Source organism: Mytilus edulis, chromosome 2, assembly GCF_963676685.1.
Source record: "Mytilus edulis chromosome 2, xbMytEdul2.2, whole genome shotgun sequence".
Taxonomy (NCBI): domain Eukaryota; kingdom Metazoa; phylum Mollusca; class Bivalvia; order Mytilida; family Mytilidae; genus Mytilus; species Mytilus edulis.
Window position 1 is genome coordinate 67652114 of NC_092345.1, and position 276858 is coordinate 67928971.

At 32.3% G+C, this 276858-nt stretch overlaps 6 protein-coding genes across 10 annotated transcripts; 4 read left to right on the top strand and 2 right to left on the bottom strand.

Moving 5' to 3' along the window:
* Nucleotides 1-5553: 5553 nt before the first annotated feature.
* LOC139512745 (neuroendocrine convertase 2-like) lies at nucleotides 5554-69072 on the bottom strand. Of its 2 annotated transcripts, none has more exons than XM_071300609.1 (28): nucleotides 68952-69072; nucleotides 67384-67446; nucleotides 66628-66646; nucleotides 65882-65947; nucleotides 64450-64575; nucleotides 62648-62691; nucleotides 62337-62355; nucleotides 58078-58220; nucleotides 57589-57674; nucleotides 53239-53411; nucleotides 50899-51028; nucleotides 49689-49789; nucleotides 48868-48968; nucleotides 47060-47172; nucleotides 45989-46106; nucleotides 45045-45319; nucleotides 44009-44095; nucleotides 40348-40386; nucleotides 38704-38742; nucleotides 36915-37043; nucleotides 36084-36122; nucleotides 23527-23565; nucleotides 21382-21510; nucleotides 20923-20961; nucleotides 20118-20156; nucleotides 14444-14482; nucleotides 6296-6436; nucleotides 5554-5694 (listed from the first exon to the last, which is right to left on the bottom strand). In XM_071300609.1, exons 2-28 carry the CDS (start codon nucleotides 67419-67421, stop codon nucleotides 5594-5596), a joined length of 2412 nt encoding a protein of 803 aa, XP_071156710.1. In that variant the 5' UTR covers nucleotides 67422-67446; nucleotides 68952-69072; the 3' UTR covers nucleotides 5554-5593. The 2 variants fall into 2 exon arrangements, with proteins under 2 accessions (XP_071156710.1, XP_071156711.1); XM_071300610.1 differs by having other exon boundaries at nucleotides 68948-69009.
* Nucleotides 69073-85844: 16772 nt separating this feature from the next.
* Nucleotides 85845-141457, top strand: LOC139512748 (neuroendocrine convertase 2-like). Of its 4 annotated transcripts, none has more exons than XM_071300617.1 (17): nucleotides 85845-86174; nucleotides 87913-88068; nucleotides 88690-88711; nucleotides 90656-90721; nucleotides 91728-91853; nucleotides 93949-94001; nucleotides 96531-96616; nucleotides 106857-107029; nucleotides 108918-109044; nucleotides 111841-111941; nucleotides 113678-113778; nucleotides 116126-116241; nucleotides 124681-124798; nucleotides 126190-126458; nucleotides 128635-128724; nucleotides 136965-137169; nucleotides 140744-141457. In XM_071300617.1, exons 2-17 carry the CDS (start codon nucleotides 88004-88006, stop codon nucleotides 140805-140807), a joined length of 1782 nt encoding a protein of 593 aa, XP_071156718.1. In that variant the 5' UTR covers nucleotides 85845-86174; nucleotides 87913-88003; the 3' UTR covers nucleotides 140808-141457. The 4 variants fall into 4 exon arrangements, with proteins under 4 accessions (XP_071156718.1, XP_071156721.1, XP_071156720.1 ...); XM_071300620.1 differs by having other exon boundaries at nucleotides 85864-86062; nucleotides 140331-141457; XM_071300619.1 differs by having other exon boundaries at nucleotides 85865-86174; nucleotides 140331-141457.
* Nucleotides 141458-154233: 12776 nt separating this feature from the next.
* LOC139512749 (uncharacterized) lies at nucleotides 154234-165645 on the top strand. Its single transcript, XM_071300621.1, has 7 exons — nucleotides 154234-154338; nucleotides 157162-157253; nucleotides 157525-157665; nucleotides 158740-158850; nucleotides 161530-161728; nucleotides 164248-164365; nucleotides 165416-165645. The coding sequence occupies exons 2-7, from the start codon at nucleotides 157197-157199 to the stop codon at nucleotides 165561-165563; spliced, it is 774 nt and encodes a 257-aa protein (XP_071156722.1). The 5' UTR covers nucleotides 154234-154338; nucleotides 157162-157196; the 3' UTR covers nucleotides 165564-165645.
* Nucleotides 165646-175161: 9516 nt separating this feature from the next.
* LOC139512750 (uncharacterized) lies at nucleotides 175162-182605 on the top strand. The gene is made up of 7 exons (XM_071300622.1): nucleotides 175162-175297; nucleotides 176451-176542; nucleotides 176814-176954; nucleotides 178027-178137; nucleotides 179700-179898; nucleotides 181324-181441; nucleotides 182376-182605. Exons 2-7 carry the CDS (start codon nucleotides 176486-176488, stop codon nucleotides 182521-182523), a joined length of 774 nt encoding a protein of 257 aa, XP_071156723.1. The 5' UTR covers nucleotides 175162-175297; nucleotides 176451-176485; the 3' UTR covers nucleotides 182524-182605.
* A 32328-nt stretch (nucleotides 182606-214933) lies between these two features.
* On the top strand, nucleotides 214934-228025 carry LOC139512751 (uncharacterized). Its single transcript, XM_071300623.1, has 7 exons — nucleotides 214934-215061; nucleotides 216496-216587; nucleotides 216859-216999; nucleotides 218065-218175; nucleotides 221415-221613; nucleotides 225461-225578; nucleotides 227796-228025. The coding sequence occupies exons 2-7, from the start codon at nucleotides 216531-216533 to the stop codon at nucleotides 227941-227943; spliced, it is 774 nt and encodes a 257-aa protein (XP_071156724.1). The 5' UTR covers nucleotides 214934-215061; nucleotides 216496-216530; the 3' UTR covers nucleotides 227944-228025.
* Nucleotides 228026-231134: 3109 nt separating this feature from the next.
* On the bottom strand, nucleotides 231135-258030 carry LOC139512738 (O-acyltransferase like protein-like). Its single transcript, XM_071300603.1, has 15 exons — nucleotides 257333-258030; nucleotides 251182-251333; nucleotides 250197-250287; nucleotides 248928-249021; nucleotides 245564-245841; nucleotides 244347-244514; nucleotides 243527-243623; nucleotides 243089-243181; nucleotides 242201-242366; nucleotides 241383-241462; nucleotides 235888-235992; nucleotides 234966-235086; nucleotides 233343-233529; nucleotides 232529-232671; nucleotides 231135-231317 (listed from the first exon to the last, which is right to left on the bottom strand). Exons 1-15 carry the CDS (start codon nucleotides 257901-257903, stop codon nucleotides 231195-231197), a joined length of 2469 nt encoding a protein of 822 aa, XP_071156704.1. The 5' UTR covers nucleotides 257904-258030; the 3' UTR covers nucleotides 231135-231194.
* Between the last annotated feature and the right edge of the window lie 18828 nt (nucleotides 258031-276858).

Here is a 276858-nt window from a genome sequence, read left to right on the forward strand (position 1 = left end):
GTCAAAACAGAAAACAAACCGAGACTAAAACTCAAATACTTTACAAAAAATCCCTTCTCTTTTCTCCAAATGACAATATGACCTACACAAATAGTCTTATCACTGGATTTGTACTTGTTACTAAGTCTTTTTTTTCTGTATTTAGTTTATGTACTGTTATTTTCAGTTCGTCTTTGTCTTTTTTTGCCAAGGCGTGGTCAGTTTATTCTCGACTATAATCGAATTTACCCATGGTTTCTTTCGCTTCTCTGTCGGAAGTCTTTAAAAGTGGTGAACTGAATAACATTGTAGAAGCAGAAAAGCAACGATAACCTATATATAAGGGACCAACTGCTGCTATACCCCACACATAAAAACATAAACATGTGTTTCAGTAACCCACATGATAACAACGATGGAACACCCGTTAAATCCATTTATATTAGAAAAAGGTCGGACAAACAGTATACTGAGGAACAAACGAATCAGAAGCTGTACTAACCTGAGCAGCATAACACATAATTACTGTTTATATATTGTGGATTCATTAATATTCGTTGGATACCAATTTTCGTGCATTTCATGGATACAGGCAAACCAAGAATTTAAATGTTCAATAAATTACAAAATTTTCTGATGGAATGCATGCATTCTTTGCCAACAAAGAAATGACATATCCTAGAAACTGCTTTTTCTCAAAAGTATTTCACAAACCACGATAATTGATACCCCTGAAAATAAATAAATCCACGGATGAATTAAGGGTAGATATTCAAATGTGAGGTATGTTCATGACACGATGTAGTCACTATATTGATTATCTCACTGAATTCCAATTTAATCTTCTCCACCAGTTGCCCTGGTTCATCTGTATGTGTCGATGATATCGTATCGATATTAATGTTCACGTATTTACTATAGAAACTCTTACTTCATAAATAAAAGACAGTTGTCCTGGTTCAGCGATAGGGGTCGATATCGATCATATCGATTCAATATCGACAATTAATTTATTTATTTAAACATTAAATTATGTTCTCTATTCTTTTGATCACCCCTTAGTTAATATTGTGAATATCGTATCTACGATATCGTCAATATCGACATTTAATTTTCTCTCGTAATTTATTGTCTGTTATTGGTTCGATATCGACATTAAAATTTCCCTTGTAATGCATAGCCTCCATTCTTTACTTAATGATAAAACTGCCTGTTCCAAGCCAGGGATATGACAGTTGTTGCCCATTCGTTTGATGTATTTGAGATTTTGATTATGCCATTTGATTACGGACTTTCAATTGTGATATTCCTCGGATTTTAGCATTTTTGTGATTTTACTTTTTTCTATAGATTTTACGTTGTATTTATCTTACAGTAGAGTCGATATAATATTGACGATATCGATTCGATATGGATACATCAATTTTCCCTTGTAATATGGTTATGTGATGGTTAAAATTAAAATTGATATCGATTCATCAATGACGGTTTCGACGATATTGTCATCTGATATGTCTTTGTGTGTCATGGATGTCTTAAGCAAGTATATAACGATTCGATATTTTGTCAATATTGACTATATCTACATCTGGGTATGTCTTGGTGTGTCATGAATGTCTTACGCAAACATCGATATCAAGTCGACATTGTCAATTTCTACAACTGGGTACATCTTGGAAATGATTGAAAAAAAGTTCAAAGATATACGGATCTTTAGTAAAAAATTATCTAAAATCAAATCAAAAGGAGTTTGTTCTTAATGCTCTTCAACTTCGTACTTTATTTGGCCTATTTAACTGTTTTTGATTCGAGCGTCACTGATGAGTCTTTTGTAGACGAAACGCGCGTCTGGCGTATATACAAAATTTAGTCCTGGTATCTATGATGAGTTTATTCATTACTCATAATTTTGGCCCGACACATTCACTACGAAAATGTGTTGAAAATTCCAAGTCTGGAATATGACAGTTCTTGTCCATTCGTTTTTGATGCGTTTTGTTATTTGATTTTGCCATGTGATTATGGACTTTCCGAATTGATTTTCCTCTAAGTTCAGTATTTTTGTGATTTTACTTTTTGATGATAACAAATGCTAAAATATCAACAACAAAAATCAGCAATTATGTCATTAGTGACGTCATAATGTTGGTGAATTTCGTAAAATCTTGATTTGTTAATTGGGTTTCCTGGCTCTCTCCTTTATTCATCCCAAATGTAAAAATTAGGATCTTATTTATGGAGAATCTTCATAGCTTTCAATTACATCTAACCTTAAGGCCACACCAATTTAATTTCTTGTTCTACGGATTTTTGGACTCCAAAATTTGGGGCGAGCGAGCTATTTGAAAATTTTAATAAAAAAATATTTAATTTGCAAATTTTTGAGGCGAAGCTTGAAAAGTAAAGGCGAGCAATTATATTTTATTTTGTAAACATAAAATAGTAGGTTTTGACAATATTAAAACTTGATTTATCACTTGTACTTCATTGTACTTTGACATTTCTTTAATCTCTGAAGTATTTTTTCCCTGTTCACCAAGAAATAATTAAATCTGGTCTATGTGTGTGTGACTGACAATGAGACAATTCTCCATCCAGGTCATAATCAGTTTGAGGGCAACCCCTTAATGTTATAAATATCTCTTTTACATGTTTTATGAGGGATCAATATATGTTATAATATATTTGTTTGTACAAAAGGGCTCATATTTTCTCAAAGAACTATATATCTATCTGGTATTAAATGGTCAAAACATGTCCAAGAATTTTGTAATATTCCTGGATTTTAACCATGTTAATTAACACATTTACTTTAACAGTTTGATATTATTCAAAATAAGTGGACCCCTCTTTTAGAAAAAGTTGTTTAAAATATAATGTAACTCTCCTCTTTTTGAGTACAAAATTCTATAATTTTTCAAAGGTTTTGTATAGAAGAACTATACAAATCCTTGGTATTTCTATTTTCTTTTCTACATCAGTAATGAACCCTTGTCTGAGGGAGGGTTGTTATCAACCTGATAATAACAAACACAGGTCAAAGTACGGCCTTTTACACAGGGCTTTGATACAGACCAAACAGCAAGCTATAAAGGATCCCAAAATTATTAGCGTACACAATTCGAACAGGAAAACCAACGATCTAATTTATATCCAAACGGGAAAATACCAATGAACAACATCAACAAACGATAACTGCTGAACGACAGGCCCCTGAATCAATCAGGACAGGTACATAAACATGCAGCGGCTATAGATAATTTGTTTCGCCAGCATACAATATAATTGCAGTTGAAGGCAAATCCTTCAGAAGTTCCTTGTACTTTATTCTAACAACGAACATTTTTTGATAGGGAATATAAGTAAGGGGGAAAGAAACCAAGTTTTTGTTCTTTACAGGCATTTCCGTTGTTATAAATTTATATCGGAGCACTCCACATGCTCCACTTTGGATAAATAGGTTTCATGCTGAAACAAATATTCTCACAGATATTTACACAGTGTGGTAGGATGCTTTTATGTTTAAAATCGTTATATACAGGTTAGACTGTGATTTTAAAAACAAATGTTGATATCTTTTTATAATATTTCCAAAAAGGAACGGTGCGGGAAATGGACATGATTACCTTTCCGGATGCGGGAAGCGGGAATATAAAAAAAATAAAAAAATTCTGTTTTGAAAAAAATAGGTGCGGGCGGGTCCGTCGAACAAGGAATCAAATTGGTGTGGCCTAAGGTTCCCATTTTGCACCTATTGTGACAGTTTTTTCACCCACTTTTTTATGATCCTGACAAAAGTTTTTAAAATATATAAAACAACTTGCCATTAGTCCATGCAAACTATCAATTTATTTTGAGAAATAGATGCTTGTAATATATTTTATTTGCTAATTTTCATGAGATGATTTTTTGTGAACATCGCATGGTGACGCTTCCGTAGTTTTACTTTTTCAAGTGAATGCTTCATCTGTTAATATGGTTGTTGGAACGTTTTGTTTATGTTTCAATATATTCAGCTTTACTGAAAGATGTGTATAATGTCTAATCATTGAAATACAATTATTTAGTTCCAAAGAAAAGTTGTAAAATTTCAGCAGCTATTTCTGTTGATTAGGTACAATTTGAGTACTCTGTGCAATTTGATAACTGTGACGTCAGACATTCAGATTGCAAAAATGTCCTTAAGTGAGAAAAGAAGCCTAACTAAACTTGAAAAAAAAAGAAATGTTCATATTTTTAACTAGCTGACAAAGGAACTTTGAAAAAGTATTAAAGAGGAGCATAAGTTCCAGAGGGACAGCCAAACTCATAAATAGAAAATAAACAAACAACGTCATGGCTAAAAATGAAAAAGACAAACAGAGAAATAATAGTACACATGCCACAACATAGAAAACTAAAGACTAAGCAGCACGAACCCCAACAAAAACTGGGGATGATCTCAGGTGCTCCGGAGGGGTCAACATATCTTGCTCCACATGTGGCACCCGTCGTGTTGCTCATGTTATTACAACCCCGGTAAATAGTCTATTTTGGTAGGTAACATCAATGAAAGGGAAGGGGATTGTAGCTACGACGTAAGGAACAAATGCGATATCATCTGAAACGGTTACTCCATAACGGGCAACCAACTTGTGATTGCGTCCGTAAAATTTACGAAGGGATCATTTCAACTTCACGATTTGGAATTCTTGGTTTAATAGCTTCCTTAATTGTGAGCAGCAACCCTCAATCAAGAAAATCGTGATAGGAAATACAAGCACGGGAATGTCGTATCAGTTGGGAGATGTATCCCTCGTATGCAGGTGCTGCTTGAATGCTGCTACTTAGAAATGGAATGTTCACAATTGAAAAGCTGAAATCATCTGTTTTGTCGCAAAGTTTTGTTTTCAACGGACCCTCATTGTCAATTTCTAGATGTAATTGAATGTTACAGTATTAATTGAATCTATTAAATTGCGTCTTTATGTGTGCATATGCTTGTGTTAATGAATTTTCCTTCATTTTGTGTTCACAGTCTATTGTCTTTGACATTTTTAGTATGTAGAAGTCAGTATATGGACTGTTGCAACGAGACACATAGAATATACTATCAAGACCACTCTATTTTCTGTTTCAGAGTTGTGGGCAAAAGGGTGCTTAGCAGTTTTTACAAGCTTTTAGTAACTATAGTCGACCCCTAACCCTTACTTAACCACTTCCCAACCATCACGCCATGCTAAATTATTTTCCTTTTCTTGAGAGGAAAGATCTGTTTTACTCAGATAAAATAATGTGTTTACCATGCCTACACTTTTTGATTAACACCAACGTAGTACATTGAGTACAGTTCCATCGAAATTGTTTTGTTGTTGTTGAAAAGGATAATATCTCGACAACTGGAATCATATTTTTTTGTGTAATGGAGACGACTGTCATAACAACGAATGTATTTCTCTGTTTTTCGTTAGGGGCGCTGATTTAAGTACTTCTTACCTCAATTATATCCCTTTGGTGTAAATTTAGTGTGAAATATCATTTAATTTGCTTATATAGCATAAGGCAGATTTCACCAGAGTCAATTTCAACAGAATATTTTATTAAATTGTTTTTTTTATTGATAAACTCAACTAAATTAACATATTCGGCATGTTTTTCGACAAAAGATGTGATTGTACTTATATGTATGTGTACTGCAAATGGTGTTACTGCAACTGGCAAAAGAATCCGCACAAACTGAAAGAGAAATATATATTTCTTGTATTTGGTTGTTCTTAACATTTGGTGTGTGAAGTGTTATTTTTTCATCTTCACACATAACCGACACTGTTAAAGGTGTTATAAAGCATGATAGGGACACTCAAAAATAATTTAAAATATATTACTTTATTTTAACTACAAATTATTTAACTTATACATTTACTTTCTATATTTACTAATACATACTTTTGTCTCGTCTTATTACTGCCGAAAACTTATGTAATAAATCACTTTTTGTATTGTGAATAATTAAAAGCATAATAATCTTAACCTAGTATTCATCGAATGTAAAACAATCAGGTAAATCGTGTATGTTAAGGTTATTAAATAACTAGTAATAACTACATCTGATGCAGAAATAAGTTTCGTCGTTCCCTTTTTATAAATTCAAAATACATATGATGTTCAAAGACGTACAACAGTTCGATGTCAATTAAAAATTATCATGATTAAGAACATTTAAACAACTTTTATTCATTTGGAATATAGGTTTTTGAAATTTAAACAGGTAGATGAACGTCGACAACCATGCATCATTTGTAGATGTGTGAGTAACCATTATTCTGTAAATACTTACTGTGATTTGGACACCTTGTGAAACATGTCTTCGAATCCAGACGATTACTATTACATGTACCGGAACATTCTCTTTCACGAACACGTGTTCCATAACCACAAGTCGAAGAGCAGGATGACCATTCTCCCCATTTTCCGATCACTACAAAATGAATTAAATATAAATCATGATCATATTTTTCTTCCATCCCATATGCAAAACTGCGATGACGAGGCCAGCAGTACCTGCAGGACTAGTGACACCTCATTGTTTTAATGTTTCAATAATTCTATTGTTATTGTTGCTCTTCAATGAATCAAGTGTTCGAATACGAATAGAGATGATACAACGTTAGTTGAGAGCTAAAAAATAGTTCAATCGTACCATAAACCGTTACTAATATGTGCATGTTTTAAGACACATATGTCTCTTTTTGTGTTCTGGCATTTTTATCTTTGTTTTGCCTATTTAGCATTTTTTTTATCAATACAATTGACCCGATCGACAATGTCGGGTGACATATTGCTTTTCCTCTGTTTCTTTTTCTGTATTATTATTATTCTTCCACCTATTTTGTCCGGCAGTTTTCTCGGAGCCAATGGAACCAATCTTAATGATAGTTAACTATAATGAGGAACACAAAATTTCGGGTTGCAGTAGGTCTTAAGACCATAAAAAAATGGCTGCCGTTACCATGGAAACGGAACAATTGTGAAAAATTCCAGTTTTTGGTTTTAATGAATTATTTGGAGTTGCTTTAACTTAGAATCATTATATTTTGATACAATGTAGGTGCCGGGCATATACTGGTTTTGGATGATTTTGGCAATCATTGGAACTATCATGTTGCCATGGAAACTACACCAAAAATTTCCAAAATATCAAAATGCTCCAAATTTAATCAAACTCCACTGTAACGATGAGCAACATTGGTAGATGTGGAATTTGGCGTTGGAATTTCAAAAATGTCTGCCGTTACCATGGTAACAAGTCAAAAATGGTCAAAATGCTTCAAAAACCTTAAAGTGGCATTTACTTTCTTAAAATGGTAGGTCAAATCCATTGAAACTTTGATGGTATGTTCTCTCCCATGTAGCAATGTGGTATCTGCCATTAGAAATTTGGAATGGTATCTGTTACCATAGAAACCAGCCAAAATGTCAAAAATTTCAAAAATTTCAAAATGGTCCAAAATTAATGAAACTTTATATGTTTGTTGACTGTCAAGTCTGCATGAGACTTTTGAAGTTGAAATTTCCAAAATGTCAACGGTTGCCATGGAAACTGCAGATATGTCCAATATTTTCAAAATGCTCCAAACTTAATGAAACTAAATATTATTGTTAACTGGCATGTATAGATGAGACTTTTGACTTTGGAATTTTCAAAATGGCTGCCGTTGCCATGGAAACAGAAGAAATGTGAAACTTTTGACAATGCTCAAAATGTACTGAAAATTTACAGAAAGATATATTGCAATGCATCGATCTGAATTCACTGTTAAATTGTTTAAAAATGGCTGCCGCTTAGTGGCAATAGGGGAAGGGTGACATCCGCTATTGCTTGCAATGGCAATTCTAGTTAATCTTTGCTTTGCCTAAATAGCATTTTGGTATCAATAAAATTGATGTCGAGTATTTGTCAATGAGGCATAAAAATAACGACACATACCAGCAAACTAGACTAAAGGTTGCATTCTGTAATGCAGCTGTTTCTCTCGAACCACACCTCTTTTGGGGAGACACATAATATTCATAGATATGTTAATTTGTTAACGTACTGGTTCCCAGATATGATCTCTGTATTTCGTCTCATAGGGACAGAACTTGGTAATGTTACCAGTATACAAAAAAGGGCAGCGCCTAAAATTTAATTCCTAGAAAGACTGATATTGGAGGTAGTGGTAGTGTAGTATTTTAGTATAAGTTTAAACTCAAAGAAGTTCAGGACATATACATGATGAAAATATGCCGCACAGCCCTAAATTTTGACCTTTGAATAATATAGTAGCGCATATCAACTTTCCGTTATAGGAAATAATTTTTCACGTAACTTCATAGTAAAAGTGGCACAGAATAAGCCGCAGAGGGAGTTCCTAAGGGAAATTGCATTGTCTATATTAACAGAATTGCAACATACAAAGGGTTCAAATAAAGAACATACTGAATTTCACAAAATCTGGTTTATCTCAGAGATTTTAAAGAAATTAACTTAAATATGAAGTAAAATTAAAAAAACCAAATAGAATTTCAAAAAGACCTCAATAAAATTAACAATAATGTGTTATATCCTAAATATGTATTAAATATTCAACATTGCTAGAAACACAGGAATAATTTAGGAAATGTTAGGCCCAGGAGGCAAAAAAAAACAGAAAAAAAAATGCTAACCCCCTGGGTCATTAAACAGATAATTTAACTAGTAAATGCTATGATTTTATTATTCTTAAGGTCTTTTGTATAGAAAACAACAAATGTGCTTGAGTTACAATGTATGCAAAAATCAGATGAAAGCAGTCATATCTATCAAACTTTTAGGGAATTCATATACCAGACTGGTATCTCCATACATACAACCTTTGCAAATATGGTTTTTTAAACACTTCTAGTTCATATCCTAGCTAAATCATGTTAGATATATGGTAAGAGATGATACTGTTGTGACAAGAATTCTAAACTGACCATTTGAGGCAGAAATTGTGAACTTTCATTCACACAAATATGCATATAGTAAGATGTGGACTGGAGACAGAGGCAGGACTGGACACTTTTTATACTATTCACTAAATGCTGAATTTGTTATCAGAATTGTTTCAAACAGGCTCTAGACAGTTCATGTTATAACACATGGACATAAGCTGGCAATAATTAAAATCTTGTTTTCAAATTCTTTAAAAAAGTGAAACAGGGGTAGGATAAAAGTACCCTAAAAGGAAACATAGAATATATATAGTGATTTTCTAAAGGCTATAGTTCTGATAAATATGTATTGTTGTGAGAAAAAGTGTTATAGAGAGTTTTCTATTTGAATAAATGTTTGTATATGTTGCACTCTGTAAATACAGCTGTTTGTCAAACCACGCCACTTGTGGGGAGAAATATAATATTCATAGATTTGTTATTATGTTAACGTTCTGGTTTCCAAATATGATCTCTGTTCTTCATCTCATAGAGACATAACTTGGGAATTTTACCAGTATAGACAAACAGAGTAGCGCCTTAAATTTAGTTCTTAGGAAGTCTAATACTGGAGGTAGTGAAGGAATAGTATTTTAGTATAAGTTTAAACTCATAGAAGTCCAGGGCATATGAATGTTGAAAATATGCCGCACAACCCTACATTTTGACCTTTGAATAGAATAGAGGTGCATATCAACTTTCAGTTCGGGAATGAGATTATGCATAACCCTTTTCCGATGTTGGCTTTAATTATGGTCTTTTAGGCTCTGCATGGTCTTCAACATTTGTATGATTAGGTTTCGGATTTTCAAATACTTTGGCATCGATCATCACAAAAATAATTTTATTTACTAGTATTGAGTGCATAAACTCAGATTATTACCGACAGTGATGGCAGTGTTTATTTACATTCATCTTGTCGGTGGTGATATGCATGACTCAAGATACCCGGCCTGTTAGTTCATGGTCACTGGATACTAAATATGTGAAAATACAACAAATAGGAACGGTGGTAAATGATTGAGCTTCTTTTACTCATGAATCAATAACACGAGGCTTTTCTATCACTTATAAACCCTATTTATTGTTTACATCATTACTTAGTATTAATATGTACCAGTATTTGTTTTTGATATCAAACATAAGTTTTTAACAATAAATTAAATAGAATAATGCTACATGCCTTGCCAATGTATAAAAAGAAGAAGATGTGGTATGATTGCCAATGAGACAACTATCCACAAAAGACCAAAATGACACAGACATTAACAACTATAGGTCACCGTACGGCCTTCAAAAATGAGCAAAGCCCATACCGCATAGTCAGCTATAAAAGGCCCCTATAAGACAATGTAAAACAATTCAATCGAGAAAACTAACGGCCTTATTTATGTAAAAAAAATGAACGAAAAACAAATATGTAACACATAAACAAACGACAACCACTGAATTACAGGCTCCTGACTTGGGACAGGCACAACATAAATAATGTGGCGGGGTTAAACATGTTAGCGGGATCCCAACCACCCCCCTAACCTGGGACAGTGGTATAACAGTACAACATAAGAACGAACTATAAAAATCAGTTGAAAAAGGCTTAACTCATCAGATGGACAAAAATAAGTGGACGTGGCCGGGTACTTATACATCCCGACAAAAAAATGCTTGTTCTAATGTGCTTCTTTCTCGAGTGTTGTCTGCAGCTTTTGTTATAAATAAGAAAATGTGATATGATTGCCAATGATACAACTCTTTACAAGAGACCAAAAGATATAAAAAATTTATAACTATAGGTATAGCCTTCAACAATGAGCAAATATCATACCGCATAGTCAGCTATAAAAAGCACCGAAATGACAAATGTAAAGCAAATTAAACTGGAAAACTAACGACCTAATTATTGTACAAAAAAAGATCGAAAAACAAATATGTAAGACTGCAAAAAACAACAACAACTGAATTACGTCCTAGTGACAACAGCAATAGTACACATATACAGCCATGTTCAGTTCTCCTTAAAGACTTAAAGACATTTTGGTTTTTGATGACACAGTACAACACTGTCGCATTTCGAAATGTGAGACCAAAGGCTGCAAAACTTGTGCAATTTTAATTACAGATGCTGAATTTACTAGCAATTTGACCAAGAAGTCATATTTCACCAGAAGTTACGATGATCTAAATTGTAAATCGATAAATGTCGTCTACGGATTAGAGTGCAACCTTTGCGGATTGGTATACGTCGGTGAAACGAAAGGAAGGCTAAACAAACGTATGTGCGGTCATAGATCAGACATTAACCTCAATGCTAACGACATTCTATACCAGCATTTCAATCAGCCCGATCATTCCATCGTTTCCATGACAGTTCGCATTATCAAAAAGATATACCATAGCTCTAACAATCCTAATCTTTTAACGACTCTCCGTAGACAAAAAGAGGACTACTAGATTAGACAATTGGGAACTGCGACACCTTATGGTTGCAATGACAAAATTGATGGTGTAGGTATTCTATCTAGTCCTTCGTGTAACTCGGTGAATGTGATGAATATTTTCAACTCTACTCCTCGACGTAGACGCAGTCATGGTCATTGTCATTATACATCACCTTCTCTGCATGATGTATCTATTAATGACTTACTGCCATTTATACAAAAGCCGTTAGGTATTCATCACATTCGCACGAAACTTTATTCATTACCCCTTTCAAAACTTCATTCTCTGTTCAGTTTATGTTTGGAATCCACTGTTACAAACCCTCATTCAAACCAATACAAAATTACAGCTATAATTTCGGATATTGCAAGTCACAGACTTTTCAAGCCAGTCCGCATTGGCAAAGATGAAAAAGAGAAAAGATCTTTCCTTAATGTTTCCTTTGCCAACAAAGGTATCGATGGCGTCAACTTAGGCAATATCCTTCATCATAAATTAGTTCAATCGAAAATACCTCCTTATTTCAAAGACCAGTCTGTACCAATCATTTCTTATACCTATACCAAACCTATTGCAACTAAAATTTTCAATTACAAACACGTTTTGCAGGATCTCGATATTGACGACTTCAAGTCTAAACCTCCTGATTGCACTTGTGCTAGTTCCCAATTCACACATAATCCTGCTGGCCACGTTATTACCGGTGACCTCAACATTGTTAATAACACTTCTCTACGAAATGTGTTATCGAAAGGTCCGAAATATCGTGGGCCTAAATCCATCAATTGGAAATACAACTTTAAAATTTTTATGGACTCAGTTGAGGATTATGCCAGGCAATGGGCTAAGCGCGAGAAGGAAGACGTAGACACTCTTTCCGAATGGATTAAGGCAGTGAGGTCGTTGATACAAATCAGAATTAAGAAACTGAATGGGTCTATCAATGCCCATGCTACGTCAATCTTTAAAGACCCAAATGTTGCAAATCACCTATCCTACCTCCATGACAAATATGTTGTTGTTCCCGCAGATAAAGCCCCAAACAACATCGTTTTTGTGTGTAAAACTCATTACATTAACTGCTTGATAAACGAATTAGATATTTACAATTCACTTGGAAACTCAACATATACCCTCACGACAATTACCAAAGAGGAAATCCTGGATAATCATAGGTCTGTCTGTGTTCCTTTGGAATTTCAACCAAAGATGAAGAACTGGATCTGCCATCACTATATTGGATACCTAAACTACATAAGTGTCCTTACAAACAACGGTATATTGCTGGGTCTTCCAAGTGCTCCACGAAACCTCGTTCGAAATTATTAACATCTATTTTATCAGCAATCAAAAACGGGCTTCAAAGTTATTGTGAAACTGCCTATTCTAGAGGGGGCGTGAATCAGATGTGGATACTTAAAAATTCCAAAGATCTTTTAGAGTACATACAATCTAACTCTCTTTCATCGTGTAACAGTATTAAAACATTTGACTTTTCTACTCTTTACACTAGTATTCCACATTCCAAACTAAAAGACAAATTGAAAGAGTTGGTATTGCTTTGCTTCGTAAAAAAGAATGGCCAACGTAGATACAAGTATCTTGTCTTAGGGAGGGATAAATCCTACTTTGTAAAGGATCACTCTGATTCTAACAAAAAATTCTCTGAAACTGATATTATCAAGATGCTTGATTCCTTGATTGACAACATATTTGTTACGTTCGGAGGACGTGTTTTTCAACAGACTGTCGGCATTCCAATGGGAACAAACTGTGCCCCTCTACTTGCCGACTTGTTTCTTTATTATTATGAGGCTGACTTCTTGCAGAAACTTCTTAGGAAGAAAGATAAGAAGTTAGCAATATCCTTTAACTCTACTTTTTGCTACATAGATGATGTTCTTTCACTAAATAATTCAAAATTTGGTGACTATGTGGAACGCATCTATCCAATCGAGCTAGAGATAAAGGATACTACAGATACAGTTAAGTCGGCCTCATATCTTGACTTACATCTAGAAATTGGCAATGAGGGTCGGTTGAAAACAAAACTTTACGACAAAAGAGATGATTTCAGCTTTCCAATTGTGAACTTTCCATTTCTAAGTAGCAACATTCCAGCAGCACCTGCATACGGGGTATATATCTCCCAACTGATACGATATTCCCGTGCTTTCATTTCCTATCATGATTTTCTTGATAGAGGGTTGCTGCTCACAAGGAAGCTATTAAACCAAGAGTTCCAAATGGTGAAGTTGAAATCATCCCTTCGTAAATTTTACGGACGCCATCACGAGTTGGTTGACCGTTATGGAATAACCGTTTCACAAATGATATCGGATATGTTCCTTACGTCGTAACTACAATCCCCTTCCGAATTAGACTATTTACCGGATTTGTTATCACATAAGCAACACGACGGGTGCCACATGTGGAGCAGGATCTGCTTACCCTTCCGGATCACCTGAGATCACCCCTAGTTTTTTGGTGGGGTTCGTGTTGTTTATTCTTTAGTTTTCTATGTTGTGTCGTGTGTGCTCTTGTTTGTTTGTCCTTTCTATTTTTAGCCATGGCGTTGTCAGTTTGTTTTAGATTTATGAGTTTAACTGTCCCTTTGGTATCTTTCGTCCCTCTTTTACAGGTTTCTGACTTGGAACAGGCACACACATACATAATCTGGTTGGTTTAACATGAAAGCGGGATCCCAGCCCTCCCCTAATCTGGACATAGATGTAACAGTACAAGATAAGAAATAACTATAAAAATCTGTGGAGATTGGTCTAAATCATCAGATGGAAACAAATAGAAATACATCTTACAAAAATACGGGCACTTTTCACTTTGGTAGACATAATCAGTAATAAGTGATTGATATAGCATCAACAACTTCATGATATTTATGGAAACATACCAAATTATTCATAAATATCAGCAGTTTTTTTTCGAAAATTGAATAAAGACTAACACAAGGCATAACGTCATTCGAAAGAATGGACAACTTTCAACTAAACAGATTTTTTACAAAACGGTAAAACATTTACTAGATGTATACCTTGCTCAGGCTGAGTTCTGACTGTTTGTTGACTTTGATCTACAAAACAAAACAATGTAAAGATAAATCAACATAAATTACTGTAGAACTGTATTACATTTTTTCACTATCATATAATTCCTTACGTCATAACTACAAGCCCCTTCCCTTTCATGAATGTGACCTACCGCATTAGACTATTTACCGGATTTGTAATCATATAAGCAACACGACGGGTGCCACATGTGGAGCAGGATCTGCTTACCCTTCCGGATCACCTGAGATCAGCCCTAGTTTTTGGTGGGGTTCGTGTTGTTTATTCTTTAGTTTTCTATGTTGTGTCATGTGTACTATTGTTTTTCTGTTTGTCTTTTTCATTTTTAGCCATGGCGTTGTCAGTTTGTTTTAGATTTATGAGTTTGACTGTCCCTTTGGTATCTTTCGTCCCTCTTTCATAGTTCTTCTACAGTTAGATCATACTTGATATTACATAAAAAAAATCATTTTTAATCAAAAATGAAGGAGTCCAACAAATTAATCGTAACTGATCAGAATGTACTGATATTAATTTTATTGTTAATGATACTTGGTTAAATACATTTCTTACTTTTTTATATTTTGAGTTAAGGACAGACAAGACAGCGCAGGTTAGAAAAGAGATAGATAAATACAAATTAGAACTATTGAGACAAAACTTAAAACCAATTACACACTTGTGACACTATTTTATGCAGAACAAGTACGATTCAAAGGCGTTGTGTGCTATTTTGGTCACTTCGATCTTAAAGGGGAACTAGCTACGAAATATATAAAACTAGATGTGTCTAAGCGACACGAATGACCCCGTCTCAAAAAGTTGAAAAATCTGCAATTTCAATAACACCTGTGGACACAAACATAATGGAAGTCTCACATATCAAAAATAAGCTCAAAATATGGAGACGTATAGAAAAAAAGTCTTTAGAACTGTTATTTTCAACAATTTTCAAAGTTGTAAACCCTTAATTTTGGCAAAATTTAGCAGAGCGGAACGAAACTTAAACATGATCTGTACCTCATCATGTGTAACTCACACACCAAAAATCGGCCCAATATCTGAAAGCTTTTAGAAAAAAAGTCTGTATAACTGTGATTTTCAACAATTTATAAAAGTCCATAGCCCATTATTTCGGCAAAAAATGTCCAAGCAGAACAAAACTTAACCTTGATCTGTTACTCATCCTGTTTAACTCACATGAAAAAAAAATTATCCCAATATCTGAAAGAGTTTAGAAAAAAAGTCCGTATAACTGTGATTTTCAACAATTTATCAAAGTCAAAAGCCCGTAATTTCAACAAAAGTTAGCGGAGCGGGAGGAAACTTAAACTTGATCTGTAACTCATCACGGTTAATTTACATACTAAAAATCATCCCAATATCTGAAAGAGTTTAGATTTTTTTTTTATCCAATTCCAAAGCCCGTAATTTTGGCAAAAGTTAGCGGAGCAGAACGAAACTTAAACTTGATCTGTAACTCATCATGGTTAACTCACATACCACAAATCAGCCCAATATCTGTAGGCGTTTAGAAAAAGACTCTGTATAATGGTTAAACTTTGTTGCGGAATGACGGAATGACTAAATTTCGGAATTACGGAATTTTGGACAAGGGTAAAACTATATGGCACATCAGACATGACAAAATGTTTCTGAATTGACCAACTCGAGCTCCCCTACATACCATACAAACCTTTTGATTTTTTGGGGGCCTGGGAATTTTTAGAACAAAATATCCCGGCTCTGAATTGTCATAAAAAAAAATCTTTAAAAAAAAATTGAAAAAAAAGAAAATTCCCAAACAAAATTGTATTGCATTTATTAAATGCATTGGCAAAAAAATCCGGCATAGGTATAAACAGCCCCCCCCCCCACCCACACACACACACCAAAATTCGATGTGTTGTTCCTAAAACTAATAGCTTTGATCAGATGACTTTTTTTCATGAAACACTGACCGAGTCGTTAGAGATGTGTCTAAAATTTCTTTAAAATTTATGGAGTCCCAAAAAGTCCTTGACCTCGTGAATTCACTAAACTGTCAATCAGGTGTAACAAAGAGGCGGAGTTTAAATCATGGTTTTACATTAATAGTTATCCCACAAGGACGCGGTGTGTCAGTGTAAGATCACCCCGATTGCCGGAGGCCAGAGGGTGATTCAACACTGACACACCAAGTCCGACTGGGATAACTATTTTACATCCCAGCTGTTTTAGATTAGACGAAAAACCATTTACAATTTATAAAATCTAGTTTAGAACGCCACACAACCATAACAATATACTTTATATATTACTATATGATGTATACCCTTTTTGACCCCCAAACACGATGAGTAGATATCAAACAATGTCAACTCGCCCCACTTTCCAATCGGCCCACACTATATCGCCACTTTATAAAAATATCGTCCCACTCTTGTTTACCGACTTGCCCCACTTTGAAAAAGTGTAAAATCAAATTGAACAATCAGTCTGAAAACTCACTAATTAACGAAAAAGGTTAAAACCTCACTGAATAAAGGTCTGACAACTCGCCCCACTAATAAAACAATCTTGCTTCCTTTAAGTATGTCAAATTACTTTTATTTCGTATCCAGTCGTCCTGGTCTTGAGTTCGAATCCCGGCTTATACACTGGATTTTTTTCTATGTGAATTTTGATAGATAGTCTTTTCCGTATAATTAATTATAAGTTTTATAGTGGATTTGACATTCCCGCCAAAATGTTACAGAACAAAGGAAAGCATGCATAACAAAGAAACTCAAACTAGGGTGATCTGGTAGGGGTGATCCGGCTCAGATCACCCCTGTTAGAACAAAGGAGCTGGGATGTAATGAAAAATATCATATTAAACAATAGTCCAAGCTCCGCCTATCTACATGAAGTTGCAAGAACAAAGTACGTCATGATTCGTTTTAATGGAATAACATATGAATCTTTATATTAAACCATGGTTTTTTCAAAAACCGAACTATTAAGCAGATTATTACGTAAAAACTTCAAAGGAAAAAAGGCGTATTATGTTACAATAAGATTTTAATCCCTGCAGCTCACAAAAACACGTTATAATAATATAATAATCCCAGTAATAATTTACAATATTCATAACAAAATTTAATTAAGTATTAACCCGAATAATGTCAGTCGTTATATTCCGCCCATCTCCGTTTGATCTCCGATTGCTATTTTTTTCTACTGTTTAAGCATGGATTTATAAGTCCTTGCTTATATTGAGTATAGTAATCTATTTATATAGTGGATTGGTAAAATTTAAAAATAGAATCATTTGATTAATAAAACGTCCGTTCTTAAATACTTTACGCTTGTGTTTATTGATACTAATGTATACACCTCACCAAAAGTTAAGCAACACCTAAATGTTTTTGCTTCTATTTTTTTGTTTTAAAATTAAATTTGATACTGCTTTGATTCCATACATTTCGTTAATCTATTGTTAATCGACAGGTTAGAATTCAGGTACAAATTGTATTCCTAGGTACCTTAAAATACAGGTTTTATAAAGCTACATACAAGTTTTATCCTTGCAAGTTTCGTGCAATGAATTGTAACAGTTGAACGCAGACTAAATTGTGTCAATTTACGTGCCCGTAGACTAGTCAAAAGACCATTGCTGACTCGTAGGCATCGTCAAATTCGACATCAGTGGTCACTTGGTCACTGCAATAGGACTTGAGACAGTGGCGTTACGTCCATTGGTCTGACGAGAGAAGATTTCTCCAAAATCATATTAATGAACGTATCCGCGTATGGCGTCCTCGGAATACAGCATACAGGAAACAGTACATTCTTGGAACTACAGCGTTTGGTGGTAAGGGTTTGACATTTTAGAGATGCTTTTCATTTGACTGCAAAATGAACCTTTATGTTTATGATGGGACTATGACTATCAACAATATCGCGATAACATACCCGAGATATCGATGTGCCACATTTTGACTACCACAATCTTGCAACTAGACCAATATCCATTGACGATAATGCTAAGCCACACAGAGCACGCATTGTTTCGGATTATTTACGCAAGGAGGTAACTGACACTATGGCCACCCTTGTCACCGGATATGAATCCCATTGAGCATGTCTGGGATTATATTGGTCGAAAAATCAACAACAGGATTCCTGCTAGTAAGAATTAACAGGAATTACGAGCAGCCTTGATTGAAGACAGGCAAATAATTCCTGTTAGAACATTACGACGCTTAGTTCAAAGCATGAGACGACGTGTAAATGAACTTGTCCGGAAGGGTGAAAGATACACTCGATAGTGACCTAAATTTTTCACAAATTGTCACTCGAGTTTTAAAAAGAATTTTATGTATAGTGCAAAGCAAGTTTTCAAAAACGTCAGTATAAGTTGAAACTTTATCTTGTATTTTATTTTGCCATTTTACAACCATTTGCCCAAAATGAGATAGTAAAAAAATCGATAATGAAAACAGTCTAAACTTTCACTTCTCAATTAATGTTATATGTTATCTTATAAAAACACAAATTTAGTTAATTGTATCGATATTTCGATAAGTTATGAATTCAGTGAAAAATCGATTCTGGAAAATTATCAGGTGTTGCTTAACTTTTGGCGAGATGTATATATATTAAAAATTTTCGGAAACAAATCCAAGTACTGACAGGTATGCATGTTTATTACAAAATTCAACTCTATTTTTGTTTATTTGTTTTAATAGTTTAACCTCATAACATCTACATATATATTTGTACTATGGTACGGTTTTGAAAATTGTATTCACTGTGTAGCCCAACTATCCTTTACGCTTTCATTCATTCACATTATAGATCACATTTCAAACGCACACTATCGGTTTGCGTTCTCAAAATTTCCAATTATACTAATTTCACTCGTGAAAGCGCATTTTCGTTTTTCTTGTATAAATTAGGACACGACTGTAAGAGATTGACATGTGAATTGCATGCACGGTCATCATTACTTACGGTATGCAGAGAGCTTCGAGACGAAATCTGAGATATGTCATAGGATAGTTATAAGAGGATCAAAGACATAAACCTAGACATATCTTATGACAGGTCTTATGATAGCTTCGTGAAACCTGCCCCATCATGGTTCAATTTAGTCAAAACAAGCTAAGAAACATTGAAGAAACAGTTGCAAGTGAATAATTTGACCTCATGTGAACTTCAATTTAACCCCTTAGCTAGAGATGGATAACGCATACATTGTCCATGTAAAGTTACTTATAGGAAAATAATGTCAACATTGAAAGTAAAACAAAGATAAATCATTTCACTGACTGACTCGATCCACATAAAGGTGTCATACAGGTAAAAACGATGATAAATAGATTTTTTCAATCTATAATATGAATTTAAACATACTGTTTCAGTTGAATAGATTGATGACTATGGAACAGTGGTATAGTGCTTTTGCCTTTTGTTAAAATGGTATGCCAGTATTTACATTTCAATACCAAACAACAAATGTATCAGTACATACGCTAAAGTTTAATAGTATTTTTTTTTAGGTCGGGTTGTTGAATCTTTGACACATTCCCCATTTCCATTCTCAATTTTAATTTTATTTTATACATATTATGATTGATACAAAAAAAATCTTTTGTAAATAGCACTACATTCATTGCTGTACAATAAACAACATACCTGTCCTATCAGGAGACACAACGTTTCCTCTTCTTTGATCTTTGGTAAAAAAGAAAGTTTTGTGTATCATCAAATTATGAATAGCAGTTTTTTTTCTATTTCTGGGTACAGAGGTTTTTAGGCTATTTTTAATGCAGACACATTTGATACTGAATGACCCCAGACAAATAAGAACAAGATATATAAGAAAAAATAGATTAATTTATTTACATAGATATCCAATACTTCTATATAGCTATATAGATCTAAATTTAAATTGCTCGGGTTTTTTTAAGTTGTAATTAAATTCAGTGATTTGGTCTGTTAACATTTGTAGTTTAGATGTCGAAATATACTATTATATTATTTATTTATATATTTCTCTGTTCGGATTTTTTTTGTATTCATGTGAACGAACTGTTTCTTGTCACATAATGTTGTACCGGTATATTTTACATTGCCATATAAGCGGGAGGCTTGGTTATCCATTAAACAAACCAGGTAAACACATGTTTTTCCCCTCTGTTTTGATTTGTGATCCTGATCTGTTTCAGTTAAATCGATTGATGACTATTGAACAGTGATATAGTGTTTTTGTCTTTTGTTAAAATGGTATGCCAATATTTACATTTCAATACCAAACAACAAATATATCATTACATACGCTAAAGTTTAATAGTATCTTTCTTTGGTCGGGTTGTTGAATCTTTGACACATTCCCCATTTCCATTCTCAATTTTAATTTATTTTATACATATTATGATTGATACAAAAAAAATCTTTTGTAAATAGCACTACATTCATTGCTGTACAATAAACAACATACCTGTCCTCACAGGAGACACAACGTTTCCTCTTCGTTGATCTTTGGTAAAAAAGAAAGTTGTGTGTATCATCAAATTGTGAATAAAAGTTTATTTCTATTTCTGGGTACAGAGGTTTTTGGGTAATTTTTAATGCAGACACATTTGGTACTGATGACCCCAGACAAATAAGGATAAGATATACAATGCCGTAATAATTTTGTTTTCTTAAATTTAAACCTTTGATTTTAAAAGATGTATGAATAAATTTTATTAGTCGTGAGGTTATGATTTTGCCGTTTTATTAAAACCCTTCCCATTTTGAATTTCATTACAGTTTTTTGTTATCTTTTTTGTTTAAAAAAAATATGTAATTAGTTTAAACAAATATTTTTTCTCAAATTAAGTGTCAACCTTGAACATATTAGCAACAGAAGTACCAAAGCAAATCAAATACAGTACAGCTATCTTTAATTGCATACCTCTACGAGACCTTTCACACGTATGACCACATCCATTGTAACAACATATTTGCCCGTAACAATCCCTGTCATTTGAACACTGTTCAACACATCGACGCTGCAACCTAGATGGACATTCATTAGATCTTTCTGTTAAAAAAACAATAAAGCAAATGATGATGAATTTTCTTTTGATAGAATATACTAGTATTCCTCGAAACTAACCAATTATATATGTTAGCAAAATCTAATTACCTTTATCATATGATGAAGGTCATACAAATAAGGGATGTTTTTCATTACTATTGACGAGTAATTTAGATATGCCATGTAAATTCTACACTGTTTGGTACTTGTTTCTCGTGTAGTGTTGTCTTATAAGCAATATGCCACCCCTTTTTATTCAGACAATAATCATCGAAGACTATTACAGTTACAGAAAAGGGAAAAATAAAGAAACGTACGCTCATATTTTTGTCTAGCAAAATTGGAGATCCCATTTTCACATTTTTCGTTATCGTTATAGTGTTGCCTTAAAATAACACTCCTTTTGTAGCATTCCCTATCGTATATCAATATACGAATTACTGTTATCATGGTTATATGCGAATTTTGGTTGTATAAAAATATGACTGACTTTATTTGACACCAATATTAATCCCCGTAGATCTAGTAACATTCATGAGTTGTTCGTTTTTCGTTGCAAATTATATCTAAATTGAGTAAACAATTTGATAAGGTAAGTTATGTTTCCGTAAATTGTGGATACCAAATACGAACTACATTGTGAAAACAATTCTCTTAATCTTGATACATCATATTTTACAGCAAATATGTCGTATAGTTTGTGCTTTCAATTGTGGTATGGAAATAAAATATAATAATGTTTTTTTTTATCTTAATAAGTAATATCAATATTATTTGAATGACTTTAAATAAAATGGTATGATGATTTTTATTTTTTTGCACGGACATAACTCTACTGTTATTTCTATTGAACTAAGTCAAAAATATACAAATGTTTGTTGTTCTTTGATCTGCAAAGAAAGAAAGGCGTTAACATTTTCTTTTGTTTCATGTGTTGCATTATGTTGTAAATAATTGTTTATTTCTCTATACAGAGGTTCTTGGAAAATAGCGCAAAACTCTTTCTGTTGATTGACCGAGGGCGAAACGTACTGTACAACCACTCAAGATATAATGGTAAGATAAAAAATAACACAAAGACTCATCCAAGTTGTTAAGACATTCATAACGACTATAAAACTCTTAGAGGAATCCGTGGAATTTTCGTAGGGAATAACTCAATTTCACTACTTTGAACTATTGGTTTGATAGCTCCTTGTGAATAAAACCCTTTATCATGTCTATAAAGTTCATCATAGAAGGAAATGCAAGCTCTGGAATATCCTTTCAGATCGAAGATTTTTTCTCCTTAGACATGCGATGCCGAGATGTTATTACGCAGGAACGGAAAGTTAACAATCGCGAAGCCAAAATCATTCCTTTCGTCGTTAAGTTTTGTTCTATACCGACCGGATACTAACAGTAAAACTGTTGTTACAAGGGTATTCAAAAGTTAAACTTCTTTTGCCTTTTACGCATTATATTATACAAACTAATTATTTGTTACCCAACAGTATGATAATTAAATTGGTTTTATTGTAATACAAATTACGTTTACTTGTATCTGAAATATACGGTTCAGTGAAAATTTAATGAACCGATCTGTTGTCTGCATCATAAAAAAATGTTTAATATTATGAACACTGTTTTTTTTTTTATAAATTACGTTAGGTCAAACCGTTGTACCCCAAGACAGATTCATTCTAACAGTTTTAGTTTGGAATAGTGTTGAGCAGTTTATTCTATTTGCTGTTGGAAGATTCTAGGGTACGACTGTTTGTGAACAGTTTAAAATACTATTAGGTCATTTTCCTGAGATTATCATTGTTTGGAAGGGATTTGAAATGCTGAATTTGCACGCTGAATGAAACAAAAAAGATCATTGATCAAAAGATATATGTCTAAAGTATTAAAAGTGTATTCTATCTAGTCATCTTTTTGAAATATAAAATATTACAATAAACACATTACATCAATCAACTGGATAAAAAGACCGAACAAAACTTTGAACACAATGTAACTCATTTGCAGAATTAATACCTGGGTCTGGCAGAGGTCTTCTTTTTTGTTGTACTGGATCTGCAATGAAAAAAATCTAATGATATAATAAATAATATGAGGCCGTTAGGTTCATCGTTTAAATTGTTTTTTTCATTGTTGGGCCTTGTATAGCTATGTATGCGGTATGGGCTTTGCTCATTGTTAAAGGCCGTACGGTGACCTATAGTGATTAATTTATGTGTCCTTTTGGTGTCTTGTGGAGAGTTTTCGCATAAGAAATCATACCACATCTTCTTTTTGATATTAAATGCATTCTTCTTCATTATATCATTCAACATTTTTTTATTATTTTTCTACTTATAATATGTTATTGATTATTAGAATGCAATGCGTTGTTAATGGTTTTAATTTTATGACGTCTGGTCTTGATAAGAAAAGTAAAGGGTTTTGTGCAATCAACTTACTAAAAGAATCCCCACTATGTTAGGTATGTGTGGAAGTCATGCTTTTTGGACATCTGTGAAAATTACTGATCTGGAGACATTTATGTAATCTAAATATCAAAGACCACCAAAACATGTTGCTAATCAATTGAGACACAAACACACAGTAGGTGTTAACAAATAAGGAATAGAGACCATAATTAGTATTACGTTGTGTCGATTTCAGTTATTTCGTCATAAATCATTTTTTGTCAGGAGCACATCTTGCTAATAGAGTTCTTATATGTCTTCATACCTAAAATCAGACTTTTGTTGTTTTCTTCTTTTGAATTATCAAATAATATGTCATACCATACATGATCGTACAATTTTTATTGTACGTGGATATTTGTCTCCTTGGCAAATATTACACTTGCTCTTACCTTTATATTCATTGTTAAAATAAGATGCCTGTTAAGAAATGTTTAATTTGGTAAAAGAAAATGTGGGCGAGAACTGCTTTTGATTCTTCTCAAATACACAATCATCAAAAAGGCTACTAGTGGAGTGACAAATCAGGAAAAGTCGCTTAGTTAAGGAATTTAATGGACCGAAATACCTCACGGCTGAAAATGCACATGAAGATAGAGTTACCATTATACTTTTATTTTAGCCCTGTCGTAGAGTTTTCCAACGGTGCAGTTTTTTGTAAAATTGCGAAAAAGTGTGACTTTCCGATTTTTTTCCTTTTCATTTTCAAAAACGGGATCGTTCATAACTAATTCCTGAATGAAGATATCATCACAAAAGTTGTAATCAGATGAAACAGTAATGTATCAGCTTTAATTTGATATCAAACTTTCTTATCATATGAACATATGAATTAAGTGGATTGGACGATTTTCAAATGTTTATGTCATTTTTTACAATGTTACCGTCTGACAAAGTATATAACATTTCTTATGTATATCACCAGTGGTTAACATACACTATTTAACATACACTATAACAATATATCATTTTACCAGACCACGGTTTGCGGAAGTAGTCAAGAAGACAATATTATGTTTTTCAGGGGTTGACAGGATACACGTGCACGTGATCGTTGTTACATTTTTGTAGTTTCAACTTCAATATTATTATGCAAGCAGATGTAATAAACAATGATTTCATACATTATTTTTTTTTGGTTTACACTCTATATAGGGCTTTATTTATGATCTTATTCCAGAGCGCACAATTCTTATTCTACATATTTCACCTTTATCAAAATTAGGAAATCTGTTTGGTCGTCCCATTTTGTTGTAGGGATGTTTAGATTAAGTGTCGAGTTAATATGTATATTATTTTGTGTTGTCTGCGAGAAAAAATCATTTTTCTGATCTAGTAACTAAATTCAAAACCGATATAGATAATGTTAACATATATATTTTATTGAGCTGTGTAAATTAACCAGAATGCGAATGACAACATGCACCTACAATTCTTTTGTGTGTTTCCCGTTTCGGTAACACATGACATTTGCGCGGGAACTTCTTACATAAACATCGTTTTTGGATTATTGAAACATGTGAAATGTACTGTAACAGTTATTGATTTTTGGAGGTAATGTGATATTATTTATTTTTCAATAGTACATAATTTTACGTCAGGTTTGTACACATTAAGTCTCTGGTCAGTGGCGGATCTAGGGGAGGGGGATTCCGGAGGTTGAACCTCCCTTTTTTGTTGACGATCAATTCATTTGGATAGGGATATCAGTTGGAACTGACCCTTTATTCTGGGTTAGGATCCCTTTTAAAAATGGCTGGATCTGTCTCAGCTAGTCAAGTCAGAACCGAAACACATCAGTGGCAGATCTAGCCATTTTGAAAGGGGGGTCCAACCATGTCCCCATTCAAATGCATTTATCGCCCCACAAAAGGGGCGATTCCAACCGGGAACCCTCCTGCTGTATCCGCCACTGCACACTACTCAGACCTATGTTATTTAGTGAGTGATGCGAAAAAACTCAATTTACATTAGGTCCCCCTTTTTGAAAAATTACTAAATCCGCCTCTTCTTATCCTGGGTGAGGTCCCCCTTTAAAAAAATGGTTGGATCTGTCTCAGTTACTCTAATCTAAACTGAAACACATCAGGGGCGGATCCAGCCATTTTGTGAAAAGGGGGGGTCCAACCATGTGCCCATTCAAATGCATTGATCACCCCAAAAAAGGGGCGGTTCCAACTGAAAACCCTCACCTGGATCAGCCACTGCACATTACTTGGACCTATGTTAGTTCGTTACATGTAATTACTTAAGTGATGCGAAAACAACTCAATTTACTAATAAACTTCCTTATTAAAGAAACTTATATAAAAGTAAACATGTTCATTATATTTTGCTGTGTGAAATTGCTTATGCGGGAAAGACCCATTACAACCCGACCATAGAGGAGACAACAGCTGAAGGCCACCAATGGGTCTTCAATGCAGCGAGAAGCTCCCACACCCGGAGGCGTCACAACAAACCCGTTCTAGAAATAATTTGTGAATGAAATTGGTAAATACAGTTATTCTTGATCTTCATACAATTTAAGGGTATTTCCAAATAGTCCTAAATATAATGCTTTATGCATCTGAAAAGGGTTGAAAATAACACTGAAAAATCATTGTTTTTCCTCTAGCATAGTTTGTACGTGCAGTATAGGTGTATTTTAAAGGCACAACAGTGAAGCCGCCGTATAATACTTCAATCGAACCGATTTACTTTTTGAAGTTTAATTACTATACTATATATAAAAACATTAATTTTCGCAAACCATTTAGGTCACGGAAATTCCAAAATATGGCATCAGTAAGGAGAGTTGTACAAATAATGTGAATACACAGAACCCCCCATCCAATTCATCTTTAACTAAAAGTATTCATCATTTTCTATTTTATATGTACTAACAATATTCCATTTTTCTATCATTTGGATTAAAATGTGCAAAAATCTGAGTTAGAATAGGTTGAATGCCCAAAACAAACATTCCCTGATTGTTTGAAGCACTGTGGTGCCGATGTAAAGCATAGCAAGCCTCAAAATAAAGCTCACGCTTCACAGGAATAATTAAGGAGAGTTTTATAAATAATGTGAATACACAGACCCTCAATCCAATTTATGTATTGCTAAAAATAATCAAGTGTTCATCATTTTCTGTTTTAATTCTGCTAACAACATTCTATTTTTTCTATAATTCCATTTGAAATATATGAAACCCCGCAATGAAAATAGGTGGCCTCAATGATGTCAAAGCAACCCAAAAAATTTCCGTTAATATGTTAACATCTTGAACTTTGACCCTGGGTTCAAAGGGTTAATAAACCGATTCACAAATAGAGATATCCTTTCGCTCAAGTGAAGTATACAGGCAACTTCGTTAACAGAAATATATACACACTTTATCAGTAATATATTGTCATGCTTCTGCATATCCAGGTTTTTTTGTATGCTGAACTTCAGTCAAATTCAATTCTATACAAACTTTATTACGTAAAGCTATAGGAGTAAGAATATTTTTTGCGCCAATTTAACCGTGACCAGCATCATTGTCAGTATCAAAATTGTTTATCATAATCATTGTGAAATTTCACTGACATAGGGTTTATTAATATAGAGTAATTTTGGTAAGTATGGCTTATTTATGTTAAAGTTCTCCAGATGTGCTTCTCTAGACATCTTTCACGGTCAGTTTAATCCCATTTATCTCAATATTATCCCCGATGACAGAAATGTCAACCCGACCTATTCGTGTCAAAAGTGAAAATTTAATCTTTTTGATGAACTAATTCCTTCTAAAACTGTACATGCATTATTTCTGTATTATTTGATAACCAATCACATTTGCGTTGCATGATAATGGGTACTGTTTGAGCGAACTGTCTAGTGTACTGCAAGATCGATGCAAATTGTGACGTCAGTGAGTGATCACGTGACATTATTATTTGTAAACAAACCAGCTCCTCATGTAACACGTGTCTCAGTCTGAACTATACATTCAAAGTGCAATCAATCTTTCAATCGCTATTTTATGATATTTTTGTGTCTATTTTTTGGTTTGCATATCAGTAGTGGAAGTAAACTCAAGGTTATTATATAAAATTATTTGTCTCTTTTCGTCTGTAGTACATGCGTTTGAGGTCCGGTTTAATTTGTACGCATGAAATCTCTAGTCTAAAAAAAGCTAGTGATAGAACCCTAACCAGATAAGCAACTGTCTAGGGCCAAGTAAGGAAGGTGGAAAAAAACCAGTATTGGTACTACAAATGTATTACGCAGAACCATAAACAGGTGCATAGACAGACCCAGTGGGTGGCAGTGGCAGATCCAGAACTTTTCATAAGGTGGGGCCCACTCCAGTCATGCTTCAGTGATTCCCTATATAATCAACACAATTTTTCCAACAAAAAGGGGGGAGGGGTCTGCCCCCTAGATCCTCCTATTGGTGGGAAAAATTTAGTTGATTATATAGGAAATCATCAAAGCTTGACAGGAGTGGGCAGCCCTTTGGAAAGTCAGAGGCCACCCCTTTATGAAAAGTGCTGAATTGTCACTGAGATTTGCAGGTTTTCTTTGTAAAGATACCTTAAAATATCAACAACTCTGACTGAGTACACAATTTGATTCATTTTAGCTCATTAGCTGGGCTCACTCGCTAAAAATATTCATTGCGGCTCACTGGCAAATATCTTACGATACTCATGTGTAGAAAAACTGATAATCTATACATGTGTGTGAGGAGTAGTTAGCTTTAAAAATATAGCTAAATTTGGAAAATTTAAAAATGACTTGGGGAATGAAGATGTAGTAAAGACCGAATATCAGTTTTGGTCTTATATATGTAGTACTTTAAAATTTTAGTCTTACATGTATATATGTGTACAAATATATCACTGTTTCAGTGGCAATGGTAAATAGACACTGAAAAGTCTTGGATAAAATTTTATAGTTTTGAATGTTTCTTCATCAGTTGACTTAAATTAGGTGGAGCCAGGAGGTGTGTTCTTATTTCCAACAGAGGAGCGCTCAACCTATATCAATTTGTGCATGAAGCAAATTGGTAGTTGCTAGATACTGAATGACTATACCACAAGAAAGTTTTAACCTGTGCATACTTAAAATACGATAAAAAAAAACCATGTCTTTTTCAGGACTTCTGATCCAACCATGTAGTATGGCATTTTATTGAGATATGGTTTTGGTCATTGGATGTTCATGAAGAACCTGCAGTACAAAGTATATCACTGGATTTAGCTCTTTGTCTAAGTGTATTATTAAAGTACTTTGCTTTGAGCTCAGTTCATTGTTATTACATTTTCACAAAATATAGTATAATAATCAGGATGCAAGAAGTTTTAATACCTAAAATTTCGAAAAAAACATGCGAATTAAGTTTTTCGGGCCGTTTTATAATACTCATCATATAGCAGTTTTACTATTCGATTTTCACCTCAATAAGTCTTGTTGCTTTCCCTTTTCCTATTTTCCCCTGATTTGTGATTTGCTGTGTTTTTACAGAAAATGAAACTGTGTATTTTCTTTATTTTCATTTATAATAAGACATTATTATATCAATGTCTGAATCTAGTTTTTGACTGAGTATATAGATTATATGTTGTAGTGTTTTTTTATGTGTTTTATTTCTTGTTGATTTTGTTGAATAAACTAATTTTAAACCACATTGGTACACCCCCGAAATAATCCGGAAAATAGTGGAGACGAGTCCTGTTAAGTTTGCTCACTCAGTTCCAAAAAAGAGTACGCTTAAGAGTAATTGGGAATTATGCGTTATTTGCCAAATATCTACTAATGAACATTTGTCAAATGCAACAGAAAAAGGGAAAACTACTCTTTTAGACGCAATAGATGTTAGACGGTTTTTTTTATCGCCGCCGTTATCACGGTGGGTATGGTTGTCCTGCGAGAGAACGTTCTGTGCTGGTGATTTGGTCCTGTCAGGTGCTGGTGGGTCCTGATTCTGTGCTGGTGGGTTTGTTTACATTGTATCAGAACGGCAATAAAACGACTGTTTTGTTGCTTAATTTTTCTCTGATGCGTCATAAGTACCATGCAAAGTATATTACAACAATATTATATTGCAAAAGTCGTGCAAGTTCGTTAAACGGAATTGTCCTGACGCTGTGCTGGTGATAAGAAAAACGGTCCTGGTTCTGTGCTCCTATGTCCTGGTTCTGTATCTTTATATTTTTGTTAAAAGTGGCATATATTCAAGATCATTGATGCTGTACTGTTATTGACTAATTAACTGTTGTCTGCTTTCTTGAAATTGACATTGTTGTGAATCTGTTTACTGTTATTGTGAGAGAAAAGATACCCTTTTTTTAATTAACTGTAATCTTATTTATTGGCCTGTTAATGGAACTCTTCTTGTCCCCTTTTAAGATAAGAAAATATGTTTACGATTTTCGGGATTACGATCATTTTTTGCAAGATCACCAAAATACGTTGTAATTTATACAATACTTATATAAAGTAGATGATGTGGTATGTTTGTTGTCAATGGACAAATTTCCATAAGAAACCAAAGGAAGTATGTGTTAACAACCATACGTCATCGTACGACCTTCAACAATAACCCATGAAATAAAAATGTAAAAGGTTTTGCATAAAAATGGAGAGCAAAAATATAGAACAAAAGACTTTCTGAGCGTTTGAATCATATGTCTTTAGCAGCTTAAAACACATTTGTTTGTGAACAATTTAGTGCTGACTATAAGAATGACAATAGTGATGCGGGTTTGTTTGTTTGTTTTTTTTTGGGGGGGGGGGGATAAGTTAGAGCGAGGTTACAGTGAAAGTTTTAAGCTTGGAATAGTTTCCCGTAAGATTTAAAAGTTGTATTTTAAAAGTTCAATAGAATATTAAAAAAAATCACTATTTTATGAAAGGGCAGACTGGAATATGTCAATTTCGAAAATTAAAATACCTCGTAGCTTCGTACTACCAATTGAGTATAAAACAAGTATATAAGTTTAAAAAAGAAATTCTTAGATTAAACACCTACATTTAACTTTAAAAGGTCATAACAGTTTAAAACAATACACACACACACAAAACTGGTTTACTTTCAACTGGTTATCAACCCCAATCGCTATAAGATCACATATAAGCTCATCTGTGTCGAGGGGTCGTGTGAGGTTCATGTATTGTCTTGGCGTCCGCAATTACAAAAAGATATAATCTGAAATTACTTGACCAAATGTTACCAAATGATTTTTCAAGAGTGAATCTAAGAAAAACAATATTCATCAACAAACATGACCACTGTCTGTTAAAATGTATTCGAGTTTTTAGTTACAGCCGATTCCATTGAGTATGTAGGCAGGGGTAATATCTTTGGTTAGCTTGCTTGTTAGCTAAACCGTGAAGTCATTGTTAGGTAAGGTATACTACCCTCCTTTCGAAGTAGCCTGGTCCTACAGACATAAAGATGTGTCATTTGTCGGACTAGTCTACTCTTAAAGTAGGGTAGTTTACATAACCTAACAATGACTTTTCTGTTCAGCAAGCAAGATAATCAAAGATATTCCCTTTGTCTACACACTCATTAAAATCGGCTTTAATATTAAAAATCTTCAACCAATTAGGGCAAAACTTACCGAGTAAAAAAAATCAAAAGGCCAATGTCTATCTACCTTGCACATTTCAAAAAATTCAGATCAGATAACGAAACTGGGTCCAGCAACATTTATAAGCAATTTAAGATTTTGACCCTCACAGTTTCCATTCATCACACATATTCTCGTTACAACGAATCATTTTAAATACAAAAATACCAGTTGCAGCCTTTTGTTTAATATCTGATATTGGACGAAAGATGTTGCCCTTTTATGTAATTATGTAATACAAGTTACGATCATTTGAAAACACATATTAAACAGCCAAATGGATGCACAAGAGCTAAAATAGGAGTCATAGATCCTATTGACAACAATTATCTGCCCAATTTTATTGATTTTTTAACATTTGTTTCAAATATGACCAACTTCTTATCCAAAATCACCAGCACCGTATCAGGACCCACCAGCACAATGACAGGACCCACCAGCACAGTATCAGGACATGAATAAATTGAGAAAATGCTAAATTTTAATAAATTGCAATGGTTTTTTCACAAAATAGTTTTGTCGTGTGGATTGCGGTATAGAAACGGACTCTATGAACATTTTTGTTTTATTTTTTTCAGTTCTAGATTTTCTGAAAATGAGCATTTTTGTGTTACGCTTACTGAAACAGTTTAGAGGGTCAACTTTTTAATGGTTTACATATGAACCCATAAGAAACAAAATTGAAAAATCTCAACTGTTTTCTTCCATTTTTTATGAGTGAAAACGTCAAAAATCATCATTTTCGTCTTTGTTTACATTTTTTCATTGATCACCAGCACCCGTCAGGACCGAATCACCAGCACAGAACGTTCTCTCGCAGGACAACCATACCCATCGTGGTTATGATGAATTTGAGTCAACGAAAGTGATTTCATTAGAACAAATAAAATATCATAGGTCGTGTTATGAAGCCTATACAAGTAGAAAAAAACTTGGAAACATTTCAAATAGGAAAAGAACAATGCTCAACATCGAGTGCAAACCATTCCGTGTTTGAATCAACTTGCGTTAAACACGCTCAAGGGTATTACAATAAGACTGGCCTAAATGTTTATTCTGTAGAGAAAAGTCCTACAAGCAAGATAAGCAATTACGGCGAGTCGAGTCTTTTGAACGCGATGATAATATATTAAATGCCGCAAAAGACAAGTTTGACTATCCAATGGTAAGTTTACTCTCTATGGAGAACTTTAAGGACAAGGCACTGTATCATTCAACATGCATTGCTAACATCATGCTGAACTGGAAAAGGGAACCTGCTGATTATGCTTCAAATGAGTCGGAGCATGACATTGTTTTCAAGAACCTGACGGAAGTTTTACACAATGATCTGTTTTTGAATAAGAAAGTATTTTCGTTGTCAAATTTACTAGACACGCCATATATTGTTCCTTTCTTTCACAAGAAATTAGAACTTACTGTAGATATACAACTACTAATTGCCACATAAACTAGAAAATCTCTACGGTGATCACATTGTTGTTCAGACTCAAAGAGGACAGGGTAAATTAAATATGATTTTCAGTAGCTCTAACAGTGCTTCCGAGGCTATTCGTGCTACCAGTAGTTTAAAAGCGGAATTAAAATTTTCTGACATGAAAAACAGTTTTGTAAATGATTCCATACATCAAGAAAATCTGACCCTACATGATGCGGCAACAATTTTGAGAAGCAGTTTACAATCGTTCAAAATTTCGGCTGACTTTTATCCATCTCCTTCGGAAGTTTCTATTCCTACGGCTTTACAATTCACTTACCTCTTTTATAAATTTTCTTGCCAGATTAATATATGACAACTATTTCCATATGGAGAATGATTACAATTCACTCCCAGGTGATACAGTACGGAAATGTATTGCTTTAGCCGAGTGTGTGATATCTCTGAATAAAAACCAGTTCACCCCTTTTAGTTTATCATTGGCTCTTCAGTTGCATCATGAATATAGTTCGAAAAATCTTATTGAAACGTTACATTCACATGGCTTTTGTGCGTCTGACCCTGAGCTTAGACAATTTCTGAATAGTTCAGCAAACCATGAAATTATAAGATCTCAAAATGGAACATACATCCCCAGTGGCATATGTTCAAAATTTCAGGTGGAGACTTCATTCAAGAAGGGTCTGACAATGTTGATATCAATGCATAAACTATTGATGGTAAAACACATTCCATTCTATGGCTCGAGCAGTTTTCAGGTTGTGAATAATGCCAAGAAAGACCCCTCACTCTGGATGAAAACACATCTGCTGTCATGTCAGGGTTGCCTTTTTTAAACATAAAGAAAGATTTGGCCCACCTAGATGTACCGAGCCATACAGCCAAATTGAATCATGTACAACCAATAGATCTGACGTGTCTGATATGTCTTGGGTATTGCTCCGATCACTTACACGCGATATTGTAGAACTACCTGGGTTTCAAAATGATAAAAACACAAATAATACCTTTTTAGACAGTCTTCCACAAAAGACTTTCCGAGCGAAAAGCAATTGGTGTTGTCGTTGCATATCCCCTAATCATAGACGCAAAACCTCCTGACATGGCGACAGTGCATACGACAATGCTGAAATGTCTAGAAATGTCAAAGGCCTCAGGTCAGAATAACTCAGTACAGACCTTCGACCAACAGGTTTAAGCTAAGCCCAACAATTTAAGTGGGTATGCCTCAGATTTTTCACCCGCACGTTGTAAGATTAGGTGAATTCCACATGGTTTCGTTTTACATTTCAGCAATAGACAAAATATGAGCATCAGCTGGGCTTCGTGATTTTTTGGTCTATTCAGATGCATATGCAGGATGTACTGTAAATCAGATTCTCCAAGGCAAGCAGTTTAATCGCGGAGTTAGAGCTTACACATTAACATATGAAACTGTGATGGCACTATGGTTCAATAATTTTTTTCAATGGTGTTCAAGCCAACGAAAAATTGCTAACATAGGCGAAAAGTTCTAGCAAACAATGCATCCTTGTCATATTGCATTCAGTGTGACCTTAATACAAACGTAGTAGATCTCTCTGAATATGTGTTAGTTTTTCATAACCACTTCAAATCATCGAACGTGCATAATAATGTCAAATGTTACTGAAATATACACAAATATCTTCATTTTAATCAAAATTTCTGTGAATCGTGTTTATAGATGTTGTTTTATAAAAAGGGGGATGCACATCGTCATGTATTTTCAAAATGCTATTACTCTTGCACTGGTTGACCTATTGTCATAAATAAAACTTCATATACTATCGTGTTTATGCTGACATTTATGCATCGAAACTATTTTTATAATTTCAACATTATTTTTTATTTAAAAAAGTAATAGTGAATTTCATATTTTTTTCATTGAATCATGGACCGGGTGTAAACTTTACAGTACTAACTTCTCCTTTATTCTTTATGTAATCTTAACAAAATTTTCCCAAAAATATCTTTATATATTGTTATATAGTATTGCAAAGCTGAATATTAAATATGAATAATTTTTATCGATAATTTTTGTAAATAAAGATAATCTTTATCATTTTCTTCCATGTTGGCTGCGGGGGTCAACAGCACTAATCTATGTCAATATGGCATAAATATTACAAGCTGAATTTGTGCAGCATCCCCATAGCTTGCTTTCATTGAATTTTTTTCTCAGTTATCATGAGGAACTACCGAGAAATTGTCCAAAATGTCCAAAAATTCCGATTTTTTAAAATCCCCCTTTTTTACCTTTGATCGCAATTATCACAAATCTGCACCACTTTGGCATTCTACGACATGCCTTAATCGAAGGGTATTATATTTATCTTCAAAATAAGACCAAATTAAGCCGTGAGGTATTTCGGTCCATTAAATTTTTAAATTTACCTTACTTGTCACCGTACTATACAGACATATTTTCATATAGGCTTATTTTTATCTTAACATTAAAAAGTGAAAAAAACTTTAAATTTCTCTTTGCCATTTAAAAACTTAATGTGTATCATTTCGGAGTATTACTCCTTATCGTTGGTCAAATATTATTTTTTGCAAGGCTTTTCTTTCTTGTCACTTTCTAATTATTTTATTGTGTGTGTTGAGTATATCGGTAATATATTGTTATTGTCTAGGTTTAGTATTGTGTCTCTTGATTTCGACTCGGAACATTCTTTAATTTGAGCATTTTAAATCATACTTTACGTTTAAGGATCTATTGATTTATCACAATAAAAAAATCAATACTGATGTAGACTATTGTTTACCTTGTACAGCAGCTTTTAGACAATCGTCTGGGCGAGGACACATATATCCATGAATTAATAAATCTACTGATTTGAATGTGCCCTAATCAAAAATTCAAATTATCATTTTTATCAAAGAATGGATTATATTCTGTTCTTGATATTGTTTCGCAAAGATGTTGTTTGCATTAATGATTCAGTTGACAAATATAAAGTCTACTAAACAAAAACCAACATACATATTATAAATTATAAAAAAAAACAATCTTTTGTAAATAGCACTACATTCATTGCTGTACAATAAACAACATACCTGTCCTCACAGGAGACACAACGTTTCCTCTTCTTTGATCTTTGGTAAAAAAGAAAGTTTTGTGAATCATCAAATTGTGAATATCAGTTTATTTCTATTTCTGGGTACAGAGGTTTTAAGGCTAATTTTTAATGCAGACACTTTTGGTACTGAATGACCCCAGACAAATAAGGATAAGATATGAGAAAACAAATCTTATCTTAGTTGGAATTATTCATTACTTCTCCTGATAACTTAAAGTTGCTCGTTGTTTTCGAATTGTTATTCGTTTATAAGATCTCTTAACAAGTGAGGTTTGTTTACATGTTAAAATGTATTATTATATCATTTAAAGAGAGTTTAACGAAAAAAAGTAAATCTTTTTTTATACTAAAACTCTTATATATTGCAAATGAGTATTTTTTACAAAGACCTATAAATATTAAGAAGATAATGAAAATAATTGAAACATTTTACATTATCAAATTTTAAAATCACGAAGATGAAGTTTCGAAAGTCCTCCGAACAATATCCTAATTCAAAGCTTAGTTTTATCAATCTAATTGCGAAACATTGCCGTAATTATTTTGTTTTCTCAAATTTAAACCTTTGATTTTAAAAGACGTATGCATAAATTTCATTAGTCGTGAGGTTTTGATTTTGCCGTTTTATTAAAACACTTCCCGTTTTGAATTTCCTTACAGTTTTTTGTTATCTTTTTTGTTTAAAAAAAATATATAATTAGTTTAAACAAATATTTTTCTCAAATTAAGTGTTAACCTTGAACATATTAACAACAGAAGTACCAACAAAAAATAAAAATACAGTACACTGCTATCTATTATTGCTTACCTCTACGAGACCTTTCACACGTATGACCACATCCATTGTAACAACATATTTGCCCGTAACAATCCCTGTCATTTGAACACTGTTCAACACAGCGACGCTGCAACCTAGATGGACATTCATTAGATCTTTCTGTTAAAAAAAACATTAAAGCAAATGATGATGAATTTTCTTTTGATAGAATATTCTAGTATTCCTCGAAACTAACCAATTATATATGTTAGCAAAATCTAATTACCTTTATCATATGATGAAGGTCATATAAAAAAAGGGATGATCATTACTATTGACAAGTAATTTAGATATGCCATGTAAAGAAAAAATATATTCATTACGTACTCTTTTCAGATATTTTAGTTTAAAGTTGAAACTTATATGTTTCATAAATAAAAATCATTTCCGTTTTAAACACTTTTCTGGAAATATGGCAGAACTTTCAAACGGAAAGTGATATTATTAAGTGTTCCTTTATTGATAGGTTTATCCCTTACCAGTAAACTGAATGCGAAATCTTTGGAATCATACAAGTATTGGTTATTTGAAGCTCGCGCTGCCAGTTGCCTTGGTTATTGCTTAAGTAAACAACAAAAGATGACCTTACGTCTATAAATTCTACACTGTTTAGTACTTGTATTTCGTGTAGTGTTAACTTAAAAGCAATCAAACCGCTCCTTTTTATTAAGACAATAATCATCTTGTCTTTCATGTTTGTTTATACGATGTGTCGATATGCCATTTGGTTTTTCTTTGTTGACTCATTTGTTTTTTTCATAGTTATAAAAATTTTATCACAATGTTTAAAACTGTACCCTTATTTTGATATTTTTACCGATTTTATATGTTTGTTTTGTTCACAAATTGTTGCAATTAAAATTAAATGTAATGATACTGCCATACAAGTGGTATGTAAGGCTAGCTATAAAACTATTAGATACCCCATTTTCGTCATAAGGAAATTCCTGTACGAATTCAGGAATATGACAGTTGTTATCTATTTGTATGATGTTATCGAGGCATTTGATAAGGTACTTCCGTTTTGAATTTTCTTTGAGCTCAGTTTATATAGTATGTTTTTTTTTGCCAAAACACAAAATAAAGAATGATTGGGAAAAAATATCAATCGTTGATTTATTATATTTTCGACTAAACCATACTTGAAGTAAAAACGTAGACTATTACAGTTAAAGAAAACGTTAAAGTGAAGAAATTGAAGTTTCGTACGCTCATATTTTAGTCTATCAAAATTGGAGATCTAATTTCACATGTTTTGGCAATATATATCGTTCTAGTGTTTTTGCAGCTTTCCCTATCGTATATCAAAAACAATATGCGATTTACTTTTATCATGGTTATATGCGAATTTCGGTTGCATAAAAATTAGACGGACTTAATTCGACACAAATATTAAGCTCCGTAGTAACATTCAGGTGCTTGAATATACATGATGTTCGTTTTGGGGTTGCATAGTTGTTTGAATTGATGCAACTAATTTGATAAGGTAAGTTATATTTCCGCAAATTGTGGATACCAAACACGAACTACGTTTTGAAAACAATGCTCTATATTCGATACATCATATTTCCTAGCAATTGTGTCGTATATTTTGTGCTTTCAATTGTGGTATGGAAATAAAATATGATAATCTTGTTTCATATCTAATTGATAAATTCACAAGTAAAATCAATATTATTTGAATGAATTTAAATAAAATGGTATGATGTTTTTTTTATTATTATTTTTTGCACGGACATAGTTCTACTGTAATTGCTATTGAACCAAGACAAGAACATACCTGTCAACAGGGTAGGCACAATGTTTCTTGTCCTTTGATCTGTATAAAAAGAAAGGCGTTAACATTTTTTTTAATTTCATGTGTTGGATTGTGTTGTAAATAATTGTTTATTTCTGTATACAGAGGTTCTTGGAAAATAACGCCAAACTCTTTCTTATGAGGGACCGAGGGCGAAATGTATTGTACAGCCACTCAAGATATAAAGGTAAGATAAGAAATAAGGCAAAGACTCATCCCAGTTGTTAAGACTTTTATAACGGCCATTAAACTCTTGGAGGCGTCCGTGGAATTTTCGTACGTATGAGTTCAATTTCACTACTTTGAAGTGTTGGCTTGATAGCTCCTTGTGAGTAAAACACTTTATCATGTCTATCAAGTACATCATAGAAGGAAATGCAATTGGGAAGCTAATTTCATTTGTTACGTCGTTAAGTTTTGTTCTAAACCGACCGGTATATTAACAGTAAAACTGTTGTTATAAGGGAATTCATCACTTTAACTTCTTTTGCCTTTTACGCATCATTTTAAACATATTAAACATTTGTTATCAAACAATATGATCATTAAAAAATAGGAGACCTAAAATACATCAAAGACTATAATTTGTTCTATTTTAATACAAAATACGTTTACTTGAATCTACAATATGCCGTACAGTGGAAATAAAGGGAACCTCTCTGCTTTCCACACCAACAAGAACTGTTTAATATTATGAATACTGTTCTATAAAATTACTGTAATACCCTAAGACAGATTCATTCAGACAGTTTTAGTTTAGAACAGTATTGAGCAGTTCTTTCCGAGAACTGATTTTTGGAAGATTCTTGGGTAGAACTATCATTGAGCAGTTTAGTATAGGTCTTTTTACCAAAGATTCTCGCAGTTCGAAAGGAGTAGGTTCAGTAAGACCCCTTTTTATCCCCAAAATATAGCAGTTTTACAAAATTGTGAAAATGTAATCTTTTAGATTTTACTGGAAAGTAGAATGCTTCTGCTACATAAATATGGGCTGTTTTTACAATGTACATATATCGGGTACTAGCATCATTAAGTCATAAATTACTGAAATCTTCTCAATTTTAGCATTTTAGTTAAATTTTAGACGGTTTCCGTCTGAAATGAAAGGGGCCGCATTCGTGTTCATTCATAATATTAAAATGTAAGTTGTATTTGGTATAATACATAACATATATAAAGGTTGAGGATGAACACGGATGCGGCCACTTTCATTTTTGCCAAAAACCATCTGAAAAGTGACGTTTTTTGGCATATTTGATGAGTTTTTCATATTTAAGCTTGAATTGGAGTTTTTTAATGACTAAATCAGTCAAAATCTTTCCCCAAAACTTATTGAATCTATTGAAATAGACACTTAAGTGTTTGAAAAGTGTCCAAAATCTTTCGTGAAATGAACTTGAAATTTGAGGCCAAAATCGGCCCTTACCGGACCTACTCCTTTTGATTTGAAACGATGAATTTGCACGCTGGATGAAACTAAAACATTTATTTATTTAATCAGAAGACATATGTCTATAGTATTAAATAGTATAAAATATATTACAAGAAAACATTACATGAATCGACAGGATAAATAAACCGAAACAAACTTTTAATGCTACAGCAAATCATTTGTAAAACTAATACCTGGCTCTTGCATAACTCTGGATGCTTGTGGTACTGGATCTAGAAATAAAAACCAACGATACAATAACTTATATGATTACCAGCAGAACTTAAATGCATTCTTCCTGATCATCATTTTTTACATATATTTTCTACTTATTATATATTATTGATCATATGAGTGCAATGGGTTGTTAATACAAATGTAGTTTTAATTTTATGACGTATGCTCTTGACAAGAAAAAGAAAGGGTTTTGTGCAAACGTCAAACTGATTGCATCCCAACTACATTGTGTATATGTGGTAGTCAAGTATTGATTGTAGTTTTTTGTTTCGTATTCAAAACTAGGGGTGACAAAATCAGTAAAAATTACTGATCTGGACACAGTTATGTAATCTAGATATCAAAAACCACCAAAACATGTTGCTAATCAGTTGAGACTCAAACAAACAGTATTGTTCTGCAAATTCTGAATGGAGAACATTATTATTATGTTGTGTCGATTTCAGTAAATTTGTCTTAAATTTGTTGTTATCTTTTTTTGTCAGTTGCACACGTTGCTAATAAATTCCTTATAAGTCTTCATTGATAAAATAAGACTTTTTTTGTTTATTGTTTTTCCTTACGAATTGTTAGATATGTTGACATGCATTATTTTATAATTTTTAATGTACGTGAATATTTGTCTTATTTTCAAACATATCACTTGCCCTTACTTTTGTATTCATTGATAAAAGAAAATGCCTGTTATGGAAAAAAGTAAAATTACAAAAACACTGAACTCCGAGGAAAATTCAATCGGTAAGTCTCTAATAACATGGCCAGATCAAATGACAAAACACAACAAACTAATGGACAACAACGTTATCATTGCGAAAAAAAATAATGGTTTTTTTATAGCTGACTATGCGGTATGGACTTTGCTCATTGTTGTAGGCCGTACGGTGACCTATAGTTGTTAATGTATCTGTCTTATGGTTTCTTGTGGACAGTTGTCACATTGGCAATCATACCACATCTTCTGTTTTTATAGAGATATGTTTTTGATAATTCTCAAATTTTCATTATTAAACACAATTATCAAAAGTGCTACAGACATATTTTTATATAGTTTATTTTCTCTTGACATTATGATATAATATAAAACAAGTAATTTGCAAACTCATAATTGAAAAAAAAACTTTAATTCTAATATGACGTGCTTCTTTCGCTTTGTGAATAAACCCATGCTCGAAATCCAATAACATTTGTTTGCACATGTGTATATGGACAAATGCAGAAAAATTAGTTTTAACAAATTAACATGCATTTAACATATTTCATTAGCTTAAATTAGTTATCAAAAAGACCAGGATTATAATTTAGTACGCAAGACGCGCGTTTCGTCTACATAATATTCATCAGTGACGCTCATATCAAAATATCTATAAAGCCAAACAAGTACAAAGTTGAAGAGCATTGGGGATCCAAAGTTCCAAAAAGCTGTGCCAAATACGGCTAAGGTAATCTATGACTGGGATAAGAAAATCCTTAGTTTTTCGAAAAATTCAAAGTTTTTTAACATGAAATTTATAAAAATGACCACATTATTGATATTCATGTCAATACCGAAGTGTTGACTACTGGGCTGGTGATTCGCTCGGGGACGAAACGAAAACAATTTCAAACTCTTAATTGATGCTCATGTTGTTACTAATGCATATAATATGACTGCAATGGGTTACAATTCACTATTGACATTTTTGGCCTAGATACGACAACGTTCATGCTGGCTGTTCAAAATCCCTCCCTCTGATAAATCACATTGCAAGTTGTTTGGTTATTTTCAAAGAAAACTAGAGGCTCTAAAGAGACTGTGTCGCTCACCTTGGTCTATGTGAATATTAAACAAAGGACGCAGATGGGTTCATGACAAAATTGTGTTTTGGTGATGGTGATGTGTTTGTACATCTTACTTTACTGACTTTACTGCTACTTACAATTATTTCTATCTAAAATGAACTTGGCCCAGTAGTTTCAGTGGAATATGTTGGTAAAAATTTACAAATTTTATGAAAATTGTTAAAAATTTACTATAAAGGACAATAACTCCTTAGGGGGTCAACTGACCATTTTGGTCATGTTGACTTATTTTTAGGTCTTACTTTGCTGTACATTATTGCTGTTTACAGTTTATCTCTATCTATAATAGTATTCAAGATAATAACCAAAAACAGCAAAAATTCCCTAAAATTACCAATTCAGGGTCAGCAACCCAACAACGGGTTGTCGGATTCATCTGAAAATTTCAGGGCAGATAAATCTTGACCTGATAAACAATTTTATCTCTTCAGATTTGCTCTAAATGCTTTGGTTTTTGAGTTATAAGCCAAAAACTGCATTTTACCCCTATGTTCTATTTTTAGCCATGGCGGCCATCTTGGTAGACTGGCCGGGTCACGCCACTCATTTTTGAAATTAGATACCCCAAAGATGATTGTGGCCAAGTTTGGATTAAATTGACCCAGTAGTTTCAGAAGAGAAGATTGTTTTGTAAAAGATTACTTAGATTTACGATAAATGGTTAAAAATTGACTATAAAGGACAATAACTCCTAAAGGGGTCAATTGACCATTTTGGTTTTTCTGACTTATTTTTAGGTCTTACTTTGCTGAACATTATTGCTGTTAACAGTTTATCTCTATCTATAATAATATTCACGATAATAACCAAAAACGGCAAAATTTCGTTCAAATAACCAATTCAGGGGCAGCAACCTAACAACGGGTTGTCCGATCCATCTGAAAATTTCAGGGCAGATAGATCTTCACCTGATTAACAATTTAAAAGCATCAGATTTGCTCTAAATGCTTTGATTTTGAGTTATTAGCCAAAAACTACATTTTATCCCTATGTTCTGTTCTATTTTACGCCGTGGCAGCCATCATTGTTGGTGGGCCGGTTCACATCACACATTTTTTAAACGAGATACCCCAAAGATGATTGTGGCCAAGTTTTGATTAATTTGACCCAGTAGTTTCAGAGAAGAAGAGTTTTGTGTAAGTTAACGACGGACGACCACGACGACGGACGACGGACGACGGACGCCAGGTGATGAGAAAAGCTCACTTGGCCCTTCAGGCCAGGTGATCTTAAAAGGGAGGTTCATAGAAGAGCATACACAAACGCTTAACACTAATAAACATCGGACATAGCATTACCTTACTTGTTCTAATCAGAATAAAAATAATTGATGTAAACTATACTTTATTGTAGTTTTATCATGGGTAGGCATTATTTTCGTGGTATTTTAGACCTCACTTTCGCTCGTGCAAAAATAATCTCGAATATAATGTTTTCATATATTAAAGCTACAATAAAGTATAGCTTGCATCAAATATTTCTTAGATTAACTATTTACCACTGAGATATTTAATGTGTATCATTTCGGAATATTTACTTATTGTTGGTCCAGTACTAGTTTTTGCAAGGTTTTTCTTCTTTGCCACTAACTAATTGTTGTATTTTGTATTTAATTGTATCGGTGATGGAAAGCAATTGTCTAGGTTTAATATTGTTTTTCTTGATTTCGACTTGCAAATTTCTTCAAATTTGACTTTTTTTTCAAATCATACATTACGTTAAAGGATTTATTGATTTATCAAAATATAAATGTCAGTACTGATATAGACTATTATTTACCCTGTTCAGCAGCTTGTAGACAGTCTTCTGCACGGGAACACCTATATCCATGAATTAATAGCTCTACAGATTCTACTGTTCCCCGATCTAAAAGTCAATCCAGTTGTCAAAATATTTTTTTCAAAATATAAAACAAATAGTTAAAAACCACAAATTTATTCAGGAAAACAGGCATTTACATGTCATATATTAAAAAATATATAGACTTTCTCATTTGTTTTACGTTCTTCTTTTACTTTCTGTAACTATGTTTGTGAAAGAAAAAAATATTACCATTGTGTCCTACTTTTCTAAAATCTAGTATATTTCTCGTCTTTAAAAGGGTTAAAATATAGATAAGCAAGCTGGTTTATAAAAGAGTGTCAGAGTTGTCAAGTTTATTGTGTTTATTCAGTAGAAAATATTTCTGTTTTAGATAAATATTGGCTTGAAGTGAAAGCATTATAAGAAACTTAATGTTTTTTTTGCTTTTATGATCAGAGATAACGGTAGAGACAGAAATTTTTATTTACGTAAAAAGTGTATGCTATATGGAAAATGATCTGCTTTACCCTACCAGAGCATAAGAGTTCACTCCTATTTTTTGGTGTAGTTCGTGTCGCTCAGTCTTTAATATTTTGTGTTTTATTGTTTGTCTGCTGTTTTTTTTTTTAATTTTTTAGCCATGGCGTTGCTATTCAATTTACATTTTGTGGTTTTGAACTTTAAGCTGGTCTGTTTAGCCTCTCTCGTTTTGATAACACCTTTTGTTTTGATTTGACTACCCTTAGGGAACGACCATTTAACTTAAATGCATTAAGGGAGGGGTATGGTTTTTCTAGAAAAAAATATTCAAAGAAATCAAATTTGTTTGATAGCGTCGAAAAAATCAAAACAAATCTGGACACAACCCCACTTTCCCAATTTGGTTGGCCCCTTATGGATAAACATCACATTGTAATGAACGGTAAAATGTTTGATGTCTAGCTTATATGCATACTCGTGTCAACACAGAAGTAATATTTCAGCCTTTAAAAAATGATTATAGTTTACCTACCAAGACTTTTATTGAACACAGCTGTGGGTTCTAATGTCCAGTATCCAATTGGATTTTCTCCCCATAGTTGAACAGTTAAGACAGTTATGTCCATCTCTGTAGTAGGATCAAGACCTCTGCCGGGAAGAATTGTAGACTTTGTGCCATACGGAGATACAAGAACCCATTGTATCTGACCCGCATGTCGATGGTTTACTTTTAATGATATTTCGACATGCTCTATATAATTTACCTGGCATTGAGGTACTTGAATCACAATTGTGCCACTATTTAGTCTTAAAAAAAATCAAGTTATATTATTTTTATAATGTATTATCTTTACATTATCATTACATATATTTCAAGTAAAGGTACATTTTAAGCATATTAGAACATTTATGTTCACTGCTATTAAAATACATTCATTAAACATTGCAACCTTCAAATCATAACGAAAAACTGATAAATATTAGTTACAAAGTTTAATTTTTTTCAAGTTTCACCTCTTCGTAGTTCAGAATGTAACATATTTCATTACTAAAACAATTTGCCTAGATGAACATATACCTTGGATGAGTCGTTTGATTGTACATATCAGTTAACATTTACCCATAGGGAATAGTTAAAAACTATACCACCATCATAACAGTATTGGAAAAAAAGTAAAATAACAAAAATACTGAACTCCGAGGAAAATTTAAAAAAGGAAAGTCCCTCACCAAATGGTAAAATCAATAGCTCAGACAAATCAACCGATTGGATAACAACTGTCATGTTCCTGACTTAGTATAGGCATTTTCTAATGAAGAAAATGGTGGATTTATCCTGGTCCTAAAGCTAGCTAAACCTCGAAATTTCGACTGGTTTGAATTATTTTATGTGAGATATTGGTATATTATCTCGACGTACTACTATTGTCTTTATTCAGATATGATGGAGTTCTAACCAAATTTTGATTTTCTTACCGCTTGTTGTACGTAGTTGTTGATCTACAGTTTTCTTTTCTTGGAACGTTATTCCAAGTTTTGCTCCTTTCCACTAGTTTGCCGATATCAAGTAATCCAAATCCAAAGTATGATGAAACTGAAATTTTAAATAAATCATATGGTACTAGTTATCAACGGTACCAGGATAATAATTTAATACGCTAGACAAGCGGTTAGTCTACATAAGACTCGATCATCAGTGACGCTCAGATCTAAACAATTAATATCTTGATTGATTGATTGTTGGTCAACGTCCAGAGGCACATATAAATTAAAACATATTGGAAAGTGGGTTCTTCACATAAGGACTTATTGAATAAAGGATGATATATTGAGTCTTTCTTTAAAGGCTACTAATGGAAAAAGACTGATTTGTCTTTTTTTTTTTTTTGGAATATCAATTTGATATTATTTTTTTTTTCCTCTGGTCATATAATAGTTGCTTTGTTAAAATTAGAACAAATTCGACATACTTAAATGATGTAGTTTACAGCAACGAACTGTTTAATAAAAAATTATCACATCAAACATATCTTGAAACAAATATATTTCGTCACAGTTACAATGCAATTTTCCGATATTCGACTTGGATAGAATTATAAAAAAAGAATATTTACTGATTTTATGTTCGCTTTACATTCAGTGGCAAATATTTCTTGTATGTTCAGGATTATTTGATAGATCATTTTCTATTCCGAGTATCCGTCTTTATATAGTTATAGATTGAATGGTTTCAACAAAAGGTATTCATGTAGAGCAAACATCCTATTCAGTTTTCGGTTGACAAGACCTGTTCATGTATCGATTAATCAAGGAATAACTGCAATTTTTTTTTCATGTCTGAAGAAATAAAATAAAAAATGTGGTGCACACTGAATAAGCCGCGTCACGGTCACATGACTAAATTATGTCTATGAGCTGATAAACAAAACAACGTCATCCAATCAGGAGAAGCGAAACATCCAAAATTAATGATTTTTCGATACAAAAATTCTATTACAATTGTTTATAAATTAAATTATATTGTATTTTGTATTTTCAAATATTTACCCCTGATATTTGCAGCATTTGTTAAGAATTTCGATTGATATGTTTCATCTCGGAGATGACTTTCTGACGTCTGTACCAGTAGATGCATAATGTCTCGATAAGTTAAAGCTGCACTGAGAAAAAAATATATACAATCAATACAATGAAATGCAGCAAATCATAATGTATACAGAAAACAAGAATGTCCATAGTACACGGATGCCAGCTCCGCACTATCATTTTCTATGTTCAGTGATCCGCAAAAATGGGGTATAAACTCTAGTTAAGATCATATTATAGGAAACATGTGTACTAAGTTTAAAGTTGATTGGACTTCAACTTCATCAAAAACTACCTCGATCGAAAACTTTAACCTGAAGCTGGACAGACAGACGGACACAATTGAGGCATTAAAATCAGATTCTCTATGTATCATTATATTTTGTACACTATTCTAGGATAATAATATATCATATATATGTGTACGTTGTTTACGTTTATGTGTTTTATGAAAAGTTTGGTTTTGTTTAATTTTATTTTGAATGAGAGAGAGGCAAAATATACCAAAGTGACACAATGAATTGTAGCAATACATTGATTTACTTTTTCATAAATTTAAGGATTTTAATGCTAAGAAGATATAAACAGATGTAAACGTCATTATCAAATCTTCACATCAAAACCAAGTATGAATATATTGTATAAGTCAACAAACGTTTTTTTTTCATAAAATTAAAAATATCACTTTATGTCAGCAGCTTTAAAAGAATACACATTGAATTGAAATTAACACAAATCCCAATAATAATGACTAGTTTTGGCACAAAGTAAACCTTCAAAAGGGAAAAATGGGAAGAGGGGATTTTTACGTCCTTGTTTTCATTTATACTTCTTGATGAACATATTTTGGTATGGTTAATACACTTATTGCACCAGGACGCTTAAGGTGGTATGGGTGTCTTCCTCCATCTTGGATTGTAAAAAACAGAGAATCAAAGGTCCAGATTTTCCATCAAGTTAGCAAAATTTGATGCAGGAATGCAGATGTTTAATGTACATTTTCATTTAAAAGTACCAATGTATAAGAATATAACTTTTAAATATTGATATTTTTGCAAATGTTAATTATTTTTGATTGTTTTTTTTTTTTTTTAAATTGGCATTTTAAGGGGAGGTAACTCTAAAAAAGTGCATTTTCTGAAGGATTCTGTATGGAATTTTCCTATTTTGTATTTTAGCCGGAAAAAACGTACGGTGACCCTATCTTTTCTTTTGATATTCTCAAAGCAGTGTCTGAAAGCTATCTTTTCCTGAAGTATTTAACAATTCTATCATTTTGTTTAGTTTCTAATCACAAAATGGTGTTTTTTCCTGTATAATCCATACAAAATGTGTCATTTTGTCCCGTCCTGAAGCTTGAGAAAATGCGCGGTGACCTATCATTTTTATTATATTTTTCAACATGTATCAATAGATACAACGTTGTGGCAAAGTATGAACAAATTATATCATTTGTATTTTAGACTCCCATACCACCTTAACAGGAAGGTTTTGTTGAAGCAATCTGTTCTATTTGAAGTTTAACGTTTTAATCAGGAAAGATATTAGCGAATATCAGTTAAATATAAAGTTCGGTCATTTATCAAGATTGAAATAGACCACCTAGTTAAAACAAAGTTATAACATTGTGTTTAAGATTTAAAGACTAATGCAATTAAATTGTTGGTGAAATATCTGACAAGTCATTTCTTTTTAATGAAACTCAATGCATCGATATAAGATATTTTTCATGCATATATTTTTAGCATACAACTTGCCAATTTACTTACTTGGCACTTAATGCAAGAGCTACAGCACCTGATACCATAGGTGCTGCTGCTGAGTTCTGGTTAAAATCTTGGGTTGTGTTGTCTCCAATATCTGTTGTTACCTACGAAATAAACATTTATTTATTATGATATGTGTTTATCAAATGAATAAAAGCATTCAAATAGACATGTGCCATTTTAAGTAACGGGTAAAGTCTCGATGATGGAGAGAAAATTAGAATATTGAGTTAAAGTTTAAAATATGACAGTCGAATTATTAATATTATGAACGCTAAGAGTTGTTTATCCTATATTCATTAAAGTAGAAACAAGTCAATAACTTCAAAACACAACTATTTTGATCTGATATTATGTAAAAGTGAAAGAATCAACAGAATAATCAAATTAAAAAAATCCTACTGATGTCCACCGTACGTATATAACTCAAGGTATAAGTTGATCAACTATGTAAGAATATATTTGCTGAGATATTACATAACAGTATATAAAGAAATTAACAACGTTCAAAGCACGTGTTGTATATTCGTAAACTTTTATTCGTGACTTAAATATAATGTCTTGAGTGCTATTGGGTTTATGTTTCAATCAGCAATCTTTTGGAAAAATAACATGTATACAGATAAGTTGTTGCCTTCTGTGTAAGTGTTTAAAATAAGTCTACTGTTAACCAAATTCATATATAGCGAACGTTACAGTTTTCGTAACAGTTACATTTTGGGTTCTTTTTGAGTCCACATTGATAAATTCCGACTTCTGTAAAAACATTAATTTGAATATAAAGTAGTAAGCGAAATATGCGTTCTATGAATAATCATACAAACCACTTTATATGAACCGTCGCCCGCTTTTGAAGTAAAAGCTGCAACCATCATAGCACTACAAGCTTCGCCGTTTGGAAGTTTTCGAAGGTTGTGCTGAATCCCTTGGAAGAAAAAAATGAAATACAAAACCTCATTATTGTCACAATATCGGTCACTCTTCTATATGAATTACGTTTACCTTTAAAATATTCATTTGTCATAGGTTTTCTAGATTTTTCAATTAACCAATAATTTATGAATCTATACTGTTATTTATAAATTTGATGACATTTTTATGGACGAAAGTTCCAGAAATTATTGTAAGGTTAACAAATACTTTCTTTTTACACGAACATTTTGACACAACTGTACGAAAAAATGAGACGAAAGACATTTGATTTTCATTTGATCTCTTGGCAGTTATATGTAAACCGTTTAAGAAAAGGTATTACTACCAAGGGTTTGAAATGTACAATGAATTGTTTCAAAAGAAAAATCTATGTATTATAAATTAAAAATTGGATGGTTTTAAGACAAGTTTAAGATGGTATGGGTGTCTTTCACCATTTCAGATTGTACTAAACAGAGACCCTAAGGTCCAGATTATCGAGCAATTTGATGCAGGAATGCAGATAACTAATGTGAATTTTCATTTCAACGAAAAAAATATTAGATTATCACTTACCATATTTTTACAAGTGTAGATTATTTTTGATTGTTTTTTAATGTTTTTAAAATTGCATTTTAAGGGAAGGTAACTCTTAAAGAGTGCATTTTCTGAAGGAATCTACATTGAATGTTCCTATTTTGTATTTAAACCAGAAAAACGTACATCGACCCTTTCTTTTCTTTTTGATATTCCCAACGCATTTTCTAAAAGCTATTTTTAGGTATTTTAATTAACAATTCTATCATTTATTTTAGCTTCTAATCTTATAATGATGTTTTTCTTGTATAATCGATACAAAATGTGTCATTTTGTCCCAAGCTGTAGCTTGAGAAAATGTGCGGTGAACATATATCAATATATACTATGTTTGGACAAAGTATGAACAAATTCTATTATTTTTTTTTACACACCACCATACTACCTTAAGAAAGATTTTTGGTGATTTAATGTGCTCTCTTCATGTATATTTTATACAATAAGAGAGACAAATGCTTTATTTGTTAAATAAATTTTAGGTTTACAATTGAAAGACAAGTGTTGATAAAAATTTTGAGCGAGTACCTGCTACAGAAATCACGAATCTATTGGTCACCAGTCTGTCATAAGAACAACTATCACGAAAGACATCGTTTTCTTCTCCGCCACTATTTCCAGTAGCAAAAACATAAACAGATCCAAGACGACCTCTTCCCTGATCATATAAAAATACAATACATTATTTATATCCAGTGTAATGCTAGGAAACAACTTTGAAGCAAAAACCAAAGCTCATAAAGACGGCAATAAACTCAGGATTTCGGATCGGGAATATTCGTAGAGTCGACAATCTTGCTTCGAAAGTTGGAAATGAGATCACTTATGTAATGCTATACCAGTTTATCTTGTGTATAAGGCCATACAAATTGTGCCTGTATGCAAATGAATTGGGTTTTTAATACAATTTAAAGATAAAAAGATGTGGTATAATTGCAAATGAGACAACTATCAGCCACAGTTTAAGGTAGTTCGGGTGGGTTTGTTTTATCTAAGCGTCCGTTCTAGTCATGTTGCAAAAATATTTTTTTTTGTTTTAAGATAATTTTACCTAGTATCAATCAATAAACAACAACATACCAAAAACTTAAAAAGATTGAACTATGAATGAATTTTGGGATATTTCAAGAAAATAAGGCCCGTACCTTTTTTTGATTTTTTTTTTAGATATTTCAGAAGTATATATTAATTAAAAGCAAATCTTTCATCGAATTTTATCCAATTCTATCGTTTCATGTTTCCTCACAAACTCAAGTTTCCTCTATATGTGTATATATATAAAAAAAAATACCCCAAATGTTGTTAATTTCATTGTATTGTTATGAAAAAACAAAGGTCTGTGATCAACAGTTTTTATATCAAAATTTTAAATTACATAGACCGAAAAGCCTTTTACAGAAATAACGAATAACCTATCGTCGAAAATTTAGACACCCCAGCTACCTTACTGAATGAAGTGGATGTAAGCAGTCATTGAAGGCAACCATACGGACTTCAACAATGACAGCAATCCATAATGTAGTGTCGGTTTTACAATGCCCCGACATTGTAACATTATTTGTTTCACTCTCCCCTTTCTTCCATACCTCTTAGACCTTATTGTTTAAAAGTTATCAATATTAAGACTTTAAAGAAAGTTTTTGCTTAAAAATTGTTTTCAATACTTATCAATGACATATCAAAAGACAATGAAAGAATATAATTTCGCTATACCTTCGAAATAGGAATAGATAAAAAAAAAAAACAACAACATGTTCTATTTTTATCATGCATGTGTATTTTCAGTTTATACAAATGTTCTAAATTAAGTTTTTACCCCCCCCCCCCCCCCCTTTTACAAAAAAAAACTATTCCCTAACCTTTACACAAATGAGAAAAGAGAATAAACTACTTAACGGGTTTGTAATAAAAAGAGCAACACGACGGGGCCTCATGGGGAGCAAGATCTGCCTACTTTTCCGGAGCAACTGAGCACCAGAGATCACTCCCAGTTATGGTGTGGTTTGGATTGTTTAGTTTTTAGTTTTCTATGTTGTGTGTTGTGAACAATTATTTGTCTGTATGTGTTTTTCTTTTTTAGCCATGGAGTTGTCAGTTGATTTTCGATCTACAAGGTTGACTTTCCCTCTGGTATCTTTTTGGAAAACATTTATTGTTTGTATCAGACACTTCATTGTACTTTTTAAAAAACAATAACAATGTTTCTAAAATGTGTGAGTTAATTAGATAATCAGATTTTTATCAATTTTATAAGGATGAATTATATGCATGACATGATTCACCAAGAAGTGATTACTTATTTACAATAAATAAATAAATGAATGCATATAACAACTAAATAAAGATGTCCCTGAAATAATCACATCATTTCATTGTGTACCTCATTCAAGTTAGACTTTTAGATCATTAATGTTATGTACAATGTATCGTATATTGTAATATTCCGATAAATAAAGAAAAGTTAAAGATACCAAAAGGGGTATTCACAGTCCTATGTCGAAAACAAGCTGACAATGTAATGGTTAAAAAACGAAAACCAACCAAAAAGACTAAAACTGTATACAAATCACACCATGGACAACTAAAGACTGAGTAACACAAATCAAACCACAAACCACATACCACATCTTCTTTTTTATATACAAATCATAAACCGGTCGTGATCTCATGTGATCGGGAATCGTAAGCACTCGTCTTAATCGTCATGTAGGTACATTGTACAAACCCGTTTATAAGAATAATTCGATAGATCACATTCCAGCTAAAGATGGTAAGATAGTTTATTTGAACAGCGGTATACTACTATTGCCTTTATTTATGATAAAAAGATAACAATAATATTTTACTGTTATGTTTATATATAATTACATAAGTTGTTCCGTATTCCAGAGCATTTTTTTGAATGGGAAGCAGAGGATATGTCTTCGTTCCAGTATGGAAGTTAGCAAAGCTACAACTGTATATATCGATATCAGCACTACGATGTATAAGTAAATATGCATTGAAACTTTCAAATACCGCTGATGATGCTATTGTTATATCTGCAAAAAGAAACAAAATGATTATTTGTTTTATTACAAAGTTTATTATGTACCCCGCACTGTTTGATTGTTATTTCATTCCCTCTTGTAAAACGAAGGACCCTGAGTAACTAGAGAACGAATAGAAACTAAAAATCTAAAAATTAATCACAGAATATTTCTTTTTATTGGAATTTTATAATTATTTGAATAATTTTCACTATAAACAAACTTATTACATATACAAGGCTTATAATGATGTACGCCATGCGCGTGTTTTGTACTAAAAGAAGAGCGAAATAGACCAGAGGTAAATTTAAACTTATAAATCGGAGGTTAACTGACAACGCCATGGCTAAAAAGATAAAAAGGCAAAGAGACTAAAAAGTACAAAAAAACAAACATACAAAAAAAGACTTAGCAACACAAACTTCACTCAAAACTGGGGGTTATTCATGTGCTCCAAAAGCAAGCAGATCCTGCTCCACATGTGGCACCCGTGGTGTTGTGTATGGAAGTACAAACCTGGTAATAAGTCTAATTAGGTGGGTCGCAAACAGGATTATAGTTACGACACACGGAACATAGTCGGTATCATCTGTGAAACGGATATTTCGTAACGGTCAACGACATCGGGAAGGCGTTCATAAACGAAGGGATGATTTCAGCTTCACGATTTGGAACTCTGGGTTTAATTGGGTTTAATAGCTGCCTTGTAAGCAGCAGCCCTCTATCAAGGAAATCATGATAGAAAGTAAAGGCTCGGGAAAATAGTATCAATTTGAAGATATATAATCCGTACACCAATTGGGAAGCTGAAACTGTCTCTTTTGTCGTAAAGTTATGTTTCCAACCGACCTTTATTTCCAATTTCTAGATGTAAGTTAAAATATGAGACAGACTTAACTGTATCTGTCATATCCTATACATTTAGTTCGATTGAAAAGATTCGTTCAACATAGTCACCAAAGTTTGAATTATTTTGTGAGAGTACACCATTTATAAAACGGTAATTAAAGTTAAAGAATACTGCTAACGTCTTGTCTTTCTTCCTAAAGAAGTTCCTGTATTTAGATAAACTCATCATTGATACCAGGATTGAATTTTATATTCGAGGCAGACGCGCCTTTCGTCTACAAAAGATGCATTCGTTACGTTTGATTCCAAAAATGTTAAGGTTTATGACCCCTTCTGTAGCCATGTAATTTTGAAATTTTTAAACTGCAATAGTATCAAAACAGTAGAGATAATGAATAAAAAAGATGGGTCATAGTGTACATATACTGAGGGAAAACTTCGTGCAAAGCATTGTTTCAGTGCATTTAATAGAAAAGGGGATTATGTGGTAAATAAGACCAAATTTTAATATAGAGAATATTGTTATAAAATTCAGAACATACATTACTTACTTATGTTTCTATGATATGCTGGCGTTTATTGTTTGCAAAAGGTCCTAAACAACCTTTAAATTCCAAAATACCCCGTGATGAGCCACGAAAGTCGAGAGAACCCTAAAAGGTGTACTTGTTTTGGTCCATATATTTATTTGATTTCAACAATATTTAAATTAATCAACTTGTTTAAAGGAAATCGTTGCTAGCACTGCAAGCAAATAATACTCTATATTTCAAGTACCGAATTGCCAAATATGAGATTACAAGGGGAAAAGCTGTGGATTTTCTATAAACGTTCCATATGTCAAGGTTCATGTAAACCCTTTGGTTTAATGGCTGTGTTTTCACCTCAAAATTTACTCCGAGTACAGACAAACCTGTGCATCTTGAAAAATTTTAGGGCATATCATGCCCTAGATAAATAAAATTCAAATATATTGTATGAATTAAAAAATTCAAAACTACACTGGATTTTGCAGTGCACTTTTTTTTGTCCCTGCAGAAGATAATAAAATTAACAAACAGTTATGGTCCACTTAGGTACACAGTTTAAATAATCAATTATTGTCAGGTATTTATTGTCCCTCTATTGTCCATGCCAATCAATACAGCTCACTTCAATTATTACCTGTGGGGAAGTTCTCAAAACTCTTTCCCAACTTAGTTTATTTTAGCACTATCTGGAGAAATGGAAAAAAAGTGCACTGCAAAATCCTGTTAATTCTTTATTTTAAAAAAATCATAAATCCTATTTGAAATATATTTATTAAGGACATGCTATGCCTTAAATCTTTTCCAGATGCACAGGTTTGTCTCAGAGAAAATTTTGAGGTGAAAAATTTGCCATTTTAGCCAAAGGGTCCACATGAACCTTAAGCATTGTGTCAACACAAGGGTACATCATCCTTAAAAAGGCATAATAAAGTACAAAGTTAAAGTACATTGGGGACCAAAATGTCCTATAAATTTTGCCAAATACAGCTAAGGTAATCTATTCCTGATGTAGAAATGCATTAACAGTTAATTTTTAGTTTAATAGACATATCAATGATAACTCAACACAAAAGTGCTTACTGCTGGACTGCTAATACCTCCGGGGAATAAAAACTCAACCAACAGTCGCATCAACCCAGGGGTTGTAAATAAACTCATTATAGATACAGGATTGAATTTTATATTTGCGTCAGACGCGTGTTTCGTCTCAAAACGACTCATTAGTGACACTCGAATACAATAAGTGTTAAAAAAACCAAACAAGTACGAAGATAAAGAGCATTAAGGACCCAAAATTTCTACCACTTTTGCAAAATACACCCAAGGTGAAATCATAATTATAAAGAATAAAGGAACAGTCGACAAAAAAGGACACAGTTGGTTCCCATGGGAATGCCGATAGTCCTTCAAACGAAACAAATATCTCGTAACTCAAGAAATGAAACATTTTGATAATTCTGATTCAGAGAATTTTCTGTTTGAATCAGTGTGATATTTTACAAAGTAGGATTTAATCCTTCAATAAGACAAGATACTTATATTTACGTCGGCTATTCGTTTTTATTAAACAAAGCAAAACCAACTCTTTCAATTCATCTTTTAGTTTCACAATAACACTGAAGTCTGAAGTTGATGATGAAAATTGGTGTTTTAAAATAATTTAATAAGAGGTTTCGTGGAGCACTTGGAAGACCCAGCACTGTACCGTTGTTTGTTGGGACACTTATATAGTTTATGTATCTTATAGGCATAGAACAGACCTTTGATAATGAAGGATTTCCTCTTAAGTGAATATCGTAGGGGTATATGTTGAGTTTCCAAATGAATTGTCAATACCTAATTTATTTATCAAGCAGTTTATGTAATGAGATTTACACACAAAAACGGCTTTGTTTTGGGCTTTATCTGCCAAAACAGCAACATATTTGTCATGGAAGTATGACAAGTGTTTTACAACATTTGGGTCCATAACGATTGACAAGATTTTGCATGTGCCTTTTACTATCAAAGAAGTAGATTCATGGTTTGAATATCACACGTTTTTAAAATTAGAGGCCGGTCAGATTCGAGGAGATGCATATTTAGACGATTAATACTCAAATAAAGAAAAATTGATTGACAATTTCTGAACAAGAAAATTGAAGTGTGCTTTAAAGATGGCAAGTGTAATGGACATATGGGTTTTTATTTTATCAATGCATTGTACTGATATATTCAATTTCTTCATTCTATAGTAATTTTAACTATTATGTTGTAGCCATAATCGTAAAGAGGTTCAGTTCATTATAACGATATTGTAAATAAACCAATTGTTTTTTTAAAATAAATGTTTTATTGTGCTGTCTTGGTTTTTCTTTATTCTTATATTTTGATATTGTTATATAATAATACGCTAGAACGACATCATCTTCCTTTACAAAATAGCAACTAAAATATTACAAATCAAAATAACTAGAAAAGAAAATGAACAAACTAACATATTATATATGTTTCATTAATTACCGAAGCTAATTATCAATGAGACAGACATACAGTTTGTTGGTATGGTGAGTATAATTCAAATACTAATTTATGTCGGCCTTCATCGTCTAGTTTTATAACGGATAGACTGAAGAATGTAATGATTTACGATGAAAATAAAAGCGAGTCGAACCCTTCATTTAAAACTCGTTTGACAGGATAAAGGAGGATACAAGATCGTAAGTTAAAAGTTATCTTAACAGCGGTAAGTGGATTCTTAGAAAAAGTATCTACAGTAGGAACAATACTCTGAAGTCAGATAAATTGGTTAAAAGTTGAGAAAAACTTGCCAGCAATTTCAGCTCCAAATGCAATTCCAACTATACCTCGTCCATTTTTTTTCGCTGCCACAATACCGGCTACTCTTGTACCATGTCTTAAAAAGTAGTTACAAGATTTAATGTTGTGTAAGAAGTATCTTTCACAGTGCAGTTAATTACTGATCTCTTCAAAATAACTTTTCAAGGTAAAAAACAAACAATAAACTGCGGGAGTTGTGTGTACTTGAAAAACTGGTTCAGTCGACAAGGGGAAATTGGACATTATCAAATGTTGTATATAAGTATCGAATATATTGCAATTTTGATGTACAAAATATTATTGATTGACAAACATTTTTTTGTTTTTGTTTTACTAAAACATTATTAGAAATTGGATTTGATTAACAAGAAATTGGAATGTATGTCTGAAACAACGAATTTTTCAAAATCAGAACTAATTCATGAATACGAGAGTTACATATTTTGTTGAACATTTCAAACTGCAGAATTTTAGCTTACTTTAGTGATTCTTTTTGTCTGTGCTGTATGCTGTAACGAGGTGTCCATCTTTGTTGAGGTTGTCTGTACCGTGGGTTGTAACCTGGTCTCCTACTTTGTTGATGTTGTCTATTCCATGTGTTGTAACGCGATCTCTGTTCGTCCTTTAAAAATTAATTCAGTGTGAATATATGAATTTCGAACAGATATGAACTACCATGGAAAGGTACGATACAGATTAAATTTGAGAAAAATGCAAGCATTAACCTATTGCTGATAGCCAATTATTTGAAACAGGAAAAAGTAAAATCACAAAAATACTGAACTCAAAAGAAAATTCAAAAAGGAAAGTCCCAAATCAAATAGCAAAATCAAAAGTTCAAACACATCAAACGAATGGATAACAACTGTCATATTCCTGACTTGGTACAGGAATTTTGATTCAGATGCATTTGCAATAATACTAAAAAAGTTACAAAAACCCTTTAATGCCATGATGATGTAGTGTAAAAAGTGTTTACTATCAATAATTCGATACGTTTGGCTTGATTGAAAAGGGACCAAATCAGATGCATGGAATATGATCCCGGTACTTATGCCCGCGTCACACTGTCCCGATTTTTATATACGATGGACACCCGAATGCGAAAATTGTAAGTTCGTACGAAGTTGGTCCCGATCTCGTTAAAATACAAAAAAGTGACCGAAGCAAGTACGATGAATAACGAAGTCTATACGATGGTGCCGAAATTATATACGATAGCAAAAGATGGACATACGAAGGTTAACCGAAGACGGGTATTTAAGCTTCATATCTCAGCCGAAGCCTACACGATGGATCACGAAGGCTACACGATGGGTTACGAAGGCTACACGATGGATTACGATGTCTAAAAGACGTCGTGTACAGCTTAGTAATACGATGCATTTAAATTATATGCCGAAGGCATCACGCGTTTTAAATTGTTTGATCAATATTGAATATATATTATATTGTACATTTAATTTCTGGTTTAATCATAAGACGGAAGATCGTGGGCTTGAAGGGTAAAACAGAATTTCGACAACATATCGTTTCTGTACAAGTCTGCCATGCATGGCGGGAAATCGATCTTTTTGTCTAATTCTTATAAAGCTTAGTTTATTATCCCCTCGCCTACTACATGTAAGTTGCGTGTAGATAAAATTGTTATGGACACTCTAGAACCAAAATGCTCAAAACTTGGTATGGTGCTACTCGTTAATAATGTTTTAAGCGCTATTGACTTTAAAGTTCAAAGGTCAAGATCACAGTGGCAGTTGTAATACAAGGCAATATCACTCTTGTGGACACTCTAAAACCAATATGCTTCAAAAGATTTTAACCACATTTGGTATATTGTTCCTCCTTGTAATAATCTGACCTTTTTTACGTTCAAGGCCAAAGGTCAAGGTCATGCAGATGGACTTGTTTTTTCTCCTTGAAATAGCATAATATAGAGGAAATTGGTTGCTCATTTTTTTACCTGCTTGTTCTAAAGACAATATTAAAGGTATTTCCAGTTACTGAATGTTTTTGTTGATTTCTAAAAAAAATAGTTTATGTATCAAATATGCATATTCAATTTACCATTTTCTGCATGTGTCATATACAAATATAGCGTCCATATTTGTCCCCAATATGTTACATACGAGGGGATGCCACGCTCGGCATTGCCTTGTTTGAACTGTGAAATGTGTGCACTAGTCTGAATAATCACCCATAATCATGCCCATATTTACTGATCTATCTTAAAGGTAAGGTAATGGGTTCGTTGATCCCTTTTATTCAAAAAGAGCTCTTTCCAGGAGAATATCATAATAATATAGACAAAAGGAAGGATGTTGGGGAAAGCAACAAATGCGGCAAAATATGACATATAGAAAACAAAAAGGTTATGGAGTAAACATTCGTGTGACGACAACTCAGACGATACATAAAAAATCAGAATAATGAAGAAAAAGTTGGTTTCCCTATATACGTGTACCTGTAGCGTTGGTGTACGAGGCGCGTTTATGATTTTCATTATGTTACTTGATATGAAAAATTGACAAAAAATAATATTTTACTTGTAAAAGTAAATCCTGAGCCTGTAATAGCTGCTCTTCTTGTTCCATTTGAATAAATAGAAACAACGCTGTCGCCTTTCTTGTTCTCATAGAATCATATGATATGAGCTCCATGTTTTGTGAACGTCTTTCTTAACTGTCGTATTAGACTGACCAGTGCATATCGCGCATGGCACTTTAAATGTATTTTAGTGCGAAAATTAACTTACATTTAGCTGAATTCATTGCCGTCGTAGTTCCATCTTGTCGCCTTCGTACTTTTATTCGATGGCAACACGACGGGATTACGAGGTCTTTACGAAGTCGTGTTGCCATTGTAAGACCTTCGGGTAGCTTCGTGATTCATTCGTGTAGACATCGTAATGTCAAAACTGCCCGATGGAAACGATGGAAACACGAATGCAATACGATGTTCAAAGATGCATTCCCGGTGACATTACGATGGTGAGGATGGTGATACGAACTGAATACGAACCCTCAACATCGGACGCACCTTCGGGAATTTTTTAACATGTTAAAAAATTTAGAACCCTTCCCGAAGTTGTCCCCGAAGGCTAGAAAAAGTGACCGATGGTTCTACGATGGTTAAAGATGGCACTACGAATAGCCCGATCTGGATACGATCAGTCCCGATTTTGAAAATTTCCATAATCGTGTTGCCATCGGCGTAAAAATCGGGACAGTGTGACGCGGGCATTAAGGATGTACACCTCGAAGGAGCCAAAAATTTCTAGAATTAAACTTTTTTTCTAAACCTGATTTTTGGGTTTATATGACTGTAAAAAAACAATTGGTGAAGAAAAATGCATATGGTGGTGCGCTTCTTTTTTTGCTACGGCCCTTTGAATGTATCAAATTTTGATGATTTTTTCATTTTTCATCAATTTTTACCCATTTTTGGGCTATTATCGTGAAACAAAATCACAGTTCCACAATTAAACTTTTTTTCATACTCTCAATAAAGATGAAAGGACCAATCTGAATAAATTCAACTAAAAGGTAGGTGTTAATATAAGAAAGTTTTATCATAATTTGATGCTTTTTCGTGTCAAATTTACCATATTGTCAATTTTGTAAACTTGTGATTTTTCTCTGTTTCAAGAACAAAACGCATTTTTGTTCAACTTCCTTGTTATAAATGATTGGAAAAAATGCATGTCTATGAAATTTGAAAAGAAAAAGTTATATGGGATGTTTATATTTCTGAAAGAAAAAAAAATTTTTGTACCCCTAACCCATTTTTTTTTTAAATTTCACTAAAAAAGACTGACTTGATAAGTAATAAAATTTGAAAATTTCCTAACTCAAAAACTACTTATTGGAAATGCACAATTCTTTCACATAGTAAAGTTTGATTATGATGATTATCAAATTCGTTGCTGTTTTTCACTTATATCACATGTTTTGGAAATAATTCCAGAACGAGATTTCAATGAGACTGAAATGTCAGAAGAATACATCCTTAAGCATTATCTTGGTGTATTTTTATCAAATTTGAAATTATATATCAGTTTTCAGAGTAACTATATAATAATTTATAACAGATACAGGTTTCGTATTATATATGACTTTGTCTATAATTCACTAATATGATGACTACCTATGTGTCATGGCGACCATACGTATTCAAAAATCATAACACCACTGAAGCAGAATAAGGCAGAAATCTACATTCAAATCACTGTTATCTTATTTCAGATAATGTACTTTTATAATAGCCGATGTTTTTTCTCTGAAAGGTGTTGATACTCGAACAAAATAAACAGGAATGAAAAAAATCCAGTTATGGTTATACACAACAAACTTTTTAAAAGACTGTTATAAATTGATTGTACATAAATATCGGAAATGAAAAAGCAGAAAAAATTAAGTGTCTTTGTGCTTGTTTCCAAGACACAACCGCCTTTTTAAATTTGGTAAAATCCACAATTGTCATGCATTTTACATTTAAATTAAAAGCAATGAAAACATAACAAAGAATTTATATGATTACATGTGGCTTTTTATTATTGTGAATACTTTTGTCTTGATAATTTTTGAAAGAAAACACTGTTGCCTAAGATATCAAATATAAAAAAAAATATTAGACCTTGCAACATTTTTATGGGGACGAAAGTGTGAAAAAACTAGTAAGACATTAAAAGTTCATAAAAAAATTCAATTTCTTAATGATAAAAAGTAAATGTTCTTACCAATCTTCTTTCGGCTTCCCTGAAAATAAATTTCTGCAAAAAGTGAATATTTTGTTTTATTTAAAGTCACAAATGTCGCATTTTACTGCCTAGTTCTAATTACAGTAACTGTATTTAGCGTATCGTTTATCATGGTATATATAGAGCACTTTTGACACACAAGTTCCATGTTCCTCTAAATCAACATTATTTTTTTGGATCTTGCTAATTATAAATCAATAAAAGACAACAATGTCACGCAATTTTATTTAATTTTCTATCTAATAAATAGAATTATATTTTTTTAATTATGTATATAAGTGTTGACCTACCAATATTTATCTGAGTCTCTTTTTCCAGCATCCAAATTCCTATTCTAAAAAAAAATAGATCTCTATTTTTAAACCTTGAGAAGGAAATGTTATTTGAAACAGATAAAATAGATTATATAAGTTGGTTTGGTTTTCATAAAATGCCTGTAGAAAGTTAAACCTTGAAACATTTAATGTTTTTTACATTGTTTTTCCTTCGTTCCTTTAGTTGATGTATTCGAGCCTTTATTCTATTAGGTTCTATAGACTTTATCAACATTTATACAAAACGTATGACCATAAAGAAATTTTATTTATTATGATATTGATCAATTTGTGTGCCAGCTTCATTCATTGGACAAATAAACTGCATTCCTCAATATACAAACGTTTTTTCTTTCTCTCTTCTACAATTGACTCAGAGGTTGCACTTTGTAAATACAACTGTTTCTCTAACCATGCCTCTAATTGGGAGATATATAATATTCATAGATAACTTGATTTGTTTGCGTACTGGTTAAAAGATATGACCTCAGTCTATGCTTGATCTCATAGAGTCATAAATTGAGACGGTTACCAGTATAACAATATTGTGTTGCGGTGAAAATTGAATTATAAAGTAGACATGAAGTGAAGGTAGGGATAGTACAGAATTTTAGTATAAGTTTAAACTGTAACAAGTTTGGGCACAGTAATATTGAAAATATGCCGCACATCCCTTTGATTTGACCTGTGAATAAAATAGGATATAGTAAAAGTGGCAGAGGTTTAACCGCAAAGGGACTTCCTATAAGAAATTGCATCGTCTATATGTACAGAAATGCAACCTAGACATTCACAGTTTTGTTGCATGCAAGATATATACTGTCATAAAAGAAGACGAAACCAATGCACGATTGCCGAGAAGGGGTGTTAGAAAGATAAACAATAAATTAAGAAGTATATGTAAGAATATAATTATTACGGTAATCAAATTCCATAAAAGATTGACTAATTCTATTTTATCTGACAATCCATAATACAGGACACCAACAATAAAAACGAACTTTTTTAATATTTGTTTTTGCATTTTCTACAGTTCTACTTAATAAAAGCAGATTATACATGAATGAAGATTTAACTATGTCTATCTTCAGCATCTCTTCAACGGGTATGTATAGGGCAAAATGAAAAGTCTGTATTGAATATCTCTTCTGTTGAGAGAAGCAGTTTAAGCACCCCTCTCTTCATTTCAGTATACTATCTAGTTAGAACCCATGTACAAAATTGTTGCTTATATGTTTTTTATATGATGATAGCGTATATGCTCCTTAACAACAATATCGTCCCTTTTCAAGAATGTGTTCGACCAAATTAGTCTTATTACCGGGTTTGTTATTACATGATCAACACGACGAGTGTCCCATGTTGAGCTGGGTTGGTTACCCGTCATGAACACCTGAGATCAACCACAGTTTTGATTGGACTCGTATTGCTCAGTATTTAGTTTTATATGTTGTGTTTTGTGTACTATTGTGTGTACTATTGTGTGTCTGTTGGTCTTTTTTAAGCCATGTCGTTGTCAGTTTATTTTCGAATTATGAGATTGTTTCATGTCCCTCTGGTATCTTTCGCATCCCGAATATGTATGAAATATCATTCATTTTACGTCAAGCAGACGACACCCAATCAATTAAAAAAAACGTGTCAGCTCTAATCAACAGCCTTTAGAATCTGATCTCACTTATATAATGATTATACTCTATATTCATAAAACTTCCATGATTAAGAAACACAGCATGTCTGTTCTTAATTAGACAGAAATAAGAGTATAGTACACTTACAATGTTTAGGTCTATGTGGTCCTGGACGCCTTTGTCAACAACACCTACTGTCACTCCAGTACCATTAAAACAACTTTCCCATGCTGGCAATACATTCATATCATATCCATTTCTCCAATTATGTTTCTGTTGATAACAATTTATTTAAATCATGTACCTAGGAGGCATTCATTTATCAGAAATTGAGGAGATTTTTAAATTGAAATTTATATTAACAAACACACATGGTTGTTTTACGATAACCTGGGAACATTATATCAATATATATACACCAAATAAGTTATCCCTAGAGTGGTTTAAATCCAATGAATTGACCAATAACTTGACTCCGAGATATATAAAATAAGAGAGTACCATGGACCATCGTGTCGATTTAGTTTGTATCACTGTAGAGTAAAGTGTCGTTTTATCATTTATACGACATGAAACAAGAGGTAAAAAGTTTGCTTAAATGCGATGTTGGCTGCTTTCATATCGATTTAATTTTCGAAAATACAGAATTGGGAAAAAATCATTTGCAAATTTTGAATCTGAGAGAAAAACTTTAAATACCAAATTTCGGTAGAAATTGTCTAAGTGCGATGAACACGTTGAATCAACGATGCTACTCTGAAATTGTCACATGGTGATGAAGATAGCTTGTACAATATTTATCAAATTTAATCATTTTATATTTACATCATATGATAATAACTTATTGTTATATATTTATTGATATCAATTGTATATATTTATAAGATATAAGTTAATTTAATTTCTCAAATGAATATATTGTGTGCTGTGATTTAAAAAAAAATGTTGTTTGCACGTTGGACATCAAAAATGCGACAAAATAGCATTACTTAAAATTATCAATGCAGACTTAAAACCTACCATATCAAATGTATGAGGTGAAATGGAAACAATTTACCAATATAAAATGCTTGTTTTAAAAATTCCAATAGGAAACATACTTCACATTGTTGTATTATTTAACCAATTTTTTAACGGTTCATCTACATAGTAGAAGTTTTTTTCTAAATGATTAAAAAAGAAAAAAAATGTCTACCATGTTGATGTGAAGACAAATAAAGAAACTGAATAAGGCCAATGGCCGAAACGTCTAAAAAAATAGTTTAATAATACAATAATACAAAATGGTCATTCTCGTATTTGTTTACTTACAAGATACCACATTTTGTTCGATTGAGGATCTTCAATTCTCATGTTAAAACCAACCATATCAATTATCAAATATGTGAGTCGAAATGTAAACTATTCACCAATAAAAAATGATCATTTCTTATTCATTTACTTACAAGATACCACATTCTGATCCATTAAGGATCTTCAATTCTCATGTTAAAACCAACCATATCAATTATCAAATATGTGAGTTGAAATGTAAACTATTCACCATTATAAAATGATCACGTCTTATTTATTTACTTACAAGATACCACATGCTGCTCCATTGAGGATCTTCAATTCTTATGTTGCATGTCGCACTTTCCGTAAACTTAAACAGAAAATATAAAAGTTTAAATGCCTAGAAAATTGATGAGTTAAAATGAAGAAAAAAAATAACATACTAAGGGCGATAGAAAAATCAATTTTGCATTAAAATGCTTAATTCATGTTTAAAGGCTTATTGCAGAGACAATATTTTGCTTAAATACTATCACATTAGGTTAATCTGAGGAATGCGCCTTTATGATATTGTTTAATTGGCCCGTTAAGAAATCACATGCAAATCCAACCTAATGGGTTATAGTAACTATCTTATTTTCCATCAAACATGGTTTTATATGAAATTGTTATTATGATATGACGCGCTTAATGATATAGAGCCATGCTGAACACAAAACAACTTATATTTGGCTCACATGTACTAACTGCAGACCAGGAGATGAACATTTAGAAAAACACAAATTCTTATAGAAAGAACAACAGATCAGCAAAATATCTTGGTATTCACTATATTAACAAAGCTGCATTTCATTTAAACATTTGTAAAGCAACGAAACGCGCGTCAGGAGAAAATACAAATTTTCAATCTATGATAACTTTATTTACAACCACTCGATGCCACTGCTGGTGGAGTTCTTATTACCCGAGGGTATCAGATGTACATGAACGTGTATCATTTGCTTACTTTGTATTGCCTTTCTTTGTGCATTATAATTGATAAATTCTTACCCAAAGAAACTTGGAGACCCTGAAAATATTGGCAGTATATTAAAATAAAATCATTATATCAGGAAGAGTGTTTGTACCAGGACTTTTAATGAGTAGAAATTGAAGCAGAAAAGAAGTAGTGTATACAATAGTCTTCTCAGAAAGTAGTTATTATTATTTTTAAAAGTATATCGTTTTCAGCTATTAACTTCCTTTCACAGTATTAATAATTAAAAAAAAATAAGGATATTTTGCTTTCAATCTCTACAATTCTGGATCCGCGTTACTGTGTGAAAACGAATTAGAAAATACTCATGATTCTAACAATCTATGAATAAATATGTGCAAAGCATTCATTTTAATGTGTACATTCGAGATTGGTACAGTTTGCATATCTTAGTAATTTTACAACATAAGGTCAATGTCAGTTCAGATGGATGGTTAGTCAGCACTGGGGTGGAATGAAATTTCAATGACACGCGTCTTTCTATAAATTTATTGTTTGAAAGTGATCAAAATATTCAAACCACATGCATATAAGTCAGATTTGACTCGTCTCTGTGGCATTGTTTACATGTTTGACTTTGTTATTGTTTTGGCTTTAAAAATTATTCAGAATCGAGCGCAACTGTTGATTGTTGAGAGGACAACACGCCAAATGTTCTTATCTTATTTTCAGCCTGGTCTCTTGGATTACTTGAAGTTTCCGTTTTGTTTAATGCGATAACCTGCTTGGGCGATAGTTATAATGTACTAACAAATATTCTCGTTACTTACCATATCAAAATAACTCCAATGAACTGTGTGCACTTCATCGTTGAAAGAAAGAATTAACAGTATCTGGAAAATAGGAACATTTATACGCTCTGGGTTTATGTTTAATACTGTTTGAAAGTTATATATTAATACGTATTTTAACTAATTTGATTCTTCAGGGATAGTCACATGATAAACTACAGTTTCGAAGTTAGATAAAAAAACCGGCGGATAGCAAAATGCATATTTCACGGTTATTTTTAGAATATATAAAAACCGATACATTTTGTGACCTCATGTAATGAATCTTATGATTTATAAAAAATGTCTATGATCGATTATTTGAAGAAGAAAAAATCTTCAAAAACATAAGATGTAAAAAAAAGTTAAAAGTAAATGAAATAACAACTAATATGTTGTTATTTTCTAGGCGACAATATGTTAACTATAAAATTCCAACAAAATCAAATGACGATTTTGATACAAATATGGTTGGAAATGAATAATATATATAACAATTATATCCTATTTATGAGGTCAATTCAGGATATATCGGCCCAAAGAAGTACTTCTTTCAGGTCAATATATCCTTGTATCGAACTCATACAAAGGCTATAATTGTATATTGTTATAAGCCTCGGCCAACGTACAGCACAAATGTCATGAGGTAATCGTAATGAAAGAATGTAAACAGACGTGCTCTTGAAGGTAAATATAAATAACAGATTATTAAAGAACAAATTAATACAACAACGCATTTATCAACTGTCATAGATTAGTGTGATTAACAAATGGGAACGCATGGAAACTACATGGCTTTTTTTCAATTCATATACGGCTTTCTGTTGCGCTTTCCATGTGCTCTGTCTCTATGGTTTATCAATATCACGATCTGATACTGGAGACTGCGACCAACAACCATTGAATGAAATATTATGTGTCGATAATACATTATAGATGTGTTATAAATATAAAAAAAAGTACATTCAGAACTTAGTTCAATACAAACTGGTTCCATAATTTTGATAACAATAAAATTTCAATCAACTCGTTGCATAAGATATGACAGAGCTCCCCATTTCTATCACGATCAACATCAACATATAACTAAACTGGTCCCCTAGTTGTAAGGCTTCTAATAAGAATAAACGCTGAAACTTTAAGGTATGATTTACTGGAAAACGGACAAAATCATTGCATTATGAAAATCGCGAGTCACGACAATGCATTCATCATGTTCGTGTGTCCTGAAGTTTAAAAAAACAATCAATCATGCTCTAAATTTGGCTATGCGCAAAATAAAAAGTCATATTTAGTTCTTTTTATTTAAAACGGAAACATATTGTACAAATTTTCATAAGAAAATAACTAACAGAATACTAGATCGTGGAAAACATACCTCAATAAGTTAGATAATATAGTATCACGGACGAAAACGATGTATGGGTATGTTCTTGGAGAAACACATGTATAGGATAGACTATGATATAAATTACGCTGAATACTAGTAATAAGCTGCTTTCAATTGTTAATTACAATTGATATTTAAAAAGTGAAGTATCTTATTAGTCAATGACAAACGTACTTACTTGTCAGCTAACACTTTTGACATAAATATCCGAGTTACTGATTTTGTATCTGTATATAAGTATTTTGGGAATAAACCCTCTTATATAAGCTGTAAATACTTCAAATTTATTAAGTTATCACGTGTTCTTAAGGTGAGTCAACACAGCATCAAATTATATTGTCACATTTTGATATGATATTATGATGATACAAATAAAGTCTTCCAAATTCATTTAATAAAAAATGAAATACATGTTACCACGTCTTTATTTTTGAGAAAAAAAGAGTCTCAAAAGGTGGTTTTTTTTTTTTTAGAATTCTGTTGAAATATTTGTACAAGATTTGCAAAAATTGGATATTTTTGTTGTTCAAATTGGTTTTATTGATATTGAATAATCCTGTGTACTGTGAATCATAGAATTTGTACCACGTTACTTCAGTCCTTTTAATAAAATTACCACCCTAAATGATTTTGGCCTAAACCACAAGAACAAATTATATACACTGAAAATAAAACCATTCGTGTGTTTCTCTATATGCGCGCATATCATGAAAAAAATATTTTGGTGTATACTTATTTATATTTTGAATTTGACTCCTTTTACAAATATGTATTTTTTATGGCAAGTACACTTCGGTTGTGGTTCAAACCAAAAAAAGGCCACAAATATTGAGGGTTGACAATGTTCAATTGTACACTAGCAGAAGGCAAAATCATTTTTCAACCTTTGGCGGACAAATTGTTGATGCGACCTAGGAATTGGCATATTCATAATATATATCTGCATACTACTGTGAAAACGGATGTATTCATGCTAAGGCAAATAGGCAGCTATACAATTTAGGAAAGTACTGAACATTTCGACAATAAAGACCTCTTCAGCATTATAATTATATTCGCCAACTAATTGAAAATCCTTTCTTTTTTTTTTCGACAAAACTTCTAATTTGTTCTTGAAAGTGTTTCATGACTGTAGCCAGATAATTGATGTACATAAATAACAGAATACCCTTTTCTAACATTTTTGATAAAATATTATAACGTCTCTCATCAAATTATAGATTCAGAGTAAAAGAGAAACAATATTTCAAAAAGAAATATATGAAATTGTTTCCTAATAAAACGACATAAAGTTCAGTGTGTACATTACTTGAACCACAATAGGCACTGAAAAAAATAAATGTTTAATTTTTTTCTACTTTTTTATATTTTACAAAAGGACTTGATAAAATTGCATAACTTCACTAACAGCATATTAATGTTTTGTTTATCTGTATGTTTAATTGTACGAGAATCAATTAAATAAATAAAAATACATTTATTAAAAATTATGCATCTAATATATGAAATGAATTTGACCTGCATGTTTATCATAATTCATCATCCTTTTTCTCATTATCTTACAAGTTTTCAGAAGAGGAGTTTCTAGTTGTAAGAAAAAGGAAGTAAGTAGGATAAACACGTTTAAAGACGTGTAATAATATGCCCTTGTATGAAGTAGGTACACTTCATATAAGTGATTCCTGGTATAAACCGGGACTTGACATTAAAATTCATTCATTCACATGAAGGACGAAAATATGTTGTCATATATATTCTTCAAGCTGACCGGGTTTTTTTTCGTTGGAAATGTAGTTTCAGAGAAAATGACTAAATGTGATTTCCCGTGTTTGTTTTGTTCTGATTGAGATCGTGACACGGTGATGACTGCTGTGCCCCTATTGTGACAATTTTACCTATTATGTCTGTTTTGATCACGCATCGTGTCAATACAATGTAATGTGACGCGACTGTCATACAAGTGAGAGGTTCATCGCAAAAAAAAACAGGTTCAATCCACCAATTTCTTCATAAGAAAAAGCCTGTACCAATTGTTATCAAAGGTACAAGGATTATAATATAGTACGCCAGACGTGCGTTTCGTCTACATAAGACACATCAGTGACGCTCATATCGAAATATTTATAAAGCCAAACAAGTACAAAGTTGAAGAGCATTGAGGATCCAAAATTCCAAAAAAGTTTTGCCAAATACGACTACGGTAATCTATGTCAGGAATATGACAATTGATGTCCATTCGTTTGATGTGTTTTATCTTTTGATTTTGCCATTTGATTAGGGACTTTCCGATTTGAATTTTCCACGGCGTTCAGTATTTTGTGTGATTTTACTTTTTATATGGTCTTATCCGCTTGATTTTGTAGCCATTACTTAAATGTATACAACACATATTGATCGTTTACATAATCAAAACATCACATACAAAAAAATAGAAAAAAAGTACAAAAAAAAACCCAAAACAATAACATAAGGCAGTAAACACAACAATTTACCAAAAGCAGTTTATAGGTGCATACATGCCGTACTACTACAACATTAGAACCAAACAAGCATAATATTGCTAGAAAATAATTGTTATATGTACGCATATAAAATAATAATGCTTTGTGTTTCTTCAAATTTTCTGAATCTATAAGAGGACGATTAACAGGGGGTCACTGAGGTATTATGCATCAGAGTCATAAATATAGATTTTAAATATTTTTGGTTACTGAAACATTTTCTAATTTGTCAATACCAAAGTCAATAATAGCCATTTTAAAACAAATTGTCAAGCTTTATAATAAAAATCCAAAAATAAATAATCTTTGTTCCATCCTTGATTGACAATCAATAGTTGGTACAACAGCAAAAGACTGAGGTGTCGTAATAAAGATATGCTGGAGACTGACTTTGCTAAATATGACTTTTACATTTTCAATACGCATTAATGAAAAACAAATCTCATATTGAAGTGTACACTGTCATCCTTTCTGCTAAGTTGATAGTGTGTAGTTTTTATAGAAGCTAACATTGCTAGTTTCATCCGCTTTTTAAGCGATCCAAAATTCTTGAAAACGTTCATGTCATCTAAGATTGTAACAAAACCAAGATTGAAGTCATGAAATGAAAATGTGCCCAATTTGTTTCAGCGTTATTGCACTTGAAAAGATTTGTTTCCTTAATTAGTCTTTCTAATCGATTTATAAGATTTGATCATCTGAACACAACTAGTACTTTAATTTACGAGCCACAAGGAAAATAGATATGAGTGTTTTTCTTCTACCTGTGAACAAAGTTCTCTGTGTCCTCTTTACCACCATCTACTACATGTTAATCTTCCTGACTTTTCATTGAGTTTGTGATTTTTGTCAGAATCAGTTTATATTGTTCATAGATTTACATGAATATGACCTAACGAAAATATAATTAGACTATTTACCGGATTTGTAATAAGATAAGTAACACGACGGGTGCCACATGTGGAGCAGGATGTGCTTACCCTTCTTGGGCACCTGAGATCACCCCCGGATTTTGGTAGGGTTCGTGTTGCTTAGTCTTTAGTTTTCTATGTCGTGTCTTGTGTACTATTATTTGTCAGTTGTCTTTTCATTTTTAGCCATGGCTAAATCTATGGATTTGACTGTCTTTCACCCCTCTTTTACATCTATCGTAATCCAACATTCAACACTTTCCGTTTTATCATTATTAATTGCAGTTAAAGTCTAGAGAAGGGGTTTGGAACTTGGCACTATAATATGGGGAAAAATCAATAATGATATATTTTTTGTATCTGTTGTATTCCTAGTATTAAATAGTTTTTTTTTTAAATCAAAATTAATTGTTTTATAAATCTGTTTTAATCTCAAGGTTGTATCTATGATTCAAAATAAAAAGTGTGAATTTAATGCTAGTATATGATATAAATCTAACATTCTTATACAACATCACTTCCTTCAACACTTTAAAATGTATTTAGAGAGAAGTAAATTAATATCTAGTCTAGATGTCATTCACTTTGTCAGTAATTAAGCCAATATTCGAAACGACGTCCTGTCATTGACGTATGAAAACTTCAGAAATCTTATTCTTGGTAATAATGGGATAAAAGAGGGGCGAAAGATACCATAGGAACAGTTAAACTCATAGATCGAAAATAAACTGACAACGCCATGGTTTAAAAAGAAAATGACAAACATTTTTGTAGTCACCAAAAGACGTCTTGCTTAAAACACGAATATAACAGTACTCGGTATTTTATAAATAAAATCAAATGAGCAATAGTTTTACAAAACAACAAAAATGTTAGAACTTATGTATGGCTTTGGATGTGCGTAATGTATACGTTGGACTTGATATCTTTTGTGAAGAGAACATCACACTCTCTGTACTAAAAGGAACTCTTACAACAACTCTTTGACATATCTGGTATGAATGTAAATATGTCAGTTATCTTGCAACTATGCAATACGCTTTATGCAAGTTGATATGATTTAAAGAAATATTCATGGAATAGTTAATTCGTGAAATACTTATCATAATTCTTGAATATTTGAATTATTACAGACAAAAATATATATGTTCGACCTATGAAATAACTCTAAATGACTCGTCTCCTTGCTTCCAGATACAAATTGAATGGCCGGATATTAAATAGTTTAAACTTCTACTTCATCTAATTGCGGTCGGTGTTCTTGACCTGATAATAGGTTCTTCAATATTTTTTGAAACAAGTAGCATAAGTACCTGAAGACATGATAATTTATTTAAGCCCTCCCCTTTTTCTCCAAATCCGTTATTTTATTTTGTATTCCATCAATTTTCAATTATTTTCGCGTTTTGCTGTATAATATGAACCTGAATATACTAGAAATAGCGTGTAGTTGCTATTTACTATCAGTTCCATGTTTACTATCCACAGCTGTCACTGATATATTATACTCACAGTTTGCAGATTAAAATTTTGGTATTTCATGTCTATTTGTATTACATTTTAAAAATTTTTTTTACGTTGGCTTCAAAGTAAACTGAAAATTGCTAGAAAACGAAGAAATATTGGTGCCATCGTTAAAAACACCTATAATGTAATATATGGTAACAAACGGTGAGGAAAATATTTAAACTAAAAACTTTAGATTTGATGTATAATAGCTAACAAAAAAAACTTCTAAGCAGTTATGTGTCATTGCATTACACAGACACAACTCTACATGACCATCAAATGTTCACATTCATTACTAGTTTAACCAAGAAAGTGATATAACTGTTTGTATTAAAAACATGTCCTCTTGAAATAACTGATATAGAACATAGGTCCAAAACTCCGAATAAACATAATTTTTGTTAATCAAAACTTTTACTACCAGAGACAGAAACGATGCATATATGGGATCATATATGGGTATAGTTAATTGATTAATTAAAAACAATCTAAATTTTAATCGGTCATTAAAGTGTAGTCCTAAGTACTAACTTGTAAGTAAACATACGTATTAGAATTTCAAACAATTCCTGTCAGTGTTCCAAGAATGAGCCCACGTGTGAACGATATAAAAACTTTAAATTAATGAACGTGCCAAGTATTGAATTTCTTTAATTCAATTCAAACATAGTTTACATACAAAGGTACAAATATAGACTTTTTTAAGTCTTAGATGCATGATTTTTTTATTAGTTGTTAGTGGCTTTAAACTAGCTGTCATAACTGCGAGTACTCTCAGATCTGTACTTAGTATCTTTTTGTTGCTTGGATGTACATGTACCAGGCCACGTCCACTTGTAATTGTAGTATTTGTATTTTTATCCATCTTATGAGTTAAGCCTTTTTCAATTGATTTTTATAGTTCGTTCGTATGTATGTGCCTTTCCCAAGTCAGGAGCCTGCAATTCAGCAGTGGTTGTCGTTTGTTTATGTGTTACATATTTGTTTTTCCTTCATTTTTTTGTACATAAATTAGGCCGTTAGTTTTGAATTGTTTTACATTGTCATTTCGGGGCCTTTTATAGCTGACTATGCGGTATAGGCTTTGCTCATGGTTGACGGCCATACGGTAACCTATAGTTGTTAATTTCTGTGTCATTTTGGTCTCTTTTGGAGAGTTGTCTCATTGGCAAACATACATTATCTTCTTTTTATATTTTATCTTTTTTGCATATGATCCCCGTGAAATAAAATATGACAGAATACAAATTATGATTTTATGAACCAGACTTATCACATGGAAGTTCGGGTTTGCAATGCTCTTCACTTGTCGTAATTGATTTGGCATTCTAACGTTGTTTTGATTCGAGTGCCTCGGGTGAGTCTTTTAAAGCATAAATTATATTCCTGATGGTTTCGAAAAATGATTACATACTAACAAAGTACATAAAATGTTAAATATACATGCACACGCAAACAGTATCATGTTTTATGTTTGAGAGTATTTATGAAATTTTTTACACTAAATCAGTTGTTTGTCTGTCATGTTCTTTCGTGATGTTTTGTAATTAATCAAGTCGAAAATTTCTCGTCTGGTTTGTTTCACATTTTGGTCCTGTTGTTGTCTTTTCGAGCTGAATTTATGATTTGAATTTTGCTTATGGTTTCTGAAATCCAAGGCGTTATTCGGACTGTGGTGTATAATTTTCTAAAAGACAATTGTACCATGTAATTATTTTACAATGATCATTTACAGTAACTTCTCACGTTTTTTATTACATCATATCAATTTTCTTTAAAACGATATTTTTTTAAGAAATTGACCATGATTAGTTTCGAGAATAGTAGTTTGTCGTTTGAACTGGTTTTTTTTATATTTCATTTTGTCATTATGAAACATGTAAAATTTTAGAATTAAAAAAAGATATGCCTGAACGTCCATTATCACTGAACTAGTATACATATTTGTTTAGGGGTCAGCTGAAAGCGCTCCGGGTGCTGGAGTTTCTCGCTGCCATGATTGAAGACCCATTGGTGGCCTTCGGCTGTTGTCTGCTCTATGGTCGGGTTGTTGTCTCTTTGACATATTCCCCATTTCCATTTTCAATTTTATGATTTGAATTTGGCAATCATATTTAAAATTATTTCATCACAACTTCCTTCAACACTTGATAAATTTTGTAGACGGAAAAGTACATCATTCGGTAGTTCATCAAATACATAGAAACTGGAAGAATGTAGGAGAAAATCATCCCTTGTATAAAGATGGTACACAGGTCCTGGTAAAAAACATGGTTTTACATAATTACCAAACATGCTATTTGTATAACACGGCTGTCATTCGGTTTATCGATACAAATGATCGCGAAAGAACAATTCACGATGGTAAAGCATTCCGATCGGATCGTGAAAGATCTAGTGTCGAATTTTGAACACAATTACACACAATTCAACTGCAAAATCTGTGAAAATATCTTTTGTCATTGTTGAAAACTATAATTATCAAAAGGCTTCCCAAGTTAAAATAAGAGAAAATTAAAATGTCTATCAAAATTACTTAACTGACTTATAATACTGTGAACTAATGTATAATTAAAAGAAAAAAATGTAATAATTTTAAGAATCAGATGATAATAGGGCACATAATCTTATGCGAATAATTAAAGAAAAAACACGTTTTGGATCTATACAATTCAATGACATGATACAATAAAATTGAGAATGGAAATGGGGAATGTGTCAAAGAGATAACAACCCAACCAAATAAAAAACAACAGCAGAGGGTCACCAACAGGTCTTCAATGTAGCGAGAAATTCCCGCACCCGGAGGCGTCCTTCAGCTGGCCCCTAAACAAATATATACTAGTTCAGTGATAATGAACGCCATACTAATTTCCAAATTGTACACAAGAAACTAAAATTAAAATAATACAAGACTAACAAAGGCCAGAGGCTCCTGACTTGGGACAGGCGCAACAATGCGGCGGGGTTAAACATGTTTGTGAGATCTCAACCCTCCCCCTATACCTCTAACCAATGTAGTAAAGTAACGCATAACACTACGCACATTAAAATTCAGTTCAAGAGAAATCCGAGTCTGATGTCAGAAGATGTAACCAAAGAAAATAAAAAAAATGACAATAATACATAAATAACAACAGACTACTAGCAGTTAACTGACATGCCAGCTCCAGACTTTAATTAAACTGACTGAAAGATTATGATTTCATCATATGAACATCAGGCACAATCCTTCCCGTTAGGGGTTTAGTATCATACCATCATAACATATATGAGAAGAACATAACCCGTGTCATGCCAACAACTGTTTTTAAAAATAATGTGTTTAGTTCCGATGCAAAGACCTTATCAGTGACTCAATATTAACGCCAAAATATGCAATCTTTAATGACTTGACAACAGTATCGTAATTATATCCCTTCTTAATAAGTCTATTCAAAGGTTTTGTAAGTTTCTGAGGTGAATACTGACACCTTTGTGCTTTATAAAGAATATTACCATAAAAAATTGGATGTGAAATACCTGAACGTATTAGAAGTCTGCATGTTGAGCTATATTTACGAATGATGTCTTTATACCGATGATAAAATTTAGTAAATGTTTTGACTAGTTTGTGATATCGAAAACCCTCGTGTAATAATTTTTCAGTAATACATAAATTTCTCTCGTTAAAATCTAAAACATTGTTACATACACGAGCGAATCGTACAAGTTGAGATATATAAACACCGTAAGATGGTGACAAGGGAATGTCACCATCTAAAAACGGATAATTAACGATAGGAAATGAAAAATCATCCCTTTTATCATAATTTTTAGTATTCAGCTTTCCATTAGTGATATAGATATCAAGATCGAGAAAAGGGCAGTGGTCATTGTTAGTATTAGCTTTATTTAAAGTAAGTTCAACAGGATAAATTTCATTAATATACATACTGAAGTCGTCATTATTGAGAGCCAAAATATCATCCAAAGATCTAAAAGTATTATTAAATTTGTTTATCAGATGTTGTTTCGATGGGTCTTTGCTTATTTTTGTCATAAATTGTAACTCATAACAATACAAACACAGTTTGAATGGTTTTACACTAGTAATTTTGGGGCCCTTTATAGCTTGTTGTTCGGTGTGAGCTAAGGCTCCGTGTTGAAGGCCGTACTTTAACCTATAATGGTTTACTTTTTAAATTGTTATTTGTATGGAGAGTTGTCTCATTGGCACTCACACCACATCTTCCTATATCTAAACACAGGTCCGCAATAAGTGGTGCACAGTTAGTCCCCATTAGAATTCCGATAATCTGACGATATACGGAATCCCCAAAGCGAACAAAAATGTTATCTAGTAAAAATTCAAGGGCATATATAGTATCAAAGCATGTCCAATTAACATAGTTTTTTTGTTTATTGCTACTAAAAAATGACCTAAAAGAGTTTGAACATATATATTCACATTCTGATTTTTTGAATGTATGGTTACATTCCAATAAATCATGATGTATTTGAATCTAAATATTTTGTTTGTCAGATAGTACAGTAAAACGATGACGAAACTTGTATTTACCTTAAAAAGGTGAAGATTATTTTTTAAAGAAGTTTTTTGTTGTTGTTTTTATAGTCCAACTCGAAAGCAATACGTTACCATGAAGAGAAAATCCTAAAAGTGTGGGTCAATGTTGAAAGCCGCACGGTGGCATATAAATGATTAGATCCACGTCATTTGATGGGCCTCGGTGGCCGAGTGGTATAAGTATTTAAAAAAAAAAGTAATTTACTGTAATCACTAGCCACTCGACTCCAATCTTAATTGACTATGATTGTTAGTTTTTCTATCGAAGGTCGGCGGTTTTCTCCGGGCACTCCGGCTTCCCGTACTTATAAAAACTGGCCGCCACGATAAAGCCCAAAAGCGGTGCTTAAAAGTGGCGTTAAATCACAGAAAGTCGAAATCGAAATCCACGTCATTTGGTTTCTGGATGATAGTAATCCGTTATTGGCAATCATATCATATTTTCTCATTTCTTTATCATCAGAAATAAAATGTGTTTCTACCATTGAATACATTTTTAATTATTTAATTGAATTATGTGATATTTTATTTATAAAACCACGTATTAGGACATTATTTTACTTAAGAGGATAACATAACTTGACATCCAAGATAAAAAATAAAGCCAACAGTAGCCTAACTGTCTAATACAAATAAGTATCATTGATACTGTGATATTGAATACGTTTGCGAATGTACTTCAAAACAATTTTCAGAACTCTTTGAAACATTGATATCGAACGAAATTGTTATTCTGTGGTTAACAGGTAGAAATGTACTATTATATTATTTATTTCCTGAGTGTTCTTGTATTTATTTGTAATGTATTCCTGTCATGTAATGTTGTCATATTAGCAGTATTTTTTAAATTGCCATTTAGCCCAAAGTTTGGCTAGCCATAAAACCAAGTTCAACCCACCATTTTCTTAAAATGTCCAGTAACAAGTCAGGTATATGCAGTTGTTATCTATATAGCTAGTAGGTGGTTTCTATTTATCGTTGCACTTCAGTGCTTCGCTTGTTTCGTTGTTTTTCTCGTTACATCGTTGATGAGTTTCCCTATGGTTTATGCCGGCGTTACACATTGGCGTATAGACCGGCGTGGACCAAACGTACTGAGAACATTGACAAAGTCGGTATACGTTAGTTGCACGCCAGAGGAACGCTAAGCAATCGTTAAACGAGCGTTGCATAAGTTTGAAGTACGTCGAAATGCAAAGGTATACGCTTGGTGAACGCTACAACTCGAGGAAACTTTAATGCAGCATAAAAAATTTCATCCAGCTCAAGCGAGTGTCTAGCGTATACCTGTACGCTACACGCACGTAATACATACGCCACAAGCGCGTTCAATGCCCTACAAATAAGTTTGAGACACGTTTAGGGCACGTTGTATACGCTTCAAGATCGTTCGACTTTAACTAAAACGTTTGCGGGTGTGTTTGTGACAAACACCCCATAATAGAACGTCTAAGATACATCTAAGATACGACCGGGACGCGTCTCAAATACGCTCAAGAAACTTTTTTCTTCGTAGCGTAGCACTGTTTGGATAATTCGTTTTTCCTTACAAATAACGTAAACAACAAATATGGCGGGAACTGAAACGTGATAGATAACGTGCGATGCCAGATGAAACATTTCTATCAACATCTACGTTAGACGAACGCCAGGTATACGCCAACATACGTTTCTTGAACGCTCGATAAACGCTTAGGTACGCTTCTCGTACGCCCAATACAGGCTTAAAGCTCGTTGTGCGCACGTTACAGATATGATTGACAGGTTGAATGCATCAAAGTATCTGAGAAAGCTCAAAGTCCAGTCACAAAACATAAAAGAAAGGGCATACCAAACCATCATAAGAAATTAGAATACTGCTGTATGGGACCCATATACAAGCGAAAAAATACGCAACTTTCTAATTAGAATATTGATCTCTGATTACGTTATACTAATGTTTTTAAAATATTGATCTCTGATTACGTTATACTAATGTAGTATAACGTAATCAGAGATCAATATTTTAATTAGATTGAAAAATACGATCACTAGAAAAAGTACAGAGACGAGCGACAAGGTATGCATCAATGGCGGATCCAGCCATTTGAAAAAAAGGGGGGGGGGGGGTTCCCAACCCAGGACAAAAGGGGGGGTTCCAACTATATGTCCCCATTCAAATGCATTAATCGTAAAAAAAAAAAGGGGGGGTTCCAACCCCCGGAACCCTCCCCCTGGATCCGCCACTGGTATGCATGTAATAGGAATCACAATACCAGCAGTGTGTCTAGGATGTTAGACACAATGAAGTGGCAAACATTACAACAACGCCGACGAAGAACAAGGCTAATAATGTTTCACAAAATTACAAACGAAAATATTGTCATTCCATCGCAAAATTTATTACAAAAGAGTCAGTCCATCACAAGATCCACCAATAGAGATGCTTTCAAACAAATCCAATGTAACAAAGACAGCTACAAATTTTCCTTCTTTTGTCAAACAATTAAAGACGGGAACAAATTATCCTCAACCATAACAAAAAACACCACCACAGAAACCTTCAAGGGTGCACTCACTCACGATGTGCTCCTTGATACATATCCCGTGACACCTGAAGTAATCATCAGGCAATCATGTTTTTATCTTAAATTAAAAATAAAAATAAGAAATGAAATATTTAAAAACGAAAAATCTAAAAACAAAGAAAAATTGTAAAAATTAATAATAAAATAATATAATAAATATACATATATATGGAATACAAAAAAATTGACAGTCTATGTTAACATGGTTAAACTGTATTTATAAATACATAAATTTGATTTTTTTTACCAGGCATGCGCCGGATGGTTAAACAGCAGTATGTTGATGGTTTTCTTAAACGGAAGAAGAAGAAAGATAATTTTAGACTATAACAAAATGTTTACATATAATTTAAAGCCCGTGGCAACCGAAAGCTGAATTTTTAGAATATAATTCACATTATTCGGCTTTAAAAAAAAGTCATTAAAAGAAGAAAAAATCTGGCCAGCCAGTGATAAGACATAACAGTTTTGAGGCAAATTCTAACCCCTTAATAAGGATTTGTATAATGAAATGACACAGATACTTGACTGAAAACTGCCGAAAACTTGAAATTATATAGTCTACTTTAATTTAATAAAGTAAGTTTGTACTGTAGGTAATTTTTTTCAGAGACCTGTGCTTCGTGAACCTACTTTTACATATATTCTCGTTTATAATTCATCATCATTAACTAGATAAACTTGATTTCATAAATAGAACTATTTTTGAAAATATTTGATCTTATCATGATTAACGTTGCGCTTCTCTTTTTAATAACTTTTAAATTCGGACTTTAGCATATCTTCTTTCCTCTATAACTTCCTCCAATAGTTGGAGTACACCAACCTTACTAAATTAAGGTTGGTTAAACCCTTATAGTAATTAATTATTCAGTGAAAACATAACTATTTAAAAATAACATTATAAAAAACATATATACAGTTAAATCCCTGAAAAAATAATAATAATAATAACTTCTATGTACATTAAAAATGTGTCACAATTAAAAGGTTATTAATAGAGTTTTAAGAAAGTTTTGAATATTATTTACAGGACATACATTATAGTAAAAAATCTTTACATTCACTAAAACAGTGTTACTAAAAGGTAAAAAGAAAATATCAAAAAAAATAGTTTTCAGATTTCTGCCTGCTACAGCTACTACATCTGTCTATGTGTACTACTAGGCGATATCTCGGCTAATTTACTAGTCTCGATCATCCAGCCGCTTTATTTTTCAAAGTAGAGCGTCTGGATGACAAGTGATATAAAAATGGTAATTTATGACATTCGGAATAGTATCGGCTTTTTTAGCTTGTTTTTAAAGATAATGTCCAAGACGAATAACCAAGAAGTTGGTTATTGACTTCGGAAGAAATTATATTACGATAATACTATTGAAAAGCCCGAGTGTACCGATTGTTGTTTAAAGCTATTTATATTTTGTTTGTGACGACATACAGTCGTGGAAAACACCAGACAGCATGGCTTCCATGACCGCGAAGGAAAATAACAGCACATCAAACCTTGGTAAGATGATATAACAACACAAACTATTACATAAATTTTAATGCAAACTGAAACAGCGAGTAGTTATATATTCTTTCATGCATGTCCGTGCTACGTAAGCAAGTTACTAATTATACAATAAATGGCAATTTTTGTACTGATTGACTGGGACCACTCGAACAGTCGTGTGTACGCTATAAATACATTTTGGGGTTGTTAACTTTAAAAATACTTGATGGAAAAGTGATATGACGCCGAAATATGAACTTCATCCAAGATAAGTTTGTTGTATTTATATGTAGTGTATAAAGGAGTTTGCATTTTGATATGTGTAAAAAAAAAAGGGGGGAGGAGAGATGCGCAATGTTGTACACATTTGAAGGAGGGAACGCAATTCAAAAACATAAGCAGACGAAAAACAAATAAAGTATATCTAGAAGATGCCACTGATTTTGTACATACACCAAACGGTCAAAATGATTTATGCTCGATTTTTTTAAAAACAAATGCATTTAGCTTATACAAACATAAGAAGTGCGACACGTTGTTATGAAAAGTAATTTAAATATACTGTTAGTAAACAAAGTCTGGACTGGTCAACTTAAAAAAGAAAAATACTTTTTAGCACTTTTAAGAGGCATTTTTTTTCACACTAAAAAAAGTCCATAAAAGAATACAAATGTTGTCAGTGAATATATACCAATTGGCTATCTAAACCTTGAAACAAAACCATGGCATGAGGAATACACTGTAAATTTGTTTTTATGCAAAACAAGACAGTAAAACAATAGATGCAGCATCAATGAAATGAGGTGTCAATGAGGCAGCAACCGGTGAACCCAATGACACATTACCAAAAGTAGACATCAACATGATTAAGAGGACATCTTGTTGACTTAAACAAAAATTGAGAATAAAAGTACCAAAAGGTCAACATTATACAAGTAAGAACATGCGTTATGAATACCAATGAGACAACTATCCACCCCAAGTTCAAAAGAGGTGGATGAGAGCAAGTATAGGCAACTGTATGGCCTTTAACAATGATAAAAATTCATGCATGATTTTGATAGAGAATACAGACAGGGAATGTGTCAAAGAGACATCAACCCAACAAAAGAGCAGGAAACAACCCAATGCCACCAATGGGTCGTGTCATCACCACAGCGAGATAATCTCGCATCCCGTAGCGGAATTCAGCTTGCACCAAGACATTTCTAAATGTATATTTCTATATGATGTTTTTTTCCAAACATTTTGTTTTTCATATATGCTATGCTGGTTACCAAAAATTAATATGATTTTAACATTTACTTTATTTTGTAGACAAACCAATGATGATTTCGGGACACAGATGTTATGTGTAAAATGTGAAGAATTAAAAAAAACCTATATAAATATTCGAATTTTCATTGTATCATAAACAGCTTCAATTTTATAAGAAAAAAGATTCAAAGATTTTTTTTTAATTACTGAAGCAGCAATCATTATAAATAAATCACAGTATAAAAAATGTTGGGTTAACATTATTTTGACAGCAACCACAAAGCAAAAAAAGGTACACAGACATATATTAAGTAAATGAAACAAACATCAAGAAACACATTGTTGTCAGATATGTCGGAGAATTTTAAAGATTTTTATTAACAAATTAAAAATCATATAAACAATTTAACAGTTTTCATGTTTGCGTTGTATCTCATTTACATGTCTGGCCCTTCTCAGTTTACTATATGGTATGGAGTTTTCTTATTATTGTAGGCCGAGCAGTGATTATATTTGCGAATATCCATGTCATTTGAACTCTGCTGGGTTGTTGCCTCATTAGCAATCATACCAATCTCCTTATTTAATATAAAGGTTCACATGTACAGGAGAATTCGAAGTTGTTGTTTTTGTGAAGCTGCTCTTTTATACAAAAGTCATGATGGATATTATAATAGTTTGTAGTAGGAGAATACACTTTTCAGTTATTTTTTGTATAAGTTAGCATGCAGTATGGGATAAATCCCATTCCATCTCTTCCATGTGATTGATTCAAACATGCATTCAAAGAGTATTGGGTTTCATGAATGACTGGTTAACTTCTGTATTTCTTCATAGACACGGAGACTGGCAAAGTGGTATTGTGTGAAGGTTGGTTCCCAAATGTTTTCTTCCCAAAAGGATTAGACGATATAGTTTATTGGTGAAACATTCAGACTATGCTGTCGTTAGCAATTTTGAGATCAGTTAATTTTGTAAATAAAAATTGAGTTGACTCATTGTGTGATCTCACTGATCTGCCAGTGATAAATTGTTAAGCAGGGTTTTTTACATTGTAATCTTAAAGTTTTTTTTCTTTCCATAACGTAACTTGATGTGTGCTTTTCGAGTAAGTTAAGTGCGTCAGATATCTGAAAGATAATTATAAAAAGGAAAGCATAAGAATTTACAGAAATAAGAATGAGACAAAACTAAGAAAAAGGGATAAAAATTAAAAATAAGGAATACAGACTAACGTGGCTACAATATACCGACTGTTGGTTGCTTAACGTCAAGTGGCAAATATTTCATGCATGTTCAGGACGATGTGATAATATAAAGAATAGAGAATATATATAGTGGTGTGCTATAATATGAAAATAGAGAAAAATGGTAGTTTATAGTATGAAGATAAGAGAATATTAAACGTGGTGTGTTAAAATATAAAAATAGATCTTTTGGGTTGCTTGGTTATCGCCTTGTGGTAAATAATGGTAATGTTCAGGACGGAAAAAAATAACAATTATAAAGATGAGGTCCTAAATTATAGCCCGTTGGGGATACATGTTCGAGAAATTATAACTCACCAGAAAATTAAGGTATATTGGATTGCTTTATGTACAACGGTCCACCTACGGATCCCTCTCTTAGCGCACAGAGAGCGTGGTATCCTCTATAAACGACCAGTGGCGGATCCAGAACTTGTTATAAGGAGTGCACTATACAGTAATGCTACAGTGTTTCCTTATATGATATAATCAACCAAATTTTTCCCACGAAAAAAAATCATGTCTTTAATTTTTTTTTTACATGTGACTAAAAATTCAGAAAAAAAGATCGCCGCTAATTACAGTTTTTATCGTTCTTTTAAAATTGCCCATCTGCAAGTTGGGCAACATAGGATCAGCTACAAGTCAGTTTTAATACACCTTATCGCTATTTGTCCGCCATTGCTGGAAATCACACAGGTTCCCGTAAAATTTTGACGTCATAAAACAAAATGTCTGACGCCACAATGGAAAAGTGATTGTTGTTGACGTCAAAAGTTCAAGCGGACGGGTCAGCCGGGAATAGCGATAAGGTGTATAGTCACATATACATGTAACGTTACACTGTTTACTGTTATTATTTTTTTTTTTTTAAATATAATGGGGATAACGGAAGTGCTATTTATAGATATGTTCTATATTTAATTATTTGTTACGCCCCCTATAAATATCTGACCAGTCCGGTTAATCACCCCAGACGCTATATTTAAATATGCGTCTGGGTTATCGAGACTACTAATTTACATGAATGTCGTGCGCATTAAAAACGGAAGTGTCTAGTTTCATTTTGTAGTTTACTAGTTAATTTTTATTAATTAAAGTTCTTATGGAAAGGAAAAGTTCAAGGCATCTCAGTAAACCCAAATTAGTTTTAATAGATAGCAGGATATCAATTAGTACACTCGATATCTTAAATTAAAATGGAGGGATGTATAAGACTAAGTTAACCATCGGTGAGTCAGTCTTTCTTGGAAATTATAATTACACCTTTACTGCACTGTTTGACGTTACATGTATCATTGGTTATTTGAGCCACAAGTTTCGTAAAGCTGTCAGGATTTGAAGGTAAGGACTAATTTTGCTGCGTGGGTAGCCCAATCATACGGATTCAGGGGCTGATCCGTCCATTTTTAAAAGGAGGTTCCCAACCCAGGACAAAAAAGGAGGGGGGTGGGGGTGTCCAACTGTATGTCCCCATTCAATTGTATTGATTGTCAAAAAAAAAGGGGATTACAACCACCAGACCCCCCCCCCCCCCTGGATCCGCCACTGGGATTGAACTATTAATACTATAAATTATAGTCCTTTAGCCTTAACATTTAATATGAGACAGGCATTTATTCAATTCAATTCAATTCAATATTTTATTGGAAAGAGCACAATAGAGGCATGATCCAAATTCAGACAATTATAATATTAAGACAACATATAAATGAAATAAAGATGCATGTAACAAGTCATAAGCCAATTCTATGTATACCAATACATTATAAACTGATATTGATACCATAAACTTATACATCAGTATTATTCTAGATTTTCATAACTTTACTTAAAACACACAATATAAGATATATATGTATATGCACGAACTACTGTAAAAAATTATTATCTGATAAAACGGTATGGTGGTCTCTCAAATCAAGAGCTTCTTCAATATACATACAAATAGATTTTAATTCTTTTTCAGACTTAAATACCTGTGAAATGGGATGTAGTCTGTATAAATTATTTTGATTAATTTAAACAATTCCTATTAATTAAAATTTTAAAAAAAGAAACGGAAATACTGTAACATTTCTGATTTTGGTTCTGTTGTTAGGGATTTAAGTTGGGACGTTATTTTAGTTATGAAGTCATATATTCAATGTAAACAAAGACACGCTGTCATCATGGTCATCAGGTAATGTTTTTTTTCTGATCAAACAATTATTAAAAAGGAATTGACTTAAGCTTCCTTCCTATATTTTACTACACTGATAATTATAGATTTTATTCAAAGTCTCATGCAAACAAGACCGGAAAAAATAATTTCTGTGCAGATGCCGGGATTTAAAAATGTCTGAAAAAAAAAGGTTAACGATTTTGAGTTTATTAGTATTTCCTGAATTATTATTTAAAAAAAAAATCAAAAAAATTCTACTGTAATTGGGGACTACGTTGCCATCTTAAGGGAACGACCATTTTACTTTCAGGGGGTTGGGGTTCTCTATGAAAAATAATTTTGATATAGGCCTAGATAAAAGATATTCTGATATCAAAAAAAAAAAAAAGGCACTGGCAAATTTTGCTATTTTGCTGGCTCTTATTAAAATATCTTATTCAAGCAGGCAAAATAGCCTGTTACCAGAGAAATGGCTATTTTAACAGCACTAGCTAAATGTATATACATGTAGTAAAATTGTTGCAGGCGCTGGAAAAATAGAAAATATATGTTATATTGCTGGCATTAGCTTAGTAAAACCATATTCATGATATTTTGAATTCTTTTCTGCATGTATAATAGTAAATTAGTGACAAACTGATAACTGTGGATTCATTTATTTTCATGGTTACCAATTTTTGTGGATTAATGAAAACTTACATGCTCATGGATATTTAATTTTGTGGTTTTGCAAAAGTCGGCAAAAAACAAAAATCTGACATTGTTGTACAAGCCTTTTGGAAATTTGTCATTCGGTGTACATTAAATTTAATTTGGTGGTTCCCCTTTACCCACAAAATCCAAGAAAACTAGTATTCAACGAATAATAATCAATCCACAGTATATGTTTGTTCAGATTATCTTGTTTTCTTCTTCCAGGTGCAATATTGTTGTTACAACTAATCATAAATGAGGGTGTATTAACAGCCAGAAGCAGCATATGATCTAATCTGGTGTTTAAAACTACATAATGGTCCTATTTTCCCCAGACAGCAAGAATCAGTTTGCATCTGTGTATCTTTGTATTTATTATATGTAAGTTAATAAAGTATTATATTAAACAACCTCAACTTCTATTACTACAACGAAAATTTTTAAATGGTATATGTGTAGGTATAACAGTAAACTACATCATAGGGGGAGGATTCAGATCTCATAAAACATGTTTAACCCTGTCACATGTTTGCGTCTGTCCAATTTCAGGAGCCAACTGGCCTTTGTTAGTCTTGTATGTTTTTTAGTTTTAGTTCATTTATATGTTTTGGAGTTTAGTATGAAGTCCATTTTCACTGAACTATGTCATGCTAGTACATTTTTGTAACAGTATTTTATTTAGGGTTCAGCTGAAGACCACCTCTGGGTGCAGGGTTTTCTCGCTGCATTGAAGACTCATTGGTAACCTTTAGCTGTTATCTGCTCTTTCAGGTAGCGTTGTTGTCTCTTTGACATATTCCCATTTCCTTTCTCAATTTTACATCAGCATATAAAGATTTCCCCCCATAAAAGTTGATTTTACATTAATTTCTGAGTTTATTACTATTATTATGATTCATTACATCTAAAGTCCTTTCTCTTAAACCTACCTTTATAGAAGGTTTGCTTCCAATTGCATTATATGTATTTACAAAATGAAATAAAATATTTACTTTATTTTAGGATATTCATACAGCTGTGTCAGGTAAGTAAGATTTTTATCTGACAAATTTTATGGGTTTCATGTACAATGCTGTTCAAAAGTTTTTACAGTTGGCAGCATCCATGTGAATGTGATCAAGGATTTGTATAGCATGTATAGTGTCACTATGCAAATCCTTGATGTGATACATGTGTAGCAAAAACTCCCATATAAGCATATTTGGCATGAATAAACACTAATGAACTTCTGTTTTGGAATAGGTTTTATACAAATAAAAATAAATATAGAAATAAGAAGATGTGGTATGATTGCCAATGAGACAACTCTCCACAAGAGAACAAATGACAATGTTAGCTTCTGTAGGTCACTTCAACATTTAGCAAAACTAGTATCACATTGTAAGGCCCTAAAATGATTAAGGGAAACGATTCAAACTTTTAAACATACAATATATACAGCAGCAAACACTAACCACTAAGTTACAGGCCCCTAACTTTGGACATGTTATTCTTTTACTTTTCTACATTGGCTAGAGGTATAGGGGGAGGGTTGAGATCTCATAAACATGTTTAACCCCGCCGCAATTTTGCGCCTGTCCCAAGTCAGGAGCCTCTGGCCTTTGTTAGTCTTGTATGATTTTAAATTTTAGTTTCTTGTGTATAATTCGGAGTTTAGTATGACGTCCATTATCACTGTACTATTATGCATATTTTAGGGGCCAGCTGAAGGACACCTACGGGTGCGGGAATTCTCGCTACATTGAAGACCCATTGGTTGCCTTCGGCTGTTGTTTGCTCTATGGTCGGGTGGTTGTCGCTTTGACATATTCACCATTTCCTTTCTCAATTTTACATATTAAATGTGACACGATAAAACATATTTGTTGGTGCCAAACCTTCCCCTTAATGTTGGACAGTAATCCAACAGTACAATATAAAAACAAACTATAAAAATAAATTGAAAAGGCTGAACTCATTAATGTGATACAAAGCACAAATTAACCCAAAGAAAAACCTATAAGTACAGATCTGAGAGTATTCATAGTTACTGAACATGATGAAAGCTCTTTCAAAGCCAATATTTAACAACTGATGAAAAATTATACATCTACATTGTATAACAAAAATATCTCTTTGTACACATCCAACATCCAATGGACTTTTTAACAAAAAATATTGCAAATATGTAACAAAGAAACACAAAAAGGCATATAGACAAAGCACATTTGACAAAAATGAAAGTCAAGAAATCAAATATTTACCATAGCACAAAAACACAATGGTGGAATGTATAAGTACAGAGTCACTTCAAATGGATATGGCCAAAAACATACTATACAGTAAAAATAATATTCATAAAGACAAATAAAAGAATACTTTAACACGTTATTAAGATGACATCAGGTTACTATAAAAAAAAATACATGGAATATTTCCTTAAGATGTTTGACATAGCATTATCCAGCATTTTTTCCAATGATAGAAGGATATTTTTCATGTCATAAAATACATGTACCTTCTACATATATGTATACCTGCAAATGGAAACTGTTGATTCATGATATTCCAACATCCAGTCAGCATCAAGATTATATATATTTAACCTTAATTTATTTAGAAAAAAATTGCAGAAAACTGATTTGATATGGTTATTTAAGATGGTACCTAACACTACAGGGAGATAACTCTTTAAAGTCCAGCTAAACGTTTTAATTACGTTGTGTTGTTAAAAGAATATTAAGCTTTTCAATGATCAAAATTAGTGTTTGTCAAAACACTATATAACCAGTGTAAATTTTCTGATAAAATGGTTGGTTCAAGTTTTTTGAAATTTTTATACTTTTGTCAAATGGTCAAAGTAAATACTTTGTCAAAATTTTATGAAAATTAAACTAGCCAAATTAATTTTAGTGAAGGTGTTTGGTACCACCTCAAGCAAAATAAATGAATATTATTATGATTGATTCTTATTTTATTTGTTCACTAGCTTGTCGAATCGCAGAACTGTGATATAAAAATTGAAGATGAGTTATGGCCCTTTCAGTGGTATCTGGTAAGTAGTACAGAGTAAGCAAGAGTTAAATGTGTTGTCTGTCAGACATCAGTGTTTAAATTTTGAATTTCTGCATTAGACCTTGTAACTGCTTATGCAAAAAAACAAAAGCCTCATTGCAAGATATTGTCATTAATCATTGTTAATTTTTAGATATGAGCAAAAGCTTAGTTTACCCAGAAAGATATTATGCTTCAAAATTTATCTAACAGACAAAGGTCGGAAAAAGGTCATATTTGAGAAACAAAATCTAAAAGGTCAATGACCGAAATGTATCATGGATTTAGGTCATGTGAAAAATTGTAAAGAAATTATTCTTTCATTATATTTAATCATGTTAATTGAGATTGTGTTATTTAATTGGCATTTGTTCTAATTTTTTGTAAAGAATTCACTCTGATATTTTTAGATAATCTGATAATATATATGCGTACAAATGCCTCTCCAGATAAGAACCTAATGGTATAATGAAAATAATATCCACCAAATTAATAGATATATATTTAATCAGTCATATTAAAATTCTCTTACTACTATAGGGTATTATCCTAACATTTGATACACAAGACACAGTACTATTATACTTTATTTATACAGAATTCCGTTTTGCATTTCATATTTTATGGAACAACCTTACAACTGAAACAATTAGGTCATTTTAAACCAAACTTAAATTATCAAACTTGATAAACATGCCTCATGAGAACTAAAATTTTCATTATTGGTACTTTTAATGATAAATATAATGTGAGCAATATTTGATTTCTTTGGAGACTAGTTGTTTCTCTAATAAGGAATTTCAGACTACAAATAATATGTTGATCCTTTCATTGCCTGAATCATAACTTGGTTCATAACTCTAAAGTGATATTTTATCAGTGAATATGATAACATTTTGAATTAGTCGTGGTAATATCATTGATGTTATGCTTCCTTGCAATATTATAAATAATCTAGGCACAATTCCTAAATTATAAGTCAACAACATACTTATATATCATTTTAGAATAACACAGAAGCAAAGAAGTATGACATGAATGTTCTACCTGCCTGGAGAAGTTGTGTGAATGGTACTGGTGTTACAGTTGGCGTGGTGGACAAAGGTGTTCAGGATCATATTGATCTGAAAATTGTAAGTATTACATAACCCGAATAATCCAGTCGTTATATTACACTCCCTATCGATCACTACATTAACTCGAAAGATGTAGAGAGTCGGAGAAGGTAAGGGCTTAAATTATTCGAGTTATGTATTACAAGGTTATATACAGTGGGACTAGCTGTTTTATATTTCATGCCTTGATTTTTTTGTTAGCTTGAGAGTTTTACCATAATCATGATAATGATTGATGCTGAAAAAAACTATGGGCAAAGTAAGCTTTTCTCATCATTTGGCTGCCGTTGTTATCATCCGTGAAGTTTTAAAAAAATCTTCTGCAATGAAACTACTAGGCCAAATTTGGCCATAATCATTATTGGGGTAGCTAGTTTTAAAAATTTATCTGTTGACCCTGCCAACCAACCAACTAACGGTCATGGCTAAGAATAGAACATACATGTAGGGGTAAAATGCAGTTTTTGGCATATATCACTGAAACTGAAGCGTTTAGAGTAAAACTGATATGGAATAGAATTGTTAATCAGGTTTAGATCTGTCTGCTCTGAAATTTTCAGTCCTATTCTTCATAAAAAACGAGAAACACTTATGAACCACTCCAACAAATGATAACCACTGAACAACAGGCTCCTGACTTAGGACAGGTGCATATACAAATGCAGATGGTTTAAACATTTTAACAGCACCAACCATTTAAAGATTGGTTTTAGAAAGACTTACAGAGCCTATACACACAAACAGAAAATATAATTATATAAAAGGCAAATATTATTATTATTTCACACTTATACTGATTTATTTGAAATAAGGATATGTGGTAGGATTGTAAATGAGACAACTATTCAACAAATACAAGTAATGTCCTGGCTATTTTACTGAAGACATGTTTGGTTCCATTAATATTTTTTATATTGGTCATGATATAATAATGTAGGTTTTTTGTGAAATAAGATATTTTGTATTCTATAAAGTGCTGAAAGTGTTTTTTATGTGTCAAAGTATTTTACAGTTTATGTAAAAGCAGAAAAATATAGTAAATATGCCAATACATAGAGATTAATACATGGCCTTTTCCATATCAGCCTGGGTATCATCCCGAGACCCCCATATCAGCCCAAGACGGAGTCGAGGTGCTGATATGGGTCGAGGGATGATACCCAGGCTGATATGGAAAAGGCCATGTATTAATCGCTTTATCATATACTTCCAACAATAGTTTTATGTAAGGCAAATAAACTAATGCAATAACTAAAACAGTCAAACCTTTTATAAAGAAAATTAAAATTATGAATCAAATATACTATAGTTGTCCAACAACAGCATCATTAACTCCTTGTATATTTATGGTAACATTTCCTATAGAGGCATTTTGAAACATTGAACATTTGGAAGAGTTTTACGATCATTACTACTCCATGTTTGTTGTACTATAAAATGATTCATAATTGTCAATGGCATTTGTTAGCAAGTATTAAACTATCCCCACAAAAGTTCCCGTAAATTTTGATGTCGTCATAAAAAACATCTGACGTCACAATGGAAAAGTAAACAACCGATACCGGAAACACTGGAAGTAACTTGCACGAGAGGCACTGATATGGGTTTTTTGCACGAGAGGCACTTGATATGGGTTATCAGCCCGGGTGGGAAGATATATGGCTTGTGCACTTCCGCCCATTACTCATATGCAAAAGCTATCATATTAATGCTAAGTATATGATAAACATAATTAACACGTCTGATGATGTTTGATAGCCTGACTGGTTTCGTTCCAAAAGGACCTTCATCGGAGGCAGAATGGTGGATTGTTGTTTGCATCCTATTTATATAGATATGGTAACCAGCGGTTCAGAAATAATCAGCGGTTAAGAAATAACCAGCTGTTCAGAGTTAACCGGCGGTTCATTCTTATATTACTTTGTTAATTATGTGTATTGGCATATATACTATATTTTTATGTTTTTACATTTCCCCTGCTGATACACATAATTAAGCTTATGGCTTCTACTAACTAAAGCTTCTGTTGGAGTTAATGTGTTTAGAGACCTTTTATGTCAGTACACCTTTATTATATTGCCTAATTTACAGTTCATCTTGTTTATTATTGCAGAATAGAAGATTTGATTTTAATAGTGCTAATGAAGGATCAGTTACATCCTATCAGTAAGTAGCCAATTACTATTGTTATACATTTAGGGGACAACTAATTGATATTATGCGAGGGGGGTGAGGATGTTTTGTAGATTTACTATTAATTTTTATCTGTTGCTAACTTGCTACGCATGCTTACTGTAAATTCAGAAATTATTGCGTGCATTTATTGTGATTTTGTCATTTTAGACTAAAATACGATTTTACTTTTTTCGATTTTGAGAAAAATTCTGTTAAATTCATATAAAAGATTTCAAAATGTGAGTTTAAACTATTGCTTTTACAACTCTGTTGCATTTTTGGCAATAATAAAAACCTTGCATTCATTTCTGAATTTACAGTATTTCATTTTCTGTGATTTTGATGGGGTAAATTTATTTTCACTTTTGTACACACTACTTTGCCTTCATTTTGTGATGCAGAATATAATAAGTCCACTGTAGTAATCTTTTGAAGTAATGTTCAATGGATTGAAAAGTAGACAAAAGCATGCATTGTCATTTCAAAGCATTTTATAGCTGACTATGCAGTATAAGCTTTGTTCATTGTTGAAGGCCATATGGTGACCTATAGTTGTTAATTTCTGTGTCATTTGGTCTCTTGTGGAGAGTTGTCTCATTGTCAATCACACCACATCTTCATTTTTGTCGAGCCTGCAACTTTTGTTGCAGAAAGCTCGACATAAAGATAGTGATCCGGTGGAGGCGGCGGCTATGGCTACGGCGGGGGCGGCGGTGTTAGGTAACTTCTTAATAGCTTTATATTTTAGAAGGTGGAAGACCTGGATGCTTCATACTTTGTATATAGATGCCTCATGTTACAAACTTTCTGTCAGTCACATGTCCAATGTCTTCAACCTCATTTTCATGGTTCAGTGACTACTTGAAAAAAAAGTTCAGATTTTTTGTAATGTTAAATTCTATCTTATTATAAGTAATAGGATAACTATATTTGGTATGTGTTTACCTTGCAATGTCCTTATGCCCGTCAGACAGTTTTCACTTGACCTTGACCTCATTTCATGGATCAGTAAACAAGGTAAAGTTTTGGGTGGTCAAGTCCATATCTCAGATACTATGAACAATAGGTCTAGTATATTAGGTTTATGGAAGGACTGTAAGGTGTACATGTCCAACTGGCAGATGCCATCTGACCTTGACCTCATTTTCATGGTTCAGTGGTTATAGTTAAGTTTTTGTGTTTTGGTCTGTTTTTCTTATACTATATGCAATAGGTCAACTATATTTGGTGTATGGAATGATGGTAAGGTGTACCTGTCTAGCAGACAGGTGTTATCTGACCTTGACCTCATTTACATGGTTCAGTGGTCAAAGTTAGTTTTTGAGTTTTGGCCTATTTTTCTTATACTATATGCAATAGGTCAACTATATTTGATGTATGAAAATATTTTATGATCTATATGTCAGTCGTGCAGGTTTTATTTGACCTTGATCTCATTTTCAAGGTTCATTGCTAAGTGTTAAGTATTTGTGTTTGGTCTGTTTTTCTTAATTTATAAGCAATAGGTCAACTATTTATATTTGTTGAATGGAAGAATTGTTAGCTGTACATGTCTGCCTAGCAAGGTTCATCTGACCTTGACCTCATTTTCATGGTTCATCGATCAATGTTTAGTTTTCTTGGTTAATGTTGAGTTTATGTGACAGTTGTAATAAAGCTTTATATTTAGGACTATCATAATATCAATGATTAGTAAAGAAGATGAGACATTTCAGCATGTGCACGCTTAAACTTATTTGTTATCAAAAGAAAATACAATCTTATTTTAGGAACCTGTCCTTGTTCTTTTTGTACAAAACATAACATAGATCTTTTAAAAATACTTAATAAATAATTTTAATTTAAAATTAGCAATAAATATATTTAGGTATATCTTATATTAGGTAAGACATAAGAAAATGATTTTTTGAATTTTGCAATATTTTAAAGTCAATTGACCCTTGAAAGTACCAGTAAATTTTAAAAATACCTAATAAATAGTTTAGCAATAAATATATTTAGGTATATCTTATATTAGGTAAGACCTAAGAAAATGATTTTTATGGATTTTGCAATATTTTAAAGACAATTGACCCTTGAAAGTACTAGTTAAAGCATGCTATGGTTGTATTATGCTGTAGAAAATATAAGAATAAGATGTGGTATGATTGCCAATGAGACACCTCTCCACATCATCATTGGGGTATCTAGTTCAAAAAATGTGTCCGGTGATGTGGCCAACCAACCAAGATGGCCGCCATGGCTAAAACATGCGAACAACCTGTTGGTGACCTTCTGCTGTTGTCTGCTCTATGGTTGGGTTGTTGTCTCTTTGGCACATTCCCCATTTCCATTCTCAATTTTAAATAATGTGGATGTTAGCAACTATAGACTTAAACACTATGAACTTCAACAAGCTATCTTCAAACCAAAGATAAACTTACAAGGTTTTTAAGATAATTGAAAACGATACACTTGTAAGTGAAAACTGTTATTGCACCTCATTTGACTTTTTTACTATTAAATGTTTGTTTTTTGCAGACATGGTACTAGGGTAGCTGGTGTTATAGGAGCTCTGAAGAATAAAAATTTTACAATAGGGATTGCTTTTGGGGCAGAAATAGCAGGTACCCAGTTAAAGAAGCATGAGATTCTTTACCCATTTATTATAGCCCTGTTTACTTAACCTTGGGTATAAAAGAACCTTTGTGTTTGTTTGTTTGTAGTTCATATGTTGCATTGTACTTTTAAGTAACTCCTCCTAAAAAGGATTTCAATGAAATATAAACATAGTCCTTAGTATATAAAGATTTTATGCACCTTCTAGTTCATTATTTTATCAAGCTGACTTTTGGGGGTGAAGGAAGAGACATAAATTAAAGATTTAACTATCTATTTTTTTTTTTCAGCAATTTTTTTCTTGCTCTGTATTTTTGATTCAGAAGATGTTGCTTATCTTTTCTCATCACTTTGTGTCCGTCCTCCGTTGTCGTTGTTGTCGTATGGCGGCGTCTGTTAACTACGTTTCTAAAAAAATCTTCTCCTCTGAAACTACTAGGTCAAATTTAACCAAACTTGGCCACAATCATCATTGGGGTATTTAGTTCAAAAAATGTGTCCGGTGATATTGCCAACCAACCAAGATGGCCGCCATGGCTAAAAATAGAACATAGGGGTAAAATGTAGATTTTGGCTTATATCTATAAAACCATAAATAGCATTAAGAGCAAATCTGACATGGGTTAAAATTGTTTATCAGGTCAAGATCTATCTGCCCTGAAACTTTCAGATGAATCCGAGAACCTGTTGTTGGGTTGCTGCGACTAAATAGGTAATTTTAAGAAACTTTTGCAGTTTTTGGTTATTATTTTGAATATTATTATAGATAGAGATAAACTGTAAACAGCAATAATATTCAGCAAAGTACGATCTACAAATAAGTCAACATGATCAAAATGGTCAACTGACCCCTTAAGGAGTTATTGCCCTTTATAGTAAATTTTTAACAATTTTCCATAAATTTTTGTTATCTTTTACAAAAATCATCTCCTCTGAAACTACCAAGTAAAATTTAACCAAACTTGTCCACAATCATTATTAAGGTATGTTGTTAAAAAAATGTGTTCGTTGACCCGGCCAGCCAACCAAGATGGCTGCCATGGCTTAAAATAGAACATAGATGTAAAATATAGATTTTGGCTTATAACTCTGAAACCAAAGCATTTAGAGCAAATCTGACAAAGTTAAATTGTTTATCAAGTCAATATATATATGCCCTGAAATTTTCAGATGAATTGGACAACTGGTTGTTGGGTTGCTGCCCCCAATTGGTAATTTTTAAAGAAGTTTTGCGGTTTTTATATGACCGCAAAAATTTTAATTTTTTGTCGTATATTGCTATTAGTGCGGTGACTGAAGGCAGATTTTTTGGAATTTAATCTCCCCACCGAACACACACCTACATAATATATCATTGGAAAGAGGAAATCGTGTACTATAATAATATGCCTGTCGTCAGGACTTGATATGGTCACATTTTTTTTAAATTGAGGTCAAAGGTCATATGTAAAAATTTGTGAAAATTTGGGTGGGTTTCAATTTTGACATTTTTTTCTATTTCTAAACTCTACCTAAATACAAATGATACTGTTTTGGCTTTAGTAATGTTTGTTATTATACATAAACCTTAATCATTAAGATTTTTTTATCAAAAAAAATCCTAAAACAACGTTATATAAACAAAACTTCAAAAATCAAGTTTTCAACCTATAAAATGTTAAGAGCACCTTAACCTTACGAAAAATATCAATTTTAGGTAAAAATCAAGTGTCATGCAGGACAATACTTTAAAATTATTTGTTAAACTATCATATTGGGTGAGGTATCAAACCAAAGCCATAAAACACTACAGTCAAATATGACCTCAAATTGAATTTGCGGATACTTCAGGTTTTTTATAGACTACTCGTTGCTTTTTGTTTTTGTTTCACAATTATTACTGCTACCATAGTATTATCTTTTGTTGTGTATTTGTGTTGTTAATATCTATTACATTATAGGTTTTGTAACTTTATCCCCCGTTTTTAGCTCACCTGGCCCAAAGGGCCAAGTGAGCTTTTCCCATCACTTGGCGTCCGGCGTCCGGCGTCCGGCGTCCGGCGTCGTCCTGCGTCCGTCGTCCGGCGTTAACTTTTACAAAAATCTTCTCCTCTGAAACTACTGGGCCAAATTTAACCAAACTTGGCCACAATCATCATTGGGGTATCTAGTTTAAAAAACGTGTCCAGTGACCCGGCCAACCAACCAAGATGGCCGCCATGGCTAAAAATAGAACATAGGGGTAAAATGCAGTTTTTGGCTTATAACTCAAAAACCAAAGCATTTAGAGCAAATCTGACATCGGGTAATATTGTTCATCAGGTCAAGATCTATCTGCCCTGCAATTTTCAGATGAATCGGACATTTCGTTGTTGGGTTGCTGCCCCTGAAATGGTAATTTTAAGGAAATTTTGCTGTTTTTGGTTATTATCTTGAATATTATTATAGATAGAGATAAACTGTAAACAGCAATAATGTTCAGCAAAATAAGATCTACAAATAAGTCAACATGACCAAAATGGTCAGTTGACCACTTTAGGAGTTATTGCCCTTTATAGTCAATTTTTAACCATTTTTCGTAAATCTTAGTAATCTTTTAGAAAAATCTTCTCCTCTGAAACTACTGGGCCAAATTTAACCAAACTTGGCCAAATTTAACCAAACTTGGCCAAGATCATCATTGGGGTATCTAGTTTAAAAAATGTGTCCGGTGCCCCGCCCAACCAACCAAGATGGCCGCCATGGCTAAAAATAGAACATAGGGGTAAAATGCAGTTTTTGGCTTATCACTCAAAAACCAAAGCATTTAGAGCAAATCTGACAGGGTTAAAATTGTTCATCAGGTCAAGATCTATCTGCCCTGAAATTTTCAGATGAATCAGACATTCCGTTGTTGGGTTGCTGCCCCTGAAATGGTAATTTTAAGGAAATTTTGCTGTTTTTGGTTATTATCTTGAATATTATTATAGATAGAGATAAACTGTAAACAGCAATAATGTACAGCAAAGTAAGAACTAAAAATAAGTCAGTATGATCAGAATAGTCAATTGACCCCCTAAGGAGTTATTGCCCTTCATAGTCAATTTTTAACAATTTTCTTAAAATTTGAAGATTTTCAATAACATTTTCCACAGAAAGTACTGTTATAGATAGAGATAATTGTAAGCAGCAAGAATGTTTAGTGAAGTAAGATCTACAAACACATCACCATCACCAAAACACAATTTTGTCATGAATCCATCTGTGTCCATTGTTTAATATTCACATAGACCAAGGTGAGCGACACAGGCTCTTTAGAGCCTCTAGTTTTCCTTGCAACGTACCACAAACTTCAAAAGTATTCCATATAAAAAAAGAAGATGTGATATGATTGCAAATGAGACAACTCTCCAAATGAGACCAAATGAGACACAAAACAATTATAGGTCCCGTACCGGTTTCAACAATGAGTAAAATTCATACTGCAAAGTCTTCAATTCCCGAATAAAATAATGTAAAACAAACAAAAAATCTAACGGCCTGATTAATGTACAAAATAAATAATAAAGAAACTAATATAGTATATAGAAACAAACGACAAACACTGCATTATCGTCCCGTAACTTAAAACTGACACATACAGATAGTGGCGGGGTTTAACTTTTTTAAGGGCACGCCAACAATCCCCTAACCTCGTGACTGGATTCGTGTGTACCAGTGCAACAAGCTTTATACCAAATCAACCCTTATCTCCATCATGTTCATTTTCATCAACTGTCACAATAACAATAACGATACCATTTTTTCTGCACCGGATGCGCATTTCGACAACACATGTCTCTTCAGTGATGCTCGTGGCCAAAATATGTGAAATCCAAAGCTTATATTAAAGATGAAGAGCTATAATCCAAAAGTTCCAAAACGTAAAGCCAAATCCGTGAAATGAATCAGAGCTTTGCATGAGGGAGATACATTCCTTAATTTATAATAATTTCTAACATTTTGACATGTTTTAATATTTCTACACATTTCACTTATGGCTACAGGTCTGCACATGAAAGGTTCTGCTCAAAGCAAACACGTTATTTTGAGTTTTTCTTTACAAGTACAGACAAGTATTGTAGGAAATCCGAAGATATTTAATTGTTCCTAATAAATACCAGCTTCAAACCATCCCTATCAATTCATCCAAGATTTAACAAAGATCAATAAGGGGGTTTAGGAAGGTGTGATGACATCCATATGCTTGCCTGCAAAGATGCTGGGGAAACATCATACGAGAAGTACACACTATCTTGTACACACTACATGTGTAAAGCCAATCCTAAATGAAAAGGAGTAAAACAAAAATGATTGCCTCAACAATTGCTTAGCATTTCCACAATTTCTCTGGTGCCATTTCCTGAGAATAGTCTTGGCTGTATGCAGTTTCATTGAGTAACCATAGAATGAATTGCAATAAATACGAAGGCATTGACTGAATTATGAAGGAAGAAACAATTCATCCAAAGTTGGGTAGTCTTCTTTAGAGTTTCGATGTCTTTTCTAAGTATACTTGCAGCGGAATTAAATATCTGTCCGTTTTTTGTGTCTATTACAGTTGACATTGAGATTTTGAGGTCAGTTTTCAATTGACTAAAAGCTTATATGGCATCTAAAATAGTTAATTTGCTACTAAATAGTATGTTATATTTGCCTTGAACTTGTTAAAGTTGTTCGACAACTGATTTTCTACAGAAATAAATGAGTTTAGACTGCATTTTACATGTAGACTATTTTAAATTAGAATCAGCCCGAAGTATGATCTATATTTATCAAGTAACGGTGCCATGAGGAATGACCATTAAATCGTTGTCAATAGCCAAAATAGAATTAGTAAAAGCAGTATCGTGTTCTGAAATATCTGCTTCCACGGGTTTGGATTTTTTTTTTTTCAGAGTCGTTTTTAGCAAATATTTTGTAATGCAACCAAAATGACAGAGTGCTTGAAGTTTAAAAGATGGACGGGAAACTATTTCAACTTTAACTATATCTGACACGGATAAAACATTTTCAATGCACTCATCCGATTCAAACTTGAGTATTTTTTTATCTTTCTAAAATGTTTTGTTGCAACAAAATATACAAGCGCTCCAGATGAACGACTGCATTCTAGAACGTGTACACTGAATACCCGAAACTGAGGGACAACAGTCAGATAATTGTATGTCGTCAAACTTCCTGCACGGAGTTCTTCAAATTAACAGCTATCGCATGAAACATCTTGATGTTCCCCTCATCCAATCTTTTATGCAATGCAGATACAAAAGTCGACTTCCCTAAACTGGTAAATTGACTCAAAATTTCAATTGAGGTTTTTTTTAGCATATTTTTTATTCACTGAGTAAAATTTAAAGACTTTTGTCTGTTCTTTGGACTTAATCGAGCAAGTTGCAAAGGACTTGACATATCACGGAATATTTACTGAAACTATCCGTCAATTATTTTGATTTTACAATAAGACTTTTCTGACAAAGTATATTTGATGTTTTATAACGAAAAAACATAGAATATAAACATACACAAACAAAGTATGTGGCATATATCAGTGCACTTTGATTGAAAATATGTGTATATAATAGCGAAAAAGGTAGTAATTTCATATATCATTTGAGAGCAAATTATTGACTAATACACAAAATGGGACAGAAGGCAAGTGATTGAGTTCCGTGTTGAAATTGAAGATTTTTCACTCCATTCTTTTTCCATTGATTTCTTAAGGGTTTTTTCATATTTTGGTTCCGAAATTTTTTATCACTTATTAGTTTTATTAAATACTATATGTTTAAAATATTATGGGATAATTTTAATTACTACTATGAAGAAGAAACTAAAGTTTGAGTCTGAATTTGCAATTAAAATTACCTCAATTTTAAATAGTCTAAACTTCACAAATTTTATAGATTAGAAGAAAATAAAATATTGAATAGCATATTTTGACATGTAAAAATAGCTTCAGGAAAAACTATTTCAATTAAATGTAAGCAAACATACCCATTTTTTTCATTTTGAAAAAGGGGGGTTGAAACTCTCCAATATACTACCAGTCATTAAAACGACTTTTTAGAAAAAAGTGACTGTACGAAATTCTGACGACAGGGCAAAAACTAAAGAAGACATATTTGTCTTCAAGTTAAGACCATTTTTAGCCATGTGTTATTTGGGGAGATTAAACTCGCGATCTAGACGACTTTTTACACTTCTGTCACCGCACTATATCACGTTGGCGTCGTCGTCGTCCAAATACTTTTAGTTTTCGCACTCTAACTTTAGTAAAAGTGAATAGAAATCAATGAAATTTTAACACAAGGTTTATGACCACAAAAGGAAGGTTGGGATTGATTTTGGGAGTTTTGGTCCCAACATTTTAGGGATAAGGGGCCAAAAAGGGCCCAAATAAGCATTTTCTTGGTTTTCGCACTATAACTTTAGTTTAAGTGAATAGAAATCTATGAAATTTTGACACAAGGTTTATGACCACAAAAGAAAGGTTGGGAATGATTTTGGGAGTTTTGGTTCCTACAGTTTAGGAATTAGGGGCCAAAAAAGGGCCCAAATAAGCATTATTCTTGGTTTTCGCACAATAACTTTAGTATAAGTAAATAGAAATCTATGAAATTTAAACACAAGGTTTATGACCATAAAGGGAAGGTTGGGTTTGATTTTGGGAGTTTTGGTCCCAACAGTTAAGGAATAAGGGGCCCAAAGGGTCCAAAATTGAACTTTGTTTGATTTCATCAAAAATTGAATAATTGGGGTTCTTTGATATGCCGAATCTAACTATGTATGTAGAATCGTAGATTCTTAATTTTTGGTCCCGTTTTCAAATTGGTCTACATTAAGGTCCAAAGGGTCCAAAATTAAACTTAGTTTAATTTTAACAAAAATTGAATCCTTTGGGTTCTTTCATATACTGAATCTAAAAATGTACTCAGATTTTTTATTATTGGCCCAGTTTTCAAGTTGGTCCAAATCGGGGTCCAAAATTAAACTTTGTTTGATTTTTCATCAAAAATTGAATAATTGGGGTTCTTTGATATGCCAAATCTAACTGTGTATGTAGATTCTTAATTTTTGGTCCCGTTATCAAATTGGTCTACATTAAAGTCCAAAGGGTCCAAAATTAAACTAAGTTTGATTTTAACAAAAATTGAATTCTTGGGCTTTTTTGATATGCTGAATCTAAACATGTACTTAGATTTTTGATTATGGGCCCAGTTTTCAAGTTGGTTCAAATCAGGATCCAAAATTATTATATTAAGTTTTGTGCAATAGCAAGAAATTTTCAATTGCACAGTATTCACCACTAGCAAGAAATCTTCTATTGCACAGTATTGTGCAATAGCAAGAAATTTTCAATTGCATAGTATTGCGCAATAGCAAGAAATCTTCAATTGCACAGTATTGTGCAATAGCAAATATTTTCAATTACTCAGTATTGCGCAATAGCAAGAAATATCTAATTGCAATTTCAATTGGAGTTATCTTTCTTTGTCCAGAATAGTAGTTGAATCAACTTAAATCTTTGTTTTATACAATACAGATATATAATTAATATTTCAATTGGAGTTATCTTTCTTTGTCCAGAATAGTAGTTGAATCAACTTAAATCATTGTTTTATACAATATACAATGTATATTCACTTTTTCTACCAACTGATAAATTAAAACAATCTTTACCATTCAGTGATAACAAGCACTTTATTTTACATTTTAATATTTTATGATGTATTTAAATGAGTAGTTATTGTTGCAAACTCCATTAGAAATTTGAATTGAGATCAGTTTTGGAAAAAGGGAAAGGGGGATGTGAAACGAATGGGGGTGGGGGTTAAATTTTTCTCATTTCAGATTTCATAAATAAAAAGAAAATTTCTTCAAACATTTTTTTGAGAGGATTAATATTCAACAGCATAGTGAATTGCTCAAAGGCAAAAAAAATATTTTAAGTTCATTAGACCACATTCATTCTGTGTCAGAAACCTATGCTGTGTCAACTATTTAATCACAATCCAAATTTAGAGCTGAATCCAGCTTGAATGTTGTGTCCATACTTGCCCCAACCGTTCAGGGTTCAACCTCTGCGGTCGTATAAAGCTGCGCCCTGCAGAGCATCTGGTTGGTTATATATAATTATTATCTTGAATACTATTATAGATAGAGATAAACTGTAAACAGCAATAATGTTCAGCAAAGTAAGATCTAATAATAAGTCTACATGACCAAAATGGTCAGTTGACCCCTTAAGGAGTTATTGCCCTTTATAGTAAATTTTTAACAATTTTCATTAATTTGGTAAATTATTGTAAATATTTTCCTCTGTATCTAAAGGGCCAAGTCTATATAGATAGAGGAAATTATAAGTAGCAAGAATTTTCAGTAAAGTAAGATCTACAAACACATCACCATCACCAAAACACAATTGTTTCATGAATCCATCTGTGTCCTTTGTTTAATATGCACATAGACCAAGGTGAGCGACATAGGCTCTTTAGAGCCTCTAGTTTGTATATAATATCATACAGTCTTAAAGCTTTTAAAACTCACCCTTTAAAAAGAAAAAAAATTATGTGTAGGAGTTATCTCCCTGATCACTTTTTTTCTTGTAATGAGATCTGCTTTGCAACATAAAAGAAAGCAACAAATTTATTTTTCAAATACATTTTATTTTGACTGAAGCTATCCGGAGAAGCCATATGAGAGTTATTTCCCCTAATGCATTTGACATAAGTGATATGCATTTCTAACTCGAAAACAATAAGTGATAGAGCCCAAGGGTCTTTTAATTTGAGGTCCTCGGATAAAAAAAGAAGAAATTAGGTCAAGGTCAGTGTTCAAGGTCACATTCTTAATTTAGATTTTCTCTTCAAAAACCGTACAAGATATCAATCACATTTTTTTACTGAATTGTTAGTTGTGGCATGTTGTAACACATACTTTTTGGTTGAAAAGGTAAACTAACATTAAATTAGAGTTTTCTCCCCTTTTATATATAGAATTACGCTTATGGTGATATAACTCATTCACCATATATATAAAAGACCTAATGTCTTTTGATTTGATTTGATTTGAGGTCTTGGATTATGACCTTCAAATTGAAGTGACCTTGTGTAAAGCTGAAGTAGCTATTTTTTGTACTTTTGTAATGTACAATTGTATAGAACCATCTATTTTCAGATCAGTGTCAGGTAAACTATAAAAAAATACCAGAAGTGACATTTTTCAAACCGGAAGTAACAGATTATCTCCATTATTTAAAAAAAATGTCTAGAAACCATATATTTTTAAATCAGCGTACAATAAGCTATCTTTTGACACTGGAAATGACATTTTAAACAGCATTTGCATATTTGTGTATCAAAATAGATCTTTTCGGGTGGAATGATTTATGGGCATTATGTTTTCTTCTATGTGCGTTCGTCTGTCTGTTAGTTTGTTCGTTCCTTCTTTTGTTCGTTTTCCCTCGACTTATATGCATGTTTTTTAAAACAACATGGAAAATCAGAATTAAGCAGTATTTATGTATATAGTGCTTTTATAAATTTAGAAACACATCAAATGGACTTCCCCAGAATTCCGATAAATCTATTTCTGTATCTGATAATAGAACTGAAGTGGAGTTTTTCTTATCATACCGTTATGAAACTGATATTTGATATTGTACTTTCAGAAAGAAATGGAGAACCATCTAGGTTGTTAATTAAAATTAGATAAACATCTTTGCTACAATTGATGGTATTGTTGTTGCATAATTTTAAATCATATGCATCATTTAAATTAAGACAAATGTAGTCCACAATGTAAAGGTGTTAATAGAACACCCCTTCAGCTGAAATGGAATCTTTCATATCGCTTTGAGTTGTCTCTCTTATATTTCTGTCAATTCTTAATCAAAATATGACGATACGTCGAGAAAGATTAACTTATTCTGACGATAGACATCGTATTATATTAAAAGCGATCGCAATTTATACAGAGGAATGTGTAAGGAAAGGAGTCATGCCCACTGACCCAAAGGAAATTAAATATTTAAAGAGTTAGAAATGGGATTCCTCCTAGAATTCACGCAGGAAAATAGGCGATAAGGTACGAAGTGAAATACCTTATAATAAAAGAATAAATGTGAAGTTGAATTATTTTCGAAAATAATACTAATACATGTATCAATGAAAACAATGGCAATCATATCCCTCAAAGCAATCATGCTCTTTGACTATTGTGACTGTATTTCATTTGTTATTTTCTTTTTAGATATAAAGATAGCTTCTACAGCTGTTTGGGATACGTTTGATGTGAGAGCATTCTATCATCATATGGATAGTATTCAGGTTTACTCCTGCAGTTTCGCTAATTTTCATACTGGCACTAAAACATACAAATTAGAGAAAAATCAAGAGGATGCATTCATAAAGGGAACTACTGAGGTATTTATCTCCCCTTGAATAAAATTCATATAGGTATTACTTTTTCTGGTATTTTAGGCGTAACAGACTAACCTTTTAGAAAATCCATATAAATCAAAGAATTCCATGAATTATCGAAGCAATCTAGGAGAAGGCATATTTTGCTCTATCCATAATTGAACATAAATAGATATTGATGTAAAAGACATGCATAACATACTAATACAAATCATGGTCAAGTTAAATAATTATGAAAATGTAATTACTGTGTTGGAAAAGAGGTAATTGATCATTGTTCATATGCCACTCAGCAATGAAGGAGGTTGATTTTTTATCATGTAACAAGTATTTGTGGATAAAAGCCACACATAAATATTGTAGATCTATATATATTTTATTTGTATAATTGATTAATTGATTTCTTGATTATTGAACAAATTCAATAAGTCTCACTTTTATTTAAGAAACTTGCACTTAACAAATTATAATCTCATTCAGTCTTTTGATTATGAATGGAACTGCCAAAACAAATCATTATGTGGCCAATCAGCTGACATACACTGTATTCATATTTTACCATAGGTGTGTACTTAAAGGGTTTGGAGAACTTCATATTCAAATTTTGCATATTTTTACTCCAAGTTGGTTGAACGGTAAAATGTAGAGAACTTTAAAGTACATTATTTCTTGTCTTATATATGATCCTCTGGCCTTTGTTTGTCTTATAAACAAGGAATTAATTGAATCTGGAATAATTATATATTATGGAATATGAAATGATTTTGTGTATGTTGTTCTAAGCCTTAGTTATAAAAGATAATTAAAAAACAATGATAAATTTTATGAAGTTATTCAAATATGATGATCTTCAAATTGCCAGGGAAATATAGGGTGTAGTCTGTAATTGATGTAAACCCAAGTATGGCTAACCCTTAGTTGGATGTAATAAAATATATTATTACTCGTCAACTACCCCTTAGCCATGCGTGCATGGCTAAACCCCTTAGTTGGACTTTATAAAATATATAATTATTGTTGAACTAACCCTTAGCCATGCGTGCATGGCTAACCCCCTTAGTTTGACTTTATAAAATGTATAATTATTGTTCAACTAACCCTTAGCCATGCATGCAGTTGGACTAAAAAGAAAATTTTGTAAATAATTTAAAAATTTTAAATGCAAAACTACAAAAAAAAAAATTTTAAATTTTTTTTTAAAATTTAATAATACTTAAAAAAAAAAGAAAAAAAAAGTTAAAATTTCCAAAATTTTTTTTCTCTCAAAAATTCAGAAATAAAGTTAAAATTTCAATATGATTTTTATGCCCCATTTATGGTCATTATGTTTTCTGGTCTGTGCGTCCGTTCGTTCATTCGTCAGGCCGTCCATCTGTCTGTTTGATTGTCGGTCTGTCCATCATCCGTTCGTCCATCTGCCCCGTTTCAGGTTAAAGTTTTGGTCGAGGAAGTTTTTGATGAAGTTGAAGTCCAATCAACTTGAAACTTATTAAACATGTTCTTTATGATATGATCTTTCTTATTTTAATGCCTAATTAGAGATTTTACCCTATTTTCACGGTCAACTGAACGGTGCGGATCTATGTACTGGGGACACATTCTTGTGAATTTTAGTTTCTTGTGTATATTTTGGAGTTTAGTATGAAAACTATTATCACTGAACTAGTTTACAATTTTTTTTAGTGGCCAGCTAAAGAAAGCCTCCAGGTGTGGGCGTTTTTCATTGCATTTAAGACCCATTGTTGTCTACTCTTTGATCAGGTTGTTGTTTCTTTGACACATTCCCCATTTCCATTCTCAATTTTATTATCCTTTTTATTTCTTAATTATATAATTACTGGTATGCAAATTATCTTTTCTGTAAATTTAACTGGATTTATTCAACTTTCAGGGCAGAGGAGGCCTTGGATCTGTTTATGTTTTTGCCACAGGAAACAGTGGTGATGAAAAAGATATAAGTGTAGACAGCTGTGCTTATGACAGACTGGTTACCAATAGATATGTTATTTCTGTAGCAGGTATATACACAGTTGTTGGTTTTGTAAGGTATCAGATAATCAGTGTATAATAAGTAATGTCTATCTGAATTATAAAGTAATCAGTTGAAATATGAAGGATTCTCATTGGTGATCACATTTCAATAAAACCACAGTAAATGTATGATGCAATTGAGATTTTGCATAGGAATTCCATGTTAAACTTTTAACTAATAGTTATAACAGATTTTACAGCTGATTCCATTGAGTGTGTAGCCAAAGGTAATTTCTTTGGTTAGCTTACTTGCTAGCTGAACCGTTAAGTCATGCAATATTAAGTCAGGTATACTACCCTCCTTTGAAATAAACCTAGTCCTACAGACAGATAGATTGGTTAGCTGTTGGACTAGTCTACTCTTGAAGTAGTGTAGTTTACCTAACCTTAAAATGACTTCACGGTTCAGCTAGCAAGCAAGGTAACCAAAGATATTACCTTTGCCTACACACTCAGTGGAATTGGCTGTAATGCACGGGCTTATGTTGTTAAGCCCAAAGCATCCATGATATAAAATTTTCATTTTACATAAAATTCTTATAAATTTCCAAAGATTGAGTTGTAAAACTGAGGGAAAATATTCATTTTATAAATCAACATTTATCAAAACTAAACAGTTCATTTAAAAAAAAAAATACAGGTTATGTTTTTCTAGATAGACTTTCATTTGATTGATATAGAAATATTATATGGTCATATAACTTATGAATTTTTTAGGTGAAAACAGGTCACACGAAACTAATTGTATGAGTTGTTTAAGTGTATGCTAGGTTAGTTTGAACTAAGCCTTATTATGCCAATCTTGGTGTGGTTATGGTGTTCTGACAAAATAGTTCATTTCAAAGAACTCTTACATTGAAATTTTGTTTATCTTGCCGAGCAGACATCTTATTTTTTATGCCCTTTGGGCTAGGCGAAGGGGCTTTAAGTGTTATCCTTGTCCAATCATACATTTGTACATCCAAAATATAAAAAAGAAGATGTGGTATGATTGCCAATGAGACAACTCTCCACAAGAGACCAAAATGACACAGAAATTATAGGTCACCATATGGCCTTCAACAATGAGCAAAGCCCATGCCACATAGTCAGCTATAAAAGGCCCTGAAAGTTTGTTTTCATTCTCTAACTTTAGTTTGTCTCAATCACATGTTATGGAACTTATACACAATGCTTATTACCATAAAACACAGATCAAATTATAATTTGAGTGGCATCACTTTTACAGATCTCTAGTTATGTTCCTTTATTAACTTATATGTAAGCAGGGGCAGCATCTGATTTGTATCCCATGGACACATTCTTCATTCATTTTATTTATGATGCATTTAATTTGCATTAGACTTAAGATACGATAGCTATATTGGTGCATTATTTTGATAGAGTACATAAGGTATTATAGTTATAAATTGTATGTGAATGAAGATAGATACCCATTGATAGAGAAATGCATGACAAACAGTGTCTGACTTTAGGAACAGTTTTTGTTTACATATCTCTTTTGTGAAAATACCAAAGTATATCTAAAATTGAGAATGGAAATGGGGAATGTGTCAAAGAGACAACAACCAGACCAAATAAAAAACAACAGCAGAGGGTCACCAACAGGTCTTCAATGTAGCGAGAAATTCCCGCACCCGGAGGCGTCCTTCAGCTGGCCCCTAAACAAATATATACTAGTCCAGTGATAATGAACGCCATACTAATTTCCAAATTGTACACAAGAAACTAAAATTAAAATAATACAAGACTAACAAAGGCCAGAGGCTCCTGACTTGGAAAAGGCGCAAAAATGCAGCGGGGTTAAACATGTTTGTGAGATCTCAACCCTCCCCCTATACCTCTGACCAATGTAGAAAAGTAAACGCATACCAATACGCACATTAAAATTCAGTTCAAGAGAAGTCAGAGTCTGATGTCAGAAGATGTAACCAAAGAAAATAAACAAAATGACAATAATACATGAATAACAACAGACTACTAGCAGTTAACTGACATGCCAGCTCCAGACTTCAATTAAACTGACTGAAAGATTATGATTTCATCATATGAACATCAGGCACAATCCTTCCCGTTAGGGGTTTAGTATCATACCATATATGTCTGTTTTGATGAATCCATTTATTCAATTAAGGAATGACTGTAATATTTTTTCTGTCTATGAAGAAATAACATAAAAAATTTGGTGCACACTGAATAACATGCATAGCGGGTTATTTAACAGTGTGCACCACATTTTTTATGTTATTTCGAATAGACTGAAAAAATATTACAGTCATTTCTTATAATTTAATTTTAAATTCCATTTTAAACTGTAGAAAACCTTGAAAAAACGTTGATGACGTCACGGTCACATGACTAAATTATGTCTATGGTCTGATAACAAAATAATGTCAGCCAATCAGAAGACGCGTTACATCTAAAATTAAATTATTTTAACATAAAATTTAAAATAAAAGAAGAATGTGTCTGAGGACACGAATGGCCCAACAAAAATGGTTGGAACAGACAGACAGTCAAGGGTAACACTCAATGTCCCCTTTGTCTATGGTGAGGTGTATAAAAAAGTCTATAATTGAACAGTGTAAATCATTCAAAATGTCTTCTAATTTGAAACACATAAATAGCTTTGAACCAACAGAGCCACTTGGAACCAAATGCTCATAGAAATGAGTCTTTTCAAAGAATACTCTTCAAGACAAGTCCATACATCTATGTCATGCCAAGTGAACTATTTTGGTAGGTTTCTTATTTTTTTTTTTAAAACACCAGATATTTTCCAGGAATACAGGCTGATTTAAGTAAAGTTCCAAATGGAGAAGCTTGCAGTGCAATGATGGTAGCTGCTTTCACTGCTAAGGGTGGAGCCCAAGATAATAAAATAGTATGTATAATATAGTTTAAAAACATTCAAAGCTAAAGCCTCGGTCACACCTTACCGGATAGCTCGAACGGACGCCTAACGGATAACTTTTTTTCAATCCGTTAGACGTCCGTCCATATCCGTTGCATGTCCGTTAAGCGTCCGTTTTATCCGTTGCATGTCCGTTAAGCGTCCGTTTTATCCGTCGACGTCCGTTCTGTCCGGTGGAACATTTTGAGCATGTTCAAAACTTTGAACGGACGTCTAACGGATAAAATGTCCGTTGAACGTCCGTTAGACGTCCGTTAGGCGTCCGTTTTGTACGGTACTCGTCCGTTTCGTTTCCGTTTTGTATCCGTTACGTGTCCGTTATACATCCGTTGGAGGTCTGGCAGATAAATTCACCAACGGACTTCTAACGGACGTCTAACGGATAAAACGGATGAGAAACGGACTTCTAACGGACGTATAACGGACATAACGGATGATGAACGGATCTGAAACGGATAAAATTGATGCCAATTGAAAATTTCTCGTCAGAAATGCCAAAAATATTTCTTAAGGTTCATGAATTCTTATTATTCATAATCGATCTTAGAGTAAGGGCACATCTTCACAATCAATCAGCTGTTAAACTTATTCAGGTCAGACACTACCCTTTAGCGGCATTTTGAAGAACAAACAAAAACCAGTTACACAGAACTTTGACAAATAGATTTGCTTTCATTATATTGCATGTTTTTTTCAGTTTTGTTTGGTAGGATTTGCATGATTTTTTATGTGATAGTCGGTTAAAAAGTTCATCAGAGCTCATGTTTTGTCTGTTATTATGTATATATATGCCGACTCGAAATAAAATCAACTTACTTAATTACTTAACTAGAACATTTTCAATATTAATGCGATTGACATGTATTATTATTGTCGCCTTTAATTTTTTCGTATATCTTGTTTATCCGTTTTATCCGGTACGCTTCCGTTAGGTGTCCGTTTTATGCGGTACTCGTCCGTTGGATGTACGTTCGACATCCGTTCTGTCCGTTACGTCTCCGTTTCTCGTCCGTTGCATATCCGTTGCATGTCCGTTATGCATTCGTTAGGCGTCCGTTTTAGTTGGTCAGTACATCAACGGACGCCCAACGGATAACAATTTTGTCAACGGACAACTTTTATTTTCATCCGTTAGGCGTCCGTTCGTCTTATCCGGTAAGGTGTGACCGAGGCTTTAAACACAAATTCCGTCAAACCTACTTAAGAGAGCACCTGTATTAAGCAAAACTATTGTTATAAGACCATTAATTTAAGGTCCCTCTGTAATGCATTTCAGAGAGATTAAACCTGTTTTAAAAGACTACCTGCTCTCCCTTATGTGGTCTCTTAAAACAGGTTTCACTGTACATCCTCCCACAATTCATAATAAGTTAAACAATACCTTTAAAGAAGAAGATAACTCAGTCAAATCTTAGTCATAGTTGTAACAATTATTGACCGTCATTCCTGATTTTCATTTCAGTAAATGTTATTAAGATTGTGAATTCATAGATTAATGGGGCATTAGCTGTCAAATTCATTTTTACCAATTTAAACTCAAATTCTTATATTTGATTTATAGAATTTTAAAACTTATTTCCTAATTAAAAAGAAGACCTCTTAGACTGCCTATGGTCATGCGATTAATTCAAACATAAATATGAATGTAAATAGACAGACAATCATGTGCAATTATATACATGTACCGAACTGACTATTTGGTGTAGGTAACAACAGATGTTGGGAATAAATCTACAGAATATTTTAACCAGAACTCAGCAGCAGCTCCAATGGTGTCAGGTGCAGTAGCTCTTGCTCTAAGTGCCAAGTAAGTCTGTATTAGAGCATTGCAATGATCTTATCTAATTCTTTTATGAAATGCTTCTAATGAGGCTTCTAATGGAGTTTCTGATTACATTTATTTTCTTCTGTCAAATTTTTTATGAATTGGGTCATTTATTGATGTCATTTTAAGGAAATTTATCCCAATTTTGCCTTTAGAACAGATCCCTTTATTTGAGAAATTATTGGCCTCAAAATGATTCTGAACACATTATTCTGATAGGTACATAAACACAATTTCTGTTTTAAAAAAGGACCTAACAACTTTTGGGAGATATCTGTTTGTGCCAAAAATACCTCCTTTTGCGCCACAACTTTTTTTTTTATCCAATACTATGTTTGCGCCACCTGTTTTACATTAACATAGTATCATTTGCACCAAAAATGAAATATACGATAGCACCAATTAAAAGAAAAATTGTCTTGCCTCCTCATTTATTTGAGCTTGGAACAAGTGGTTTAGGACAGGACAGGAGTTAGAGCCATCTTTAGTCCTTTTAAATAGAATGCTTTAAAAAATAAAACTATGTACAGTTCAACTACATATATATTATATTAAGGTAGGAAAAACATGCACAAAGTGTCTGCAGCTGCATCTTTCTCAAAACTTTTGAATGGCAAATATTTCCTTTACTGAAACATGTCTACTTCTTACTGCTGCTGCATGGGTACTTCACAATTTAATGTCTGTAGTACTTAGCTTGTAGCTTCACTATATATATATAGTCCAAAAACACAAACATTGAAGGATTGAATCAATAAAACAGTTCATTGTAATTCATTGTAATTGTTGTGGAATGCCTCGTCTCTATTATTGATACATCTTGCGGTAGATCGGGTTTTAGCCCATACCGATGGAGGGACCAAAGCACTATTATCAAATATGTATTTATCATTCATATGTATGATAGAAAGGTGTACAGATAAATTGGTGCAAATGAGTCTGAATATTGGCAAAATTGATAGATTTAAAAGAATAAAAAAAATGGGGCAAATGATATCCCTGAAAAACAGTATTTGGCACAAAAGGACTCCTGCCCAAGTTGTAATCTTAAGAGATTTAAGACCTCAGTGGTCAAGGGGTCTTAGTAGTTCAACTTCTGTAATCACCAGCCAGGCAACACTGAGGTTGCGAGTTGTAACCCTGCTTGTGTTGGTGCACTCGAATCACCTCTTAATTGACTAAAATTGTCAGTTTCCCTATTGAAGGTTGGCTGTTTTTCTCAGAAGACTCTGATTTCCTCCACCAAACCCCATGAGCAGATATGATATTAATTGAAAGGTCTTTTATAAATTTTGTCTGAAAGTTTTTGTTGAGGGTAGTTTTTGGTCACATAAACTTAAAATTAGTAAACATGATTTAGAAAATTTTGTAATATGTTGACCCAATAGAGGTTTAAACAGAGATTCCACAGTCCACTGAACATAACAGGCTCATAGCCAGGAATTTCCAGGGGGAGGGGGGGGGGGGGTGTAACATGGACACACAATAAAATCATACTGAACTTTAACAGTCACAATTCAAACAGAACCTTGACTTTAATAGTGCTTATTCCTTTTGAAGGGGGTGGGATGGGCATTTATGAACCACTCGAACCACCCTGCTATGGGTGTGCATGAAAATGTTATAGTTTTAGCGATTATGTTGTCCTATATATTCTTGTTTCCCTTATGGTCCAGATGAAATGAAAAAAAGCCTCTAGAAGCAAGGTTTGATTCTGTTGGTAAATTTTTCAAAATTTTCTCAGAATCTACAAAGGAGAAAATTTTTCAAATCTTTGGGGATTGATGAATTGAAGACCCTTTATAAAGAATTCACAGTTGATATTAATTGATTGCAAATATTGTAGTATAAGTAGCACCTATTTTCATTCATTTTTCTGAACATCTTAAGAGATAGTGTGTGGACAATGGAAAGCCCCCCTCAAACAACCTCATTTGGTTCCTTCACATGTAAAACTTGGCCTAGAGAGGCAGTTATCATCTATCTGTCACCAAAACTTCACTGAAACTACAAGAAAATGTGTGGGATTGATCGAAACAAAAAACAGTAGATTCTTCAACTATAAAGGGATAAATACATCTGGTTATTAAACAAGGTTACTGATATATAGCTAATAAGCCTTTGCTCCTATTATCCATTCAAACTTAAGTTGAATAACTTTTCTGTCTAACATATAACCTGTTATAAAATGATAATGACCTTACTAAGTCATGCCAAAACTTTCTATTCATTTTACTGTATGATTTATATTTCAGTTCTATGTTATTAGTTCAAGTAGTCAAGCACCTTGTTGAAAAGTGATCTCTTTATATTTGTTATTATTTTTCAGTCCCAATCTATCATATCGTGATGTGATGCACCTTCTGGTTAACACATCTAGGGGAGATCTGCCTGGATTTGAAAAAGGAAAAAACTACTTTAAGAAGAATGCAGCAAACTTATCAGGTATATTCAGAGGAATGCCATGTTTATTGGATTTGTTTTTCTCCAAGTCAAATGATTAAAACATACTGACCAGCTCTTCCAAAGTTGAAAAAGAGCAAAAAATGCAAGAACTCATAAAATTATTAATAGCATAACAGTGAATTATATAAAAATATAAAATCAGTTTTAATAAAAAAAAAATTATGAAGCTAAGCATTTTGATGCCCCCACTGTAGTGAAGGGCTCATTTATTTTTACCATTGTCCGTCTGCACGTACGTCCTAAAGTTGGTTTCTGTTCTTCAACTTAAGTTTGTCTCAACCAAATGCTATAAAACTAATTCACAATGCTTATTACACCTAAATACAGATCAGGCTTGAATTTTGGTGGCGTCACTTTTACAGTTCTAGAGTTACGCCCTTTACAAATGGAAAAATTGCTGAAAAATTTCTTAAACATGTTAAATATTAATCTTAATTTTTTTTTTAAATTGGAGTTATCTTCCTTTGTGCATGACTATTGTTGAATCAACTACAATCAATGTTTTTTTTAAATCTTTGAAAATTGGAGTTATCTTTCTTTGTCCAGAATGGTAGTTGAATCAACTACAACTGATGCTATATACAATGCAATATTCAATTTTACTACCAACTGATAAATTAAAGCAATCTTTACCATTCAGTGCTTACAAGCACTTGGATTACCATTCTAGGGTTATGTCCCTTTACAAATAGAAAAATTGCTGTTTGTTTTTTTTATACGACCGCAAAAATTCTAATTTTTCGTCGAATATTGCTATCACGTTGGCGTCGTCGTCTGCATCATCGTCGTCGTCGTCCGAATACTTTTAGTTTTTGCACTCTAACTTTAGTAAAAGTGAATAGAAATCTATGAAATTTTACCACAAGGTTTATGACCACAAAAGGAAGGTTGGGATTGATTTTGGGAGTTTTGATCCCAACATTTTAGGAATTAGGGGCCAAATAAGCATTTTCTTGGTTTTCGCACAATAACTTAAGTTTAAGTAAATAGAAATCTATGAAATTTTGACACAAGGTTTATGACCACAAAAGGAAGGTTTGGATTGATTTTGGGAGTTTTGGTTCTAACAGTTTAGGAATTAGGGGCCAAAAAAGGGCCCAAATAAGCATTATTCTTGGTTTTCGCACAATAACTTTAGTTTAAGTAAATAGAAATCAATGAAATTTAAACACAAGGTTTATGACCACAAAAGGAAGGTTGGTATTGATTTTGTGAGTTGAGGTCTGAACAGTTTAGGAATTAGGGGCCAAAAAGGGGCCCAAGTAAGCATTATTCTTGGTTTTCGCACCATAACTTTAGTTTAAGTAAATAGAAATCTATGAAATTTAAACACAAGGTTTATAATTACTAAAGGAAGGTTGGGTTTGATTTTGGGAGTTTTGGTCCCAACAGTTTAGGAATAAGGGGCCAAAAGGGTCGAACTTAGTTTGATTTCATCAAAAATTGAATAATTGGGGTTCTTTGATATGCCAAATCTTACTGTGTACAGATGGGTGCGGTCCTAACCTTGACAAAAGTTAACTTAGAGTTAACTTGTTGACTGCTTTCTAAGTTAACTTGAGAATTTTTAAGCAGTCAAGCAAGTTAACTTCGTTGTTGGTGGACCAGACCTACGGTCTGCTTTTTTAGGACTGCTGCAGACCTATCGACAAGTCTGCTCCAGACCAGACCTGTGGACAAGTCTGCTTTTGACCAGTCCTGAGGACAGGTCTGCCCCAGACCAGACCTGTGGACAAGTCTGCTTTTGACCAGTCCTAAGGACAGGTCTGCCTCAGACCAGACCTGTGGACAGGTCTGCTCCTGACCAGACCTGAGGACAGGTCTGCTTTTGACCAGACCTGTGGACACGTCTGCTATTGACCAGACCTGAGGACAGGTCTGCTTATGACAGATTATCGTTATAAGAGTTTTCATATCAGACTTGAGCTTTCATTAAAATATGTAAACAACATTCGCATTGTTTTTCCACAGATATCATTTATTATTTACTCGCTAGACTCTACTAGATATTATACAAATGCTCTCTTTTATTTGATATACATGTATTTTTATATAAATAAAAAATGGCTATACGATCACACAGAGTTTTTTTTTATTAGAAGGCGGATAGAAAGGTTATCCAACGCATCGGAACAATATTCTTATATCACGGGATATCGGCAACATTGTCTACGTTACTTCGTTCCCCGTTGTTTACCTGTCCCTTCCTAAATTTTACTTTATGCATAAATTTATACTTGCATGGATATTTCATTGATATTCAACTTGTTTGCATTGGATTTACTATTCTATTTCCCGCAGAATATTCTAACAGAAATTGTACAGTGTCCGTAAGCATACGATGTGGTAAAACTATCAACAATCTCGTCAAATTCGTCAGATTTATCGAGAGATTTGTCATTGCCGATATTTATATGGGACGTCCTAAAATTATACTCAATGCGCACTTTAATGAAATAGTTGCCACTTGACGTTTAACTATAAACAAAATCAATCAACCGACATAATAGATTCCAAGAAGAGAACCTCGTATACTTTTTTTTATTAAATCATTGTAAACAGTACAAATGAATTCAGACATGTCAGTGTTGGTACTTTGATGATGTGGCATAATAGTTTTGTTTTACACGTACACCATCATGAACTCCTATATATGATGTGACTGTTATTATAAATAAAGAGATGAAATTCTGACATTCTCAATTTATTCAGAATATTTTTTGCATTAATGGTTTTCCAATATTATTGATTACGTGTACATTTACGGTCCTACTAAAATGTGAACAGGAGCGCCAGGAGAAGACATTAAGGCCCTCGGTACAATGGTATGCGGGTATATAGATTTGCAAATAAAAGTGCACATATGATCAGTTTTGGTCAAATAGTTTTGTTTTCCAAGTCAGCATGAGGTATTAAAACTACTGAAATTTTGTTACGTATCAATATTTTGAATAAAAGGAGGACACGCTGGTATCCTAAATTTATGCGAACAAAAATTTGTTGTTATTAAATTGCAATATTGCTGTCCATTGTCATGATTATATTATACAATGATTCCTGACATAAAAAATATGGCTGATTAATACTATGCGGGTACATCATGGTGTATATAGATTTACAAATTAAAGTGCACATATGGTCAGTTTTGGTAATGCGGTCAAATAATTTTGTTGTACAAGTCAGCTGGAGGTATCAAAACTACTGAAATTTTGTTACGTATCAATATTTTGAATAAAATGAGGACATGCTGGTATCCTAAATTTATGTGAACAAAAATTTGTTGTTATTATATTGCAATATTGCTGTCCATTGTCATGATTGTATTATACATTGATTCTGGCATAAAAAATATGGCTGATTAACTATGCGGGTATATAGATTTACAAATTAAAGTGCATATATGGTCAGTTTTGGTGGATGCGGTCAAATAATTTTGTTGTACAAGTCAACTGGAGGTATCAAAACTACTGAAATTTTGTTATGATCAATATTTTGAATAAAATGAGGACATGCTGGTATCCTAAATTTATGCGAACAAAAATTTGTTGTTATTATTTTGCAATATTGCTGTCCATTGTCATGATTGTATTATTCATTGAATCCTGACATCAAAAATGTGGCTGATTTACTATGCGGGTATATAGATTTACAAATTAAAGTGCACATATGGTCAGTTTTGAACTTTTGGTGGATGCGGTCAAATAATTTTGTTGTACAAGTCAACTGGAGGTATCAAAACTACTGAAATTTTGTTACGTATCAGTATTTTAAGTAAAAAGAGGACATGCTGGTACCCTTAATTTAGGCGAACAAAAATTTGTTGTTATTATATTGCAATATTGCTGTCCATTGTCATGATTGTATTATACATTGAATCCTGACATAAAAAATATGGCTGATTAACTATGCGGGTATATAGATTTACAATTTAAAGTTCACATATGGTCAGTTTTGGTAATGTGGTCAAATAATTTTGTTGTACAAGTCAGCTGGAGGTATCAAAACTACTGAAATTTTGTTACGTATCAATATTTTGAATAAAATGAGGACATGCTGGTATCCTAAATTTATGCGAACCAAAATTTTTTGTTATTATATTGCAATTTTGCTGTCCATTGTCATGATTGTATTATACATTGAATCCTGACATAAAAAATATTGCTGATTTACTATGCGGGTATATAGATTTACAAATTAAAGTGCACATATGGTCAGTTTTGGTGGATGCGGTCAAATAATTTTGTTGTACAAGTCAACTGGAGGTATCAAAACTACTGAAATTTTGTTACGTATCAATATTTTGAATAAAATGAGGACATGCTGGTATCCTTAATTTATGCGAACAAAAATTTGTTGTTTTTATATTGCAATATTGCTGTCCATTGTCATGATTGTATTATACATTGAATCCTGACATAAAAAATATGGCTGATTTACTATGCGGGTATATAGATTTACAAATTAAAGTGTATTATACATTGAATCCTGACATAAAAAATATGGCTGATTTACTATGCGGGTATATAGATTTACAAATTAAAGTGCATATATGGTCAGTTTTGGTGGATGCGGTCAAATAATTTTGTTGTACAAGTCAACTGGAGGCATCAAAACTACTGAAATTTTGTTACGTATCAGTATTTTAAGTAAAAAGAGGACATGCTGGCACCCTTAATTTAGGCGAACAGAAATTTGTTGTTATTATATTGCAATATTGCTGTACATTGTCATGATTGTATTATACATTGAATCCTGACATTAAAAATAAGGCTGATTTACTATGCTGGTATATAGATTTACAATTTAAAGTTCACATATGGTCAGTTTTGGTAATGTGGTCAAATAATTTTGTTGTACAAGTCAGCTGGAGGTATCAAAACTACTGAAATTTTGTTACGTATCAATATTTTAAATAAAATGAGGACATGCTGGTATCCTAAATTTATGCGAACCAAAATATTTTTGTTATTATATTGCAATTTTGCTGTCCATTGTCATGATTGTATTATACATTGAATCCTGACATAAAAAATATGGCTGATTAACTATGCGGGTATATAGATTTACAAATTAAAGTGCATATATGGTCAGTTTTGGTGGATGCGGTCAAATAATTTTGTTGTACAAGTCAACTGGAGGCATCAAAACTACTGAAATTTTGTTACGTATCAGTATTTTAAGTAAAAAGAGGACATGCTGGCACCCTTAATTTAGGCGAACAGAAATTTGTTGTTATTATATTGCAATATTGCTGTACATTGTCATGATTGTATTATACATTGAATCCTGACATTAAAAATAAGGCTGATTTACTATGCTGGTATATAGATTTACAATTTAAAGTTCACATATGGTCAGTTTTGGTAATGTGGTCAAATAATTTTGTTGTACAAGTCAGCTGGAGGTATCAAAACTACTGAAATTTTGTTACGTATCAATATTTTGAATAAAATGAGGACATGCTGGTATCGTAAATTTATGCGAACAAAAATTTGTTGTTATTATATTGCAATATTGCTGTCCATTGTCATGATTGTATTATACATTGAATCCTGACATAAAAAATATGGCTGATTTACTATGCGGGTATATAGATTTACAAATTAAAGTGCATATATGGTCAGTTTTGGTGGATGCGGTCAAATAATTTGGTTGTACAAGTCAACTGGAGGCATCAAAACTACTGAAATTTTGTTACGTATCAGTATTTTAAGTAAAAAGAAGACATGCTGGCACCCTTAATTTAGGCGAACAGAAATTTGTTGTTATTATATTGCAATATTGCTGTACATTGTCATGATTGTATTATACATTGAATCCTGACATTAAAAATAAGGCTGATTTACTATGCTGGTATATAGATTTACAATTTAAAGTTCACATATGGTCAGTTTTGGTAATGCGGTCAAATAATTTTGTTGTACAAGTCAGCTGGAGGTATCAAAACTACTGAAATTTTGTTGCGTATCAATATTTTGAATAAAATGAGGACATGCTGGTATCCTAAATTTATGCGAACCAAAATTTTTTGTTATTATATTGCAATTTTGCTGTCCATTGTCATGATTGTATTATACATTGAATCCTGACATAAAAAATATTGCTGATTTACTATGCGGGTAAATAGATTTACAAATTAAAGTGCATATATGGTCAGTTTTGGTGGATGCGGTCAAATAATTTTGTTGTACAAGTCAACTGGAGGCATCAAAACTACTGAAATTTTGTTACGTATCAGTATTTTGAGTAAAAAGAAGACATGCTGGCACCCTTAATTTAGGCGAACAAATATTTGTAGTCATTATTTAAATGAATTAAACTATTGCTGATTGTGGCTGCATAGTTCAAGGATGTATAACTAACAAGGACGTATACACCTAACATCAAATATACTTCTTTTCAAAAATATACATAATATGATTGAATTTGATCTCGGAATATATATATATTCAGTGCCTGTTATCATTGTAACCGAGATCGTTTTTATAATAGATAGATTGTCAGATCACAGATAAATTTGTGTTACGTTCTGTGCATACTTATTTTCAATTATTTGTGTTTAATCCTGTTCATAAAACGGAAGTATTAATTTTCAAATTACTTTATTTTCTATGTTTATACTACGAAACAAAGATATTAAAAATTTTTTTTTTTAAATCAACGAAGAGCGGTCCTGGTTACAAGTTAACTTAGTGTTGACCAGACCAGTCAAAAGTTAACTTGGGAACAGGTCTGGTTTTGATCGGATTTGTTCAAGCAGAAGTTAACTTTGTGGCAGGACCGGTTTCCAAGTTAACTTATGTTAACTTTATGACAGGACTGGTTCCGAAGTTAACTTATGTTAACTTATGACAGGACTGGTTCGAAGTTAACTTATATCAATAGCGGACCTGTTTCTAAGTTAACTTTTTGGCAGACATAAAAACAGTCCTAGGTCCAAGTCCGCTTTTCAAGTTAACTAGATTTTGGTCCTAGGACTGGTCAGAGCAGTCCTATATTCGGTCACAGGTTAACTTTGACCAGTCCAAATGACTGGTTATCAAGTTAACTTGCTGTACAGGTTAGGAGTGCACCCATCTGTATGTAGATTCTTAATTTTTAGTCCTGTTTTCAAATTGGTCTACACTAAAGTCCAAAGGGTCCAAAATTAAACTAAGTTTGATTTTAACAAAAATTGAATTCTTGAGCTTTTTTGATATGCTGAATGCTAGATTTTTGATTATGGGCCCAGTTTTCAAGTTGATTCAAATCAGGATCCAAAATTATGATTTTAAATATTGTGCAAAAGCAAGAAATTTTCAATTGCACAGTATTCAGCAATAGCAAGAAATCTTCAATTGCACAGTATTGTGCAATAGCAAGAAATTTTCAATTGCACAGTATTGCGCAATAGCAAGAAATCTTCAATTGCACAGTATTGTGCAATAGCAAATTTTTCAATTGCACAGTATTGTGCAATAGCAAGAAATATCTAATTGCACAATATTGTGCAATAGCAAGAAATTTTCAATTGATTGGAGTTAACTTTCTTTGTCCAGAATAGTAGTTGAATCAACTTAAATCATTGTTTTATACAATATACAATGTATATTCACTTTTACTACCAACTGATAAATTAAAACAATCTTTACCATTCAGTGATAACAAGCACCTTTTGTTACATTTTAATATTTTATGATGTATTTAAATGAGTAGTTATTGTTGCAAACTCCATTAGAAATTTGAATTGAGATCAGTTTTGGGAAAAAGGGAAAGGGGGATGTGAAAAAAAAAATGGGGGCGCGGGGGGGGGGGGGGGGTTAAATTTTTCTCATTTCAGATTTCATAAATAAAAAGAAAATTTCTTCAAACATTTTTTTGAGAGGATTAATATTCAACAGCATAGTGAATTGCTCAAAGGAAAAAAAAGTATTTTAAGTTCATTAGACCACATTCATTCTGTGTCAGAAACCTATGCTGTGTCAACTATGTAATCACAATCCAAATTTAGAGCTGAATCCAGCTTAAATGTTGTGTCCATACTTGCCCCCAACCGTTCAGGGTTCAACCTCTGTGGTCGTATAAAACTGTGCCCTGCAGAGCATCTGGTTTGTTTCTGTTCTAACTAAATAATTTAATGAAATGCATATATAATGCTTATTACCACTAAACTCAGTTTCCGTTCAAATTTTGGCAGCTTCACTTTTATAGTTCTTGAGTTATGTACTTTTATAATGTTATATGCTAGCAGGGACATCATTTCCCATTTACTTGTTTCTAATTTTCATCTCAGATCACAAAAAAAATACCTACAAGTAAACAAATGCCTACAAAGAATGTTAATCCTCTATTATTTTGATATTAAAAAGAATTGAAAAAAGTTTGTTTCCAACAATAGCTACTTTGTAGAAATATCTTGTAGAAACTGTTTTTTTTTAGTTTCCTCATATTTTGGATTTGGCCTGCTGGATATAGGAGCACTTGTCCAAAGGAGTCAAGTTTGGAACAACGTACCAGCAAGGAAGAGCTGTAATGCAGACATGATCAATAGTCAAGGGTATGTATCAGTAACAAACAAGCTTCTGGAGCATTTATGTCCAATGTACTATTTTCTAGTATATTTTGTATAAACCATATAAAGAAGTTATGTCCCTCAACATGTTTGTTTCTCGCTTAGATGTTTTGAAAATACATACATATTTCTGAATGAATTAAATAAGGTGTATGATTTGTAAGTGCTGATGCTTATTAGAATAAAAAATTGGAAATGAACAGTTCAAATGGGCACTGTCAAACAGGCAGTTGTCCTTACGAAAAAAATAAAAAAATCTTAAAGAGTTCTGTCACAAAAATTGAGTTCAGTGGTACAGTTCTAAAATTTATTGAAGTAGTTGTTAAGTTCAATTGAATTCTAGATAATTAACTCCCAACTTTAATTAAATGTTTTGATTTAGAAGGTGCAGATCTCATTGGTCCTAATTGACTCCATGATGAATTCTTGATTAATGAAATGAAATAAACAACAATAAATTTCATTATTGTCAACCTTTCTACATGTTATAGCTGTTCTTTTGCTCATTCTGTGTATGTAGACTATCAAAAGATAACCCCCAAAAAATAGAAACAATGGCTGTCTTTTCCATCAGAGCTCTTCAGCTCTTAGATTTATCATTTTTGTGTGTTTATGCATAATATATTGTATCTAAAAAATTATCATAGATAGATAGTGATTTAAATTAACTTCATGTCCATCCTCTGCAGTTATTGTTGAGTGTCGGCATTAACTTTTTACATTTTGAACTTCTTCTTTGGCTATATCTAAAGAAAATATAGAGAGAAACTGTAAACAGAAAAATATCAGTAATAAAAGATCAATGAACAAAATAAGATTTATGTCAGAAAACTATTCTTGTCTTCAATGTTGGAGAGAGTCCATTGTGCTCATAGATTGAGGTGAGCACTCAGGATGTAAATATATAATTAGATCCTCTAGTTTTCATTTTTGGTGGGTAAAGAAAAACTGTAAACACTCTCTATCAAAATACATTGGATTTATCCTTCCAATCGCAACGCAAGTGGCTGAAAATTTATATATCAAGCACAGCCAAACAAATACCCTACTTTGGGAAAGTTGTATTGTTAATTGAAAAAAAACAAGTGATGATCACATTTCTATACCCCAGTCAACCCTTAGAATTACAGCAACAAAAACAAAAGTTCAAAAATACACTTTATTAAGAGATCTATTTTCGTCTTTATCCCACTTAATCTGTATTCTTTATGTAAATTTTGTTTATTTTGAGTAATATTATAATATCTAAGGTGAACGGGTAATAGTAATATGAAGGGGAGACAACCTTACTTGTAATAATGAAATGAAGGGGAGATAATCTTACTGGTTAATAGTAAAATGAAGGGGAGATAACCATACTGTTTTATATTTTTCAGTGTGGGGAATCTTTTTGTACATGTAAGTTTGTGTGCCATCAGTTACACAGAACATGTTGAAGTAACACTAAAGGTAAATCACCAAAGTGCTGGGCAGATAAAATGGGTTCTGATATCGCCTCATGGAACTGAATCTACAATACTTCCAGGCAGATTGTTGGATTCAACAAGATATATGAATCTGACTGTCTTAACTGTTCAGATGTGGGGAGAAAATCCTAATGGATACTGGAGATTAGAACCTGAAGCTCTTTTTGGCAGCAATTTAGGTATGTATTTACTGTATATGTAATTTGTTTGTGTTGTATTTATTTTCAAGAAATTTGCGATAGGTATATTTTGGGCAAAAATAGGTACAAATGAATACAAATGCAGCTTTAAGGTAGCACAATACAAAGATTTTAAACCTCCAATTCCCCAGTTTTAAAATGCTGTAGCATTCTTTATAATGCTTGAAAATTTATAAAAGGTGTGTTTATGGATAGCTAGCATATTACTCTTTCAACTTAATGCAATGTTTGTATTATGCAACAATTATGTAATCAATTATAATGTCGACTGTGTCTACAAAATTTTACAAGAAATTTCCACTTTCAATTGAAATTAGCTTTTTCATGGATACCCCAAGAGGGTTAGATTTTATTATATGTTGTTCCTAGAGCCATTGCCTACAAAAGGGTGTCTCAGATATTGGATAGAACGTATAGATCAAATTTTACACTAAATCAAACATTATCTACTTTATGTGGGAAGGATGTTTACACTAATTACAGATTTATGAGAGAATGGAATACATTAGTGATAATTTGGGACACCCTTTTGTAGCTCCTGTTGTGTTGATTAAGATTTCGTTAAAATTTCCTGTATAGTTATAGAGATGATAGAGCTAAATTCATTCTAGTGAACTGACCAAGAATTTGCCATTAATTGCATGATAATTGATTACATAATGATTGAATAACAAAAATATTGCATTCATTTAAAAGATTTATGTTTTATTTATCTATGTTCCAGACCGTACGGGTACGTTCTGGACCGTATGCGTACTTTTTTCAAAATACTCACACGGTCGGACAGTTTGCGATATTAAGAAGTTGGTCAAGTTTATTAGATACAAATGCATATACCAGATTAACATAACTTAACTCTCAAATTAATATAAAATAGTTCAATTTTAATTGAAATAAAAACTTCATATTTTAACTTTTTTTTAAATTCACGCTAACAGTAATTTAAAATCTGTTAATCTCTACTTGTATTTAGCATGTCGATCTGTAATACATTAATTGAATTTTGATCACTGAAATTGAAGATATCAAAGTAAACATAATGTGGGAGGACAATTGTTTTAGAATGTTTAGCAACTTTACAAAAAGCAAATGCAAAGGAACATGCATGTACTGCAAACATGATAATGTAAAAAATATTACGTAATTTGTGTCACCTTGGGCGACAGTACCAAAATTGGATTCAGATATACAATTAAACAAATATTTAATTTCAATTGTTCGTTTGTTCATTTTATCCATCTAATTGTAATAATAACAATTTGTAAAACTTGAAATAAAGATTGTGATAAATGTTCGTTTAAATTTAACCCATATGATCCAATAACATGTATAATCAGCTCATACTGGACCATACACGTATACTGATACAGTTTGACCATACGAGTAAATGTATACTGTCCAAATACTCATATGGTCTGGAACATATACCTCTTTTATTAATTTATGTGCAGTCTTAAGAAAGTAACAACATTTTAAAAGTTGGAGATTGGAAGTAAAAAAATCTTTGTATTGTTCTACTTTAATACATACATATAAAATGCATTAGATAAATATAACCGGAATACGATGAATAATATCATGTTAAACTTTTTTACCTTACATTACTCTAACTGAACTGTGTAACTGATAAAACAACATCCAGAAAAGCAATTAAGGATTAAAGGATTAATGGTCATAAATCATGCTGAAATCTAAAAATGACAGCTTTATTAGGTTACTTACAACTTAATTGAATATTAACCTCTATTGAACAGACCTCTTTTTTAAAGATTAAGTTGTCTTTCCTAATTTTGATTCATATAATTGTTAACCAAATAAATACTTGATTTATCATGTCAATGAGCATTTTAATATATATTGTCTTTGATTAACCCTTACCATGCGGGGCCGTTATATTACAGCCGTACCCAAAACACTGTCATTTCACACCAATGGTGCTCCAAACAGTTGGAGGCCAACATAACACCATTTTATTTAGTGTATTCATGTTTCAACAATCTTACACTATAAATTGTCATGTTTCTCACTTTTAATGTTTAAATAAATGGAGAAGGAAAGAAGAGACTTACAAAACAAAAACACCTACACTGAAAATGAAATAGCAATGATTTAAAACAAAACAATGTATATTAAACCTGCTCAAATCCTTTTCCAGATGGTGGTACAGTGGAGTTCATCAGTCTAAAAATACATGGGTTTGACTGTTCATTGTCTGACTTAAGATGTTTAGAGCCTGCTGTACAAGGTAATAAGATCTGTCTATATATATGTGGAAAATAAGTTTACTTTGGGAAATTGCATCATGTTCAAGACTGTTTTATACACTCTTTACATTGGTGACTTGCAAGATCATTACACAGCTATTTTTGCATAGGTACTATTTCTGTACTAAAAATCTGTAGAACTGGAAATTTACTTTTGATATTTAGATATAGGAAGATGTGGTGTGAGTGCCAATGAGACAACACTCCATCCAAATAACATTTTATAAAAGTAAACCATTACAAATGCATTATAGGTCAATGTACGGCCTTCAACACGGAGCCTTGGCTCACACCGAACAACAAGCTGTAAAGGGCCACAAAATTGTTAGTGTAAAACCATTCAAACAGGAAAATCTATATAAAACGAGAAACAAGAAATACGTATAAATTACATAAACAAACGACAACTAATTCTTTTCTTTAGAATTATTGTAAAATTCAGGTACTTGTATTTTCCATTAATTGATTTGTACTTAAAAAAATATTGATACCAAAAATGATCACAGTGCAGGGGCGGATCCAGGAATTTATTAGGGGGTGGTCACCTTTTGAAATCTTAAATCAAAATTCAATTTTTTTATTGGTATCATGAAAATAGTTACAACTATAGAAGACAAAAGTTACAACTTACACATTATTTATAAAATTGATTCCAATTTCATTTTTCTTGGATGCCTGCGTGCAAACATGTCAACTATAACATCAAGTTCTAACTCTAAATTGTAATGCATGTGCATCAGTGCAAGTCCATTTAGTCGGTCCTGGCCCATTGTTGCACGTAAAAATGTTTTCAGTAACCCGAGCTCACTATTCGAACGCTCACATTCTTTAATCTGATCACTTTTATTCGTATAAATGCTAGGTCCATTACAAGTCGTTGGTACTTCAGAGGGGTTGATTTGTGGCGTTTCCTGAAGGAAAGAGGTATAAGTTACTAAAAAATTGGAATGAACGAAACTTTTACACAAACAGATGATATGATGGAACGGGGGTATTCATTCATATAGAATATTTATGTGACTTTAAAACTTTAAAATTATTTTTGAATTTTGGCATCACAGGGGAAAATATTATTGGTCGAGAAAAGTTATTATACAAACTTTAAAAATTTAGATAAAGGTAATGTAAAAAAAGTATAAATTACCTGCTAAAAACATCTAAGATTGAGGACTGTCTCTTCATTTTTACACCTTAACATCAAAGAAATCGACCAAGTAATTAGCGATTGTTGATTACATGTTCATTGAATAAACATACATGTCAAGGTACATGTATTTAGCCTTAAGGTAAGTAATGACAACTTTATGACTGGTGATTACGATAGACAAATTTATTTTTCAAAATGTTCAAGGTGCACCATTTTTTGGTACATGGTGCACCATTTTTGCAAACCCAGGGGGTGGTCACCGGCACCGGGTGACCACCCCCTGGATCCGCCTCCGCAGTGACTCCATGGTGGAACATCATAACTTTAAGAGATTTGAAATAGACAAACTTTCAAAATGCTGAAAATGTAAGGGTCACAGTGTACAAGCGGACAGTGACACAAAACGGAAGTTGCTGATCTGTCCGACGGCGATCGGCTCGTTGTTTTTCAAAAAAATATAGAATATCAACACAAAGTGTCCCATAATGGATTGTTCAGCAGCTCAAGGTAAGTGAATAACTACAATGATGTATTTTTGACCATTTAAAGCTTATTTTATGCTTTTAGCATCAACCGTCTTTTTAAAATAACTCCTGATCATGAAGAGGGGTCAAAATTTTGCGATTTTTCGAGTCATAAATCTTAACAAAACTCCGAAAATTCAAACATTTTCAAGATTTTTAATCGATACATAGTTGAATAATCATATTCCGCATACACACACAAAAGTTTGGTTCATTTTTTTTTATTATATTGTCACAATTGAATCTTTTCTATTCAAAGTGTACTGTCCGCCTCTTTGCCACCGTATGTTTTCATACTGTCCGATTCGTTGGTCATATTCATGATCGATATCTTAAGCAAAAGTAAGATTGAAACATGCAATTTATCCACATTTAAACTTTATTCAACACAGATACTGTCTATGATTATATATGGAAAATATTTATAGATTATATATTCAGCTTGGATCTCGTGTCAATTAAAGGGGGACATTGGTCACTCTTCCAGAACCTTTACTCATGTCTGCTGCTCGTATTCATCGTTTGCGGACCTTGTTGTTAGATTCTCTACCGATATAATATTCTAATAAATGCATGGTGAATTCAGTACACATGTTCCCTATGACATGAATTCTAATTTAATGCAAAATTAGAGTTTTGATCCAATTTTACGGCCTAATGAACATAGAAAACGATAGTGCGAGTGGGGCATCCGTGTACTATGGTCACATTCTTGTTTAAAAGTTATTTTAAAACAACAGTATATGATAGTGAGTGATGCAGCGCACTTAAGAACATCAATTAAATAATGTTTTGCTTATATTTTCAGATATACATGATGAGTACTAGTAATCCTTATAGTTGTACAACATGCTTGTTTTCGTGCAAAATATTTTCCGAAATAATAGACCACAATATAATTCGCCATCCGGAACAAACACTTAAAATAAAGGTTTATATTCAAAATAAATGCATTCTTCAGACGAAAAACTTTTGTGTTAAACCAAACCAACTACAAAAGGATGGTTATTACATACATAGTGACAATTATAAGGAAACTCTTAATATAGGAAAAACATGTGATCTTTTGGAAACAGCAAGCACTCTTTTTGAAATTGAAAATGATAACTGGCATGAAATTGGAAGCCCAGTTGCAAAAAGACAAAAAATTAATTTATTTAATCGATGATTTGTACATATAAGAATTGAATAATAACTCATACAGAATAAATGCAAGTTATGATAAAAAATTTAACAAGAAAGGCTTCACCGCATACTTCATGTTAAATGTGTGTATATAAGTATTCTTACCTCTACTAAGGCAATAGGAAAACAAACTCATGGACCATTCAAGTACACCGTAACTTTTCAATTGATTCTTTTTGACTTGAATTCCAAGCCATGAGATTTGTTTGATTATTGGTGAAATAAGACGCAAACTGGGTGTAAAAAACTATTGTTTTGATTTTCTGTGTCAAACGTTTATAAATATAAAAAAGAAGATTTGGTGTAATTGCCAATGAGACAACTCTAAACAAGAGAACAAATTAAATGACACAGAAATGAACAACTATAGGTCACCGTACGGCCTTCAACAATGAGCAAAGCCCATACCGCATAGTCAGCTATAAAAGGCCTAGAAATAACTTTTGTTGCATGGTTGTATTTTTCATGAAAAGTTATTACCCCTATTTATGTTTTTAAGTGATAAAAATAACAATGTTCCACATGAATGTATGAATAAATATACCATAAAAATCACCTACGTGCCCCATTTTCCTAAAACAAACTAGAGAAACGTATATCAAATTTTCATGTGCATGCATTAACAATGCTTTTTATATGTAATAATCAGTAACATTTTATAAATGTTGATATTTCCTAGGAAATCGGTCATGAATGTGGATAAATTGCATGTTTCAATCTTACTTTTGCTTAAGATATCGATCATGAATATGACCAACGAATCGGACAGTATGAAAACATACGGTGGCAACGAGGCGGACAGTACACTTTGAATAGAAAAGATTCAATTGTGACAATATAATAAAAAAGAATGAACCAAACTTTTGTGTGTGTATGCGGAATATGATTATTCAACTATGTATCGATTAAAAATCTTGAAAATGTTTGAATTTTCGGAGTTTTGTTAAGATTTATGACTCGAAAAATCGCAAAATTTTGACCCCTCTTCATGATCAGGAGTTATTTTAAAAAGACGGTTGATGCTAAAAGCATAAAATAAGCTTTAAATGGTCAAAAATACATCATTGTAGTTATTCACTTACCTTGAGCTGCTGAACAATCCATTATGGGACACTTTGTGTTGATATTCTATATTTTTTTGAAAAACAACGAGCCGATCGCCGTCGGACAGATCAGCAACTTCCGTTTTGTGTCACTGTCCGCTTGTACACTGTGAGGGTAGTAACCAAAAATCTGTAGTACCTAAATTTCAAGTACAAATCAAGTACTGTAAAATACAGGTACCTAAATATTACAATAACTTTTAAGTAACAAAATAGTACTGAATATCAAAAGTAGATTTCCAGTACTACAGATTTTTGGTTCAGAAATACTACCTGTGTAGATTTAGTATGATAAGGATTTTTTTTTAATTTTTTGTTTCAAACTTTCACAATTTCAGTTTCTCAAGCTTCTTATACAAATATTTTGATGGATGATGAGCTTAAATTATCATTTTCTTGCATATATATTTCTAATAACACTGCAGGAAATGCTTAAAATATAAAGTTGTTGTAACATGTGTTAAGAATAAGACCCTAGCGTAAATCAGTATTGTCAGCAGCATTGTTTAACTGTTGATTTTGTAAAGTTATTTTAAGGCAACACGATACCGAATGGCATATCTCCCGATTTCCAAAATATTTGGCATACGTGTACTTTGAATCGAGTTACATCGGAATATGTAATAAAAAATGGGGGTCACCATTTTTGTTTTTTTTGAATTTTCATAGGAAAACGTCAATTTTGGCGACAAATTTACTTAGGTATATAGGGGAAATGCCTTTTTTCGGCTTACCTTTTTAGATTTTCGAATGGATGGCTATTTTCTTATATACGGAGAAAAACAAAAAACTAACATAATATCCAGGATTGCATATTGAATCCATACACGTATAGAAATTCATATGTCACCATCCTTGTTTTTGAAATAAATGGCTTCAAAGTTGATCGATAGGCCTAGAATTTGACCAAAAACGTGTGACGTTATGGTGTACGGAATATAATGTTATTCCTTCTCAGAGAAATGGAGAAAAAAATATGTGTCGGGATCTGAATGAGTATATTTTATTTTCATTTCCCCTGTCGACTGTCGTAAAGTTCCTAGTAATGCAATATACAATTCTACTGAATCAGATATAATTTTATTTCGTCCTGCTCATGGAATTTCACTCATATGAATTAATATTCATATCGTCTGATTTTCACATCAAACGAGCATATACTTGAAACTTGCGTGAACAGGTTCCATGTGAATTCTATGATAATTGTTCATGCATAAATCACCCGAATTTTGTACACGTTAAATTCACGTAAATATTTGAAATAAAATTATTCAAATAATATCTTTGTTCTAAAATTTGATTGAAACCATAAAAAAGACCTTCAGATTTTTCTTAAGTTTACGTGAAAATTAAATGAAACATTTCACGTGAGATTCATCCGAATTACTGATTTTTAACTCCATCATATTAGACAATGGTGGTACGTACTGCATTCCGTGATGCAGAAATATAGTATTTTAAAAAATTTGATTCATTTAACAGTTTTTTAATTGCTCGGTTTGATGGTTGTTTAACGTTCAGTGGCTAATAGTTCATGCATGTTCGGGACGATACAATACAATTTTGAAAACAGTTGTTTATAAAAGACACATTTGATGCACCAGTCAAAAAAGGTTAAACATTCTGTTATTTGTGAAAATTATGAGGAAAAATAATGATCCTGATAAAATACACATTCCAAAAAATAAAATAACAAAACTCCAAGAAAAATTCAAAACGAAAAAATCCCTTATCAAATGACGAAATCAAAAGCTGAAAAACATCAAAAGAATGATAAACAGCTGTCATATTCTTGACTTGGTACATACAATACATGTAGTATAGTGTACTCTGCGTGGTGTAAATGTGTTACTTGTTTGCTCAGCAAGTCGGACAAACCTTGCAAACTGTTAACCCGAATAATTCAGTCGTTATATTCCGCTTACTACATTAAGTAAGTAGGAGAGATCGATTACGGGGAGGGACTGAATTATTCGGGTTAGCAAACTATGCAAAATTTCACAAATTTCAACATTCGGTCATTTGTGAAAAATTATTTACATAACAAATCTTGAGATCATATATGCATTCTTTATATAAGTAAAACAACTGCATATTCAATTAGTTTTGCGTAACTGTTCAATTTTGGTCTTCCTCGCGGTCTGCGTTTAAACTTTGTCGAATTTTTTGAAAAAATTAGAGGCAATGATTTAAATTTTAACAACTAAAGTTCCAAGTGACGGGTGTAAATTGTAGGATTGATTGCTTTGATTATTGGTTGATTAACGTCCAGTGGAAAATATTTCATGCATGTTCAGGACGAGAACAAGTTAACAATAAATACAATAGGTAGGTTTTGCAATAGAGGCAGGGCATCCACGATGATGGTCGGAAAAATTTTAACTGACGCTATACATGTATATATATACTTAAAATAAAATAAAATACTTATATACTTGTTCTAAAAACTAATTTTAAGAAAGAAACTTTCTGGGCCTTTTCCGACGCCTAGTATGCGAGCAATATGGCCCTCAGAGCCTTAAAAGGTATCTTTGTTAATTTTCTTTCAGTCGTTTTATCTCCCAACTTGTACATGTACATTATTTCCAACTCAAAACTAAAAAAACACCGAATACCCTTGCAAGCGTAAATTAACACGCATATAAAATCTAAATGATTTCAAGATCTAGCTTTTTTTACAGTCTCTTGCCGTTTGAATAATAAAAAGTAAGTCGTTTGCATGTAAATTTCGAGAAAAAAAAATTATAACGGAATCAGGGAACACGGAACCGTTCTGACTACAGCCAGCCTCAACTATCAACTTGCGTTTGTAGACGCAAGTGGATACTCGGGGCTGGCTTTATTCAGACTGTAACGGAACCTGAATTTTGTTATTTTATTTCTGCCGAATCAAGTGCCCATGTATTTCTCAGCCTTCGTTAACTTTCTAATGCTTCATTCCGATGTTGCTGTCCGTCCTGAGTAGACCTGGTTTATACGATTACAAAGCTGGCACTGAATTTTAAAATATTTCCAAAACTATATCGAATTTACTCTGTACAGACCAATGAATTTCAGAGACTGTTCACACATGGAACACAGGAAAAGTTATTCGGCTAAATAACCACTTTTTTACATTCCATACAAACAAACTATTTTCTGTATGATTTTCAACGTCTGCTTGTATTGTGCTTTTCCCCTAATTACATCCGTATTCTCATCCAAATAAATTTCAATTTTGTCCGAGCGTTTTTTTTTATGACCATTTTAAAACGAATTAATAGTTGTAAAATTCCGCGTTTTTTTCACACATCATCCTAAGCTTCTATAAATTAGATTTCTACTTTCAAAACAAAATTTTATGGGGATACGGCGTGAATCATGAATAAGTACTTATTGCAAAAATAAACCAAAGTTTACTTTTATAGATTGTTATTTAGATGGAGAGTTGTCTCATTGGCACTCACACCACATCTTCCTATATCTATACCAAGAATAAAAATAAAGTGATAAAACTGTGTCTGTTATGCCTAAGAACATATATAGATAAAGCGTGCAGATGCTTAAATATCAAAGAAACAGAATATTTAAAAGTAAAGTAATACTTTTAAAGATTAACAATGAGCAGAATGATTGCCGGAAAACGATAAAACAATCTATGTCAAATAACCGCTCCGTATTGCATCAAAACTCTCGGCACTCTGCATCTAGGGAAAGTTACCGTCAAAAATGTCACACAAGGCCCGCTGCATTGGCTTATATTATGTGTGAACGTTATTCGATAACGTCAGGAACGATAACTCATGGCGTAACGTCATTCGGTATCGTGTTACCTTAAGGAGAGTGTTTTTGAATTTTTCTTGCCTCATCTTACATCTGGTGTAACATTTTTGAGATCTTTCAATTGAATAAAAAGGGGGAAAAAAGCTGATTACAGAAGTCTTATAAAAAGATGAAAATTTCTGACCCACATGTTCGATTGGCGAAATTGCAGCTTATTTAAATATTTGATGTATTAAAAAAGTATCCATTCTAACATAACATCTGTGAATACCTTGAAGTCATATACAAAAAGACCCCCCTTCCTGTGAGTTGTAAACTTTTGCTTTGTATTAAAGGCAACACTAGTAGTACTGCTGGTTAAGATGAAGAAATTAAAAAACAATAATGGTAATTTTCTCATTTTCATATTAAACACGGTGCATGTTGGGCTACTTATGCCATGAATTAGTACAATATATCATTGTTTTCTACTTTTTAATGACATAACCATTGTTTTGCAGATGAATCTTTTTTCACCTCACCACCCCCATATGAAGTTACTACAGATAAAACTACAGATAAACCAGATAGACCATCTGAAAATACTAAATCTATCAATCATTCTGTCATTATAATTGTTGTGGTGGTAGCAGTTATATTTATAGTTGTAGTCATACTGGTTGTTCTCAAGAAAAAGAAAAAGCTGTGTTTTAAAGAAAGATTGAGGTATGTTAATCCTTTACTTGTATAAAACTAATTACCTAAAACAAGGAAAGATATTATGTTGTGGGGGAGGGGGGGGCTTTATTATTTGGTATAAAAAATAAAGTATATTTCATGTATAAAGTTCATGTATATCAACGATAATGGTTTGAAGGGTCATTTTATTTTGCCATGTGTGAATTTAAACAAGACAAAAAAATGATGCATAGAATTCACAAAAAGTATTTATGTTTACAGAAGTTTCTTTGGAATATGCATTTTGTAGAGGTATTTTACACTTGTATTTTGCAGATGGTGCCTAAGCAATAAAAATATCAGTACATGTACTTGAAAAGAAAATAGTTTTAGAAATTGATGGTATAACTTATCAAAATTTTTAGAAATAGAAAGAAATTAAATTTGAAGTATTTTGAATCAAAACTTTCATTGTAAAAACAACATTATCATGGCACAAAAAAAAACAATTAAAAGACAGATGTTTGCACTCTAACCCAGGCCTCTACAATAACTTTTTTTCCAACTTGTCCAGTAGGACAAGTACATACCAAAACTTACTTGTCCAAATGGAATTTGTGTCAAATGTTCGTACTCCTTGGTGTTTTTCAATACAATACAATATAAAATATTTTGCCCCATATCACCCATTTATTTTTTCATATAAGACTTAATACCTCATGAAAGGTCATTTACCAAAATTTTAGAAGATTCTTGATTTTCTTTCTTTTGTTTTGAGACACAAATAATACCAATGCATACATAAGGTAAAAGTCTGAGTCAGACTTTTCCTGCCATTTTTTAAATCTCAAATATCTCGAAAAGGAGGTCCATGACCTATCAATATTTTTAGCTTATCTTTATCCTTTTTTTAATTCAAACTCTACTAACTTATAGTATCAATTTTAATTTATTAATTTCTTAATTTTTACCTAACCTCACCTAAGTACATCCTTAAGTTGATAAAAGGAACAAAAAAAATTTAAGAATAGAACAGAATTTTTTGATGTATTTATTTTGAAATACTTTTTTTTTCAAAAATATGAGTCAAGTACAACTGAATCTAGTCATGTTACAGGATTCAGGTTCTAGTTTTCATCAATGCCAGTCTCATCAGACTCTAAATATGAGGCACCATCTGATAGGCCTGTACACTGATTGGATTTGTATCCTTTTTAGCTCACCTGGCGTCCGTCGTCCGTCATTGTTGTTAACTTTTTACATTTTGAACTTATTCTAGAGAACCACTGAATGGAATGAAACCAAACATGACATGAATGTTCCTTATGAGGTGCTGACCAAGTGTTGTTAGTTTGTAGCCGATCCATCATCAAAGACTTAGTTTAACATAGGACCCTATGGGAAATGCATACAAATGACTTCTTGTAGAGAACCACTGAATGGAATGAAACCAAACATATCATGAATGTTCCTTATGAAGTGCTGACCAAGTGTTGTTACTTTGTAGCCGATCCATCTTCTAAGATGGCCGCCAGCGGGGGACTTAGTTTAACATAGGACCCTATGAGAAATACATACAAATGTCTTCTTTTAGAGAACCACAGAATGGAATGAAACCAAACATGGCATAAATGTTCCTTATGCGATGCTGACCAAGTGTTGTTACTTTGTAGCTGATCCATCATCCAAGATGGCCGCCAGCGGGGGGACTTACTTTAACATGGGACCCTATGGGAAATGCATACAAATGACATCTTATAGGGAACCACTGAATGGAATGAAACCTAACATAGCATGAATGTTCCTTATGCGATGCTGACCAAGTGTTGTTACTTTGTCTCCGATCCATGTAACCTATCCATCTATCTGTCTGTCCATCCATCAGTCTGACAAATTAGTTTTCAACACTTTTTTATTGCTTGAAGATATTGATGTAAAGTCTGGTACTTATTTTCATCATTATCAAGTTCTTTTTTGTTCTGTTTTGATGATTTCGTCTAGAGTAATGGTCCATTGACATCACGCAAATTTTCTGGATTTGGTTTTACAAAAAATATTACATTTGGTCATGCTTGAAGATATTGTTTTGATCATTGGTATGTAGTTTTATAATGGTAAATTACTAATGAAGTATACATTTTTTTCCATTTCTGACGATTTTGTGCAGAGCTATGGTCCTTGGACTTAGAAAATTCACCCAATTAATTGGTTTTCCTTTCTCTTTTTGGTCATGGTTGAAGATGTTGACTTGGTATATTTATGTAAAGTATTTTACAACATGACAAATTACAGATTAAATATAGCATTTTGTTCCAGTTTAATGAAATTTAAACAGGTAGAGGGGACTATGTATTGCCATGTAATACTATCAGAATGTTTGTTAAACATGTAGTTTCAGAACAAAGCAACCTTTCATATTCAGAGAAGGACATCATTTCTTTTCTCATGTTCATTAGTCACCTACTGATGAAGTCCAAAGGAACTTTAGGTTTGCACTCTGTCTGTCTGTCTGTCGATCTGTCAGATTGGCAAATCAGTTTTCAAAAAAACATAGAAAATTCACTTAAATAATCAGTTTTCAGCTGTTTTTTTCGTCATGCTTGAAGATTTTATCTTGATATTTTTATGTAGTGTACACAATGACAAGTAATAGATCAAGTTGAATTTCCATTACAAAGAATTTTAACTGGTAGGGGTCTATGTATTGCCATGCAATACTCACAGAATCCTGTTTAATATGTGGTTTCAAAACAAAGCAATTTTTAAGTATTGTTTCACATACTGTTCTTTCAAAATAATTTTGCAACGGTTTACCAAACTTCTTATAGATACAATGTATTTGTTTTCATTCGAAGTGAATTCAATTATAAATAATATAAAAAAAATAAAAGAAGAACTATGCACCAGAGATAAAATTACATATATGCAAACAACTATATGCCTTTTGAAAATGAGGGAAATCCATACAGTAGTGTATAGAAAGCTATAAAAGATCCCAACCTGATCATATGTAATACAATTCAAACGAGAAAACTAAGAGCTTGATTAAGAAACAAAAGAGTAAATAAAAAAATATGATAAAACAGAGAACAATGACAAACTCTAAATTACACGTTCATAAAAGACCTGTATAAAATGTAAAGAGGTAAATCATGTTAGTGAACAAATTAAATCTGGGGTTAACTTTTATAATTCTCTTTGCATTGTAGATCAGAAAAGTACTCAGCATATAGAATATTCCTCTGAAATGTTAGCTTTTAGAATAAAGAAATACAATAGTTATTACATCTATATATTTGTATTGAGTTTCTGTTGAATAATGATAAAGAATAATGTTTGAATTTCTACTGCCAACTGATTCTTGGAGTGAAGTAAAGCTAAAATAAGTTTGCTGTTCCACAAAATAAACAGTCAAGTATGTTTGTAAAGGTAAACTATAGGACAGGAGAATACTGATTTATTAGTGATATGATCTTTGAATTGAGGGTCAGAATGCATTGGTATAACTACAGTAGGATAAGAAGAAGATGACTAGCAGGTTATTGCTATATAAAGATGACCGTTATTGCAGGTTTGACTATAAAATCCACTGTTAACTTTGATAACTCTATTGTCATTGTAGATCAAACAATTCAGAGATTTTAGAGAATTACCCAACAGAACAGCATATACCTCTGAAATGTTAGTGTTATAAAGAATGACAATAGTATGTCTATATCTATAGATACATAAAGAACCTCTAGATGATTATGGCGATTTAGGCCAACTGTCATTCTTACAGAGGTGTCTGGTTGTTATGAAAAAACGATATTGTAAGCAGTACATATATACAATATATATATATTTAAGGTTGTTTTTATTTTAAATACTAAGCAGGGTGTACCAATCATGAGAAAAGTAATAACTTACTTAAAATAGAAGTGTTTTCTGATTGAAGATGACCTTATGACAATTTACCATGTGTTCAGATAAAGTATGTTCTTGCTACAAAAAAGCCCTGGTGTTGTAAATGTCTCAATGTTAAACTGCCATTTAAAAATCAATAAATTGGTCCCTAGGAATTAAATGCAAACTATACAGGGACATCAAGCAAGTCTCAATTATATAAATTAATGCCTATATCCCAGCTTGTAGTTATGGTTTAGGCTCCTTATAAACCAAAAAGTCAGCCTTCTAGTGACTTAAATGACTCACATATGGATTTTATAATTGGCATAATTTATGCAGAATCCTATGTAATTTGAAAAATTTACATTTTAAAATATGATAAAATCTTTATTGGCAATCCCACCTACTACGTACATATTGCTAGAATATAGTCATGTATGAATAAAAATTGGAAATTACAAAAAAAATATCCAGTAAATAGTTCGACAGTGTTTAAAAAGCAAAAAATCCATTTTATAGATGGTGAACTGTAGAAAATTCTATCATTTACCTGGAAAGTAACAATATGGTCCCATTATTTTTTAACATTTTATGTGTAGAACAGCAAGAATTATTTGCAAATAAATTTATGTTACAAATGTTTTGTGCTATGCTTATCTAGTCAGCAAAATATCTAAGGATCTGATAGAGACATTGAAACATATATAACAACTAGCTAAATATTTAACCAAAGTCCATATTTTCTCATACTTCCTATTTTGAGCTATGTTGATTAGAATAGGCCCCTTCTCAATTAGTTTGGCCATATTAAAAAGTGGCATAATGGAGGTAAAATTGGTCTGAAAAATATGTGAAAACATCATTAAAACAAAGTAGATGCTGGGAAACATACATAGATTTCCCATAATCTCATGCTATTTTCACCTATTTAAAAAACAATCACACGTTCAATATGGCCAAAATAACCGTGAAGTGGCCTAATTTTCTGAAAAGAGGCACATACTTCATATGTGGTATTAGGGAACATATATTTATTCTAGTGAGCTTCCTCCAGGCCTTGGAGGATGCTCCGAGCATTTTAGAGAAGCTAATATCGTTAATACACCATTACATTCCCATTAATGTCAATCAATTATAAAAGTTATAGTTAAGAGCTTGTATGAGCTTTCTGTAAGCCTTTTGTACGCCTGTAATAATAAAGTTTTACTATGTTGCCCTAGAAAATTAGTTAATTGACACAAAAATAGATATATCAAAACTTGAGGTTAAACAGTTTAGGGACATTTCATCAACATGAGAACGAAAAGCTCTAAATAAATGACTAAAACATATTTATATAAAGCCGATAAAAATAACACAACAGTGGTGGTAAATAAAATTGATTACTTCAAAACAGAAACAAGTCACCTTTACTGGATCTAATTCTAAAACCATTATTGAAGGGTCATCACTTTTACATTCAAGATACAAAAGACTTCATTTATAAAATAGAGTCGCACAAGGTCAAGAAAGAGTGCATTCTTATTGCCTCTGATGTAACAGTTATCAATGCATTTTCATCAGTTGACAAACAAGAATATACTTTAAAAATGTCAAATAAACAGAATAAACGGCGTTTGTAAAGTTATATACTAGTACATAATTTAATATATTTTTAATAGGACAGACAGATGTAAATATGCATGTCGGAGAAAAAATACCACCAATAGGCGCTCCTATAATTTGTTTGTATAGCTGTCCATTAAATTCAAGTTCATTGTTTCTTAAATTTACAAATGCCGTTTATTCTGTTTGTTTGAAATTTTTAAAGCATATTCTTGTTTGTCAACTGATGAAAATGCATTGATAAATGTTTCTTCTTAGTTATCAATCTTCATATTCATGTACATCGACGTTATATCATAGGCAATAAGAATGCATTCTTTCTTGACCTTGTGCGACTCTATTTTATAAATGAAGTCTATCTTATCTTGAATGTAAAAGTGATGACTCTTCAATAATGGTTTTAGAATTAGATCCAGTAATCTTTCAATGCGTCTCGTGGTAGAGTTACACTTATGGATGATTGGTCGATAAGAAATGTTTATGTTGCTAACTATTTGACCAGTTCGAAATGCCTCATTAATTATTTCTAGATTGATTTTATAAATTTTCGGAAGAAGGTATATGTGTCCATGTTTTGATTTGTTATCATTCTTCAAAAAATTATAAGTTTAATTATGAATCTATTTCTTTTTTCCTATATAGTTTTCAACAATATCTTTTATAGATTTGAAAACAACGTTAATATTTATTTTCATGTAATGATAACTGTTAAGGTGACTTGTTTCTGTTTTGATGTAATCGATTTTATTTACAACCACTGTTGTGTTATTTTTATCGGCTTTATATAAATATGTTTTAGTTATATTACAGCTTTTCGATCTCATGTTGATGAAATGTCCATAAACTGTTTAACCTCCAGTTTTGATGTATCTATTTTTGTGTCAATTAACTGATTTTCTAGGGCAACATAGTAAAACTTTATTATAACAGGCGTACAAAAGGCTCACTAAAAGCTTATACAAGCTCTTAACTATAAATTTTTCTATATGATTGACATTAATGGGAGTGTAATGGTGTATTAACGATATTAGCTTCTCTAAAATGCTCGGAGCATCCTCCAAGCATGCCTGGAGGAAGCTCACTAGAATAAATATATGTTCCCTTACCTGAGATCAGGAAATTACCCAACTGTGCACCATATTCTTTTGGAACCTTGGCTTAATAATTAAGGAAAATTATACTACCGGTAGTATATAAACACAAAGTTTGCCTGTTGTATGTTTGTTACTTTAGTCCATGTAGTCTTTTGATATTTTGAAAACCCACAGTTTTTTTGTGTTTAAAGAAAAACATTGAAAATGTACTTTCTAACCTAATTATACTAGAGCTTATTTGTTGTTATGTATATATGCCAAGTTGTAATGTCATCATTGTCTTATACACATGTATATTGATTGACATATGAACCATCAACTGACAAGAAGATTCCTTAAGTTATTTGACAGAAAATGGCATTCAAACTAGTAAAGTAGTTGGCTAATCTGCAGACAGGAAAATGAACATGTAGTGGGGTTTAACTAGTCTTTCTTGTTTAAATCTCAAGCCTCAAACTGATAACCAAATGATTATTTAATATGTTGTGGTACTGGTAATCTTGTTCAGAGAATAACTGAGGAACATAACATTAAATAGGGTTATAGTAATGCCAGAATGAATTGTGAATTTGTCAAAATTGTGCTACATATATTGTATATATATCATTATCATGGTTTAGTGCAATAACTTTTTATGTCTTTTTTTTTTTAATTGCATTATTGAATTCCTTGCTAATAAAAGTCTACCTCACATTTTCTTTTATAAATATATAAGGCTTAAGAAATCAAAAACTAGAAAAATAATTCAGATATAATTCTTATTTTTATTTGCTCTGTAGTTGTCACTAATTGTTGTCATTGTCCTCTTTGGCTCTCTTTAAACATATACAATACTATTTGTTTTGCATGAATTATGCATTGTCTTCCCTAGATACCCCTTTTTACGTTATGTTCAGTGATCCTTGTAACAAATATAGATGCTTTCAAAATAGATTTAAGAAAGAGATCTGCAGGTAACTGAAAACTTAAATATGAAAATTTCCATTAAAAATTAAAAAATATTACTAAAAATTTATATTCCCAGAAAGTCTTACGTGTAATGTGATATGATTCTATTAAAACTATTCAAATTAACGATCATGCATGTATGCCCATTCTGTAGAATGAAGAATTGAATTATATTTATTTCTGATTATCTAAATACTAATTTTCTGTTTGTTGCCCATTTGCATCATTATATAAATCCAATGATCAATGATAGGTAAAACAGGCGAGACATTACAGGATGGTTTAATATTTTCATGTAAACTTTTAACATGCAATCATGTAGCATGTTGTAGTTTATCCAGAATAACTTTGCTGTGGTTTAAGATATACCCTGGTTTAAGATAAATACACCTTTGAACTACTTATTTAGTGATTAATCATATTGAATTTTTACATATTTTGATGATATACATATTTCATACAACTTTTACAATTAGATAAATTAGTTAATGAGTGAACAGTGCAGTTCTGTGTGTGAAATCTTTATCATTTATTGGTCTGTTAGTGCTTATGATATTAAATTTGTTTTATTATTTAGCTACTTTTATAATGTACTGTTATAGAAAGTGTTTAGTTTTAAATCTTGTTTGCTTAATTCCAGTTTTTATTCTGTTGATACATGTTACCTGAACATGCTGAATAATTGAGTTCGGATATCATGCATTTAGTTTATGAAAAATGCAAGATTCTGTACACAAGTCTGTTATTCTGCATGTCCATTGTAACGTCAAAATCAATAACTGTATATGCATTTGCTATTTCAGATTTAAAAATAAATTTACAGATATTTATAGTGTTGTTTATTGCCTCTCCTTGTTTATAAGTTATGACTTCTTTTTGCTAAGTCCTAGTATATTAAGACAGCATGCTATGAAAGCAGATATTCGACTGGCAATGACCTTTTATACTGATCACTAAGCCATTTCTTTACAAGGTGGACAAAATTCAAAGAAAAAGGCAGGGGTTTCTTTAGAATAAACAACAGTATACTTAAAAAGCAAACATATATTGACCTCGTAAATATCTTAATCAAAAACTATAAAAAACAAAATCACCAAACATTTAAAAAACACTCTGTGATATGTTTAAATCAGAGGTAAGAACCACAACTCTTACTGACTGCAAACAAAGATCATCTGAAAAGTGCATCTTGGTACAACCGAATATATACAATGAAACTGGGTAAAGGCGATTTCCCTAGTTTCACAGCTTCGTACAATTTTTTTTATATTTTTCTGACATTCAAGTTGACCAACTATTGTATATATTTATTCAACCCTAAGTTATCATCAAATGCGCAAAAATCACTCGGTTGGATTATATTTTTATCCTGAACCTTCAGGATGTGTGAAATTGAACCGTATTTTATGACAAAAAACAAAACTGTTATCGGTATTTATAAACCACAAAGAACAAAACTTAAACCTTAAGCAATGGCGATATGAACGTTTTTAAAACAGAACTAGAAGTGATCCCAGGTGTTCCCGGACGGTAAGCAGATTCTGCCCCACATCTGCCACCCGTGGTGTTGCTCATTTAATTAAAAACCCGTTGATAGATAATTTGGCAGGTGCCATATATGAAAAATATGACAGGATTATGGTTATGACAATTAGATATATACGTCGTCATCTGCGAAACAGATATTCCATAACGGTCAACCAACTCATAATGGCATCCTTCCAATTTTCAAAAGGATGTTTCAGTTCACAACTTTGCTGTACCAAGTCAGGAATATGACAGTTGTCCATTCGTTTGATGTGTTTTATCATTTGATTAGGGACTTTCCGTTTTGAATTTTCCTTGGAGTTCAGCATTTTTGTGATTTTACCTTTTGAGCTCTTTTATAGTTGACACTTTAGCATCTACTCTCTATCAAGTCAATCATTATAGGAAAGGCAAGCTTTGGAATATCGTATTTAATGAGGGATGTATACTCTGGAATATAACTTTCTTTCAGTAATAATTTACCTGTTCAGTTATGAGTATTTTCTCTTGATAGAAATGACATAGTTAGTGTTTTTGCATCTATCAAGTTCAATTTTATTTGAAATGCCCGTTGAAAATTTTGAAACTATACAGAAAATAAGGGAAAACGGTACTATTTATTCTGCCAGAGGCGACAATACATGTACTAACATTTTCTAAATTTACCACTTTTTATAATAAAAACCTGGATAAAACTGTAATGTGTGGTGTTAGAATTTTATTTTTTTGTTTTAAAAATTGAAGTCAAAAAGTATCATGACCAACTTCCTGGAGCTTGTTTATGATATTGATGCCCACCGTCATTTTACAACAAATTTATGAAATTAAGGTAGTCTTATCGAATTATTCTCTAGAAATATTCCAATAGGTTTCAAAATTTATATTGTAAATATTCACACTGCAGTTATTCATAGATGAATAGAAACAATAATTGTACCCTTACATCCAATTGTACCCTTACATCCAATCACACGTTTCTGTGTGTGTTACATTTTAACATTGTGCTTCCGTTTTGTCGTTTGTTTTCTCTAATATTTGAGTGTGAATTCACATTACTATAAGACGTGTAACGGTACTTTTCTATCCCAAATTCATGTATATGGTTTTGATGTTATATTTGTTATTCTGATCGGATTTTGTGTAATGCTTAGTCCGTTTCTGTGTGTGTTACATTTTAATGTTGTGTCGTTGTTCTCTTATATTTAATGCGTTTCCCTCTGTTTTAGTTTGTTACCCCGATTTTGTTGTTTGTCCATCGATTTACGAGTTTTGAACAGCGGTATACTACTGTTGCCTTTATAGAGCTTTTAGTTGGCTTCCTTCACCTGCCTTGGTACACAAAAGGCCAACATTATGCTTGGACAATGTTATAGTACCGATTTCCCTTTAAAGCCCTACAGGTAAAGATGGCATTTTTTTGGGGGGGGGGGGGGTTGATAACTTCAACGTTTTCGGTCCTTATATATTCCTTGGCTTTCAATAATTGGCTTTCAGCGTTCCTGATGAAGATTAATCCAGGAAAGCGCGTTGAACGTATGAAATGTATAACATCTTGTTTTCGTATTTTTACTCATACATTAGTAAAATTTCTTTTTGGTATCTATACAAATAATATACATATTAAGAGACATCAACATGTACCTTTTCCTAAGGAATCTTGTCTAATCTACCTTTTGCTTTATAATATAAGAATGGTATGCACGGTATATATTAACGAATTATATTTGTGCATGATATGCCAATAGTTACTAAATAAAGGAATCAGAGAAATTAAAAAGATAGAATCGTATATATATTAATGGAATCCAATCAGAAAAGTTTAGATTGTTTAGATGGAAAGAATATCATCAATATATCTGAATGTGAAATTAAATGACTTCTTCTGTTTTCTAGTGTTTGGCAAGTGTCTGAAGAACTCCAACTCATATGAAAATAAGTAGAGGTACCTTTTTTAATGTTATCATATTTTATTGAAATCTGTAGAGGTGCACAGTTAATACCCATATGAATACCGACAACTTGCTGAAAAATTCTACAAATATTTTGTAAATGAGAAACTCCCGAATATTTATCAGTTGTTCCTCTGTGTGGCATGTTTCACCTTTTTTCACTATTAAAAAAAAAAATATGCCGCATGGTATCCCAAAGCAAAGTATGTTAAGTGTATGCTGCTAATTTTTGGCAATGGCTATTTTGCCGGTTCTTATTAAAGATATCTTAATTTAAGCTGGCAAAATATACTATTTCTATTAAAATGGCTATTTTGCCGATACCAGTATTATAGTGAATTTGTTGTCAGCGCTGGAAAATTGGAAAATATATTATAGGTAAGCGGTGGTCAAGTAAAACACTATTTAGTTTACACATATGCAATTTGTGACTGTTATTTCAAATACAAGTTTTATAAATATTTCGATATGCGCGTCAATGATAAGTCTTATGTAGACGAAACGCGCGTCTGGCGTACTAAATTATAATCCTGGCACCTTTCATAACTATTTAATCTAAACATTTTTGATTTTTGAAGCTAAGCGATTGACTTTATTATATAATTTGTATAATGTTGTTTTTCAAATTTATGATGCAATAAGATTTTTTACTCTTTTTTTTTAATAACATACAGTTAAAAATATTGTATTCTTTTGCATACATGTAGCTATAGACTGATTGACTTCAGAATATTTTTTACTACATGTTAAAATATGATTTCATTGCAACAAATGGATGCTAAATAAATATTTTATTCCTTTTTTGTTATAAATCATCTTAAAAGATATTTACGCTTTGACTAATAAAACGAATATATGTGTCGCTGTTTTCTTATTTAACCACTGGTATATCAGTAATTATTTGATTCTTTTATGTTGACAGTGCACATTTTCATATGGTACTTTTCATAAGCAAAGTAAATACTAAATTAAACTCTTAAAAAATAATCGACAAGATTAAAAAAAAAATACTTTATGTTGCTGGTGCCGGTAAAATAGCCAATTCTAGAAAAATAGGTTATTTTGACAGCTTGAATTAGGATATTTAAATCAACTCCGGCAAATACCCACTGACCTTTTTATAGGTCTCTGCTTAAATTGATAGAATCAAAACCCTTATTAGCGGATTCTACGTAAAAATCTACGTTTTTCCTCAGCTTTAGAACTAGTTGTCATAGGTGTAAATAGGTTGTGATAGTAATAATGGCAATCAATCTGTACAAAACAGAATTTGAACTAATAGCAGAAGTTTTTTTGGCCTGGCGAAATAGTGAACAGGTAGAATAGGGGGAAAAGTGTGTTGAGTTTGCATGAGGCCAATAGATCAAGGATCTAGGTGACAGTTACTGAAAAAAAAATTTTAAAAATGAAAATTGTATCCAGACGGTAATTTTGATTTTACATGCTTAATAAGAATAAAACTAATACAGATGGAAGATAAAAGGGGTAGGATAATATGCATATAAATTTAGGGGTCAAAAGGTGAAAGATGCATGTCATGATGCTCACTTAAACAAAGTTGTTTTTGTGGTTTCCACTATGATTTGTAACACTTTTATAAATGAGAAAATTAAGAAAATCACAGTACATGTATATCTACCTGTAAGGTTTCTAGCATTCTAAACCCTTTGCTAGCTTGATTTTGAAATGTATTCTCTCGGTAAATGTACAGTTCAAGAAGAATCAGTTGGTAGTGCAAGTCTTTTACTTTGAATTGAAGTAATCATATCACAGTATCAAATAATTACCAAATCAATTGAAAGTTCTTTCATATTGGTTATTACAAGTCGTGACATTACGCTGCTGATTCTTTTTAGAGACATAACACAACAACTAACAGCGGTTTGAAATCAATATCTGTCTTAAAAAAAGTACTAGACTACGTGTTAATGTTCCTTAATTGTATGTTCCTTTGTGTCTAGTTTGTTTATCTTCTGTGGAGATCATAAACATTGGTAAGTATTGATTGATATTATAGCCTAGAGAATATTGTATTTTTGTTAGTTGTATTTGGTTTTGAACTAGCTTCCAGTAACAGGGATAACTCTTAGATTGATATGGTGTGTTGTTTATTTTTACGTTAGTTGTTCTGTTGTGTTTATTCCAACTGCATGTTCTTTTGTTGCGTTGTTATACCACGTTCTGTCCCTTGCGAACTATCAAATATATATAAATATATAAAAAAGAAGATGTGGTATGATTGCCAATGAGACAACTATCCACAATGACACATACATTAACAACTATAGATCACCGTACGGCCTACAACAATGAGCAAAGCCCATACCGCATAGTCAGCTATAACAGGCCCCGATAAGACAATGTAAAACAATTCAAACGAGAAAACTAACGGCCTTATTTATGTAAAAAAATGATATCGCCACTTTTAATGTGCCAGTTAAGTCACGGATCGCGTCAGTTCCATGTCACATTTCTTAAAATGTTTTTCGTTGGTTGTAGAACTATTTTTCTTTTACCTTACAGATCTTCGCTTGCTTCTGTTTAACTTATACACATGTTTAAAGACTGCATGATTTTAATGGTCGTTAAGTTGGTTACTTATTACTTATTCGTTACTTATTCCTTATTCATTACTTATTCGTTACTTATTTGTTAATTATTCCTTATTTTTTATTCGTTACTTATTCCTTATTCGTTACCTATTCGTTGCTTATTCCTTATTCCTTATTCGTTACCTATTCGTCACTCATTCCTTTATTCCTTATTCGTTACTTATTCGATTTTTAATGTCTTTCTCCCTTTTTAATTCTTTGTATTCTTATCTTTAGTAATAGTTCATATTTTGTTGAGGCAATATTACCCTTTAAACACGTAAATATGTATACGTTTTTGTGCCTTTTTCGATTTTAATACATTCAACATTTTAACTGCTTTATTTTTTAATACCTGGAGTCGGGTCTTGGTTCGAAGAGGTGAAATTACCCTATTATTACTTTAGCGCGTGTGTACCCGTTTCGGAGCTAGACTAATACCTTGTTTAAAATTCGTTTCTTATTCGCTTATAACACGTGTGTTATACTTTGCACCTTTAAAAAAATCTTTTCAAATTTTTTTTTTATCTCTGATGGTAACTATAGGTTGTTAGAGATAAAATAACCATAACCTATTAGCGCTTATTTACTCGTTTCACCACTCGACTAATACCCTGTTTCTTATTCGTTTCATATTTGCTTATAAAACATTTGTTATGCGTTACACCTTCTAAAAAACTTTTCATTTTTTTCTTGTTTCTGGTGGTAACTATTTATTTATTTAAAGGTGAAAAAAACTATTATCGCGTATGTACCCTTTTCTGCGCTTGAATTGTACCCGTTACTTATTCGATCCTAATTTGCATAAAACATGTGTTGCATGTAGCATTTTTTTTTAAGATTTTCAATTTTGTTCATGTCTCTGATGGTAATTATGGGTTCTAAGAGATGACATAATCCTATTAGAGCGTATGTACTCGTTTCAGCGCTCGACTGATACCCCGTTACTTATCAGCTCGTTCCTTTTTCGCTTATAATACGTTTGTTATACGTTGCACCCTTAAAAAAAGATTTTCTATTATTTTCTTGTCCCTGGTGATAACAATGGGTTCTAACAGATGACAACACCTATTAGAGCGTATGTACCCGTTTCAGCGCTCGACTGATACCCTGTTGCGTATTCGTTCTTTATTCGCTTATAATACGTTTGTTATACGTTGTACTTTTTAAAAATAAACATTTTCTTTTCTTATCTTGCCTCTGTTGTTAACTATGGGTTCTAAGATGTGAAACGGGTTCATACGCGCTAATAGGTTTTATGACCCACCTACGATAGTAGAGGGCCATTATGTTTTCTGGTCTGTGCGTCAGTTCGTCCGTCTGTTCGTTCGTTCGTCCGTCCCGCTTCAGGTTAAAGTGTTTGGTGGATGTAGTTTTTGATGAAGTAAAAGTCCAATCAACTTCAAATTTAGTACACTATTCCCTATGATATGATCTTTCTAATTTTAATGTCAAATTAGATTTTTGACCCCATTCACGGTCCAGTTGATATAGGAAAGGATAGTGTAAGTTTGAGGTTAAAGGTTTTGATCAAGGTAGTTTTTGATGAAGTTGAAGTCCAATCAACTTGACACTTATTTCACATGTTCCCTATGATATGATCATTCTTATTCCAATGCCAAATTAGATTTTTAAACCAATTTCACGATCCACTGAACATAGAAATTGATAGTGCGAGTGGGGCAACCTTGTACTGTGGACACATTCTTGTTTTCATCTGTAACAACACATTGTTACCACCAGAGACAAGAACAAAATTGAAAATCTTTTTTTTAAAAGTGCAACGTATAATTAACGTTTTATAAGCGAATAAGTAACAGGGTATCAGTCGAGCGCCAAAATGGGTACATACGCGCTAATAGGGTTGTTTCCCCTCCAAGAACCCATAGTTACCATCAGGAAAGAAAAATAAATTAGAATTATTTTTAAAGGGTGCAACTTATAACAAACGTATTATCAGCGAATAAGGAACGAATAAGTAAAAAGGTATCAGTGGAGCACTGAAATGGGTACATACGCGCTAATAAGGTTATTTCCCGTCCAAGAACCCATAGTTACCATCAGAGACAAGAAAAATAAATTAGATTTTTTTTTAATGGTGCAACGTTTAACAAACGTATTATCAGCGAATAAGGAACGAATAAGTAACAGGGTATCAGTTGTGCGCTGTAATGGGAATATTCGCACTAATAGGGTTATTTCACCTGTAAGGACCCATATTGACCTCATAAAAGACAAAAACAAAATTGAAAAGATTTCTTTTTAAAGGGTGCAACGTATAACTAACGTACTATAAGCGAATAAGGAACGAATAAGGAACATGGCATCAGTCGAGCGCTGAAACTGGTATATACGCGCTACTAGGGTTATTTCCCGTCCAAGAACCCATAGTTACCACCAGAGACAAGGCAAAAAAATTAAGAAGAATATTTAAGGGTGCATCGTAAAACTAATGTATTATAAGCGAATAAAGAACGAATAAGTAACAGGGTACATGTATCAGTCGAGCGCTGAAACTGGTATATACGCGCTAATAGGGTTGTTTCACCTGTAAGGACCCATAATGACCACCAGAGACAAGAACATTATTGAAATTATTTGTTTAAAAGGTGCAACGTAAAACTAACGTATCATAAGCGAATAAGGAACTAATAAGTAACAGGGTATCAGTCGGGCGCTAAAACGGGTACATACGCGCTGATAGGGTTATTTCACTTTTAAGAACCCATAATTACCACCAGAGACAAGAAACAAATTGAAAAGATTTCCTTTTAAAAGGTCCAACGTATAACTAATGTATTATAAGCGATTAAGGAACGAATAAGTAACAGAGTATCAGTCGAGCGCTGAACGGGTACATACGCGCTAATAGGGGTATTTCCACAACAGACGTATTATAAGCGAATAAGAAACGAATAAGCAACAGGGTACCAGTTGAGCGCTGAAACGGGTACATACGCGCTAAAAGGTTTTTTTCGAACACCAAAACCGGAGTCGAGCATGTGACAACAGAAATGGTTCCAACAAAGACTAAAAGTTTGAGACAAGTTCCCTCTCCCTTTTCTCTTAAAATGTAATTGATTGAAGTTAAAAGTTTAACCAGTAAAACATTATTAAGAAAAGTACAAATTAAATAGTTTGTAAATCAACAACAAAATGATATATATAGAATAGATGAAAGCTAATGAACAGATTGCAGGCCTTTTACAGATTATTAAAATTTGTAGTGAATGTATAAACGTTTATTACGGCAAATGATTTTTATCGTGAATTTGATATTCTTAAGGATTGCTCTTATAGTAATTGTTTTCGGAAACACAGCTGAAAATTCGAAAAGTAAAAGTAAGTAGTGTTCATCGAGGATATGTATACTTAGTACTCCAAACAAAACATATACATAAGCTTCGTTTTCTAATAAGCCAATGACGTTATTATATTCAAATGAGAAATAACCTGGTTTTTTTTTTTACCGAAACCGTCCAAATGCTTTTTTCAGAAAACTCTTGACATTATTTCTGAGAAAAATTAAGCTATAACTTATGTGGGATACTGTCATTTACTATAAATTCAGTTGCAGACCCAAACTTGGTATCAGAAACCTGACAAATCATTAAGGTAAGTGACTTAAATTATTTCAGGGAAATGGTTCTCTCGAACTTATAGAAAAGTAAGGTCAATATAAGATTAAAACATGCTAAACACTATTTTTTTAATTTTATTTTTGCGCATGGATTTCGACTGTTAAAGAGAAATTATACATACAAAAACCAACAATTTAATTTTTTATTTAATGTAGGATTTCGCTATATTTTTCTATAAATGAACTTTATCTTATACTTAGTAGAAAAATGAAATAAAATAATGGGGTCACCGTTCACTTACGCTCACAAGCTGTCGAATCTTTCGAAAGAAGCATACATTAATGTCCTATTTTTCTGTTGAACTTATAGGAGAAAAAGCGTTAATATCGAAATTAAAAAAGAACTAAATTACAGAAATCGCTTAAATTTTACAATTATGTAGTTTATGTAAAGGTTATTCGAAAGCAACAATAAAAAATATAGGTCACCAATGAGTTAAAAAAGATATTTCAATTTTAATGCCAAAAAATGACATTTTTTCATCAAAGGGAGATAATTTTGAGCTTTTTCAATGATATCTACATTTTAAAAGTCACCTGGGTCCAACACGAATTGATTTATTGATTTTTAGGAATGATTTTTGTACCATATGATAAAGTACCAACTACTAAAGGTAATTAATAAAAGGAGTAGGTCCAGTAAGACCCCTTTTTGGCCCCAAAATATAGCAGTTTTACAAAATTGTTAAAATGTAAACTTTTAGTTATTTATTGGACAGAATAATGCTTCTGCTACATAAATATGGTCTGTTTTTGACAATACAATGCACAAATATCGGGTACTATCATCATTAAGTCATGCTAAGTTACTGAAATCTTTACAATTCTAGCATTTTAGTTAAATTTCAGACGGTTTCCGTGTAAAACGAAAGTGGCCGCATTCGTGTTCATCCTTAATATTGAAATGTAAGTTGTATTTGATGATAATACATAACATTATATAAAGGGTGAGGATGAACACGGATGCGGCCACTTCCATTTTTGACAAAAAATATCTGAAAAGTGACATTTTTCGACATATTTGGTAGATTTTTCATATTTGATCTTGAATCGGATCGCTTTTAATGACTATATCAGTTAAAATCATTCACATAAACTAATTGAATCAAATTAAATAGACACTTAGTGGTCGGTTGAAAACAAAACTTTACGACAAAAGAGATGATTTCAGCTTTCCAATTGTGAACTTTCCATTTCTAAGTAGCAACATTCCAGCAGCACCTGCATACGGGGTATATATCTCCCAATTGATACGATATTCCCGTGCTTGCATTTCCTATCATGATTTTCTTGATAGAGGGTTACTGCTCACAAGGAAGCTATTAAACCAAGAGTTCCAAATGGTGAAGTTGAAATCATCTCTTCGTAAATTTTACGGACGCCATCACGAGTTGGTTGACCGTTATGGAATAACCGTTTCACAAATGATATCGGATATGTTCCTTTCGTCGTAACTACAATCCCCTTCCCTTTCATGAATGTGACCTACCGAATTAGACTATTTACCGGATTTGTAATCACATAAGCAACACGACGGGTGCCACATGTGGAGCAGGATCTGCTTACCCTTCCGGAGCACCTGAGATCACCCCTTGGTTTTTGGTGGGGTTCGTGTTGTTTATTCTTTAGTTTTCTATGTTGTGTCATGTGTACTATTGTTTTTCTGTTTGTCTTTTTCATTTTTAGCCATGGCGTTGTCAGTTTGTTTTGGATTTATGAGTTTGACCTTCCCCTTTGGTATTTTTCGTCCCTCTTTTAAGTGTTTAAAAAGTGGTCAAAATCTTTTGTCAGAATAACCTGAAATTTGAGGCCAAAATCGGTCCTTACCGGACCTACTCCTTTGAATGAAAAATAAATGTTTATTTTTTTTCTGAAAATCTTATACCCGCGAGCCTCCTTATGACTGAGAAAAACAGATGGTAAGAACGCAGTTTATATCTTTGTAAAGTAAGAAATAATTATAGCAAAGAACTTTCCTATTCTGGGGTGATTTTGAATAGACAGTTGAATATACTGTATATTTTTGACAACTGTGTGCTGACTATATGTGTCTTTGGTATGTTGTATTGCTGGTTACTGTCTATCTTCTTTTGAACAGAACAGTCAAAATTATCTAAGCAATAAGCATTGACGGGAGGAATTGCAACCTTAAGGAAATTGTATAATTTAACCTTAACACTTGTGCTGGTGTCTGTAACAATTGTGTTCTGTCTATTTCGTTCTTTTTCCTTGGTTGTATTAGTATTAATGTAAGGAACTCACCCTTGTTAATCAAGTCGGTATATGTGTATAAACGTATTTTAACTGACATATGTAAATGTCATACGATATGCAATGTAGCAGAGAGGTATATTTCTGTTGAGAAATGAGAAATTGACAATTGGAAAGTTGAAATCATAACCTTTGTCATAGAATTAGTTTGAAGTCGTCAATATATGTCAGTATCTAGGAAAAGATCAGAATATGAAGAAGATCTTCTATTCTGGTACTAATCCTTAATTTTAAATCACTCAGTAACTTGATACGTAAGCACTCATTAAAATGTAGGATATTTAGTGTCAGAATATCATTAAATACCACGAACATCAAACTAAATAGCTTTATAAGGTATTTTTTTCTATCTTTATGTCTTTAGGTCCTGAGTACGAAAAAAAGTTGGCAGTTATAGTTATTTAGACATGAACATATTTTTTACACATTGTATCACTTTTATCATTATGTTATATTCATGTTAACTTATTCTTATATAAATAATAGAAGTTTTTTGTTGCCGCTTCTTATCTTGTTTCTGTTTTCAGAGTATTGCTAATAAAAGATTGCACAGATCGTAACAATGTTAAGACTACAGATATGTGTGATTTTAGTTTCATTTGTTACAGCATTCGATTTAGTACGTATTTTATTTATTACGACGCATTTCTACAAACTTATGTTATTGAAAGTAATAATACTAATAATTTGTATTTTATACTGAGTTATTCAGATGAAAAATTTAACTTTGGATCCTTATGCTTGTTATGCTTAAATTTAACACATTGACATTTTGATTTTAACCTTCAAATCTAAATGAAAATATTCAAGAATGTTAAGCTAATGATAACCCCAATCAAAATATGTTATATTTGAAAGATCATTTATAGTTAATTTGTTTTTAATTCCAGAAATTTGATTACCAGATTAGGGAAGGGAAGGCTAGATTTGTTGAAAATATAGAAACCAATCTAGGAAAGAATATAGTTAAAATTCATACTCCAGCACACAACGATGTTCTCGAATCATATCTTATGCAAGATTTTCAAAAGGTTTGTTATGAAACAAGGTCAAACATATTGCCAAACAACAAATGGGCAAATATGCGAACTTGTTTGGTATGCATGGTGGTCAGCGATATCACATATATCGACGCATTCAATGGCATTGTTAATTGGAGAAAAAAATCAACCACATCTATTCAAGATGACGAAAAAAGATACTAATAATATATTTATAAGGTTTAGTTCCTGTTCGAAATCTAAACTATGTTTTAAAAAACGAATATTTCTTCAACAAAAAAGTTTATTGTATAGGTTATTAAGTACGGTTGTTTATTAAAAATGAAATAGCTTATTGCAGTAGTTTACATACATGTATTAATTCAGGTAAGATCATAGAACGACTTTTTAAAGTATATTTGAATCTATATATGCCAAAAGCTAGTGTACCTGAATTAGTGAGTTGCTCATCATGGCGAAGGATGTAACACAAACTGTGAAGACAGTTTAGGTTGACAAAGAATTGGATGGAACCTCGGGAAGATTATCATTATACATCACATATATGCAATGCCATATTTTAAGACGTTCGAATTCAAAATTTGCTTTTCGGCATCTTCTATCTTAGTTCTAATATTTATAGATTATCGTTGGTCATCTAAACGAGATTATTTTTCTCGCATGAGCAATTACGGCGAAAATAAGAAAAGTTATTGAGTTGAGATGACCAATGACAATCTGTTTATCGCTATTCTATCCAAGAATATGTTGTTAATTTCATTGACGTGCACACTTAGTTTTCTAGCGATAATTTTTAATATCACTCTACCGTGGCGAAGAAGGAAATTGTCAGTCAGTAGGATCAAAGAAAAAGTTCGTAAAATAGCATTAAATTTATATATATTTATACTAGATTATGCTTTATGTAAATTGTGTTAGTACTGAATGACAATTAGCTTGGCAGAACCGGATTGACCATATAAAATGTGTTAAAAAAAACTTAGAAAATATTAAGAAGGACTAAACGGGTCTAGTTTCAAACATTTAAAACGTAACCAGATAAGAATGACCGTTGTTTTATTTAATATATGAACATAAAAGGCTAACAAAATGTATTATTTATAGGGAAAGCAAATCAGATGTCTTCCATCTTTACGTCAATGTAGACTACGGGATATTGATAAAAAGACTTCATCTGATGCTGGTAAAGTTACAGAGTCATATGTACACAGCTGGGTATGTATAACATTACGAAGAAAACGAAACATTGAGCATAACGAATATTGAAATGTTTCAATATTTGAGAAGCCTTTTGACAGACGTATAGAACTTTTTAGAAGGCAAGTAACATGAGGAGTGTTCCTAATGGAGCAAGATTGGCTCTTATTTCTGAAACATCATAGTTCTGATAAAATTCTGTCCTGCGTCGCTGATGGCTAGTGGGTCTAGTAACCACTCAAATATGTCCATCTGTCTGTTCGTCCGTCCCTCCGTCCGCCCATCCATAAGATCTTGTGTAAAACACTTTCGATATGTTCCTTACGTCGTAACTACAATCCCCTTCCCTTTCATGAATGTGACCTACCGAATTAGACTATTTACCGGATTTGTAATCACATAAGCAACACGACGGGTACCACATGTGGAGCAGGATCTGCCTACCCTTCCGGAGCACCTGAGATCACCCCTAGTTTTTGGTGGGGTTCGTGTTGTTTATTCTTTAGTTTTCTATGTTGTGTCATGTGTACTATTGTTTTTCTGTTTGTCTTTTTCATTTTTAGCCATGGCGTTGTCAGTTTGTTTTAGCTAAGTTTTCTTAGCTTCTATTGAAGGGAATGATTATATACTTGGTCTGCAACTTAATGATAAGTTATCGTACTATGAAATCATTTTTATGTATACTGTGAAGTCACTTTCTGTTTGTGGATTGGTTATAATTTTTCTTGGCTTGTATGGAAGGGATTATTTTATTGATTTTATATTTGGTATTTAGTTTGTCAATGATATCGATCAATTACAGCGCGTGAGAAAGTTTTAGATCTGCCTTGCAGGCACTTTTTTCCGATAGTACACATTTTAACAACATTCATTGTAAAAGGAACCCAGACCTAAGTTACAACTAGAATGGTTACTTTAGGATCCAGGTAGATCAAAGTTGCCCCCCAACTTTGACATGGAGATAAATCTTCTGATAAAATCTATCTCTCCGATATGTCTATTTCCGCAGAGTGTCCCGGTAGTTCTCTCAAAGTTCTTCGGCTTTCCTCCACAATATTACCAGACTTCCCGGTGTCCTAGTACTCCCTTTGTGTTGAGGTGGGGATTGTCCTTTAGAATATTGTTGTAAAAACGGTAGTGACACATCTCCATTAAAGTTTATGACCCCTTCTGTAGCCATTTTTGTGCAAAATTTCAAAACTACAGATATAAGGCAGCAACCATTTGATTATCTGGGGAGGGGTGCTATGGTTTTTTTTTGGATAAAAAAGTTTGTTTCCAGTTTTTGGAGAAAAAAATAATTTGTTTCACCCTCAGCTGTCACGTGCACAATGTGTAATGCTAAAATTCAAAGAAAAAAATTGTTTTCGACTTGTCACGAAAAAAATAGATTGTTTTTCGCCGCAGGCGAAAAAAAAAGTTTGTACAGAATAAAAAAACCATAGCCCCCCCCCCCCCCCCCCCCCAGAAAATCAAATGGTTGCTACCTAATGAATAATAGAGATAGGCCATTTTGTACATATACCAAGGGGAAACTTGATGCAAAGCATTATTATTTACTGTTTATTGTATTTAATAGAAAAAGAGTACTTTTTGGCAAATAAACCAAGACTTGTATAGAAAATCCACAGCCTATATTAAAGAGTTTTTTGTTAAAACATTTTGAAACATAGATTACTCACTTGCTTTTCTACGATGTGCTAGTGTTTATTTTTTACAAAAAGTTCTAACCAACCTGTAAATTTAATTATTCCTCGTAATGAGTCACTAAAGTCGAGCGCACCCTTAAAGGTGTACTTGATTTGGTTCCATATTTTAATTTGTTTTAACCAATAACCACAATAATAAACTTGTTTTAGGGAAATCAATGCTAGCACTGCATGCAATAATCTATCAGTCATCAAATCGGCAAATATGAGAGTACAAGGATGAAGGCTGTGGATTTTCTATAAAAATTCCATGTGTTTAGCATTGAATCAACACAAGTGTACATAATCCTTAAGACAAATATGAAGTGTACGCGGATTTCACTTTACCCTACCAGCTCTCGAGGGTTTCTTCTGATAACGGAGGAATTTACCAGTACATACATACATACAGTCCTACATACAAATAATCTTTTCTTTAAAGTTTCTCGGCTTGTATGGAAGAGAGATTTCATATTTGGTTTGCACTAAATGCTTGATAATTAAGACTTGTAGCGTGTTTTCATCTGCTATGCAGTCACTTTCTGTTTGCGAATAGTGTTAAATTTTACAAGAATCATTGTACAAGGTAATTTTCGTCAAATAAAAGGCAAAAGTATGTTATGCTTCAGAATACATGCAGCCTCAATCAATAAAATGCATTTAAATGATGGAGGTCCATATCTGGCATTGATATTGTTTAAAGCTTTTGTGACACGATCTTTGTAGATTGTGTTTTATGTCCTTCTGCGACGATTTATTACGCTTTTTGTACCTTCTATTATTTTGCAAAGCATTGACTAATACTTTCGCAGTACATATTTTCAGGAATCACCAAACAACAAAATTCCATATTGCACGGTATATGCATTAAGTTGATTAAATGAAAATAAGATGTGGTATGATTGCCAATGAACTCACTCTCCACTAGAGACGACCAAATGACACATAAATAAACAACTGTTATTTTGACGAATTATTATTATGCACGTTCACTTGTTTTGTGTTGTAGAACAAAGGCACGAACAGCATATCAAGCACCAATGCAACAGTGATAAAGGAGATGTATTATGTTGATGGCGAAGAAGTAGTTAACACTGTTGAACTGGGAGAGGACTTGAGGACATTTTATGAAAGCTTTGAATATCCTCTTTACATTGAAAAGAACATACCCAGTGACGCTGAAGTACTCAACATAGCTAGTTCTTCTGGTAAGTGTATATCAATATATAACTGATACAATTAAATAAAGATATCAATATAATGATATAAATATTGAATATTAATGTCGTCTATCTCAAATAGTTTTATTAATACGTTAAACATTATAGAACCAAACCACACAAATATATATACGTAGTTTTCAATTTAGACTTGTTTATATTTTTTCGTTTGGGCTTGTATCATATCCCCCCCCCCCCCCCGGTTTATATGATCCGTTCATCCTATATTGACTCTTAAAATTCAACTATCTAAAAATGAGGGTAAATTATATGGTCTTCCAAATACCGTTTCGATCCCTAACATCACTGAAGAGACATTTATTGTCGAAATCAAGATCTGGTGGTACAAAAAAAATATTAACACCTTATGTTTGTGGCATAACATCTTGGCCACAAGTTAATTGTTTACTGTTTAGCATTAAATTTATATTAAGATCCATTTTGTTACATCTTTTTATCAATTTTATTTGGCAATCGCCAATGGCAGTCAGCAGGGTAAAAGAACATCAGTTGTTCGACCTGTTAGTCAAATGCGTTTTGTTTGAATATACTTTTTCACTTTTTTGGTCTTTTGGAAAATGTTGTTTGTGCTGCATTTAGACCCTTCTACAACGAAATTTGTTTTACATGCACACGTATAAAAATTGCGGTTTTTATCCAACGCAATCATAGGTTTGAACGTAGTTTTCAATTTAGACTCGTTTATATTTTTTCGTTTGGGCTTGTATCATATTTTCCCTTCGGTTTATACGATCCGTTCATCCCATATTGACTCTTAAAACTCAAGAGTCTATCAAAAAATGAGGGTACATTTTAAATGGCCTTTGAAATACCGTTTCGATCCCTAACATCACTGAAGAGACATTTATTGTCGAAATCCGGATCTGGTGTACAAAAATATTAACACCTTATGTTTGTGGCATAACATCGTGGCCACAAGTTAATTGTTTTCTGTTTAGCATTAAATTTATATTAAGATCCATTTTGTTACATCTTGTTATCAATTTTATTTGGCAATCGCCAATGCCAGTCAGCAGGGTAAAAGAACATCAGTTGTTCGACCTGTTAGTCAAATGCGTTTTGTTTGAATATACTTTTTCACTTTTTTGGTCTTTTGGAAAATGTTGTTTGTGCTGTATTTAGACCCTTCTACAACGATTTTTTTTTATACATGCACACGTATAAAAATTGCGGTTTTTATCCAACGCAATCATAGGTTTGAACGTTGTTTTCAATTTAGACTTGTTTATAGTTTTTGTTTGGGCTTGTATCATATTTTCCCTCCGGTTTATATGATCCGTTCATCCTACATTGAGTATTTAAATTCAAGAGTCTGTCTAAAATTGAGGGTACATTTTATATGGCCTTCAAAATACCGTTTCGATCTCTAACATCACTGAAGAGGCATTTATTGTTGAAATCCGGATCTGGTGTACATAAAAGTATTGACACCTGATGTTTGTGGCATAACATCTTGGTCACAAGTTTATTGTTTACTGTTTAGTATTTTATTTATATTAAAATCCATTTTGTTACATCTTGTGATCAATTTTATTTGGCAATCGCCAATGCCAGTCAGCAGGGTTAAAGAACATCAGTTGTTCGACCTGTTAGTCAAATGCGTTTTGTTTGAATATACTTTTTCACTTTTTTGGTCTTTTGGAAAATGTTGTTTGTGCTGTATTTAGACCCTTCTACAACGATTTTTTTTTATACATGCACACGTATAAAAATTGCGGTTTTTATCCAACGCAATCATAGGTTTGAACGTTGTTTTCAATTTAGACTTGTTTATAGTTTTTGTTTGGGCTTGTATCATATTTTCCCTCCGGTTTATATGATGCGTTCATCCTACATTGAGTATTTAAATTCAAGAGTCTGTCTAAAATTGAGGGTACATTTTATATGGCCTTCAAAATACCGTTTCGATCTCTAACATCACTGAAGAGGCATTTATTGTTGAAATCCGGATCTGGTGTACATAAAAGTATTGACACCTGATGTTTGTGGCATAACATCTTGGCCACAAGTTTATTGTTTACTGTTTAGTATTTTATTTATATTAAAATCCATTTTGTTACATCTTGTGATCAATTTTATTTGGCAATCGCCAATGCCAGTCAGCAGGGTTAAAGAACATCAGTTGTTCGACCTGTTAGTCAAATGCGTTTTGTTTGAATATACTTTTTCACTTTTTTTGGTCTTTTAGAAAATGTTGTTTGTGATATATTAAGACCCTTCTACAACAAAATTTGTTTTACATGCACACGTATAAAAATCGCGGTTATTGTCCAACGCAATCATAGGTTTGAACGTAGTTTTCAATTCAGACTTGTTTATATACATATATTTATATATCTTGAAAATAGTACTTATACAAGTCATCGCGATAAGTTTGTCTTATAACCACGTTCATATTAGATTCACCATTAGTCATTAAATTTCATAACTAATATCAACTATTTCTATCTATTATGTGAGTTTGCAAATGTCTATTCTGATTTCAGGAAGACGGTTCAAAACGCAATTTCAATCACTGAACAATGGTTGCGATGGACAAGATCCAAAAAGAGTTTTCGGTGTTGATTCCGGAAGATCATGTAACTATCTTAAGATATGTGAAGAGTAAGTATTATTATCCTTAGTTTTTTTGGTTCAACATGTGGATAGGGGATGCGTTTTACATTTCCTGTTTCGATCCCGGAAGGCATCATTTAGGCAGGCGGGCGGTTGTCAAACAATGTCCGTGCTTTAAATCATGAAATGTTCAACCAAATATTTTCAAATTCAAATATGTTGTTCCTGATGACAAAATTGAGGTCAAGTCAATGTTGATGATTGTCACTTTTACCGTTCAACAATTATGTTCTTTGTGATATTGAAAATGTCAGGCCACAAATAAATATTAAAAAATCAGTTTGCTGTTACTCTGACAGCTTCTTAATTTGTCATATTCTAAAAAACGAATCATGAAAATGAAAATCTCTGGTGTGCATTTAATGAAACATTCAGTTGGCCAAAGATTTTGAGTACTATTAATCAATTCTTTAAGAAACTCATCTCTTTCAATTAAAAAGTTCCGTTATAACATCTCATCATTTAACAAGATTTGATATCTTCCATCATTAGAAATGTTTTTCTATTTTCACTCAAACAAATTGCAAAACACAAAAAATGTCTCTTTTTTAATTTTATATCATTAATCAAATTACGCTTTGCAATACAACTGATTCGATATTATCACTATAGTTTAATTAAGTTTCATACTTTCGAGTTTGTTGGGGCCTCGGTGTCCAAGTGATCTGAGTAGTCGAACTACTGTATCTCTGGCCAGTCAATACTGATATTGTGAATTCGAATCCTGCTCGGAGCAATTACCCTCGATCTCAATCATTATTTACTAGTATTGTCAGTTTTTTATACTGAAGGGGCCCGGTATTGAAGGTGCCCGGTACTGAAGGGTCGGTTGGTCTCTCCATATACTCTGGCTTCCTCCACTAATAAAAACTGACCGCCACGAAATAGCATAATAGAGTTATAAGTGCCGTTAAACACCAACCAACCAATCAATTAATCAATCAATTAATCTCGCATTTGTTATTAATAGAACACAATTCTATTGGTAATCTTAATTGTAAATATATTACCTTCTTTATGAGATTCTTCTAATTTTAGGGTCGCAGTGGTAAACGGAAACAGGGTATTCACAGATTGTGGCAATGTACACATTACATCACCGCTTGCATATGTATGTGTATGCTGTCCATGGGTTACTGTCATCAATCCAAAAGGAAGCGAGTGTACATGTACAAAGATGGGTTGATCAACTGTTAATGACTTATCGAAGGCGATTTGTATTAAGTTGAAGATGACTTAGAAAATAAAGCATTTGATGTTTTCAGAAATTTAGAATTCTTGTTCTTTTGATTTTATATAATCAATTATTTACTAGATTCCGATAGTGTCAATTCCAATACCCTATAATTCTGTATATCACATCAATACTCTCACTTTAACTTTTAAATTATTGAAATGCTCATTTATTTGTAAGAAACAATGGTCCATCAACAATCGCCTTTTATAGTTAAGCTTTTAGTACATGTATTGTGCACACATCTTATGGTTTTAATATAGACTACTAATTAACCGTTTTAGCTATATTTGTGTTGGCTTTTTTTTTTTGCGTTTTTAGTCAATTCAGTCTAATTCAGGCTGTTGACATCATTTATTTGATCATGACGTAAACATTTTTTTAACCTTGACCAATTAAACAGTGATTAGCATTGCTTTTTTATAATCTTCGGAGTAGTGCTTAAAATGAGACATAATCATTATTCAGTAAAAGTTTTGTAACGATCAAAATAAAAAAGAATAGTATTGGAATATCACCAAAAGTCTTGCACAAATGATTTAGTTTTTGTTATAAATTAGACACTAAAGTCCCATACCAATAATACAATCATGTTTATCGGATTTTTCTTCCATCCGACTAACGTTATTTGTATAATATATAATATCATATGAAAAAAAAAGAAAAAAAAAGGTGTAATCGAAAAGGTAATAACACATGTAGCAGGATGGGACGGAGCGAAAAAGGAAATAATGATAACAGATCACAAGTCTAATAGATTAAAACAGACAAAATTTAAACCATCGCCAAAAAAAATAACTGCGAGACACTACACAGAAAATAAAAAAATTGAGCAACAGGAACCCCACATAAAACCGCAGGTGATATCTGGAGCTTCGGATTGGTAACTTCAGTTCATGCTCCACTAGTGGCACACAATTACGAAATAAAAAGATAAAGACAGAAAATAATTTAAAAGAATGAATAATTGATAAAGCTGCCCAAAATGTTCTAGAGATAGAACTGTCTGGACCTCTGTTATGGTAGAGCTATCAGAATCCGTTATTGGGTAGAAATTTCAGAATCATTTCTAAGGTTGAACAGTCCAAAACTGTTCTTTGGTAGAAATGTCAGAATCAGTTGTAAGGTAGAACTGTTTAAAACTGTTCTATAGTAGAGGTGTTCAAAACTATTCTAGGGTTATAACTTCAAAAACTTATATAGATTAGAACTGCTAAATAAACTTAGGGTTATATAACTTCCAAATCTGTTATAAGTTAAAACTTCCAAATATGTATCAGGTTAGAACACTACTCCTGTTAGAGACTTCTAGGAGCCAATTTATCTTGACAGTTCCTGACACATTTTAAAGACAGGTTAAATCTGATCCAAACTGAAGATGCAGTCAACATAGTCCCCAAACTTTTAATTATTTAATTAGAGGACATCATCTAAATAACGGAAAGTGTAGTAAAAGGTAAATACCAACTTCTTTTCATATTTCATGAGAAAACTGTACGAAGTCTGTCTCATAAAAAATGAAGGAATCAGTCGGCAAACAGATGGGCACATTGTTTTGTCATATGAATGCCGATTGTCTTTGTAACAAAAACGTCCTGGAAGTGTTTTCTGATTGCAGATGACCTTATGATCGTTTACTATGCTGTTCAGAAAGATTATGTTCTTGCTACAACAAAGCCCTTGTGTTGTAAACGTCTCAATGTTAAACTGCCATTAAACTGCCATTAAAAATCACCACAAATGGATCGCTAGGAATTATATGCAAACTATACACGGAATTCTAGCCAGTCTCAATTATATTAGTAAATGCATATACCAGCTTGAGGTTTTGGCCAATTAACCAAAAAAGTAAGCCTTCTGGAGACTTAAATGACGAATATATGGATGTTCAAAATGGCATGACTTGTGCAAAATCCTATGTTATTAGGAAAATTTCCATTTTGAAATATGATAAAATCTTTATTGGCAATCCCACCCCACTTACTGCATATATTTTTGCTAGAGTATAATCTTTGAAAAGTGAAAATGAAAATGAAAAAAAAACTACTATTAAATACTTGGACAATGTATGAATAGCAAAAATTATTTTAAAGACTGTGAATTATAGATAATTACATTACTCATCTGAAAAGTCCCAATATGTTTAAACTTTTTATGTGTAGAACAGTAAGACCTTTTTTTTTTGTAAATTGTTGTTACATTTTTTTGTGCTGTGGTTATCTAGTCAGCAATATCTGAGGATCTGAAATGGATATTGAAACATATATACTTACTAGAGAATTTACCAAATTCCATATTTTCTCCCTCTTTCGAGTGGGACGTTTATTGCAAAACAGGAATACAAATTCACATTTATGTTAAGAGAAGAAGTCAGAAGCCACGAAGCAATACATGGAAAGTGAAAAAAAATAAATCATTATGTTTTGGTTCTTATTTCATTCATATTGGCTCAAAACAAAAAAAAAATTATTTTTTATTTGTACTATTTTTAGGTATGAAAATTCTGTTGTCATGGCAACCATCAATTTGGTAACAAAATTATGAAAATGCAGCCATTTTTAAACCAAAATATTTCAAAATACATACATTTTTAGATAAATCTGTATATTTTCATAAATAGTATAAGAATACACCATTTCAGATTTATCTTACTAATTATTTTAAAAAGCACCAAATTAGTAACCATGGCAACATGAAAATAGCATATTTTGCAATTTTTTCGGTTTTGGCTAAGTTAGCAATTTTCAAAGAGCTCTAAAATCTATCTACAACCACATCCAGCCTACTGAGTGACATGTCTCAATTTATATTGGACCCAATTAACCAAAATTAGAATAAAATTGGCTGGCAAATCAAAATTGAATTGAAAAAAAAAATATCAAAAGTTGACATTTTTGAAATTGTGAAAAAAAGTAGGAAAATGAATGACAAAGCTCTATATTGGTTCGTCTTGATTTTTTTCAACACAAAGTATTTTTTATCATTTTATCCTTCTTACATACTTGTTATTTCAGAAATTATAAGTTTTTCTCGTGCATCTGTCAAAACTATGCCACTGTGATATCAAAAAGTTCGGGAAAAATGAAAAAAATAGTAAATTTTTCAAAAATGAAATATTTAATTTTGTTTTTCAAAAATTAATTAGATCCATGTTATAAAATTAATTTGAATCAGAATTATGTTGCAATAAAAAATTTTCAAGGTATATTTCATAAAATCTGGGTGGTCTATATAAACGCTCATGTAACTGTAACATAAGGAATTCAAAATTGTTGATTTGGCATTTTATCATCAAATGGGTGAACTTAAAAGTTCTTTTAATCCAAACTTGTTGGTGTGTTTTATAGGAGTTTGAATACATTGCAAAAATGAGCACCCCTGTATACAGTTGGGGTATGATATTATATTTTTATTGAAATCTGAGAATTGGGTGTTGATAACACTTTGTAGGTCTAAGTCTTCACCGGTTTCCATAGCAACACAATAAATTGGGGTCTCTGAACTACCAATTCTTTAAAAAGACTCAATACAAATCGTTTTAAGTGGTTTTCAACTTAATTAGTGATTTTGACACTTTCCATATTTTTGACAAAATGCTTGGTACCTGGTGACTTTCTCTCTTAATTAGAATACGCACCTTAACAGTTAAGTCGGCCATATTGAAAAGTGGCAGATTTTTATAATGGAGGTAAAATTGTTCTAAAAAATATGGGAAAACATCATTAAAACAGAGTAGATGCTTGGAAACATGATATATAGATTTCCCAGAATCTCGTACTATTTCCACTTCTTTAAAAAACATAACATACATTGAATATGGCCGAACTAACTGTGAAGTGGCCTATTTTCCCCAAAAGAGGCACATATTTTATAACTTGTATAACCTGGGATCAGGAAATTACCAAACTCTGCACCATAGTTCTTCGGAACCTTGGCTTAATAAGTAAGAAAAATTATACTAGTATATAAACACAAAGTTTGCCTGTTGTATGTTTGTTACTTTAGTCCATGTAGTCCTTTGATATTTTGAAAACCCACAGGTTTTTTTTATAATATGTATTGACTGATTACATTTTGTTTTTACAGTGTTGTCGGTTTTTAAGTAATTTACTCAATCTTTAAAAAAACCCATTAAACATGTACTTCTAACCTAATAATACTAGAGCTTATTTGTTGTTCTGTATATATGCCAAGTTTTAATGTCATCATTGTCTTATACACATGTATATTGATTGACATATGAACCATCAACTGACAAGAAGATTCCTTAAGTTATTTGACAGAAAATGACATTCAAACTAGTAAATTAGTTGGCTAATCTGCAGACAGGAAAATGAACATGTAGTAGGGTTTAACTAGTCTTTATTTTTTAAATCTCAAGCCTCAAAGTGATAACCAAATGATTATTTAATATGTTGTGTTACTGGTAGTCTTGTTCAGAGAATAACTCAGGAACATCACATTAAATAGGGTTAAAGTAATGCCTGAATGAATTGTGAATTTATCAACATTGTGCTACATATATTGTATATATATCATTTTCATGGTTAAGTGCAATATTTTTTTTGTCTTTTTTTTTTTAATTGCATTATTGAATTCCTTCCTAATTAAAGCCTACCTCACATTTTCTTTTATAAATATATGAGACTTAAGAAATCAAAAACTAGAAAAGTAATTCAAATACAATTCTTTTCTTTATTTGCTCTGTAATTGTCACTAATTGTTGTTATTGTCCTCTTTGGCTCTCTTTAAACATATACAATACTATTTGTTTTGCATGAATTATGTATTACATACAATGTATATACCCCTTTTTACGTTATGTCCAGTGATCCTTGTAACAAATAAAGATGCTTTCAAAATAGATTTAAGAAAGAGATCTGCAGTAAACTGAAAACTTAAATATGAAAATTTCCATTAAAAAATAAATAATATTACTAAACATTTATATTCCTAGAAAGTCTTACATGTCATTTCATATGATTCTATTAAAACTATTCAAATTTACAATCATGTATGCCCATTCTGGAGAATGAAGAATTGAATTATATTTATTTCTGATTATCTAAAAATTATTTTTCTGTTTGTTGTCCATTTGCATCATTATATAAATCCAATGATCAATGATAGGTAAAACAGGCGACACATTACAGTGTGTATTTTTTTTTTATTTTCATGCAAACTTTTAACATGCAACCAGTACATGTAGCATGTTGTGGTTTATCCAGAATAACTTTGCTGTGGTTAAGATATACACTGGTTTAAGATATATACACCTATGAACTACTTATTTAGTGATTCATCATATTGAATTTTTACATATTTTGATGATATACATATTTCATACAACTGTTACAAATCGATAAATTAGTTATGAGTGAGAGTGAGAGTTCTGTATGTGAAATCTTCATCATTTATTGGTCTGTTAGTGCTTATGATATTAAGTGTGTACACATTTGTTTTATTATTTAAGTGTGTACACATTTGTTTTATTATTTAAGTGTGTACACATTTGTTTTATTATTTAAATGTGTACAAATTTGTTTTATTATTTAGCTGCTTTTATAATGTACTGTTATAGAAAGTTTTTAGTTTTGAATCTTGTTGCTGAATTCTAGTTTATGTACTGTTGATACATGTTACCTGAACATGCTGAATGATTATGTTTGGATATCATGCATTTAGTTTATAAAAAATGATTCTGTACTAAAAGTTTGATATTCTAAATGTAACATAATCAATAACTTTATATGCATTTGCTATTTCAGATTTAAAAATAAATTCACAGATATTCATAGTGTTGTTTATTGCCTCTCCTTGTTTATAAGTTATGACTTCGTTTTGCTAAGTCCCAATATAAGACAGCATGCTATGAAAGCAAAAGTCACAAGTGGTGAAGTTGCAATGCATCGAAAATTTGACGGATACCTTCACGAGTTAAAGAATATCTATTGAACAGATGTTGACGGATGAGTTTCCAATTGTCGTTACTACAATTCCTTTCTATAGATCTTCTTATCCAACCTTACCTGTCTTATTAGTCTTATCACCTTGTTTGTTCTTTAATGAGCATCACAAATTGAAAAGATTTCTTTTTAAAAGGTGCAACGTCACTAACTAACGTATCATAAGCGATTAAGGAACGAATAAGTAACAGAGTATCAGTCGAGCGCTGAAACTGGTACATACGCGCTAATAGGTGTATTTCCCCTCCAAGAACCCATAGTTACCACAAGAGACAAGGAAAAAAACGAAAATCTTTTTTTTTAATGGTGCAACGTATAACAGACGTATTATAAGCGAATAAGATACGAATAGTAACAGGGTACCAGTCGAGCGCTGAAACGGGTACATACGCGCTAATAGTTTTTTTTCACCTGTAAGATCCCATAATTACCACCAGAGACAACAAACAAATTAAAAATATTTCTTTTTAAAAGGTGCAACGCATAACTAACGTATCATAAGCGAATAAGTAACGAATAAGTAACAGGGTAAAAGTCGAGCGCTGAAACGAGTACATACGCGCTAATAGGGTTATTTCATCTCTAAGACCCTATAGTTACCACAAAGAGATGTATAGAAAAAAAATACTGAAAAGTTTTTTTAAAGGTGTAAAATATAACACAGGTGTTATGAGTGAATAAGAAATGAATTAGAAACAAGGTATTAGTCTAGCTTCGAAACGGGTACACACGCGCTAATAATAGGTTAATTTCACCTCTTAAAACCAAGAACCAACTACAAATATACAAAAATAAAGCAGTTAAAAGGTTGAACGTATTAAAATCGAAAAAATAAAAAATAACAGGATCGGTTGAGCATTAAAAAGGGATACATATTAACGTGTTTAAAGGGTACTATCACCTCAACAAAATGAGAACTATTACCAAAGATAAGAATACAATGAATTAAACAGGGAGAAAGATATCAAAAATCAAATAAGTAACGAATAAGAAATAAGGAATAAGTAACGAATAGATAACGAATAAGGAATAACGAATAAGTAACGAATAAGGAATAAGTAACGAATAAGGAAAAAGTAACGAATAAGGAAAAAATAACGAATAAGGAAAAAGTTATGAATAAGGAATAAGTAACGGATAAGGAATAATTAAGTAACGAATATTTAAAGGAATAAGTAACCAACTTGACGTCCATATGATTTAAACGCATATTGTATCGAAACCTGTCTCGTGATGCCTTCTAAATATTAATTTATTTGTTTGTTTTTTTTATGTCGTCGGGTTCTTGTCTCATTAACGTTTACTCAAAGTTCCTTTTATTAAAAAAAAGAAAAACGATATGACAATTTGTAAGATAATGTGTTTGCAAATGAGGGTGTGGGATGTTATATTAGGAACTATTTCAATATGAATAATTTATAAATAAAACGAAAAATGGTCTGGTTTATGAAACCGTAACCCATTACTGAGACCATCATAGATTTATGCATAAACAAATTGTGTACAAATTGACCCCTTGTGTTACAAACTTGACGCTAAGAGGCAATTGAAATCAATATATGTATTTCTTAATCATTAATTATATATAAAATAACCTGATTTTCGGAATGTCCTTAGCTATAAATAGATAATCAAGTGTTTTTCTCAAAAAGCTGACCACACAAACTTCTACATATAGTTTGACACGTTTCCCAATTTATGTTTGTAGTTAGTTCGAATTCTGTAGTTAGCTCGAATTCTAGAACGTCTAATGACTTCTCATGGACTAAATGAAAAGAGTTAATTTTAGTGTAAATTAAAGAACAAAAATATGTAATGTATCTGTCAATATGCATAATAGCTCATGTCCGAAAGTTAAGTAAACCTTATTGCATAATGCCATTTGCTTTGTTATTATTGCACTTTGTGTTAAACTGCCAGGTCGGAGTCAAAAATAGATGCAGAGGAACACAGATTTATGGTCCTCAAGCTAATAAGCAGAAATGAAAATAAAAAACACCATGAAAAGACAATAAATGCATTGAGTATCGACTGATGCTTTTAGCCAATATGACTTATTGGTAGTTCTTGTCTTGCTGATATCATTAAGGGACATAAACGTCTATAAAGGGAGCCGAGCAATTCTAAAGGGACATTCAAACTCGGAAGGGTAAAAGATCCTATTCCATGTTTGGCATCTGTGATTCTCATTAAAGAACAAACAAGGTGATAAGACTAATAATACAGGTAACGTTCGATAAGAAGATCTATAGGAAGGAATTGTAGTAACGACAATTGGAAACTCATCCGTGGACATCTGTTAAATAGATATTCTTTAACTCGTGACGATGTCCGTCAAATTTTCGAGGCGATGTATTGCAACTTCACCACTTGTGACTTAGTTTATTAACTTCATTGGAGCAGCAATTCCCTACCAATGAAATCGTTATAGTAAATGCCAGCTCTGGAATATCGTATCAGCTGGGAAATACTGGAATACTGCTAACATAGAAACGGAAATTGTACTATTGTGCAAATAAACGCATTTCTTTCGTCATAATGTTTTTTTCTCAACTGACTCTAATTGTCAATTTCTAATCGAATGAAGTCATCCTCGTATGAATAAAGGAACAAGGCGACAAAAAGAGAAGCACGGATGGTTCCATGAGAATGCAAATTGTTATCGAAAATCAAATCTAAACTTAAATAAAATATATTGCCGCTACGAACTTTTTGTTTGTTTTGTTGGTCATATTAGTTGACAGGCCTGTGTCTGTTCCAAGTCAGAAGCCTGTAATTCAGTGGTTGTCGTTTATTTATGTGTTACATATTTGTTTTTCGTTCATTTGTTTATATAAATAAGGCCGTTGGTTTTCTCGTTTGAATTTTTTTATATTATCATTTTGGGGCCTTTTATAGCTGACTATGCGTTATGGGCTTTGTTCATTGTTGACTGCCGTATGGCCTATAGTTGCTAATTTCTGTGTCATGTTGGTCTCGATGACGTGTTTTTACTTAAACAGATACCCTGGGTATGATTATAATGATTTTTGCTTGCTTTAAATTGTCACAAAATCTTTATAAAACGATCCAAAAGACGACGAACGCCAAAACCGGAGTCGAGCATGTGACAATAGAAATGGTCCAACAAAGACTAAAAGTTTGAGTCAAGTTCCCTCTCCCGTTTCTCTTAAAATGTAATTGATAGAAGTAAAAAGTTTAACCAATAAAACATTGTTGAGAAAAGTGCAAATTAAATAGTTTGTAAATCAACAACAAAATGATATATATAGAATAGATGAAAGCTAATGAACAGATTGCAGGCCTTTTACAGATTTTCAAAATTTGTAGTGAATGTATTTATTGAAAACGTTTATTGCAGCAAATGATTTTTATCGTGAATTTAATATTCTTAAGGATTGCTCTTATAGTAATTGTTTTCGGAAACCCAGCTGAAAATTGTATCCGAAAAGTAAAAGTAAGTAGTGTTCATCAAGGATATGTATACTTAGTACTCCAAACAAAACATATACATCAGCTTCCTTTTCTAATGACGTTATTATATTCAAATGAGAAATAACCTGGGTTTTTTTTACCGAAACCGTCCAATTGCTTTTTTCAGAAAACTCTTGACATTATTTCTGAGAAAAATTAAGCTACCACTTATGTGGGATACTGTCATTTACTATAAATTCAGTTGCAGACCCAAATTTGGTATCAGAAACCTGACAAATCATTAAGGTAAGTGACTTAAATTATTACAGTGAAATGTTTCTCTCGAACTTATAGAAAAGTAAGGTCGATATAAGATTAAAACATGCTAAACACTATTTTTTATTTTATTTTTGCGCATGGAATTCGACTTTTAAATAGAAATTATACACACAAAAACCGACAATTAAGACTGAGAAAAACTAATGGTAAAAACGCAGTTTATATATATTTGTAAAGTAAGAAATAATTATAACAAAGATTTTTTTGATTTTGAATAGACAGTTGAATATACTGTATATTTTTGACAACTGTGTGCTGACTATATGTGTCTTTGGTATGTTGCATTGCTGGTTACTGTCTATCTTAAGTTCGCACCAAACATGTTTATACAATAGCTCTTATAAGATTCGCTTTAGACGTCAAATGCATAAACTGTTTGAAAACATGAGAACTAAATTCGTTTGAACAGAACAGTCAAAATTATTTAAGCAATAAGCATTGACCGAAGGAATAGCAACCTTAGGGAAATTGCATAATTGAACCTTGTTCGTGCTGGTGTCTGTAACAATTGTGTTCTGTCTATTTCGTTCTTTTTCCTCGGTTGTATTAGTATTAATGTAAGGAACTCACCCTTGTTAATCAAGTCGGTATATGTGTATAAACGTATTTTAACTGACATATGTAAATGTCATACGATATGCAATGTAGCAGAGAGGTATATTTCGGTTGAGATATGAGAAATTGATAATTGGAAAGTTGAAATCATAACCTTTGTCATAGAATTAGTTTTAAGTCGTCAATATATGTCACTATCTAGGAAAACATCACAATATGAAGTACATCTTCTATTCTGGTACTAATCCTTAATTTTTAATCACTCAATAACTTGATGCGTAAGCACTCATTGAAATGTAGGATATTTAGTGTCAGAATATCATCAAATACCACGAACATCAAACTAAATAGCTTTGTAAGGTATTTTTTTCTATCTTTATGTCTTTTGAAGGTCCTGTATAGATTTTGCTTTTAACAATCTGAGTACGAAAACAAGTTGGCAGTTATAGTTATTTAGACATGAAAATATTTTCTACACATTGTATCACTTTTATCATATATATATATACATATATAAATAATAGAAGCTTTTGTTGCCGCTTCTAATATTCGTTCTTTTTTCCAGAGTATTGCTAATAAAAGATTGCACAGATCGTAACAATGTTAAGACTACAGATATGTGTGATTTTAGTGTCATTTGTTACAGCATTCGATTTGGTACGTATTTTGTTTATTACGACGCATTTCTACAAACTTATGTTATTGAAAGTAATAATACTAATAATTTGTATTTTATACTGAGTTATTCATATGAAAAATTTAACTTTGGATCCTTAAGTTTGTTGTGCTTAAATTTAACACATTGACATTTTGATTTAAACCTTCAAATCTAAATGAAAATATTCAAGAATGTTAATTTAATGATGACCCCAATCAAAATATGTTATATTAGAAAGATCATTTATAGTTAATTTGTTTTTAATTCCAGAAATTTGATTACCAGATTAGGGAAGGGAAGGCTAGATTTGTTGAAAATATAGAAACCAATCTAGGAAAGAATATAGTTAAAATCCATACTCCAGCACACAACGATGTTCTCGAATCATACCTTATGCAAGATTTTCAAAAGGTTTGTAATCAAACTAGGTCAAACATATTGCCAAACAACAAATGGGCAAATATGCGAACTTGTTTGGTATGCATGGCGGTCAGCGATATCACATATATCGACGCATTCAATGGCATATTGTTAATTGGAGAAAAAAATCAACCACGTCTATTCAAGATGACGAAAAAGGATACTAATAATATATTTATAAGGTTTAGTTCCTGTTCTGAAATCTAAACTGTGTTTTAAGAAATGAATATTTCTACGACAAGTTTATTGTATAGATTATAAAGTACGGTTGTTTATCAAAAATGAAATAGCTTATTGCAGTAGTTTACATACATGTATCAATTCGGGTAAGATCATAGAACGACTTTTTAAAGTATATTTGAATCTATATATGCCAAAAGCTACTTGTGCCTGAATCAGTGAGTTGCTCATCATGGCGAAGGATGTAACACAAACTGTGAAGACAGTTTAGGTTGACAAAGAATTGGATGGATTTCGGGTAGATTATCATTATACATCACATATATGCAATGCCATATTTTAAGACGTTCGAATTCAAAATTGCTTCCGGCATCTTCTATTTTAGTTCTAATATTTATAGATTATCGTTGGTCATCTAAACAAGATTGTTTTTCTCGCATGAGCAATTACGGAGAAAATAAGAAAAATTATTGAGTTGAGATGACCAATGACAATCTGTTTATCGCTATTCTATCTAGTAACAGTGTTGTTAATTTTATTGACGTGCACACTTAGTTTTCTAGCGATAATTTGTCATATCACTCTACTGTGACGAGGAAGGAAATTGTCAGTCAGTAGGATCAAAGGAAAAGTTCGTTAAATAGCATTAAATTTATATATATATTTATACTAGTTTATGTTTTATGTAAATTGTGTTAGTACTGAATGACAATTAGCTTGGCAGAACCGGATTGACCATATAAAATGTGTTAAAAAAAACTTGAAATATTAAGAAGGACTAAACGGGTCTAGTTTCAAACATTTAAAACGTAACCAGATAAGAATGACTGTTGTTTTATTTAATATATGAACATAAAAGGCTAACAAAATGTGTTATTTATAGGGAAAGCAAATCAGATGTCTTCCATCTTTACGTCAATGTAGACTGCGGGATATTGATAGAAAGACTTCATCTGATGCTGGTAAAGTTACAGAGTCATATGTACACAGCTGGGTATGTATAACATTACGAAGAAAACGAAACATTGAGCATAACGAATATTGAAATGTTTCAATATTTGAGAAGCCTTTTGACAGACTTATAATACTTTTTAAAAGGAAAGTAACATGATGAGTGTCCCTAATGGAGCAATAATGGCTCATATTTCTGAAACATCATAGTTTTGATAAAATTCTTTCCTGCGTCGCTAATGGCTAGTGGGTCTAGTAACCGCTCAAATATGTCCATCTGTCTGTTTGTTTGTCCGTCCGTCCGCCCATCCATAAGATCTTGTGTAGAACACTTTCAGCGAGTTTTTCTTAGCTTCTATTGAAGGGAATAATTATATACTTGGTCTGCAGCTTGATGATGAGTTATCGTACTATGTAATCATTTTTATATCTACTGTGCAGTCACTTTTGGTTATAATTTTTCTTGGCTTGTATGCAAGGGAATAATTTTATATTTGGTATTTAATTTGTCCAATGATATCGATCAGTTACAGCGCGTGAGAAAGTTTTAGATCTGCCGTGCAGGCACTTCTTTTTTCCGATAGTTCAAATTTTAACAACATTCATTGAAAAAGGTACCCAGACCTAGTTTCAACTAGAATGGTTACTTTAGGATCCTGGTAGATCAAAAGTGCCCCCAACTTTGACATGGAGATAAATCTTCTGATAAAATCTATCCCTCCGGTTTGTCTGTTTCCGCAGAGTGTCCCGGTGGTTCTCTCCAAATTCTTCGGCTTTCCTCCACAATATTACCAGACTTCCCGGTGCCCTAGTACTCCCTTTGTGTTGAGGTTTGGATTGTCGTTTAAAATATTGTTGTAAAAACGGTAGTGACACATCTCTATTAAGACAAATATGAAGTGTACGCGGATTTCACTTGATCCTACCAGCTCTCGAGGGGTTCTTCTGATAACGGAGGAATTTACCAGTACATACATACATACATACATACAGTTCTACATACAAATAAACTTTTCTTTAAAGTTTCTCGGCTTGTATGGAAGAGAGATTTCATATTTGGTTTGCACTAAATTCTTGATAATTAAGACTTGTAGCGTGTTTTCATCTGATATGCAGTCACTTTCTGTTTGCGAATAGTGTTAAATTTTACAAGAATCATTGTACAAGATAATTTTCGTCAAATAAAAGGCAAAATTATGTTATGCTTCAGAATACATGCAGCCTCAATCAATAAAATGCAGTTAAATGTTGGAGGTCAATATCTACCATTGGTATTGTTTAAGCTTTTATGACACGATCTTTGTGGATTGTGTTTTATGTCCTTCTGCGACGATTTATTACGCTTTTTGTACCTTCTATTATTTTGTAAAGCATTGACTAATACTTTCGCAGTACATGTTTTCAGAGGAATCAACAAACAACAAAATTCCATATTACATGGTATATGTATTACGTTGATTAAATGAAAATAAGATGTGGTATGATTGCCAATGAACCAACTCTCCACTAGAGACGACCAAATGACACATAAATAAACAACATTTATTTTGACGAATTATTATCATGCACGTTCACTTCTAAACAATTTAGAGCTTTGTGTTGCAGAACAAAGGCACGAACAGCATATCACGCACAAATGCAACAGTGATAAAGGAGATGTATTATGTTGATGGCGAAGAAGTAGTTAACACTGTTGAACTGGGAGAGGACTTGAGGACATTTTATGAAAGCTTTGAATATCCTCTTTACATTGAAAAGAACATACCCAGTGACGCTGAAGTACTCAACATAGCTAGTTCTTCTGGTAAGTTTATGTCAATATATAACTGATACAATTAAATAAAGATATCAATATAATGATATAAATATTGAATATTAATGTGGTCTATCTCAAATAGTTTTATTAATACGTTAAACATTATAGAACCAAACCACACAAATATATATACGTAGTTTTCAATTTAGACTTGTTTATATTTTTTCGTTTGGGCTTGTATCATATTTTCCCTCCGGTTTGTATGATCCGTTCATCCTATATTGACTCTTAAAATTCAAGAGTCTGTCTAAAATTGAGGGTACATTATATGGCCTTCCAAATACCGTTTCGATCCCTAAGATCACTGAAGATATTTATTGTCGAAATCCGGATCTAGTGTACATAAAAGTATTGACACCTCATGTTTGTGGCATAACATCTTGGCCACAAGTTTTTGTTTACTGTTTAGTATTAAATTGATATTAAGAATCATTTTGTTACATCTTGTGATCAATTTTATTTGGCAATCGCCAATGCCAGTCAGCAGGGTAAAAGAACATCAGTTTTTCGACCTGTTAGTCAAATGCAATTTGTTTGAATATACTTTTTCACTTTGTTGGTCTTTTGGAAAATGTTGTTTGTGCTGTATTTAGACCCTTCTACAACGAAATTTGGTTTACATGCACACGTATAGAAATTGCGGTTTTTATCCAACACAATCATAGGTTTGAACGTAGTTTTCAATTTAGACTTGTTTATATTTTTTCGTTTGGGCTTGTATCATATTTTTCTTCCGGTTTATATGATCCGTTCATCCTAAATTGACTCTTAAAATTCAAGAGTCTGTCTAAAATTGAGGATAAATTATATGACCTTCCAAATACCGTTTCGATCTCTAACATCACTGAAGAGACATTTATTGTCGAAATCCGGATCTGGTGTACATAAAAGTATTGACACCTCATGTTTGTGGCATAACATCTTGGCCACAAGTTTATTGTTACTGTTTAGTATTAAATTTATATTAAGATCCATTTTGTTACATCTTGTGATCAATTTTATTTGGAAATCGCCAATGCCAGTCAGCAGGGTTAAAGAACATCAGTTCTTCGACCTGTTAGTCAAATGCGTTTTGTTTGAATATACTTTTTCACTTTTTTGGACTTTTGGAAAGTGTTGTTTGTGATGTATTAAGACCCTTCTACAACGAAATTTGTTTTACATGCACACGTATAAAAATCGCAGTTTTTATCCAACGCAATCATAGGCTTGAACGTAGTTTTCAATTTAAACTTGTTTATATACATATATTTAAATATATATCTTGAAAACAGTACTTATTCAAGTCATCGCGATAAGTTTGGCTTACAACCACGTTCATATTAGATTCACCATTAGTCATTAAATTTCATAACTAATATCAACTATTTTCTATCAATTATGTCAGTTTACAAATGTCTATTCTGATTTCAGGAAGACGGTTCAAAAGGCAATTGCAAACACTGAACAATGGTTGCGACGGACAAAATCCAAAAAGAGTTTACGGTGTTGATTCCGGAAGATCATGTAACTATCTTAAGATATGTAAAGAGTAAGTATTATTATCCTTAGTTTTCAACATGTGGATGGGGGATGCGTTTAACATTTCCTGTTTCGATCCCGGAAGGCATTTCAAATTCAAATATATTGTTCCTGATGACAAAATGGAGGTCAAGTCAATGTTGATGATTGTCACTTTTACCGTTCAACAATTATGTTCTTTGTGATATTGAAAATGTCAGGCCACAAATAAATGTTAAAAAATCAGTCTGCTGTTACTATAACAGCTTCTTAATTTGTTATATTCTAAACAACGAATCATGAAAATGAAACTCTCTGGTGTGCATTTAATGAATCATTCGGTTGGCCAAAGATTTTGAATACTATTAATCAATTCTTTAAGAATCTCATCTCTTTCAATTAAAAAGTTCCGTTATAACATCTTATCATTTAGCAAGATTTCATATCTTTCATCATTAGAAATGTTTTTCTATTTTCACTCAAACAAATTGCAAAACACTGAAAATGTCTCTTTTTTAATTTTATATCATTAATCAAATTACGCTTTGCAATACAACTGATTCGATATTATCAATATAGTTTAACTAAGTTTCATACTTTCGAGTTTGTTGAGGCCTCGGTGTCCAAGTGATCTGAGTAGTCGAACTACTGTATGTCTGGCCAATCAATACTGAGATTGTGAGTTCGAATCCTGCACGGAGCAGTTACCCAATCATTATTTACTAGTATTGTCAGTTTTCATACTGAAGGGGCGGTTGGTCTCTCCGGGTACTCCGGTTTACTCCACTAATAAAAACTGACCGCCACGAAATAGCATAATAGGGTTATAAGTGGCGTTAAACACCAACCAACCAATCAATTAATCAATCAATAAATCTCGCATTTGTTATTAATAGAACACAATTCTATTGGTAATCTTAATTGTAAATATATTACCTTCGTTTATGAGATTTTTCTAATTTTAGGGTCGCATTGGTAAAGGGAAACAGGGTTTTCACAGATTGTGACAATGTACACATTACATCGCCGCTTGCATATGTATGTGTATGCTGTCCATGGGTAACTGTCATCAATCCAAAAGGAAGCGAGTGTACATGCACAAAGATGTGTTGATCAACTGTTAACGACTTATCGAAGGCGATTTGTATTAAGTTGAAGATGACTTAGAAAATAAAGCATTTGATGTTTTCAGAAATTTTGAATTCTTGTTCTTTTGATTTTATATAATCAATTATTTACTAGATTCCGATAGTGTCAATTCCAATACCCTATAATTCTGTATACCACATCAATACTCTCACTTTAACTTTTGAATTATTGTAATGCTCATTTATTTGTAAGAAACAATGGTTCATCAACAATCGCCTTTTATAGTTAAGCTTTTAGTACACGTTTTGTGCACACATCTTATAGTTTTAATATAGACTACTAATTAACTCTTAGAGCTATATTTGTGTTGGCATTTTTTTTTTTTTTTTGGAGTAACTGAGAATAGTATTGGAATATCACCAAAAGTCTTGCACAAATGATTTAGTTTTCGTTATAAATTTACACACTAAAGTTCCATACCAATAATACATTCATGTTTATCGGCTTTTTCTTTCACTCTAACGTTATGTGTATACATATATATCATATGCAAAAAATGATAAAAAAAGTGTAATGGAAAAGGAAAAAATGATAGCAGATCACAAGTCTAATAGATTAAAACAGACAAAATTTAAACCATCGACAAAAAAAAAAAAAAAAAAAATAACTGCGAAACACTACACAGAAAATGAAAAATTGAGCAACAGTAACCCCACATAAAACCGCAGATGATATCTGGATCTTCGGATTGGTAACTTCAGTTCATGCTCCACTAGTGGCACACAATTACGAAATAAAAAGATAAAGACAGAAAATAATTTAAAAGAATGAATAATTGATAAAGCTGCCCAAAATGTTCTAAAGATAGAACTGTCTGGACCTCTGTTATGGTAGAGCTATCAGAATCCGTTCTTGGGTAGAAATTTCAGAATCATTTCTAAGCTTGAACAGTCCAAAACTGTTCTTTTGTAGAAATGTCAGAATCAGTTGTAAGGTAGAACTGTTTAAAACTGTTCTATGGTAGAGGTGTTCAAAAATATTCTAGGGTTATAACTTTAAAAACTGTTATAGAATAGAACTTCCAAAATTACTAAAGGTTATATAACTTCCAAATCTGTTAAAAGTTAAAACTTCCACATATGTAGCAGGTTAGAACTACTCCTGTTAGAGACTGTTCTAGGAGCCAATTTGTCTTGAAAGTCCCTGACACATTTTTAAGACAGGTTAAATATGATCCAAACTGAAGATGCAGTCAACATAGTCACCAAACTTTGAATTATTTAATTAGTGGACATCATCTAAATAATGGAAAGTGAAGTAGAAGATAAATACCTACTTCTTTTCATATTTCTTGAGAAACTAATAAAAAATGAAGGAATCAGTCGGCAAACATATTGGCACATTGTTTTGTCATATAAATGCCGATTGTCTTTTGTAATAAAAACGTCCTCGAATCGTAACAATAGGTTGACAATAAAGAAACCAAGGATCATGTTTATTTCAGTTTCAGTTACCTATTTGTTTGACGAATCAGAGTGTTTTTTAACGATATTTAAGTTGTGAATTCAATATACTAAATGGAAATTATTGAAGAGTAACAAACAACACAAAAGTCAACGGAAAAACCCATAAAAATGCGACACAAATCGATCACTACTGCAGCTCCAGACTAAGAACATGCACATAATCGCACATATTTTGACCCTTATTTCCAAATCATTTGCAAAATTTATATCCTTCTTCATGTTCGGACAGTTTCTTATTACTTTTGACAACTACAAGTCACGACATCATGATTAGGTTTGTCATTGATATATATATATATATAAAAAAAAAACCGGTTCATGTCTTTATATCATTAAATTTGGTTTTTGTGCATGTGTACTTTCCTTTTAATGAATGTAATAAAATTCTTTCAAAAAGGCTTTCAATTAAAATGAGGAATAGATATATACAATATAGTAAAGGATCCTACAAATTAATGTAAGATACAGTCACAAAAATAATAGAAAGACATTATAGAATATGATTATTAAAGATTTCTTCTTTCATAAGTGTCGTTGTAGTATATGTTATGTTTCCAAGTAAATTATCCATACAGCATTCCCATACCAAGTTTACAGTTTGCGATTACAATTATAATTAATAAGTTATAATTTTCGTTTGTGTTGTTTAAATCAACAATGAACAGTATCATGATGAGAGGATACAAGGAAATGATGCTAAATAAGAATAATTGATTTTTTGTTTTGATACCAACTTTATCGGCAATAATATCAAGGGAACACGCTAGGGCAAGCTGATATTTTAAGTTGATCAAGTCGAATCAAAAAACAAAATGTCATTATTCTCTTTATCGGCAATTTGTCTTTACTGTTTTTTTTTAATTAAGAATAGGATAGATAGTTAACTACTTTTACACGTACAAAACGTTGTGTTAGTTGTTCGGTTGTGTGAATGAAGTGTTGAAGTCGCTTGCTTTTAATAGATAAATTGATGCGGATGGACATGAACACGCGACTTTGCTGTACCGATTCATATTGCCTAATATTTTCGAGTATCAATTCCTGATCATGATCTTAAAAATATTAGGCAGTAAGATCAAAAAGAAAATGTACAAATTGCCGATAAATATGCATGTTTTATTTGTTTGGGAAGACTGAACAAAATTATAACAGAGTCTTTAGAATCGGTTTAAGAAAATTTTGTGGGCAAGATCATACATTTCTCCTCTGTTCATTTGTGATATTAAGTAAATCCCATTAAGGATTCATAATTTGAATATGGTGCACCGCAAGTAAATGAGTGGTCAAGATGAATCCAAATGCATAATAATGAACATATGTCAAAAATCATTTAAAATAATAATGTATTTTAGAATCATTACATGACAGGTAAACAAGCAGAGACAAAAGTGATAAAAAGAGCATTTAAATGCTTCTTTAGAAGTCAAATGAATGTCGTACAGAACCATGTTGTTAATGAAAAAAAATAATATTAAACGTGTTCATTTCAATTAAATAACAAAAATAATGGTACCTTCAAAGCGTAACGGATAAAAAGTAAAATAACAAAATTACCGAACTCCAAGGGAAATCCAAAACGGAAAACCTTTTAACATTGTTTCACGATCATGACTGCTGTACCCATATTTTGACTATTTTATTTATTATGTCTGTTTAGTTAACGCATCATTGGAAATATAACGGAATTTGATGAGACTGTCAACAAAGTGAGAGGTTTAGCGCTACAAAACCAGGTTTAATCCACCATTTTCTACTTTTGAAAATGCCTGTACCAAGTCAGGAATGTGACAGTTCTTGTCCATTCGTTTTTGATGTGTTTTGTCATTTGATTTTCCTCTGAATTCAGTATTTTTGTGATTTTACTTTTTTATAAAAATACATAATCAAAAGCTCTAACGAATGGAAAGCAACTGTTATATATTTGACTTGGTACAGACATTTTCTTACGTAGAAAATGATTGATTAAACCTGGTTTCATAGCTAGCTAAACCAAATCGCCTACACTGTAACCGGCGCGCTAGACCACACGACCACATGGGTTTGAAATCATAAAACTTTGCTCAGTGCTCAGAGCACAAAAATCAATGTCGAAGCATGAAATCCAGCATTTTGATTGGTTGATTTTGGAGTCTGAGCACCAAAAAAAATGACTCGAAAGTTTTATGACTTCAAGGTCAGGGCTTCTTAAAAATGAAGCTTTCGGTGGCCGGTTGTCAGTTTTAATCTAGCGTCGTACTACAGTACATGATAAATAAGCCTTAAATAAGGCATGAAGATGTTACTTTGACAGATCAGCTAAATTATCTAAAGTAAAGGAACCTACAAATTAATGTAAGATACAGTCACAGAAATAATTATAGTTTTAAGTACGTCTGAACCAGTGACAACTCTGATTTATCCAGATTTATCAATCGGATCACCAGCAGTGCTGGTGACACATGGCTGTGTACATTCTGTATATACAACTCGTGTAAACATCAACACAACAATAAAAGATCTGAAAATTTGCTTTCGCAAATTTTTTGTTCTTCCTCCACCGGGATTCGAACCCATGCTATTGAGATATCGTGACATATATAGATATAGGAAGATGTGGTGTGAGTGTCAATGAGACAACTCTCCATCCAAATAACAATGTAAAAAGGTAAACCATTATAGGTCAATGTACGGCCTTTAACACGGAGCCTTGGCTCACACCGAATAACAAGCTATAAAGGGCCCCCAAATTACTAGTGTAAAACCGTTCTAACGAGAAAACCACCGGTCTAATCTATATAAAAAAAACGAAAAACGAGAAACACGTATAAATTACATAAACAAACGACAACTACTGTACATCAGATTTCTGAGTTAGGACAGGTGCACACATTTGCAGCGGGATTAAACGTTTTAATGGTACCAAACCTTCTCTCTTTTTTTCTGAAAAAATAGCTTAACATCACAACATAGAAAAACACACTATAAGATATCAATTGACAGGCTTAACTCAATCAAAAAACGTAAGATTTATTTTTTGTAAATTGTTGTTACATTTTTTTGTGCTATGCTGATCTAGTCAGCAAAATATCTGAGGATCTATCTGAAATGGACATTGAAACATATATACCTACTAGCGAATTAACCAATTTTCAAATTTTCTCCCTCTTTCGAGTGGGACGTTTATTGCAAAAAAGGAATACAAATTCACATTTATGTTGATTAGAATACACCCCTTAACAGTTAGTTCGGCCATATTGAAAAGTGGCAGATTTTCATAATGAAGGTAAAATTGGTCTAAAAAATATAGAAAACATCATTTAAACAGAGCAGATGCTTGGAAACATAATGTAATATATATAGATGACCCAGAATCTCTTACTATTTCCACCTCTTTATAAAAAAAATAACATACATTCAATATGGCCGAACTTACTGTGAAGTGGCCTATTTTTCCCAAAAGAGGCACATATTTTATAACTTGTATAACCTGAGATCAGGAAATGACCCAACTCTTCGGAACCTTGGCTTAATAAGTACAGACAATTATACTGAAGAGACATATATTGTCGAAATGCGCATCTGGTGCAAGAAAATTGTTACCGTTAATTTTATTACTACCACTGGGTCGATGCCTCTGCTGGTGGACTATTAGTCTCCGATGGTATCACCAGCCTAGTAGCCAGTACTTCGGTACTGGCATGAAAATACGGATGTTTTATGTTATTAAAATTTGCTGTTACAAAATGATAGAAATTGTTATAAATTAAGGAATCATGTATCTCCCTCATGCAAAGCTCTGATTCCTTTCACGGATTTGGCTATATTTTTTGGACCTTTTGGATTATAGCTCTTCATCTTTTTTATAAGCTTTGGATTTCAAATATTTTAGCCACGAGCATCACTGAAGAGACATGTATTGTCGAAATGCGCATCTGGTGCAAGAAAATTGGTACCGTTAATTTATTATACTTTTATATTAACACAAAGTTTGACTGTTGTTTATATGTTACTTTTAGTTCATGTAGTCCTTTGATATTTTGAAAACCCACAGTTTTTTTTAATATATGTATTGACTGATTACATTTTGTTTTTACAGTATTGTCGGTTTTCATGTAAGGGGTAGGGATTTTTAGGGCTTACTTAAGGATCAAGGATTATAAGGCACATTAAAAGTGCATACTCTTCAGTGTTTGTGAATTGAAACTGGAAAATGGTTGTTTTATAAGTTTTGTTTTGAAACTCCCTAAAAATCATTTTGAGCATGCAAGACAATGATATTAATCCAAAATTGAGAAAAACATTTTTGAGAAATTTAAAGGCAACTTAGCCAGCTATTTTTTTAAGATAAGACATTATATTATGGCAAACTTGGTTAAATGATCTTGATAATTCTTAAAATCTCATAATTTTGTTATATTAAAATCTCCATCAGGCATACTCCGCATATCAACTTGGCCAATAACATGAGTTAAATTCCTTTTACAAAATTAAATGGCAGTTGCTGGCAGTACCAGGACTATTTGTTCGGCCAATACAATGCGCATGTCTGTATAGCCAGACTATTTGCTGGGTATTAAAATGAAGATTCAAGTCGGTATAAAGTTTAACAATTTAATAAACGATCCAACAAGAATATAAACGATGTTACAATATTGAGTCCGGTGTTGACGGTTTAAGAACCTATCCAAAACTGAATATAAATTATCTTTAAGAAGTATATAAAACAGAATAATTTAGAAATACATGTAACAACGGATTAGGCAATTATTGTCCATTGTTCAGATAATCTGCTAAAACTGTCTTTGACACGTAGATACGAAGTCCATTATCGGATTAGTAGAAACATACATTTTAAACCAAAGATAATTGTGTGGGAATATTTAAGCTAAAAATGACAATTGAAAGATATAGTAATTAAAGTCAGAAAGATGAAAGTCCAAATAATTAGCATGCTTTTCGTCCGGTCATATTTACCCCTCTCGTCCAGAATCACGTCCACGGGATTTGAATTTTCATAACTAATATCTTCTTCCACGGTATTGATAGTTACGCCTGTTTTGATGATAATTTCCTGAATTTGTTTTTTAATTGTTCTAGTTCATGTTCGTAATTTTTGCAAATTGCCTTTAAATCAAGTTCACTTTTTCTAACTACATTGTACATTTCTGAAACATCACTACAATGTAATTTCCAATTTTCTTTTTCTTCTTTTATCTCAGTGATATAGTCTGTTATTTTATCGTGTCCTTTCTCATATCTTTGTACGGTGTTCTCCAGTTCGATAATTTTAGCGTCTCGAATTTTAATTGTTTCTCGAAGATTCCGAGTATTTTCTAGTTCTCTTGTCAATTCCATTAATGTAGACGTATGGAGGAATTTTTCGTCTTCCAATAGGGTTTTTAGAGTTTCAATTTGGTCCCTTAGAAAACAATCACTATTGATAGTTGAAATGAAGACAGCATTCCCGGTTTTGTTAAATGGAAGTTCCTGAAGTGTCCGTTTTCGATCAAAATAATCTTGAAGTCTTTTAGAATATCTTTCCTTTTTCTTTATTGATTTCTTCTTGTTACAATTTTCCGTTTGTGTCGAAATTGAAACAGTTTTAAGTTCATTCTTATGAATTTTAACTCGGCCAACACGAGTGAAGCACTGTCGAGCAAAATGTCCTGGTTTTTGACATTTGAAGCATTTTGAATTTCTAGCGGCACACAAACTCTTGTTGGTATGTTGCTTTCCACATTTTCCACACATTCTGATAAACTCTCTTCTTTCTGGATTAACTCGACACGGCATATAATTCCACATCCATGCTGGTCTTTAAAGGGAAAATTCGCGATTTTTTACTTATGGTTTAAATATGTTCATTATGACATAATATATATATTCACAAAGTTTTATCGCTATATGTGCAGTAATAAAGGAGAAATTCAATAATTAATGAAAAAATATTAACAACTTCCTGTAGGTCGTGACGTTTTCTCCTGGTTTTTGCATGCCGGGATTTAAAAGACAATCATTAAAAGTCTTGGTTTTTAATCATATTTTAACGTAATCGTAAGCGCGCCGATGACTTATGCTTTACCTAATAACCAGCCAATAATAAGAAGATAAAACGCACAGACGTGCAATTGTACACATTCATGAGATACATTTTCTATGTTAAACGTATATATTCGAATTGTTTTTTTAGACAACACAAAAAGTTATAAATTCATTGTTAATTAATGCACTTTCGGACTGATAAGGTGAACAAATTAAAGTACAATAATCTGTAAAGGCAATATGTTGGTGTACTCTTATTGACCTTTTTACTGTCTCTGCTATGACTAGGTTTATACGATGTGTGTATTCACGGTTCTGTGGCAATACTCGTAGATGGCTTGTTGAAAGGTAAATTGTTATTTGCACTTCGGTATTTAATCACGCCTCTAGGGCACACCTTGCCAGGTGTGACTGTCTATTCGGATCAGTGGATTATAAAACAAGGGAGCATTTAATACATACATTTAAAATACATATTCAAGTTGGTGACAAACGAAAATAGATCGCCGTGGAATTATTTAATTATATTTGGTGCTATTATTTATTTGAATTCAAATAAATTAGTTTACTAAGAAATAAAAAAAAATCGGTTAAAGACGGGAAACTTAATTCATGTGTCAGAATGAAATTTAACAATTTAGGAATTAATGTTCTTATCAAAATATTTTAAATCTCACAACGCATGAATACTTCAGCTATAAAAAAAAAGATATTTTAAAAAATTGACAGGAAATTTAAGGATCTTCTTGGAATGGAATCGAAAAATTACGAATAGATATTCTTTTCAAGTATGAAAAACGTCAACCAAATTTATTCATAATCTTTAGCTATTTGACCAACGATGTTTAAAAACAAAAGACAACGAATTTAATGTCATCTTTCCCTATTTTTGAATGTAATGATAAGTCTGTTCAACTGGCAAGAATACCTCTAAAGCGGACAAGCAGTTTATTCTTTAAATTGCTGTCAATGAATATCAAGAAAGAAAATAAATCCCGAAATTGATTTGAAACTTTAATACTCAATAGTTTTCCTAGAAAATATTCACATCCCTTGGGGGTTATTAGTGTATGTCCAGTTGCATATATATTACATGAATGTCGGAACTATTGTGATGATGACGAGTTTCTTCCTTTATTCGAGAACAATCTAATTGATATATAAATCTGTGATTTTACTATGTTCATAACTTCGATGAACTAAAGCAAGTAAGATATCGACCTGTATTTAAATCAAATTGTTTCTTTTCTTCTTCTTTTGGTATACAATAGTCTATCGAATTTGTTGATTACATACTGTTGGCATACGTGGACTAGTCTATTTTAATACAAAACTTTTAACCCAATTTACACAACATGTATGTTTCTTTCTTACGTTCAATGTATATATATGTTACAGTAAATAGGTGAAATTAGGAATTACACGTAATTACTAAACATTTCAGTAAATACCTGTAATTACTAGCCAATTTAGTAATTACATGTATTTACTAGCTGTTTCAGTGATTACTGGTATTCACTGAATTTTTTTGTCATTTTTACAGCTATTTACTAACTTGATATTTTTGTTTTAAAATCAAAGATATAATTCAAGATACCAAATAAGAAAGTAAAAGGGTATGTATTTTAGGGCTCACTTAATCAAGGATTAAAGAATATAAGGCGCATTAAAATTGAATACTCTGTAGTGTTTGTGAATTGAAACTGGAAAATGGTTGTTTTAAAAGTTTTGAAAGTCCCTAAAAATCATTTTCAGCATGCAAGTCAATGATATCAATCCGATATTGGGAAATACATAAATTTGTGAGATGTTTATGGTAATGTTTATAGGCAACTTCGCCACCTCTTTTTGATGATAGACATTGGATAATGCCATTTTTGGTTGAATAATCTTGATAACTCTTAAAATCTTTTAATTTCTTTAAATCAAAATCTCCATCATACATACTTTGCATATAAACTTGCTCAATGACATAAGTTAAATTCCTTTTGCGAAATAGGTTTATTTACGACTTCTTTTGTCAGACTGTTGCGATGAAGTTGACATTTTTCACAAACCAATTTATACAATTTGAGGGGGCTAAGAGTCACATTTCATATTTCTGTATTTCTCTTTTTTATGAGTTTTTCAAGACCTTCAAACTTAGGCCTATAAACCTGTAACAGATTGACTGCTAAAAGTGAATAATAATTTTGCTATATCATTCACTACAAACCATTAAAGTCTGAAATGGCCTATATCTGTACTCGACTGTACTGATTTTTACTCGACCAGTCTGAATTGGTCTGACTTTTACTTGACATTACTCGACCCCAGTCTGAACCATACTTGACTGTACTGAATCGTACTTGACCCTTATCTTTGCCGTTGAAAATAGTCTGAACTATTACTCGACCAGTCTGAAACAGTCTTAACCCATTCTCGACATGTACTCGACCTTTTTTTCCAGTCTAAACCATACTTAACCAAAGGTCTGAACAATACTCGACCAGTCTGAACCATACTAGACCAAAAAACCTCTACTTTTGTAACTGTTAAATAAATTTCTTTTTATATAACAACAGCCAACAAAATTTATAAAAAAAATTTAATCTTATAAAAGAAATATATCTCTGATTATATTCAAGATAAAAAAAATATATTATATATAACTTATATCAAAAAGAGATACAATTAAATGAATAAATAAATAAAATTGTTTTTCTGATTAGTGGTGAAATATAAAGTATAACCTATGCTTGGGGGCAAACTCATAAAGAAGATCACACCTGGTCAGAGGTATTAAATTCTAAATAACATTGATTCAAAATTGCAACATCCTGTTTAAATTAAATAACAAGGCCTTTCGAATATACATGTATGTACTAGATAAGTAATACACGAATTTAAGAAAATAGGGCTTTCTTTTTACCTGTAAAACACACATGTACTGAGGTAATTAGAACATATTAAAGTGCTTTATGTATGCCATGTTAATTTGACAAAAAAATACTTAAGTTAATTGAAATTTTTTTTTACTGTTACTTTGGAATACATTCCTTTTTTAAAAGGTTATCAAGGATTGCTATGAAAATTCTATTATCATGATTATATTAAATTCTTGGTTTAATAAAACAAAACAATTAAGCTCTCATTTCTTAAAAATTTATTAAGTTGTTTTATATACTATTTTATATATATCTTAATAAAAAAACATTCACTGCATTATTACCTGAACTCAACTGACACCATAAATCTATACTATAGTCCAGTTACCATAAAATACTTCCGAAATATTCATAACATTTTGAATAATATTGAAAGTATTAGTCTCAATTCATTTTTTTAGATTATTTGATCAGCTTGTTTTATTTATATTTTAATAGTTGATATATATTATTATGTAAGTGTTGATTAATATTGAGTTGAAGTTATATTATGATTGATTATTGTGAAATTTTAATTTCAATACTGTATTGAATAGATTTTTAATTTCAAGTTGTTGTTCAAATTTCATTTTTATTAAAACAAAATCCTAAATTGATAAAATTCAGTTGATAGATACAAATAATAGGTCTAGGTTGGTTAAGATTTGGTCGAGTATGGTTCAGACTGGGTCGAGTAGGGTTCAGACTAGGTCGAGTACGGTTCAGACTCGTATAAAATGGTTAAGTACTGGTCAAGTACACATTCAGACTGTTAAGTATGGTTCAGACTACAGTCGAGTATTATCAAGTAAATCTCAGACGAATTCAGACTGGTCGAGTAAAAATCAGTACAGTCGAGTACAGATATAGGCCATTTCAGACTTTTAATGGTTTGTAGTTATTTTCATTAATAATTTAAAAAAAATTTATATCTCTTAGCTTATGCTCCTATAACAAAAAGGTACATTTTAGGCTGATCATTTTTAAGAGTACTCAATGACCTTCTATATTTAGTATTACCATAACTCTTGACCAGCTGACCATATTACAACATTGTTTTAACAGTTAGTAAATAGGTGTAAAAATTCATTTTAAAATTAGTAATTACTGGTAATAACTGGGTCGTTTCAGGAATTACTTGTATTTACTAAGTACATCAGGGATTACATGTAATTCCTAAATTTTAGTAATTACATGTAATTCCTAATTTCACTTATTTACTGTAACATATATATATGTATATATTTTAACTTTCTATCCAGGCGTACAAACGAATCGTCGACAAGTCCGTACATTTTTTTAATCAATATTTCTGGTATTTTCCAATCTGTCCTTTACTATTGACAACGAGTATATATTACATTTTCCCAAATTAACCCTTGGAAAAAATATGTAAATAGATTTTTCTTTCTTCAAATCTTTTTTTTTGGGGTATTATTTACATTTTTATAAATAATATTCTTTACACCAGAAATGTTATTTATAAACAAACGTATGAGTTAAGTAATGACTAGTATATTATATCACTTTCGGAAACGCAAGACAAAGATGTATATTATACACCTGATAGTTCAAAATGGAAAGTTATAAGTTATCGGCCGTGTACACTGATCAATACCTACAGAAGTGAAACGATGCATGAACTTGCAAGCCCGACAGGAAATCGCTTGAATACCTGGACGTGTCACCTCACATCCCTCACAATACCTTTGGGAGTAATACATTTAGCCATGCTGGTGATCAGATGAGGGAAGATCCAAATTTATTTGAATAAAGTTTATTACTTTAAAGAATTATGAACGAATTAGATTTTCGAAAACAATTTTCACGGAACACTTATTTAAGATTTGAACTTTGACTTTTTAACTAATTCCAATATTAACAGTTTAAAAATAACAGATTATGATTATTTAAAAAAAAATAAGAACATTTCCCGTATCAAGTTAGTAGTCAGATAAAACAACCGTACGATTGACAAGATATCGACACGCAATTACGACTACATCGGTTACTGTAGTTTTGGTCCTTTGTGGTTTATAGACATATCGTGACTTTTAATCGTAAAAGATGACAAAATGGCGGAACGCAGGGATTTGATACTCAAAATTTAAAATCGATGGTGATCTCTTATCTAGCGGAATTAAACTTTAATATCTATAAATTTGAGAATTTTTATACAGAATGGACATAATATCAATTTTTGATTTTTTTGCGAAGTTTCCCTTTAAGGAATATCCGTAACAATCCATTGTATTGATATTACTGTCCAAATATAGTTCGTCCGAAATATAATAATTCTGGGGTAAACTAGTCACTTGTCTGTAATTTGTCCTTGGGGAAATTTCGCTTGGCTGCGGAAGTAACGGAATCTTGTGTTGATCTATAAAAGATAACACTCACGAGTCTCTAAACACCATGTATAGCCAGACTATTTGCTGGGTATTAAAATGAAGATTCAAGTCGGTATAAAGTTTAACAATATTAATAAACGATCCAACAAGAATATAAACGATGTTACAATATTGAGTCCGGTGTTGACGGTTTAAGAACCTATCCAAAACTGAATATAAATTATTTTTAAGAAGTATATAAAACAGAATAATTTATAAAAACATGTAACAACGGATTAGGCAATTATTGTCCATTGTTCAGATAATCTGCTAAAACTGTCTTTGACACTTAGATACGAAAGTAGTCTTTATTTTTTAAATCTCAAGCCTCAAATGAATTGTGAATTTATCAAAATTGTGCTACATATATTGTATATATTATCATGGTTTAGTGCAATATTTTTTTATGTCTTTTGTTTTAATTGCATTATTGAATTCCTTGCTAATAATAGTCTACCTCACATTTTCTTTTATAAATATATGAGACTTAAGAAATCAAAAACTAGTGAAAAATAATTCAGATACAATTCTTATTTTTATTTCCTCTGTAGTTGTCACTAATTGTTGTCATTGTCCTCTTTGGCTCTCTTTAAACATATGCAATACTATTTGTTTTGCATGAATTATGCATTGTCTTCCCTAGATACCCCTTTTTACGTTATGTTCAGTGATCCTTGTAACAAATATAGATGCTTTCAAAATAGATTTAAGAAAGAGATCTGCAGGTAACTGAAAACTTAAATATGAAAATTTCCATTAAAAATTAAAAAATATTACTAAAAATTTATATTCCCAGAAAGTCTTACGTGTAATGTGATATGATTCTATTAAAACTATTCAAATTAACGATCATGTATGCCCATTCTGTAGAATGAAGAATTGAATTATATTTATTTCTGATTATATAAATACTAATTTTCTGTTTGTTGCCCATTTGCATCATTATATAAATCCAATGATCAATGATAGGTAAAACAGGCGAGACATTACAGGATGGTTTAATATTTTCATGTAAACTTTTAACATGCAATCATGTAGCATGTTATAGTTTATCCAGAATAACTTTGCTGTGGTTTAAGATATACTCTGGTTTAAGATAAATACTACTTATTTAGTGATTAATCATATTGAATTTTTACATATTTTGATGATATACATATTTCATACAACTGTTACAATTAGATAAATTAGTTAATGAGTGAACAGTGCAGTTCTGTGTGTGAAATCTTTATCATTTATTGGTCTGTTAGTGCTTATGATATTAAATTTGTTTTATTATTTAGCTACTTTTATAATGTACTGTTATAGAAAGTGTTTAGTTTTAAATCTTGTTTGCTTAATTCCAGTTTTTATTCTGTTGATACATGTTACCTGAACATGCTGAATAATTGAGTTTGGATATCATGCATTTAGTTTATAAAAAATGCAAGATGCTGTACACGAGTCTGTTATTCTACATGTCCATTGTAACATAATCAATAACTTTATATGCATATGCTATTTCAGATTTAAAAATAAATTCACAGATATTTATAGTGTTGTTTATTGCCTCTCCTTGTTATGGCTTCTTTTTGCTAAGTCATAATATAAGACAGCATGCTATGCAAGCAGATATTCGACTGGCAATGACCTTTTATACTGATCACTAAGCCATTTCTTTACAAGGTGGACAAAATTCAAAGAAAAAGGCAGGGGTTTCTTTAGAATAAACAACAGTATACTTAAAGAGCAAACATATATTGACCTCGTAAATATCTTAATCAAAAACTATAAAAACAAAATCACCAAACATTTAAAAAAACCACTCTGTTATATGTTTAAATCAGAGGTAAGAACCACAACTCTTACTGACTGCAAACAAAAATCATCTGAAAAGTGCTTACAACCGAATTTATACAATAAAACTGGGGAAAGGCAATTTCCCTAGTTTCACAGCCTCGTACATTTTTTTTTTATATTTTTCTGACATTCAAGTTGACCAAATATTGTATATATTTAATCAACCCTACGTCATCATCAAATTCGCAAAAATCACTCGGTTGGATTATATTTTTATCCTGAACCTTCAGGAAGTGTGAAATTGAACCGTATTTTATGACAAAAACAAGACTGTTATCGGTATTTATAAACCACAAAGAACAAAACTTAAACCTTAAGCAATGGCGATATGTTTTAAAACAGAACTAGAAGTGATCCCGGACGGTAAGCAGATTCTGCCCCACATCTGCCACCCGTGGTGTTGCTCATTTAATTAAAAACCCGTTGATAGATTATTTGGCAGTTGCCATATATGAAAAATATGACAGGAGATTATGGTTAAGACAATTAGATAAATACGTTGTCATCTGCGAAACAGATATTCCATAACGGTCAACCAACTCATAATGGCATCCTTCCAATTTTCAAAGGGATGTTTCAGTTTACCACTTTGCTGTACCAAGTCAGGAATATGACAGTTGTCCATTCGTTTGATGTGTTTTATCATTTGATTAGGGACTTTCCGTTTTGAATTTTCCTTGGAGTTCAGCATTTTTGTGATTTAACTTCTGAGCTCTTTTATAGTTGACACTTTAGCATCTACTCTCTATCAAGTCAATCATTATAGGAAAGGCAAACTTTGGAATATCGTATTTAATGGGAGATGTATACTCTGATCATACTCTGGAATATAATTTTCTTTCAGTAATAATTTACCTGTTCAGTTATGAGTATTTTCTCTTGATAAAAATGACATAGTTAGTGTTTTTGCATCTATCAAGTTCAATTTTATTTGAAATGCCCGTTGAAAATTTTGAAACTATACAGAAAATAAGGGAAAACGGTACTATTTATTCTGCCAGAGGCGACAATACATGTACTAACATTTTCTAAATTTACCACTTTTTATAATAAAAACCTGGATAAAACTGCAATGTGTTGTGTTAGAATTTTATTTTTTTGTTTTAAAAATTGAAGTCAAAAGTATCATGACCAACTTCCCAGAGCTTGTTTATGATATTGATGCCCACCGTCAGTCTACAACAAATTTATGAAATTAAGGTAGTGTTATCGATTAATTCTCTAGAAATAATCCAATAGGTTTCAAAATTTATATTGTAAATATTCACACTGCAGTTATTCATAGATGAATAAAAAAAATAATTGTACACGTTTCTGTGTGTGTTACATTTTAACGTTGTGCTTCCGTTTTGTCGTTTGTTTTCTCTAATATTTGAGTGTGAATTCACATTACTATAAGACGTGTCACGGTACTTTTCTATCCCAAATTCATGTATTTGGTTTTGATGTTATATTTGTTATTCTCATCGGATTTTGTCTAATGTTTAGTCCGTTTCATTGTGTTACATTTTAATGTTGTGTCGTTGTTCTCTTATATTTAATGCGTTTCCCTCTGTTTAAGTTTGTTACCCCGATTTTGTTTTTTGTCCATCGATTTACGAGTTTTGAACAGCGGTATACTACTGTTGCCTTTATAGAGCTCCTAAGTTGCCTTCCTTCACCTGCCTTGGTACAGAAAAGGCCAACATTATGCTTGGACAATGTTATAGTACCGGTTTCCCTTTAAAGGCCTACAGGCAAAGATGGCATTTTTTTGGGGTTGATAACTTCAACGTTTTCGGTCCTTATATATTCCTTGGCTTTCAATAATTGGCTTTCAGCGTTCCTGATGAAGATTAATCCAGGAAAGCGCGTTGAACGTATGAAATGTATAACATCTTGTTTTCATATTTTTACTCATACATTAGTAAAATTTCTTTTTGGTACCTATACAAATAATATACATATTAAGAGACATTAACATGTACCTTTTCCTAAGGAATCTTGTCTAATCTACCTTTTGCTTTATAATATAAGAATGGTATGCACGGTATATATCAACGAATTATATTTGTGCATGAAAAATGCCAATAGTTACTAAATAAAGGAATCAGAGAAATTAAAAAGATAGAATCGTACATATATTAATGGAATCCAATCAGAAAAGTTTAGTTGTTTAGATGGAAAGAATATCATCAATTTATCTGAATGTGAAATTAAATGACTTCTTCTGTTTTCTTGTGTTTGGCAAGTGTCTGAAGAACTCCAACTCATATGAAAATAAGAAGAGGTACCTTTTTTAATGTTATCATATTTTATTGAAATCTGTAGAGGTGCACAGTTAATACCCATATGAATACCGACAACTTGCTGAAAATTTTTACAAATATTTTGTAAATGAGAAACTCCCGAATATTTATCAGTTGTTCCTCTGTGTGACATGTTTCACCTTTTTTTCACTATTAAAAAAAATATGGCGCATGGTATCCCAAAGCAAAGTATGTTAAGTGTATGTTGCTAATTTTTTTGGCAATGGCTATTTTGCCGGTTCTTATTAAAGATATCTTAATTTAAGCTGGCAAAATATACTATTTCTATTAAAATGGCTATTTTGCCGATACCAGTATTATAGTGAATTTGTTGTCAGCGCTGGAAAATTGGAAAATATATTATATTGTAGGCCTTAGGTAAGCGGTGGTCAAGTAAAACACTATTTAGTTTACACATATGCAATTTGTGACTGTTATTTCAAATACAAGTTTTATAAATATTTCGATATGCGCGTCAATGATAAGTCTTATGTAGACGAAACGCGCGTCTGGCGTACAAAATTATAATCCTGGTACCTTTTATAACTATTTAATCTAAACATTTTTGATTTTTGAAGCTAAGCGATTGACTTTATTATATAATTTGTATAATGTTTTTTTCAAATTTATGATGCAATGAGATTTTTTACTCTTTTTTTTTTATAACATACAGTTAAAAATATTGTATTCTTTTGCATACATGCAGCTATAGACTATTGATTTCAGATTTTTTTTTACTACTTGTTAAAATATGATTTCATTGCAACAAATGGATGCTAAATAATTTTTTTATTTTTTTCTTGTTATAAATCATCTTAAAAGATATTTACGCTTTGACTAATAAAACGAATATATGTGTTTCAAACATTGTTAGCTGTTTTCTTCTTTAACCACTGGTATATCAGTAATATTTGATTCTTTTATGTTGACAGTGCACATTTTCATATGGTACTTTTCAAAAGCAAAGTTAATACTAAATTAAACTTAAAAAATAACCGTTTGCTGGTGCCGGTAAAATAGCAAATTCTAGAAAAATAGGTTATTTTGACAGCTTGAATTAGGATATTTAAATCAACTCCGGCAAATACCCACTGACCTTTTTATAGGTCTCTGCTTAAATTGATAGAATCAAAACCCTTATTAGCGGATTCTACGTAAAAAATCTACGTTTTCCCTCAGCTTTAGAACTAGTAGTCATAGGTGTAAATAGGTTGTGGATAGTAATAATGGCAATCAATCTGTACAAACAGAATTGGAACTAATAGCAGAAGTGTTTTTGGCCTGGCGAAATAGTGAACAGGTAGAATAGGGGGAAAGTGTGTTGAGTTTGCATGAGGCCAATAGATCAAGGATCTAGTTGACAGTTACTGAAAAAAGAATTTAAAAAATGAAAATTGTATCCAGACGGTAATTTTAATTTTACATGCTTAATAAGAATAAAACTAATACAGATGGAAGATAAAAGGGGTAGGATAATATGCATATAAATTTAGGGGTCAAAAGGGGAAAGATGCATGCCATGATGCTCACTTAAACAGAGTTGTTTTTATGGTTTTCACTATGATTTATAAAACTTTTATAAATAAGAAAATTAAGCTACCACAGTACATGTATATATACCTGTAAGGTTTCTAGCATTCTAAACCCTTTGCTAGCTTGATTTTGAAATGTATTCTCTCGGTAAATGTACAGTTCAAGAAGAATCAGTTGGTAGTGCAAGTCTTTTACTTTGAATTGAAGTAATCATATTACAGTATCAAATAATTACCAAATCAATTGAAAGTTCTTTCATATTGGTTATTACAAGTCGTGACATTACGCTGCTGATTCTTTTTAGAGACATAACACAACAACTAACAGCGGTTTTGAAATCAATATCTGTCTTAAAAAAAGTACTAGACTACGTGTTAATGTTCCTTAATTGTATGTTCCTTTGTGTCTAGTTTGTTTACCTTCTGTGGAGATCATAAACATTGGTAAGTATTGATTGATATTATAGCCTAGAGAATATTGTACATTTGTTAGTTGTATTTGGTTTTGAACTAGCTTCCAGTAACAGGGATAACTCTTAGATTGATATGGTGTGTTGTTTATTTTTACGTTAGTTTTTCTGTTGTGTTTATTCCAACTGCATGTTCTTTTGTTGCGTTGTTATACCACGTTCTGTCCCTTGCGAACTATCAAATATATATAAATATTTAAAAAAGAAGATGTGGTATGATTGCCAATGAGACAACTATCCACAATGACACATACATTAACAACTATAGATCACCGGACGGCCTACAACAATGAGCAAAGCCCATACCGCATAGTCAGCTATAACAGGCCCCGATAAGACAATGTAAAACAATTCAAACGAGAAAACTAACGGCCTTATTTATGTAAAAAAATGATATCGCCACTTTTAATGTGCCAGTTAAGTCACGGATCGCGTCAGTTCCATGTCACATATCTTAAAATGTTTTTCGTTGGTTGTAGAACTATTTTTCTTTTACTTTACAGATCTTCGCTTGCTTCTGTTTAACTTATACACATGTTTAAAGACTGCATGATTTTAATGGTCGTTAAGTTGGTTACTTATTCCTTATTCATTACTTATTCGTTACTTATTCATTATTTGTTACTTATTTGTTAATTATTCCTTATTTTTTATTCGTTACTAATTATTCCTTATTCGTTACCTATTCGTTACTTATTCCTTATTCCTTATTCGTTACCTATTCGTTACTTATTCCTTATTCCTTATTCGTTACTTATTCCTTATTCGTTACCTATTCGTCACTTATTCCTTTATTCCTTATCCGTTACTTATTCGATTTTTAATGTCTTTCTCCCTTTTTAATTCTTTGTATTCTTATCTTTAGTAATAGTTCATATTTTGTTGAGGTAATATTACCCTTTGAACACGTAAATATGTATACGTTTTTGTGCCTTTTTCGATTTTAATACATTCAACATTTTAACTGCTTTATTTTTTAATACCTGGAGTCGGGTCTTGGTTCGAAAAGGTGAAATTACCCTATTATTACTTTAGCGCGTGTGTACCCGTTTCGGAGCTAGACTAATACCTTGTTTAAAATTCGTTTCTTATTCGCTTATAACACGTGTGTCATACTTTGCACCTTTAAAAAAAACTTTTCAATTTTATTTTTTTATCTCTGATGGTAACTATAGGTTGTTAGAGATAAAATAACCATAGCCTGTTAGCGCGTATGTACTCGATTCAGCACTCGACTAATACCCTGTTTCTTATTCGTTTCATATTTGCTTATAAAACGTTTGTTATGCGTTACACCTTCTTAAAAAAACTTTTCATTTTTTTCTTGTTTCTGGTGGTAACTATTTATTTATTTAAAGGTGAAAAAAACTATTATCGCGTATGTACCCTTTTCTGCGCTTGACTTCTACCCGTTACTTATTCGTTCCTTATTTGCATAAAACATGTGTTGAATGTAGCATTTTTTTAAAAAAGATTTTCAATTTTGTTCATGTCTCTGATGGTAATTATGGGTTCTAAGAGATGACATAATCCTATTAGAGCGTATGTACTCGTTTCAGCGCTCGACTGATACCCCGTTACTTATCAGCTCGTTCCTTATTCGCTTATAATACGTTTGTTATACGTTGCACCCTTAAAAAAAGATTTTCTATTATTTTCTTGTCCCTGGTGATAACAATGGGTTCTAACAGATGACAACACCTATTAAAGCGTATGTACCCGTTTCAGCGCTCGACTGATACCTTGTTGCGTATTCGTTCTTTATTCGCTTATAATACGTTTGTTATACGTTGTGTTTTTTAAAAATAAAAAAAAAATCTTTTCTTATCTTGCCTCTGTTGTTAACTATGGGTTGTAAGATGTGAAACGGGTTCATACGCGCTAATAGGTTTTATGACCCACCTACGATAGTAGAGGGCCATTATGTTTTCTGGTCTGTGCGTCCGTTCGTCCGTCTGTTTGTTCGTTCGTCCGTCCCGCTTCAGGTTAAAGTTTTTGGTGGATGTAGTTTTTGATGAAGTAAAAGTCCAATCAACTTCAAACTTAGTACACTATTCCCTATGATATGATCTTTCTAATTTTAATGTCAAATTAGATTTTTGACCCCATTCACGGTCCAATTGATATAGGAAAGGATAGTGTAAGTTTGAGGTTAAAGGTTTTGATCAAGGTAGTTTCTGATGAAGTTGAAGTCCAATCAACTTGACACTTATTTCACATGTTCCCTATGATATGATCATTCTTATTTCAATGCCAAATTAGATTTTTAAACCAATTTCACGGTCCACTGAACATAGAAATTGATAGTGCGAGTGGGGCAACCTTGTACTGTGGACACATTCTTGTTTTCATCTGTAACAACACATTGTTACCACCAGAGACAAGAACAAAATTGATTTTTTTTTTTTTTAAAAGTGCAACGTATAACTAACGTTTTATAAGCGAATAAGTAACAGGGTATCAGTCGAGCGCCGAAACGGGTACATACGCGTTAATAGGGTTATTTCCCCTCCAAAAACCCATAGTTACCATCAGGAAAGAAAAATAAATTAGAATTATTTTTAAAGGGTGCAACTTATAACAAACGTATTATCAGCGAATAAGGAACGAATAAGTAAAAAGGTATCAGTGGAGCACTGAACTGGGTACATACGTGCTAATAAGGTTATTTCCCGTCCAAGAACCCATAGTTACCATCAGAGACAAGAAAAATAAATTAGATTTTTTTTAAGGGTGCAACGTTTAACAAACGTATTATTAGCGAATAAGTAACAGGGTATCAGTCGTGCACTGTAATGGGAATATTCGCACTAATAGAGTTATTTCAACTGCAAGGACCCATATTGACCTCATAAAAGACAAGAACAAAATTGAAAAGATTTCTTTTTAAAGGGTGCAACGTATAACTAACGTACTATAAGCGAATAAGGAACGAATAAGGAATATGGCATAAGTCGAGCGCTGAAACTGGTATATACGCGCTACTAGGGTTATTTCCCGTCCAAGAACCCATAGTCACCACCAGAGACAAGGCAAAACTAGAGGCTCTAAAGAGCCTGTGTCGCTCACCTTGGTCTATGTGAATATTAAACAAATGAAGCAGATGGATTCATGACAAAATTGTGTTTTGGTGATGGTGATGTGTTTGTACATCTTACTTTACTAAACAGTCTTGCTGCTTACAATTATCTCTAATATCTATAATGAACTTTTTTTTTTATAATTCTTTATTTTGTATTTCTTCACCTCATACAATATTTATATGTATTTTATCAAAGAAAAATACAAAACATGTTTATTCATTTTGACCTGTCAGTGTCAGTGCTTATATGAACATCCCCCTCCCCATACAAAAAAACCCAAAAAAACAAAAAAACAAAAAACAAAAAACAAAACAAAAAGTACAAAAAACAAACAAACAAAAAATAAATATAAAAAAAATCATTGACTTATATTCATATCCGATTAAATTGATATTAAACGATTATAATTATTATTAATGCAACTTATTATTCTATTCATACATGTACTCAAAATAAAAATAAAATATATATATATAGTGACATACATTTATATTCTGTTGTTATTTTCTCTCCCAAAAATATCTGGAAATCATAATAAAAAGACAGTATTTTAACTCCTATTATCATAACATAGTAACACATATTTAAATCTTCCATACATACATATATATAATATATATAAGATGCACACTAACCACTGTCCAATTGTGATGTGCATCCAGTTGTGTTACACATTTATTTTCAGTCAAATATGAGTTATCTTTCTTGTATCATAAAATTAGTTGTTGAAATGGTTCCCATTTTTTTTCTATTTTTTCACCTATTGCAGGAGAACTGTGAAAAGTGAAAGATAGTTTTTCAATAGTATAATAATTTTTCAATTTCTTTAGTGCAATCTTAACACAAGGTACCAGTGAGTTCAATCTACAAGAATAAATATAGTACTTCATAAGAACAGTGAAAAAATTTCCAGAGATATCTATAATATCTGATCCCAAGAGGATGTTTTGTTTTGATATCAGAAGCTCATAATTGCAGTCTGAATGTAGTGTATCAACTAGTTGGAGCCAAAAGTTTTTGACAATGTTGCATTCCCAAAAAATATGTTCTATTGTCTCTTTTGTTTCATTGCAAAAACTGCAAAGGTGTGTTTCTTTAAGTTTACACTTATATAGCAGATCATTTGTGCATAAAATTCTTTGCAGAATTTTGTATGAAAAATGATCATTTTATTACTCAAAGAACACTTGAAAGGATGCATATAGAAAAGATCCCAGTGAGCTATTTCCATATGCAAAATTTCTTTCCATTTATTTTGTGATTTTATGGGGTTTTCATGATAAGTAGACAAAATCAATTTATAAAAATATGGGCATGATTTCTGATTTGTTTTCAAAAAGTCTAAATTATCACAAGTAATGTTGATTTTCTTTTCACTGTTTTTGATGTGGTCCTTCCAACTACTTGGGATCATATGATATATACCATAGAATTGAAGAAAATTTGTATCAATATCATAAATTATGTTTCTTTAAATTGATTAAAAGACAGAAATTCATTGTTCTCGTTCAGTAAATCATTGACAAAAAATATTCCTGCCTCACACCATTTTTCATTAAAATAGTTTTATTATCAATTTTTAAAAGTGTATTAAACCAAATAGGTTGACCCATAAAATCATTATGGTCATGGGTAGCATTCCTCAGTTTAGCCCAATTTAGTAGGATGTCCTTCCAAAATCTATTAAAATATATTGAAATTTGTTCAATACTATCCTTATTCATCATCCATAATTTATCTGCACCATATTTTCTATATTTATCATTAAAAAGAAATTTCCAAGGAGAAAGATTGAAAGGGTCTAATAATTTATAGATCCATGTCATTTTTAGTGAATAACAGAAGGATTCAATATGAGGCATCTTTAGTCCACCAGTATCATATGATCCAATTAGTACATTTCTTTTGATTTTATCTGGTTTGCCATTCCATAGAAACTTAAAAAAAATATTTTCAATTTTCTTAAAATTTTCAAAAGAGGGATTTGGTAATATTGTTAATGACTGAGTGAGAATTGGCAATGCTAAAGACTTTATGACTGTAATTTTTCCTAGGTATGTAAGATCTTGGTAAATCCAAGTATTTAATAATGCCTTTATCTTTTCAATTTTCTCTTCGAAGTTATAACAAGTTTTGTCGACAGCAAAAAGATCATAGTTTTATACCTAAGAGTTTAAATTTCCCTGTCTGATTCCAGTTTAATCTTTCTCCTTGGTGAAATATTTCCTTTGAACGTGCTTTTGATCCAATCCAAATTGCTTCAGTTCTAAATTTGCTCGTAAACCAGAACACTCAGAGAATTTTTCTAAAATTTATAGAGATTGTTCTAACGATTTTTCATCATCATCTAAAGTTAAGGTTGAGTCATCTGTATACTGACTAAGCAAATACTCAGAGTTATCTATCTTAATACCATTAATATCTGGGTTATTTTTCATTGCTGCACTCATAAGTTCCAAAGCCAGTATAAAAAGATTAGGAGATAAAGGATCCTCTTGACATACCCCTCTTTCTATATTAAAGTAACTAGAGCAATGACCATTATGTATGCTACAACTTTCAATATTAAAATATAAAGATGTTACCCAATTACAGAAATCTGGACCAAAACCTAAGAATTCAAGTGCTTTATTTATGAATGACCATTCAAGAGTATCAAATGCTTTTTCAAAGTCTAAAAGGAGTAGAAGTCCAGGTATATTTTCTTCTTCAGTTCTTTCTATTAAGTCAAAAATAAGTCTTGTACATTCCCCAATGTATCTACCTTTAATAAATCCTAACTGTGTTTCACTTATAATATGTTTGGGCAAAGGTTTAATTCTATTTGCGATGGATGCGGAACATATTTTCATATCAACATTTAAAAGGGTGATAGGTCGCCAGTTTTTTTAAATAAAACTTAGATTTCCCTTCTTTTGGGATACATGTAACAATGCCTTGTCTTTGTGAAATTGATAATGAGCCTTCTTTAAAGCTATAATTAAAGGAATTAATTAAATAGAATTTAAGGTCATTCCAGAAAAATTTATAAAACTCTGCTGTATACCCATCTACCCCTGTTGATTTATTATTTTTCATGTTTTTTAAGGCATTCAGACATTCTTGAGTTGATATTTTCCCCTCAGCTTCTAACCTTTGTTCTTCTGATAAACAATTGATAAAAGAGTTATTTTTATTGAAAAACATATTTTCATGTTCCATTTTACAAAATGTATTTTTAGATGAGTATAAATTTTGATAAAATTTTCTCTGTTCTTCCAATATTTTGAATTGATCAAAGATTTCATCTCCATTCTCATTGATAACTTTAGGGATAATTTTTTCATTATAATGTCTTTTTCTAAATTACAAAAGTAGTTTGTACATTTTTCTCCTTCTGCTTCCCATTTTGCTTTTGCTCTTGCAATTATTCCATTTTTTTTCTCTTAATGTTTTTAAACTCTCCTCTATGTTTTGAATTTCAGTTTTTAGTTCCTGATCTGGGTGTAGGTCATATCTGTTTTGTAAAATGTTTAATTGTTGTTCAAGTTCAGATTCTTCCAATCTAATTAAAAACCGATCTCTCATCGCTCCTGTTTCTCGACATATCAGAAACAGGAGCGATGAGAGATCGGTTTTTAATTAGATTGAGATTCTTCCCGTTGATTTTTTTTTGATAGGAAGTATAAGAGATAGTTTTCCCTCTTATTGTACATTTTAATAACTCCCAAAATATATGGGGGTTTACAGATAATTCTGTTTCTTCCCCAGTATCTGTATTTGATAGGTTATATTGATTAACAGTGTCTGATATACACTTTTCAATGTCAGCCACATAATTATTTCTATCAGTTTAGTATGCGCTTTGACATTATTTTTTGTTTTATAATTAAGTGTATCAATTTCATAACCTTGAACTACATTCCAGTCTCCTGCCATAATTATTGACGAATTTTGAATATTTGAGATTACCTCCTGTACTTCTGTGAAAAAACCTGGATTATCATTATTTGGGCCATATATACCAGCTAAAGTTATTCGATACTCATGAATGGTCATATCCAAAATTAAATAGTTTCCCTCTTTATGTTTGTATTCTTTATGAACAATAACTTTGAAAGTATAGCAACTCCCCTGCTGTGTCCAGTGAACGAGCATAAATAGGCCTGATATCCCCATTCATTTCTCCATTTATTTTCTCTTTCTTTTGTACAATGTGTATCACATAAAATAGTTATATCATATTTTTTATTACATCTATCAAAAATATCTCTGCGTTTAACTTCTTCCGACAGTCCCCTGCAATTAAGAGCCCCTATAGTAACTGCCATAGTACTAAAATATTAAACTAAGTTGTATATATGCATATATACATGTATATGTAATCAAATAAATCAATTGCTTAAAAAAATAATAATTGTCAATAAAAGATATGAAGACAAATTTAATCGATATATCAAATTCATAGGCATATTCAAGTTGTGCAGCATGAAAACAAATAGTTTTCTTATCCCTATTCCCTGACACTGACAAGTTCAACCTAAACATAACAAATCTTATGCATACAAAACTGTAATAAGTGAAAAAAAATATTTTTGAAATAAATAAACCCCCTAAGTTGAACCCCACAGAGGTGATTCCCTGTGCTGCCATTCAATGTAAAGGACAACAAAGACATACTATGCTCTCCGGTTCTTTTCTTTTTAGCTTGAGAATTTTGAAAACTACAGTTTATGTAATTTTGTCTCATGTAAGAGAATGAAAATTTAAGGGGAAAATGATTGATCAAAATAACAGAACACACCCTTGGCATGGATGTAAATGCGTTACTGGAATTACCTTTATCCTTCACTGTAAGGAAGCTTTTATTGAAATATTTCAAATGAGCCTACTGCCGGATTTGTATATACATGTGAGTATGATGCATGCATTGCAAAATAGAAATTGTTTGCAATAATTTATAAATTTTGCCAAATCGCGGTCAAACAAAAAGTTGTTGTTGGAATGTTGCCAAGTTGTTCTTACCGAGCTCCCATATTTATGAGTCTAGTACATGTTTGTGACTATTGTAGTGAGTGGTGATTTCACCTTAAACACTTTGGGGTTACAAGAAATTTTCAAACGCATGGGGGTCGCCATCTTTGTTATTGCTATAATGAACTTGGCCCAGTAGTTTCAGGGGAAAATGTTAATAAAAATTTACAAATTTTATGAAAATTGTTAATAATTGACTAGAAAAGGACAATAACTCCTTAGGGGGTCAATTGACCATTTCGGTCATGTTGACTTATTTGTAAATCTTACTTTGCTGAACATTATTGCTGTTTACAGTTTATCTATATCTATAATAATATTCAAGATAATAACCAAAAACAGCAAAATTTCCTTAAAATACCTATTCAGGGACAGTAACCCAATAACGGGTTGTGTGATTCATCTGAAAATTTCAGGGCAGATAGATCCTGACCTGATAAACAATTTTTACTATGTCAGATTTGCTCTAAATGCTTTGGTTTTTGAGTTATAAGCCAAACACTGCATTTTACCCCAATGTTCTATTTTTAGCCGTGACGGCCATCTTGGTTGGTTGGCCGGGTAACGCCACACATTTTTTAAACTAGATACCCTAATGATGATTGAGGCTAAGTTTGGATTAATTTGTCCCAGTAGTTTCAGAGGAGAAGATTTTTGTAAAAGATAACTAAGTTTTACGAAAAATGGTTAAAAATGGACTAAAAAGGGCAATAACTCCTAAAATGGTCAACTGACCATTTCGGTCACGTTGACTTATTTGTAAATCTTACTTTGCTGAACATTATTGCTGTTTACAGTTTATCTCTATCTATAATAATATTCAAGATAATAACCAAAAACAGCAAAATTTCCTTAAAATTATCAATTCAGAGGCAGCAACCCAACAACAGGTTGTCCGATTCATCTGACAATTTCAGGGCAGATAGATCTTGACCTGATAAACAATTTCACCCCATGTCAGATTTGCTCTAAATGCTTTGGTTTTTGAGTTATAAGCCAAAAACTGCATTTTATCCCTATGTTCTATTTTTAGCCATGGCGGCCATCTTGGTTGGTTGGCCGGGCCACGCTACACATTTTGTAAACTAGATAACCCAATGATGATTGTGGCCAAGTTTGGATGAATTTGGCTCAGTAGTTTCAGAGGAGAAGATTATTGTAAAAGTTAACGACGACGGACGACGACGGACGACGACGGACGACGACGGACGCCGACGGACGACGGACGCCGACGGACGCCGGACGTAAAGTGATTGGAAAAGCTCACTTGGCCCTTCGGGCCAGGTGAGCTAAAAATTAAGAAGAATATTTAAGGGTGCATCGTAAAACAAACGTATTATAAGCGAATAAAGAACGAATAAGTAACAGGGTACATGTATCAGTCGAGCGCTGAAACTGGTATATACGCGCTTATAGTGGTATTTCACCTGTAAGGACACATAATGACCACCAGAGACAAGAACATTATTGAAATTATTTGTTTAAAAGGTGCAACGTAAAACTAACGTCATCATAAGCGAATAAGGAACGAATAAGTAACAGGATATCAGTCGGGCGCTAAAACGGGTACATACGCGCTGATAGGGTTATTTCCCCAACAGACTTATTATAAGCGAATAAGAAACGAATAAGTAGCAGGGTACCAGTCGAGCGCTGAAACGGGTACATACGCGCTAAAAGGTTTTTTTCACCTGTAAGGACCCATAATTACCATCAGAGACAAGAAACAAATTGAAAAGATTTCTTTTAAAAGGGTGCAACGTATAACTAATGTATTATAAGCGATTAAGGAACGAATAAGTAACAGAGTATCAGTCGAGCGCTGAACGGGTACATACGCGCTAATAGGGGTATTTCCCCAACAGACGTATTATAAGCGAATAAGAAACGAATAAGTAGCAGGGTACCAGTCGAGCGCTGAAACGGGTACATACGCGCTAAAAGGTTTTTTTCACCTGTAAGATCCCATAATTACCATTAGGGACAACAAACAAATTTAAAAGATTTCTTTTTAAAAGGTGCAACGTATAACTAACGTATCATAAGCGAATAAGTAACAGGGTAACAGCCGAGCGCTGAAACAAGTACATACGCGCTAATAGGGTTATTCCATCTCTAAGAACCTATAGTTACCACAAAGAGATGTATAGAAAAAAAAGATTGAAAAGTTTTTTTTAAAGGTGCAAAATATAACACACGTGTTATAAGCGTATAAGAAACGAATTAGAAACAAGGTAGTAGTCTAGCTTCGAAACGGGTACACGCGCTAATAATAGGTTAACTTCCCCTCTTCGAACCAAGAACCAACTACAGATATACGAAAATAAAGCAATTAAAAGGTTGACCGAAAAAAACAACAAATAACAGGATCGGTTGAGCATAAAAAACGGATACATATTAACGTGTTTAAAGGGTACTATCACCTCAACAAAATAAAAACTATTACCAGAGATAAGAATACAAAGAATTAAAAAGGGAGAAAGATATTAAAAATCGAATAAGTATAACGAATAAGGAATAAGGAATAAGTAACGAATAGATAACTAATAAGGAATAAGGAATAAGTAACGAATAAGGAATAAGTAACGAATAAGGAATAAGTAACGAATAAGAGAAAAGTAACGAATAAGAGAAAAGTAACGAATAAGGAAAAAGTAGCGCATACGGAATAAGTAACGAATAAGGAATAAGTAACCAACTTGACGTCCATATGATTTAAAGCTTCGCATATTGTATCGAAACCTGTCTCGTGATCACTTCTAAATATTAAGTTATTTATTTTTTTATGTCGTCGGGTTCTTGTCTCATTAACGTTTACTCAAATCTACTTTTATTAAAAAAAGAAATACGATTTGACAATTTGTAAGATAATGTGTTTGCAAACGAGGGTGTGGGATGTTACATTAAGAACTATTTCAATATGAATAATTTATAAAAACGAAAAATGGTCTGGTTCATGAAACCGTAACCCATTACTGAGACCATCAAACTAGATTTATGCATAAACAAATTGTGTACAAATTGACCCCTTGTGTTACAAACTTGACGCTAAGAGGCAATTGAAATCAATAGCTGTAGCTATTTCTTAATCATTAATTATATATAAAAATAACCTGATTTTCGGAATGTCCTTAGCTATATAAAATAGATAATCAAGTGTTTTTCTCAAAAAGCTGACCACAGAAACTCCTACATATAATTTGACACGTTTCCCAATTTATGTTTGTAGTTAGTTCGAATTCTGTAGTTAGCTCGAATTCTATTAATAAACTGTGTTCTCTATTAGCAGAAACAACTAATGAGTTCTCATGGACTAAATGAAAAGAGTTAATTTGAGTGTAAATTAAAGAACAAAAATATGTAATGTATCTGTCAATCATGTCAATATGCATAATAGCTCATGTCCTAAAGTTAAGTAAACCTTATTGCATAATGCAATTTGCTTTGTTATTATAACACTTTGTGTTAACCTGCCAGGTCTGAGTCAAAAATAGATACAGAGGAGCACAGATTCATGGTCCTCAAGCTAATAAGCAGAAATGAAAATAAAAAACACCATGAAAAGACAATAAATGCATTGAGGATCGACTGATGCTTTTAGCCAATATGACTTATTGGTAGTTCTTGTCTTGCTGATAACTGTAATATGTTTGTCTCGTTCAACAATATTTTTAAAAACTTAAATTTTTTTTAAAATGAAATGGCGTGAAATATCACTAAGGGACATAAACGTCTATAAAGGGAGCCGAGCAATTCTAAGGGGACATTCAAACTCATTAAACAACATTGATATCAAACTGACAATGCCATGTCAATAAATGTTCAAAATGCAAATAATCGTATAAAAACCAGAACATAGAAAGCCATACGAACCCCAATATAAATCGGGGCTAACCCAGGTACTCAGAAGGGTAAAAGATCCTATTCCAGAAGATCTATAGGAAGGAATTGTAGTAACGACAACTGGAAACTCATCCGTGGACATCTGTTAAATAGATATTCTTTAACTCGTGCCGGTGTCCGTCAAATTTTCGAGGCGATGCATTGCAACTTTACCACTTGTGTCTTTTGGTTTATTAACTTCCTTGGAGCAGCAATTCCCTACCAAGGAAATCATTATAGTAAATGCAGGCTCTGGAATATCGTATCAGCTGTGAAATACTGGAATACTGCTACATAGAAACGGAAAGTGTACTATTGTGCAGATAAACGCATTTCTTTCGTCGTAATATTTTTTCTCAACTGTCAATTTCTAGACGAAAGAAGTCATCCTCGTATGAATAAAGGAACAAGGCGACAAGAAGAGAAGCAAGGATGGTTCCATGAGAATGCAAATTGTTATCGAAAATCAAATCTAAACTTAAATAAAATATATTGCCGCTACGAACATTTTGTTTGTCTTGTTGGACATATTAGTTGACAGGCCTCTTGTCTGTCCCAAGTCAGAAGCTTGTTATTCAGTGGTTGTCGTTGTCGTTTATTTATGTGTTACATATTTGTTTTTCGTTCATTTGTTTATATAAATAAGGCCGTTAGTTTTCTCGTTTGAATTTTTTTACATTATCATTTCGGGGACTTTTATAGCTGACTATGCGTTATGGGCTGAGCTCATTGTTGACGGCCGTATGGTGACCTATAGTTGCTAATTTCTGTGTCATGTTGGTCTCTTGTGGAGAGTTGTCTCATTGGCAATCATGCCACGTCTTTTTCTTTATATATATACTGATCATCGATGACGGGTTGTCACCTAAACAGATACCCTGGGGATGATTATAATGTTTGCTTGGTTGAAATTGTCACAGCATCTTCAGATGAGACGACTTTTATAAAACGATCCAAGAGTCGACGAACGCCAAAACCGGAGTCGAGCATGTGACAACAGAAATGGTTTCAACAAAGACTAAAAGTTTGAGACAAGTTCCCTCTCCCGTTTCTCTTAAAATGTAATTGATAGAAGTAAAAAGTTTAACCAGTAAAATATTGTTACGAAAAGTACAAATTAAATAGTTTGTAAATCAACAACAAAATGATATATATAGAATAGATGAAAACTCATGAACAGATTGCAGGCCTTTTACAGATGTTCAAAATTTGTAGTGAATGTATAAACGTTTATTACGGCAAATGATTTTTATCGTGAAAATAATATTCTTAAGGATTGCTCTTATAGTAATTGTTTTCGGAAACACAGCTGACAATTGTATCCGAAAAGTAAAAGTAATTAAGAGGTGTTCATCGAGGATATGTATACTTAGTACTCTAAACAAATTAAAAATATACGTAAGCTTCCTTTTCTAATAAGCCAATGACGTTATTATATTCAAATGAAAAATAATCTGGGGTTTTTACCGAAACTGTTCAATTGCTTTTTTCAGAAAACTCTTGACATTATTTCTGAGAAAAATTAAGCTACCACTTATGTGGGATACTGTCATTTACTATAAATTCAGTTGCAGACCCAAATTTGGTATCAGAAACCTGACAAATCATTAAGGTAAGTGACTTAAATTATTACAGTGAAATGTTTCTCTTGAACTTATAGAAAAGTAAGGTCGATATAAGATTAAAACATGCTAAAGCCTGTAATTCAGTGGTTGTCGTTTGTTTATGTGTTACATATTTGTTTTTCGTTAATTTTTTTACATAAATAGGGCCGTTAGGTTTCTCGTTTAAATTGTTTTACATTGTCTTATCGGGGCCTTTTATAGCTGACTATGCGGTATGGGCTTTACTCATTGTTGAAGGCCGTACGGTGACCTATAGTTGTTAATGTTTTTGGTCTTTTGTGGATAGTTGTCTCATTGGCAATCATACCACATCTTCTTTTTATAAACACTATTTTTTATTTTATTTTTGTGCATGGATTTCGTCTGTTAAAAAAAATTATACACACAAAAACCGACAATTAAGACTGAGAAAAACTAATGGTAAAAACGCAGTTTATATCTTTGTAAAGTAAGAAATAATTATAACAAAGAATTTTTTGATTTTGAATAGAAAGTTGAATATACTGTATATTTTTGACAACTGTGTGCTGACTATATGTGTCTTTGGTATGTTGTATTGCTGGTAACTGTTTATCTTAAGTTCGCACCAAACGTGTTTATACAGTAGCTCTTATAAGATTCGCTTTAGACGTCAAATGCATAAACTGTTTGAAAACATGAGAACTAAATTCTTTTGAACAGAACAGTCAAAATTATTTAAGCAATAAGCATTGACAGAAGGAATTGCAACCTTAGGGAAATTGCATAATTTAACCTTGTTCGTGCTGGTGTCTGTAACAATTGTGTTCTGTCTATTTCGTTCTTTTTCCTCGGTTGTATTAGTATTAATGTAAGGAACTCACCCTTGTTAATCAAGTCGGTATATGTGTATAAACGTATTTTAACTGCCATATTTAAATGTCATACGATATGCAATGTAGCAGAGAGGTATATTTCTGTTGAGAAATGAGAAATTGATAATTGGAAAGTTGAAATCATAACCTTTGTCATAGAATTAGTTTGAAGTCGTCAATATATGTCAGTTTCTAGGAAAAGATCACAATATGAAGTACATCTTCTATTCTGGTACTAATCCTTAATTTTTAATCACTCAGTAACTTGATACGTAAGCACTCATTAAAATGTAGGATATTTAGTGTCAGAATATCATCAAATACCACGAACATCAAACTAAATAGCTTTGTCAGGTATTTTTTTCTATCATTATGTCTTTAGAAGGTTCTGTTTAGATTTTGCTTTTAAAAATCTGAGTACGAAAACAAGTTGACAGTTATAGTTATTTAGACATGAACATATTTTGTACACATTGTATCACTTTTATCATTATGTTATATTCATGTTAACTTATACTGTAACATATATACATATATAAATAATAGAAGTTTTTTGTTGCCGCTTCTAATCTTCGTTCTTTTTTTCAGAGTATTGCTAATAAAAGATTGCACAGATCGTAACAATGTTAAGACTACAGATATGTGTGATTTTAGTGTCATTTGTAACAGCATTCGATTTGGTATGTATTTTGTTTATTACAACGCATTTCTACAAACTTATGTTATTGAAAGTAATAATACTAATAATTTGTATTTTATACTGAGTTATTCATATGAAAAATTTAACTTTGGATCCTTAAGTTTGTTATGCTTAAATTTAACACATTGACATTTTGATTTTAACCTTCAAATCTAAATGAAAATATTCAAGAATGTTAATTTAATGATAACCCCAACCAAAATATGTTATATTAAAAAGATCATTTATAGTTTATTTGTTTTTAATTCCAGAAATTTGATTACCAGATTAGGGAAGGGAAGGCTAGATTTGTTGAAAATATAGAAACCAATCTAGGAAAGAATATAGTTAAAATCCATACTCCAGCACACAACGATGTTCTTGAATCATACCTTATGCAAGATTTTCAAAAGGTTTGTAATCAAACAAGGTCAAACATTTTGCCAAACAACACATCGGCAAATATGCGAACTTGTTTGGTATGGCGGTCAGCGATATCACATATATCAACGCATTCAATGGCATTGTTAATTGGAGAAAAAAATCAACCACGTCTATTCAAGTTGACGAAAAAGGATACTAATAATATATTTATAAGGTTTAGTTCCTGTTCTGAAATCTAAACTATGTTTTAAAAAACGAATATTTCTACGACAAGTTTATTGTATAGATTATAAAGTACGGTTGCTTATCAAAAATGAAATAGCTTATTGCAGTAGTTAACATACATGTATCAATTAAGGTAAGATCATAGAACGACTTTTTAAAGTATATTTCAATCTATATATGCCAAAAGCTACTTGTAACTGAATCAGTGAGTTGCTCATCATGGCGAAGGATGTAACACAAACTGTGAAGACAGTTTAGGTTGACAAAGAATTGGATGGAACCTCGGGTAGATTATCATTATACATCACATATATGCAATGCCATATTGTAAGACGTTCGAATTCAAAATTGCTGCCGGCATCTTCTATTTTAGTTCTAATATTTATAGATTATCGTTGGTCATCTAAACGAGATTGTTTTTCTCGCATGAGCAATTACGGCGAAAATAAGAAAAGTTTTTGAGTTGAGATGACCAATGACAATCTGTTTATCGCTATTCTATCTAAGACAGTGTTGTTAATTTTATTGACGTGCACACTGAGTTTTCTAGCGATAATTTTTCATATAACTCTACTGTGCCGAGGAAGGAAATTGTTAGTCAGTAGGATCAAAGGAAAAGTTCGTAAAATAGCATTAAGTTTATATATATATTTATACTAGTTAATGTTTTATGTAAATTGTGTTAGTACTAAATGACAATTAGCTTGGCAGAACCGGATTGACCATATAAAATGTGTTAAAAAAACTTAAAATTTTAAGAAGGACTAAACGGGTCTAGTTTCAAACATTTAAAACGTAACCAGATAAGAATGACTGTTGTTTTATTTAATATATGAACATAAAAGGCTAACAAAATGTATTATTTATAGGGAAAGCAAATCAGATGTCTTCCATCTTTACGTCAATGTAGACTGCGGGATATTGATAGAAAGACTTCATCTGATGCTGGTAAAGTTACAGAGTCATATGTACACAGCTGGGTATGTATAACATTACGAAGAAAACGAAACATTGAGCATAACGAATATTGAAATGTTTCAATATTTGAGAAGCCTTTTAACAGACTTATAATTTTTTTTAAAAAGGAAAGTAACATGATGAGTGTCCCTAATGGAGCAATATTGGCTCATATTTCTGAAACATCATAGTTCTGATAAAATCCTTTCCTGCGTCGCTGATGGCTAGTGGGTCTAGTAACCGCTCAAATATGTCCATCTGTCTGTTTGTTCGTCCGTCCGTCCGCCCATTCATAAGATCTTGCGTAGAACACTTTCAGCAAGTTTTTCTTAGCTTCTATTGAAGGGAATGATTATATACTTGGTCTGCAGCTTGTAGATGAGTTATCGCACTATGTAATCATTTTTATATCTACTGTGCTGTCACTTTCTGTTTGTGGATTGATTATAATTTTTCTAGGGTTGTATGCAAGGGAATGCTTTTATATTTGGTAATTAGTTTGTCAATAATATCGATCAGTTACAGCGCGTGAGAAAGTTTTAGATCTGCCGTGCAGGCACTTCTTTTTTCCGATAGTTCAAATTTTAACAACATTCATTGAAAAAGGTACCCAGACCTAAGTTAAACTAGAATGGTTACTTTAGGATCCTGGTAGATCAAAGTTGCCCCCAACTTTGACATGTAGATAGATCTTCTGATAAAATCTATCTCTCCGGTTTGTCTGTTTCCGCAGAGTGTCCCGGTGGTTCTCTCCAAATTCTTCGGCTTTCCTCCACACTATTACCAGACTTCCCGGTGCCCTAGTACTCCCCTTGTGTTGAGGTTTGGATTGTCCTTTAAAATATTGTTGTAAAAACGGTAGTGACACATCTCTATTAAGACAAATATGAAGTGTACGCGGATTTCACTTTACCCTACCAGCTCTCGAGGGGTTCTTCGGATAACGGAGAAATTTACCAGGACATACATACATACAGTCCGACATACAAATAAACTTTTCTTTAAAGTTTCTTGGCTTGTATGGACGAGAGATTTCATATTTGGTTTGCACTAAATTCTTGATAATTAAGACTTGTAGCGTGTTTTCATCTGATATGCAGTCACTTTCTGTTTGCGAATAGTGTTAAATTTTACAAGAATCATTGTACAAGGTAATTTTCGTCAAATAAAAGGCAAAATTATGTTATGCTTCAGAATACATGCAGCCTCAATCAATAAAATGCAGTTAAATGTTCGAAGTCCGTATCTGGCAGTGGTATTGTTTATGCCCGCGTCACACTGTCCCGATTTTTATATACGATGGACACCCGAATGCGAAAATTGTAAGTTCGTACGAAGTTGGAACCGATCTCGGTAAAATACCAAAAAGTGACCGAAGCAAGTACGATGAATAACGAAGTCTATACGATGGTGCCGAAATTATATACGATAGCAAAAGATGGACATACGAAGGTTAACCGAAGACGGGTATTTAAGCTTCATACCGAAGACGGGTATTTAAGCTTCATATCTCAGCCGAAGCCTACACGATGTATTACGATGATGGCGCGATGGCCATACGATGTCTAAAAGACGTCGTGTACAGCTCACGATGCATTTAAATTATATGCCGAAGGCATCACGCGTTTTGAATTGTTTGATCAATATTGAATATATATTATATTGTACATATTGTACCTGCTGGTTCTAAAGACAATATTAAAGGTATTTCCAGTTACTGAATGTTTTGGTTGATTTCTAAAAAAATAGTTTATGTATCAAATATGCATATTCAATTTGCCATTTTCTACATGTGTCATATACAAATATAGTGTCCATTTTTGTCCCCAATATGTTACATACGAGAGGATTCCACGCTCGGCAATGCCTTGTTTGAACTGTAAAATGTGTGCACTAGTCAGAATAATTATGCCCATGTTTACTGATCTATCTTAAAGGTAAGGTAATGGGTTCGTTGATCCCTTTTATTCAAAAAGAGCTCTTTCCAGGAGAATATCATAATAATATAGACAAAAGGAAGGATGTGGGGAAAGCAACAAATGCGTCAAAATATGACATATAGAAAACAAAATGGTTATTGAGTCAACATTCGTGTGACAACAACTCAGACTATACATAAAAAATCAGAATAATGAAGAAAAAGTTGGTTTCTCTATATACGTGTACCTGCAATGTTGGTGTACGAGGCGCGTTTATGATTTTCATTATGTTACTTGATATGAAAAAAATAACATTTTACTTGTAAAAGAAAATCCTGAGCCTGTAATAGCTGCTCTTCTTGTTCCATTTGAATTAATAGAAACAACGCTGTCGCCTTTCTTGTTCTCATAGAATCATATGATATGAGCTCCATGTTTTGTGAACGTCTTTCTTAACTGTCGTATAAGACTGACCAGTGCATATCGCGCATGGCACTTTAAATGTATTTTAGCGCGAAAATGAACTTACATTTAGCTGGATTTATTGCCGTCGTAGTTCCATCTTGTCGCCTTCGTACTTTTATTCGATGGCAACTCGACGGGATTACGAGGTCTTCACGAAGTCGTGTTGCCATCGTAAGACCTTCGGGTAGCTTCGTGATTCATTCGTGTAGACATCGTAATGTCTAAACTGCCCGATGGAAACGATGGAAACACAAATGCAATACGATGTTCAAAGATGCATTCCCGGTGACATTACGATCGTGAGGATGGTGATACGAACTCAATACGAACCCTCAACATCGGACGCACCTTCGGGGATTTTTTAACATGTTAAAAAATTTAGAACCCTTCCCGAAGTTGTCCCCGAAGGCTAGAAAAAGTGGCCGATGGTTCTACGATGGTGAAAGATGGCACTACGAATAGCCCGATCTGGATACGATCAGTCCCGATTTTGAAAATTTCCATAATCGTGTTGCCATCGGCGTAAAAATCGGGACAGTGTGACGCGGGCATTAAGCTTTTGTGACACGATCTTTGTGGATTGTGTTTTATGTCCATCTGCGACGATTTATTACGCTTTTTGTACCTTCTATTATTTTGTAAAGCATTGACTAATACTTTCGCAGTACATGTTTTCAGAGGAATCACCAAACAACAAAATTCCATATTGCACGGTATATGCATTAAGTTGATTAAATGAAAATAAGATGTGGTATGATTGCCAATGAACCAACTCTCCACTAGAGACGACCAAATGACACATAAAAACACAACTTTTATTTTGACGAATTATTATCATGCACGTTCACTTCTAAACAAGTTAGAGCTTTGTGTTGCAGAACAAAGGCACGAACAGCATATCAAGCACCAATGCAACAGTGATAAAGGAGATGTATTATGTTGATGGCGAAGAAGTAGTTAACACTGTTGAACTGGGAGAGGACTTGAGGACATTTTATGAAAGCTTTGAATATCCTCTTTACATTGAAAAGAACATACCCAGTGACGCTGAAGTACTCAACATAGCTAGTTCTTCTGGTAAGTGTATATCAATATATAACTGATACAATTAAATAAAGATATCAATATAATGATATAAATATTGAATATTTATGTCGTCTATCTCAAATAGTTTTATTAATACGTTAAACATTATAGAACCAAACCACACAAATATATATACGTAGTTTTCAACTTAGACTTGTGTATATTTTTTCGTTTGGGCTTGTTTCATATTTTCCCTCCGGTTTATATGATCCGTTCATCCTATATTGACTCTTAAAATTCAAGAGTCTGTCTTAAATTGATGGTAAATTATAAGGCCTTCCAAATACCGTTTCGATCCCTAACATCACTGAGGACATTTATTGTCGAAATTCGCATCTGGTGTACATATAAGTATTGACACCTCATGTTTGTGGCATAACATCTTGGCCACAAGTTTATTGTTTACTGTTTAGTATGAAATCTATATTAAGATCCATTTTGTTACATCTTGTGATCAATTTTATTTGGCAATCGCCAATGGCAGTCAGCAGGGTTAAAGAACATCAGTTGTTTGACCTGTTAGTCAAATGCGTTTTGTTTGAATATACTTTTTCACTTTTTTGGTCGTTTGGAAAATGTTGTTTGTGCTGTATTAAGACCCTTCTACAACGAAATTTGTTTTACATGCACACGTATAAAAATTGCGGGTTTTATCCAACGCAATCAAAGATTTGAACGTAGTTTTCAATTTAGACTTGTTTATATTTAGTCGTTTGGGCTTGTATCATTATTTCCCTCCGGTTTATATGATTTGTTCATCCTATATTGACTCTTAAAATTCAAGAGTCTGTCTAAAATTGAGGGTAAATTATATGGCCTTCCAAATACCGTTTCGATCCCTAACATCACTGAAGAGACATTTATTGTCGAAATCCTTATCTGGTGTACATATAAGTATTGACACCTCATGTTTGTGGCATAACATCTTGGCCACAAGTTTATTGTTTACTGTTTAGTATTAAATTTATATTAAGATCCATTTTGTTACATCTTGTGATCAATTTTATTTGGCAATCGCCAATGGCAGTCAGCAGGGTTAAAGAACATCAGTTGTTCGACCTGTTAGTCAAATGCGTTTTGTTTGAATATACTTTTTCACTTTTTTGGTCTTTTGGAAGATGTTGTTTGTGTGCTGTATTAAGACCCTTCTACAACGAAATTTGTTTAACATGCACACGCACAAAAATTGCGGTTTTTATTTAACGCAATCATAGGTTTGAACGTAGTTTTCAATTTAGACTTGTTTATATATATATATATATATATGTATAAGTACTGTTTTCAAGATATATGAATATATATATATATATATATATATATATAATTTAGCTGATCTGTAACAATAACATCTTCATGCCTTATATATCATGTACTGTAGTACGCCGCTAGATTAAAACTGACGTGGAAAGGTAACATATGGCCACCGAAAGCTCTTTTTTTTTGAGAGCCCAGGTGGTCGTGTGGTCTAGCGGGACGGCTGCAGTGCAGGCGATTTGGTGTCACGATATCACAGTAGCATGGGTTCGAATCCCGGCGAGGGAAGAACCAAAAATTTGCGAAAGCAAATTTACAGATCTAACATTGTTGGGTTGATGTTTAGACGAGTTGTATATACATTATGTACACAGCCATGTATCACCACCATTGATGGCGATCCGATGGATACATCTGTTGTAGGGTTGTCACTGACTCAGACGTACTTATGAATATAATTATTTTCTGTGACTGTATCTTACATTAATTTGTAGGATCCTTTACTATAGATAATTTAGCTGATCTGTAACAATAACATCTTCATGCCTTATATATCATGTACTGTAGTACGCCGCTAGATTAAAACTGACGTGGAAAGGTAACATATGGCCACCGAAAGCTCTTTTTTTTGAGAGCCCAGGTGGTCGTGTGGTCTAGCGGGACGGCTGCAGTGCAGGCGATTTGGTGTCACGATATCACAGTAGCATGGGTTCGAATCCCGGCGAGGGAAGAACCAAAAATTTGCGAAAGCAAATTTACAGATCTAACATTGTTGGGTTGATGTTTAGACGAGTTGTATATACATTATGTACACAGCCATGTATCACCACCATTGATGGCGATCCGATGGATACATCTGTTGTAGGGTTGTCACTGACTCAGACGTACTTATGAATATAATTATTTTCTGTGACTGTATCTTACATTAATTTGTAGGATCCTTTACTATAGATAATTTAGCTGATCTGTAACAATAACATCTTCATGCCTTATATATCATGTACTGTAGTACGCCGCTAGATTAAAACTGACGTGGAAAGGTAACATATGGCCACCGAAAGCTCTTTTTTTTGAGAGCCCAGGTGGTCGTGTGGTCTAGCGGGACGGCTGCAGTGCAGGCGATTTGGTGTCACGATATCACAGTAGCATGGGTTCGAATCCCGGCGAGGGAAGAACCAAAAATTTGCGAAAGCAAATTTACAGATCTAACATTGTTGGGTTGATGTTTAGACGAGTTGTATATACATTATGTACACAGCCATGTATCACCACCATTGATGGCGATCCGATGGATACATCTGTTGTAGGGTTGTCACTGACTCAGACGTACTTATGAATATAATTATTTTCTGTGACTGTATCTTACATTAATTTGTAGGATCCTTTACTATAGATAATTTAGCTGATCTGTAACAATAACATCTTCATGCCTTATATATCATGTACTGTAGTACGCCGCTAGATTAAAACTGACGTGGAAAGGTAACATATGGCCACCGAAAGCTCTTTTTTTTGAGAGCCCAGGTGGTCGTGTGGTCTAGCGGGACGGCTGCAGTGCAGGCGATTTGGTGTCACGATATCACAGTAGCATGGGTTCGAATCCCGGCGAGGGAAGAACCAAAAATTTGCGAAAGCAAATTTACAGATCTAACATTGTTGGGTTGATGTTTAGACGAGTTATATATATATATCTATAATACTAAAATTACGAGGTCCAATTTGTTAGCCGTCATCACGTAAAAATGACGAATCAAAGAATTAAACTTTATATATAACTAATATAGTACAAAGGTGTAGATTAAAAATTACACCACTCCAGGCCCTTTTGTTTTCCACGTAATTAATATTGCCAATAATTAAGAAGTTCCGGGTTGAGTCCGATACCGATACCAATAGTATATTCACCTGATACCTATCACCTTATTTGTACGTTCCGCATCTGACAGGCGCACCACCAAATAGTGTATTCAGGATTAATATGCTATATACACGGGTCATATTCACAGGGTTGACACTACTAGATTGTCAAATTGTTACCTATTGTAGCATTTTAATCAGTAAAACTTTCTAAGATAACAATGCGAATACTAAAAATCTGGACTAAAATAAGGCGTATAGGTACAGTTTTCAATTTGTTAGCGGGCATGACGTAAAACAGCGAATCAAAGAATTCATCTTTATAACTAATATAGGACAATGCTGTTGATTAAAAAATATTCCATTCCAGGACCTTTTGTTTTCCAACTAATTAATACTACCAATAATTGATAAGTTCCAGTTCGACGGATTCAAACAGAAAGATATGAAAGCAGAGAAAACTGCGTATCTTATAATCGGCATGACTTTATCAGATGACAATACTAATATTAAAATAAGGCTTGCGCATAGTTATATACTTTAATTCAGTCACGGACCCGCGATATCACGGGTGTGTTCTAGTATATATATATTCATATATCTTGAAAACAGTACTTATACAAGTCATCGCGATAAGTTTGGCTTACAACCACGTTCATATTAGATTCACCATTAGTCATTAAATTTCATAACTAATATCAACTATTTTCTATTATTCTGATTTCAGGAAGACGGTTCAAAAGGACATTGCAACCACTGAACCATAATTGCAACGGAAAAGATCCAAAAAGAGTTTTCGGTGTTGATTCCGGAAGATCATGTAACTATCTTAAGATATGTGAAGAGTAAGTATTATTATCCTTAGTTTTTTTGGTTCAAAATGTGGATAGGGGATGCGTTTTACATTTCCTGTTTTGATCCCGGAAGGCATCATTTAGGCGGATGGGCGGTTGCCATACAGTGTCCGTGCTTTAAATCATGAAACGTTCAACCACATCTTTTCTAATTCAAATATGTTGTTCCTGATGACAAAATGGAGGTCAAGTCAATGTTGATGATTGTCACTTTTATCGTTCAACAATTATGTTCCTTGTTATATTGAAAATGTCAGGCCACAAATAAATGTTAAAAAATTCGGTTTGCTGTTACTCTGACAGCTTCTTAATTTGTTATATTCTAAACAACGAATCATGAAAATGAAACTCTCTAGTGTGCATTTACTGAAACATTCGGTTGGCCAAAGATTTTGAATACTATTAATCAATTCTTTAAGAATCTCATCTTTTTCAATTAAAAAGTTCCGTTATAACATCTTATCATTCAGCAAGATTTTATATAAATGTTTTTCTATTTTCACTCAAACAAATTGCAAAACACTGAAAATGTCTCTTTTTTAAATTTTATATCATTAATCAAATTACGCTTTGCAATACAACTGATTCGATATTATCAATACTGAGATTGTGAGGGTGTCTTCCTCCTATTCCCACTTTTTAAAAATTCTATTCCTTCTATTCCCACTTGCAAATAACAATAGATGTTTTGATAAATAATTTGTTTTTATAACAATCAGGGTTAATTAGAATTTCACCTAAGATTTACCTGTATTTTTTGTTTTAAAGCATAACATATTTGGTACACTGTTTGGGTATAATACCTTGTTTATTTGTAATATGTTTCTTTCTTCATCAAATTGATACTTAAAAATAGAGAAAAATTATGATAAATAGATTGGAGTTAGATTTATTTTTAAACTTTTGAATTTGTACTTAAAAATGAAGAAAAATTATGATAAATAGATTGGAGTCAGATTTATTTTTAAATCTTTGAATTTGTAACTTTAAAAAATTGTCTGCTTTACTAATAAATCATGATATAAATAATATTATAACCAAGTATAATCTTATATGTATATATATATATATATCTTTATTCTCACAAACCAAATTACAGAAAGGTATAGAGATAATTATACATATTTCAATACAATTACATAAATAAATAATGTATGAATGTAGATAGAGGCATTCACAATTGTTCACTCAGAAAAGTTCAATTTGTTATTGATCTCCTTAATAAGTTTACAAAGTTCGTTCAGTTCTGTACATTTTGGGGAATTCATGATCATTAAGTCATAAAACTTCAATGTGTTTGTTCTATTTCTATAATAATAATTGTAAAATGCAATACATTGTTTTCTATAATTATCGAAAGCTGAACAATTAAAAATGTAATGGTATTCATCACCAATGGCATCTGAATTACACAATACACATTTTCTGTTTTCTCTTTCTATGTTTTGCCATCTTCCAGTTTCTTTTGGAGATTTCATGTTCAAAGTTCCAAATTTAAGAAATAAGGATATCTGCCGGTCATCCAAAATAAATGTTTCTCAAACTCCAAAGTAACTTTAAATAAACGATAATTTAATGCTTTTGGTGATTCCTGTTGGCTTAAGATGTGGAATAAAAGTATACTTTAAAATATAATTACTTGGACCAATAATCAAAGATGTAAAATAATGGGTGAAAACTGTTAACTTTACTTCATTATTTATCTTGTTTAAAAAAAAACCAGAATTTAAACAGATGCAAAAATAACTTATTACCTGTTCTAATAAAAAAAACCTGGTCAATTAACAGTTGATTAAAAAATGTTTGTACAGTATAATCCTTTGTTTGCACAAGTTTTCCTTCTATTCCCACATGAAATTTTACCTTTTCTTACCAGATTTATAAAAAGTGGGAATAGAGGGAATGAACCATTGTGAGTTCGAATCCTGTACGGAGCAGTTACCCTCGATCCCAATCATTATTTACTAGTATTGTCAGTTTTCATACTGAAGGGGCGGTTGGTCTCTCCTGGCACTCTGGCTTCCTCCACTAATAAAAACTGACCGCTACGAAATAGCATAATAGAGTTATAAGTGGCGTTAAAACACCAACCAACCAATCAATTAATCAATCAATAAATCTCGCATTTGTTATTTATAGAACACAATTCTATTGGTAATCTTAATTGTAAATATATTACCTTCGTTTATGAGATTTTTCTAATTTTAGGGTCGCAGTGGTAAACGGAAACAGGGTATTCACAGATTGTGGCAATGTACACATTACATCGCCGCTTGCATATATATGTGTATGCTGTCCATGGGTTACTGTCATCAATCCAAAAGGAAGCGAGTGTACATGTACAAAGATGGGTTGATCAACTGTTAATGACTTATCGAAGGCGATTTGTATTAAGTTGAAGATGACTTAGAAAATAAAGCATTTGATGTTTTCAGAAATTTTGAATTCTTGTTCTTTTGATTTTATATAATCAATTATTTACTAGATTCCGATAGTGTCAATTCCAATACCCTATAATTCTGTATACCACATCAATACTCTCACTTTAACTTTTAAATTATTGAAATGCTCATTTATTTGTAAGAAACAATGGTCCATCAACAATCGCCTTTTATAGTCAAGCTTTTAGTACATGTATTGTGAACACATCTTATGGTTTTAATATAGACTACTAATTAACAATTAGTTAGAGCTATATTTGAATGGAAGCATACGCTCTAATTGTATTACTTTGGGATACCGGTTCATACGGCATATTTTGTCAATAGTTAACAAAAAGGTAAAACGTTCTAAACAGAGGAACAAGTGATCAGTAGGCTGGAGTTTCTTATTGACAACATATTTGTTAACTTTTACGGTAGACTCTTCAACAGTTGTCGGTATTCCTATGAGAACCAATCGTGTACGTATCCTTGCCGACCTTTTTTTCCATTTAAGAGGACGTTCCTTCGTCAAAAACAAGAAGATAAAAGAATCAAGATCATTTGATTTCACATTCAAATATATTGATAGTGTTCTTTCAATTAACAATCAAAAATTTTCTGATTCGGTTTCATAAATATATCTCCAAGAACGAGAAATTAAAGAAAAAACATACACTTTTTTTTAGAGTTCTACCTCGACTTTATAAAACATCAACAGTGTATAAGCAGAACATTGATGAACCAGTGTTATGTCAAAGGACGTCTCGTTCTTTAAAAAAAAAAGGTTTATCGGACGATTCCAAAACCTTAACGTATTGTTTATAAATATTCCGTATCAGCTTCAGAAATAATACATGATGGTCTTGATATGTAGATGCAAGGTACCGATGTTTTTTTTCATCTTAATAACGTGTTATTTAGTTTTCTTTATTTGTCTTTGTAAAATAATAACCTTTACTATTTAGTCCTTTTTTGTAATATCCTTTTGGCGTGGCTCGGTACTTATACATCCCACCATTGTGTTATTGTGCTATTGTCATTTTTTCTTTCATTTTTGTTTATGTGCTTTGTCTTTATGCCATCTTGTTTTTCATTGTTGCATATTTGTTTGTTTGTATAGTGATAATGGTTACTACATAATGTTGATTGCACTCTCACTATTTTTTTTAATTTATACCTATTATATCTGGGTTTTTTTTGTTCACATGTTGTTGTCAATAGAATCGAACTTAATTCGACTGTCATACAAGTAAGAGGTTAAGCTTGCTGTACCAAGTCAGGAATATAACAGTTGCTTTTAATTCGTTTGATGTGTTTGAGCTTTTAATTTTCCCATGTAAAAAGGGAATTTCCGTTTCTGAATTTTCTTTGGAGTTCTTTTCTTTTTTTTGTGGATATTTTACTTTCTACAGATAAAGCCAAAATTACTAACTAAATATTTGGATCTATGAAATAATGTAGTAAAGGTTTAACTTTGTTTAGTAACGAAATCACTGTTTTGATCTTTTACAATCTTAAATGCGACTACAGACATGAGCAACGTGAACCTACAACGACACCGACAGATACATGTACCTTTCAGGTTTTTTTTTAAATCCCCCAAATTGATGTCAAACTAAATTTTGTATTCAGTGACAATACGATTCAATTGTTTGCCTCTAGTTTTCAGGCAGTACAGTTGATCTGAGGTCCCGTCCCGTATAAGTAACGATAAATAACGTATGAAGGGATTACCGCAATCTTGGGACAACAAACCTATGTTTGAATGAACAGTGTGGCTCTACAGAAAAATATGCTATAATGGCATCAGGCTATAAACACACATGTAATAAGTATTACGAGAGGGAGATAAGTGGGGGGTTTCCAGTCCCAGATATAAAGAAATTTACCTATTTTCTGATGACATCTTTAAGTTGTGTTCTGGAATGATCCTTCGTGGTTTAAAAATAACATGAAGATTTTACATTGTCTTTCGTCCGTTGCTTCGCTGGAATGTTAGATATATACAGATCAGATTGATAACTGGTTCAACATAGATAACAGTTGAGGAACCTTTTCCCATTGTACTAGACTTTGAGATATATGGAAAATTATGAAAGAAATTCGTATGGTTATGATTGTTACTTACTTCTTCGAGAGACTACGTTGTTATGAGACATTTGAGACAGAACATATTCTCTAGCTTTATCTCGAGAAATCATTTTTATGTAATCTCTTCAAATGTTTGATTGTAGTATTGCCCCATTGGCTTTAATTTCCTAAACAGCCAATATTGACAGCGCAACTTTTAACACTAGTGTTTACTGTCTATTCAAAGCAATTTTATCTGATGCTACACCTAAATTATATTCCAGGACGAAGAACTGTTTTGTATAATTCTGCGAAACGCATGCTTAATGCAAGCCATGTCCATATTTGTACACGATGGTCTGGATTGGGAATTTTCATTTCTGTTTTAGGTTTCCTTTATTCTCTATTGTTAACCATTTTTCTCTATTCTCTAAAACCCATTTATACTCTCCGACATGTATTTATAAATTTTAACATTATTGTATTGTTATTTTTTGTAAGGAACTATTGTCAATCAACAATCGCCTATTACATTTTAGTTGGCAACTGAAAATGAAGGTACTCGAATATCACCACAGGTCTTGTACACAAGTTTTAGTTTAGTTATAAATTTAAAAATACACGCATATTTATCGACATTGTCTTCTATCCAAACGTCATTTTATGCTATCAGATGAAAAAAATTAAATATCTTTTTTTGTTAAAATAAAATCAAAAACTTAATGAGACATGTAGGTTGGGACGGAGTGAGAAAGAAATTAATGATTCCATGAGGAATTATTAATTAAGCAATTCCTGTTGCACTAGTCAAACAAAAAACACAATAGGTATTCGCCATATGTAGTCATATAATAGTGTCTGAACGGGGTTTTCTGAAAAAAGAATAGGAAATATAAAGAAATAAGACAAATGACTTTATAACTAAGTAAGGGGGGGGGGGGGGGGCAAAAATGGGAGAAATGGCATAGATTTAAAAAATACAGAAAGGAAAATCCTCTTCCAATCCAGACAGACTCCCTTGATATGTAAAATAAAATAAACCACGTGAAATATATTGACACAAATTCATATACATTTTATTAATAAGGTACTTTCAAATTCATTTTCAAAGTTCTTATTTCTTCTTGTCTTTCCTAAACACCACCTTTTCCAATCCCATCATTGGTGATTCAAATACCAGTGAGGCCACAAATGCAACTCCATAAGCCATCCCAAGATGTGCAAAAAATTCGTATATCTACGAGAAGAAGACAAAACAAAAATAAACGAATTGATCATACATAACATATAATTAACCATAAAGTAAAAGATGCACCGTTCTTAGTTTTTGCGTTGTCCGTGTACTACCATAGTAATGCGTTTCTGCAGTGTAACAACTGCATTATAGTATATTGAATATGAGATATATATACTTCAACAGGGGTAAAGATATCTTAAGATTGTCAAAACTGTGTCTTAGTTTTAAAACACATATATGGTTTCATTGCGGAAGTATGACTCCATTTTAAGGAGTTTATTCAAATGTGGAATTTCGCACCAAGCTCTGGTGAACGGTTGTAACACCCATGTGTAAACAATTGACATTCTATAATTGTTTTTTTTCTTTGACTGAATAGATTAAAGGTTATAAATGTACTGATGTTGTTAAATAATTGTGCTACGTATGGTTGATATTAAATTCTAAATGCGACCATAGAGTTTGAATCCGTGATGAAAAAAAACAATCATACATGTTTCATATTTACATTTATTTATGAGCAAAATTCTGGTGATTAAATAAGGTCTTCCTGCACTTTTTTTGTTACTGTATGTTATCTACTCCGACGAACAGCCATTAATGATAAAGTTCAGGATGACATGAGTAGGTATCGGCAGGGTAAGGTCTTTGAGCTTGATGTCAGTTGCTGAAATCATGCTTTGATACAGTATTGTGTGTCATTGTTTTGCTTGTTATTTATTTTACTGGCTTTCATATCGTTATAGAGTTTAGTGTTTGCTCGGCTGATTTGTATTGCACGTTCTCATAAGTACCTTTAGTCATCCCGGCTATAATTTATATTCATGTGCAAATAACGGTCCAAAGTAATGCTAGTAGTTGTACAGATTTATATTTTGATAATTTTGTTCTTTTTTACTTGATGGCAGATCTTTGATAATATTAATTTATTCAGGACTTTCATATAGTTATAATTTAAAGACACGTGTATATTGTTGAAGACCGCATATGTTGAACTCCTTGTTGTCTCTTAGTTGTATGTCATTTTTGTTTTACTTAACTCTTAAACTTTTTCCCCGCATATTTTTTTAATTCATACCAATGACGGTATATCTTGAAAAAAGCTTTGAAGATACAACAATAGTTTTGACTTTGAACGAAACTAATGATTCAGCAACATATATTGTTCAAATTGAATATCCTGTTTAAACTATCAGTCTATCTATCCCTACCACTTCATGGTCATCCCAAAACAGCAACTGTTTTCGTGATTTGTAGTAAAAGTACATAACAAGTGGGTGTATCAGGTAGGCACAGTACGTTAGTCTAGACAAAGGTACAAATCCTTTCCAGGACAAAATAGTATTTACGAAACCTGGAATAAAGAAATCAATGATAAATTGTGTCTTACATTCTTAATTAGAAAGATTCTGAATAATATGACTTAACAAAATGTATTGTACAGTTTAAAATGTTTGGCTAGATATATAGCAATATCTTGAAGATAGAATTTTCTAAAACATAGACATTCGCTTCTTTAAATAAAAAACATGTATCAGTAGAAATATTTTCCAATTTGTTTATATTTTGTTTTTCATTTTCCCCTATTTTACTGATAGATGGACTTTGTTTTGCAATAAAGGCTTACATAAAAGAGTTTAAAATTTGAACGCATTGATAAAACCGTCATGGACCTGACGGAAGATGGACAGAAGTTTCTTGATGAGTAAAATTTAAGGTAGTATCCAGAGCAACATTTTGAAAATGTTGAAAAGTTTTTTTTCTCATTTTCCGTATTTTATTGAACTTGCTCACACTGCTAGAGTATTCGCGCTGTTGTAATATATGTTATTTTGACCATTTAATGGCTTCAGGTGATACAAATTAATTTGTTCTTGTCCGATTGATTTGTTTAGCGACACACCACTATCTTTTTTTGCTTTATTGAAGGTTTTGAATAATTCACTGACAATTCCAATTGCTCTATATTATTTCTGTTTTAATTAGTGACACACTTATAGTGTGAACATATACTAAGAAATATACCTCCATTTCCAGTAGCACATGCAAATATGACCCAACAGACAGCAGCACCCCACACTGTTTTGTGTAGGACATTGTACAGTGCGGCAACACCTGTAGATAACTGATCACCATTTATGTCGTCATATATACCATAAAGTACAGCTAAAGCCGACGCAGCAAACACTGCCCATATAGTTATATTTACAAACTGAAACATAGAATGCATTATATAAAGGTATAGAGCAGTGTTGTACAGCTTTATTTCATGATAGATAAAACTCTGCGCATGGTCTACTTCTTAAGGTTTTATGATATAACATTATTGAATAACACCAATGTTACTGCACTATATGCCCAATTCGACAAGTCATTTATATTCAATGATTGTTCAAAACGTTGACGTGTCGATGTGAAATCAAAGAGTTATTTGAAAAACAAACTTATCTTTAGAGGAAATTTCAGAGATTTACTCAAAATGTAGTCCCTTTATTACAATAAAAACGTTTTTATTTATACAAATTGCAATCTTGATGTCTCGAGCATCACTGAACAGAAATTGATTGTCAAACAACATTTGCTGTACTAATCATTGTCACAATGTGCATCTGGTGCAGTAAAACTACTACCGTTAATGTTATTTTCAAAACTGAAATTATACCAAAGACAGTGTCCTTCATATAAATGTAAATAAAAGCTTATATAACTAAATAGCAAGTTTACTTCGGGTCGAATCGTGAAATGGTATTGTTAATTCGTTTTAAACTTAAAAAACATGAAGTAAACGTGACTTAACTGCATAAAGTTGCATTGAATATTAAATTTTATTTCATTGTGAATTGGTTCTTCTTTGTACACAATTACACACATATGTAAAATTCAAAGTAGACATTGCACAAACTAAATCCAATTATAATGTTGAGCTTAAGATATGTCATACTTCGCCTTTCCCAATCTGTACCCACAAAAACTGGGCGACAGTAGTTTCAATTTAATAGAATTTGAAGCGACTCTCATACAAGTGAGAGGTTAAGCTAGCTATAAAACCAGGTTTCTATTGGAGACAATGCCTGTACAAAGTCAGGAATAAGACCATTCGTTTGATGTGTTTTATCTTTTGATTTTGCCATTTGATGCAGTACTTCCAGTTTTGAATTTTCCTCGGATGTCAGTATTTTTGTGGTATTACTTTTTATCTTTATTCTAGTATCGTAAATGGATTAGTACGAGAAAATCGAATAGGAGCGAGATCAGTCTGTACATGGACTAACCAATACATCAGAATCATCTTTTTGAGCCATGATATCATCAACAGGATTGTAATATTTCCATTTCTATTTTTATATCACTTACATTGGCACCGGTGGTATTAGGGATGTCAACTCAACATTGTATGACTAAAATACACACAAAACGAAGCTAGATATTCTGTAAACTGTATATTTTAAACTTTTTTATAATTTGGATAAATGCTTTACATTATTATAAAAACAAAAAATGTGAATTTGAGTCTAGTGAACATGAATTTGACAGCTAGTGCCTCTTTAATCCTTTTTTCATTTTCTAAAATATATGCTACCATGGAAAAATTATTCCTGATGTGGTGTAAATGACATATTAATTGCCTCTATTGTCAAACTGTCTTACCTTATTTATTTTACATTTGCATTTTGTGGTGTAAAGAATATAGCCTGTGTACATTCCAACCAAGTATGGCCCAATTCGACAGTACGGCATTTGATAATAAGAATCAAAATAGTCGCCTTCACTGAAATATACATAATTAAAGTTGATGAAATAAGATTGCTAATACTGTCACGACAGAAGTTTTGAATGATATATCAAGGAAGCTTTAAAACTAAGAGTTACTCCTTATCGCTTTATTTCATGGTTTTAGTTCGATTATTTTTTATCATGATGTTACTGTCATTTTTTTTCTTCTTGGTTGACGTCTTCATAATTAATCTTAAATTTTTGATTTGAAGTATATTGTGCATTACTACTTACCTTCTTGAATAAATTACAAACGCTTGATAGGATTATGTAAACATGAAAAATTGAGAACTAACCTTAACGTTAACTTAGTCCATGCTGGCATTGACTTAGTCTACTTGAAAAATAGAATAATTTCAAATGTCCATGTAAAGTAAGTTTAGCTCATGCATGTACAGACAAAGTCTGTTGTGATAGTCCATGCAAGTATCTGAACTTGATCTGAACTTGATCTTAAAATCATGTACATCAAAATGTTTTTCTAAGATGTCAGGAAATTATCCAGATATTTCCTTGCTGTAAAGGCAGGAGGAGACATTTATTTTCTTTGCGCAGCTATACCGCTTGCAGTCAATTCATTAGTTCTAAACAGCCATTTTTTTGGGGGAAATCTAATGCAGATACTTAAGGTGGTTAAATAAACGGACGGACTGTTTCCGTTTATAAAAGATGCATCCTAAATTAGCACTATTTACTGGATTTGTAATGACATGAGTATCACGACGGAAGCCACATGTGATTATCCTTCCGGTGCACCTGAAATCACCCCAATGTTTGGTGGGGTCTAAATATTCACCTAAATGGATTTACACGAAGGTCCTTATGTACTGAAGTATATCCTGTTGCTGCGGCTGTTCCTAACCATATTACGAGAGTAACAATAGTCCCAGCTATTTTAGAACTGAAAAATAAAGAATGAATGTTGTACACATTTTTAACGATTAGTTTTAAAATATGTGTGAAGATATCAAGTTATTTGATATAATAATGATATCTAGAAATTATATTGGATATTACTAATGTCAATAAACTGTATCATCCTCATTTTTCTGCTGGTTTTATTTTTATAACTTTTGTAAGGCAAAGTAAACGCCATGTAGAAAGTGAGATCACTTTAGTATGAATTTCAAGTCATGCGAACTATATGTGTTTTAATTGAAAAAAAAGTAATTTTATAGGTTTGTAATTTTCAGTGATTCACAATCATCTTTATGCTTATAATGAGTTATTAGTACATAGTTAAACACACACCACTCGTCCAAGTATACCAGTACATCTGCTTTCAAATTGTTGTAGTTATATTCTATTGTTTGTCGGTAACTAGCACTTAATGATATAATCGTGTTCCAGTATTTGCAATTCATATCGTATAAGTATTGAAAAATGACAAAAGCGATAAAAGTTATCAAAGGTACCAGGATTATAATTTAGTACGCCAGACGCGCGTTTCGTCTACATAAGACTCATCAGTGACGCTCATATCAAAATGTTTATAAAGCCAAACAAGTACAAAGTAGTGAAGAGCATTGAGGATCCAAAATTCCAAAACGTTATGCCAAATACGGCTAAGGTAATCTATGCCTGGAATAAGAAAATCCTTAGTTTTTCGAAAAAAACTAAGTTTTGTGCACAGGAAATTTATAAAAATGACCACATTATTGATATTCATGCCAACACCGAAGTGTTGACTACTGGGCTGGTGATACCCTCGGGGATAATATATTTCAGAACCACGATGTGTTACGTACTGAGTTTTTTTTTATAGTTGTTTTCGAACTTAAACACTATGTTTCCTAACAGAGTTATGAGGACGAACGAACGAAATGGACCTGGTTGCCTTCAAGAATTTGCTGTGACGAATATAATGTGTAGATGTCTCAACTCAATAGCCACATAGTATTGCGGTCTTATATATTTAGGTACCAATCAGTAATTTTATCAATTAATATGGCAGGTGATGCATACAAAGCAGGATTCGCTAATTCTGTCAACGGACCCGATCTCGCTCCTTTTGGAGTTGATGCCATTCCCTCAAGCGTTTGTGTGTTACCTTGATTTGTCTCTTCGTTATCGATTAACTAGCTTTGAACATCGGTTAACTACTGCACAGTGTAGATACTATTCTGTACGCTATCCGGAAGTCGCGATTTTCGAAGCGATGATTTCCAACTGGCTAACAGGACGGTTTTGCCTACGGTGACTTTTCTCATCATTTGTTTACACCTATATCTATAAAGTGCTTTGAACATCTTCAAGGTATGTATAGCATCATAAATATGTGTAACTGTAACAAAAACATGCACTAGAACATAAAATATACGTGTGCATCATACCAACTTGATAGAAAAAAGTGAAATCGATGGACAATTTTGCTCTCGTAGTACAAAGCAAATAATCTTTTATTGCAAATATTTGCATCAGTTTACAGTTAAATATATACTGTTTCAATATTCTTTTCGTATTTAAGTAGAATATTCGTATTTCCCATAAAAAATATGTTTTCCTTGAGGATCCCAAAATAAATTACTGTACGATCAGTCTACAACTGACTGTATTCTAGAAGCGATTTCAATTTTTTTGACTGTATGACCAGTCGTGATTTTGAAGAAAAAAAACAACGGCAATTTGAAGGTATATACGTGTCTATGTGATATTATGAACTGTCCAGGGAACTATAACGTGTAATATCTTTCATCAGACAATATAAATATAGTTCTGATGATTTTTGTAGACTGCAAAATAATTGTATTTTGGTTCCGTCAGTCTTATTTAAAATCAAATGCCTAAAAAGCAATACATGATTTGCTTGTGGACTTTGTAATAGTGTATCGTTGCAGTTATCTGTTTAGCTATTACATTTTTAAAGACTATTTACACCGTCCGCCGTTGACCAATTGATGATAACAAATCAAGCTTGTCTCTTTCAAAGTTACAATAAAATGCATAAAGAAAGCTTTGCGAAGGGGAATAATTCATGTGATATAATTTGGGTAAGTTTACAGAAATCATTACCTGTATCAATCACGAATGAATTTAAAATGAAAAGGATATTATTATTTTTCTTTAAAAAGCGATTTCTGGGTTAATCCATATATATTTCATTGTACTGATTGCATTTGTTAATTGCGTGACAACTTGTGAAAATGATAATAATTTGCTTATGTACCGTCACCCTTTTTAACAGGATTTTCCACAGAAAATTCGCTTGGTAGGTTGAAGGTTGGTGCGACCATTAAAACGTTTAAACCCGCTGTACTAAAACTTTAAAATAAGTTGGGAATTGGATTGAGAGTTGTCTCATGGGCACTCATACCACATCTTCTTATTTATATTATTTTGGTGATGTCAGAATGCTGCCAAACATTGTCCATGCCCTTTACTCATGAACCGTTCATTCAAAGCTTTTAAAATTTTAATTTCTCGTTACTGATGCCAAAATGGAGGTTAAGTTTGATATTGACGATTTTGACTGTTTTGATCATGAGGTATGCTTCTTGAAAGATTTAAAAATGGTGTTTCCAGTCGTGTCCGTGCGTTTTATTAATATACGGTAAGTTTAGGAGAGTTGCGTATAGTAAATGGGTACCACCCAATAAGGTAGTTGAAAAGGCCTTATCACGGAAAGAGAAAACAGTGATTTTTTTCGAAAAATCAAAATAAGAGGTGCACAATTGAATTAAATGATAAAGAATCTAAAAAAAGATTCATTAAGTTAAGTGTCTGAAGGAATTTGTGGATATAAAATAGGTACGCCCAATATAAGGCTATGGCAAAGTCCGTATTTTAGATACTAGTATAGAAACATAAAAATCATTTTCACCAAAAATTCGAAATAGACGGTGCATAATGCTTTAATTGATAAAAAATGGAGCAATTTCAGAAGACTTTAATAATTGGTTTAGGAAGTGTTGGAAATACCTGATGGGTGCCCCATATAATGCAAAGTCCGTATCTATAATACTAAAATTACGAGGTCCAATTTGTCAGCCGTCATCACGTAAAAACGACGAATCAAAGAATTCAACTTTATATACAACTAATATAGTACAAAGGTGTAGATTAAAAATTACACCACTCCAGGCCCTTTTGTTTTCCACGTAATTAATATCGCCAATAATTAGGAAGTTCCGGGTCGAGTCCGATACCGATACCAATAGTATAATTACCTATTACCTTATCTGTACGTTCCGCATCTGACAGGCGCACCACCAAACGGTGTATTCAGGATTAATATGCTATATAAACGGGTCATAATCACAGGGTTGACACTACTAAATTGTCAAATTGTTACCTGTTGTAGTATTTTAATCCGTAAGACTTTCTAAGATAACAATACGAATACTAAAAATCTGGACTAAAAATAAGTTTCAATTTGTTAGCGGGCATGACGTAAAACAGCGAATCAAAGAATTCAACTTTTTTTATAACTAATATAGGACAATGTTGTTGATTAAAAAATACTCAATTCAAGGACCTTTGTTTTCCAAATATTTAATATTACCAATAATTGATAAGTTCCAGTTCGACGGGTTCAAACAGAACTTGAAGATTTGAAAGCAGAGAAAATTGTGTATCTTATAATCGGCATGACTTTATCAGATGACAGTACTAATACTAAGATAAGGCTTGCACATAGTTATATACTTTAATTCAGTCACGGACCCGCGATATCACGGGTGTGTTCTAGTCTTATATAAAGAAACCCCATAAAAGATGTTTACTAAAATTCGAAATAGACGGTGCACAATGCAGTCATTATCATTTATAATAAGGAATCCGAGTAAGATTAATTAATAGTCATATCAGTGACGGATCCAAAAAAGGGGATCCGGTGGTTTGAAACCTTTTTTTAACTATCAATGCATTTGTATGGGAACATATATTTGGAATCCCCTTTTCTCCTGGGTTGGACCCTTCTCCATTTAAAAATGGCTGGAAACCCCATTGTATAATAAGTAGTTTATGAGGAGATGCGTTTACAAAACCGGCGAAACATATTGTACCGGTCCAACGAACGAACGGAAAGACGGACATTATTATCACTATAAACCCCCGCTTTACAAAGTGGTGTACAATTGGGTGTCAAAGAGCCAGCTCTACTTCCAAAACAAAGTGAAGGAACTGTGATCAATTATAGGCGATCAATTATAGGCTACAGTACGGCCTCGAATGTGTGTAAATACATGCATTTTTATATAACAATTAAATCTGTGTGTTTGTACAATTTTAAGTATCACGGTGGACAGTTCTGAAACTTATACACACAAGTAGTAAGTCGAGTACACCCTATTAAGGTAAACATGTTTCATAAGTTTTCAGGATGTGAATTTGTTGAAATATATTTGTGTTATTTAGAAAAATGCCACCTTCTAATGTATCGTAAATAACTTTGAAATCACCACTAGAATACAGTGAAATAAAGACTGATCATACAGTTTCAAAATATACAAGCGAGACTGATCGTACAGTGAGAAATTCAAACAAGTGTAAATTTCTTATTTCTGGCTTCAAAGATCTGATTGAAATTTTTACCACCACTTGAAATATACTTCTTTTAGTTAATTTAGTCTGGTGTTTACGTTAATTTGTACACTAAGAGGGTAAAAAGATTGTTTTTAGGTTCACAGACTGATTTTCCTTAGTGATGCACTTGAAAATATATTGATTAAGGCAAAGATACGAATAATGAATGTGCTAAATTTAATTCTTAACCATTTGAGAATACCGATGTCAGCTGAATTAATCATTAAGCAATGTACAGATGATCAACTTACCATTTAATTCAGTATATCCATCAAATTTCAAATGCGATCCAAAAAGTTCTCGCTTCGAAAATCGCGACTTCCGGATAGCGTACAGAATAGTATCTACACTGTGACTGTCGCCTGTATTTATGTATATTTTTTTTTTAAAGATTTGAGTCCTTTTTTAAACGAAATGTGAACTTATCGAAAACCAATGGTCACATGGTAAATACTTAAAGTAAATATAAGGTTGCGTCATTGGACTGCTGACACTGTGTTTTAGAAGTGAAATCGAGATTCGGGATCCCCGGGTGGTCTCAATTTTGGCAGTTTCAATTACTTTCTATAATCATGCGGTAAACCATAAACCCTATGTGCCCAATCAAAGATAAAAGACAAGCACGATATCAATAACAGTGGTTAGTACGTACTCATTAAAAAAACACCTCATGTACAAATTCACGGCGGGAACAATACAGGTATAAATAAATGCAAGGAACGTAGTGTATGATTAAAAACCATTATATACTTAGTAATTTGAACTTACTGATAAAGAGCAAGCAGAATAGGTGGACTTACAACATAAAACTGCATATCATTTGCCAAATACCATGCATGGCCAAAACACTGAAATAATAAATACAATACCACTTTTTGTTTTAACTGCATTTTCATTTTAACACTCTTATTATGCGTTATTCAAGAATTTAAAGGAAGATATATTTCAATACTAGATATTTATAAATGCTTTACTTTAATATATCAAATAATGTCATAAAATGTGGTTTGTAAGTTTTGTAGTCTTCTTGTTATGTCTACAAAAGTATTCATTTTTTAAAGACTAGAACAATTAAGTATAACTTTTATGACAGTATCATTCGCTGATGCATAAATAAACTTATATCACATATATTTTTAATCATATATACGTATATATCTATAAAAAAAAAACGAGGAGTTTTTTAATAAATTTCTACTATCATGCCTTTTGAAAGTAATCTGTAATTGACAAATTGACAAAATCTAGTCCTCTTTGACATATCTAAGTTATAAGATGGTGTACATGATATTCTGACCTGTCTTTATGAGGGTAACCTAAATAAATGGTAACAAATCGTCTTGATAAATAAGTTCCTTTGTTGACTTTTTTAAAACTCTAATAAGATCAGTGAATGAAATTTTGTTCACAAATTTATTAATTCTTTTGTTCTTTTAGACATATATAAAAGATTTTTTAGTTTGACAAACACAGTATGATATCTCCTTGGAGATCTGGTCCATAATATCAGACGATGACTTGAATGTTTAAATATATTTGTATCATGTTATCAGTAAGGCTTAGGGGATAAAACAACACACGTTTACCTCTTCTCCAGCAGTTTTAAAATTATTAATGTACAATAGATTCCACCACCACGTATCTTTACAGTAATTCTTTTCGAAGCCATTTGTTATCCACATGGGTCCGCTTCCCAGATATTTTGAGATACATATTTGCACCATCATAATTAACATATATGGAGGAGTTAACCTGTTATAGGTATAAAAAAAAGAAGCATCAATTGATCAAAATTTAGTGTATGTTTTAAAAATATCGTACGTGATACACCTTCTTCTATATGTGAATAAACTACCAACTTTCAAAATCAGATTCCATATCTTTTAAATTGGGAGACGAAACATTTTATGTTTACATATATGTACAATTTATAGTTTTTGAAACTGACTTTCAATGTACGGATTTCTGTCATGTACAAGACACGCCTTGTAGTAGTGGAGTGGTGAGAAATCCTGTTAATTTCCTTTTACGTACTCAGAGGGCTTTAATGTCAGAAAGACCAAACTAGATGTGACGGACAGACGACTGAACGGACGTACGGACAAACACACATTTTGCTGCAGGTCCTCTTCGTTTAAGAACAAACTTAAACATCCATCATATTCAATGAAAAATAATACCGGGTATTATGAAAGGTCACAGATAATCATATTATGCAAATATATCTCAAATATATTCATGTAACATTCGAAAAGGGATTCGTTCTTCATGCAGTCATTCGTTGAATTGAATTATATTACCTTCAAAACAAACAATATATGTATGTCTATATATAATATTTAAGTTGCACTCAGTGCAATATTTGTGAATATGGTTGGGAAACAATATAATATCAGTAGATGAATAAATACATGCAAACGATCACATGATTTTTTTTTAAGTTGACGGATAAAACATCTGATGATATTTCTTACCTCCAAAACCGATGAAAATAAAACATAAACCAATTCAGTTTGCCTTTTTGTTTCTTCAGTTGATTTAGAACTACGTATGTAAGTAAGGTACCACTAAAATAATGTAAATGTACTAAATGTAATAACAGATAATTGTCAATTAAACTGACACATTTGAGAAAATGAAACATTCAAGTTGGAATAAATTAAATATCGTTTTTTGAATGGCTTTTTCAGGTTGTTTTCGTCTTTAGATTTTGGCTATTCCTTTGGTCTCTTTGGCCTCTTTTTAACAACTTGTTTAGATGATTAATAACACACAATGTTACTTTGGTATTCAAATAGTCATTATCATTTTATCTGTTTGTTGTTGAAATGTTTTGCTCATTAATTGTTTCCCCCCCTCCCCATCTTATCTTATAAGTTATTTCTACGTTCATTTTGAAATACCTAACGTACCTTAAAGCGAAGAAGGTATCTACTGATACTTCAGCATTGCTAATAGCCATGAAGGTTTTTCTCTTTAGCAGTTCTCCATAAAGCGTACCAATATTACCTGTAATTTCGAAGCAATTACATTGTAAAATACATGAGTTTTATTACAATTAGATAAAGATGGGTAATATGATATAAATGAATCATTCAAATAGGGAAAGTAATACCTTCAGGATGATTTGATTTTTTTAAATGAAATTCATGGCAGCGTTATTTTCGTTGTGTGAAACACTTCTGATCTATGACTCTGTTATAACATTTATCACATCGGTGAAAAATTGGACGATTCTTGGTAAATCCCAACAAAAAAAAAGAACAAGACTAGTGTCTTTGTTTTTTTGTTGTTGTTTTTTTTTTTTTGGTTTTAGCAAAAAACAAAAGCTTCAATCAAATGGAATATGAACGTGAATCATTAAGTTATGCTAAAACAATTTAAATTAATATAACAGTTTACCATACTAATAATATATATTTGCTAAATCAAAACTTCTCAGTTTATGGTGAGGCACTTAGCAAGGGGAATACAGTTACTTATGAGTTTGACTGTCCCTCTGGTATCTTTCGTCCCTCTTTTATAAAACTATAATGGGAAATAAATAATATGTGGAAGGAACAGCAATTTTATTTTCATCTTGAAAGTTGGTTCAGGGTCTTCAACAATGGATAATCATAATCATTTCAAATGTCAATAAAAAGGGAAAAAAGACAAGTTTGTGTATAATGTGTATCGTTATGCTAGACGTTTATATTATGTGTATATATATTCAACTAGAAAGAAACTTACCTACTGAGGACAAGCCAAACGCGTATGTGTGTCCTAGAATAACCCAACTCATACTGATAAACCGTATACCGTTGACAGCGGTTAGCGTGCCAGAACCTTGGTTAGTACTCAATATCTTAGCTCCATTTGTGTAAACAGAAAATGACAGCAGTAACTTGCCAAGAAATCCTGAAATATATTAAGTACAAAAATGCTGAATTTATAAGGAAGACTTAGAACGATGGTAACATATATTCAGCTCGACGTAATGTCCTTTATTTGCGACCGTTTTAACTTAGAAAACGACACCTTTTGCAATGATAACAGTTTCTTGTTGAATAGAGAGGTAAGGAAAAGAAAACCTCACCTGTTCAATTTGGTTTGCTATGGATGAACGATGTGATTCAGAAGTCCTTTGTATGCTGAAATTAGTTCGCAGTAACACAGATGTCAAACGAATTATATCATAATTGAATTTACTGTTTCTGTTGATGATTTACTAAACTCACGGCACAGTAGATAAGAAGAACCCGACAAGACTTACAAATTTGTAAGCATTGAAATTGTGGTTATAAATATATATATTTTCGTGCATCACACCAGCAGAAAATAAATATTGTTCTTGGTAACTGGCAACTGGCAAGGATAACGTTTCTATAAATTTATAATAATTCATAAAGGGGAAGTATCCTGAAGGTACTTTTGTGACGGATAATGTAAAGTTGTGCGTCAAGAAGAGCCGAAACATTATCCGTTTATTATACTATAAGCTCTTTATACATGGTTCTGGTGTGATATAGATTTTTTATTTTTTTTTATTCTTACTGACCAAGTGCTTACACGGAAAAGGTAATTTTAAACAGTCATTCTGTAATATTTTCTCCGTTTGTTTTGGGTGAGCGAAACACAAATCAGGTTCACCAAATATAGAGTATAGATGACATCGTTGTTATCTTAAGCGACTTTATAGTAGATAGGTTAATTTAAAACAAATTGACTGTAATGATTATGAAGTAAAACAAAGAATAGTTCTATACCATTGTAAAGAAGGGGGAAATTAGTTGTAACATTGAGTTTCAGTAAATTTTCGTGTTCCTGTATGTTATTAAAAACAAAACAAAACCGATGTTGTTGTTTTTTTTTTTTTTTTATCAAAGTCGGAAGCAAAACATTCCCCCCCTCCCCCGAGAAAAAACCCTCAAAAGATGGAATGGACGGTACCAAAGAATATAATTTACCTGGTGTGTACTGAGTTGTAGACGGCTCTTCAACTGACATTGACCTATCAGGCTCTTTAAATTGATATTTATGCTCCTGGCCAGATAAATCACTGTTTGGTCCATTTATTTCGCCTTCGTATCCGTTATTGACATGCGCATTACCAGCTGAATCATATGTCGTAGCATGACCATCGGAAAGATCCCAACTGTTTTTCTTTGGTTTTGACATGTGTTGAATAACAACATCGTATGTGGTAGCTATGATCGCAAGTCCAACAAGTACACCTATTATAATGCTACAAATGAATTGTTTCCATATTAACTTAATCACACAACAACTTATTTGTATCAGAGACATGATATATGTATGTCTCATGTATGTCTTTGTTTGTATTCAATGTCTTTATGCCTACTTATAAAACCCATATTAATAACAATGCTTTGTCTAGATCTGCAACGAGTGATTATTAAATAACCTTCATCAATTGTTGAACGATTGAGATATCGAGTTTGTAAGAAGAAGAAGAATTTTAATCAAAATATTGGTCGAATTTTCAACTATATTTCAGTTCTCTATATATACTACTAAAATAGCGAGGTCCAATTTGTTACCCGGCATGGCGTAAAAACGACGAATACAAAAATTCAACTTTATATATATAACTAGTACAGGACAATGGTGTTGATGAACAATTACACCATACAGGCCTTTTGATTTCGACATAATTAATATCATCAATAATTAACAAGTTCCCGTTCGAATCCGATACCGATACCAATAGTACATGTACCAGTTACCTGTTACCTAATCTTACAGGCGCATCACCAAACGGTGTACTTGGAATTTGCTATCTAGACATCTCAAAATCACACATGAACTTCTTCATTAAACAGGGATAAACACGGTTCATTCTGGCTATTCCTACATTTTGAATTTTATAGGTTAAATAGTAAAATTTTATGTAGGAGTTCCCAGAATTTTTATGCAAACAATGGGATTATGTAGGATTATGTTGTAACAACACTAAACTAATGAGATCTAACGAATCAAGGTAAATCCAGGTAATTCTTGCAGAAAATAAAGAAAAAGAATAATTTATATCACAGTCTTTTATTTCATTTAATAATTTCATAGCACAGTCTATGTAAATAATATTCAAAAGCACAATATGAATTTATTATTTATTAATATCAATGTTAAATCATTCTTTAAATCAAAGCACTAAATTTTGAGTTACATTAAACAAAGCACCAAAAGTGTACTAAATTGACATTATTCATAGCACTCACATAGTAATACATTGATCATGATTGAACATATAAAAAAATACAAAGTCTTAATCAATGTGCAGGAGATGAGAAGCAGAATCTCCATACTCGACTGGAGTAAGTTCATCATTCTGTAACCTTATTTTCAGTGTTTGGAGTCTGTCATCTTTTCCCCTGTACTTCCTCTTTCTTGGGATTCGTTTCCCACCAGCTCTGTACTGGATCAATGTGAGAGCATGGAAGGCTTCTTCTGCTCTCAACATACTAATCATACTGGAGATGTTTTGGTGAGCTGCCTAACTTCTTTAGCTTAATATCCAACCTTCTAAATGGTTTGTTGTTCTAGGACCTTCTATTACATAGTGATTCCACAGACTTTGGTTGTTCACTACTCAGTAGCTGGTTACATAGTCAGTAAAGTTAAGTGTTGGTGTGGTAGTATTCTGAATCATGGATGTCTTTAAGTGCATGAAACCAAACATCTTAAATTGTATTGGGTGGAAAAAGTGGCAGTACTGCAGCTCTACGAACAAGTTTGAGACCATGCTTCACAAGTTAATAGTGTTCAAAGCTAATCAAAGTTCAAAGTCATTTGGCTTTGCTTAATCTATTAGGCCAATTTATACACTTATCTATGATAATTAAGTACTTTTGATATTATATTCATTTTTAAAAATCATAATTTGTTAAGATAATGAAACTTATAAATTATTTGAGGCTGAAGTTGAAAGTGTGGGTAATTATAATTTTTTTTTAAATACGCTTTTTTTTAGACTTTCCAGATTTTTAAATGCTTTTACTACTTTTTCTTTCTTTTTATTTTTATTTTACCAATGCTTCTACTTTCTTTTCTTTCAATTAGCTTTATTTTTTTTTAGAAATTCCATGGTATTTAGATACTTTAAATTATTACTGTATGCATATTTTCAAACAAAAAAGTCTCATTATTAACATAGAAATAATAATTTTTATTTAATTTCCACAGGTAAATTTACCTTTGATCAAATTAGACACTAATGACTAAAACAACATATTTCGCAATAACAACATGTATTGTTCTTCCACTAATCCCCTATGTAGGAATAGCCAGAATAGTAAAATACAAAATGTAGGAATAGCCAGAAGACACCATAAACACGACTTAATTCAATTGGTGACCGAAAGATATACCCGGTATCTACAAGTATGTTTTGGTTATAGTTAGAAAACCAGGATGGTTTCAAACAGAAAAATTTTGGTGGCAGAGAAAACAGTGACCTTATAACCAGCATGGTTTTTTCTAATGACAATGCGAACACTAAAAATCGCGGTTGAGATCTAGTATCGTACTAAATTCGTGAACTGAAAATTTATACTCATTTAATTCCCCCATGTTAACATGCAAATTCCAAAGACAAGTGACTACTAGTTGGCTCGTACATTTTGAGACTGATATTAAAAAAACAGTTATACCCATCCAAATCCATTAAAACTCTTTAATATTAAAAAAAAGGAGATGTGGTATGATTGCCAATTAGACAGCTATGATCCATTAAAAAAAAACAATTGGCGAAAGATAGAATCTAAATATGACGAACATTACCATCGACAAGCACTGGACTACAGGCTCCTGACTCGAGACAGGCAAATGCAGTATGTTGGCGGGGTTAATACCAATTTTTCATTAGCAAGATACGGGTTTATGAAATAGTCAGTATTACGTACATTCTCGACATTAAGGGCATATTAAGATAAAGTTTTGATCCTACAGGGATTTTTTCATGAACATTTGCATACATGCTATTTTTTTTACCTAATCGATTCAAATAGATAACTCTTATTTTTATATATATTTTACGCTTTGCACTAGAAATGAAATTATTACTGTCTGTTCCTTTTTTTTTTTTTGGTGGTGGGTATTTGTGCCGATCTGATGAGTCACTCTTTCTACCAGATTTTATTTTTTTTTGGCAGTTTTATGTTCACCACAGTCTCGGTATTGATTAATAAAAAATGTAAACTGAAATGAGTATAAATGTGTAAAATTAAACTTTGAGATGTTTATTTACTTCTAAAATAGGCATACACATTTTCCAAAACTGATACATCTATTTGTAAAATTGCAAATACTTACAATGCTATGCTTGCTCTAAAATCAATAGGTTGGTCAGGTTTCTTGAAATCTCCGCCAGTTGAAGATACTGTGTTATTTGAGATCCTAGGTAACACTGAAAGCAAATACACAAGTTGTGTAGTGATATTGTAAATGAGTTTCAGTATGTTAACGGGTATTGCTACACATCCCTTTTAATTCCACTTTCTCTGAGAATTGCTTACTATAGCAACAACCTCGAAGATACCATGGTAGCGTAATCGTCACAAGTACAGGAGGAAATAGATTTAACTCCCGGTCATGTCAAACAAATGTTTCCCGAAAGCATTTTGACATATGGGAGAAAAAGCAAAGTCTGGTCAACTTGGAGTCTGACTAATATGTCGGGTTGGGTGACATGTTTTAATGCGAACTGTTACCTAGTGAACTAGTCATAGAGGCATGATCTTTTTTTTATTATTTGTTAGTGGCTTTGAACTAACTGTTAGTAACTGCGAGTACTCTCAGATCTGGATTTAGTGTTGTTTTGTTGTTGGGATATATAAGTACCCAACCACGTCCTCGCGGTGTAGTATTTGTATGTTCATCCATCTGATGACTTAAGCCTTTTTCAACTGATTTTTATGTTGTACTGTTACACCACTGTCCCAGGTTAGGGGGCGGGTTGGGAGCCTGCTTACATGTTTAACCCCGCCACATTTTGTATGTATGTGCCTGTCAGAAGCCTGTAATTCAGCGTTTGTCGTTTGTTGATGTGTTACATATTTGATATTCGTTCATTTTTTGTACATAATTAGGCCGTTAGTTTTCTCGTTTGATTGTTTCACATTTGTCATGTCGGGGCCTTTTATAGCTGACTATGCGGTATGGGCTTTGCTCACTAATTGTTGAAGGCCGTTCGATGACCTATAATAGTTGTATATTTCTGTGTCATTTGGTCTCTTGTCTCATTGGCAATCAAACCACATCTTTCTTTTTTTTTTTATAGCACATTCAAATTGAATTCAAAATTGTAGATATGGTTAAAAGGCATCATTTCACATGTTCACATCTTGATATGCATGTTATATTTGCCACGGCGTAAAAAAAACAATTCACCCAACTATCATATTTACGGCATCTATGTTCACATATGTTTTTGTTAGGTTTAGGGCGGCTCACGTAATAAAAGTACAGATAGCGAAGCAAAGCGGATTAATGCATACACTTTATCGATTTTTTCAATTTCTTCATTTACTCAATGTTTAAAAAAAAAGCTGTCCCCTGACATAAATGTAATTATATACCTACCAGAGTTGAACAGATTTTTTATGTCTGAAATAGAGCAAGTATTCGGCACACATATCCCGACCATAATTTCCATTCCTTTTGCTTTCGTTAGCTGAAATAATATCATTTGAAATAAAGAAATATCAATCAAGCTATGCACTGTTTTCATAATTTAAACTTAAAAGAAAAGTTAGATTCTTAACCAGAAGAAACCCCTCCCCCTTTATGCTGTGAATCGTTAAAACATGTGATCCGTTTATCCTGTGAATATTTAAAAACTTGTGATCCGTTTATCCTGTTAATCGTTTAAAAGGAAATCAAAATAATGATAATATGCAGAGTCTTGTTAAAATACCCTGCATAATACAAAAGTTCTTGCTTAATAACCATAAAGTCAGCCGGAGTCCCCATGTATCCAACATAGATAATTTCACCACGTGTGATAAAGTTCATCATTCTGTTGTTTGCGAATGTTTAAACAAATGAAATCCGGTGAATTTGAAATATTTTTATATTCAAACACTTAGAACAACACAAAAAAAAAATGTAGAATGCAATACACTTGTGTTATTGTTAACAAAACAAACTGGTTCTGGCCGGAAAACTGCGAAAGTAATAGCTGGAAAAAAACATGTGTGCTTAACTTACCCCAAAAATTACAGTTTAATATTCTGTCATTTGCGGAAATTTTGAAAGAAATTGAAATCCTGATAATATTCACACCATGTATATATACAAACATTTTGATAAATATAGAATATAGATATTGTATATATGCAGAGGTCACGCCATGCAACCTTTATCGGACAGACGGATAGACGGACAAAGGTAAAAAAAAATGTTTACAGCAATTAAATCTCGTTGTTTATTTACAAACATCAGCAACTGTTGCTTACATTCTCAATATTCTCTTTAAGTAATATAAAAAGCTCTATAACTTTGGAAAATGTAAGAATGATTATATAAGTGTTTTTATGATATTTTATAGATTCAAATCATAACGTACTGGATTGGAAATAGAAGCCACATAAAACTTGGCAAGACAGTATTCTCCGTGGAATTCCTCGGCTTCTATACCAATACATTCGTCATAATCACCAAGCCACGCATATTTTCCGCGAAGTAAACCTGCAGGAGGCTTTCCCAGAGCATCCAACACTGAAAAATAAAACTGAAAGTGTACTAAGTATATTCAGATTAAGTAAGTAGACACTCTTGCTAATCGTTACAGACATTTCAGCTCTGAGTACAGGTAGTACATGTTCATATCACATGTAAAGTCGTATATCACTTGTACGAGCAAAAAGGAAAAGTAATTATGCAAGTAAGTTGCATATTTATAAAAAAAAAATAAAAAAATAAGTGAACAAACATGTATGATATATTTGGAATAATATTAGTACATGCTCTTGCAAGAAACAAAACTGTGTTTTTGTAATCATTTAAATGTACGAGCAAAATGGAAAAGTTATTATGCAAGTAAGTTGCATATTTATAAAAAAAAAAAAGAAAAAGAAAAAAAGACATGCGTTAAGCTTCAAACTTCAAACTTTATTAATCAAACTCAGACGCAGTAACTGCGCTACAGGAGCATCACATATGTATAGTATATTATAATTACAGATGACAGAATGAGTATAGAAATTATCTTACATGTATATATTAAACTATATGATTTCAAGTCATTTGAACTTATACAAATGTATTATATATACATAGTAAATATAGGTAGTAGCATTATTGTATATATATTATAATTATTAACACATATTTCAAAGGTAATACACAAGTTCATGCTTCAACTATGTTTTGAGTGTACTCGATTCGGTTACAGTACGTCACACCACCACGTGTAAATAGAGTGTTGTGTTATGGAATGTAAATAAATATGTCATCCGAGTACTGGATCATGAGAGTACTCGATCGTAAAGTAATGTGACTTTTCAGTTTGACTCTATAAGAGTTTTACAATCTTTTGGAGGAACCATGATAGGTGAGTAAGAACTTGTGTATTACCAATATTCAACATTTTATTCATTTTTGACTCACTGGGTACATTAACAAAGTAACCCGTTATATATTTAGTTCGGATATCTTTCAATTCATTACAGCAGAAAATATAATGGAATTCGTTTCCAACAACTTGTTTACAGAGATTGCACAATCTTTCATTCCTTGGTATACCAGCCCAACGTCCCGTCTCTATCGGAAATTTGAGATTGCATGTTCTCAGTTTACATATATAGTTTCTATTTACAGGATTTAACCGTAAAAGATAATCTTCTAATTCAAACTCTGTCTTAAACTTAGAATAATATTCCCCTCGTGAAGAATTAGACACATCTGAAAACCACTTTTGTATAAATTGATCGTGCAATCTCTGTCTTACAACATTTTTTATAAATTCAGGATTTACATATTCTTGGTTATTCCATATCTCACTAAAACCCGTTTCATCAAATATAGATTTAATATAATTAATCCAGAGCATATTTCTATTGCCATTTTCATTTAGTTTGAAAAGTAATTTGTACATTTTACCAGATAATTTGTCTGTATTTCCAACTAGTTTGTTCCAGAAACACAGCATTTTTAATTTTATCTGTATTTCTAAAGGGTATCGCCCAAGTTCTCCATACACCATAAAAGTAGGCGTACTTGATCTAATTCCTAAAATTTTCTTACAGAACTGTAGGTGTATTTTTTATATAACGTTTTTATTTTCAAAACCCCAAATCTCAGATGAATATGTCAATATAGGAGACACCAATACATCAAAAAGTTTTAGTTGCAAATCTATAGGTATACTAATATTACGAATTTTCGTGTACAATGAGTATAGTGATTTCTGTGCTTGTTCCACAAGTTTTTTTCTTGCTTTACAAAAACTACCATTATAATTAAACAAAATACCTAAATAGTTATAATCATCCTGCTGATATATCTTTTCACCAAATATTTCAAAATCATAGTCGACAGTACACTTTCTCTTAGAGAAAATTACAACTTTTGTTTTTGATACATTAACTTTGAGTTTCCATAAGTTACAATAATTTTCAAAAACATTAAGTGCTTGTTTTAATTCCTGTGGTGATTCTGCAAATATAACAGTATCGTCTGCATATAGTAATACAAATAGTTTCATATATATATCAAGGTTCTCAAAACTTAAAGAGCTTAGAGTGTCAAGACCGATTTCACAATTTTCAGACAGATATTTTTCTAAGTCGTTTAAATAAACAGCGAAAAGAAATGGAGATAAATTCTCCCCTTGTTTAACACCAATATCACATGTAAAAAATTCAGAGTATCTATCACCATCTTTGACACAAGATTTAATGTTATTATATAATGAGTGGATCACTTTAAACATCTTCCCTTGGATGTTACTTTTAATTAATTTCTGCCACAACCCTGCCCTCCAAATGGTATCAAATGCTTTTTTAAAATCTATAAATGTGCAGAATAACTTTTTTTTCTTTGATAAAAATAGTGTAACCAAACAATAAATAATGAAAATATTATCCTGCGTAGAGTATCCAGTTCGAAAACCTGCTTGTGATCCAGATATAAGACCCTCATCATCTGAAAAATTATTTAATCTTGTGTTTAAGATTGAAGTAAACACTTTACCTAGACATGACACTAGAGAAATCGCCCGGTAATTGTCGGGGTCCTTCGGGTCACCTTTATTTTTGTAAATAGCTTTAATAATTCCTAATGTCCATGTTTCAGGACTTTCACCACTATCAAATAATTTAATACTAAATTAAACAATTTATGGTAGTATGGTAAAAATTTGCACAAAGTTGTTTTCATGTATTCATTTACAATATCATCTATGCCTGGTGCTTTTGAATTTTTCAAATTTTTAATCGCTTTAACGATTTCATCCTCTGTTATTTCAGAGTTAAGAAGTTCAACGTCATTTTGAGAATAAATTTCTGAAAAATCATCCACACTGGCTTCTTCATTACTGTTATTCAAGTCTTTAAAATATTCATATAGGCGATCAAGTGTAATATTATTTTCATCAGAAGTTTGAAACTTTGAGAATGATTTCAGTATACCCCAAAATTTTTTTGTATCAGTTTTAGAGGCATTCCGAAGTTGCGTCTCAAATTTCTTCAAATGTTCACTATAACATTTTTTCATTTCCTTCTTATACGCTCGACTCGATCTCGTGAGTATCTGTTTGTTTACAGACGACTTTCGCAGATTATATTTTTTACGGTTAATATTAAACTGCTTTCGTTTTTCCTGACAACTTTTAGTATACCACGGCTTATTGTCAGGTTTCATTTTTTTTCGAGTCGAGTTTTTAAAGCCAAAGATAGATTTTGCCGTGTTTCTAAATATCTCACCAATTTTGCTCACCGCTTTATCAATAATATGTTTCACTTGATTGCCTTCACATTCATCGTTAAAAATAGTATCAAGTTCACCGAATGACAATTGGCTACTAAAAATAGCTTCGACAAACTCGTCTTGTTTGGCAGCATTCCATTTAATATAATTGGATTTACTACGATGACCTACATTTTGTTTTGTAGTATTTTTCTTTACATTGGAATGCAAATACACACTTAGCCCACAATGTACATCTGAATATAGGGGATTGAAGTCTAATACATCAAAAGATTTTACAGTTGGAAAAACATTTGAGGATAATAAGAAATAATCTACAAGTGATACATCTTTACATGTCTTTTTACCAACAGATTTATCATTTCCATTCAATCTACTATTTCCAATATAAATATTTAGTTTTTTACAAAAATCTAACAATTTATATCCATAATTATTAACAGAAGACGTATCTTCCGAAAATCTTGGTAAAGATATATTATGTAACAATAGTTTCTGATAGTCATACAGATATACTAGCAATTCATTATCATCAAAATTATCCAAAACTTCAAAAAGAGAGTCATCAGGTACAACAAAGTCATCTAATGTTCTTGTTTTTGCATTAAAATCTCCTAATAGTGCAATGTTACATCTGTTATCTTGTAAATGAAGAAGTTCATCTTCAATTTCAGTAAAAACTTCTTTTGATGCATATTTAGAGTTTTCAGGTGGGATGTACACACATCCTAACAATAACTCTTTATCATCTAGTAATAGTTCATTTGAAATTGAAACCCATTGTACAAAATCAGATTTTGTTTTATGAAATTTTAAATAAGACTTCAAATTTTCTTTATATACACCAGATTTTCTATCAAAAGCAGTTCTGTGTTTGCAAAAAATAGTTATAACCATTGGGAACATTCAATATATATCATATTTATCTGTTTTCGTCTCTACAAAAAGGCAAATATCATTTTTGATAATAAGATCATTAAAATCATGATACAAAAGTTTTGATTTTAGGCCACATACATTAAGAGATAAGATTTTTATTACATTGTCTAAATTGTCTAAATTACTGTTCGACGGAATATTACAACTCCTGTTGTCAGCCCCCTATCCGTATCGTGGTCTATGAGGGGTTTCTTCATCCGAATGGAAGTGTTGTGGTTGTGGGTGGTCGAATCTGTGAATCTCTACTGGGGGTCCGGGAGGTGGTGGGCGCCTGTTTACCATTTGTCCTTCGATAAAAAGTTTGTCATTTTGTAGTCTTGCGCGTCTACCATGTTTTTTAGCATCATTCAACTTGGGAAGTAAATATTTGCGTCTCTCTGAAATCTCCATAGGGACGTTTGATACATTTTGGAATAATATTAATACAGACATGCTCTTGATATACACAAAAAAAGTATGTTTTTTTTAAATTCTAGCAATTTAAATGTACGAGAGTTGTATTGTGTGTAGAGAATAGAGACTAGGCCACACTTATTTAATTCCTAATATTTAGTTCGACGGATCCGTCTGCTTATTTGTTTTTTTATCAAACCGAAATTTATTTATTTTTTAATATTCACGCTTTACGGATCTGGAAAAGTGATCTTCTCTATTTACCGCGCCCGGTTTTTTTGTAAAAATTTTAAAAAAATTAAAAAATGAGCATGGGCATTTTAGTCAACACTTTACAATTCAGTCTTTAATATCTGTATAATAATTTTATATATTATACAGATTGTTTTTAAAACTGAAGCACCCAACCACACTGTGTAATTATACGTGTAAATATTTGACTAACTAACGCATTAAGCATTAAAACTAGTATATCCAAAATGGGAGTGCTGCAATATATAATATAACGTAGGAGAACAACGTCAAATCGCGACCTTTTAAACTGTTTCGAGCATTAACACAAATTTCTTATCAAAGTCAAGGATTCTTCACAAAATCATGCCAATTTTTGTTGCTAGAATAAAGAACGCAGAAAGAGAAGAAGTGTTGCCGTCACTTCAATGTCGATTGCCGGCGGAACAAAACTATGCATATAGACCAGCTGCATTTTTATGAACCTGTCCTAAATCAGGAGTCTGTTGTTTATTAGTTGTCGTTTATTGGCGTGGTTTAAAAGTTTTTCTTGTGTTGCATATAGATTCGACTGTTAGTTTTCCGGTTTGAATTGTTTGAATCATTTGGGCCCCTTTAAAGCTTGTTATAAGTTGTGAGCCAAAGTCCCGGGTAAAGGCTTTGACCTATAATTTAAAACAATAAATACATTGTGACTTGGACGGAGAGTTGATTCATTGACACTCACTATACATCTTATTTATATTCAAAGTGCTAAAAAAACCAAAGAACAAAACAAAAAATGAAAACACCTAAACGACAGGAGACACAGACAACCAACCGATATAACACAAAAACCTTAAAAGTACACATCAACGAATAGCACAAACCCCCCAAAAAACTATGGGTAAACCTAGGTGTTCCTGCTTCTTGCAAGATACCTACCGTGTTGTTAGTTATTGGTCATGTCCGGCGATAATTTAAAGCAGTTGAAATAATTTTTCACCTATTCAGTTCAAGATTTGATGACCTCTGACAGAAAGTAACAGTAATACAAGAAGTCATAAATATACTGCAATTAAAAGTGGAAATTACATGTCTTAGATACCAGGGATTAACAATGTTTTATCATTTAATTTTGCTATTTGAATAAGGAATTTCCGTTTTGAATTTTCCTTGGAGTTCAGTATTTTTGTGATTTTACTTCTTTCTATTGTCTATTGCACTGGCATTCTACATGTACTTACTTTGCATAGCCCATTGTTTTCCTCCAAATAGTCCCGCAAGAATACTTTGGGTATGGTTCAAGCAGAGTGCATTCACTTTAGGTAAGGGTGGAATTGTATTGGCTGTAACTGGAGACTTAGAAGCAGTAACTGTTACGGGTAGAACTGTTGTTGGTATTGATTTTGTGGTAACGGGAACAGTTGGTGTTTCTTTGGCAAGTGTGGTATCACCTTGTTCAGGAGTTGCATAATCCGTTGTAGGCAAAGAATTGATATCTGTGTTCTGGTTTAAAGTCGAAGTGACATCAAAACCATTAGCATACGTGGTATTTCCAATTATAACACTATCCGATAGTTCTGACATTTTGTCCAACTCATCTGAAAATGTCTGAAGATTGTCTAATAAGTTCCGTACATTCAATGCTTTATTCATTGCATTTATATCTTGAAGTAAAACCGTCTGGTTAACATGCTGTGAATATCCTTTCAATGTTTGATAACTGTTTTGTATTATGTCATGATAATTATCTTCTAAAGCAACTGAGCATCTGAGTAGTAGTAATAGGAAACAGTAGACATACATCTTTGCCATTGTGTTGTACAGCTCGATGGCATCAACTGGGACTGTTTTAAATCAACTCCAAGGATAATATACCCTGCTACCTGAGATTTTCGTAATATATTGGTAGAAAAACACGTCCCATATTTTCACTGGACTATAGGTAGATACCAAATTTGTCATCGCTTTTGTTATCAAATATTTAACCCAGTGTACTTTGTAACTTATGTATATCCAACGTAATCCTTTTGAGATAATTGGTGCAATACCATTTTATATTCCAGCCTTCAAGTTGTTTATGTTTAAAGTTTAAAAAACATACTCTTTCCAAACAGCTGAGGTCTGAGCAAAATCTAAAATATAACCATTTATGAAGTATTTATTTGAAACCTTCAAATAAATGGTTTTGTAGGGAAATTTTACCCCCCCCCCCCCCCCCCCCAAAAAAAAAAATTGCATTGATTAAACATGCATGCATAATTACACTGTGAATAAAGATTGGCTTAAAGCCAAGTGCCAGATTTTTCAGGCATATTCTTAATGTGGTACTAAAAACCTTGACTAAAATTAATTTGGCTCCTTTAATTTTCATAACATTTTGAAAAAAATAGTTACTTTGACCCTATGACGAAGACATAAATATTTCAAAATATTTGAATTTCAGCTGTTTGACAAGCACTAATTTTGATCATTGAAAAGCATTGAAAAACACTAGAACGTGATTAAAACGTTCACCTGATATTTACAGAGTTATCTTCCTGTAGTGTTTACCACCTAAGGCATAAGAGAAATGTAGGTTGTAAGTAGAAAATGCCACACAACTATAGACACAATATATAGAGATAGCTACAATGTCAATTTATTAATAAACTGAGATGTGGACTTTCTCGTTTGAATTGTTTTACATTGTAATTTCGGGGCCTATTATATAATAGCAGACTATGCGGTATGGGCTTTGCTCATTGTTGAAGGCCGCACGGTGACCTATAGTTGTTAATTTCTGTGTAATTTGGTCTGTTGTGTAGAGTTGTCTCATTGGAAATCATACCACATCTTTTCTATATATTTATTTAAAAAGTACAACAACACACATACACATTTCTTTTGAATTTGTTCGTTGGGTTGCTGACTATTTGCATGACGTTTATCCACACGCATTTCCATTATTCAAACGATAGAACGTACCCCAAAAAAATATTTGAAAATCCTATTACTATATTATACCGGTATAAAAGACATTAATAGCACTTGAACTTGTAACATAATACTGAGTTGATGAATTAGCCACGGGCATAAAAGAGAGGCGAAAGATACAAGAGAGACATTCAAACTCACAGATCAAAAATAAACTGACAACGCCATGGCTAAAAAAAAAAGACAAACAGACAAATAATGGTACACAACACGAACCCCACCAAAAACTGGGGGTGATCTTAGGTGCTCCGGAAGGTTAAGCAGATCTTGTTCCACATGTGGCACCCACAAGCTGTCCTCTAGCTGCTGTTTCGAACCATTGATAGGAAAAGAAAATAACGTTTTTTTAATAGGTGAGTCTGTCGCTAGTTAACGATAATATGTGGTCTACCACAAACTACCAAAGTACCAATAAAGAATTCCTAATAAGGTTTATCAACGTTTATTACAGATTGTTGTCTGAGTAAATAAACAATGTAACACATCGGTTATATCAAATGACCTCAACCCCTGATATCATCACTGTCATAAGTCAATAACAAGATTTAAACATAGAAAAAAAATACACACTTACAGCGCATTTAGAAAAACCATTGAAAGTTAATTATACAGTTTGTTCTTTCTATAACCGTTACCAGGAAAAAATGACTGGTCCGTGATCCAAAAATGCGAGCACGAATTAACGTACGCAATGGTCTTTCACTAATAGTCCAGCGGATATCAGAATAATTGATCACTTTATGATAGAAGCATGAAACCTGGCATAGTGAAAGATTAAGGGGTATAGACAAAATTCAGATATGGAGCCACAAAGAAAAAATCCAATATGGCCGCCAAATTCAAGATGGCCGACATAAGTATAGCATCATTCACTTCATGAAGTCTTCCAATTTTAATGAGTTCAGAAGATGTCACAAACTTAAGGAAATACAATTAAGATATGTCAATTATTATTTTTTTAAACCTTATAATACAAAAATCATCAAAATGGCGCGTCGCAATGTCTAAGTTTGATATTATTCGTACAATGTATGTATACACCATCATCGTCTGATAGAAAGTTACTAAAGCCGTGAAACTGATCACTTGATACCGACAAAGGCCTACATTGCATCATTTATATATGGGTGCATAGATAATATTTTCAAAATGGCGGCAATATTCAAAATTTGACGTTTGTTTTTGAATATGGTCTAAAAAAGATTAAAAATAATGGATAATTTATTTTAATACAAGCACGTTTATACAAACTTATTGTTATTTAATGTAACAGGTGACATTAATTATGAAATAAAAATCATGGCTGATACAACTCAAAATGGCGTCTTTGGCGAGTTCTTATTTTTCACAGTTTCAGGTATTGACCTCAGAAAATTTCACAATTTCTGAAATAAAAAAAACAACATTTACAGTATTAAATCCTACAAAGAATACTTCTTTTTTTTCGAAATGAGGTTAGAAATTTAAAAAAAACCTCACAAGTAACTATTTTTAAAGCATATCAACAGATTCAAATTATAACTAAAATATGATCCAAATGCAGGAAAATCAAATAGAGCACAGTCTAAATCAGTTTCTCTTTCAGAGTCCGGTGAGCAGTTGCATGGTGCTGTGCATTTTAAGGCTGCTTTCAAGCATTTACATGCTCCTCTACATCCTTTCTTACAGCAACAGTGGATGAGCTCTTGGCATGACATTGAAGCTTCAGCAAGCACAGACCAGAATGGTACCAAAGTACCATCAAGTTTTTGCCAACCAAATAAATCTGGTGATGGCATACATGGATATGCAACTAAACAATTTTCCGAAATAACACTACCTTGGTAAACTGTACGTTTCGTATGTTGACGAAGTGCATCTCGTGTTGGAGGAATCTTGTCTTCCGTGTTAATAACTGTTTCCTTAACTCATTCACCGTGTTAGCTGTACTAGACTGATCATACAAAAGCACAACATATCGTTCTATTACTTTTAACACTTTTAAAATTTCCACTTCATTTGGATTCTCAATAACCTGCAGAAATGCTTCTGACAACTCTTCATATAAAGACCATGTGTCCCAAGCTGATTTCTTACCTTTCCCTGAAAAAGCTGAGACTGTGTCACAACCGGTAAAGGCATGGAACACTGGAAAGACTGTCGATTTCAATGGTCCAAGAGCAAGGCACAATCCATGAACTGTTATATATCGGAAGGTCTTTCAAGTGCCAATCTGCGGTCTGTTGAAACAAGAGACAGACAAGAACCAACGACGTCGGTGTCAACTGTTCTGATCAGTATTTTGTTGTGGCCTTTCTGGGAAGCATCTAAGGCATGCAACAACATTCTAGTATCAGCTTCTTCGTGTGAACATGGGCTTAACAGTTTATAACTGTGTTCTGCAGAATTCCAAAGGCGTTGTTCTTGTCAGTTGCTACGATCTCATTGTCGATACCAGTATTGGTTATTTTATCAGCGAGAAAATAAAATAACTCAACTTTATTTTCGTCTAGGCACATGAATTCCTACCAATTCTAACTCGTCTTCGAATACCTTAACCCCGTTTTCCGTGTTTAGACACTTTTAAGCTATGGTCAATGTATATTTCAAATACCATACCAATTATACCGTACGGTGACCTATAGTTGTTAATGTCTGTGTCATTTTGGTCTTTAGTGGATAGTTGTCTCATTGGCAATCATACCACATCTTTTTTTTTTTATATTTGTCCATCTTTTCTAATATTCTGAATATACGGTTTAAACACTTTTGAAGCGTGTTAAATAAATGATTTGATATTGACAGGCTTAAGCATATTAACAACTGTAGATGCATCAAGATTAATAGAAGATACTATAGGTTGAACATCAGTTGGAGGGATGACCTCTCAAGACATTTCGACAGAAGGTCATCTTTTGTTCCTAGACGTACATGTATAGTACCATTTTGACTAAGCGATTAAGGGAAATCATGTTTCTCATGTCTGAAGAAATGGTCAAGGTTTCCATCCCTTGATTGACAAGCAATATACAATCTTAAATCTTAATTTCAAAGACATTAAAGCTTGTGATCTGTCGTAAACGTTTTCTTTGCAGGAGGTGGTGTTTGAAAAAGTGGTAACTTATTCCTCTTGATTTTATCAAAGACAGACGTTGTTCGATCAACAAGGCGTTCTTTCATATACTTCGCCAACTGTTCTTGTCCCAATGATTCTATTGTGTTAACGGTTTTAACAACTGATATATCAACAATGTACTTCGAATCTTATACTAGAAAATCCTTACCTGTCTCTAAAAACGGATTTCCAAGATTACCAGTTACATCATACAAAGACACAATGTCATTTCGAAATGATTCTTGAAAGGATAATGTTTGTTCATGATGAAGTTTATTAGATTCGTTAGTGTTCACAAAGCACTCAGTGACATTTTCAAATTCATTTACCAACCTAGCCATTTCAGGCTCAGCAACCATCCATCTACGAAGTGCTCCTGGATTTTCCGTCAATCCAACAGCACCATCATCTGCTTTAACACACGCATTATTTTGTTCGTGGCCTTGATCAATAGCCATACAGGAAAATTCTTCTCGGTCTTGTTGACAACAAAGTTGCCCTAAAGGAATGCTCTGTTGGTTTCTGGATTCGTTTTTGGTAACTGAAGCATATATTACGCAGATGTTTTGGCAGCCATTGTGAATAGTTGGTGTGATCCAAGGCAAAGAACTAATGAATGATCTTTTAGATTGCTTCAATAGATAATAAAAAGTTAACCTCACGTATAGACCTTATACATATTAATAATTGTCAATTCAAATTGGAGAGCTATATACCAGAATTTAAAATGAAGAGATTCTTCTCGATATAGTTTCTGAAAATAAGCAAAGTTTTGTGCTTTTATTTTCGAATGATCAATTATACCATATTTTTGGGACTCTGCCTCAATACTGTTGGCGGCCATTTTGAATTTGTCGGTCATTATGCACTTATTTTTGATTGTTCTATATTCATAAAAGGTTGATAAGCATCATTAATAGCCATATGCAAAGTGTTGTGCTTTTATTTTGAAATGATACATTATACCATATTTTCGGACTCTGCCTCGATCATGACTGTTGGCGGACATTTTGAAATTGGTGGCCATTAGGGAACTATTTTTGGTTGTTCCATATTCAGAAAAGATTAAGTATCATTTTAATTAGCAATATGCAAAGGTTTGTGCTTTTATTTTCAAATGATAAATTATACTATATTTTTGGACTCTGCTTCATGTCTGTTGGTGGCCATTTTGAAATTGGCGGCCATTGTGGATTTTTTTCTCTATATCCGCTGTTCATTTGCTGTTTGTGTTTTAGCTGTACATTTACTTAATTCGTGTCATAAATGGATACCCCAAATCCTTTCTTTCTATTTTAGCAAGAATTGTTAAAAACTATGGCTATCCAACAAACTGACAATCATGATAGTAATATGGTCAAAATGTAAGATGGAATGATTCTATATAAATAAAACGTAGATATTATATCCAATGGCTGCTCTTTTTGGTTTGTTTGCCATATGCCTGTCGTGTGTTGCGTGATAACGTGCACTAACGTCTCCCTTTTCTTTAACAGTCTTTGATACCGTTCATACTAATAATGGCATACGTTGTTTAAATGTACATTTTTTTCTTTATTTATAATAACTATATTTTTGAGTTACATGATTTACCAAGATTCAAGATTGTATTCATAACTTTAGACACATTAGAGTGTACAAGAGGAGACTGATATGGTTACACATAAAGTAATTCATTGTGGGACAGGACTGCCAACTTAAACACAAATCCATAGTGTGGTATCATAATGAAAGACATGGACTGCATTTTATATTCACAGTTTTATTTCTATATTGTAGGGGTAGTTTAGTACTCGCGTAGCTAGGTTTTTGTCACTTTAATATCGCCACCTGTATTTTTTTTTATCAAAGTTATCATCTATCAAACGGTAAATATTTCACAAATCATCTTGTTACTCATAACTGATAAAAACATATACGTAACGTTTAATTTTAAAGTAGATATAAACCCGACATATAAAATGTACCTTTAATTTATCTTCTATTTCGGTCGAACATTATCACGAAATGACATACTGTGTGCTATTTAATTTTGAATGGTGAAATACGCAACGTTTGGGGACGTATCTGTCAACATAATTTAATTTTACCAGACTCGTATGCGACATTCTACTTACCATTATTTGATCAAGCCGAAGGTTTACTACACGTGCAGTCAGGAATCTAATGTTCAGTAGTTTTCGTTTGTTGATGTGGTTCATAAGAGTTTCTCGTTTGTCGTTTTTTAAATAGATTTATTGACCGTTGGTTTTCCCGTTCGAATGGTTTTACACTAGAAATGTTTGGGCCCTTTATAGTCTTTATAGCTTGCTGCTTAGTGAGTCAAGGCTCCGTGTTGAAGACCGTACTTTGACCTGTAATGGTTAACTTATATAAATTGTGACTTGGATGGAGAGTTGTCTCATTGGCACTCATACATGTATCACATCTTCTTATATCTATTGTATATATACATTATAAGCACACAACTTGCATTTCAGACTTTTTTCTACCTCTGGAAAACATTCTATTTTAAATTAGCGTTTGATTTTTGTCATTTGCTAAGGGACTTTCCATTTGAAATTTTGCTCGGAGTTCGATACTTTTGTTATTTTACTTTTTTCATTTATTTATCGCACAAACGTAAAAGCTGCATGAATATAATCAAACGGAATATTTTAAAATAAATAGTGTTTTTACTCATTTCTTGGTAAGTGACCGTGAAGGTGTGTATTGCTAAAACTCACACAGGTTTTGTTCATGTTGGACCGTTTTGGCTGGTGTGTTAAATTCCATTTCGTTTCTGTTGTTCTTTAACCATTGATATTTTTTGCTTTTAAATCTTCTGAGGTCGAGAATACCTGACGAAGGTAATTGCAGAAGCATGTGTCTTATGTATTTATATTGTTAGTTTATGTTTTTGTTTGTGTCTCTTTAAGGTAATTGGAAAAGATTTGGATACAACAATCTAACACTGCATTTAAACAAACCATTCAACGGAAGAAGATTATATACCATGTAGATCACGAATACCATCAAATATTTTATTTTCTACTTGTACCGAATTCCAAATCGTGTGTAGTGACCTTATTGATTTCTGCTTGTCAATAAAAAAGTTGTGAAAGCCGCTACAGTGCTTTTTATAAAACTTTTGTCAATTTATTGTTATACGCTATGCATGTTACGGAGTTAGTTAAGAAAAACGATCTGTTTTTGTTCTCGTTACTATCGGACGTAAATACCAATTACATATTTATAGATGTGAACTGAAGCCTTACTAGTCTCTGTTAATCATGAAAAAGCACCCAGTTAATACTAATAAAATGAAGAGTGGAACTGGGACTTGTTTCAAAGAGATAACAACCCCATCAGCAGAACACAGCCCAAGGTTACCAATTTGTCCTCAATACAGCGAAAAAATCCCACACTCGAAGGTGGGCTTTAGCTAACCCCTTAAAAATGTATACTAGTTCAGAGAAAACAGACATCACACTAAACTCCAAAACATATGTAGAATTACGAGCACACAGCAATACGCAAAGTAAAAAGTTCAAAAGAAGTCCGAGTCCGGTATCAGAAAAGGTAACAACAGAAACTAAACAAAATGACAATGATACATAATTAACAAAGGACTAGCCGTTACAGACCTCAAATAAACTGATTGGAAGATTATGTCTTCATCATATAAAAATCAAGCACAATCCCTCCCGTTAGGGATTTAGTATCATATCATCATAAAATATATGAGAAGAAAAATATAACCCGTATCATACAAACAACTGGTTTGAAAATAAGTGTATGTATTTCCGATGAAAAGACCCTATAAGTGAATCAATATATACACCAAAATATGCCATCTTTAATGACCATCTGAATAAGTCTGTTTAAAGGTTTATTTAGCTTTTGGGGTGCATGCCGACATTGCTGTGCTTTGTATAGAATATTACACTTAAAGTTTGGATGTGAAATACCTGACGGTAAAATATGTCTGCGTGATGATTTATATCTAAAACTCTATACCTTTCTCAATTGTACAATTCAAAGAGTTATGATCGTACACAATTACTTAGTCAGAGACAATACAGACTAATTATTATCATTTCACTTTTACTTTTAATATTTGTGATTCGTATGTTTATTAGAATACTTATTAGAAACTTCTCAAGTCTATAGATATCACTTTTAAGTAAGTAAGTGTATGTCCATAACTTAATTTACCAGCATCTTAGCATCATAACAGTTTTCAAAAGTACTTGCAACATGAATTTATTTTTTTCAAGGCTTTTATACCAGATATTATTTATGTAATTTAAAAAGTAAGACGCTTTGGTTTTATTATCAATGAAGACTTTAAGTTAGTTTTGTTTTGAAATCAACAGTTATTGAGAAGACTATTCACATTTGTAACAGCTTTTCTGGATGACTGATATTTCAGATTACTTGTTATGATGGAAAGTTACACCTTCAACTATGTTAAAGGCAATGGGATGACAAAAAGTGATGCTCTATAAAGCACTAAAGAAGAGGGATATGCATATGATTTATACTACAACAGTTAACAAAATAAATGACATTCAGACTTCAACCAACGACAACCACTGAATCACAGGTTAGTTTTGGGATAGTGGTGAAACAGCCAAACCGTCAAACATTTGACCTATTAACTGTAAAAAGCAGCTGAATCAATTAGGAAATAAACATAAAAGCAATTAAAAAAAGTTAAATTAAACTTTTGGTTCTTGTCTCTTATTATACATCCCTTTGCATAAACAGTCTAGCCGTTCTCATTCGTTGTGAAAGTTTGGTGGGACCATTCTTATTTATACATCTTAAATTGTTTTAGGATAAAGATTCAAAATAAAATATTTCTAAAGCTGTATATTTCGTTCGTGGGGATGATATTAACATCACGTTGTGACATCGTGGCATAGACCTTTAATCCAACAGGTACTTGGAGAATTTGTTTCACCTCAACTTTTTTTTAAATCTGATATTTTTCTTTTTTTCTCATTTGTTTGGTGTTTTATCTGTGTTGGATTCAAAAACATTATCAATTTTGTTTATTATTCATAAACGACGGATGACTTACTATACACACAGGTCACTGATAATATCTCTCTATATATGAATATAAATATGATTAGTCATATTGTCTCAACTTTACAAATAGTTCATGTCTTCTTAACACAACAACCCAAGAAGTTATTACTTCTTGTGTGTGTTTGATTTTAACCACACTCAAGCAGACTGGAATTCCGATGGTAACGAAATTTCATTGACCATTATTTAACATTTTTGTGGATATTTTTGTTCTCTGAATTACTTTGATTAAGATTTTTTATTTAGGTCTGTCTAATCAGTGTTAGACGTATTCTTGTCTTTCATTTTTGCTAATGTGCTTTGTCTATATGCCTTTTGGTGTTACTTCGAAAACTTGTTATTGTACTATAGTAAATTTGTGTATTCTTGTTTTCAATTTTTTCTAATATACTTGGTCTATATTCCATTGTGTGCTTCTTTGTTACATAAATATTGCTTTGGTGATTAAGATTATAACACAATGTTGACTGCTGTATTTTTGACATTTTTACCTATTATGTCTGTTTGTTTTGTTCACGCATCGTTGTCAATTTAATGGAATTTAATGCCACTGTAATACTAGTGAGAGGTTAAGTTAGCTTAAAAAAACAGGTTCAATCCACCATTTTCAAGAAAATGTCTGTACCAAGTCAGGAATATGACAGTTGTTATCCATCCGTTTGATGTGTTTGAGCTTTTGATTTTGCCATTTGATTATTGACTTTCCGTTTCGAATTTTCCTCGAAGTTTGTTCTTTTTGTGATTTCACTTTTTAATAGGTAAATATAACGTACGAGAATAGCCACTAATGCATAACCCAACAGAAAAAAAACCATTTTACAATTTATTAATAATAATAAAATTATTTCGGAATAACATTTTTTCAATTAAGCATTTAATATATTCTACAAATAATATAATTTACAAATAAAAAAACATTTTGAGGTTTTTAATTTAAATATGACAGTTTGCAATTTAATTCAAGGTACTATAATTTTAAAAATGCTTTTTAATGCAAATTAATTAAAAATGAACGTCATTGCTCGTACTAGGAAAATTTAACACATTATTGTTTGATTTTTCCGTATAACAAGATACGTTCTCCTATTCTAAATAGGGTTCTGTTCTTGTTATACTCTCACTTGATGGTCTATTATAACCTATGATACGACAGGCCTGGCTATATGTAGGTAGTAGGTGAACTGACAAACCAGAATATAATGGCGGCAATGTTGCTTCTTGAGGTAATGATTCCAAAGTAAATATACGTTCATCACCTGAAATAAGAACAAAACTCGCACCATAGTAAACTATGTATAGTATAATACATGGCAGCGGTAGATGAACTAGCAAATCTGATTGTGTTGTCAATTTGATGGTAAAAATCATTCCAAACCTTAGTAGCAAAAAAAATAGTCTGACGGCAAAAGATTTTTTTATATCATTATGTTACATGTTACTATAAATGCGTCTTGTATATATTTCCTTTTATATAATAGTTACAAAGTGTTAATGGATTAAAACAACAATAGTTCACCGCTGTTCAAATCTTACAAATCGACCAAGTGTCAAGTCAAACCAAGGTTACACATGAACTCGAAGCTTAAATTAGACAGATACCGGATGTGTCGATAGAGTAAGCGTCTCCTGCTATGCATGCACCACTAGTCATTCTTACACGAAGTCAAAATATTACCCTACCATACCACGAAACTGCTTCCTAAAGATATCAGAAAACCCGTCGCTAATAGTTTCGATACCGACAGAACATATATGAAACACAATTAAGTTCGTGATGGTGAACTAATGTAAAGCTGATGTACATGTACATGTAGGTCGTGCTTCCTCCTAGCTCTGCTGGAATTATGTTTTGTTTGTGTGAGGAACCGAAGGGGTATTACACATGTAATTAAGTTCATATAGTGTGAGCATTTACAAGGGTAACGTATTAATTGAGATATATAAACGCCATACGATGGGACATACTTGCATGTTACTGCTAATATGGGAAGTTAATAAACGGACAGTTGTAATTATCACATTTGCCATATATTCTAGTTTGAAAAAATCAAGATATGGAGAAAAAAGTCTACTTTTAGTAATATCCACTGGGGTATATTGGATGTAAAATTAAATTAAAATATAATAGGTTATCGAATGACAGAGCATCGTCATTATATCTGACAGTAAAATCAAAGAACATGGTACAAGATACACAGTCGATAATAAAGGTCTTATTTTCATAAGGCTAATGTGGTCAAATAGACTAGATCTCCGGGCTAATTTTTTTTTATAGAGCTGACATTTAAGTGGTGCGTCATTGATGCTCCAGTACACCAGTTAAAAAGTTCTGCAGTTAATGTTGGAGATCAAAAATGCAATTGCAGATTACAGTTATGAGTTATAAGTCTTATTACTTTTTTTCTATGAAATGCATAAAAGTGGTACCCAATTGAAAAAAAAAATGATATTGAACGACCAGTTCAGTCAAATTTTGCTGTTATAATAAAATTACCAGGATTGCTGGTCGATCTACAGTTCCAACAAGCTGACTTTATACAGTAATACAATAACAGGCTAAGAATGTCACTAATGCTAGGCCAAAGATGACTGTTGGTACAATAATTGCCTGGAGTGTTGAAATGCAATGCCAAAATCTTTAATATCTGTAAAAAAAATATGCAAGTAAGAAAATATTTTATAATTACAGATTTCTAGAAAAAAGAGAGTCAAACATACCACGCTCAAATAAAAAACATTTCAAAGGCTATATCAAGTACAATGTAGTAAAGCATCAAAGTACTGATGGGACGAAGAAGTTAAATACCTTTAACAAGAGCATTATCAGACGAATAAAATTCATAATAATATTGTAAGACTATGATAGAAAAAGCCTTCTGGATTTGACAAGCATCATTTCTCTGTCTTGCCTGAATAGTTTCATGACAAAATTCTCGTACGACGAATCCATCACTACCATTTACCTACGTGTGATTTCCCTTTCTAGACCACGTCAAACCCATGAAAGAGATTACAGATCTGAGATTACTCGCAGTTACTGATAGCTAGTTCAAAGCTAATAACAACTAATTTAAAAAATCGTGCATCTAAGAATAAATTATCAATGAGTACACATCCAACATCCAATAAATAAAAGACGTCTTAAACAGTCAAAGAAAAACATGACCTTGTGTATAAAGGCCAATACGCAGGAGTCGACAGATGGTAGATCTATGAAAGTGCATATGTTTCATAACAATAATATTTAGTTTACTTTTCATTTACTGTTAATACAATCAATATTAATACCAATAAAAAAAATATTCAAAGATCTAATGACAGTCTAAAGGATCGTTATATTTACTAGGAACGTTTCTAAATTTCCGGGCACGGTAAACAACATCTCGGTATAAATGAGGATGTGCTACCCCGTTTGAAATACTTTTTTTTACTCACGGATACAACCTACTTTCAAAACGTTATCTTAAAAAAAAGTTTATATCTATGAAGGAATTAAGTGAAAGTTTTAAGTAATGTGTGGTAACGAAATCCCTGACTTTATAATTTACCAGTAATACATATACAAAATGTATATAGATGTAACGATCGTTAAAGTCTAAAACGCCACAACAGACACGGGCATATCGAACGAGTTGTGAAATATAAACACCGTAAGATAGAACATCACCATCTGAAAAAGGAAAATTAACAATAGAACGAATAATCGTCCCTTTTGTCGTAAATGTAAATGTGGAATTTCTCGTCTAAAACTGAAATATTTAAATTTAGAAAGGACAGTTCTTAGCGTTTACATTTGATTTATTTATGTAAGTTCCTTTCGGTAAATTTAGGTAGTGTATTTAGAAAATTCTTGATTATATAACGAAAAAATATTTTCAAGATAAGGTTAAGTGTTGTTGAATTTATCTATTTAATCCAATTTAGACGGGTTTTCAATGAGTTTGGTCATAAACTGTGATTCATAACAGTACAAAACGAGCCTGCTAATAAAGGGGCGCAATTGGTGACAATAGGACTACCTACAATCTGTCAAACACTATTGCCGAAACGTACATGAATATTATAAAGGAGAAAACTAATAGCTTTTAAAAATTATTTCATATTTGGTACTGCTTGTATTAAAACAAAGATGGGTTGACTGTAGAAATCTACGCGAAAACTTCTATTGTCGATTTTTATTGTTTATAACAGTTACTTAAGAATAGTAAATGATAGAGTTAGATTGTTAGTACTAATTATAATTGGATATTACTCAAGGGTCAGAAGTTAATAGTCGCTTATGAACTTGGACACTATTTTGAATATAACACAAAATACGTAATAAATATGGAGTACATGTATTTAATGAATGGAAAATGTTTTACATGACAATGCAAATTTATTTAAATCCTACATTAGGTTGAGTCACAAGTGGCCATCCCAACCCCATTTATTAAGAACGTTTAACTTGTTAAGATTTCTCTCCCTTAGCCATGCATTGTCTTGTTTCAGATGTCAAAATGAAATAATTTAAAGGATAAATAGAATGAGACTCTTCAGTGCAATTCCGTCCCTGTAATTTGATGATAGTGAAATATCTTGGAAATAGTTAGAATGAAATTCAAAACAGTGTAGCTGTGGCCATTGATTGACACATTAAAATCATCCATTGACTGGGACAATTTACGTGAACGTTTGTCTGTAACGACCACTGTTCACGACGTACCTACGATAGACATTAAAACTGTGGGGTCACCAAAGGTTTCTTAACGCCTTTAATTATAAAATAATTCGAAAAATTAATCAGGAATAACCTTTGTGTTTTGATTTATATAATTGTTATAAATCAAAATATCGTGTTATTTCTGATTAATTTTTCGAATTACTTTATTTAGGTGTTGAGAACCTTTGGTGACCCCATAGTTTAAGTGTCTTTAAAAAGTACATAGTGAGCATTGGTCGTTACATACAAACGTTCACCTAAATTGTCCCAGTCAATGGATGATTTTAATGTGTCAATCAATGGCCACAGCTACACTGTTTTGAATTTCATTCTAAGATCCTCGTTTAACTTTTATATTTTCTTGTTTTATTTGTCAGGAACAATTGAGCATGGGATAGGATAAGTCTACAGGGTTATTCTATTCACTTGGTTTTTTTTTTAAATGCTAAAATATCTGAAAATAGTTTGAGACCTATCCAAACAGTGGTTACAGTTCTCAGGTTTGCAAGCAAACTCTGAAGATGTTTTAGAATCAAATTCAAAACAGTGTGGCTGTGGCCATTGATTGACACATTAAATTCATCCATTGACTGGGACAATTTACGTGAACGTTTGTCTGTAACGACCACTGTTCACGACGTACCTACGATAGACATTTAAACTGTGGGGTCACCAAAGGTTTCTTAACGCATTTAATTATAAAATAATTCGAAAAATTAATCAGGAATAACCTTTATGTTTTGATTTATATAATTGATATAAATCAAAATATCGTGTTATTTCTGATTAATTTTTCGAATTACTTTATTAAGGTGTTGAGCACCTTTGGTGCCCCCATAGTTGGTGTACATGTACCAGTGTACGTCTTACCTGAGTGTTTACCTGTTTGTTGGGTCATATTACCAAATGAACGTTCTATTTTTTGTCTTCAGGATATTTAATACGTGCAGTAAAACTTTGCAAAACAACAGTGAAATAGGAAATGAAATAGAGTGAAAAAAAGTCATGACTTTTTAGTAGCTCCTTTACTACATAGGGTTAAATTTCTTCAAAACGAATTCAGTAATTAAAACAAAATTCATAAGATTCGACAGGGGCCATATGCCTAGGTTTTTATCACATTTTCAAGGAATAGTATGATTACATGCACACTGAAACTTTTTCTGTATAAACAAAATAAGTCAGCAGTCTGACTTTTTCGGTAATTTCTGTATAAATGATAAATTGATTGTAGTGTGCCAAACGGGCATTGACAATTATCTTACCTCCTATATATTTCTAGGAATATGATTGGTTAAAAGCGACATCGTGGAGACCGTGTATATTCCATATTAGGTTAGTAGGTAGGCGGGGCTTATTTCAATACACGGTTAGTAGTAGATTTACGACTTAGGCACTGTTTGATTATTTAAAAGTATTGACAGTTCCGTTTAATATTGTTATATAATAGATATTTATCGTTTACATTAGTTTTACTTTCGAATTGAATATTGAACATAGCTGTGTATTTCTACACCCCGTAATCTAAATGAATGTTTTTCTTCATGGATCATACTCTTTGACATTAAAAGTCTAGATGACACTCTTTCTTTACCCATGTCTCGCTTAAAAGAGGGCCGAAAGATACCAGAGGATACATTCAAACTTAAGAACTGAAAACGCCATGGCTAAAAACGAAAAAGACACACAGACTACTAATAGTACACAACAAAGAAAACTAAAGACTAAGCAACACGAACCCCACCAAAAACTTCGTGTGATCGCATGTGCCCAAGAAGGGTAAGCAGATCTGGCTCCACACGTGGCACCCGTCGTGTTGCTCAAGTTAGTACAAACCCTGTAAATAGTGTAAACCAGTAGGTCGCATTTAAGAAAAGGGAACGGATTTATCAAGTGCTTTTCGTGCATTGTTTGGTTTGTATTGCATACGCTGGTAACCCTGAATCATATCTATATACAATATAATCATGCACAATGTCGAAAATATAAAACTTATTTGTACGACCGTTAGAAACAAGACAAAAAGAAACACACAAAATGTATGCGATCTTATATTTCTTATCTCATTTTATTAGGGACTATCCGTTTTGAATTTTTCTCAGAGTTCAGTATTATTGTTTAACATTTTTTCTCAATATGTACTAACTTTATTGTTCTTTTTTTTAATGTTTGTAAATAAAAGAGAATTAATAGTATCCGGAGTCCTATATTTGTTCCCCCAAACCCATTAATCGCACTAAAGTCTCGTTAAATGTACAATTATGTGAGAGAATTTAATGAAGTTTAAAGAACAGAATCGTCAAACTGTCCGTATCGTGATGCTTTCGGATACGTCTTTGAAAACGACAAACCACAGAGTGACAGACTAACCTTATGGTTGTTTATATTATATATATTTATTTATAAACGACCCCTTTATAACGGGGGCACTTGCGGACGGGGTATCCACAAATGCGTCTAACAACATATGCAATGAATATAAACAGACAAGTAAAAATAATCATAAAACATTTTCAGACTTAAAATTGGTACATTGTAAAATAAGACATCATCTTTACATAAGAAAAATAAACATTTTGTACAGCATACAAATATGAACTAAACTAAAAGTAACGTACAAAATGACATTTAAAGTTTAGGTTCTAAAACCAGTTGTCTCTTAGAGTACATTTTACTGAACATCTTTTTACTTAAAGTCATAAGAAACCTCAAATTAAAAAAAATAATGCATATGTTTTTTTTATAACTCAATGGATAGTTTTCATTATAAAACTTATGTACATATACTTTTTTCTGAAGAAAATTCTTTAATTTATTCATATTTAGAAGAGGTTTACTTTATTTTAATTGCTTCCTTCCAGGAATTCCCCCGACATATTTTCCGTATGCAAAGTGACCTCAGTGTGACCCATCTCGTAAAAATCCGGTGATCGCAATACGCATGGATGTCCTTAAAATAAACTATTATCTGAATTTACATGTTAAACACGTGCTCAATTTCCATGCTTTTTTGTTGACTTTTTGTTGATTGTTGACAAACAGGTGACAATCGTTAAACTCCGGCTTCAAAACACGAACTTTAATTACCTACCATATTTTCACAACAACACTGACCGATTGAAAAAAAAATTGACGATTATACGAAATTTATGCGAAAAAAATTAAAATTATTGAACAGAAGACTAAGTTTATGATGTTTGTATGCATTGGTTCAAGAATTGGAAGAACATTATTTTTCACCGGTCACTCGTTTCTTATGACTTTAAACTGTCCAAAGTTTTACTAATGTAGGGATCAACCTGATAAAAGCAATCACCAACCAGTATTTGTATGTTATCGTAAGACGATAACTCTGTGAAGCAGAGGCCCGGGAAAGTAAAACTTAGATATTCATTTATATCAGTTATGTATTTATTACGGATTGAGGAGAAGCCAGAACACTCTAATAGGAAATGTTCAATAGACTCTTCGGAATTAAATAAACACATTTGGCAAGTGGGACTCTCGCTAAGATTCATCCTATACAAGACTTTGTTAACAGAAAAACAATTTGTTCGTATTAACAGTTTGAGTCTTGCAGACTTGAAGTCCAGCAAGTTCGTCAGATATGGTTGCCTTCCTTGTGCAAAGTTAAATTTTGAGAAAATATTTAGACTACTTTTATCATTTATTACTTGATATTGCCATCTCCGGACAAACCTTCCAAGAAACTGTTTAAATATATTAGAGTTGACATTCGAGTTATAAAAGTGATTCAGACCAACGATATTGAATAAATTGGTCATATATTGTGGATAGTCCCATCCCCTTTGAAGCTTTAAGGACTTGAGCTCTTCAAATACAATTCGGCATAATTTACTTGAGTCAAGGCCTTGAATCCTAGCAAAATAAGACACCCTTTGTCTATCCCGAAAATCGTTTATTGGCTCCCATCCCAAATCTAGGAATGAAGCAGAATTTGGAATATTCATCTTAGTATTAAAAATCCGTTTCGCGGTTTTATATTGCCATGTTTCAAGTATATGTTGACTAGAAGCGGATGACGGTAGCCATACGGCACACCCGTGTGCTAGAGAAGGACGGATGACCGAGTTCCAGAGAGCATCCCCAAAAGATATGCAATTAAAAGATCCGTGTTAATTAAGTAGCTTAGTCATATAATTCAGTTTGCGCTCGAAAGTATCTTCAAGGAAGCTATTAAACCAAGAGTGCCAAATGGTGCAGTTGAAATCATCCCTTCGTAAATTTTATGGACGCCATCACGAGTTGGTTGATCGTTATGGAATAACCGTTTCACAAATGATATCGGATATGTTCCTTACGTCGTAACTACAACCCATTCCCTTTCATGAATGTGACCTACCGAATTAGACTATTTACCGGATTTGTAATCACATAAGCAACACGACTTGTGCCACATGTGGAGCAGGATCTGCTTACCCTTCCGGAGCACCTGAGATCACCCCTAGTTTTTTGTGGGGTTCGTGTTGTTTATTCTTTAGTTTTCTATGTTGTGTCATGTGTACTATTGTTTTTCTGTTTGTCTTTTTCATTTTTAGCCATGGCGTTGTTAGTTTGTTTTAGATGTATGAGTTTGACTGTCCCTTTGGTATCTTTCGTCCCTCTTTTAAGAAATGATTGATAAGGTAAGCAAAAGTCAAAGAGCGGGTAAAATAAACTCCCAAACATTTAAATTCATTAGTCTCGTCCTAATGCTCATTTCCTAGGTACCATTTCTTAGTTTTATCTAAACGTTTACCTACTATTAAAATTTTAGATTTGTTTGGGTTAAACTTTAAATTCCACTTAGATGCAAAGTTAGCTGTTATATCCAACAGACACTGTAGTTCCTTCTCGGGAAGTTCGATAAGGACTACATCATCAGCAAACATTAAACAGTTCAAAATTTGTGAGGAGAA

Coding starts and splice junctions, on each gene's coding strand:
- LOC139512745 (XM_071300609.1), bottom strand. CDS start 67,421: ATGAAGTGCACACAGTTCATTGGAGTTATTTTGATATG. Junction 47,173..48,867: donor GCTCTTGCATTAAGTGCCAA/GTAAGTAAATTG, acceptor TTTTTTTCTCAG/TGCAGCTTTAACTTATCGAG. Junction 46,107..47,059: donor AAATGCTGCAAATATCAGGG/GTAAATATTTGA, acceptor TTAAAATTTCAG/TTTCATCATACTTTGGATTT.
- LOC139512748 (XM_071300617.1), top strand. CDS start 88,004: ATGGTCCTATTTTCCCCAGACAGCAAGAATCAGTTTGCATCTGTGTAT. Junction 90,722..91,727: donor GGCCCTTTCAGTGGTATCTG/GTAAGTAGTACA, acceptor ATATCATTTTAG/AATAACACAGAAGCAAAGAA. Junction 126,459..128,634: donor TCTTTTTGGCAGCAATTTAG/GTATGTATTTAC, acceptor ATCCTTTTCCAG/ATGGTGGTACAGTGGAGTTC.
- LOC139512749 (XM_071300621.1), top strand. CDS start 157,197: ATGTTAAGACTACAGATATGTGTGATTTTAGTTTCATTTGTTACAGCA. Junction 157,666..158,739: donor TTATGCAAGATTTTCAAAAG/GTTTGTTATGAA, acceptor TATTATTTATAG/GGAAAGCAAATCAGATGTCT. Junction 158,851..161,529: donor AGTCATATGTACACAGCTGG/GTATGTATAACA, acceptor TTTGTGTTGTAG/AACAAAGGCACGAACAGCAT.
- LOC139512750 (XM_071300622.1), top strand. CDS start 176,486: ATGTTAAGACTACAGATATGTGTGATTTTAGTGTCATTTGTTACAGCA. Junction 176,955..178,026: donor TTATGCAAGATTTTCAAAAG/GTTTGTAATCAA, acceptor TGTTATTTATAG/GGAAAGCAAATCAGATGTCT. Junction 178,138..179,699: donor AGTCATATGTACACAGCTGG/GTATGTATAACA, acceptor TTTGTGTTGCAG/AACAAAGGCACGAACAGCAT.
- LOC139512751 (XM_071300623.1), top strand. CDS start 216,531: ATGTTAAGACTACAGATATGTGTGATTTTAGTGTCATTTGTAACAGCA. Junction 218,176..221,414: donor AGTCATATGTACACAGCTGG/GTATGTATAACA, acceptor TTTGTGTTGCAG/AACAAAGGCACGAACAGCAT. Junction 225,579..227,795: donor TATCTTAAGATATGTGAAGA/GTAAGTATTATT, acceptor TTCTAATTTTAG/GGTCGCAGTGGTAAACGGAA.
- LOC139512738 (XM_071300603.1), bottom strand. CDS start 257,903: ATGGCAAAGATGTATGTCTACTGTTTCCTATTACTACTACTCAGATGC. Junction 243,624..244,346: donor GTTTGGCTTGTCCTCAGTAG/GTAAGTTTCTTT, acceptor TCGAAATTACAG/GTAATATTGGTACGCTTTAT. Junction 242,367..243,088: donor TATTTTCATCGGTTTTGGAG/GTAAGAAATATC, acceptor TACCTATAACAG/GTTAACTCCTCCATATATGT.